Below are 281,674 nucleotides of genomic sequence, written 5' to 3' on the forward strand. Positions count from 1 at the left end.
CTCTTTACCGCCTTTATTTATTAACTATCCTCCTACCAACTGCTCCCCATGGACCCTTTGCTGTTACCACCTCACCCTTGACACTGAGCTTCCTACATGGCCTCACTAGAAGTAGTACTTTTGAATGTGTAATGCTACAACGCAAACAAATACAACACAGGATTTTACCACGCATGTTTTACAACGCGAGTACCAGTACATCACAAGTTTTTACAACGAATACCATTACAACGCAAATGTAGTATACTTAATTGAAAGATCCATAACAATGCAGACTGCAATAACGCAGACATTTACAACACAATATATATATTTTTTGTATAATAAACTCCTGCAGCGGGATGCCGGGAAAACAGGGGCTTTGGGTGGGGAAGTGTATTAAAATTTAAAAATTAAGAATTACTACACATTATAGTAAATGAATACGCAAGCATTAAAATTAATACTCAGGTATTACAATTAATACTCGCTTATTAAAATTAATACTGGCACGAATATTAATTATTTCATTAATTTAACTTTTATCAATTTATCAAAATAAATAATGAAACAAATAAAAATTTATCATACAATATACACTAAAATTACACTAAATCCCCCCAAAAATACCTGGACAACAAAATTAATACTCGAGTACTTTTCCATACTTTTTTTATAATTATAAAAAAACATTTAAAAAAATGCATAATACAAAATAAATTAAACATAAAACTAAAATTAATATAAACTATTTTATTTACGACTATTTAACATAACATGCATTTCACTAACAATTTTAAATGAAATTATTATTTTAACAAAAAAAAGCACAAACATGAAAAATATATTTAATAATATAAATAAAACGAGTAAAAATAAATTGTAAATTTTCACATAACAAATGCAATATAATGCACAACTCATGCCAACAACACCGAAAAAAGTGCTGTTATGAAAATAGGAAAAAAAAGTCCTACAACTCTTTCAATGAAATTACTTTGACCCGGAAATAGCCAAAACGGATGTTAAAACAAACTAAAAAAAAAAGTTACGAAAAGTAACAAAACAATATAATTTTTATAATGTCACACACCACTAAAAACACACACAAATATTAAACACAAAACATATTTTACTTACAAAAAATGTTCCAGACCACAAAACATTTAAAAGGTGCCATCCACCATTTTAAAAATTGTAATTAACTGATTACCAGAGACTGAAAGCGAGCCTACACTTTCCAAAAGCTACTTGTTGAAATGAGTCAACTTAAACTTGAAGTAAGTACAAACTATAGAAATATATAGCTAGTTATCAGTTTTTCGAACCACAAATAATCTAAGGTCAAACATATTATTTCTTTTTCAGCTTGTTTCAAAACTTCACAACTTCCAAACAACTTTACAGAATAGACATTTTTTGAAAATATATAACAAAAGTAAGTCACCACATTTTTATTCTTCCATTTAAAAAAAAGATGTAAAATACTTACTTTTAAATAAATAATGCTAAAAATAATGACACTCCAAATAAAAATCATGATAATACTTCACTTTACAAAAAATATTCTAAGTTTAACTAATATTGCCCTTTAAACAATTTTTACACTTGATTTAAAAAAAAGTGCAGGTAAAAATATATTAAAATTACTAGTCTTACTCCAAAGGGTTTTTGCCTCACATAAAATACTGTATAGTGTTTAATTTAAAATAAATATTCCTACTCCAAAATATGCTTGCCTATAACAAAATGCTAGAAAGTGTTTAAGCTAAAATAACTATTCAAACTCCAAAAGATGCTTGCCTAATAGAAAGTGCCGGATAGTGCATAAGTTAAAATAACTATTCCAACTCCAAAAGGTACTTTATTCGAAAAATATGCAACATTGTAGTATATTAAACTTACTATTCCTACTCCAAAGTGTGTTTTCCTCAGAGAAAATGCTCGATACTGTTGACATTAAAATAACTAATCCTACTCCAAAAGAGACTTGCTTAAGAGAAAATACTGGATAGTGTTTAGGTTAAAATAACTATTCCAACTGCAAAAGATGCTTGCCTAATAGAAATTGATGGATAGTGCTTAGGTTAAAATGACTATTTCAACTCCAAGAGGTACTTAATTCTCAAAATATGCATAATAATAATAATATGTTAAAATTATTATTCCCACTCCAAAGGGTGTTTGCCTTAAATAAAATGCTGGATAGTGTGTAGGTTAAAATAACTATTACAACTCCAAAAGACACTTGCCTAAGAGAAAGTGCTGGATAGTGTGTAGGTTAAAATAACTATTCCAACTCCTAAAGATGCTTGCCTAATAGAAAGTGCTGGATAGTGCTTGGGTTAAAATGACTATTCCAACTCCAAGAGGTGCTTGATTGTAAAAATATGCAGGATAGTAGTATGTTAAAATTACTATTCCTACTCCAAAGGGTGTTTGCCTCAGAGAAAATGCCAGATAGTTTTTACGTTAAAATAACTATTCCAACCCCAAAAGACACTTGCCCAAGAGAAAGTAGTGACTAGTGTTTAAGTTAAAATAACTATTCAAACTCCAAAAGAAGCTTGCCTAATAAAAAGGGCTGAATAGTGCTTAGTTAAAATGAATATTCCAAATCCAAGCGGTGCTTGATTGTAAAAATAAGCAGCATAGTAGTATGTTAAAATTGATATTCCAACTCCAAAGGGTGTTTGTCTCACAGAAAATGCTGGATAGTGATAACATTTAAACAAATATCCTTACTCCAAAAGCTGCTTATATCAAAACATGCATGATATTAAAATGTTTAAACAGCTATTCATACTCTAATTTTATTTTTATATCAACAGATTACTATAATACAACATCAAAGGAAAACAACACCTCAACAAAGAAATCTCAATTACAACAAAATCCTATTCCAAAAATAAATGATGATAATATTACTCCAAGAGCTGCTTTTTTCTAAAAACATAAGAAATATTAAAAAGTTAAAACTACAATACTTACTCTAATTTTCTTTATATATCAACACATAACGTCAAAAAAACATCAAAAGTCAAGAACATCTCAACAAAGAAAGAACAAAATACATTGGACAACGGCAAAACAATATACCAAGGTAATTGTTTCAAATAGAATAAATTTAAAAAAATTACTAACACAAAACACAATATAAATTTAAAATAGTTACAATGTTCACATTTTTTTCTCCAGCTACCAAAAGTTAAAACAATACGAAAAAACAAAAAAAAACAAGGTAATTTACACATCAATAATTATTAACATTTTAAAACTGTACAGAATTGTTTACCGACAATAATATGTTCTATCCGAAAAAATATTTACAACTGATAAATAAATGTATTATACTTTATTATAAAATATTGACAGAGAAACACAAATGTAAGTATTATCATAAAAAAGTTATTTTTATATAATAATACAAAATGATTGTACTGCTCCTTAACCAAACTAATGCTATTATATTTAGGAGAACTGATGTAAAAAAATATTAAAACACCGTGGTTCGTGACGGAGTGGTTTCCTCACTAGAATGGAAGAAGTTAAAGGACTAAACAACAAAAACTATTTTCGAAAGGTAAGGTTACAAAAACACAAACAAACTAATCTAAATAACTATGTTATTCTCACGAGGAAACTTCAATAAAATACAGATACCTAATAAAACTCCTTAATTATTTTTTTTCCAGAAACACAGACAACAACAACTAATTTACCAACAACAAAGAACATCACAACATCTAATTAAAAGGTAAGAAAAAATAATGTATTTTCCTATACAATTAACTGTTTTTTCTACAACCCAATGAAGCAGGACTGTTTATTTTCGGATACAACAAAAATCCATCAAAACCCCAAATCATGTAGACATTTAGGAGCCTATTAGGATCTCAAGAGGATCGCCACGCCAGCATGGCGGTGGCGATCCGCCCAAAATCTGTCCCGGCCCGCCACCCGTTTCGTCCCCGCCATATTACTATGGTGGGGGGACCGCGGCGTATTGAAAGACCGTCCCCCGCTTTTCCGCCCGGTCAACAAGTCGACCGGGCGGAAAAGACTTTAATATGGTGGCGATGTCTGTAAGACACCGCCAGCCATATTACTATGGGGCGGAAACATGCCTTTCCGTGGTGGTAGAAAGGTATGCGGGAATTGCTTGTGGGGGCCCGTTGCACGCCCCCAGGGACTCTGGGGGGTGGGGAGTGCACATGAGGGTTTCCTATGGTACCCCCTGCAGTTCCATGCACAACATGGCAGGCACCACGCGGTGCTTGCAATGTTGTGCATGGAAGTGCATAACATGACTTCCTGGCATTGTGGCGGGTGGTGCACTCGGTGCACCGCCCCTCATAATGTCAGGAATGCAGGATGCGCGCACGACTGTGGCGGGCGCATCCTAATGGCGCCCACGGGACCCCCACCCTTATGGCGGGCAGTCCCATTTCACGATAGGATGGCGGGCGGACCCCCTAAGTTATTAGCCATCCAAAAGATATTACATTTTAAACAATGTATAAATACATCTAACTGTGAATATAATAAAAATTTGTTACTTATTAACCCCTTCCACGCAGGGCTAATTCCCCCACAGGGCGGGGGGGCCATGGCGCCACAGTGCTCGTGACAAGCCCAGCTCATCATGCTGCACAGTGGAGCTGTGCTCATGATGAGCTGGGCTCGTCATGACTCCGCCCACTGCAATAGAACCCCTGCACAGGCGGGGAATTAGCCGCGCGTGGGTGTGCTGCGGCTGTTATGACGAGCTCAGATGGTCATGAGCACAGCTCTACTGAGCTCGCCATAAGCATAGAAGGGGTTAAACAACGTGCCGCTAAACAAATAAAGTACATATTTACAAACACTTTTGTTAAATTAAGTACTTAATATACATTCCATCAAGTACTTAACTAACAAAAACTATTCTCGAGAAAAACAAGACCCGACTTGGGCCTACTACTGCAACATGTAATAGCGGAAATCAATTTGTGAAAACACAACAAACCTACGTAAAAAACATTTGCTCCCTCCTCTCTCCTTACAATAAACAATACCACTACACTATGGGGCCATTAGTATGTCGGGTGGATCGCCACCGTCCGCATGGCGATGGCGATCTGCCTGACATTTCCTCCCACCCGCATGCAAATTCCCCTGCCATATTACTATGGTGGGGGGACTCGGGCAGACGGAAAGACCGTCCGCCGATTTGCCGCCCGTTCGATGAGTCGACCTGGCGGAAAAGCTGTTAACATGGTGGCGGTGTCTGGTAGACACCGCCATCCATATTAAGATACATTCGGGCCTTTGCCTTTCCCCCCTGCATTTCAATGTTCAACGTGGCAAGCACCACGCGGTGTCTGTCACATTGTGCAATGAAATGCACAACTTGCATTTTTGACTTTGTGGCGGGGGTGCTTTCAGCACTGCCTGCCGCAATGCCAAAAATGCAGGATGCGCCCGCCAGTGTGGCGGGCACAATCTAATTGTAGTTGCAGGACTGCCGCATGCATTGCCGACGGTCCCATTACCCGGGGATATGGCGGGCGGACTTCACTAAGGAGCCCCTTGGTATTTTATTAACGTAAATTTATCTTACCTTAAAGCAGCTCTCCCTTGCTTCTTTTCTCTCCAGCGACACTCTCCATAATGATGAAACTTGCGTCTACACGTCAGCGTCACATATTTCTGTAAAAATGAAAAAAGGACAATTTCTCTCATTGAAACCAATGGAAAAGTGTGAGAAACTTATTAAAAAGTATATTATAAAATGTTACAATACTGACTAAAAAGTGAAAATATTTTAGTAAGATCTTATTTAATATAATTGATTTATTTATATTTTTTTCAGAATTTATTAAATATTCCCAAAAATGTAAATAATCAATAACAAATGTGAATAAAAAGTTAACTGTATTCTATTCCTTTATAAATATTTATAAATGTTTATTGTAATTTAATTTTGAAAATATATTTTGTGTTATTTAATTTTTTTGATATATATATATATATATATATATCTATATATATATATATATATAGATATATATATATATATATACATAATAATGTTTTTTTAAATTAATTATTTACATATGCCTTACATTGTTAGATAGATGGTATAATTCAAATTTACTTTTAACAATAACAACTTTTTACCTTACAAATAAATACTGAGTAAAATTAATAAAAAAGCTAAATATATATAATTTTTTTTAAAAAATAAACTGTATATCAAAATAATTCATTTTTAACCAGAAAATTTAGGGCCCCATTAGGATGACGGTCAAAGTCCGCGTGCCATCGTGTCGTGAAAAAGGACCGCCCGCCATAAGGGCGGGGGTCCCGTGGGTGCTATCTGTGGAGAAGTGTGGCTCACCGGTTAGAGGCGGCAGACTCAGAAGCAGAGGTCGGCCCGGGACCAGGGTTCAATTCCCGACGTGGCAAGGTACGGAACCAATGTCAGCGGGCTCGATAAATCTCGCCTCGGTGCCTCTCTAATCATGGGTCCCATACTGCAACTCTGGGCAATAGCTTGCTTAATCTCCACAACGGCACCCTCACTGCCGGGGATGCCTGGCTTCACCTTGGGGATGCCCAATAGGTTCAGAGGAAGGCGGCGAAGTACCGACGGATAGAGCGGTGCTTCCCTCGTATCCTGAGCCGTTGCCAGGCGAGGTGCAGCCTTCTACTTTGATCATAATGTGACATACAACGACTGCGACATCAGACGAAACCTAGGGATGCAGGTGATCTTTATTCATGTCGCAGATTGATAATTGTAGTCACTTTTTCTTTATCTCACTTATCACATAATAATTTTGCAGTAGCTTTTAATAAGGTCCTGATGAATGCAACTGACTCTGTAGTCCCCATATTTGCAGAAACATGTTGACCATTACATCTGGGTAAATATTTGTTTAATTTACCTTCACTGCTTTTTAACATTGGAGGAGCGAGCAAAACATAGAATAAAGGTATTTTCTGCTCCCTCACCCAATTTTAGTTTCACTTAGCACTTTCTTCACATGCACTGCACACCAGTCACCCTCTTTTTTTAGTCCAGCTAACGTATAGCCTGTGAGACTCTCACCATATAGGACAGCATTAGGTTTATCAGAGGTGTACACATCTTACCTCCATTGTGAAACCCTTGCTGTTCCTAACATATGGCAATACAGGAATCCCAAATGATGAAGGGCGGTTCCGAGTGGTGACTGATGGGTACCCTGTTAGGGATCACAAGGTGCCCACCTAATCTTACAACTTATTTAGATGTAAGTTCACTCACATATTTTTAGAAGTACCACACTTTTTTGTTGTTTAGACCCAGTGACATTGATTGTGTTTTTCGATGCCCAATAGGGACCATCTCACAGGGAAAGCCAGGACGGGTTCCCCAGCAGTACACAGCGCCAAGAAACCCCAGGGTGAACGTGCGCTCTACAAAATCATACTAACATTAGGATGCGCCCACCACAGTGGCGGGCGCATTCTGCATCCCTAACATTGTGGCAAATATGCGAAACACCAATGCCAAAAAAGCAACAGTGATGCCAAGCGCGATACAAAAATCAGCGAAGACCAGCCACAGTCCTGCAATCTCCATGCGTCATGTGGGAAAATGCACTATAAAAGTTGGAAAAAATACATACATAAGCCAAACAACAGCGAAGCACAATGGAGTCAGCCGGAGCAAGTGCAGAGGACAACCAGAACCCCACATGCCCCCCCGGATGTCCAACCTGGGATCTTGAGGTCAGGGAAGGGCAAGGACCAGAAGAGAAGGAAGAAAAGGTGCAGTCCAGAGGAAAACAGGATCCTGATAACATCGGTGATAGAACACCATCAACTACTGTTTGTCACCTCCACTGTGTCACTGGCAACTACAAATGGAATATGGCAGACCATCGTGGACAAGGTGAATGTAGTCGGGAGTGCTGAAGAGGACAATGGAAGAGGTTAAGAGGCGCTGGAATGATGTCAAGCGCAAAACCAAGCAGAAACTTGCAAACAACCGGAAGGTAGCAATGCAGACTGGAGGTGGGAGCCCAGTGCCAGATGAGGAGCTGGACGAGATGGAGGAAATGGTGTCCACAGTCATCAGTGGGGAGACTGTGGCAGGAGTTGGGGGACTGGAAACTGATCAACATGACCGGACACCAGTGGCATAACAAAAGTTGAGGGGGCCCCCCTGCAAGGTACATGAAGGGGGCCCCGCTCCAGATTTAATCCGGGATTCTCAGGCCAGAGTACTGTGCTGAGGGGGTCCTCTGCTGCTCAGGTGCCGCCCGCACCACAAGGGCTGCGGGGGCCTGTGTTACACCACTGCAATGGTGTAGTTTGTAGAGCAGTGGTGACAGTATAGCATGGTTATTGGTTTGATAGTTAAATATGTGACCAGCCCTTTTTATCTGAGTCACTGAGTGGAGGCCTTCTCATCTACGTGTGTAAAGCTCTGCTTTTTTGCACCCAATCCTTTGCGCTAATATCCTGCATGGTGTGTCAGTGAGCCAGAGTAATGAAGGCCAGTTTGATCCGTTTTGGGTCTCCTTGGCCAGGCTCTTCACAAAATGAAAGAGAGGACTCTGTTCCTAGACAATGAATGTGTATTGCTCACCATCCTGTAGGTGGAGAGTGGAGCCCTAGATATTGAAGGTCGCGGGGCGAAGATAGGGATCCTTTTGGTGTTCTATTATGCCTTTTGGTTAGCAAGGAGCTGCAAGAAGTAGTCTTTCTGAATACTTCGATTTGGTGAATGGTAGCGGAGAGGCGTCCAACTGCAGACTCTATTGTGAAGGAGAGAAACCTTTAAGTAAGGCCTGTCCATTAGTCTTTCCCTGATTTCTCCTTGATTTGGACTGATGATGAAAGCTACGTGCAGAATCCGCACACCTCTTTGTGCGTCGATTGTTGGTGATCCACGTTGGAGATAACCCTGCTGTAAGAGGCCTCACTCTACACAAAGGCTGCATATGGAGAACAGCCTAGAAAGGACAATTGAAAGTAAAGCCATCCTAACTGCTTCTAGTGTCAGCAGTAGATTTACGATCCATGACTGCTAGTTGTTTATAAAAAAAATGTGGGGCCTCACTTGTTCCAATTCAAAGTTCTCTATGGCCAAGTAAGGGCATGATTTTCAGAGTATGCAGACAGGTGCTGTGCAACTAGTGCTGGTGTTTGCCTGACAGCTACTCTCCAGAGATGAGAGGATATCATCTCTTCAGGATCTCTTGCTGGAGAAGCTGTGCACTCGTCCTGAAATACCTGTAAGCCTGCCTGCCAGCTGAGAGAGGAACGGAGCCTGCTTACCTTGCAGGAGGGGAGACTGTCTAAAAAGGAGGAGGTGCAGTGCATCTCCCAATAGCTATGGCCATCCAGAAAAACATAAATTCAACAAAAGGAGGGAGGGAGAGGAAGAAGTGGATTCAATCTCCCCTAACAATTCGTTTAAACAAAATAGAATCCACTGCACGACCTAGTAGGCTGCCATCCCCTCAACGCGGCTCCGACGATCGGGCCCAATTGGGCGCAACAGAGCTTGTCCATACTATAACACCTATAGGTACATTTCACCTAGTGTTTTTTGTAGAATACACTTTGACATTCAAATCCCATGTGAGTAAGGTGAGGATAGTCGTGCATATCCTCGTCCTGAAGAAGGAGTCGCTGTACTCCGAAACATGTTGACGCACTTTTTGAGGTTGATATACCCTAATACCAGCGACGGCTCGTGGAGGGAGTTACGGTGGGGCAGGAGGGTGGGGAGGGGGAGGGGCAGGGTGGAGGTTGCTAAAAACCGGCATATGGATAATTGCAGGTAAGTAAACAATTTAATTAATAAAACGAATTTCGTAGTGCGCCTTGCATCGCAAAATGCAATGCAGTGCGAGCTACGAAATTCGTTTTATTAATTAAATTGTTTACTTACCTGCAATTATCCATATGCCGGTTTTTAGCAACCTCCACCCTGCCCCTCCCCCTCCCCACCCTCCTGCCCCACCGTAACTCCCTCCACGAGCCGTCGCTGCCTAATACGTATAACTGACAACCTCGTCTTGCACCCCTTTTAACAATACCAGCCGAGGACATAACAAATATTTTTTCCTACGAGCCGGGTATTTTTTAACCTTCACTTTTCTCACCCCACCACTCACTCTCCCTCTCACACACAAAAACACATAGTTCACTATCAGTGCTCCTACGTATCCGTGAGTCGAAGCACGCCGCATCCCGTAGAGGGATGGGAAGGCCCTGATGAAGAAGCATGAGACCAAGGGGCCTGTTGGTGTGTGAGGGGTATTCAAACAACACTGTGTGCTCCCCATCACTTTAGGGATCACTACCACATCCAGAAAAACAGCCTGCTGGAGAGTGCTCCGGGAGGAACCAGGCATCCAAGAGCCTCAAAGACTCTCCCGACAGATTCAAGCATGAACCACAACTCTGAGACAACACAACCTGCCAAGTTATTTGCCACGTGGATTTGAAACTGCAGAAGTTGTGTACTGCCAAATTTCAGAACAGCCCATGTGACGGCTGTAACCCCTGAGTGTCATAAGGCCCTATTGCGATGTACGTTCAAGGTCACCCGTTAGTGATGTGGGCCAATCGGCAATACCCAAGGCTCCAGATGCTTGCCATCACTCTAGTTGGGACCAAGCTAAAATAGGACTGCTCCCTCTCTGAACATGGCCCAGGGCTCTAGGCAGATGAGGCCTGAGTATTGCCTCTCAGTGTGCTGCCCCTCTTTGGAGCTCGCAGACCTGCCCGAGGTGCTGGGATGGTCCAGCAAGCCCTGAACACAACAAACTGAGAAACTCCAGTGAGCCGGTAAGACCTGAAAGACTTATCACACATACGTTTGGGATTTGTAATCTGCACCTGTGCCTGATTCACACCTCTCCTGTTTTTTCACTTAGAACTAGAGGGGAGAACCTTGCAGAATGTAATAAACAGATAGCGCTGGTGAAAGAGGACATGCAGGTTATTCCCTCCTCATGGAAAATTTACAATTAAAAAATAACTTTTAAAAAGTTAAATTATGAAATCAGTTTTAGTTATAAAATCCGGTGATATTGACTGGTGCTTATTTAAACATTTTCTCGATTTGTTCGAGCTGAGTTAAAGATGCTTTAAATTATTTTAATGTAGCGTTTGCCACAAAAACAGTTCTAATGAGATTCATTGATGTAAAAAAACACATAGATTCACGATTCACGCATAGGAAGCATTCAGAGCAGAAGGCATAGATTCCGTTACTGCCTTCATTCCATATGTATCAATCAGCTCGAGAAAAGATCATCAACATGCAACTACAGTTGAAGGCAATATTGAAGAGATCTGTTCCCTAAAGTGAACTGCAGTAAACATTACATTGAGATTGAAATGGAGCGTTTTAAGCAGAATAGGACAGGCATATTCCAGCACGGAGGAGGTCTGGTAGTAAGTACATTCTTTCACCGCACTTATGTGTCATTTCTTGTGCCATTCCAAAAGTGATGGGTTGTGAAAGGAATCAGCTTTCAGATGTGCTGCTCGCCTGCACTTTTTGTTTTCCAGAGTGGAACGGGTGCTGCTGAAGAGTGAGACCAACACAACAATATGTGGACCCGCAGATCCAACTTCATTTTTGATTGTGTGTGTAAACTCGAAGTGTGGCTTATCTTGTTTTGTAGATTGCAGTAGTCCATTTTTTATCTGTTTGCACTTTAGTGATATTCCTTTTCACAATCATTTTATTGCACGAAGCATGACTTTTTTTACGTGCTCAACTGTGCTCAAATTGCTAATGTTTCATGATTGCATTTGATGCTTGACCCAGGGTCACCAAGTGCTAAGAGACGAGACAGAGGGAGCTGGAGACACGTGGGAAGATAATGGGGGAATTTAATTCAATTCTGGGACACACACACCCTGCATTTTACTCAGTGCCCTATTAACATATTGTTGACCTCTGCTTCTCAGTTTCATTTGGATCCTGGTACGAGCACGTGAAGGCTCTCCGGATTAAACCCGGAGCTCTCAGGCGTCAGTACTGTGCTGAGGGGGCTCCCTTTAACTCCGGGGCCCCCCACACCACTGTGGCTGCGGGGGCCTGTGTTACGCCCCTGCCGGACACAACAGCAACATGGTGAGTAACGACCAGGGACTGGGGGAATCGGAGGAGATGGGCACAATGGCACACATGCACAATTAAGCATAGCACAGCTGCGGAGAAACCATGTCTCAGAGTCCCAACTCCCACCAAGAGCCCAATGTACCCAAATACGCAACATACCAGCACTGTTTAAGCACAGAAGTCACAGCACACCGCATGAATGGGATAAGGGTGATCAAAATCAGAGCTGCTGGGGCGACTCTCACAAAATGCAGCACACACACATAACATGCAGAGCACAGCAACATTGACAATAATGTGGTACAAACCACAACACATCCACAACAGAACAGAGGACACAACTGGTGCTGCTTGTGTGCGGAAACTGGCAAATCATATTTGGCATACCAAGGAAATGTGAGATGAAGATGTACAAGTACAAACACACATCCATGATGTTGTCGAACTGTCCATTGTCCCGCATCAAATAGGCAGCTCCCCCCAAATACTCAGAATGTACGCTGTCAGTCATGCAGTCTGAATGTAAACATGTACAATGCGTCAACACACATGTCAACACAATGTCAAACTGCATCTCCCCTTCACATTGCAGGGGTAAATAGAACACCTCCTGTAGAGCAGGCTGAACCTCTCTTCTCCGATGACGAAGAGGACCACCACACATTCGATTCTGACGCCCGCCAACAGCTCGTGGAGAGCCTCCGCACCCCACCTCCAGGAGGAGGGCAGCCCGGGTGCTGCGAGCAGAACCCACCCCCTGCACAGAACACACAGCAGGCAGCACCCACCACAGCAGCTGCCTCCCAGGACCCCAATGACGAACATATGACCTTCCAACGTTGTGTGTTGGGGTGCCAGGAGCAGCTGGCTTAACAGGTGCAGGTGGGGTTCGATCGCATGGCAGACAAACTAGACACCATACGTGGGTGTCTAAGTCCCATTAGGGACCACTCACAGTCCCTAACAGACACCCACAGTCCGCTCCATGCTCACCAAGGAACCATGGCTGACATCACCAGAGTCGTGACTCTGAGACAAGAACGACTGTCCAGTCAAAGTGGCTCCAGCGAGCTCGCCTAGGAGTTGGGACTCATGTGGAGGCTGATGGAGAACATGGAGCGGACGAGGGCGGAAAGAGCGGCTGCCACGGCTGCACACCAGCGAGAGGTAGCTGGGTCCCTCAATGCCCTTAAGACCATCCTCATGGCATTGCTGCCACAAGGCCTGGCGCTCCATTCACATCTCCGGCCCCTGAAGTTTCAGTGCCACACAGTGCGGCTGACGGATCACTGACATAATATTGAATACAAAAATATAGAATTACCAAAATATCGATGACAAAATATAGAATGCAAAAATATCGAAGTCCTATCTACAAAGGTAAGTACAAAAATATCGAACCAAAAATATCATTAAAAAAAATTTAGTTAGTCAGAATATTGAATTTTTTTAAATGTCTTAAAAGTAATTTAAAATTAGTGAAATAATAAATATAATTAATTAAAACATACTTAAAATACTTAAATAACCTTAAAATGAGTAAATAATTAATTTAAGAAAAAATAAAATAAACATACAATTCTTTTTTAATACATATATATATTAATGTAATATTAATAAACAATATACAATATTTTTACTGTAGGATAGTGGGAGGGTATAATTTACTATTCTCACTCCGGAGAGTGCAACAGTAGGGAAAGCATTGGATAGTGTAGGGGTAAAAATTACTATTCCCACTCCAGAGAGTGCTACAGTAGGGAAAGCGTTGGATAGCGTAGGGTTAAAAATTACTATTCCCACTCCAGAGAGTGCATCACTATGGAAAGCGTTGTATAGCATAGGGGTAAACATTACTATTCCAACTCCAGTGAGTACAACAGTAGGGAAAGCGTTGGATAGGGGGAGGGTAAAAATTACTATTCCCACACCAGAGAGTGCAAAAGTAGGGAAAGCGTTGGATAGCCTAGGGGTAAAAATTACTATTCCCATTCCAGAGAGTGCAACAGTATGGAAAGTAATATTTTAATACATTATTAAAAATAAATTAAATATCAATATCAGTAAAACATTAATTAAAATAATTACCAATTTAATATTCTGTAATAATTAATTAATTAGACATACAAATAAATATTAGTTATTAAAAATGAATTACCTCTTCATAATTAATTAACAACCAATTAATTTTCAATAACAAAAACTAATTACTAAAAAAATTAATACCAATTAATAATTAATTAACAGTAAATTAATTATCAATACACAATAAGTATTTTTAATATGTAATTAATTACAATTAAATTACTTCTCACCCTATTCCCCTATAAACCCAAATTCTGCTACAGAAAATAAATTAATACAATTATCGTAGATATCAATTAATCAATTAATACAAATTAAATACCAATGAATAAAAATGAATTACCAAATACAAATTAATAAACAATACATTAAAAATCGATAGATAAATAAAAATGATTTACTTAATTACCATTAAATTACTTCCCACCCTATTCCCCTATAAACCCACAACCCGCTACAGAAAATAAATTAACAAAATTAACATCATTATCAATTAATCAATTATTAAAAATGAATTACCAATTAAAAATTGATTAACAATAAATTTAAACTGAATACCAATAAATAAATAAAGATATTTAATTAATTACAATTAAATTACTTCCCACCCTATTCCCCTATAAACACACAACCCGCTACAGAACTACAACACAAGATTAAATAAAAAATAATTAGTAATTTCTAAAAGCAATTATTTAATTTAATATAATTAAATTACTTCCCACCCTATTCCCCTATACACCCACAAGCCGCTACAGAATTAAATTACACAAAAAATTAAATAACATAAAATTCATTACCTAAAATAAATTACAAAAATAATATACACTTTTCACACATATACTAACATACGAAACACTTAAAAAAAATGATATTATTAAAAATTCGATATATTTAAGTACCTATATTATATACTTCGATATTTTCACTTTCTATATTTAAAATATCCATATTATATTTCTTACCTTCAATTCGATATTTTTCACCACTATATTGTGTCCATTCGATATTTTGGCCATTCTATATTTTTACTTCAATATTATGGCTATTCTATATTTTGAATTCGATATTATGTCTAGTTACCGCGGCTGACATTGCACCTCCGGCCCCTGAGGTGTCACTGCCACACAGTGCTGGAGACAGAACACCACCACCCACATGTGAGGCACATGCAACAGCAGAGGACGAAGATGCAGATGAATCTGCCTCTGTGGTCAGAAGAATGCAGTAGCATCCTTGTCAGCCATATGGCCTGTTTCTGCTTGGTTCTGCCTTCTGCATCATCACCTTCCACTGACCCCTATGCACTCTGCGACACTCACCGTGGACCTTGATATGGACTGCCATATTCTGTTTGGTCGCCAATGGCACAGCTATCGGACTGTGGAGTGGACTCCTCCTCTTCTGATGTACTTGTCATTCCCTGAAGGACTCTGGCAGGCCCTCCACGAGCCAACAATGCAAGGTGGCATTTGCATGGCCCTGTGCAGCTCCAGCTACAACACTTCACTGAATGTGCATTAAACATTCATTCTCACACTGATGTGTCATGTCTATGATCTTGCCAGTGTGGAGGTGTAGATGAATGTAGGGTCAATGATTCCCTATTATGTCCATTTTACTCAAGCTGTGGGACTTGAATCACATTGCCGATTGCGGTCCGTGTGGTAACGACACTAGATCGGAGACACATGCATTAGTTACTTCCTTGTACAGCCCAGAACGGAACAACGCCTAGAGCGCCGGGGGTCATTGTTCACACCCTTATGCTGGACTGGCATACGCCAGGCCAGCCCACTCCATTTACACTCACAGGGGGGTACGACAACGCTACATGTCCAGACCTACCCAGGTCTTCCCTGTAGGGATCTGCTGCTCACAGGTCTAGTTGTCAGCATGCCACAGCCACTCCCTCATGTCTGGTTAACACCCACACAACACCCATCCTGCACAGCTGTCACAGGACATGTAACCCTGCCAATAAAAAGGGCCATTTCACTCTGTAACTGGGTGTCTCTGTGTGGTTATCCTTTATGCCTGAGGCCCTAGGGCCCGGGCACAGCACATTTCCCAGTGCAGAGGGTGACATGATGGCATCTGCACCAAGAGACTCAATCATAAAGGGTCCATGGCTTGCGATGCACAGACTTGGTGGCACCGGATACACTGCGGCAGGCACAGGCAAACCACCACGGGGCGGTGTCTTTCGGTGCACTGAGGTAGGGGTCCCTTAATTCCTGAGCGGGTGTGCAGCCTGCGATGATGAGCCGTCCTGGCGGTCCGGACTGGTAGGATTAGTGTGAGCCCTGCTGGACCGCAGTGTAGGCCTGAGCCAGCGGACAGTGTAGGCCTACCGCCATGTGGTGTCACCTCGTGGTTCACAGAGTTAGTGGCACCTCAAGTGCTGAGCCGGTGTGCATCCTGCGATGATGCCGTGTGCACTGGTATGTCCTCTGCCATAGCCAAATCAAGACCCAGAATCAAATGTGAGACCTGGTGGCCCGCTGAACGGGGCTGCATGATATGGAGGGTGCCATGTTCGCGGGCTCCAGGCTTAGGGCTTGCATTGGCACGTGGTGGGGCCTGCGGGCCTAGGGGCGGGCATGTACCGCTGGGCGGCAGGAGGGGCTGGGGTGCAGCTGCCTGGGTGCTCAGGAGCGGACAGGTGATGATGGCGTGTCCACTTGTATGTACTTTGCCATTCATGTATCTGGACCCTGTTTCGGATAAGGGATCTGTTTCACATGTGGGACCTGGTAGACTGCACTACATACCGGCAAGTGGCTCGAGACACACCGGTGGCAGCAGGTGAGCAGTGAGGCCTGGGTGAGCAGTGTTGGCACCCTCTCTCCATGTCCCTCTCTTCTTAGGTGAAGGGAAGGAAGGGACCTGACCAGTGAATCAGGGCCGGCCTTAGGCATGTGCAAGCTATGCACCTGCACAGGGCCACCAACCCCCAGGGGCAACCTCTGAGGATGGATACATATTTGTGTGGCGGCCCCTGGCAGGGATTTGGCGGCCTCAGGCTCAGTTCCACTTCTAAACACCCTGACCCCCCCTCTTTATTAGCCTCCGCGCTCTGCCCCACCCGGACCCCTTCTTCCGGGACCCCCTACCTACGCTCCCTGCCCAGGGCCACCATGACCCTAGAGCCGGCCCTGAGTGAATACAAATGCCCCCTCCCCACAATCCCACTAACATCACCAGTAGCAGCAAGAAGGAGGTGGAGGCGGTAGATAAGCTCAGTGGCAGACCGCCAACCATTGAGAGTCACCATTCACCAGTCCATTGCAAACCAGGAGCTGTTCGAGAAAATATGATGTTACACCACTAACAAACACTCCGCATACCATTACCAAAAATTTTTGACAACGCAAATTTAATGACTCTGCAAGTTTTGACAAAGCAAACTTTTACAACGACTATGCCTTTACCACACATGCCATTACAACGCAAAGGCATGCGTGGTAAAGGTATACTCATGGTAAAAGTTTGAAAGGTAAGTGAGAGCACCCTGTCCTACCCTACACCCTAATGTAGTACCCCTGCACGACCCTCCGCGACACCCAGTCCTCTCCCTACATTTACAGTACCCAGCACAACCCCCCGACGCTACTCTAAACCACTACTCTGCACTACACACACACACCACAACACTGCCCTAAACCCTAAAGTACTACCCCCAGCACGACCCTCCCCCGACCCTCAGTCTGGTCCCTACACTGAAACACTACCCTGTACGACCCCCAACACTACTCTAAACCCTAAATCACTACCCTACACTAAACAAACACCATAACACTACCCTAAACCCTAAAACACTACCTCAGCATGACCCCCCGACCCCCAGTCTAGTCCCTACACTCAAACACTATCCTGCATGACCCCCCCACAATACCCTTAGTCCTTAAACACTACCCAACACTACAAAAACACCACAACACTACCCTAAACCACTTCCCCCAGCACGACCCCCCCAACCCCCAGTCCGGTCCCTACACTCAAACACTACCATGTACAATCCACCGACACTACCCTAAACCCTAAAACACTACCCTATTCTACACAAACACCACAACACTACCCTAAACCCTAAAACACTATCCTCAGCCCGACCCCCCGACCCCAAGTCTGGTCCCTACACTCAAACACTCCCCTGCACAACCCCGCAACACTACACTAAACCCTAAAACATTTTCCTACACTACACAAAAACACCACAACACTACCCTAAACCCTAAAGCACTACCCCCAGCATGACCTCCCCCAACCCCCAGTCCGGTCCCTACACTCAGACACTACCCTGCACAACCCTAAACCCTAAAACACTACGCTACACTACACAAACACTACACAAATACAACCCTAAAACACTACCCCCAGCATGACCCCCCCGACCCCCAGTAGGACCACTACACTGTAACACTACCCCACATGACCCCCAGAGACTACCCTAAAAACTGAACCCCACCCCAGGCCCAATCCCACTTACCTCTCTCTCCTCGTGGTTCCTCTCTCCTCCTGGTTCCTGCTTCACGTCGGTCTCTGAGGGGTGGTGCACGTCGTTGTGAGGAACGGAAGAGCCTCTGTTTCCTGGCAATGACGTGGATCGCCTATATTTTTTTACAAGGCATGTACATTTACCATACACACCTTTGCAACAAAATTCATTGTAAAGGCATGCATTGTAAATGCACACACGTTGTAAAAAAATGCGGAGTAATGGTATGCAGGGAGGTGCACCAAGCGTAGTACTTGAATGAGGAGTAATGGTATGCTGGGTAAAAAAGGTGTTGTGAAGGAGATTTAAAGCTGGGCACTGTTGACCAGCAGTGGATCAGTGTCATAATGTAAAATGATGGGGCCCTCCTGCAGAATATGAGGAGAGGCCCCTCTGTCTCACATACATCACAGATATTCATTGACCGTGGGACACAATGTTGCATTTCGGGTCACCAGAAGGTCCCCCCCCCCCACTGCACCAGCGGGGCTTCAGGGGTGTAACTCAGCGGGAGATGCCCTACATGCCCAGCACTGAACAAAACAATGCAAATAAATAGTGACCCACATGCTGCCTCACACTACCTGTCGCTAGTTCTAGTTTCATGTATGCCTTTGAAAGCAAATGTGCACTGTGTACAGGGTCCAGTGAACATCATGATTCATGTGCAAAATGTTACACTTCTGAGCTAGTATCATCACCTACTGTTGGGAAACAGTCATTACAACGCGGCTGTTTCCACGTATGCCATTACAATGCAAGTGTTACAGTGCATGCATCATTACAAAGTGTAGACTTTACTATGCATTTTATTACTAGCATATGCTTTTACCACATGTGCCTTTTCAACAAATTTCGTTGTTAAGGTATATATGGTAAAGGCATATGTGTAGTAAAAAAATATATGCATGGAAACAGCTGTGTTGGCAATCCATATCATTAGAGGAAACGGAGAGACTCTTCCGCTTCCTCACAACAATGCGCACTGCCCCCACCTCAGACGCGCTGTCTGCACGAACCACGAAGAGAGAGGTAAGGGGGATTGGGCCTGTGGCAGGGGGCTACTATTTTGGGGGCTGGGACCAGGAGGGGTCAAGCAGGAGTAGTGTTTTAGGGTTTTGGGTAGGGAAAGGGCTGGGGGCCATGGGGGGTGCGCAGGGGTAGTGTTTTAGGGTATAGGGTAGGAAAAGGGCTAGGGGCTGGGGAGGTCACACAGGGGCAGTGTTTTAGGGTTTAGAGTAGAGAAAGGGCTGGGGGCCGGAGAAGTCACACAAGGGTAGAGTTTTAGGGTTTAGGGCAGGGGAAAGGCTGGGGGCCAGGAGCAGTAGCGTTGGGGTAGTGTTTTAGGCTTTAGGGCAGGGGTAGGGTACTTTTTTTTAGAAGAGTTGGGGGCCGGGTGGGATGCACCAGGGACTAGGGATTAGGGCTTAAGGTAGGGGTCAGGTAAACCTTTACCACGCATACGCTTTCAGCATACATGCTTTAACAACAAATTTTGTTGTAAAGGCAAGCGTGGTATAGGGATATTTGTTGAAAAAATATGCATGCTAAAATCCTTTGGGGATGTATGAGTTACAAAACAAAGGGCTCAATATCTTTTGCCACAATTTCCTTGGGGAGTTGGGGTTTTCATGTTCTGGGGCTGCACATACCACCTGTTACCTTGCTGGATTAGGGGTACAGATGATGCACTGTGAGTTAGCCTGGACTAAGGCCAACATATCCTGATGGTGTGTGTGGATCAGTCTCGTCCAGGCAGTTGTGTGACGTTTATGATGTTCAACAAAGGCAACGTTGTTTTGAGAAAGTACAAACCATATGACACTACCCCACCCCTTTTTTATTTCTTCCACATCACACGATTTGGAACCCCTTGGAGCAGCAGCCACTTGACAAAGATGCTTAAATGTTCAGGCTTGTTGTTCTCTATGTCCATAAAATAAGCAAATTGCATTAAGATGTCTGGGTCTTAAATGACAAAGGAGAGAGAAGCGAGAGGAGGGTGAGATCCCCAAATATTTGATATGGATGTTATCACCCTCAGAAAGATGAATGGATGAGATGGCCATACTGCTGTTTCAAGCTGTGGTGCTCAACCCAGTGAACTATATTGCATTCTATAATAAAGATCTAACATCTCATATATATAAAAACTAAAGTATGTCTGTTTATCCTTTAGGCATTACTACACCATTCATCCGATCGGCATGAAACCTTTGGAAGTTGTTGAGTACACTCCCGTGAAGGTTTCTGGCAAAAAATAAAAAAATAAAAAAATTTACAATGTGTTAAAACTTGTTGAGTACACTCCCGCGAAGGTTTCTGGCAAAAAAAAAAGATATATATACATTATACAATAGAAGGGGGTTCCCCAAGGCAATACAGGATATAGGCAGGAAGGTGGGGGATCAAAGCAAAAATAGAAAAGAACACCCTGCCAGAATACGTATCAAATGGTCCTCTAAGGGATCCAGTTCTGTTCGAAATGGAGCAATATTACCAAGTATCAGAGCCAAAAATTCAGGTCATCCTTTTTATGAAAAATATATATTTTTATTGATTTTCAAGCACATATTTATAAAAGAATATTCAGGGATTATATGTTCAGTATTCTATAAAAAACAATCAATGTGGTATTTCATGTCAGGTAGGAAAGAAAACATCCTCATACAGTTCAGTGTTCCATACACTCCGGGGCAGTAAAAGGGGGCTCAACAGACACTCACACCTTTAAGGGTTCATTCAAACTCATACACATTCAAATCTTTCAAACAAATAAATTTCACAAGGTCTGCAACAACATAGATGGACTCATAGTTGCATGGACAGGGGTGTAACAATAAGAAGGCAAGTGAGATGGTATATTGTTGCCGTTCTGGGTGGTAGCGCCGACGCGCGTTTCGGTGTATGGCACCTTCGTCAGGGCTCACAGATGTAGCCAGGGAGGGGAACACACAAGCTGAAATTTAAACATACTATCTTGTATTAGATGGTTCAACGCATTTTTCATACATTTTTATCCATATGTTAATCTACATGATAGTTCTATATACACATTGCTGATTTTGATAATACATTTTTTTAAAATAATGTTTTAGAAGTAATGGCTCTAATACTAGTAATAGCTCCTAAGATAAAGCCCCCCAGGATCGGGGACTGAAGGCCACAAAGGGTAAGGGCCTAGGTGAAGACACAAAATATATAACTATCCAGGGTCACTCAGCCATTCATTCTAAACATCCATTTATACATTTATTACAGTTCTTAAAGATTGCATCTCTGGTATTTTCTCCAGTTACATTGGTCTTGGGGGTGGTGGCATCGGGGGTGCTTAAGCCCCCAGGACCAAGTTACAGGGGTTTCAGGTGGTTTGGGGTAGTCACATTTGTAAAGATGTCAATGAAGGATTTCAGAATTTGTTTTCCTTAATCTTTGGTTTATGATTTTCTGGGTCCCACAGGTCTATCTATCATGGGTGGATGGGGGCCTCTATAAGGTAAATAAGGTATTACCTGTAATGTACAGAGCTTCAAAAACTAGTCAGGTTTGGCAGAGTCCAATCTTTCCACATTGAATACATAAGAGGGGTCAGTAATGAAGGAAGTTCTATTTTTCTTTCCTGTTGGGGTCCAAAAGGAGGAAGGTGTTTTAGAAGCTAAGTCTATATGTAATAGTTATTACGAAATGGCAGGGCTTCCTGTTAGGTATATCTATATGATAAATGGGTGGTATATTTGGCAGTATATGAGATGTATACAGCTTCCTACCTTCCAATCACAGTGGAAAAGACATAAAGGGGTGTAATTCCTTCTTCGAGGGTTCTGATTTGATGTAACAACGAATCGGGCATTCCAATCAGGAACTGCAAGATAAGACAGAGCAACGCTCAAATTTTATCTTATCAATCAACTATCTCTGCAGGATTATCAGGGTTGCTGGATCTTATTTATTGGGTGAATATCCGGTCGTATGGGACAATTTATAATTCTGGGCTAAAGGTCCCGTGACAAAAACAATAAAGTTCACAGTACAGTCTCAGGAGCAGGATATGGCTAAGTCTAAGGCCTGGGTTAGAGGCTTTGGAGTGCATAGAGATACATAGATACGCTCACCTGGTGGTAGTCGGAGAATGCGGTCCACGTCTAATCATCAAGCGGAGGCCGGGAAAAGAGGTTCGCGACTCTTGCTTCCTTTCAGAAAATGCCAAAGAGACAAATCCCTGCATAGGGGGGTTAAATACATTAGTCTGAGGGCTAGTCTAGGTTCTTTAGAATACATAAAAGTATGTAGGTATGTTCACCTTATGTCCCTCAGAAAAATGCGGGTCACGTCTAGTCAACAAGGTGAGGCCGGGGACAAAGGTTCGCGGCTCTCTCGTCCTTTTGGGGAATGCCAAAAATACAGGTCCCTGCATGAAATGATCAGATACATTAGGGATCTGGGGCGCTGTGTTCCAAGTTATAAATTCAAACACGCAAGAGAGTCGGGTAGATATACATAACTCTGCTACGATTGGTGTTGGACAAATTCACTATCCAGGTAGAAGCATTGCAATTTGGCAAGGTTTTAGAGTACTAACCTGGTGGGAGCGGGGGTAGGATTGCCGCGTCTGGGTTTCAGCCGGTAGCTGGGAGGGGGGCTTGAATTGATGTCCCTTTTCCCTCAAAAGGCCGGTTCGGGTGAGAGATGAATCCTTATGAGGGAGGAGCGAGATCAGTAAATGGGTCAGGGTAACGCTCGGAAATCAAGGGAGAGCAGGGGAAGCAAGTCGGAGCGTGGCTTACCTGGATAGAGTAGAAATTAGAGCGCTTCCAGACCGCGGGTGCTTGGGTCCATTTCCTTCCCGTCCCGTGGCGACGAGGAACCGGGGGCGGATGTGGATATCGCTAATAGACACGATTTTATACCTATCACGATGGAAACTACTGCAGCTGTGCTTAGAGATTATCATAAGGGAGAACGGACTAACGATTTCAATGGGTGCCGCCATCTTGGAATGGTGACTCTCAGGATGCATACAGCTCGTTCGACCTCAAGGGAATATTGCGCCTTCTTAGAATGGGATTGCATAGTGCGAAGAAGACAATTTTTCAATCTTAGGCGAGCAGGGATCTTCGTAAAAGAATGTCTTATTGGAAAAACTATCTGATTAAGTCAAATTTCCCAGGGCGAATTAGCCCTATCATGAAGGGACCTATTACCGCTGTGCCTCGAGGGCATGATAACAAAGAAAGGGCTACCGCTTTCGGTAGGGGTCCCCATTTTGGGATGGATACCATCAAAGTGCAAGTAGCTCATCAATATTGGTGGGGTGGAGCGCCATCTTAGAGTGGAGACATGCTAATCATCGAAGGCATGGTTTAACCATGTAGGGCGAGAGAAACTTGTGTCAAAACGTTTTTTTTTTGGTTTTTTTGGGGGGGGTCACATGAGTTTACAAAGGTGGATTTAGCAAGATGAGACTCTCTGACTTAGTGGGTATGGGTCTTCAGAGGCTCTCTATGGGTTGGTAATATCAAATCGGTATGTAATATATGTTCCCCAGCTTGGGTCTATAAAGTTCCAAATCTAAGGATCACTGCAGGGAAACGATCACATAAAGGGACCAATATGAGAATATAGGTTCAGCTTGTATTCCGAGGGGGATAGGACACTGTTTCTAGGCGCAACTGTTATCGGGTCAAGATAGCAAAGAAGAGTGATTCTCAGTAGATGGATAATGGGTGGTACAACAGTTATAAAAAGGTGTTGTGCCATGGGCAATCTTCATTAAGGCCCTTTGCCACGGAATTCATAAGGAAAATCCAAAAAACCTCTCTTTTTTTGCGGAGATTGATGGGGTCTGTTCCAGGTTTAGCCTTTATCTTTTCTAATATGAACCAGCGGAGATCTTGTTCAGAGTGCGCTCTCTCAATCCAATGGGACACTATGGGTGCTGAGGTCTTAGAGTTCCTAATGTTGGATTTGTGTTCTCCTATTCTTATGCGGCATTTGCGTCTGGTTTCCCCTATATAGGGGAGATTGCAGGGACACATTACTGCGTAAATTACATTGCTGGTTCGGCAGTTGGTCATAGTTTCGTTGCGGGCAACTGAGATGGTGCGTTCGGCGGTAGTAAGGGTGTCACCAATGATGGCATGGGGACCCGCCTGACAGGTACCGCACATTTGTTAAATATCGCCCCCCCCCCCCGGCCCCCCAGGGCCCTCATAATCTTTCCAATACTGAACGTTTACAGTTTCCGGTGCAACTCGCTTTTGCAATGACCATCAACAAAGCCAAGGACAATCGCGGCAAGTGTGTGGACTAGATTTGGAGAATCCGTGCTTCTCACATTGACAACTGTATGTGGCCAGCTCACGCGTCGGAAAACCTTCTGATTTATTTGTGTATGCACCAGACAGAAAAACAAAAAATACCGTGTATCCACAAGCACGCAAATAAATAAACAGAATTAAAACAACACTTTAAAATGTTTTCCATATTAAAATGAATAAGTTTCAATAAAAATGACACAATGTAAATTAAATGTTATCATAACAAGTTTCCTTAAATTTCCTTTCTTCTGAGAATGCAGCAATGGGCGACGGGTAAGCTAGTGGGCTTATAAAAGTAGATTGACCCCAAAGAATCAATCAATCAATCAATCAGAGCATTTATAAAGCGTGCTACTCACCCGTGAGGGTCTCAAGGCGCTGAAAAAAAAGGGGGACTGCTACTGTTCGGGAGCCAGGACTTGCTGCTGCTACTGCTCGAAGAGCCATGTCTTGAGGTGTTTCCTGAAGGTGAGATGGTCCTGGGCCGTTTGTAGGTGTGTGGGGAGGGAGTTCCATGTTTTGGCTGCTAGGTAGGAGAATGATCTTCCTCCGGTGGTGGTTCTGCGAATCCGTGGGATGGTGGCGAGTGTGAGGCTGGAGGAGCGGAGTTGGCGTGTGGGAGTGTAGAACGAGAGGCGATTGTTGAGGTATTCGGGTCCTATGTCGTGGAGTGCTTTGTGTGCGTGGGTGAGGAACCTGAATGTGATCCTCTTGTTGACGGGGAGCCAGTGCAGGTTTCTCAGGTGGGCGGATATGTGGCAGTGGCGGGGGATATCGAGGATGAGTCGTGCGGAGGCGTTTGTATGAGTTGTAGTCGGTTCTGAAGTTCGGCGGTGGTTCCTGCGTATAGGGCGTTTCCGTAGTCCAGTCGGCTGATGATGAGGGCCTGGGTGACGGTCTTTCTGGTTTCGGTGGGGATCCATCTGAAGATTTTTTGGAGCATGCGCAGGGTGTTGAAGCAGGAGGACGAGACGGAGTTGACTTGCTAGGTCATCGTGAGGGATGTGTCCAGGATGAATCCCAGGTTGCGTGCCTGGTCCGCTGGTGCTGGGGCTGAGCCCAGTGCTGTGGGCCACCAGGAGTCGTCCCAGGCAGAGGGGGATTGTCCGAGGATGAGGGCCTCTGTTTTGTCTGAGTTCAGCTTCAGGCGGCTGAGTCTCATCCATTCTGCAACGTCTTTCATTCCTTCCTGGAGGTTGGATTTGGCGGCCATTGGGTCTATGGTGAGGGAGAGTATCAGCTGGATGTTGTCGGCGTAGGAGATGATGTTGATGTTGTGTTTGCGTGTGATGGCGGCGAGGGGGCTCATGTAGATGTTGAAGAGGGTTGGGCTGAGCGAGGAGCCCTTGGGTATGCCGCAGATGATCCTGGTGGCCTCTGATCGTAAGGGCGGGAGGCGAACTCTCTGGGTTTTGTTGGAGAGTAACGAGGTGATCCAGTCCAGGGCCATTCCTTGGATCCCGGTGTTGGAGAGGCGGGTTATTAGGGTGTGGTGGCAGACGGTATTGAAGGCTGCCGAGAGGTCCAGGAGGATGAGGGTGGTTGTTTCTCCGTTGTCCATCATGGTCCTAATGTCATCGGTGGCTGCGATGAGGGCAGTCTCGGTGCGGTGGTTGGCTCGAAATCCGGACTGGGACGGGTCGAGCAGGTTGTTAGCCTCGAGGAAAGCAGTCAGCTGTTTGTTTACGGTTTTCTCAATAACTTTGGCTGGGAAGAGTAGTAGAGAGATAGGGCAGAAGTTAATGAGGTCTTTGGGGTCCGCAGTGGGTTTCTTCAGAAGGGCGTTGATTTCTGCGTGTTTCCAGCTCTCGGGGAAGGCAGCTGACGTGAACGAGCTGTTTATGATGTTCCGGAGATGGGGTGCGATGATGGTGTCGGCTTTGTTGAAGATATGATGGGGGCAAGGGTCGGAGGGGGAGCCGGAGTGGATGGAGTTCCTGACGCTGGTGGTGTCTTCAGTGCTGGTAGGGGTCCAGTCGCTGAGGGTGGAGATGGGGGTCGCTGGTTTGGTGGCTGCAGGCGGAGTCTCTGGTCCAAAGCTGTCATGTATATCTGCGATCTTGCGGTGGAAGAACGTGGCGAGGGAGTTGCAGAGTTCTTGTGATGGTGTGACATCTTTGTTGCTGGGGTTGGAGAGCTCTTTGACGATGCTGAAGAGCTCCTTGCTGTTGCGGGTGTTGTTGTCTAGTCACTCTTTGAATGATGACCTTTTGGTGGTTCAGATAAGCTGGTGGTGCTCGCGGGTGGCGTTCTTGAGGTCTGTCATGTTCTCTGTAGTTCGTTCGTGGTGCCAGGTTTTTTCAAGGGTTTGACAGGATTTCTTGGATTCTTTAAGTGCGTGTGCGTCTGTGAACCATGGGGTTTTCCTGTTGCCGGTCAGGCCTGCGGGGTTCTTCAGTAGTGCGAGGTCGTCGGCGCAGTTGGGGATCCACTGTGCGAGGTTGCGGGCTCCGTCGGTGGTGTTGGCTGGCGGGTTCTGGCTTAGTGATGAGAGCAGTTGGTCTGTGGTGATTTTGCTCCAGCATCTGCGGGGGATGTGTTGTGTGCGGTGGTGGGATGTGTTCATTTTGAAGGTGAAGTGGATATATCTGTGGTCGGTCCAGTGTAGTTCTGTGGAGTGGCTGAAGGAGACGTGGTTGCTGGCGGAGAAGATGGGGTCGAGCGTGTGGCCGGCAAGGTGGGTGGGTGTGTCAACCAGTTGTTTGAGTCCGAGGTTGGCCAGGTTGTCGAGCAGGGTGGTGGTGTTGTTGTCGCTGTTTTTCGCCAGGTGGAAGTTCAGGTCCCCTAGGAGAATGTATTCTGGTGAGGCTAGGGCGTGCGGGCTGATGAAGTCGGCGATGGTTTCGCTGAATTGTGTGCGTGGTCCCGGGGTCTGTAGATTAGCGTTCCTCTGAGGGTGGTCTTGGGGTCGGTGTGAATCTGGAAGTGTAGGTGTTCGGCGGCGAGGAGCGTGTCTTCGGTGGCGGTTGTGATGTCGATGGTGTTCTTGTGGACGATGGCGATTCCTCCTCCTGTTTGGTTGACACGGTCCTTCCGGGTGATCTTGTAGCCGTCCGGGATGGCTGTGGCGATGTCGGGGCCGAGGAGGCGTTCATCCAGGTTTCCGTGAGGAAGGCGACGTCTGGTGCTGTTGTGTCGAGGAGGTCCCACAGTTCGATGGCGTGCTTGTGGACGGAGCGGGTGTTGAGGAGGATGCACTTGAGGTGGTTGTTGTTGTTGTAGCGGGCTTTGAAGGGTGTTGGGCTGGTTCGGAGGCAGGTGAATTTGCAGGCTTGACAGGTGAAGGGTCCGTGGGTGCATCTCGGGGTGGCTCGGTAGCAGGCGTGTGGTCGTTCGGTGTTGAGTGCGTGGAGGGCCGCGGAGTCGTATCTCAGTCGCGTCCTCTGGATCTGGTGTGGGCCAGGGTTTCTGGCACTGGGCGCGGTCCAGGCGTGACTGCGCAGACGGGCTTGCCTTAGGCGCGCCTTTGGCACGCCCGCTGAGCGGCCGTGCAGCTGCCGCCATTAAGTGGGAGGGGGGAGGAGGGTTCAGCTGGGAGGCGGGAGGGCTGGACAGCCAATGGACACGGGGGGCGGGCCGCACAGGAGTCAGCGGCGGTAAAAGGGGGAGTAGGGGAGCGAGAGGAAAAGAGTAAAGGGAAACAGGGACGACAGGCACACGGGGTACAGAAATGAAAAAGGGCAGCAGGCACTGGCACACGGGGGTACAAAAATTAAGAGGGGCACCAGACACACAGGGAGGGTCTCCCAGGAGGTGACCCGGAGCGGAGCAAGGCGGGAAGTCGGCGCAGGTCAGCCGAGGAGCGAGGCAGCAGAACAGGCGGCTGGCAGGAGGAGGTCACAGGCACAGGTGGCGCTGCAGCAGTGGGGAAGCGACCTACCCGTAGGGTCAAGGGTTGCTTCCCCACCCCCTTCACATGGGCCAAAGACAGAAGCTTCTGTTTTTAAATCAAAGTTTGGAGGATGTCAACAATCTGTGAAACGTGCAGGACTCATTGGGTGACAGGCTACTAGAAAATTATCTAATTTAATAAACACAAATGTAGATTAGGGAAAGCTTTGGCTTTGAGTTTAACTGGTGAATGCTCCTGTCTACAGCAAGATATTGTGAAATGTCCAACCTCTCCCTTTAAAATACATTCTGAGAAACTACTCAAAGGAGCAGGTTGAAAAAAAAGAAATGAAGAAAGATGCTCTATACATTTTGATATGAGATAGGCCAGGTAAAATTGTGAGGATAAATCCCAATAACCCTGGGGGGGGGGGGGGGGGGGGGTTCATTTTTATTTTATATAGAACACACTTGACCGAAGGGTAGTAGAGCACTATGAATGAGCATCAAAGTACACTCAGAAGGTCAGATTCATTTTATTTTTTTAAGGGATTGGGGAGATTAAGTAATTTGTCTAGAATCACAGGATGTTGAGCTGACCCCAGGGTAGAATCACAGAATGTTGAGCTGACCCCAGAATAGAATTACAGAATGCTGAGCAGATGCTGGGATTTGAATATGGTTCCCCGGTTTCAAAGTCGGCAGCTCTGTCCATTAGGCTACATCGCCTAAACTCTTCCATAAAAAAACAAAAAAGTATTGGAATATTTCTTCAGTGCCCCCTCAGAACATCTGGATTTTTTGTTAATATTTATGTGACTAGTGTGCTGTAAAACTCATACTTTAATGTTTTTTTTTTTAGAGTCTACCTTACTCCCCGCTAACTTAGGTTCTCTAGCGAATATTACTTCCGAGCTGACCAGTTGCTAGCACTGAAGGCAGTGAGCAGTGTGATTGTGGCCCAGTGGTGGAAGTTGGCTCCATCAGTTGCGAAAGTGGGAGGCAATCTCATAAGAAAACCTTTAGGCAACTGCATCTATTTGTTTTACAGATTAAGCACTGATTACAATAGTAAATTCTGTTCCATATAGCAGCTGGAAACGGTTACAGTGAAAACCTTGAGGAGAGCAGAGGGGAGGGCGGGCTGGAAGGGGCCAGGTTTGATTTCGCCTGGGGCGCTATCTTAGCAAAGGCTAGCCCTGAGTGCAAGTGTTTGTTGGGCTGCCCATTTGCCTGCAGCCCCTGCCGGAATTATCTGATGGTTTCACCCAGGGGCGGCTCCCCCATTAGGGCGGAAGAGCGTCGCCCGACTGCTTTCTCGCAGTGCGAGAAGCAGAAACATAAAATGGTAACATAAATACCATTTTATGTTTCTGCTTCTCGCACTGTGAGAAAGCAGAAGGGTTTGCCTGGTTGGGGAGGGTTGGTGGGCGGGTCGGGGAGAAGAAGCTTGCCCAATGCTGTGGGCCCTGACTATTTGGTCGGCCTTCTGGGGCCGACCAAACCAGTCATGCACACTCTCCCTTTTATCTATGTAGGCTGCCTACATAGAGAACATGGCCTCCACATAGGCGCCCGGGTGGGCGATGTCTCCACCAATCACAATGCTGCCATTGCATAGTTGTGATTGGCTTAAGGGAGGGGAGGGAGGCTGCCTGTGGCTGCTTCCTGTTCAGGAGAGCAGCAGGAAAATGCTGGACCCGGCCAGGAGCTGAGACGCTGCACCGTGCTTTGCGGGACTGGTTAAGGTAAGTTAAAAAAAATATACATTAAACCTGTGCTGCCCCCACGCCCCGCGAACCCGCGTGACCCCCCACCCCAACAGTCGTGCCGGCAGCGACTGGTTTCACCAGCTGCGGATTTGAACCCGGTAACAACATCAACTGCTTTGGATCTTGTACAATGAAGGTGTATTCACAAAGCACCACTAAAGTACAAGCACGGTTTGGGCATGGGTGGCATCAGTGTAACCCTCAATATAGGTGGCAAACAGGCTACCCACGTTACCTCTTCTGTGTTCCACTCCACCCTGAAACCTCATTTTCAATTACAAAAAGCCAAAATGATTGGCAACCAAATGCTTTTTGCAGTTAGATGTGAAGTATTGCATTAGCCAAAATGGTAATACAGCATCACACATTGGTTTTAATTACAAGGACTAGAGCGCCCTCGTGTGGCTTTCCTGAATTAAAAGGAGAATTTCTATCTATAAAACAATACAACTGAGACGTAAAATATGTATTCATTACTTCTGCCATGTAAAGTTAGTGTAAATAAAAGATGTCACTTATGTTCAATTTAGTGTCTTTCAAATTACTGAAGGCAGAAAGATAGAAGTCTGAGATGATCTTGTCGAGATTCAAACTTATGACTTGTAGTTCACCGCAGATGCTTGTGGTAAATGTTTGTTTACATAAGGAAGAACAAACTACTGTAGCATCCACCCCAGCTCTGGAGCAGGCAAATGACTACATCACACACGGAGCTCTGCAATACACATTTTTATTCTTCTGCATGTAACTGTTAACTTATACGTACTGCGTCATAGACTTTATTAGCCGCACCAAGACACACCCAAATATCTCCCAACTCTTTACTTAACTTTATAAGGAGTCCGCATAGGAACACAAGGCTCCTACTGCACATGATCACATGACACGACATCTCTCCCTTTGTTAAATAAAAAATATGTGCAACATATATACATTGAAATTCCTTAACGAGTCATCGAGGTGCTCGCACCAATCCTCCAGAACGAGTCATACGAAGTGAAGGAGTGGCACTGTCATCTGGAATCGTATAAGTAGAATCAGATGCTTGACTTGGGCACTCAGGTGGACTTGTTTCACTCCTGAGTCTGGAGCCGATGAACATTGAGGCATATATTTGAAATGGGATGAGTCTCTCGTAATAGACTTTTGGGACGTGGAGCGGTCACCACATGTCCTTTAGTTGTCATGACTCTCAATTGATCAGCATCAAATGGAGTGTCAGTCTTGCCGTTTTTGTTTTTGCTTGACTAGGACTCAGTCTACTTTTTCAAAAACCATATCTCAAGCTTATCTGCACTTATCTGCGCTTATCTGCATAGGGCTTCATCTTTCTTTTGAGAGAAGCTTCCATGACACAAATCTCACAAGTTTCTAGTACTCGGTTCGTGGTTCATTGTGGTAACTTTGTCCTAATGGCACTCCCAAACCGCAAGATGGCAGGGCTTTTATCTGTTGTGGAATGGGGAGTTGACCATTGGGCACAAAGGGCAGAACACAAACCTGACTTGAGCTAAAAAAAAAATCAAGTAAGCACTTTTTTCAAGTTTCCCATAAATCATTCAAGAAGGACAATTGCCTGTGGCCAGAGGGGCATACTTTTCTGATGTTCGACGTTCAAATGACTAAGAAAGTCCTTAATCTCTCTGCTGTTGAAGGGCTGACCATTGTCAGATTTGAGGATGGCGAGAAAACCCCACACTGCAAAAATATTATCCAGCCTCTTGATGAATAGTCATATGTGGTTGACGATAAATCTTCCACTAAGGGAAAACGCGAGTACTCATCAATAACTACCATAAGATGATAGCCATTGTTTAACAGTCTAAAGAAATTAACTTAAATGTTCTCCCTCGCTTGTTTAGGAAGGTCAGACATATTTAGCGGATACTGTGTTGTCTTGTGAGACAAACAATATCACAGGTGACATGCTTTCAGTTCCTTCTTGAATCGTTTGTCAAGTCCAGGGAACCACATTCGGTCTTTGAGGGCTCTCTCGGTGACTATAATACCATTTGTCCTCCGTGTGCCAGTTCAATAACCTGTTGTCTCAAGCTCTCAGGTATGACATTTCTTGAACCTCTTAGTAAGATACCTACTTGAGTGACAAAAAGTTCTTACTGCACATTGGTGAACTTTTGATATTCAATGTCATCTGTGAGAGGTCGAGTATGTTTTCTACGTGATTGCTTCGCAATTTTATCCTTGAGTGTGAGCATGTCCCTGTCTGTATTGGTAGCAGCAAGGATCTACTCAATGAATAGAGCAGCAGGGGTGCTGGACTTTACTATGAAATTAATGTATGCTTCAGTAACTTAAGGCGATGCACTGTGATGCTATACCAGCACTTATGAGAAGTAATCTGCAGGGTTTTGATCCTTCCTTGGCTTATACACAATAGTGTAATCATACTCTTGCAATCTCAACCCCCACCTCTCAATGCGAGGGGGTATCTTGGCTTTTGGATTTCCAAAAATGGTGAGCAACACTTGATGGTCAAGAACGAAATGCTTCGCGTACAGACACACATGAAAATGTTCACAAGCCCACACTAAAGCCAGGATCTTGGCTGGCATAGGCCACAATGTGTCTCTGAGCATTTGAATGTCTATTATGCTGAGCAAGGATCACGCCCAACCCCACTGGTCAACCATCTACAACAATCATAGTATGTAACTTTGGATCAGAGTAGGCCATTTCAGTTGCATTTTCAATTGCATGTTTGATTTTTTTCTTGAAACTTCAATCACATTAAGAGGACCATTGGAAGGGAAAATTCTTCTTTGTCAACTCTTGTAATGGCGCACTCACAGTGGCAAAGTCAGGAATATATCTGGAGCAAAGCTAGCCATGCATAAGAAGGATCAAAGCATTGATACATCTTGCAGGGGACAGGTGGATGACAATGCTTGTACTTTTTTATATGGACTGGAGTCATTACCCTTTCAGAAAAAAAATGCCCAAAGATTTAGAATTTTTTTTGTCAAACTTACATTTTTCAGCATTTAATGGGAGACCTGCATCGGTGAACAAACAGCACACTTGCGTAAGAGCTTTGTCAGGTTCCTTTGGTGTGGCCCCAAACACTGATATGTTATCATTGTAGTTTAAAGCTTGTGTGGCAGGTTGAATTATCGATTGAATTACATCAGAAAAAATTCTGCAGCCAGCGACACACCAAAACTGAGTCTCTTGTATCTGAAAAAAACAATATTAGTTGAAAAATTAGTAATGCCCCTAGAGTTCTCTTCCAGTGGGAGTTGATGGTATCCTTTGTTCAAATCAAGATGGAAGAATACTTTGGCGCCATGTAATTATGTCCGCTATGGGTGGACTAGATGTCTTTCTCTCTCGATTGCTTTGTTGGGGCTTAGCGCATATCAACACAAATGCGCACTGCTCCCCACTGTCCTTTTTTGGCCCTACCCCCATGAGTAAAACCCATGGCGTTGGACCAGTAGAGCACTCAATGATGTTATGCTTCAATAATATTTCAAGTACTTTCTTAACGGCCTTCTGTAGATGAAAAGCAATCCAATAGTGTCGCTGAGCAACAGGATGAATGTCCTCATTAATGTGAAGTTGCACTTTCCTTGTCTTTCCCTAGTCCATAAAGCAACAATGGGAACTGACTTCCTACTACAGAATGTGCATTGAGATTGTAGTTAATGGATATCAGTCCCATGTCAGCAGCAGTGCTGAAACTGAGTAAACATGTACTCAACAAAGTACTTGAGAGAACATGAACTGGTACTTGTACTAACATTTTATTATGCCTCATGGTCGCTACAAATGACTCTTAACTTTGTATTGGTGTAGAAGCAGTCTACATGTACACCTTTGTTTTCTATGGGAAGAGACGTGGTACTGAAGACAGTTTGTTGTATTCTTCTGCCAGCATGATGTTGATCGATGCACCACTGTCTATAAGGAAAGTTGTAGGGCAGCCATTCACTTTTATCGTGATTTTGGGGCTTCGGCTAAATGAGTTACGTCATTTCATGTGGTGATCTCTTTTCGATTAGTGTTCTTCTTTGCAAGCAGCCAATTCTACATGTGCATGTTTTTCTGCGGTTTGCATCACCATTGCACACCCGTCTTCTTCACTGTCAGTCGATGATGATGCTGAAGAGCCTTTGGAAGATGACTTTGATGATGATCGACTTTATTTAGTCTCTGCTTGCCTCAATTGATGTTACCGTTTGGCCTTGGAGCGTGTCTAGAAGTAGGCACAAGAGATTGCACAACCCATAGGCAGGCATTTGTCAAAGTAGTAGGCCCCTTCCAGCTGGAAGCCTAGGAGGTGCCAAGAGGCGGAAAGCCGCTTCTATGTCTCTCTTTGATAGCAGTGCTCCTTTTCCCTACTGCTTCGCCCAGCAAGGCTTAGGACACTGAGCAACATTTTAGTTCTAGGCCATAATTTACTGATTCCCGTTCTGGTTAGTATACACTGTGTATGAGTTGATATTTTCCCTCTTCCTCTATTGGCACCACCCCTAGTGGGGATACCATCCAGTCCTCCAATGGAGGTTCATTGAAAGGTCCTGCTGCTACTCTCCTCAGCTGGACCTCCTGCTGCACTTTCTGTCTAAATAAACAAAAGAAGAGTGTCCGTCTGCGTGGCGTTAAAGAGGTGAGTATAGCACGTGAAGTATGAGGCCAGATGTACTTGGTCAAAGGACTGGACCAACTTTCAAGAAAAAAATACTAGATTTTTTTCAGGAAACCCTCACTCACCCTAGTGGTGACATGCTTCATCATCGGGTCCACTAGGGAGATCGAGTACCTCCCCAGTGTGCTGCGACGCCAGGAGACTGCGGAGCAGGTTTTGTGAGAGTGAAGGGTGAAAAAAGTGTGATTAAAAATGTCTAAGGTTGTACCCAAAAATCTTTTTTTACCTGGTCAACCCGACATATTAAAATTGAATTAACTATGTGCAAGGAAACTAACCAAAAGAAATACAGGTGTTTCCCTGTTAGGGGAAGGTCAACATGTTTCTGTCCTTTAAGTGTATGAATTTACAGGGCTTTCATCAGGACCAGTATGCGAGTGTCGCCTCAACAGGTGTGGGCGCGCTAAGGCCCACCCTGCCAAAGGCTGTGAAAGTTAAAAATAGCACTATGTGTAAAATGGTGCGTTAAAAGTACAAACCAAAAGGCTAGGGGATTTACCTCTGTTGCGAGGAGCCCAGAAGTTTGTACTTAGAGTGAGCCACGCCCCATAGATTCAGGGGGGGTTAGAGCGACAATGGCACACCGCCCGCAACGCTCAGCACCCACTCGGCACCTAGCTGTCCCCCTGTCTAGCCACTTCGGAGTTGTCCCTCACAGATTTCAAATTCTGGCTAAGTCGTGGGTGCCCTTGTATGGTCTGATGAAACCCTCTGTGAAACGCTAAGCCAGCAGTTATCTCTCACTCAGTTTTGGGTATTCGTTCAGTAATTGCACCACTTTTCTAATTCTGATAGGGGAGGGTAATGTTCTCACCGGTGCCTGCTCGCCCTGCTCCCCCCCAATCTGGGCCCCTTCTCTTGACCTTCTCTATATCTGGTTTTCTTTATCTCTTCTTTCCCCCGCCCCTTTGGCCTGTTTCCAGCGGATGACCTGGTGGGTGCCGCCGCATGTACCACAACAGTGCTGGAGCCTGCAGGACTGCCCCCATTTGCACTCGTCCTTGTCAAACTTCCAGAATGCGGTGGTGCCTCCCTTCCCAGTTTTACCCCCATGTGTACCCTTCTACCTTGTGCCCTGTGTGTCTCTCTAGAATTTACTTCTGTACCCTGAGGGACAAAAATTGTTTTCACATGCTCAAACCCCTTCCCTGTTGGCCACCATGTGACTCGTGAAGCCTTCTACGCCTTGGTGGTCCCAATCAAAGACTGTAATGGAAGAAAAACCCCTAGGCAACAATGGGTCTTAACAATATGTAAGATCTAGTCAGACACATACATGATATTAGAGACTCAGTGTACACTTGAATTCATAAAAACTTCATTTTATTAATACAGATTCTGTCACAAGTATTATAGTGGTTATTTAAATAATTCCATACAAATAAAAGTGCTAGACAATGACATTATAATGTAACTGACAAGGTGAACGAAGAAGAGGAATACAATCAACAGACGTGCATTTGGACTGAACACAAAAATAAAAATATTAATTTGCTCAGAACTTAATCAAAAATTAGCAAAAATTAGCATTGATTTAATCAAGCCGCTGGTCGATGAATCTTCTTAATATAAGTAGCAGGGGGTCCTTGTTTTTTGACCCAATTCTCTGACTGGCCATGTTTGCATTTTTTTCCGAAATCGCTTGTCCCAATGAAGCCATGCCTCCCCTTTGTACTTTTGTTGCGCCTCATGCACCTTCTGTTCAACTTAAAACGTGCCACAGGGCGTGTTTACACACTTTTCATATCAGGCCACTCCCCCCTCCCTGCACCACTGTTCAAACGCACACCCTAGTGTGTTGTAAATTGGGGGATTAAGTCCCCATGAGTCCTGAGGGTCCCTGGGGGCCAACTAACCCACCAGGTACCTCCAGTAAGCGCCAAAGAGCTGTGTTGCAGAGAGGTGTAAAAAAGGGGCATGGCATTTAAACACCTCTCTGCAACGCACCTCCCTAGCGCATACTGGAGGTACCTGGTGGGCTAGTTGGCCCCAGGGACGCTCAGTATTCATACCACATTAGGAACATTATTCACGTGACAATTTAGATAAGGCCGTGGATCGGATCGGCGGTTGCTAATTGCCGATCCAAGGGCTTATCTAAATTGTTAGGCTAATGCCAACAATATCACGTGAATAATGTTCCGAATGTGATAAATTGCAAGAAAAGGCTTAACTGACAGTGTATATACGATGAAATAGTGTTTACATACAGTAGGAAACACTTTCAAGATGGCACACATTAAGGCTTTAGCGGCAAGTCCCCTCTCTGTTTCCATAGAATGTATAATGATTGGTTTAAATGGCGCCGCGTATGTTCAACGCATCGACACTGATGAAGGAGTATTCTCCGAAACGCGTTTGTCAACACTGTTAATTAAAAAACGGTTTTGAATCACCCCGCGAGTCCTGGATTACTTCCTTTTGAATTTGGAGGCTTTTTGGAGGTGGAATACATATATATATATATATATATATATATATATATATATATATATATATATATATATATATATATATACACACACACACATACATATATATATATATATATATATATATATATATACACATGTATATATACACACATACATACATATATACATACATATATGTATATATATATATACACACACACATATATATATATATATATATATATATATATATATATATATATATATATATATATATATATATATATATATATATAAAACAGATCTTCAGAATAGGGATTCTTATTGTATATTTTGAGTCAGTCCTCTAATTGTGCATCCAAAATACAGGACGTAGGCACTCGCTCACATATTTATTTATTTAAATGTATTTTGAAGGTCTTATAGAGCGCAAACACGATCCTTGCGGATATCAGAGCGCTTTCCATTAAGTCAGGCTGAATATACAAACGAATAAATGCAGGTACGTCAAATATACATAACAAATAGTGTAAAGGGGAGCAGTAGGGTACAAGAACAAAACATATCCGTTGAGTTATAGTAGCGTGTTTTATCATTGGGCTATTCATGTAGCACTGTGTAACATTCTGTTAATGGTCTCTTGCTATCTTATACAATCCTAGTACTCTCACAGTTCGGATAGTAAGGTTGAAATGTAAATAAAAAATGTGTCATGGAAGACTAAACAAACCTTAATATTTCCCCCTAACTATGCGAATAAAACCTGACAAGGAGCCTCATTTTAAACCATCGATTTGCAAGGTTTTCAACCTGTTTCTGCGCTTTTTGCTTGCTATACATAGCCACCACTCACACTCATCCGGACATGGGCCCATATGATCCTGTCAATTCTTTCTACAAATAAAGGGCTGATTGGACAGATCGGGCTGTGTGAGTCCCAAAGAATGAGGGTTCTTGACAAATAAAGGAAAATCCAAACAGGAAAACCCACTCAGGACATGATTCAAAGTCCAAAGCATGACGTTTTATTAGAATTTAAGAATCATTACAGAAGGCAAAAGGGCAAATTGTGAGTCAATTCAAATCATCATAAATATCAAAAATCAAGAGAAAAGTCTAAGTATGGAATCAATAAGCGGTCTGATATGAAGCCTGCTTCTGAAGAGAGTAAGGAAAGTCTTGCAAATATTCTAAATACAAAGTCAATGAGCTTAGGTCATAAGGACATGCTCGACAGAAGCCTCACAAAAGTCTGGCATACATCCCAAAAACAGCACATTTTATGAATTCACAGGAGTACAGAATCATGCCCTTTGCATTGTATGAAGTGGCACCATCACCTGTGCTAATAAAAACACATTGACAGAAAACAATCAACATTTCAGAAATTATATTACCTAAAACAGGCTTACTCTAGAAACCCTTCCAGTGTTAATAGTCATGTGAACCTCTAACCTACATACAAGGGGAAATTACGTTTCTTTATTAAACAAATAAGTACTGAAAACACATTAATGGAACTTATTTTGATCAGCAAGCAGCACCCGTCTTGAACACTGAAACATTACATGTAGGCAACTTTTTATTTTCTCATCATTCAAGGCCACACCAATAGGGGAATCAACACACCAAATATATCCATCAACACTTGACCTTGACCTAGCCAGGTTTCACTGTTTCACTCTCTTAAGACTCATTTCATTCACTTCTTTCATAACACTCATGGGACGTACCCTCATAAAGACTAATACCAGATAGCAGGAGACACGCTAATTACTCAGATTGCTAAAATAAGCTGTTTTACCTCAAACTTGACAAACACCAGTCAGTCATCCTCGTCCTGCTTGATCTGTCCGCCGCCTTCAACACCATCTTCCCACAGCATTTTAAAACAGCGGCTTTGGAAGATAGGTGTCAGAGGAAATTCCCTGAAATGGTTTCAGAGCTACTTGTCGGATCGTGTAACTAACAGTGCAGACCGGAAACTGCAGTGCTCATTAAAGACCGGTCGAGAGGGGAGTACGGCAGGGCTCTATTCTGAGCCCAACGCTGGTTAATTTGTAAGTGACTCCGTTGGCTAAGGTGATCAGATTCTACGGTTTTGGAGTCACTTCTTACACTGATGACACCCAGATTCTGATCACCCTGGACCCGGACCCGGATGAAACCAAGCAGCGTTTTAAACATTGTATAACACATGTTGATAAGTGGATGAGGGCAAACCATCTTCAATTGAATGGTAGCAAATCGGAGATCATGGTCTTTGGCAAGGCCACTGAGCATTGGACTCATGACTGGTGGCCATCCAATCTTGGCCCTTGTCCGACACACGAGGAAACGGTCCGTAATCTCAGAGTATACATGGATAACCAATTGTCCATGAAGAACCAAATAAATCATGTAACCAGCACCTGCTTTGGCATAATGCGCAGTCTGCTGAAGGTTTTTAAATGGATCCCTACTGAAGCCCGAAAACCATTAATTCAGAGACTTGTTATAAACAGAATGAATTGTGGTACTGCCCTACTGCTCTCAATCAATGAAAGTTTTCTGAATAGGCTTCAGGTCCTGCAGAATACCGCAGCCCGGCTGGTCCTTGACCTTCCACAAAGATCTTCCTCTGCTCCCAGTCTAAAAGCTCTTCACTGGCTTCCAGTGATTAAACAAATTCTTTAAAAATTCTGTGCCTAACCCATAAGCAAATGTATGGTAATGCTCCTAAATACTGGTCGCAGAAGCTATGCTGGAATCAGCCAGGCAGACCGTTCAGATCCAGCAATGAAGCACTGCTCAACCAATTCATACCGCCAGGGAAGGGGGTCGCTCTTTCTCTTTTCTTGCTCTGGCATCTTGGAATAAAATGCCTTTACACCTGCGCATTACCCCCGAACACAGCTGCTTCCGTAAAAAGCTGAAGACATGGCTTTTTGAAAACTAAGTCATTAATTTATCATCTCTTTGTCAGAGCCTTCTGCAAGCGCCATGAGACTCTTGGGAGTGATGTGTGCGTGATACAAATATTCCTGACTTAACTAAATATGGGATCAGTATCAAACATAATTACCTTGTTAACCAATTAACTATAGCTACACGCACTCATTCCAATATTTTCTGTAGCTTCCCAATCATCATGTTGATCATGTAAATCACTCTTTTAGTCTCTTGAATAATTTTAAGTCTAGGATGCATTTTCATATTTCTAAATATCTCCTCAGTTTCTTCTTTCAGTAGAATATCTCAAACATCTGCAGCATTTCTACTCATTTTCGCTGTCCTTTCTACAAATTCTCGAGTACGATTACGTTCCATATCATTTAACTTACATACACTCTTTTATAGTTGTATTAATTATTTTATATAGCATAATGGTCCTATTTTTGTTATTGTTATTTATGACCGGATTTTTAACTTCAAACGGTAAGTCGAAAACCATCTCAAACTCCACCAAAAGATCCTAATCTGCTCACATTGAGAAATAAATTCTGCAAGATAATGCGTGCAATAATATAAGTTGATGGTATGTTATTCCTTCTGTAGGCAGATATGTACAGACATAACAGTCACCAACATTCATCACCTCTCTTGTAGCATTGCTATGATATGCTATGATATGAGTCATTATTTTCAGAAGCATACCCATAAACTCACAAAAATGCCAATTAGAAATAAAAATATGAAAATCCTAAGAATTATTTTTGGACCCTAGCACAATTTGTTACAAGTAACCACCTTCTAAAAAAACCTCTCAAAAAGAAAAATGTAATCTCTGACACGGTACACAATTTAAAATAAGTTCTCCAAAAATGTATCTACAGTTATTTAAATGGATTATTAGCAGATACAGGCAAATACTTCAGGAGTTTGGTTACTAAAGTTGAATGCAGGCATATGCAATATCTTCAGCAGGGCATATAAAGACAAAATTATTCTTCAAGCAGATATGAACAATCAAAAATCTCTAACTTGGTATCTAATCTAAAGTACTTTAGAGGTGCACTTTGAAAAATCCTAAAGCAAAAATCTTCTTGTGTTCCAAAATTCAGTTTCATTACTCCGTTCAGAAATTATACAATGTAGATCATCAGTATTCTCAACTCACAAATATTCATGGAGGCTCTTCCACTAGAATAGTCTCTCACATCAATGTCTCTTTCTTCTGCTTCAATTTTTGTCAGATATCCCCATTCAGGAACAGCATACTTCTTGTTTGGTATTCCTACTCTAGTTGATCTTTTGAACAAAGACTTTTTAGAATTTTCATCAGTCAGTTCTGTTACTGTTTGCATTGCTCTTCTTCCTTCTCCCTCACCTTCAGACCAATCAGCTCGATTCGAGTTTTCATCATCAGACAGATTTTTCTCGTTTTTATCTCCACCATTCCCATGAATTATAGCACTTGAAATTGAACTACCTTATATTGCTTTTGGAGGTTTCATAGATCACATATTTAAGTTTGATTTTCTTGCTCTTCTTTTTGTTGAGTTTGAGCTTGTAGCTCTTGAGCTCTTTGTACTCTTTGAGTTCTCTGTTCTCCTCCCCCGATCCCCGTATCGAATTTCAGCTTGACTCTGTAATTCACCACTGAATTGTATCACCACTGCAGTCTTTACACTCTTCGTGTGAGATGTGCTGATCGTCAATTGCAAAACACTATACTTTATAGCAGTATTCATCTTTAATGCAAACAAAGAAAATGTGATATATTAGGATGAATGAGCTGCCCCAAGGCTGCTGCAAGCTCACGCTGCCCTCAGGGCATTCTTGTGAAAAACAGAGCAGCTGCTTTGAAGACGCTCTGTGTTTCATAGTGCAGGTGGCAACTTGCCTGCACTTTTTACGGAGGATTAGCGATCCCCTTGCAGGCGGGTGCAGTGAGTGGCTGCACTTGCCTGCAAAGGGATATCTGGGGGGTCCATGGGACCCCTTTCTCCCTTTAAGAGGGCTGCCTTCAGGGGGTGCACTGACAGTATACAACATTTTAGGTGGCTCACTGTCAGTGCGCCTCCTGACAGCGTCTTTGCCTCTGCACCTTCGTCTTTAATACTGCATGGGCGCAGAGGCAAGGGGATTCCCTTGTTTGCATGGGGCCATGCAAATAAGGGGAAGCACTCTGATGACAGCGCTTTATGTGCACCAGCACTATCGATATTACACAACGGTATGCACAAGCATCTGCGTCCCCTTCTGTAATACCAAAGTGGCCCGGGGCGTACAAAGTGGGCACAAACGCCCTTTGCGCCCCCAAGGCACTTCTGCAATACAGCCCCTGAGGTCCTCAAATTGTAGGTTCCAACCTACTGGTGCGTCACAAGCAGGTTTTTGTTGGGTAGCAAAATTCATGGTCAATATGTATGTAAGATTTAAAAATGTGCCCTGTTGAGGACTTTTTTTTTTGAGCCAGTGTTTGCAGGTGGGACTCACCCGCATTCATTTTAGGGGACCAGTACTGATTTTATTTCATCAGAATTTGACCCAGAGCAAGAGAGAGAAAAACACAGAAGGAGCAAAGAAAGAGGAAGGAAATAAAAACATCTAAAAGGGAGGAAGTAGGAACCTGCAAGAGTGAGATAAGAAACAGTCAGTGTGTGGTTTAGATTAAAGAGGCAAGAGGTGGCATCAAGACTGCAAATCATTGGTATTCAGCACCCCAACCTTCGATAGCACCAGGCACAGGCTTCTGGGCCACAGCACTTATTGTTGTTAGAAACTTAAGCACTGGCCCTCTTTGTGCACCAGTACAAATCCATTCCTCATTTGTACCTAGTTGGCCTTCAAATTAGGTATGTTTTCCACAAAGACTCTGCCACGATCATTATTACCACCATGCATGAATTGTGCACTCTTGTTTTGTACTACACCTTGCATGCCAACACCATCACCAGGACCAAAATCAGTTTCTAAGTCAGGGCCAGACACCTGAAAACAACCTCAGCAATGAGAAGCCTTCTGGAAAAGCTTTGTTTGAGCCATCATTTTTTTTCCTGCTGTTTTGTTTTTGGCAGCGCAACAATTACTACTCTACTTTTCATAGGCCAAACTCTCATCCAAAGATTTGGCCTGCCAACACATTACATTTAGCTGAATATGCAAACTAATTTCCGGATGCAATTATAACAACAACAAAAACGTGTCCATAAAGGCCCTGTTTTGTAGGGTCTTCTAGAATACTTTACTCTGTAAATTTGTATTAACTTCTCCTAATATGAATGCACTGATTCATTTGGATATTGCTTAGCTCTCTTGATCATTTGACCACTAAGCTTGCTTCTGGGGGACCTTTGTCTTTCAATGATCAATCACCTCTTTATACTTCTCCTTGACAATTGGAGACAGCTTGTTTTGAACCTCTTCTCTCTGGGGCTTCTTAGTGAGCCAATTCACAACTGACTTGAACTTTTTCTGCCAATCTTTGGGAACAATTATTTCAAATAACCTATTTAAATCTGTCCAAAGAACTTTTGAAATAATGAATGTTAGGCTGCGCCCTCTGTGCAGTGTCACTCCAGATTTTAGCCTTCCTTTGCTGAGCTTGTTTTTGTTGGCTTTTAGGACTGTGCACGTTACTCTTGTTAATCAATGGTAAAGTGCTTTTGCTCTCTTTTGAACACATCGTAAAGTTGGCCTACCCCTGATTGGTACATTTAATTTATTAACTTATACGTCCCTAATAAATGATACTACATGTACCCAAAGCCTGCAAATTAAATGATATTAGTGGACTGCAGCACTCTTAGTGCCCCCCACAATTGTAGCTCAGTAAAACATATCACAACCCTGCCACTGTAGCCTGTAGTGCACTTTAGGTGTCAACTGCCATGTCAAGCTGACAAAATAAACCTTTTGCTAGGCCTGAACCTTCCTTTTTTTAGGTCTCGCCTGTCGATGCGCATGCGCATCGAGCAAGGCGAGAGTATTGGGACTTATCTACTCTTTATCCACACTGCAAGGAATCGTGGCGATTCCTTGCAGTGCCCGTGACTTTTAAGCTCAATGCGCATGCGCATTGAGCTTAAAAGCGCGTGCACGTCCGTCTTTGTTTACCCGCTCCGCCCCCTCCCCTTCCCGCTGTGTCGCATTTCTCCTCCCCTCTCCCCTCTCTTCCCTCCGTCTTGTTTATTTTACCCGCTCCGCCCCCTCCCCTTCCCGCCGTGTCGCATTTCTCCTCCCCCCTCCCCTCTCTTCCCTCCGTCTTGTATGCCACTCGCAACGCTCCCTGTTGCTGTCTCACACAGGTATGCGTCTCTCTCTCTCTCTCTCTCATGTCCTTCTCCCCCGCCCCTCTGCGCTGCTCTCTCCCCCTTGTGCTTCTCCCCCGCCCCTCTGCGCTGCTCTCTCCCTTGTGCTTCTCCCCCGCTCCTCTGCGCTGTTCTCTCCCCCTTGTGCTTCTCCCCCTACCCGTGTTGCTCTTACTCGCTTTTCTTGTGCATCTCCACAGCCTATGGGTGAACAAACCTACCCGTGCAGCCCGCCGGACGAAAAAATGATTTACTGTTCCATGTTGCCTGAGCTCTCATCAAAAAAAAAAAGTCTGCATTTTCCTGTAATCTCCCTCTGGGAAACGGTGCAAGGCCTTTAGTTGCGCACAACGGAACCGCTTTTGGAGGAAAGAATGCGTTATTAAAAAAAAAAACTCTGAACTTTGCAGCTACAACTTAGTGTAATACTTTGTTTTTTTCCTTTCATTCTGGCAGGCCCGCCCCTTCCGCTGGGTCTGTCCCCACGCGCTGGCTCCTTCCTCGAGTGTCCTCACCATATCTTCACGTCTTCCGCCCTTGACTTGTCCCACTTGTCCCTGAGCACGAGGCTTTTCCTTTCACAGGAAGTTGCACATTGTCCCTTCCCACGTCACGCCAGGAGAATGGCGCTTATTTTTAGCCGTGTTTGGGTTCCTCTCTGCATTGGCATTGTTTTTTTATTTATTTTTTCTCCCCAAACATGCATGTCGGCCTCCAGGGTGTCCTCGGACCAGTGATCCCCTCCAGCTCGCCTGCGGTGGCCAGGTTTCGTCGAACCGGATCACAATCCTGTTGGCAAGCAGTCCACTCCGAGTCCAGCAGGGATAGCGTTACTGGGGCCAAGAAATGGCGGGAAGGAGGCGGGACTGCACCCACCGGGTCCTAGTGCCCCATTGTAACCAAGAGTTGGCATCACATGTTGGTGCCGTCAACAGATGCCCTTGCTTACTTCTGGGGTACCAAGTGCACCTGCAGCTGATCCTCTTTCCTTCATGACAGTTGTGTGATCTTGGGCAATTCCAGCTCCTCTACCTGCGCCTGGGACATGGCCCATCTTTAGTGCCCTTGCTTACTTCTGGGGTACCAAGTGCACCTGCAGCTGATCCTCTTTCCTTCATGACAGTTGTGTGATCTTGGGCAATTCCAGCTCCTCTACCTGCGCCTGGGACATGGCCCATCTTTAGTACTCCTCGTCCTTCCAGCGCCTTGTGATGGGTACCGTGGCCACTTGGTGGTGGTGTCTTTCTGACAGTCTCGCTGCAGTGGTACCTCTCGCCAAAGGAACCCATTTTTGGGTTTAGGGCTTTTTTCTCCAGTGTTTCTCCAGAGCCTCTAATATCTGCTTTAGTTATATTTTAGCTTTATATTTTACTCTGAGTGATAGAAGGGGCTCTGTTAGTAAAAAGCTGTTACGTACTTTAGGATGCAATTTAATCACTTGTTGAGTAACATTTTAAACCCCTCACCCTCACTCACCCTCACCCACACTCACCCTCACTCACCCTCAACGCCTCACCCTCACTCACCCTCAACACCTCACACTCACTCACCCTCACCCTCTCTCACCCTCTACCCTCACTCACCCTCAATACCTCACCCTCACTCACCCTCACTCTCACTCACCCTCACCCTCACTCACCCTCACTCACCCTCACTCACCCTCACTCACCCTCACTCACCCTCACTCTCACTCACCCTCAACCCCTCACCCTCACTCACCCTCAACCCCTCACTCACCCTCACCCACCCTCACCCTCACTCACCCTCACTCACCCTCAACCCCTCACCCTCACACAGTGCAATAGGTCTCGGAGAATTTGAGTTAGAGCTTTTAGAAATGTTTATGGCTTTTTTTTTTTAATTCTTTAGCATTGGCTACAGGAAACAAAAATGCTAAAGATTTACAAAAAAAACCATAAACAATTCTAAAAGCACTAACTCTAATGCTGCGAGACCTATTGCATTCCAATGCTTGTTAATACTTATAAGTATAATGGTACAATCAGATTTTAAGATTCTATTCTGAAAATACCACTATTAGAATGTTGTAATTTTTCTGCTTAAACCAAATGTGCCTTTCTGCCATTTTCCAGGGTCACATGATGGTGAATGAATCTCCTGGGGTGTTTTGTGTATTCCTTCGAGACATGCTAACAAACAGGCCTCGGGTGCAGAGTGTTCCTCTCCTGAGCAGGACGTTCTGGGGGGTTGTACACAACCTTACTGAGCTTCATTGTGTTGCCTCAGGGCAATGTCCACTCCCTTTTTGACTTCTTAAGGCTGCCTGCCACTGACAAATCCACCTCACACCTAAGCCTGCCTGTCCTTTGTTACCCTACACAGTCTAGATCCAAACTCAAGAAAGGGGGACAGCTACAAAATGGGGCATTTCTCACACTAAGGATAACAGGGGCACCTTCAGAACCTCTCGTCAAAACACTCTTGGACCTGTGGAAGATCCAGAAGAAGGACTGCCCTGCTGTCTGAAGAAGGAAGACTAGACCTACTTGCCTTGATCCCAGGCTCCCCAGAATTGACTCCAAGGGGTCAATTAGCTTAACCATTGAGCTACAGGAACACAACAAACTTCCAGAAGTCTTGCCTGCAACTGCCCAGCTAACCAAGACCAACTGGACCTGCCTCAACCCTGCTGCTGTCCTCTGCTGGTGTGAATCCTGATACCCAAGAGGTGTCTCTCCAGGGCCTGGACCCTTGGCTGGCATCAGAGGGTTCTCCTCCTGCCTCAAAATTACAATTCCTGAGCACAAGGTAAACATCCAGATGTTTTTCCGTTCTTCACATCTGCAAATGGACTACTTGCATCGCCTGATGACCATTTGCATTGCCCACTGACAAGAATCTCCAGTAACAACGTGTTCTTTGTGTCCACTCTGAGATCCAGCACCAAAAGTGACAGTCCACATTGACCCCTAATGAGAAGCTCCAGCGACGCCCATCTCTTCGCTTCAAACAGCAGCAATCTGCAACAACCAGCTTGCTCCTCAGGCCGACAACGGTTTCCTCGCATCGATCGACAACACAAAGCTCCACTGCAGCTCCCAACGCCGACTTGGAGAAAGTAAAATCATTAGCAGTACGAACCTCGTCCCTATATCTGACTGGTGCTCTATTGCAGTTGGCCTGAACTTGTGACTTTACCCCAGACTAGCGCAACCAGATAACCAAAAATTGTGCTTTCTACTTGTTGGCTCTATTTCTACATGAAACTTTAACAATTCACAACTTCGGTTCTACTATGGGGATATTTGCCAATTTTATGTAATTCTTTTATTATTTATTAACTCTATTGTTCTAAATTGGTATGGGATTTTCTTGTGTTGTGTTTATACTTTATTACCTGTTGAATGCTACATAAATACTTTCCACATTGCCTCTAAGTTAAACTTTACTGCTTCTGTGCCAAGGGACCAGAGGGTTAAGCATAAGTTTATTTTGTGACCTTTGTGACTCACCCTAACATGGATTGTGTTTCATAACTGAATGGTAAATAAAGAAAAGCGGTGAATCCTGTATTCCAATCAATCTAGGACATAAAAGCCATTTATACAACAGATGTTCCAAAGGCAATAATTTAAGAAAAAATAAATGAATGGGCAGGGAAACAAAATACAATAAATCCTGAGTTTACAATGAAAACTTAATCAGTTTTAATGATTAGATTAATTGCATTCATCGGATGACAATTACAAACAATGATGAGGTGCCAAATGTGACGGCACAGTACAAGTGAAGGTAAGTGACAAAATAGTGCAAACATATATACGGTGTTGGACCCGGCCCTTTTGGCAGGTTCACCCCGAAACTTTTTGCTTTTGCCTAGCCTGTTTCTCTAACCTGGTGTTGGTGATTTTAGGTCTCTGCGCACTTTTTCACTGTGGTCCAGTGTAAAGTGCGTGCGCTCTCTGTGTGTGTGGTGAGAGTGACCTGCCCTCCCATAGGAATGCATGGGGAATATGTGTGACCATGGTAGTTCCTGATGTGTGGAGAGTGCAGGGTCGAGTTTGGTATGTGCGAACTCGTGAGATTGAATGCTGCGCAATGATGTATGCGGCATCGATGTGTCAAGTATGGAAGTGCCACTTCTAGACATGGGTGTGCGTGTGTAGTTAGTGTGCTGGCACGTAATTGGCTGGAGCTGGCTGGTGAGCCTGGCTCGAGGAGTCTGGATGGATCTGCCCCACTGGTGCATGGAGAGATTATCATGCTGATGTGAGGGAGGGGTACACCTGGGACCTGAATAGAGCTGGGTTTTCCATCCACAATGCTGGCTCCACTTCTGTGGTGCGTCTGATGTCCCTAGCCTGGCCAGTGAAAGGAGTTCCCCATAACCAGTTGTAGTTGGTTCTCACATTGCCTGCACCCTGCTAGACAAAGGATTTTGGGTATAAAAAGGGTGCTGTGACACTCTGAAAATGTTCTTGTTCCCAACTCGAATCTACCAGGGCCATGCTGCTGCTTGGGCCCAGGGGAAGGCTTGCCTCCCTGGGCCCTGCCCAGCCCCTGGATATCCTGGATGCCTGGAAAGCTCTCACCCTGTGGGGCCCTTCTGCCTTGCCTGGGGGGAACTGGAGGACTTCTTCTTTACTGGGAGCTGCCTGCTCAATTTCTCTGCCCCAGGACTCCTTGGACTCCCCAGCGCATTGAGAGCACTTTATTTGAATTTTGCAGCATGGAGCTGCTCTCTGATCTGCTCGTGATCTGAGATTCGCAGGAGCCTTCCCTGCATTGTGCCCGATCCTCGTTGTATTTTTATTTACGGGTGCCACCCCGTTTATCTGCCCCTTTGCGAGTGCCCACCTTGCTTCTACGTTTTTTTTATCAACCGAGGGTGCCGACCCCTCATTTGGCCCCCGTGAAATCACCGCCGCGGCCCTCGTGCCGCAAAAAGGAAGTCAGGCACTGGCGTGCCTGACATTGGGCGGGACTTCCTGTTTGCGGGGGAAGTCCCGCCCGCTGCTGTGGTGGGATTGGCTGCCCGCCTGGCTGGAAAGACGAAGCAGAGTCCTCCCGCGGCCCGGGGCTCCCGTGAGCTGGGGAGAGCCCCGGTGCCGCCTCACCCTGAGTCCCGGTCCCAAGATGGGGGACCGGGTGAACAGAGGCGCTGTCGGGCGGGGCTCCCAGGGATCGGGAGAGCCCCGCTACCGTCGCCCAAAGGAGAGGAATCCTTCATAGCCGGTGAGGGGGGTCCAGTGCTGTATAGAGGAGAGGGGGGGCGTCTGGGCACATTTCCGGTGCCTGCCCCACCCTCCAGTGGTGCAGAGTTCTTGCAGGGCGCCGAGAGGCCCCAGCAAGGCCCCATTGCTCCTCGAGCCTACGAGTGGCTCAGGGTGCATTTGTAGTTGGAGCGGCAGAGGCTCAAGGCGGCATTCCTTTGAGTCGAGTCCCCCGAGGAGGGACTCCAACGATACCGGGGCATATTTGTGTATTTAAAGCCTGAGAGGCTCAGACCGGCCATATTTGTTTTACGAGCCCCGTGAGGCTCAGGGGGCAATCATTGATCTCGAGTCCCCAGAAGGGGGACTCCAAAGAAAGGGGCCCATTGTCATTTAGAGCCCACGAGGCTCAGGGGGCATTTTTGCATTTTGAGTCCCCTGAGGGGGGACTCCAACGCTCCTGAGGACACAGTTGGTTGTTTTAGATCCTGCAAGGCTCCAGCGTGTTGGCCCCATCAGTTCTTCAGCTGCCCAGCACTTAGTGGGCAGCTGCTATGTTTAGGTCCCCCCTGACATTGCGACACAGGGCGTCCTAGCCCCAGAGAGGCCAGTTGGCCTGGGTATAGTTATGAGTTCATGCTAATGTGATTTCTGCGAATTATTCTGTGCTGCACCTCTGAATGTGTTTTAATGCGTCATGTGCCTTCTTCCTCACACCTATGAATGTTTTAGGCATCATGTGTTTCTCCTGCACCTCTGAATGTGTTTTAATGCGCCATGTGCCTTGTTCTTACACCTCTGAATGTGTTGGTTATGCATCATGTGTTTTCCTTCCCTACACCTCTGAATGTTGTGATGCATCATGTGTAATGTGTTCTTGCCTACGCCCCTAAATGTGATTTATTCTTAGGAGGCAGAGTCTAATGTGTTTAGACTAGTGAGAGATTGCCTACTGTAGTTTTACTGGTTAGGCCTAAATGTGATTATGCGTAATGTGCTTTGCCTTTATGCTTGCGTTATACTTCTAAAGGTGCTCATGCTTAGAAGTTTGCTTTGCCTAGTATGTTATACTAGAGAGGTTATGTGTCCATGCCTGATCTAGGCCTATGGTTATTACTATTGCGTAGTGTGTACCTACCTGTTACCAGTGGTTACTGGTTGTGGTCTATAATTGTTATTTTGTGTTACACTTATTCTATGTTCTAGAAGTGCTATTTCTGCTAAGTGCTGATTCTGACAGTGGCCCACTTGGCCTGTCCTGGTGTAAATAATCACTTGTGAATATTGCCTGTGCCAGTTGGCACAATGTATATTGTGTGATACTATCTGATGTGTTTTGACAATACAAAAGTTATTTTTATATAACCTTGTGTGGAGTTCCTTTTGTGGTGTGCCTAGGATGTTGTTGTTGTTGTGTGCGTGCGCAAATACTTTACACATTGCCTCCGGGATAAGCCTGTCTGCTCGTGCCAAGCTACCAAGGGGGTGAGCAGGGGTTATCTTGGCGTGTGACTCCCTTGCCCTGACTAGAATTGTGGTTTCTGCCTGGCTTTGGCGTAAGCCTTAGCCAACCAAAAATAGCCAGTTCTAACATACAGATACTCATAACACAAACTAGTCTCAACCCACAGGACACTACTTTGAAATGGAGGAACTGTTAAATGAATCAAATCAAGGTGTATTCCTCAAAAATTCTCTTCATTAATGAATAAATAGTAAAACATATCAATATTTCATATTTTTCATTGTGAACACAGGATATATTTTATTTTGTTTTCCTGCCCATTCATTTAGTTTTTCTTAATAGATTGACTTTGGAAGGAACATCTGTTGTATTGATGTCTAATATTTGAATGAGGCTATCATCCCTCTCAACTAATAACTCAATTTCTTGAAGTTACAATCCTCTCCACCTCTATGTACCACTTCATTGTTTTTTTTCTAAACTTGGAAACATTTATCGTAAATGTGTGAAGATCACTTCTGGTCCATGGCACATGCACGTATGCTTCTCCAAGCACTTATCTCAATGGAAACTCTTTTTTGACAGTCATTGCATTCAGATTCAGAATCATCAAATTACTTACTTGTTTTTCTCATTACTCTTTTTTAATACCTCAGACTTATCAGATGGCTCTGATATTGGCCATATTTCTCATACCGGGCTAAGTCTTCCCATTTGTTAACGGCCTCTATTAATTCTATGAGAGTACTCTGTAATGTTCTGGGATTCAAAAGTAATAATTCATTATTATGTGATTCTTCAATTCTCGTTTGTGTCAAATTTACGTTTCGTTTTCTATCTAACTTTTGAATTTTCTCATACGCTTGATGAGCATCCTTTACTGCCTCTGGACCCAAGAATGCCAATTCATTTTTAATACATTTTGCAGTTTTGTCTTTATCAACTCCTGTTTCTGCCATTAATACCAAATCTCCCTGGCGATTAAAAGTATTGATCTATACCACTCTTGGTCCACCAGGTGAAGAGGAACTCGGCATGGTCTCATCTCTCCTGACGCTCAGCTCTCCTGCTCCTACTTCCTGCAGCGATGTTTGCACATGACCATCACTGTCTCTTTCTTGTTTAGGTCTTGCCTGAGCCAGCACGCATGCACTGCTCTGCAAGGCTTACAGTAAGGGCTTTAAACTCGGAGCACAAGGTCATGCGTATGCTTTTTTTTTTGCTTTCTCGCTATAGGCCATTTGCGTGCGTCTTTCTCAGAAAGACAGCACGCAATTAGCCAAAAGCGGGTGCATGTCCTGCCTTCTCTCTCCCCTGGCCTAGGGAGCTCGGGAGCGAGCAGTAGCGCGGCCGAGTGCCAGCTGCATATTCCTATTGCGGCTGCTTGGCCGCGCTTGCCTCTCCCTGAGCAGAAAGTGTCTTATTTTTAGTGTCATCGTGACAGACAGGTGTAAAATTGTGATACATGCCAGACAGCCGGGTAAACAGCAGGAAAGGTTAATTGACCATTGTGTGTATAGTTGCAAACTGTGTAATAGGTAGCCGGCCACCTATCAGAAAGTGTTATATTTACCACACTGCCATATCAAATAGCACTCCCTCCATTTCCATTCAATTTTCCGATTTTGATTAGCTTATTTTTCAGTGGTGCTTGAATCAATGTGCTTGCGGTTCAGAATGTGTTCTTCCCCTACCCGTCCATATTTGCACTTAGTCGTTTTCAAGTGAAATCTCTCAACAGAACCCTGACAGACACCTGCCCTGACAATGCACCGGAGAGTGACAGCTTCTCCTGCCCCAGGGCCCCCCACCCGGCTGGAAACTATCTAGCATTACACAGTGCCTTGCGAACTGGAGCATGGGGTGCGTTTTCATACCAGACAATGGGGTGCGTTTTCATACCAGACACTGCACATGGAGCTGTTCTTCCCTGCTTCACCGTACCCTCTGGCCGCCCTTCGCTCCGTGCCCATCACTGCAGACTAACCACCAGAATAATGCGGCCAGTGCAGTGGGCCCACAAGCAGCCTGCCCTCAGGCACTACCGTGCCCACAGTTGTTTACCGTGTCACTGAAAGGGGTCTAGTTAAGTTCGCAATAAAGGGGCCACAGAAGAAAGACTTCTTGCAGCTATCTCTCTTACCCAGAACATCAACACGGACGGGAGACTCTCGACGAACCCTTGTTATGATGTCTCCTTAGTTATTGAGACATCACACACTTGCTGGCTGGCCTCTTTCAGGAAGTTTTTCGGTCTGGCTTTTAAAAACACTGCACAGACAACCATTGACTCTTCCCAGAGGGCCAGGTCTCACGTGGGTCAATTGGCTTTATTGGTGTATCATGCCGCCTCTTAAGTTTTGCATGAGGGTCTATTTTGCGCCCCCAAGGTAAATGTAATCATCACACAAATTCCTTGAGTCAAGGATGTAATAAAAACCAAAAACGTAATTACTTAATTACTAATACTTCTTGTGGTTTTTTTTTCATTGCCCAAGGTTCTTAATTTACAATCCAAGCTAGACCTGTTGGATTTTCCGGTGCTTATTTATGCAGTTTGGTCGTTTATACAGCTCTTAATCTTAGGGGTCAAGGATTCTGGTTGTTTCCCAAGAACTCACAGTTTAGGCAGATTAAGGGAGCAATAAATCCTTTTTATTGTCGGTCTCCTTTCCGTTCGATGCTTCAGTCCTGCAATCACTCGGGTGATCTGATGTTGTCACACTGAAAAGCGATTTTAGATCTTTGGGCAATTTGAGCAAGCAAAAGATGGCATCCCCCCCTCTAACCCCACCTCCAGCTCACCTCACTCACTTGAGTAACAGTGACGTGGCGTGCAAATCACTGTAACCAGCAATAGTAATACACACACCCTGCTGACCCTGCTGAAATACAGCGACATACAACAAACCTAACAAACCCTGCTATTCCAGAGGTGCTCAATAGATGAAGGTCGCATCTATCAGCGCAGCGGTGCAGCAGGCGTGGTCGCACCGGTACACTGAGACTCAAGGAGCCCTCTGCACCCAATTTTGGTTCTGTTTTGCTACCTAAGTGCTTCAAAGAAAGGGTATTCCCTTGCTTGAAAATGACCTGCTGCACCGTTGCTTCGCGACTGTATTCGGCCCGCTCTTTCAACCTCTCTCAAAATCTGGGGCGTATAGCAGGCCCCCCAAACCAAGTCAATGAATATCTGTGAGATATGGATGGGTCTTCACATTTTGCAGGGTGTTGGGGGCATACTTTTGCGTTAAGCCCGCCGCCAGTCTTCCTCCTCTTCCTCACTTCCTGGCTTCTCTCCCTCATACCGACCCTCCTCTTCTCTTCATCACTCAATGGCCTCTCTCCCTCACAACCTGAACCTCCTCATTCTCTTCATCACTCCCTGGCTTCCACTCCCTCATACCGACCCTCCTCAACCTTTTCACCACTATCTGGACTCTCTCTTTCACACCGGCCCTCCTCATTCTCTTCATCACTCCCTGGCTTCTCTCCCTCACACCGGCCCTCCTCATTCGTTTCAACACTCCATGGCCTGTCTCCCTCACACCGGCCCTCTTCATTCTTCTCATCACTTGCTGGCCTCTCTCCCTCTCACTGGCTGGCCTCATTCTCTTCATCACTTCCTGGCTTCTTTCCCTCACACCGGCCCTCCTCATTCCTTTCAACACTCCTTGGCCTCTCTCCCTCACACCGGCCCTCCTCATTCTTTTCAACACTCCTTGGCCTCTCTCCCTCACACCAGCCCTCTTCATTCTTCTCATCACTTGCTGGCCTCTCTCCCTCTCACTGGCTGGCCTCATTCTCTTCATCACTTCCTGGCTTCTTTCCCTCACACCGGCCCTCCTCATTCCTTTCAACACTCCTTGGCCTGTCTTCCTCACACTGGCCCTCCTCATTCTTTTCAACACTCCTTGGCCTCTCTCCTTCACACCAGCCCTCCTCAATCTCTTCATCCCCCCCTGGCTTCTCTCCCTCACAACGGCCCTCCTCATTCTTTTCAACACTCCATGGTCTCTCTCCCTCACACCGGCCCTCCTAATTCTTTTTAACACTCCTTGGCCTCTCTCCCTCACACTGGCTGGCCTCATTCTTTTCAACACTCCTTGGCCTCTTTCCCTCACACCGGCCCTCTTCATTCTTCTCATCACTTCCTGGCTTCTTTCCCACACACCGGCCCTCCTCATTCTTTTCAACACTCCATGGCCTCTCTCCCTCACACACTCCTCATTCTCTTCATCACTCCCTGGCTTCCACTCCCTCATACTGACCCTCCTCATCCTTTTCACCACTCTCTGGACTCTGTCTTTCACACCGGCCCTCCTCATTCTCTTCATTACTCCCTGGCTTCTTTCCCTCACACCGGCCCTCCTCATTCTTTTCAACACTCCTTGGCCTGTATCCCTCACACCGGCCCTCTTCATTCTTTTCAACACTCCTTGGCCTCTCTACCTCACACCGGCCCTCTTCATTCTTCTCATCACTTGCTGGCCTCTCTCCCTCACACCGGCACTCCTCATTCTTTTCAACACGGCTTGGACTCTCTCCCTCACACCAGCCCTCCTCATTCTTTTCACCACTCTCTGGACTCTCTCACTCACACCGGCCCTCCTCATTCTCTTCATCCCCCCCCTGGCTTCTCTCCCTCACACCGGTCCTCCTCATTCTTTTCAACACTCCTTGGCCTCTCTCTCTCACACCGACCCTCCTCTTCTCTTCATCACTCAATAGACTCTCTCCCTCACACACTCCTCATTCTCTTCATCACTACCTGGCTTCCACTCCCTCATACTGACCCTCCTCATCCTTTTCACCACTCTCTGGACTATCTCTTTCACACCTGCCCTCCTCATTCTCTTCATCACTCCCTGGCTTCTCTCCCTCACACCGGCCCTCCTCATTCTTTTCAACACTCCTTGGCCTGTCTTCCTCACACCTGCCCTCCTCATTCTTTTAAACACTCCTTGGCCTCTCTCCCTCACACCGACCCTCCTCTTCTCTTCATTACTCCATGGCCTCTCTCCCTCACACACTCCTCATTCTCTTCATCACTCCCTGGCTTCCATTCCCTCATACTGACCCTCCTCATCCTTTTCACCACTCTCTGGACTCTCTCTTTCACACTGGCCCTCCTCATTCTCTTCATCCCCTCCTGGCTTCTCTCCCTCACAACGGCCCTCCTCATTCTTTTCAACACTCCTTGGCCTCTCTCCCTCACACTTGCCCTCTTCATTCTTCTCATCACTTGCTGGCTTCTCTCCCTCACAGCGGCCCTCCTCATTCTTTTCAACACTCCTTGGCCTCTCTCCCTAACACCAGCCCTCTTCATTCTTTTCAACACTCCCTGGCTTCCACTCTCTCATACTGACCCTCCTCATCCTTTTCACCACTCTCTGGACTCTCTCTTTCACACTGGCCCTCCTCATTCTCTTCATCACTCCCTGGCTTCTCTCCCTCACACCGGCCCTCCTCATTCTTTTCAACACTCCTTGGCCTGTCTCCCTCATACCGGCCCTCTTCCTTCTTTTCAACACTCCTTGGCCTCTCTCCCTCAAACTGGCCCTCTTCATTCTTCTCATCACTTGCTGGCCTCTCTCCCTCACACCGGCACTCCTCATTCTTTTCACCACTCTCTGGACTCTCTCCCTCACACCGGCCCTCCTCATTCTCTTCATCCCCCCCTGGCTTCTCTCCCTCACACCGGCCCTCCTCATTCTTTTCAACACTCCTTGGCCTTTCTCCCTCACACCGACCCTCCTCTTCTCTTAATCACTCAATAGACTCTCTCCCTCACACACTCCTCATTCTCTTCATCACTACCTGGCTTCCACTCCCTCATACTGACCCTCTTCCTCCTTTTCACCACTCTCTGGACTCTCTCTTTCACACCGGCCCTCCTCATTCTCTTCATCACTCCCTGGCTTCTCTCCCTCACACCGGCCCTCCTCATTATTTTCAACACTCCTTGGCCTGTCTTCCACACACCGGCCCTCTTCATTCTTTTCAATACTCCTTGGCCTCTCTCCCTCACTGCGGCCCTCCTCATTCTCTTCATCCCCCCCTGGCTTCTCTCCCTCACAGCGGCCCTCCTCATTCTTTTCAACACTCCTTGGCCTCTCTCCCTCACACCAGCCCCCTTCATTCTTCTCATCACTTCCTGGCTTCTTTCCCTCACACAGGCCCTCCTCATTCTTTTAAAAACTCCTTGGCCTCTCTCCCTCACACCGACCGTCCTCTTCTCTTCATTACTCCATGGCCTCTCTCCCTCACACACTCCTCATTCTCTTCATCACTCCCTGGCTTCCATTCCCTCATACTGACCCTCCTCATCCTTTTTAACCACTCTCTGGACTCTCTCTTTCACACCGGCCCTCCTCATTCTCTTCATCCCCCCCTGGCTTCTCTCCCTCACAACGGCCCTCCTCATTCTTTTCAACACTCCTTGGCCTCTCTCCCTCACACTGGCCCTCTTCATTCTTCTCATCACTTGCTGGCTTCTCTCCCTCACTGCGGCCCTCCTCATTCTTTTCAACACTCCTTGGCCTCTCTCCCTAACACCAGCCCTCTTCATTCTTTTCAACACTCCCTGGCTTCCACTCTCTCATACTGACCCTCCTCATCCTTTTCACCACTCTCTGGACTCTCTCTTTCACACCGGCCCTCCTCATTCTCTTCATCACTCCCTGGCTTCTCTCCCTCACACCGGCCCTCCTCATTCTTTTCAACACTCCTTGACCTCTCTCCCTCACACTGGCTGGCCTCATTCTTTTCAACACTCCTTGGTCTCTCTCCCTCACACCAGGCCTCTTCATTCTTCTCATCACTTCCTGGCTTCTTTCCCTCACACCGGCCCTCCTCATTCTTTTCAACACTCCTTGGCCTCTCTCCCTCACACCGGCCCTCTTCATTCTTCTCATCACTTGCTGGCTTCTCTCCCTCACACCGGCCCTCCTCATTCTTTTCATCCCCCCCCTGGCTTCTCTCCCTCACACCGGCCCTCCTCATTCTTTTCAACACTGCTTGGCCTCTCTCCCTCACACTGGCCCTCCTCAATCTTCTCATCACTTGCTGGCTTCTCTAATTCACACCGGCCCTCCTCATTCTCTTCATCCCCCCCCCGGCTTCTCTCCCTCACACCGGCCCTCCTCATTCTTTTCAACACTCCTTGGCCTCTCTCCCTCACACCGGCCCTCTTCATTCTTCTCATCACTTGCTGGCCTCTCTCCCTCTCACTGGCTGGCCTCATTCTCTTCATCACTTCCTGGCTTCTTTCCCTCACACCGGCCCTCCTCATTCCTTTCAACACTCCTTGGCCTGTCTTCCTCACACTGGCCCTCCTCATTCTTTTCAACACTCCTTGGCCTCTCTCCCTCACACCGGCCCTCCTCAATCTCTTCATCCCCCCCTGGCTTCTCTCCCTCACACCGGCCCTCCTCATTCTTTTCAACACTCCTTGGTCTCTCTCCCTCACACCGGCCCTCCTAATTCTTTTTAACACTCCTTGGCCTCTCTCCCTCACACTGGCTGGCCTCATTCTTTTCAACACTCCTTGGCCTCTCTCCCTCACACCGGCCCTCTTCATTCTTCTCATCACTTCCTGGCTTCTTTCCCACACACCGGCCCTCCTCATTCTTTTCAACACTCCATGGCCTCTCTCCCTCATACACTCCTCATTCTCTTCATCACTCCCTGGCTTTCACTCCCTCATACTGACCCTCCTCATCCTTTTCACCACTCTCTGGACTCTCTCTTTCACACCGGCCCTCCTCATTCTCTTCATCACTCCCTGGCTTCTCTCCCTCACACCGGCCCTCCTCATTCTTTTCAACACTCCTTGGCCTGTCTCCCTCACACCGGCCCTCTTCATTCTTCTCATCACTTGCTGGCCTCTCTCCCTCACACCGGCACTCCTCATTCTTTTCAACACAGCTTTGCCTCTCTCCCTCACACCGGCCCTCCTCATTCTTCTCATCACTTGCTGGCCTCTTTCCCTCACACCGGCACTCCTCATTCTTTTCAACACGGCTTGGCCTCTCTCCCTCATACCGGCCCTCCTCTTCACTTCATCACTCAATAGACTCTCTCCCTCACACACTCCTCATTCTCTTCATCCCCCCCTGGCTTCTCTCCCTCACACCGGCCCTCCTCAGTCTTTTCAACACTCCTTGGCCTCTCTCCCTCACACCGACCCTCCTCTTCACTTCATCACTCAATAGACTCTCTCCCTCACACACTCCTCATTCTCTTCATCACTACCTGGCTTCCACTCCCTCATACTGACCCTCCTCATCCTTTTCACCACTCTCTGGACTCTCTCTTTCACACCGGCCCTCCTCATTCTCTTCATCACTCCCTGGCTTCTCTCCCTCACACCGGCCCTCCTCATTCTTTTCAACACTCCTTGGCCTGTCTTCCTCACACCGGCCCTCTTCATTCTTTTCAATACTCCTTGGCCTCTCTCCCTCACACCGGCCCTCTTCATTCTTCTCATCACTTGCTGGCTTCTCTCCCTCACACCGGCCCTCCTCATTCTTTTCATCCCCCCCCTGGCTTCTCTCCCTCACACCGGCCCTCCTCATTCTTTTCAACACTGCTTGGCCTCTCTCCCTCACACTGGCCCTCCTCAATCTTCACATCATTTGCTGGCTTCTCTCCCTCACACCGGCTCTCCTCATTCTTTTCATCCCCCCCTGGCTTCTCTCCCTCACACCGGCCCTCCTCATTCTTTTCAACACTCCTTGGCCTCTCTCCCTCACAGCGGCCCTCCTCATTCTCTTCATCCCCCCTGGCTTCTCTCCCTCACAGCGGCCCTCCTCATTCTTTTCAACACTCCTTGGCCTCTCTCCCTCACACCAGCCCTCTTCATTCTTCTCATCACTTCCTGGCTTCTTTCCCTCACACAGGCCCTCCTCATTCTTTTAAACAGTCCTTGGCCTCTCTCCCTCACACCGACCCTTCTCTTCTCTTCATTACTCCATGGCCTCTCTCCCTCACACACTCCTCATTCTCTTCATCACTCCCTGGCTTCCATTCCCTCATACTGACCCTCCTCATCCTTTTCACCACTCTCTGGACTCTCTCTTTCACACCGGCCCTCCTCATTCTCTTCATCACTCCCTGGCTTCTCTCCCTCACACCGGCCCTCCTCATTCTCTTCATCCCCCCCTGGCTTCTCTCCCTCACAACGGCCCTCCTCATTCTTTTCAACACTCCTTGCCCTCTCTCCCTCACACTGGCCCTCTTCATTCTTCTCATCACTTGCTGGCTTCTCTCCCTCACAGCGGCCCTCCTCATTCTTTTCAACACTCCTTGGCCTCTCTCCCTCACACTGGCCCTCTTCATTCTTCTCATCACAAGCTGGCTTCTCTCCCTCACAGCGGCCCTCCTCATTCTTTTCAACACTCCTTGGCCTCTCTCCCTCACACTGGCCCTCTTCATTCTTCTCATCACTTGCTGGCTTCTCTCCCTCACAGCGGCCCTCTTCATTCTTTTCAACACTCCCTGGCTTCCACTCTCTCATACTGACCCTCCTCATCCTTTTCACTACTCTCTGGACTCTCTCTTTCACACCGGCCCTCCTCATTCTCTTCATCACTCCCTGGCTTCTCTCCCTCACACCGGCCCTCCTCATTCTTTTCATCACTCCCTGGCTTCCGCTCCCTCATACCGACCCTCCTCATTCTTTTCAACACTCCTTGGCCTCTCTCCCTCACACTGGCCCTCTTCATTCTTCTCATTACTTGGTGGCTTCTCTCCCTCACACCGGCCCTCCTCATTCTTTTCAACACTCCTTGGCCTCTCTCCCTCACACTGGCTGGCCTCATTCTTTTCAACACTCATTGGTCTCTCTCCCTAACACCAGGCCTCTTCATTCTTCTCATCACTTGCTGGCCTCTCTCCCTCTCACTGGCTGGCCTCATTCTCTTCATCACTTCCTGGCTTCTTTCCCTCACACCGGCCCTCCTCATTCTTTTCAACACTCCATGGCCTCTCTCCCTCACACACTCCTCATTCTCTTCATCACTCCCTGGCTTCCACTCCCTCATACTGACCCTCCTCATCCTTTTCACCACTCTCTGGACTCTCTCTTTCACACCGGCCCTCCTCATTCTCTTCATCACTCCCTGGCTTCTCTCCCTCACACTGGCCCTCCTCATTCTTTTCAACACTCCTTGGCCTGTCTCCCTCACACCGGCCCTCTTCATTCTTTTCAACACTCCTTGGCCTCTCTTCCTCACACCGGCCCTCTTCATTCTTCTCATCACTTGCTGGCCTCTCCCCCTCACACCGGCACTCCTCATTCTTTTCAACACGGCTTGGCCTCTCTCCCTCACACCGGCCCTCCTCATTCTTTTCACCACTCTCTGGACTCTCTCCCTCACATCGGCCCTCCTCATTCTCTTCATCCCCCCCTGGCTTCTCTCCCTCACACCGGCCCTCCTCATTCTTTTCAACACTCCTTGGCCTCTCTCCCTCACACCGACCCTCCTCTTCTCTTCATCACTCAATAGACTCTCTCCATCACACACTCCTCATTCTCTTCATCACTACCTGGCTTCCACTCCCTCATACCGACCCTCCTCATCCTTTTCACCACTCTCTGGACTCTCTCTTTCACACCGGCCCTCCTCATTCTCTTCATCACTCCCTGGCTTCTCTCCCTCACACCGGCCCTCCTCATTCTTTTCAACACTCCTTGGCCTGTCTTCCTCACACCGGCCCTCTTCATTCTTTTCAATACTCCTTGGCCTCTCTCCCTCACAGCGGCCCTCCTCATTCTCTTCATCCCCCCTGGCTTCTCTCCCTCACAGCGGCCCTCCTCATTCTTTTCAACACTCCTTGGCCTCTCTCCCTCACACTGGCCCTCTTCATTCTTCTCATCACTCCCTGGCTTCTCTCCCTCAAACCGGCCCTCTTCATTCTTTTCAACACTCCTTTTTCTCTCTCCCTCACACTGGCCCTCTTCATTCTTCTCATCACTTGCTGGCTTCTCTCCCTCACACCGGCCCTCCTCATTCTTTTCAACACTCCTTGGCCTCTCTTCCTCACACTGGCTGGCCTCATTCTTTTCAACACTCCTTGGTCTCTCCCCCTCACACCAGGCCTCTTCATTCTTCTCATCACTTGCTGTCCTCTCTCCCTCTCACCGGCTGGCCTCATTCTCTTCATCACTTCCTGGCTTCTTTCCCTCACACCGGCCCTCCTCATTCTTTTCAACACTCCTTGGCCTCTCTCCCTCACACCGGCCCTCTTCATTCTTCTCATCACTTGCTGGCTTCTCTCCCTCACACCGCCCCTCCTCATTCTTTTCATCCCCCCCCTGGCTTCTCTCCCTCACACCGGCCCTCCTCATTCTTTTCAACACTGCTTGGCCTCTCTCCCTCACACTGGCCCTCCTCAATCTTCACATCACTTGCTGGCTTCTCTCCCTCACACCGGCTCTCCTCATTCTTTTCATCCCCCCCCTGGCTTCGGCTTCTCTCCCTCACACCGGCCCTCCTCATTCTTTTCAACACTCCTTGGCCTCTCTCCCTCACACCGGCCCTCTTCATTCTTCTCATCACTTGCTGGCTTCTCTCCCTCACACTGGCCCTCTTCATTCTTCTTATCACTTGCTGGCTTCTCTACCTCACACCGGCCCTCCTCATTCTCTTCATCACTCCCTGGCTTGTCTCCCTCACACCGGCCCTCCTCATTCTTTTCAACACTCCTTGGCCTCTCTCCCTCACACCGACCCTCCTCTTCTCTTCATTTCTCCATGGCCTCTCTCCCTCACACACTCCTCATTCTCTTCATCACTCCCTGGCTTCCATTCCCTCATACTGACCCTCCTCATCCTTTTCACCACTCTCTGGACTCTCTCTTTCACACCGGCCCTCCTCATTCTCTTCATCCCCCCCCTGGCTTCTCTCCCTCACAACGGCCCTCCTCATTCTTTTCAACACTCCTTGGCCTCTCTTCCTCACACTGGCCCTCTTCATTCTTCTCATTACTTGCTGGCTTCTCTCCCTCACAGCGGCCCTCTTCATTCTTTTCAACACTCCTTGGCCTCTCTCCCTCACACTGGCCCTCTTCATTCTTCTCATCACTTGCTGGCTTCTCTCCCTCACTGTGAACCAAGAGAGGTTTTGGATCCTACATCTACCCAGCCCGGATCTCAACTACAGGGTAAACAGAACAAAGTGGCTGGATAGGAAAATCTTTTACACAAATGAAGGTCACGCAGTCAATTTGTACTACGTAGCCACGGTCATCTGTACCAAAACAAATTTATTTCATCATTTTTTGTGGTTTCTCAATTTTTTCAAAACTGCATGGGCAAACCAAACAACTGTCACGACAGTGAATACATGGATACAATATTTACATATATACACATATACCAATATACATTATTTACAAAGTGAAGAAAACACAATTATTTGAGATAATTTTTTGAGGACACACCAAAAAGAACAAATAACGTGATTCAATATTGAGACATGAATAACATTTATATGCAATTGGAAAATTCATACATAACAAAGAAAGTACAACCAGTCCGTGGGGTTGTAAAACCAAAGGACAGGCGGGGACAGATGGATTTTGTACGCCTGCCTGCCTAACACCACTGCGGTATATTGTTTATACTGGGTTGCACCATAAGGGTCCCAGATGGAGTATTATTTCCTTTCCTAGGTGCACCCTTTTAAATAACCACAGGGTGGAGGTGTCGACGCGTTTCGAACCGGATAGATGACGGTTCTCTTCAGGACAGGGACTGGGTTCAGTGTCTGCACATGGCCATGAGTGTGCCGTGATGTCGGTAAAAACGCCAGGGAAGTTGAGATTTCTGTGGTTTGCCTGTGAGTGAATTAGATAAATTCCTGACCGCCACGCGGAACTAACACGAAGGAGCAGAGCTGCTTACATGTTGCTTATTTTCTCAGTCAAGCTGACTTGTTAGCCCGTGATACGTGTGGCGTCAGATTTCAAAGAATCAGTTAGGCACTCGCTCACAATTGATTATTTTTCGATGGGGTTCAGTCACTCTGAAACTCCTGGCACACTGTCTGTCAAACAGTGTGCCAGGAGTTTCAGAGTGACTGAACCCCATCGAAAAATAATCAATTGTGAGCGAGTGCCTAACTGATTCTTTGAAATCTGACGCCACACGTATCACGGGCTAACAAGTCAGCTTGACTGAGAAAATAAGCAACATGTAAGCAGCTCTGCTCCTTCGTGTTAGTTCCGCGTGGCGGTCAGGAATTTATCTAATTCACTCACAGGCAAACCACAGAAATCTCAACTTCCCTGGCGTTTTTACCGACATCACGGCACACTCATGGCCATGTGCAGACACTGAACCCAGTCCCTGTCCTGAAGAGAACCGTCATCTATCCGGTTCGAAACGCGTCGACACCTCCACCCTGTGGTTATTTAAAAGGGTGCACCTAGGAAAGGAAATAATACTCCATCTGGGACCCTTATGGTGCAACCCAGTATAAACAATATACCGCAGTGGTGTTAGGCAGGCAGGCGTACAAAATCCATCTGTCCCCGCCTGTCCTTTGGTTTTACAACCCCACGGACTGGTTGTACTTTCTTTGTTATGTATGAATTTTCCAATTGCATATAAATGTTATTCATGTCTCAATATTGAATCACGTTATTTGTTCTTTTTGGTGTGTCCTCAAAAAATTATCTCAAATAATTGTGTTTTCTTCACTTTGTAAATAATGTATATTGGTATATGTGTATATATGTAAATATTGTATCCATGTATTCACTGTCGTGACAGTTGTTTGGTTTGCCCATGTAGTTTTGAAAAAATTGAGAAACCACAAAAAATGATGAAATAAATTTGTTTTGGTACAGATGACCGTGGCTACGTAGTACAAATTGACTGCGTGACCTTCATTTGTGTAAAAGATTTTCCTATCCAGCCACTTTGTTCTGTTTCTCTCCCTCACAGCGGCCCTCCTCATTCTTTTCAACACTCCTTGGCCTCTCTCCCTCACACTGGCCCTCTTCATTCTTCTCATCACTTGCTGGCTTCTCTCCCTCACAGCGGCCCTCCTCATTCTTTTCAACACTCCTTGGCCTCTCTCCCTCACACTGGCCCTCTTCATTCTTCTCATTACTTGCTGGCTTCTCTCTTTCACACCGGCCCTCCTCATTCTCTTCATCACTCCCTGGCTTCCGCTCCCTCATACCGATCCTCCTCATTATTTTCAACACTCCTTGGCCTCTCTCCCTCACACCGGCACTCCTCATTCTTTTCAACACGGCTTGGCCTCTCTCCCTCACACCGGCCCTCTTCATTCTTTTTACCACTCTCTGGACTCTCTCCCTCACACCGGCCCTCCTCATTCTCTTCATCCCCCCCTGGCTTCTCTCCCTCACACCGGCCCTCCTCATTCTTTTCAACACTCCTTGGCCTCTCTCCCTCACACCGACCCTCCTCTTCTCTTCATCACTCAATAGACTCTCTCCCTCACACACTCCTCATTCTCTTCATCACTACCTGGCTTCCATTCCCTCATACTGACCCTCCTCATCCTTTTCACCACTCTCTGGACTCTCTCTTTCACACCGGCCCTCCTCATTCTCTTCATCACTCCCTGGCTTCTCTCCCTCACACCGGCCCTCCTCATTCTTTTCAACACTCCTTGGCCTGTCTTCCTCACACCGGCCCTCTTCATTCTTTTCAATACTCCTTGGCCTCTCTCCCTCACAGCGGCCCTCCTCATTCTCTTCATCCCCCCCTGGCTTCTCTCCCTCACAGCGGCCCTCCTCATTCTTTTCAACACTCCTTGGCCTCTCTCCCTCACACCAGCCCTCTTCATTCTTCTCATCACTTCCTGGCTTCTTTCCCTCACACAGGCCCTCCTCATTCTTTTAAACAGTCCTTGGCCTCTCTCCCTCACACCGACCCTCCTCTTCTCTTCATTACTCCATGGCCTCTCTCCCTCACACACTCCTCATTCTCTTCATCACTCCCTGGTTTCCATTCCCTCATACTGACCCTCCTCATCCTTTTCACCACTCTCTGGACTCTCTCTTTCACACCAGCCCTCCTCATTCTCTTCATCACTCCCTGGCTTCCGCTCCCTCATACCGATCCTCCTCATTCTTTTCAACACTCCTTGGCCTCTCTCCCTCACACTGGCTGGCCTCATTCTTTTCAACACTCCTTGGTCTCTCTCCCTCACACCAGGCCTCTTCATTCTTCTCATCACTTGCTGGCCTCTCTCCCTCTCACTGGCTGGCCTCATTCTCTTCATCACTTCCTGGCTTCTTTCCCTCACACCGGCCCTCCTCATTCTTTTCAACACTCCTTGGCCTCTCTCCCTCACACCGGCCCTCTTCATTCTTCTCATCACTTGCTGGCTTCTCTCCCTCACACCGGCCCTCTTCATTCTTCTTATCACTTGCTGGCTTCTCTACCTCACACCGGCCCTCCTCATTCTTTTCAACACTCCTTGGCCCCTCTCCCTCACACCGGCCCTCTTCATTCTTCTAATCACTTGCTGGCTTCTCTCCCTCACACCGGCCCTCCTCATTTTCTTCATCCCCCCCGGCTTCTCTCCCTCACAGCGGCCCTCCTCATTATTTTCAACACTCCTTGGCCTCTCTCCCTCACACCAGCCCTCTTCATTCTTCTCATCACTTCCTGGCTTCTTTCCCTCACACAGGCCCTCCTCATTCTTTTAAACACTCCTTGGCCTCTCTCCCTCACACCGACCCTCCTCTTCTCTTCATTACTCCATGGCCTCTCTCCCTCACACACTCCTCATTCTCTTCATCACTCCCTGGCTTCCATTCCCTCATACTGACCCTCCTCATCCTTTTCACCACTCTCTGGACTCTCTCTTTCACACCGGCCCTCCTCATTCTCTTCATCCCCCCCTGGCTTCTCTCCCTCACAACGACCCTCCTCATTCTTTTCAACACTCCTTGGCCTCTCTCCCTCTCACTGGCTGGCCTCATTCTCTTCATCACTTCCTGGCTTCTCTCCCTCACAACGGCCCTCCTCATTCTTTTCAACACTCCTTGGCCTCTCTCCCTCACACTGGCCCTCTTCATTCTTCTCATCACTTGCTGGCTTCTCTCCCTCACAGCGGCCCTCCTCATTCTTTTCAACACTCCTTGGCCTCTCTCCCTCACACTGGCCCTCTTCATTCTTCTCATTACTTGCTGGCTTCTCTCCCTCACAGAGGCCCTCTTCATTCTTTTCAACACTCCATGGCTTCCACTCTCTCATACTGACCCTCCTCATCCTTTTCACCACTCTCTGGACTTTCTCTTTCACACCGGCCCTCCTCATTCTCTTCATCACTCCCTGGCAACCGCTCCCTCATACCGACCCTCCTCATTCTTTTCAACACTCCTTTGTCTCTCTCCCTCACACTGGCCCTCTTCATTCTTCTTATCACTTGCTGGCTTCTCTCCCTCACACCGGCCCTCCTCATTCTTTTCAACACTCCTTGGCCTCTCTCCCTCACACTGGCTGGCCTCATTCTTTTCAACACTCAGTGGTCTCTCTCCCTCACACCAGGCCTCTTCATTCTTCTCATCACTTGCTGGCCTCTCTCCCTCTCACTGGCTGGCCTCATTCTCTTCATCACTTCCTGGCTTCTTTCCCTCACACCGGCCCTCCTCATTCTTTTCAACACTCCATGGCCTCTCTCCCTCACACACTCCTCATTCTCTTCATCACTCCCTGGCTTCCACTCCCTCATACTGACCCTCCTCATCCTTTTCACCACTCTCTGGACTCTCTCTTTCACACCAGCCCTCCTCATTCTCTTCATTACTCCCTGGCTTCTCTCCCTCACACGGGCCCTCCTCATTCTTTTCAACACTCCTTGGCCTGTCTCCCTCACACCGGCCCTCTTCATTCTTTTCAACACTCCTTGGCCTCTCTCCCTCACACCGGCCCTCTTCATTCTTCTCATCACTTGCTGGCCTCTCTCCCTCACACCGGCACTCCTCATTCTTTTCAACACAGCTTTGCCTCTCTCCCTCACACCGGCCCTCCTCATTCTTCTCATCACTTGCTGGCCTCTTTCCCTCACACCGGCACTCCTCATTCTTTTCAATACGGCTTGGCCTCTCTCCCTCACACCGGCCCTCCTCATTCTTTTCACCACTCTCTGGACTCTCTCCCTCACACCGGCCCTCCTCATTCTCTTCATCCCCCCCTGGCTTCTCTCCCTCACACCGGCCCTCCTCATTCTTTTCAACACTCCTTGGCCTCTCTCCCTCACACCGACCCTCCTCTTCTCTTCATCACCCCCTGGCTTCTCTCCCTCACAGCGGCCCTCCTCATTCTTTTCAACACTCCTTGGCCTCTCTCCCTCACACCAGCCCTCTTCATTCTTCTCATCACTTCCTGGCTTCTTTCCCTCACACAGGCCCTCCTCATTCTTTTAAACAGTCCTTGGCCTCTCTCCCTCACACCGACCCTCCTCTTCTCTTCATTACTCCATGGCCTCTCTCCCTCACACACTCCTCATTCTCTTCATCACTCCCTGGTTTCCATTCCCTCATACTGACCCTCCTCATCCTTTTCACCACTCTCTGGACTCTCTCTTTCACACCGGCCCTCCTCATTCTCTTCATCACTCCCTGGCTTCTGCTCCCTCATACCGACCCTCCTCATTCTTTTCAACACTCCTTTGTCTCTCTCCCTCACACTGGCCCTCTTCATTCTTCTCATCACTTGCTGGCTTCTCTCCCTCACACCGGCCCTCCTCATTCTTTTCAACACTCCTTGGCCTCTCTCCCTCACACTGGCTGGCCTCATTCTTTTCAACACTCCTTGGTCTCTCTCCCTCACACCAGGCCTCTTCATTCTTCTCATCACTTGCTGGCCTCTCTCCCTCTCACTGGCTGGCCTCATTCTCTTCATCACTTCCTGGCTTCTTTCCCTCACACCGGCCCTCCTCATTCTTTTCAACACTCCTTGGCCTCTCTCCCTCACACCGGCCCTCTTCATTCTTCTCATCACTTGCTGGCTTCTCTCCCTCACACCGGCCCTCCTCATTCTTTTCATCCCCCCCCTGACTTCTCTCCCTCACACCGGCCCTCCTCATTCTTTTCAACACTGCTTGGCCTCTCTCCCTCACACTGGCCCTCCTCAATCTTCACATCACTTGCTGGCTTCTCTCCCTCACACCGGCCCTCTTCATTCTTTTCATCCCCCACCCCTGGCTTCTCTCCCTCACACCGGCCCTCCTCCTTCTTTTCAACACTCCTTGGCCTCTCTCCCTCACACCGGCCCTCTTCATTCTTCTCATCACTTGCTGGCTTCTCTCCCTCACACCGGCCCTCTTCATTTTTTTCATCCCCCCCTGGCTTCTCTCCCTCACACCGGCCCTCCTCATTCTTTTCAACACTCCTTGGCCTCTCTCCCTCACACCGGCCCTCTTCATTCTTCTTATCACTTGCTGGCTTCTCTACCTCACACCGGCCCTCCTCATTCTCTTCATCACTCCCTGGCTTCTCTCCCTCACACCGGCCCTCCTCATTCTTTTCAACACTCCTTGGCCTGTCTTCCTCACACCGGCCCTCTTCATTCTTTTCAATACTCCTTGGCCTCTCTCCCTCACTGCGGCCCTCCTCATTCTCTTCATCCCCCCCTGGCTTCTCTCCCTCACAGCGGCCCTCCTCATTCTTTTCAACACTCCTTGGCCTCTCTCCCTCACACCAGCCCTCTTCATTCTTCTCATCACTTCCTGGCTTCTTTCCCTCACACAGGCCCTCCTCATTCTTTTAAACACTCCTTGGCCTCTCTCCCTCACACCGACCCTCCTCTTCTCTTCATTACTCCATGGCCTCTCTCCCTCACACACTCCTCATTCTCTTCATCACTCCCTGGCTTCCATTCCCTCATACTGACCCTCCTCATCCTTTTCACCACTCTCTGGACTCTCTCTTTCACACTGGCCCTCCTCATTCTCTTCATCCCCCCCTGGCTTCTCTCCTTCACAACGACCCTCCTCATTCTTTTCAACACTCCTTGGCCTCTCTCCCTCTCACTGGCTGGCCTCATTCTCTTCATCACTTCCTGGCTTCTCTCCCTCACAACGGCCCTCCTCATTCTTTTCAACACTCCTTGGCCTCTCTCCCTCACACTGGCCCTCTTCATTCTTCTCATCACTTGCTGGCTTCTCTCCCTCACAGCGGCCCTCCTCATTCTTTTCAACACTCCTTGGCCTCTCTCCCTCACACAGGCCCTCTTCATTCTTCTCATTACTTGCTGGCTTCTCTCCCTCACAGAGGCCCTCTTCATTCTTTTCAACACTCCATGGCTTCCACTCTCTCATACTGACCCTCCTCATCCTTTTCACCACTCTCTGGACTCTCTCTTTCACACCGGCCCTCCTCATTCTCTTCATCACTCCCTGGCAACCGCTCCCTCATACCGGCCCTCCTCATTCTTTTCAACACTCCTTGGCCTCTCTCCCTCACACTGGCTGGCCTCATTCTTTTCAACACTCATTGGTCTCTCTCCCTCACACCAGGCCTCTTCATTCTTCTCATCACTTGCTGGCCTCTCTCCCTCTCACTGGCTGGCCTCATTCTCTTCATCACTTCCTGGCTTCTTTCCCTCACACCGGCCCTCCTCATTCTTTTCAACACTCCATGGCCTCTCTCCCTCACACACTCCTCATTCTCTTCATCACTCCCTGGCTTCCACTCCCTCATACTGACCCTCCTCATCCTTTTCACCACTCTCTGGACTCTCTCTTTCACACCAGCCCTCCTCATTCTCTTCATTACTCCCTGGCTTCTCTCCCTCACACGGGCCCTCCTCATTCTTTTCAACACTCCTTGGCCTGTCTCCCTCACACCGGCCCTCTTCATTCTTTTCAACACTCCTTGGCCTCTCTCCCTCACACCGGCCCTCTTCATTCTTCTCATCACTTGCTGGCCTCTCTCCCTCACACCGGCACTCCTCATTCTTTTCAACACAGCTTTGCCTCTCTCCCTCACACCGGCCCTCCTCATTCTTCTCATCACTTGCTGGCCTCTTTCCCTCACACCGGCACTCCTCATTCTTTTCAATACGGCTTGGCCTCTCTCCCTCACACCGGCCCTCCTCATTCTTTTCACCACTCTCTGGACTATCTCCCTCACACCGGCCCTCCTCATTCTCTTCATCCCCCCCTGGCTTCTCTCCCTCACACCGGCCCTCCTCATTCTTTTCAACACTCCTTGGCCTCTCTCCCTCACACCGACCCTCCTCTTCTCTTCATCACTCAATAGACTCTCTCCCTCACACACTCCTAATTCTCTTCATCACTACCTGGCTTCCACTCCCTCATACTGACCCTCCTCATCCTTTTCACCACTCTCTGGACTCTCTCTTTCACACCAGCCCTCCTCATTCTCTTCATCACTCCCTGGCTTCTCTCCCTCACACTGGCCCTCCTCATTCTTTTCAACACTCCTTGGCCTGTCTTCCTCACACCGGCCCTCTTCATTCTTTTCAATACTCCTTGGCCTCTCTCCCTCACAGCGGCCCTCCTCATTCTCTTCATCCCCCCCTGGCTTCTCTCCCTCACAGCGGCCCTCCTCATTCTTTTCAACACTCCTTGGCCTCTCTCCCTCACACCAGCCCTCTTCATTCTTCTCATCACTTCCTGGCTTCTTTCCCTCACACAGGCCCTCCTCATTCTTTTAAACAGTCCTTGGCCTCTCTCCCTCACACCGACCCTCCTCATTCTCTTCATCACTCCCTGGTTTCCATTCCCTCATACTGACCCTCCTCATCCTTTTCACCACTCTCTGGACTCTCTCTTTCACACCGGCCCTCCTCATTCTCTTCATCACTCCCTGGCTTCCGCTCCCTCATACCGATCCTCCTCATTCTTTTCAACACTCCTTTGTCTCTCTCCCTCACACTGGCCCTCTTCATTCTTCTCATCACTTGCTGGCTTCTCTCCCTCACACCGGCACTCCTCATTCTTTTTAACACGGCTTGGCCTCTCTCCCTCACACCGGCCCTCCTCATTCTTTTCACCACTCTCTGGACTCTCTCCCTCACATCGGCCCTCCTCATTCTTTTCAACACTCCTTGGCCTCTCTCCCTCTCACTGGCTGGCCTCATTCTCTTCATCACTTCCTGGCTTCTTTCCCTCACACCGGCCCTCCTCATTCTTTTCAACACTCCTTGGCCTCTCTCCCTCACACCGGCCCTCTTCATTCTTCTCATCACTTGCTGGCTTCTCTCCCTCTCACCGGCCCTCCTCTTTCTTTTCATCCCCCCCCTGGCTTCTCTCCCTCACACCGGCCCCCCTCATTCTTTTCAACACTGCTTGGCCTCTCTCCCTCACACTGGCCCTCCACCATCTTCACATCACTTGCTGGCTTCTCTCCCTCACACCGGCCCTCCTCATTCTTTTCAACACTCCTTGGCCTCTCTTCCTCACACCGGCCCTCTTCATTCTTCTTATCACTTGCTGGCTTCTCTACCTCACACCGGCCCTCCTCATTCTCTTCATCCCCCCCTGGCTTCTCTCCCTCACACCGGCCCTCCTCATTCTTTTCAACACTGCTTGGCCTCTCTCCCTCTCACTGGCTGGCCTCATTCTCTTCATCACTTCCTGGCTTCTTTCCCTCACACCGGCCCTCCTCATTCTTTTCAACACTCCTTGGCCTCTTTCCCTCACACTGGCCCTCTTCATTCTTCTCATCACTTGCTGGCTTCTCTCCCTCACACCGGCCCTCCTCATTCTCTTCATCCCCCCCCTGGCTTCTCTCCCTCACACCGGCCCTCCTCATTCTTTTCAACACTGCTTGGACTCTCTCCCTCACACTAGCCCTCCTCAATCTTCACATCACTTGCTGGCTTCTCTTCCTCACACCGGCCCTCTTCATTCTTTTCATCCCCCACCCCTGGCTTCTCTCCCTCACACCGGCCCTTCTCATTCTTTTCAACACTCCTTGGCCTCTCTCCCTCACACCGGCCCTCCTCATTCTTTTCAACACTCCTTGGCCTCTTTCCCTCACACCGGCCCTCTTCATTCTTCTCATCACTTGCTGGCTTCTCTCCCTTTAACCGGCCCTCCTCATTCTCTTCATCCCCCCCTGGCTTCTCTCCCTCTCACTGACTGGCCTCATTCTTTTCAACACTCCTTGGCCTCTCTCCCTCACACCGGCCCTCCTCATTCTCTTCACCACTGCTTGGCCTCTCTCCCTCACACTGGCTGGCCTCATTTTTTCAACACTCCTTTGTCTCTCTCCCTCACACCGACCCTCCTCATTCTCTTCTCCCCCCCTGGCTTCTCTCCCTCACACCGGCCCTCCTCATTCTTTTCAACACTCCTTGGTCTCTCTCCCTCACACCGGCCCTCTTCATTCTTTTCAACACTCCTTGGCCTCTCTCCCTCACGCCGGCCCTCCTCAATCTCTTCATCCCTCCCTGGCTTCTCTCCCTCACACCGGCCCTCCTCATTCTTTTCAACACTCCTTGGTCTCTCTCCCTCACACCGGCCCTCTTCATTCTTTTCAACACTCCTTGGCCTCTCTCCCTCACGCCGGCCCTCCTCAATCTCTTCATCCCTCCCTGGCTTCTCTCCCTCACACCGGCCCTCCTCATTCTTTTCATCACTTCCTGGCCTCTCTCCCTCACACCGGTCCTCCTCATTCTCTTCATCTCTCGCCTGTTGGTCGCGCCCGTAAGTACGTGCATCCACGGTCCCTCTGCTAATGTGCCTGTCTCGACTCCTTCAATACCTCTCGCTGCCCTCTAACCCAAGCCTGTCCATGCTGTTGCACATTCTCTCCTGTTCCTGCATCGCGTCCTCTTCCATGAGCTCCTCTCCCCGTCACACTGATTTACGCAAAGAACATTTGTATAAACATTGGCGCCGTGCACTATCAATAGAAAGGTAAGGACTTCACGCGCAGCCGAGCAGTGAGATGTGCTGCGCAGTCTCCATCTCGTGCGTCTCTCACTGACCTTTGCCCCAAAATGTCTTTTAATTCACCCTTCATTGCCCACCTCTGGTTCCTTCCTGGCCCCACCTCCTGAGTCCTATCTTCCTCAACCCGACTGTTCCTTCCCCAGCCCCATATATTTCCTCTCTCTCCCCATGCTCTCCTGCTCTATATTAATTCCCTTCCCACCAGTGGCGGTCTCACCCTTACTCACAACATCTCTCCCTCTTCAGCCTGCCCTACTTCCCGTCAGTGGCATCCTGTCCCCTACTTACCACATATCCGTCCCTTCACCTCTCTTTCACCTTAGCCTGCTCCCTGCCCTCAGTAGAATCCTTTCTTCCTCCTCATGACAACTTCTTCCCTCCTACTCTTCGTCTCTCTCCCTCGTCATCCCGCCCCTTCCCTCCAGTTACTCCTCTCTCCCTCTCTGCCACATCTTCCCTCCCAGACCTGTCTGCCTCTCTCCCTCCTGATCTCACGCCCCTTCACTCCCTGTCTCAGTGCACTACGATAAAAAACAAGCATTGGCATAGCCAATAGGTCTCGCTTTTGGAACCTTATAAGTATTTAGTTATGCAGCACAATATTAACTGTTGCATGGCTAAACACTTATAAGGTCCCAAAGGCGAGACCTATTGGCTATGCCAATGCTTGTTCTATTTTTGTCATCTTTGTTCGTTGATTTTGTCTGTTTCATCAGTAGTCGCTGGAAAATCACATCAGTCTCTATCACTCCCTGTCTCTATGCTTTCTTATGTAAACGCAATAGTACATACCTACAAAGATTGACAGCCTTATCAATTTGACCGTTTAGCATTTTTTATGTGCTCTGTCATTCGCCACAGAAGCCCACTCATTTAGGGCATCAAACCACTCAGGTCTAGGCTACAGTTGTATTTCAGAGATGGCACACCTCAAATACTCAATCTTTTTCACTTCAAATGAACCGCATATACTAAACTGTAAAATCCATCAGCATGTTGTGTGCCGGGGTACAAACTGGGGGTGGAGCATCTTCTCCATTAGCGGAAGTCAATGGCTTGTTCAAATATAAATCTGTGGTCAGGGCCGGCCCTAGGCATCTGCAAAGTGTGCACCTGCACAGGGCCGCCAAACCCCAGGGGCCGCCACAACGAGGATCGGATCGGAAGGATCAATGATACATTGTGGCACTGGCGGCCCCCTGGCAGGATTTGGCGGCCTCCGGCTCCGACCCCGGCTTCCAAAACTAAGTTCCGAGTCTGACAGTCACAGTTGCAAGCCCTGACATAGTGAGTCACCCCCCCCCCCCCCCCTCCTCCCTTTAACTTCCCTAGTCTCTGGCTCCGAGTCCGCACCGACCTCGTTCTGGATTGGGCAGCAGGGGCGCCGGTGTGTTTCAAATCATCATGACTGTCACCCGGCTGGCTGGCACAGACGCCGGAAGCCAGGATAGAGAGATCTGCGGCAGCGCGCAGACTCAACCTAACCAGCTGCTTGACTTCCCCGGGTGCGTAACTAACTTGTGGGACTGGTGGCGTATGACTCTCTCTGCACAGCCCAGCCATTTGGTGGTCGTCGACGTCGGAGTCGGACAAAAGCTGAGCGGCCCCTGAGCTCAGACTGAGAATAAAGTGAAGAAGTGGGAAAGCACCTGCCGGGTAAGGGCAGAATAGATCCATTCTCTCAGATGATTGATAATGATATTTCTGCACACTGTTTGTGGCACTGACTGACTATCGCGACGCGTCATGGCAAGCAAGCGAGTCATATGAAGATAGGTAGCCGGGCGTGAGTGTAGCTGTTAATGCTTGAGGTCGGAGGGATGAATTTACTGCACTGCAGCCAGGAGTTTTGCCGCATCGAGGTAGGCCGCCCGCTGTCTGTCTTACAGTGGCAGCGCTGATTTCCTTTAGCCCCCTCTCCGCCTGTGTGCCTGCAGGGCCTATAATAAAGGTGGAGTTGGGGTACTATTTTGCATAAAATTAAGCGGCAGTATATGGCTCGAGTCCCAGCCGGCAGAAGGCCTAATCATTGCTGAGTATTACATTTCGGAATCACTGACACTTTCTCCGAGGGGCAGGGGGCCCGCCGCATTCAATTTGCCGGTGCCGCATCCATCGACTCGTAGGCTGCTGTCTGTCTTCCAGTCAGTGGCACTGGCAGCGGGCGCAGCCTCCCATGTAAACTGGTGGTGATTGATTTCTTTAGGCCCCCTGCTCCGCCTGTGCCAATAAAGGTGGAGAGAAAGGGTATTTCTGCACTATTAAGCGGCAGACAGTTGATTTATGGCTCCAAGTTCCAGCGACTCCTGGGGCCCCTAGAGCTCGGAAGACACCATATTCGATATGGCATCGATATTACTGTTTCCGGGCAAAGAGCCATCAATTATTTCTCTGTGGGGGGTTGTGGGGGTCCGGTGCCCCTGTCATGGCCCTGGCACTGCAGCTGTCTGTGCGCCCAGTCCCTCATGTCGTGTGTCACAATGCCCTCCTCCTCCTAAATTGTATCGTTCTGAGACGAATTCCGAAGGGTAGGAGCAGCCGCAGGTACTGGTCATCTAACGACTTTTCTGGACGTATTATTAAAACACCTTCCTGAGCTCCGCCCCGTCCGGACCCCCTCTTCCGGGGCCCCCACCTACGCTCCCTGCACAGGGCCACCATGAGCCTAGAGCCGGCCCTGCTGTGGTGCTCTGCTGCTGAGGATGAAGAAAAAACATATGAGTCGAAAAGTACGAAGATGCATAGTTGCAGCAAAAACATATGTGTCAAAATGTTTGAAGCTGCATTGGAATTGGAATTGGAAGGCTCTTATATAGCGCATGGCTACTCGGAAGCATCCCAGCGCTTGAAGATAGATAGAAGGTGATGCAGAGATTAGAAGATGGGGAAGACTGGTTTATGGCCTAGGAAACAATGCTGTTTTTAGTTGTTTTCGGAACACCAGCAAGCTGGGTTCTAAACGAAGTGATAGTGGTAGGGCGTTCCACAGTTTTGCTGCATTTCGGGAGAAGAGGCGGTCCCCAGACCGGGCTTTGTTGGTCCTGGGCGTTATAAGGAGGTTTTGATGGTTAGAGCGAAGGTTCCTAGATGGAATGTATGGTCTGATCATATCCTTTAGAATGGGGGGGCCGTTCCCATAGAGAGTTTTATGGACCAGACAAAGAGTCTTAAAATGGATTCGCTCCTTTATTGGGAGCCAGTGTAAGGCCCTTAATGCAGGGGCTGCGGTGGTGCGACGGCTGGTTCCGGTGAGTAGCCTTGCTGTGGAGTTTTGGGCTATCTGCAGTTGACGGATGACTGAGGTGGGGGCTCCTAAGTAGAGAGCATTCCCATAGTCCAGCCTGGATAGAATGAGGGACTGGACTATGGTTTTCTTCGCAGTTTCCGGCAGCTGGGGAAGAATTTTCCGGATAGTTTTTATTAGACCGAAGCACGTAGCCACTGTCTTTTTTGCCTGAGTTTTGAAAGAGAGCTCCGTGTCGAGCCAAAACCCTAGGCTTTTTATCTCCGTTTTGGGGGTGGGCCCGGGTCCCATGCAGGAAGGCCACATAGAGGGGGTGTTAAAGGAGGCCTTTCTTCCGAGCAACATTAGCTCGGTTTTTCCTCCATTCAGTTTTAGATGGGAGGCATCCATCCATCCTGCGACTTCACCCAGGCAGCTACAGAGATTGTTCTGAGGGGAGTCTGTCTGGGTGAGGGAGACTACTAGCTGGGTGTCATCAGCGTAGCTCACCAATTGGATTCCGAAGGGGGCTACTACCTCTGCCAAGGGGGCCATATACACATTAAACAGCATAGTTGCAGCAAAAACATTGCCAGTAATTGAGACTCACAAAAAGAAATTAGCAAACTTGTATATAAGTAAGCAGATATTGGCAGACTGTCCAACCAAAAAATGGCCACTCTTAAGTAGTAAGTTGTGTTTGGTGAATTGCAAATAGTCACACGCAGCAAACTGATGCAATGACAAAGGCTCACTTGTATAACCAGTTGCATTTGTAGCAGTTAAGAGAAACAGACATGCACGGAATGTAGGCTGAGAATTCACATTTGTAAACCAGGATAATTCTGCTGAAGCAGAGAGCCTGAGAAAGAGCAGGCATTCTCTGAGGAGCTCGTCATCCTGAATATCATGACTACCCAGATGCCATGCAGAGGCAAAGTAATCAGACCTCTAAATCATTGGAGTGAAGCAAACACACTGTGGTTCTCAATATGAGTGGTGGAACTTAACACAGAGCGATAACTCTGGGGGATATTCTACCACCTGCAATTCCAAGCATCTGTGGGCCCGGGATTATCAGGTCTGCAAACTCCAGTCTAACCTGATAGTTCGGGCCCGGAGACACTGTCCCTATCGTTAATGTAGCATGGGCTTTGGTTAGTATCACAGCTTTGTTCCCGCCCTACTCCTGCAGCAGTACAAGGGGAGTGGAGTGCACAGTTCTCATCCCCCAGACAGAAACAGGCCTGTCTAGGTGCCAGAAACCCAACCCTACCAATGAGCCCTACCTCTAACACCTACCCAAACCCTTCAGAACAGGTAAAAAATGCCTGTTGTTTTCTAGCTGAAATTGGTAAAAAACATATGGATGAGGATCCGTTACCTTCCTTTTGAGTGTTTCGAAATGTTAGCATGTGTGGTCATAGATGCCAGACAACACACTTTGCTTCTCAATTTTGAATGGTGTATTCTAAGTATGCATTGACAAAAAACTACAGGATTAAAGCACAGCTGCTGGGCAGTTACTGCCGCCTGTAATTGTGCCACTTGGCCGGTATTTTACTGGCCCCATCGGTAATTAAACCTTTAAGACAGGTGTTGGTAATTACGCTATTCGTGGGGGGCATTGGGAGATTTAAAGCAAGGAGTCAATATATGTGAATCAATCAATCAGGGTTGGTAAAGCACAGTTACTCACCCGCGAGGGTCTCAAGGCGCTAGGGCGGAATGTGGGGGGGGGGGCTGAGTGGAGTGCTGGGGGCATCTGAAGAGCCAGGCCTTGAGGTCATTCCTGAACTGGGGCAGTGTAGGCACTTGCCGGAGGTGGAGGGGGAGGTTGTTCCAGGCCTTGGCTGCGAGGTAAACAAAGGACTTTCCTCCCTTTCTGTTCTTGTAGATTTGTGGGATGGTGGCTAGAGAGGTCAGCTGATCGGACGTGCCTCATGAGTGCCTGGAAGGAGAGGCGATTGTTTAGGTCTGCTCTAACAGGAGATCTTCAGGGTTGCCAGAATTTTATGTGACAAGGTGGAATTTGAACTCATAACCAGAGATTTAAAGTCCACAGCTTTTCCCCTAGATCACATCCCTAGGAAAGGAGAGCCACCTACGCTTTTACATAAGGAGCAACACCAGCACCAATTTTGAAAGAATTGTGCTGGCCTAGTTTAACAGTATTCTCTTTGCTAAGCTACGCAGTAGCTTTAAAACATAAATACCAGAAGATTGACTCGTTTCAGAGTCACCAACTGTGATTAGAAGTGAAAGGTACAATCCTCAAAGAATGAGAAAGAAAGAGCTGGTTTTACTATGAAAGTTAAGTCAGAGTAGGTAAGTGTTTCTTGGTGTAAAGACTGGCTGCGCATGGGCTGCCGTAGGTGTATGTTCTTCTGTGCTTGTTCACTGTGTTGACTTCTACACGCATATATGTCAACATTTCAAAACAGGAAAGGAAATAGTGAGAAAAATGGGAGTATTTATTTCCCCATGATACCCCATAGAAATGGGGTAGCATGGTGCAGAGCGGGCAGGCCAAACTCCTGAGGACATGTGTGAAACATCCATGCAGTACACACAGACGACACCCAAGGCACACAACAAAAAGAGACCACACCAGATTAGGTGAAAAAGAATACGTTTTGTATTGGTCAGATATGCAATAGTAAACACAGTAGTCACAATTCTGGGCCAAATGGCGCCAGGGTATATTCAAGGGGATTATTTACAGGGTAAATGGGGAAAAAAAGAAAGGTAAGTCCATCAGTGTCACTGTTGCAATTAAAAAGTAAGCATTAACATTTGGCATAGCCATGCAGCGGACACAAATCATGAGGCCTTAGACATAGATGATATTGATGCCCAGGAGCACTAGGCCTAACCTAAAACCACCTAATATTCTTCGCTCTAGCAGGAGCCACATTAACAGTGGGCATCACCCTTAGGGGAAAACATCAGGCAAAATAGTGTAGGCAGGGCACAGGGCCTAAAAACCTTCCCTGGCACGAACACCTACAACATGGGGGCATATACCGTAAGCAGGACATTAGTAATCAGCATCCCCATAGGCACAACCGATCATAAGCATGGGGCGCATTCACATGAGCATGGGAGGCAGTAACATAAGCACCCAGGCATGAACATAGTAGGTGCTCTCCGTGGGTCTAGTCATGTGCACGTGGCATCATTAACATTTCCTACACCAGGATACTGGAATAGCAGGCACAACAACAGTCAGTAATTCATGCTATCGCCCAGTTCAAGGGGCCTTAGTTCCTTTTCCCCAGGCCCTTGCAGTACTAATTAGGCCCACCACGGGGTTGATCCGGGCCAACAGGGGAGAGGCAGACACAGGGCTGCCTCGCTAATTTCACAGGCTTCTCCGCAGCCCCGCCGCCTCAACAGTCTCTCGCCCTCCTCCCCCTGGGGGTGTTACCTCTATTTTTTGGTCTCGGAGTTAATGCGGGAGCCCGGGCCCGCGCTGGCTAAGCAGGCTCTCTGCAGCTCCTCAAGAGTTTCCGTGAGCTCCTGACAGGCCTGGGCCGATTGGGGGCTCCACCTCTCCTGGAGCCCCCCTCGCCGGTGTTCCGGGCGGTCCCGGGCCTTCTGGCTCTTCCTCAGGCCCGGGGACCAAGAGGGATGTGGCCTAGGGCGACCTATGACCCTGCTCGCAGGCAGGTCGCTCCCCACGTTGCTGCAGGGCTCTGCCTGCATTGTTTTTGCCTAATCTTGTATTTTTCCCCTGTGCCTAACTTGCTTTCTTGCCCAGACTTGTTTTTATTCCCCTGTGCCTCTACTTGCTTTCTTGCCCAGACTTGCTTTTATTCCCCTTTGCCTAACTTGCTCTCTTGCCCAGACTTGTTTTTATTCCTCTCTGCCTGTACTTGTTTTCTTGCCTAAACTTGTTTTTACTTCCTGTGCCTAGTTCTCCCGCGGCCCCCGCCCGTTTTTCCCTCCGCTGCGTCCCTGCGGCGCCGCCCACCTGCAATCCCATTCGCCGCCCCGCTCCAGCCTCCCAGCTGCTCCTACCTCCCACATCCCCTCATATGGAAGACGCTCAGCGGGGGCACCGCTGGCGCGCCGCTGGTGCACCCAAGGCAAGCCCGTCTGCGCCTGGACCGTGCCCAACGCCAGAACCCCTGGCCCCCGCACCCCCACCACACCCGACCGAGACTCAGCTATGACGCCGACTCCCTCCACGCTCTCAACACTGGCCGAGACCAACGCTGCAGCCAGGCCGCCCCGAAACACACCCACGGACCCTTCTCCTGCCGCAGCTGCAGATTCACCTGCGACAGAACCATCAAACCACCAAGAACCAGACCCAACCACCTCCGCTGCATACTCCTCAACACCCGCTCCGCATGCAAACACGCCATTGAGCTCTGGGACCTGCTCGACACCACAAGCCTGGACGTAGCCTTCCTGACGGAGACGTGGTGGAACGACTCCTCTGCACCAGACATCGCCGTAGCCATCCCAGACGGATACAAGATCACCCGCAGGGACCTCGCCAAAGGCATCGGAGGAGGAATTGCCATCGTCCACAAGTCCACCCTCAAGGTCAGCACCCACGCAGATGACTCCCTCAACACCGCCGAACACCTGTACTTCCGGATCCACACTGACCCCAACACCACCCTCAGAGGAACTCTCATCTAGAGATCCCCCGGGCCCGGGCCCGCTTCAGCGTCTCCATCGCCGACCTCGCCAGCACCCACGCACTCGCCTTCACGGACTACATCCTCCTCTGGGACCTGAACTTCCACCTCGAGAACAACAACGACCCCAACTCCTCCACGCTGATCGACAACCTCGGCCTCAGACAACTCGTCACCGCGCCCACCCACACCGTCGGCCACACGCTGGACGCCATCATCTCCACAAGCACCCACGTCACCTTCGACCACTCAACCGAAACCCACTGGACCGGCCACCGCTGCATTCACTTCACCCTCAAAAAACCAACCACGCACCATCGCACCCAACAGCTGTCTCGCCGCTGCTGGAGCAAAGTCACCGAAGATCAGCTGATCACCACCCTCTCCAAGAACCCACCCACCGACCCCACCAACCCAGACGCCGCAGCCCGCAACCTCAGACAGTGGATCAACGACTGTGCCAACACCCTCACCTCACTGAAGAAACCCTCCAACAACCACGCCAGCAAGAGAGCCACCTGGTTCACCGACGAGCTCCTGGCCTCCAAGCGTGCACGCCAGAAACTGGAGAAGAAATGGCTCCACAAACGCACACCGGACAACCACGCAGCCCTCAAGGACGCCACCCGCAGACACCACCACCTCATCAGATCAGCCAAGAGATCCTCCTTCAAAGACCGCCTGGATAACAACGCACACGACAGCAAAGAGCTCTTCCGCATTGTAAAAGAACTCTCCAACCCCAGCGCCAACACCAACGACATCCCGCCCTCACAGGAACTGTGCAACTCACTGGCCATCTTCTTCCACCGCAAGATCGCCGACATCCCTGAAAGTTTCAACACCACGACCGACCCGACCAGGCCAGACTCCACCCCTCTCCCGAACACCAACAGCACCAACCGCCTGACCTCCTGGTCCAACGTCAGCGACGTCGAGACACGCAAGGTCATGAACTCCATCCACTCAGGATCACCGACAGACCCGTGCCCACACCACATACTCAGACTCAGCCATCGCACCCCAACTATGGAAGATCATCAACATCTCCTTCGAAACAGCGACATTCCCCGAAAGCTGTAAGCACGCTGAAATCAACGCCCTTCTCAAAAAGCCGAAGGCGGACACCAAGGACCTCAAGAACTTCCGGCCCATCTCCCTGCTCCCGTTCCCGGCGAAGGTCATCGAGAAAATCGTCAATATGCAACTGACCCGCCACCTCGAAGACAACAACATCCTTGACCCGTCCCAATCCGGTTTCAGACGAAACCCTCACACAAGTGGCCAACCACCACAACCTCAACATCATCTCCTACGCTGATGACACTCAGCTCATCCTCTCCCTCACCAAGGACCCACGCACCCCAAAACCAACATCGACAACGGAATGAAGGCCATCGCCGACTGGATGCGGAGCTGCCGTCTGAAACTGAACTCGGACAAGACTGAGGTCCTCATCCTCGGACCCAACCCCTCAGCCTGGGACGATTCCTGCTGGCCAACCACTCTGGGGACAGCACCGACACCCACCAACCACGCACGCAATCTTGGATTCATCCTCGACTCCTCCCTCTCCATGTCCAAACAGGTCAACGCCATCTCCTCCTCCTGCTACAACACCCTCTGCATGCTCCGCAGGATCTACAAGTGGATCCCGACCAAAACAAGAAGAACGGTGACACAGGCTCCCGTCAGCAGCAGGCTGGACTATGGCAACGCACTCTATGCCGGAATCCCAGCCAAACACCTATGACGACTACAGCGCATCCAAAATGCCTCCGCCCGACTGATCATCAACGTCCCCCGCCGCAGCCACATCACCCCCCACCTGAGAAACCTACACTGGCTCCCCGTCGACAAGAGGATCACCTTCAAACTCCTCACCCACGCACACAAAGCACTCCACAACGCCGGACCAGCCTACCTGAACAGCAGACTCAGCTTCCACACCCCTCGCCGCCAGCTCTGCTCCGCCAGCCTTGCCCTCGCCGCCGTCCCCCGCATCCAACAAACAGCCTCAGGCAGCAGATCCTTCTCCTACCTCGCCGCCAAGGCCTGGAACACCCTTCCTACCCACCTACGGCAGACCGAAGACCTATTCGCCTTCAGAAGACTCCTCAAGACCTGGCTCTTCGAACAGTAGCGAAGCTTCCACCCCCCTCCCCCCCTCAGCGCCTTGAGACCCTCACGGGTAAATAGCGCGCTCTACAAATAGATAGATTGATTGATTGATTGAGGGAGGCGAGGCAGCCCCAGCCAATGGCTGCGCAGCTCCCGAGGGCCGGGCACCAGAGCCAATCAGAGGGCGGCTCTGGGTAGGCGCGCCCCGAGGAACGAATGGGGCCGTGCCTGCCTCCTTGCACAGCCGATGACATCGGCTTAGGAGAACGCTCTGGGGCCTGGTGCGGCCTTTCTTCAATACCGCGGCGGCCCTCCCCAGCCTTCAAGATGGGGATTGACAGATCCTGGAGAGCTTGCCAGGACAAGCTTCTGGACTTGGTGGGACCCTTACCAAAGATTATAGAGATTGCATAATGGGCAAAGCAGTCAGGGCACCCTATACCCACGGACTATGTAGCAGGGTGGGCGGAGAGGGCAATCTGCCTCCTCGTCAATGCCAACTGTGCCCTCTCAAAGGAACGTTGTAGTTTCCTCTTATTGAAGACAGACCCTAAATTGGGGGAACTTTCGTCCTCGGAGGCAGGTCCGTAGCCCAGGGCACTCTCTTCTGAGACATCATTGTCAAGGAGTTAGGGAAGTTTGTGGCAATGTTCTCAGCACTTGACAAAGCCCAGGTTTTGATGAAGAAGGTCTTCCCTTGGAAGGTTTTTGGAGGGGCCGGAAGAGGCAGGGGTCGCTCTTCTGGCCCCCAATTCTATCAAGGCCCTAACAGACCCCAGGCAAGAAGGAACAATGGCTGGCGGGATGGCCGGCAAAGAACCTTCTACCCCTCCCGCAGCAGAAAAGAAAGAAACAACGGTACTTGCATAGGTGCCCACAACAACAACAACCGATACAATAATAAGCACCAGTCTGTTATCTCCTCTTCATTTGGGAGGGAGACTGAAAATGTTATCTCACAAATTGGTAGAGATCACGACAGATCCTTGGGTTCTGGAGACTGTACAAGGGTACCACATAGAGTTCTATGGAACCCCAGTCCAAGCTGTAAAACGTCATCCCCTGTTTTTTGCCATGCAGGACGAGACCCTTATCGTGCTGGAGGTTCAGGACCTTCTGGTCAAAGGGTCAATATGTCATTCAGAGCTACACCTCAGAGGTTTCCTTAGCAACCTGTTTCTAGTAGAAGAGAAGGAAAAGGGCTTCCGCCTCGCCATCAACCTCAGATCCTTCAACGAGTGGCTGATCTATTCTACTACTACTTCAAGATGGAGGGGATTCATCTCCTTAGAGATCTACTGCTCCAGGGTGACTGGTTAGAGCGTCTCGACCTCAAAGATGCTTACCTGTCAGTCCCCATCTATCCCCCCCTGCAGGTTTCTCCAATTCAAGTGGAGGGGGCAGGTCTTTGAATTCCAGACTCTTCTGTGCAGCCTCTCATCAGCACCCTGGTGCTTTACAAAACTCCTCAAACCAGTTGTGGACCACCTCCGCACACTGGGCAGCAGGTTGATCATTTACTTGGATGGCATCTTCCTGATGGATCAGTCCCGAGACTGATTGATAACTCATCTGACCACCACCATATCTCTTCTCTATAGTTTAGGGTTCATTATCAACCAACAGAAGTCATACCTGGTTCTGCAACAGAGCATGATATTCTTGGGTTTCCCATATAGATTCCAAGGCAGCTACCCTGAATCTACTGGAGCAGAAGATTTTCAAGAAAAAGAAGGAACTGAGGAAGGTTCTCAGATGGGACAGAATCTCTTCATGGGAGCTGGCCAGGATTGTTGGTTTGTTATCATATCCAATACAGGCCATCTTCCTGGGGCCGCTACACTACAGAGCCCTGCAAAGGCTGAAAGCATCCCACCTCCTGAGTGGGCTCACGTACTCCAAGCTAGTGACTCTGACACAGGAAGTCAGAACGGAACTCCGATGGTGGATCGACCATATGGAGGCATGGAATGGTTAGGCAATATTCAGCTCACGACCGGATCTGGTGATAGAATCGGGCGCCAGTCGCTTGGGATGGGGCGCCAGATGCGGATTGACCTCCATTGGAGAAAGATGGATGGTAGAGGAACTAGCTCTCCACATCAACTGTCTAAAGCTCCTTGCGGGCTCGTTTCCTATTCGATCCCTTACGAGGGATAGAGTATCATGTTGTGTGCTTCTGCGGATGGACAACACAACAGCGGTGCACTATATCAACCGACAGGGTGGCACCCGATGCCGAGCCCTTGCAGAACTTGCCAATGACTTCTAGCATTACTGCCTCCAATGTCAGATTTTGGTGACAGCGGAATATCTTCCGGGGGTGCAGAACACCATAGCGGACTGGAACTCGAGACACTTGAGATGCCAGCGACTGGAGACTCGACCCAAAGGTATTCCAGGCACTGATGGCACTTTGGGGACTGTGCCAAGTGGATTTGTTTGCCTCCAGATTTAATGCTCAACTGTCCCGATACTTCAGATGGGGACCAGACCCGGGGACAGAGGCAGTAGATGCCTTCCTTCAGGATTGGTCTATGGAACAGGCCTAGACTTTACCTCCCTTTCTCTTCATCCAGAGGGCAGCAGCGCAAGTCAGGCACCAGACAGCCTTGCTAATCCTGGTCACCCCAATCTGGCAATCTCAAGCATGGTTCCCCTCTCAGTTGGAGCTGGCGTGGGCCACCCCAATATGACTTCCATTATTCAGAGAGATGCTGTTGGACCCTCTGGGCCAGACACACCCTCTGGTTCTCCAGGGCCGTCTTTATCTTATGGCATGGAGGATTTTCGGTGGCGCTGGCTAGACATCAGACTTTTGCATGGGGCTGAATTCTTTATCCAGCAGACATGGGCCCTAGGGACCACCAAGAGGTTTAGATCGGTTTGGAGGAGATGGGTATGTTGGTGTGCAGTGAGACACTTGGATCCTGTGAGCACCAGTGTTACAGACATAGTGAAGTTCTTGGCTGAACTTTTTCAGGAAGGATTGGCTTATTGTACCATCAACTCCTTCAGATCCGCTATTTCAGCGGACTACACACCGGTGAATAATGTTACGGTGGGAGAGCATTGAAAGTTGAGACATGATTGGATGACCCATTCTGAAGCAACTAACTCTCCTTGATTGGAGAGATTGGGGGTTAAGTTTGAATGTACTCTTGTTCTTTTTGTTTTCTAAAGTAGTAGTTGGCTTGTTAATGACTGCACCTAAAATGGATTCTTCCAAAAATGTCACATCTTCACAGGAACCCTCCATACTTTTAGCTATGCAACATGGCTGTTCAGAGCTTTGGCTCCGTAGAAGCCCCAAGCTCGACAACCTAGCGCGGTGCTTAAACACCACCAACCCAGCTGATGGAACCATCCCCTGTCATTAGAAGTTGGGGAGCATCTATCGTTGTGACCGCCGTCCCATCTAGTCCCTGCATTGCCAGAATTTTGTCTAAAGTCTTGCTGTATGATCTCGCCTGAAGATGGCGCCTGGGATAGGACAAACTGGCGTTTTCATGTTTTTGAGCTGGGGCTGCGACATCAGTGAGCTGAATCCTGGGATCCTGCCTACCTGCTTCTCTGATGGGCACCAGCAACGGAATTTGTTCTACTGCACCGTAGGCGCAGTCCTGTAGATCGGACCTGCACCCAGTTCGATCGTAGCATGTTGTGAGCCTCCTTCCGCTTGTGTGGTCCAATAGCTGCGTGCGGAAGGCATGCGGCGGCCGCAGCGGACATGCTTGAGAGTTTTCCTGGACCCTGGAGACACTTGTTGGCTAGAATTGAGGTTAGCGGTCCCCACCCACTTCCCCAGCGCGAAGCTATATGGCGGCTCCTACTGCGCTGTTTTTCCGTTTTGGAGATGCGTCCCAGTGCGCTTACAGGGACGGTGCTACTCCTGAGCACCTGGGAAGTCTTGTATCTTTTTTAATATCTACGAGAGACTGGCACTTCCTTCCCTGCAAAATTCTATCTCACTCTCATGGTTTGAAATAGGGTCCCAGGATGCCTGACCCAAACATGGCGGCCAGTGGTGACTTTCTTTTTTCCCCATCCTGATCTTCTTCCTTGCAAAACCCCTTCCAGGACTATGCCTGACCTAATGACAATGTCTGTAATTCTCTAGGACCATGGCTCTCCCCCCCATGCACTAAGCTGACTATCCCTGAGCCCCTGAGTGCACATTAGCTCTATCTCGACTACGCAGTCCGAGCACCATGTCCGACACCTGGTGGAGCTGCTCTGTTCAGCTAAAGAGAAGATTAGACTTGGTACATCCCCAGCCGTCACCTATCCAGCCTTACTTTGGGCACAGTTTCTCTCTGTCTCCCTGTCTCACATTCACCCCCTCCTCTTCGTATTTCTGCAATTTTGCTTTCTCCTTATATACTCTCAGTCTATCCCTCTGCCCGATGATCATTGGAGCTACTTTGCAAGCTATATGGGAGACTGGCTGTCGATTACCTCCTCGTGCCATCACCTACCCACTCGGTTTCTGGGCTGACTTACCCCTATGACTCTCATTCCTTCTCCTCCCCGTCCTGTTCCCTTTCACTCCCTCTCACCCCCTTTCTCCCCCTTGTCTCTCCTTTTCTCCCTTTCTGGTGTCACATACATTTGATGTATTGTGCAATTGTTTTCTGTGCTGTAAAATTGTTGACCTTATGTAAAGCGCTCTGATACCTTTGGGTCTAGTCAGTGCTATATAAAACTGTTTAAATAAATAATTTTATGTAGATAGCTTTGTGTAAAGACGGATTTTTGCAAGTAAGTAGATGTTCTTGGATTTTCTTGGAGCTGCATCTCAACACCAGCTGATCTCTGATTAATTGTGACGTGAAATCTTTTCACAAGTTGCAGCCAACACCTTCAGGGGTAAACATTGTTTACAACAATGTTTTTACAACGCGGTACCTTTACCACGCGGCCGATACAACGCAAGTCGTTACCACGACATGCTCTGGAGGGCGCTAAAGTATTAAAAATAGTTAATTTACAATCCCAACACCTTCCCTAGGGTCCACAGGGACTGGTGTTAGAATAGTAAATTATACTATTCGAAATCCGGGCCCCCAACACAAGTCGTGGTAACGACTTGCGTTGTCACGGCCGCGTGGTAAAGGTATGCGTTGTGACGGTACGCGTTGTACCGTCATACATCCCCTTCAGGACAGTGACATATGTGTCAAAACATTCTGAAGGTTTTTGTACCCTAGTAAAAAACTTAAATCCATGAACTACTAGAACTTTTGTCTTTGAAAAGTATTTTTCAAGTTGAGCAATGGCAGTGTCAAATTAATCGAGTACTGTCTCATCTAGGTCTTCATATTCTGGTAAAAGGTAAAATATATTTTGACCTTCAACTCCTAAATGATAATGCGTTAAACCATTATTCCTTTCTGGTTTGAATTTTGTTGCATCAATAGGTACTAAATTCACTTTAAAAGAACAAATCCATAGTTTCCATTCTAGAGGTGGTTCACCAGGTTCTTGCAGGGATGGTGTAGGTGGTGAAATACTTTGTATAGTTTCTTATTAGTTGAGAAATAGTAAGAAAACAAAAAAGAAAAAAAAATAGTAAAACTCTAAAGCGTACAAATTACAATAGAATGCAAAAGCTGCCATTATTCATGAGCACCGTAAAGGCCTTTTGATTAAATTGGATCCCAATTTGGCCAATTTGGCTCCTCAAGATCCTGGTAGTAAGGCCAATGGTCTTCTCTTCGGCAACTCCTTGGTCAGGGATCTTAGTAGATTTGTGTCCACTTTCGCGTCTTTAGATAAGGCGCAATTCTCCATTAAGAAAGTGTTCTCTCCACTGGTTTTGGGACGGGCCGGCAGAGGCAGGAGTCGCACTTCCGGTCGTTCCTACAACAATCAAGGCTCCAGAGGATCCTCCAACAATTCTTCTCAAGACTACAAACCCCAATTCTACCCTCAGCGGGGTAGAGGTTTCTGAGGACGCGGACAGAAGAACTACTGCAATGCCCACAGCAACCAACAAGGTATGTCTTTCTCCTCTTCTCCCTGTGGGAGGACGACTAAAACTGTTTCTTTCAAAGTGGCAAACCATCAGCACAGATCCATGGATTCTGAATACTGTTCAAGACTATCTTATAGAGCTCTATTCGCCGCCTTCTCAAACCGTCTTTTCCCCTCCTTCAGTTTTTTTCAAAGAACATGGCACTTCTGATTTCCTCAGAAATTCAAACCCTTCTTCGGAAACAGGCCATTCAGGTCACTCCTTTCGACCCGTCGGGTTTCCTAAGCTCTATCTTTCTGGTCCAGAAAAAGAACAAGAAACTGCGACCAGTGATCAATCGGAAATGGTTCAATCAATTTGTGGTGTACGAAAGTCCAATTGGTCGCACACTGCTTGTCCTACAAGCGTATTACCCCAAAGCATTGTGGTCCATGAAGTAAGCTTCAGCGAGTACGCCTCTGCCAGAGTCTTGAGCAAAAATCACTGTCGTGTTGGCCATCCCTGGACACGTGTTTCGAGGTTGTTACCTCTCGTCAGCAGGGAATAGGCATATATGTAGGGTCGCTGCGTAGGCTGCCGAAAAATATTCTCAGGTCCGGTACCGCTCGTGGCACGCAGGTGCGTAACCATGGGCTCGTCAGCCCCACCGGCTCAAGGGAGCCTGAATATAAACGAAAGTCCAATTGGTCGCACACTGTTATGTTATGTTATGTTACAGGAGTTTGTAGAGTGCCTGGTTACACTGACCTAGTGTGTCCCCACGCTAGGTATCAGAGCAGAAAAAAACTAAATCCACGGACAGTACAACACAGATTATGTCTTTGGGAATAGGTGAGTCTTCAGACCCTTCCGGAAGAGAGTTTCGGATTCCTCCAAGCGGAGGCTTTGAGGGAGGGTGTTCCATATTTTAGCCGCCGTGTGGCGGAAAGAGCGGCCACCCATCCTGGACCTCTTGATCCTAGGGACACATACGAACCCATTTCCACTGGATCTTAGCTTCCTGATTGGGTCATATATGCATAGTAGATCATGCAAATAAGCAGGACACTGCTTGTCCCACCAGCGTGTTACCCCAAAGCATTGTGGTCCATGAAGTAAGCTTCAGCGAGTACGCCTCTGCCAGAGTCTTGAGCAAAAATCACTGTCGCGTTGGCCATCCCTGGACACATGTTTTGAGGTTGTCACCTCTCGTCAGCAGGGAATAGGCACGTATGTAGGGTCGCTGCGTAGGCTGCCGAAAAATATTCTCAGGTCCGGTACCGCTTGTGGCACGCAGATGCGTAACCATGGGCTCGTCAGCCCCACTGGCTCAAGGGAGCCTGAATAGAAACGAAAGTCCAATTGGTCGCACACCGCTTGTCCTACCAGCGTGTTACCCCAAAGCATTGTGGTCCATGAAGTAAGCTTCAGCTAGTACGCCTCTGCCAGAGTCTTGAGCAAAAATCACTGTCGCGTTGGCCATCCCTGGACACGTGTTTTGAGGTGGTTACCTCTCGTCAGCAGGGAATAGGCATGTATGTAGGGTCACTGCGTAGGCTGCCCAAAAATATTCTCAGGTCCGGTACCGCTCGTGGCACGCAGGTGCGTAACCATGGGCTCGTCTGCCCCACCGGCTCAAGGGAGCCTGAATATAAACGAAAGTCCAATTGGTCGCACACTGCTTGTCCTACCAGCGTGTTACCCCAAAGCATTGTGGTCCATGAAGTAAGCTTCAGCGAGTACGCCTCTGCCAGAGTCTTGAGCAAAAATCACTGTTGCGTTGGCCATCCCTGTACACGTGTTTCGAGGTTGTTACCTCTCATCAGCAGGGAATAGGCATGTATGCAGGGTCGCTGCGTAGGCTGCCGAAAAATATTCTCAGGTCCGGTACCGCTCATGGCACGCAGGTGTGTAACCATGGGCTCGTCAGCCCCACCGGCTCTGGCAAGCCTGAATATAAACGAAAGTCCAATTGGTCGCACACTGCTTGTCCTACCAGCGTGTTACCCCAAAGCATTGTGGTCAATGAAGTAAGCTTCAGCGAGTACGCCTCTGCCAGAGTCTTGAGCAAAAATCACTGTCGCGTTGGCCATCCCTGGGCACGTGTTTCGAGGTTGTTACCTCTCGTCAGAAGGGAATAGGCATGTATGTAGGGTCGCTGTGTAGGCTTACGAAAAATATTCTCAGGTCCAGTACCGCTCGTGGCACGCAGGTGCGTAACCATGGGCTCGTCAACCCCACCGGCTCAAGGGAGCCTGAATATAAACTAAAGTCCAATTGGTCGCACACTGCTTGTCCTACCAGCGTGTTACCCCAAAGCATTGTGGTCCATGAAGTAAGCTTCAGCGAGTACGCCTCTGCCAGAGTCTTGAGCAAAAATCACTGCCGCGTTGGCCATCCCTGGACACGTGTTTCGGGGTTGTTACCTCTCGTCAGCAGGGAATAGGCATGTATGTAGGGTCGCTGCGTAGGCTGCCGAAATGTATTGGGTCTAGAGATTATCCGTTCAACAAGTAGCTACTTGCACCCACTAGGGTGAACCACTCAAGAACTCCATGTACCAGAGTCGGTATGCGACGTTTACAACCCAAGTGTTACAACGCCGTACCATTACCACGCAGTCATAACAACGAAAGTTGTTACAACGAATTGCGCTGGGTGGCGCTCGAGGATAATAAATCATTTAATTTACTATCCCAACACCTTCCCTACTATCCACGGGGACTGGTGTTGGAATAGTAAATTATATTTTTTTAATTTGCGCCCCCCCTACGCAAGTCGTTGTAACGACTTGCGTTGTTACAACCGCGTTGTAATGGAACGCGTTGTAAAAGTGTGCGTGGTAATGACGTACATCCACCAGAGTCCCTAGGGGCGATCCGGAGAAGGGGCTAGCGGTGTGCGGTCCATTGTGATTGTGTCTACAAATTGGCTCCCTTGAGCTTTGAACCGACGGGCTCCTGGACGACGCACCTGCGTGCCGGTTCGTGCATCGAGGCCTTTGACGGTTGCTTGGCGGCCTTCTCTTCCACCCCTAACAATTTTTTCTACTGATGAGGGAAGTTATCCCGCAACCCGAGCCATGTCTCGGGCGATACCCAAAAACCCGGGACATGTATCGGGTCTAGAGATCATCAGTTCAACAAGTACCTACTTGCACCCACTGGGGTGAACCACTCAAGAACTCCATGTACCAGAGTCCCTAGGGGCGATCCGGAGGAGGGGCTAGCGGTGTGCGGTCCATTGCGATTGTGTCTACAAATTGGCTCCCTTGAGCTTTGAGCCAACGGGCTCCTGGGCGACGCACCTGCGTGCCGGTTCGGGCATCGAGGCCTTTGACGGTTGCTTGGCGGCCTTTTCTTCCACCCCAAACTATTTTCTCTACTGATGAGGGAAGTTATCCCGAAACCCGAGCCATGTCTCGGGCGATATCCAAAAACCCGGGACATGTATCGGGTCTAGAGATCATCAGTTCAACAAGTACCTACTTGCTCCCACTGGGGTGAACGACTCAAGAACTCCATTTACCAGAGTCCCTAGGGGCGATCCGGAGGAGGGGCTAGCGGTGTGCGGTCCATTGCGATTGTGTCTACAAATTGGCTCCCTTGAGCTTTGAGCTGAGAGGCTCATGGACGACGCACCTGGGTGCCGGTTCGGGCATCGAGGCCTTTGACGGTTGCTTGGCGGCCTTCTCTTCCACCCCTAACTATTTTCTCTACTAATGAGGGAAGTTATCCCGAAACCCGAGCCATGTCTCGGGCGATATCCAAAAACCCGGGACATGTATCGGGTCTAGAGATCATTAGTTCAACAAGTCCCTACTTGCACCCACTGGGGTGAACCACTCAAGAACTCCATGTACCAGAGTCCCTAGGGGCGATCCGGAGGAGGGGCTAGCGGTGTGCGATCCATTGCGATTGTGTCTACAAATTGGCTCCCTTGAGCTTTGAGCCGACGGGCTTCTGGACGACGCACCTGCGTGCCGGTTCGGGCATCGAGGCCTTTGACGGTTGCTTGGCGGCCTTCTCTTCCACCCCTAACTATTTTCTCTACTGATGAGGGAAGTTATCCCGAATCCCGAGCCATGTCTCGGCGATATCCAAAAACCCGGGACATGTATCGGGTCTAGAGATCATCAGTTCAACAAGTACCTTCTTGCACCCACTGGGGTGAACGACTCAAGAACTCCATGTACCAGAGTCCCTAGGGGCGATCCGGAGGAGGGGCTAGCGGTGTGCGGTCCATTGCGATTTAGTCTACAAATTGGCTTGCTTGAGCTTTGAGCCGACGGGCTTGTGGACGACGCACCTGCGTGCCGGTTTGGGCATTGAGGCCTTTGACGGTTGCTTGGCGGCCTTCTCTTCCACCCCTAACTATTTTCTCTACTGATGAGGGAAGTTATCCCGAAACCCGAGCCATGTCTCGGGCGATATCCAAAAACCCGGGACATGTATCGGGTCTAGAGATCATCAGTTCAACAAGTACCTACTTGCACCCACTGGGATGAACCACTCAAGAACTCCATGTACCAGAGTCCCTAGGGGTGATCCAGAGGAGGGGCTAGCGGTGTGCGGTCCATTGCGATTGTGCCTACAATTTGTGGTGTACCGCCACTTCAAGATGAAAACCATTCTTCACTTACGCGTTACCCTGCGACCATCGGACTTGATGGTTCACCTGGACTTACAGGGTGCTTACCTCACGGTTCCCATCCATCCATCCCACTCCAATTTTCTCCAGTTCCAGTGGTCAGGCCTCACTTACCGCTTCACCTCCCTTCCCTTCGGTCTTTCTTCGGCACCCTGGTGCTTTACAAAACTTTTAAGACCAGTGGTGGCCTTTCTGAGATCCCTTGGGATCAGACTTATTATTTACTTAGACGATATCTTGATCATGAATTTGGACAAACAGCTTCTACTGTCGGATCTTCATACTACACAATCCCTCCTCCTAGACTTGGGATTCCTGCTCAATGCCGAAAAGTCGATGCTCATCTCTTCTCAGACCATTGAGTTTCTGGGTTTCTTGATAGATTCCGTCGCAGCTTATCTTCTTCTTCCCCATTCCAAAGTTTCTACGATCAAGGCGGAAATCGCCCATGTCCTACGGACTTCTCTCATTTCTCTGAGATCGCTGGCAAGAATAGTCGGTCTTCTCTCTGCTTCAATCCAAGCCATCTTTCCCGGACCCCTTCATTATCGGGCTCTTCAACGCCTAAAAATAAGACACCTCCGCCAACGACTGGCCTCTAACGACCATATCTAATTGGATCAGGAATCACGTTTAGAGCTCCAATGGTGGATCGACCATTTAGATGGGTGGAATGGTAGAACTACTTAGACGTACCCTATGCACACACCTTAATATTTTAGTACACGTAGGTGGTAGTACATAAAATTCATAGCAATGCAAACATGCAGAGAAACAGTTAATATTGGCAAAAAAGTGGAAAAGAAAAGTGTGACAAGGGATGATCCTTTGGTCCTTATTTAATTTTCAAGGCTTAACAACAGCCACCCGACACGTGTTTCATCGCATCACGCGAATCTTCAGGGCTCTAGGTAGCTGTGTTTGAGCCAAAAGTCGCTCTGCTGGTGATACTTCCGACCCAGTGGGGCCCAAGACCGTCTTAAAATTCCAATGTAGATGAGAGGACGTGGACTTGAAGCGAAGTGCGCTTCTTGCTTATACCCGAGAACTGTAGTTCATATCTATAGGGAGCCAGTCGCTCCGAGATTTTAGGGACTACCAGGAACACGGCGACCCGGGAACAGCTGCTCTGAATTCTAGATGAAAATAACATATGCTTACTATGAAGGTACAGAGCTACCTCTGTTCCTCCAACGTTACTCAACGCTTCATTGGACCCTAAGATCTCGGAGCGATTGGCTCCCTATAGATATGAACTACAGTTCCCGGGTATAAGCAAGAAGCGCACTTCGCTTCAAGTCCACGTCCTCTCATCTACATTGGAATTTTAAGACGGTCTTGGGCCCCACCGGGTCGGAAGTATCACCGGCAGAGCGACTTTTGGCTCAAACACAGCTACCTAGAGCCCTGAAGATTTGCGTGATGCGATGAAACACGTGTCGGCTGGCTGTTGTTAAGCCTTGAAAATTAAATAAGGACCAAAGGATCATCGCTTGTCACACTTTTCTTTTCCACTTTTTTGTCAATATTAACTATTTCTCTGCATGTTTGCATTATTATGAATTTTATGTACTACCACCTACGTGTACAAAAATATTAAGGTGTGTGCATAGGGTACGTCTATGTAGTTATTGTGAGGTTTTGCCAGCTTGCTGACATTACCATTGAGTGGTTACATGGTTTTCCGTTCACCCAGTTGAACCACAAACCACTGTTCATTAGTGCTTCCATACAGGCAGTGCGCCCATTGCTAGATTGACCTCTAAAAACCATTCTCTCCTTCTCTTCGGAATGGTCGAACTATTTTCGCCTCGGCCCCAGATCTTGTATTAGAATCAGACGCCAGCCTGGCGGGTTGGGACGCCCGTTGTGGTCTAATATCGACTGGCGGTACATGGTCAAGCGAGGAGTCGAGATTGCACATCAATTGTTTAGAGATGCTTGCAGGGTCCTTTGCAATCCAAAGCCTTTCAAAAAACGGAGTCCGCATGGAGAATGTTTCTGTGGTCCGTTACATCAATCATCTCGGCAGGACCAAGTCCAAACCTCTTGCAGAGTTGGCGAAGAGCCTTTGGGAGTACTGTCTGTCCAATCAACTGTCCTTAACAGCGGAATATCTTCCAGGAGATCTCAATTCAGTGGCAGACTGGCACTCTTGTTACCTTAAAGATGCAGCGACTGGAAGCTGCTTCCATCCGTCTTTCTATCCCTGTCTCGAAAATGGGGCCCTTTCTTCATAGATCTCTTTGCTTCCCGCCTCAACACTCAGTTGCCCCGGTTCTTCAGTTGGCGTCTGGATCCATCAGCTCTTGCTGATTGGTCTCTCCACCTCAACTATGCTTTCCCTCCCTTCATTATGATCAGCAGGGCTCTTTCCCAGGTTCGTCGCCAGTCGACCTCCCTGGTCCTTGTGGCCCCCTTTTGGCAATCTCAGATTTGGTTTCCGTCTCTTCTGGAAATGGCAATAGACTTTACGGTGCTCTTCCCTGTTCGCGAGGACTTGCTTCTGAGCCCATTGGGACTACAACACATTCTCATTCTGGACAATTCCCTCGTTCTTTCAGCCTGGAAAGTTTCCGGTCTGTACCTTCTGACATCCTCATTTCACAAGAGGCTTCTCTCTTTATCAGCAATGCCTGGGACACAAAGCTTACAGATCCGCCTGGTCTCTTTGGGCTAGCTGGTGTCTGGAAAGGCATATCGATCCCCTTTCAGCCCTTTCAAATTTTGTGGTCAATTTCCTAGCGTCTGAAACTAGTGCAGGTAAGTCCTACAGAACGGTAAATTTGTACAGATCTGCTATTTCCCTTAATCATTCCCCCATCTAAGGCAAACCTGTAGGTGCCCATCCTTTAATCTGTTGTCTGCTGAAAGGAGTTCGTTTTTCCAAACCTCCGTTGGCTAAGTATTCTAATTTATGGGATGTTTCTGTTGTTCTCAAACTGTTTATTGATTGGCCAGATAATTCTGTTCTTTCTTTAAAAATGTTGTCAGCCAAGCTTACCATGCTTTTATGTTTAGTTTCCATTAAACGTGTTTCGGATGTTAAAGCCTTAAATATTTCTTCACGTCAATTCTCTCCTACAGGTGTGGTGTTCCAGGTTCACATTAGAACTAAGACTAATCTAAATACTGTGTTTTATCCCTATTTTCCCTCTCATCCCAAGTTATGTATAGGTCAATGTCTAAAAGTTAATGAACCCTTCTGATCTCAGATCGCCCTCACATTCCCAACTGCTAATTTCTTTCCGTAAACCTCATCTTCCTGTCTCTTCTTCTACTCTGGCCCGGTGGGTGCATTGCACTATGTCCCTTGCGGGCATCCATGTCACCATTTTTGGAGCTCACTCCACTAGGGAAGCCATGGCTTCTAAAGCCTTTTGGACTGGCTCCCGTCTGGAAGACATTCTGAGATCAGCAGACTATCTCTCCTTACGGAACAAAATGAATGTGGTCTGGATTGCAACTGGTGCTCAAGTAAAATGCTCTCATACAGTGGCACAGCAGGGGGGCGGTCTGCCCCAGGGGGCAAGAGTTTTGGGGCCAGTTTTGGGGGTGGTGGCAGCCCCCCCCCCCGCTCTTATCTTCAGTCATCGCAGGAATCGCCAGCAAACCCCCCCCCCCCCCCCGCAACGCTCTTACATGCGGGAGGCACAGGCCGCAAACACTGGGACTGCCCCAGGCGGCTAAAGGCCTGGCTACACCACTGCTCTGACACCTTCAGGTACAGTTCACGCTATTTAATACAAAAAAAACAAAAAATGACGAGATCTATTGCCTTCCCTCTACTCTCTCCCCTTCTCTCAGCAGAGTCATCTATCCTTCCCATAAATGATCCTCTCATCCCTAAACCCCACCTCGCTATTAACATTTACTGTATAAATAACATCTACATTACTTGTACTCGTTAGGTTGCAGTAATGGGTAATCTGACCGCGTGACGTCACATCTGTTTACATCCACAGCCGCACGCCTCTTCCCTGCAGCGATGGTGGGAGATTGGATGGGGCATGTGTTCCGTATTTGATGCTTGCGTTTCTTTCTCACAATTGCCTTTCAGCTTTTGCTTTGCATGTTCAGTTTAAAATAAATCATTTATTGTGCATTCCCAACATCAATTTTTGTTTTGTATGTTAATCAGCTCTAGTAATGCATGTTATTGCAGAGGTGAAAGAGGTCGAAGATGTTCTTCTTCTTTTCAACTTGTAATTGTATTATTATTCCTGCCAAATGCTCTTCTTACTTTTCTGGATAATTCTAGTGTATTTATTGTTGGCGTGTGTGTAATACACGTCTCTCCTTTCTACGGTCTTTTTCTCATGGCAGTATCTGTAGAAACTGTTTTAGCATCAGTGTGCTGGGCGGGCATTAAATATATGGTTGCAGCTGCTATTTTGCTCCCATGGTATTTGTATTACAGAGAAGGCCACACACCTTTGTATGGCCCTCGTCTGTAATCTCCATTGTGCTAGAGCAAAGATCAGTGCAGTCGGTCTTGTCCAGGGCTTTAAGTAGGGTGACAAGACTGGGGGGTCTCTCAAAGGGGCATGACCGATATAATTAAGGGTGTGGCTTAAAACATATATGCTAAAAACCTGTGCTGCTTCTTTTATTGCCTCCACATATATAAAATAACAAGTAATATTACACCTACAACAAGCGAGGACTTTTGGCTTTATCAAAGGTGTTTGTAACATAAATATACTACATGCATACATAAAACTATGGCTTTGTTGTATGTAATATTGAAAATACTTTAGTTCTTGCACAAGAGGTTTTGGCGCAATGGCAAGAGCTGCCAACTTTGGTGTTGAAGAAGCAGGTTAGAGTTTCACTCTTCTGTGTTTCTGGGCAAATCACTTAATCACCTGTGCCTACCAAAACAAGCATTTGCAATACAATAGGTCTCGCATTGTTAAAGTTTAATCTATTGGTGTTGCATTATTTAGCAATGCCAATAGCTCAAACTTTAATAATGCAAGACCTATTGCATTGCAAATGCTTGTTTACGCTTATCTTAGCTGCTATGATAATAAATGCAAGATAAGAAGGCATAATACTCGCCTCTGTGTCTTTAATAAAATTAAGACTTTCCGTCATAATAACTAGGTAAATCTATATTACCAAGATGTATATTAGGAGTAAGCGTGCAAATCGCTGACACACTTATGCAAAGTGTGCATGTTGCTGATGAACGAACTTGTGTTGAGTGTGCAGAACGGTAAAATATAGACCTGCACCAAGCTTGCAAATCACTTATAAGTGAACTTAAATAGTTAAAGTTCAGGGCTGGCATAGAAACAGAGACTGCTGTGCTTCAAAAAACCGCTGGAGGCAGTGTTGCTGTCAAGCGCTCTATCGTCTTTCGTCTAAAGAGCGGAGCGATGTTGTATATAACAAGAAGAGGAATCAAATGTAAGTGGTGGCTTGGAGTTCGGAGGATCACGTGACAGGCTTATCTGTATAATAACGGATAAGCGTTGGAAATATGTGTTGAAAAATGTAATGTTTAAAGCGCTCAAAGATGAATACTCTGTTTGTGCCGAGATGAAATGTGCTGCACACAACACGACTTGGCTTGAACTTACATATGCTCACAGCTCTTTAGATGCGCAGAGAGGCCTGAGCTTGTAAAACGGCCGTACATAGAATTTTATCTTTAGAAAATGACGCCAGCCAGGAAATGTGAAGGTTTGGTTGGTTGTTAGGCAACCAGTGCGATCGACCGTACCAATAGACTTTTCCGTTTTCTTCAGGAAATTTTCGAATGATAATAACAAGAGATAAAGATCTCACCTTGTAGACTCACTTACGAATGAATTAAAATGTCAGTAGGCACTTCTAAAAAGTTCTGCGTTTGTGAAGACAACGGATTGTTCCCTGGCCACTTCTTTGAGTACTTAACAGCGTGAAGGGAGGATGATGATCTGGGAGTCCGATCAAATCTCAAATTGTCGCCTGCTTTGTAGTGAAGACAAGAAGCAGGTTGATATGAAGGGAGTGGAGGTTTATTCGATAGGTTCACATCTATCCATGAAGGAGCACTCCAGCAACTGACAGCAGATGGAATGCAGAGCTCCAGACACCTCATAACATTCCAAGCTTCTAACTTGCACAATACCACACACCCATGGGAAAGTAAACTCCTCAAGGGCATCAGGATTTATCGTCCCCCCGAACCTCGCTACGGGGTCTGTGGGACATCAACTTGATCCTTTGATTTACAAAGCTATGCTCTCGCAACTACAGGTATGGTAACAAAACAACAATTGGAGATATCAATGTTCTCTCGTGTCCGTACACGAGAGACGACCGCCGGGAAACACAAGAGGAGGGATTGCCTACCACGGTTACCGCCGAAGAGGAGACGTACCCGTTTCCTTTCGGGAAGCACTTGCGAAGAATCCCCTCCCGGCTTCCGCATGAGAGGAATACACACTCAGAGTTTCTACACTTGGGACTCTTCACCGACCAGTGAGGCGGGATTATAATCAATAGAATAACTCTTACCACATGGCTGACCTCACTGTCTAAACGCTCAAAGAACATCGACATCTCCAATTCTAACCTACAATAAATCGAATACAAACGACGAGGTCCAGACTCACTTCAAACCATACCTTGGTATTGAAGACCAAGCCCTGAAGAGTCGTGTTGACTCAACCGCACACGACGAAACACGTGTCGGCGAATGTAACATTTCTCAAAAGTCTGGAGAAAATAAACCTACAACTTGCTGTGACAAGGAAAAATACACACCAAAGATTCTGCTTCTGTGCTTCAATTCCTTTTTGGTCATTGTACCCTGTTTTGTTACCATACCTGTAGTTGCGAGAGCATAGCTTTGTATGTTTGTTATGTCTTTTGACTTATTGGACGGTTAAGGGTGTTCGCCGTCTGCTCTTCACGCACTACACAGCAACGAATATTTATCTGTACACATTGTAACGTATTAACCTAGGCAGTGCGCCCTTGGATTCCGAATCCCAAAAAACCCCTTTTCAGTTTTGATCCTTTGATTGTTGTCATCTTGGAAAGATAATCAATATCTGTCCAGAAAGGAAATATCAGCAAAGTTGGCAATGTTGCTCTGCCTCATTTTGTGCAAGAGATCTTCGGATGGGAGAGCATTAGATCTATCTCCTAGAATCTTTACCTCGGAGGGGGTTACATTCAACATCTCAAGGAGTACAAAGACGAGTTCCAGGTCGGTATCCTATCCAGCTTTTCCTGATACTTCTAAGTTGTGTGTGGTCAGATGCCTGAAGGCCTACGAAGCGGTACAAAAAGGCCTACGAAGACATGACATTGGAGGTTCGGCCTCCAGGGGAACTGCAACTGCTGATTGCCATTAAAAAACCCTTCAAGGCTGTGTCATACCCAACTATTGCCAGGTGGGTGAGATGGGTCATGTCAGAGGCCGGCATCGATATCTGTGAGTTCAGAGCTCACTCCGCAAGAGGTGTCATGGCTTCCAAGGCTATCCAACTAGGGGGCAGATTGGAAGATATCATGAACACGGAAGATTGGTCCTCTGATTCCACTTTCATAAAGTATTACTTTAAACCAATCCCTGAAGCAGCCACACCGGAGGTAAGTAAGCTTTAAAAGCGCATAACCCTCGCTCCCGTTCCTGAAACAGAATGAAAAATGTCCTAGTTAACATGAAGGAAAGTTTCAATTCTATTAAGGACGCGAGGTGAAGATTATCCCCCCTGGCATGCTATCTCTATGCCACCCTCCCTGGAGGGACTTACGCAATGACCCACATGGACCCTACAAATCAAACCGCAGGATACTGAGATTATCAGGGAAGTACTGAAATGTTACAATTAAGCTTGTGGCTTGATATGAAATCTGTTTTACTCCCGACAACCAGGCTTATAATGTACTTCAGTGTCTAACTTGATGACAGTATGATAATGTTTGTCATGTTCTATGATACACTCATGGTTTCCCGGCGGTCGTCTCTCGTGTACGGACACGAGAGAACTCATGGTGTTCGATTAATTTTTTCTGAATGTTGGCTGCAATGGTAAGAAGTCAATTACGTGAGAGATTTCTAACCTTCGATCCATATCTTCTTAGGTTCGGATTTTATAACGAAATAAGGTCCTGAGGGCTTAACTTCCTCCAGCGAAGAAGACGAAGGACTACGACATCACCAGTATTATATGGACATTCGGACTGTTATATGATTGGACTATTGGCATAGCTGCCAAGGTTTCAGATTGCTATGTCTGACATTATTATAATTTCAGTATAATTATTTGTGACATTTTAACCACTATGAGTGATACTTGCTAACGAGCAAAAGCAGGCAGTAAAGATGAGGGAAACATGTACATTTCAGAAATGACACTCATTTGAGAAAGAAGAAACTAAGAAAATCTTAAAACTGCTACAAATCACAGAAATTGAAGGGCACTAGTGCCCTTGTAAACTGATCGTAATTTGGGAAATATGCAATGTATCATTGCTACATTCAAGTGCTCTCAACAGGGTTATAGGACATCTCTGCTGTTCAAAATCCCTGTGGTAGCATTCATTTAATAACAACTTACATGTTCTCTAGTAAAGTCATAACACTACACTGCACAACCTAGGTAAGGAAAAAATGTTTAGCTGTTGCTGTCCTTGAGAAGTTTGTCTCTATGTGTGTTACACTCATTGGCTCAGCCTGCAGCATGCACTCTCAGCTGCTGTACAGTATAAAAGTCAGTCACTCCCTAGTCGTAACGCTGGTGAAGACCTCTAAATGCAAAACTGGTCAGTGGCATGCATATTTGTATTTTGTGTAATAATGATAACCTTTTTGTGAATTAGCGAACTTCAAACCTGTATGGGTTGTGTTAAAAATTGCCAGATTCGCAGTCCCTTCTTAGCCGTGTTTGTGAGAGGCAGGCCTGACCTAAACATCACCTGCTCAGCATCTCCCAGACATGGAGGACGTGTTGAAGGAGAGTTTTAGTATTGCCAGGCGACTGCAACAATTATTGGGGGCCTGGGCTGGGGCACAGGCTGAGGGAGGAAACAAACATCGCAAAGCACCAGAAATAAAAGTGCACATAGCTCAGGACTGGAACAGCAACTTATATGTAATTGATGATTTTTAGTTAATACTTTACCTGCTTTTCTCATCATGTTACTGGGCAGCTGATCCCGGCTGGTGGCGCCGCGGATGAGTGGGCTGTGTCCCGGTCGCGTGACGACTGATGCACCATCTGTATGCCAGTGCCCGTCCCTCAATATGCATACAGTGGACGTCAAGTGCCCCTCCCTCTCTGCGATCCCTGCTCCTTGGCGTCCATCTGAAGGCCGCCCTTCCCCTCAATTTATCACATTGCACTCTATCCAAGGATTAAGCAAACTGACTCACTTACATATTTTGTGAGGAGCAGCAATTCGATTTCGGCCGCATCGTGGCCGCAACGACTCCCGCATCAAAAGCCAGCCGCCCGGGCATGATTTAGACAGACTCTCAGTCTGAGCAGTAGATGAGGGTTCCAGGCAGCGGCCACTGCAGTCTGTGGGGTTCTGTCGGTCGCGGCGGCGGGGATCTGCCTTTTTATTTTAATTAAATGATTGACCTCTGAGATGTGCACTGCCATTACCAGTGCTGTGCAGCCTTCCCCCCACAACCACTCGCACGGGAGAGACACCGATCTCACCAACGTCATCTATCAGGAATCCCGCGCTGAGCCGGTAATATTCCATTGTACGGCAGCACGCACGCACGTGCGTCCTATAAGGACCAATTAGTGCCGGGGGAAGTTGTCAGGTCAGCCTACCTACTAGGTAATACATGCAAAACACCGTCCAATCAGGATGAACCATCAAAACATAGCAGAATCAAAAATTAGCTAGCATTCGCGCCAAGAATTTTCAATTCTATTAAGGACACGGAGGCGAGGATTATGCTTCTCTTTCATTTACTGTAAAACTCACAGCAGCCAATAAACATACAGTTTATCAAAGTTAAACTACATTAACCATCATGCTTGGCCCAAGCCACGCCTCCTTAGCCCTACAAGAGCCCTGGTAACAGTCCCAGCTTCCTCTTTCTTTGCACGAACATGCAACATAAGTTCAATATAAAAGTCTTATCAAAACTCCAACGTGGAATAACTCGGAATCACTTCCAACTTCAGAAAGTCTCCAACTGGAGGTATTAGAGAACGGCGTTCCATCTGCAATCTTCAACAGAAGAGGTATCACTCCTTTTTCTTGTCAGAACCTAGAACAAAGATAAAGAACCCGTAATGTCTGTATAAACAGGATCAATCATAACAACGGGTGGGTAAGCATGATCATAACATGACATAGCCGGGTGGGATAATCCTCGCCTCCGTGTCCTTAATAGAATTGAAAATTCTTGGCGCGAATGCTAGCTAATTTTTGATTCTATTACAGGACCGGAGGCTTCAGATTATGCTAGTTTAACGCTGAATCAAATACAACAGAAGAAATATCTCCCACCGGCTTATAGTAAAAATGTTTAAATGTCGACTCAGACGACCAATCAGCACAATGCATAATGTCCTGAATATTCGCTCCCAACAAATATGACTTCGAGCCATAGCACCCCTCACAGAGTGCGCCCCAAACAGTTGAACATCAACACCCGACTCTTTCATGATAAACTTAAGCCATCTGGCAATAGTGGCAGAGGACACAGGCTTAAATGGTTTCTGTACTGCAATCAAAAGTTGCGTAACCCCAGTCGGTCTCAAGGAACGAGTACACTCCTAGTATGCTTTCAAGCATTGGACAACACAGAGTTTAGCATTACTATGAAAGGCATTATATTCAATCATCTAGACATAGTTTTTGTGCGGCCTGTAATAGTAAAGGAAACTCCCTCCGGAGTAAATACTCTACCTGCAAGGTCCAGTGCCCGCACGTCCGAAGATCTCCGGCATGATGATAAACATAAAAGCATAGCGAGTTTGGCTGATAACTGTTTCCTAGAAAGCGAGTCGTTAGAGGGCCAGCTATCAAACAGCTTGATGACCAAAGAAACATCCCAAAGCCCCGAATATTTGGGCTTGGGAGGATTCGCAGCCCGAATCCCTTTGAGGAGTCTGCACACATAAGGGTGAACTCCCACCGGTTTCCCGTCAATGTGGGAATGACCCGCAGAAATAGCAGATCGGAAATTGTTCACTGATCTATATGCTAAACCGCCCGTCGCCTTTTCAGTCAGAAAATTCACGATGTGTGAAAGGCCTGCCCCCACGGGATCCAAGTCCCGTTCCACGCACCAACGTAACCATCCCTTCCAGGCCGAAGAGTATCGCTTTCGCGTGGAAGGGGCCCAAGCCTGCTTGATGAATTCATTAGCCGCTCCCGAAACTCCAGGCAAACTCCACTGTTGCCTGAAAGCCTCCATGCCATCAGCATTAGACGCTGAGACAAGATCAACGGATGTTGTTCCTACAGAGGGCCCAGGAGCAGGGACTCCGACCAGGGCAACATCTGTGGAAGGTCGCAGCACATCCCCAACAAGGTCGGGAACCACGGTTGCGACTTCCATAGGGGTGTCACTAAGATCACCTCCGCCTTCTGCTTGAGAATGTATGACGCTACTCGTGGAATGAGTAGAAAGGGGGGGAAACGCATAGTTCACTGCCCCCGTCCAGTCTTGTAGAAATGCATCCGTTGCTGCCGCTGCTGGGTCCGGTCTCCAGCTGAAGAACTTGGGCAGTTGGCTATTGAGCCTGGATGCAAACAGGTCGATCTGGCAAGGACCCCAAAGGTCCTGTAGCCAGTGAAACATCCGGGGAAGCAGCCTCCAATCGCTGTAATCCCTCAGATGTCTTGAATTCCAGTCCGCCACTACATTGGACTGTCCCGGTATGTATTCTGCAATAACCGTGATCTGACGGCTGAGGCAGTATCGCCAAAATTCCTTGGCTATCTGTACTAGCATGGACGATCTCCTCCCTCCTAACTTGTTTATATAGCGAACCGCTGAGACGTTGTCCATTCTGAGGAGAATGCAACAAGACGTCTGATGCGGCGAGAGAGTTCTGATAGCGAAGGATCCTGCTAGAAGTTCTAAGCAGTTTATGTGTAAATCTAGCTCTTGAGAGGACCAACGTCCTCCTGTTGAAACTGCGCCACAGCGCGCTCCCCAGCCCCAACGGCTGGCATCGGATTCTATGACGACCTCGGGAAGAGAACCAAAAATGGCTCTGCCGTTCCAAGCCTCTACTTGGTGCAACCACCACTGCATTTCGTCCCTGACCTCCTGTGACAATGGCACTAAGTCCGAGTATGCTAGCCCCCTCTGGGGGTGCTGTATCTTCAGTCTCTGCAGGGCCCTGTAGTGAAGCGCCCCCGGAAATATTGCCTGTACTGATGACGCCAATAGACCTACTATCCTGGCGACCGTCCTGAGAGATACCATCTGACTGTTGAGAAGGGAACTGATCTCTTTCTTGATATCCTTCAGTTTCGATTTCGGACGGCTTAACTGAGCAGTCTGTGAGCTGATCACAAATCCTAGAAAGTCCGTCGTTTGTGACGGAATCAGAGCGGATTTCGTCTGATTTATAACAAATCCCAGATTCTGGAGCAACGAAATCGTTGTCTGCAGATGTTGCGACACCAGATCCGTGCTCTGAGCCATGATCAGGATGTCGTCCAGGTAGATTATCAACCGTATACCCTGTTCCCGAAGATGGGAGACAACCGGCTTCATCACCTTGGTGAAACATCAAGGAGCCGAGGAAAGCCCGAAAGGAAGGGCCGAGTATTCGAACCATCGTCCGTTCCACTGAAACTGCAGGAATCGGCGATGGGGAGGATAAATGGGAATAGAGAGGTAGGCGTCTTTGAGATCCAAACGGACCAACCAGTCGCCCTGCCGGAGCAGATCTGCCAACAGATGGATGCCCTCCATCTTGAAGTGATTGTATACTAGGAAGTAGTTGAATTCCCGTAAATTCAGCACAAGTCTGTGACCTCCTCCCTTCTTTTGGACTAGGAAGATATTGCTGCAAAACCCTTGCGGGTTGTGTCTGCACACCGCAATAGCCTGTTTCTGAAGCAATTCTTCTACTTCGTTGTCTATAAAGGTCTTCTCTTGTTGGAAAAAAAGGAGAGTTCTCGGGGCTGACCTCTGTGTAGGAGTCTGGAAGAATTCTAGCTGAAAACCCTGTACAGTTTGCAGGACCCACGCATCTTGGGTCAGAAGCGCCCAGTTGTGAAAGAAATGCTTTGTCCGACCCCCCAGTGGAAAGGGAAAACAATCGAGTGTGCTCACCTGAAGAGTTCTGGTTGTGGAAGCCCGCTCTGTTGCCGCCTCCTTAGTATCTGCCTCTGTGAAATCTGCCTCTGGTGGGGTAGAAAGTCCCACCTCTGGTAGAGTTCCAGTCTCCTCGACCTCTACCAAAGTCGCCTCTGGGGGGACCCTGGTTGGCGAAGCGGCCTGGCGAGCGTCCCCGACCTCGCCCGGCCCTGTTGAAAACCTGTTGGTGGAACACTTGCTTGATTCCAGACTGAGCCTTGTCTAGCGATGTGAAGGTGCCCACATATTTGGAGACGTCCTTCACAAAGCGGTCTCCAAACAAGTTACCCTCGGCTAAAGGACCTGGTTCCGCCGATGCCAGTTCAGTGAGGTTTGAGTCCATGCGCATAAGCAGCGATTTGCGCCGTTCTGTGGATAGCGCGCAATTAGCGTTTCCTAATAAGCAGATGGCCCGCTGAGTCCATCCGGCCAGGATATCCGGATCCACGGGAACGTTGGTTTCCTTGGCCTGAAGGGCCATTTCAAGTATCTTAGCCAAAGGGCCTACCACGTCCAACATTTTATCCTGGCAGCCGCGCCAGGCGCGGTCGATACCTTTCTTTGGGTCCTTGGCGAACTTTTTCAAAAAGGTCAAAAGACTAACGTCTATCTCCGGGGTTTCCGCCACCTTGTGGGCAAGGTCAGATCGAGGACACTCAGAGCGTAGACGATTACGCACCTCCTTGTCAAAACCTTTTCTGAGGTTCTCCTGCAGGTAATCTGCCACGGCAGTGGCCGGGACCCAGTCAGACGATCTGGGATGGACTATTTCCGTAGGATTGAAAGTGAATGGGGTATTAACCACCGGGGCGGAAGCCGAAGGAGTGGCTTTCTTTGCCTTCTTCTTGGGTGGAGCCTCTTCGTCCGTATCAGTGGTGTCTGTACCAGTGGTGGTGGTAGTGTCAGTGTCAACATAATTTTGTTTGCACTTGGCCTTGGCACCTGTAGAGTAGCCATGCTCTGGCCCCGAAGTCGGTAGAGATTGTAGAACCTGTTTCTGCCCTGATGGTGGTAGGGATTGTAGAGCACTTGAATGTGGCCATGAATCACTGCTGCCTGCCTGTGTAGCTGGTGGAGCTTTCTTAGTGGACTTGTCTTTAGTGAAGCCATGCCTCTTCGCAAAGTTTTCTAACTGTTTTGTGATAGGCTTAAGAGCATTGGCCAATGCTTGATGCACAGTAGAAGGCACCATGCTCTCGACAGCCTTGTTAACTGAGGCCTGCACCGAAGCGTCCAGGGCCTCCACAATTTTATCTTCAACTGCAGCAGCCGGCTGCTCTTCATAAATTTCTTCCCCTGCCTCCTCATCAAAATACACCCATTCCTCCATCTTATTACACAGTGGGTAAAAGCACCACGAAAGCGAGGTAGACACAAGGGGAGTAAGAGGGGGGGGTCAGCCCCACTGCACACTAAATACACACAAATGTCCTGTACCAGACCCCCTCAGCAAAGCTGTATAGGTATTATTGCAGCCCAGTGGGCGTCAGAGCCGAGTAAATTCAATATATAGAGCGTGTGCACACTCTTAGGAAGGCAAACTGTTAATTGCAGCCAGTTAGGCGTCTCCTCCACCAGCTCTAATCGAAAACGGTAAAACTGTGGAAAACGAGCATCAGAGCGTGTGCAGCCCAACCGAGTCCAAATCCTACTAGGCGTAGCCCAATGGACGTGGTTTGGGCTGCACGCGCCTGCCGTGTAGTTCGCGGCTCTGTTTAGCGCCTCAGGCGATTAGGGAGAGCCTTGCGCCTTCCCTCAGGCCTCTGAAGAGTCCGGCCGGGGAAATGAGACACCCGCAGGGCGGGCCGGTACAGGCGCGCGAAGCGCGTGAAGAAAGGAGCGAGGCTCCAACACGAGCGCAGCAGCGCCACCAACGCGGCTGTCACCGCCGACCCAGGAGCGGGTCCTCAAAGCGCGAAGCGCGCGCAGCCCTGAGCAAAGCAATCTAGAAATCGATAAATCGGCAAATAAATGGCAGCGCCGTATACAAAACACCAATGAGGTAAATACAGCAATCTTTACAGATATACACGAATAACACTCGTTATATAAATAAATAAACTCTTATTCAAATAACAAAGGCAATGTCAGAATAATGGGAGCAGAGCACTTATCTTTTGCTGTGAGCAGCAAAGAAAGAGGAAGCTGGGACTGTTACCAGGGCTCTTGTAGGGCTAAGGAGGCGTGGCTTGGGCCAAGCATGATGGTTAATGTAGTTTAACTTTGATAAACTGTATGTTTATTGGCTGCTGTGAGTTTTACAGTAAATGAAAGAGAAGCATAATCTGAAGCCTCCGGTCCTGTAATAGAATTCGCATAGGCTGCTGTGCCCCGTCTGCTTTGTGTTTCTGTAACCTAACAAATATCAGACTCTACAAATCACAAATACCGGTAATACGCTCAGCTTTCAAGTACGCTGATATGCGTGAAAATCATTTCACATGCGGTAATGCGGTAATGAAACTTAAAATGCGTTTGTAGAAGACTAGAAGTCTTAATAAGATCCCAGAGAAGGATTAAATTCCAAAAGAGGTTTATTAGTAGGTTTCCAATCACAGGAGGAGCGCCTCATCAGCCAGGAGTCCAAGCAGCAACTGAACATACACAACGGACGCCTGGCTTCTGAAGGCGCCCTTACATTCAAAAGAATACATGTGTACAGTCTGTGCATGCGCTCATACATGCGCTCACGAGATAAGAACAATAAGCATGAGAAAGGAACAACATAAGAATAACATTACACTACATCACCTTCCCCCTTATGCAAAAATACCGAAAAAAAATAATAATAAAATAATCTAAAAGGAAATAAATTCGTTATATCTTGCAGGAGGTTTTCTGATATGACCACTGCGACTACAAGATGGAATTGCAGGGGAAACTACAGAACCTTGCGTAGGAGAGGAATCTTTAGAGGAAGAAAGTGAAGTAGAATCTAACCCAACATTTAATTGAACCACATTTGGTTGTAACCAATGCGACCAATCACATCCCTCCTGAGTAGATAAATTTTTCCTCCTAGAAATAAGGGCTGCTTGGTCTGCAGTCAACTTTGCCAATTGTCTCACGTTCCACCAGCCTTTGTCCCCCAGAAAAACAGCATTCTTGCCGACTTTAAGAATTTGGACAGGACTTGAAAACATAGACAAACCTTTCGCAACTTTATAGGGTTTTTTGATCATAACCCAATCCCCCACAAACATTTGAACGTCCTTCACGTTTTTTGCCCTGTCAAAATTCTCTTTCATTACTGCCTGCTTCTGTTTAACCGAAAAGTCAACGTTATCCCTAATTGAAGAAAATTGGTTGCCCTCCACCTTCCTTAACCAAGCAGGAAACAAGGGAGAATGTAATTCCCTACCCCGCAACAATTGAAAAGGGGACACTTGAGTCGTACAATGAGGAGAGACATTATAATTCCAAACTTTCTTTTCCAAAAATTTAAAAACATCCACACCAGAGGCTAGGGCCGTTTGAATTCCTTCTTTCAAAACCTTATTACCACGCTCTACCAGTCCATTGGAAGAGGGCGAATAAAGCGCCACCTTTAGCTGCTTTACGTCGTGGATTTTCAAAAATGTACACATTTTGTCCGAGACAAAGTGGGTTCCATTGGCAGTCACTAAGACTCGAGGGGCTCCTTCCAATAGAAACAATCTTTCCAGAAAAGATATAGTATTATCTGAATCCGGAGCCTCTACAAACCTATAATACATCCACTTCGAGAAATAATCAATTGCTAAAATAAGGTACCTCTTTCCTTCAGGAAGTACTTTATATGGACCGGAGAAATCTAAAGCAACCTTCTCCCAAGCCATCCCCGGAAATTGAGAAGGTTGTAATGGGGCCTGATGAGTCTTCCAATGTTTATCAGACAACAAACATTCCTCACAATTGCCCACGGTAGCTCTTACCTGGGAATCGATACCCGGCCACCAATAATGAGCTTTGATTCTCATACAAGTCTTGGTCACACCAAGGTGACCCTCATGGGCTAACTTGACAATAGTGTTTCTTAATCCACTGGGAGGAACAAATTTATCGCCTCTCAACAAAACTCCATCCTTGACTGAAAGTTCCTCTGCCACCTGAGCAAAATTCCTTAGATCCCCAGATAGATTTCTAACCTCTGACCAAACATTAGCAGAAAACTTCAAAGCTTGGGACAAAATACCATCCTTTTCACTAGCCTCTTTCCAATCTTTTTCAGACACAACCGAATTCCATTCCTCAACAGCGTGCACCACTGACACACATTCCACGTCTTCCTCCACCATGTCATCCTCATCATCTTTGTCCATCAACATCCTGGACAAGCAATCCGCTCTGAAGTTTTTCCCCCCAGCAATGTGTCTTAACTCAAAGTTGAATTCCTGAAGTTTAGAGACCAGCCTAGTCAGCCTAGGAGAAAGACTATTAGTACCGGAAACTTTGCTAAAAATAAATGAAAGGGGTTTATGATCAGACAGAATCACAAACTTGCGGCCCCAGATGTACATCTTAAACTTTTGAGCCGCCCACACACAGGCCAACGCCTCCCTCTCAATTGTGCTGTAGTGCTTTTCAAAATCTTTCAAAGATCTAGAGGCAAAGGCTACCGTGTGTTCTTTACCCTCTACCTGTTGACATAACACGGCTCAAAGACCTTTCATACTTGCATCTACCGCAATAATGCACATGGAATCATCCCTAAATGCCTGAAGGGAACGTGCCGAAACAATCAAATCCTTGACTCTAGCAAAAGTCTCATCTAAATATTTGGTCCAAACAAACTTTTGGCCTTTTTTAAGGAGTAACCGCAGAGGTTCCACCACCTGAGCATAACCTTCCACGAACCTGGCATAATACTCTGCCAGTCCCAGGAATGAACGCAGAGCATCTTTATCACTTGGAGGTTTAGCTTCCATCAGAGCCCTAACCACAGAAAATTTAGGTCTAATGCCCGATTCCGAAATTGAATGACCCAAGTACTCCAATTCGGACACTCCAAACTTGCATTTGTCCTCTCTGACGGTCATACCTTTACTTCCCAGAATGGACAACACTTTTTTCAATAGGATATTATGTTCATCAATCGTCTTTGCAAAAATCAAAATGTCATCCAAATATGCTTGTACCCCCACCAGATCCCCAAACAAAGAGTCCATTAACCTTTGAAAAACGCTAGCCGCTGAAGCTAGCCCAAATGGAAGCCTCAGAAACTTAAAAGCTCCGAATGGCGTAACAAAGGTTGTTAACTCCTGAGAATCTTTAGACAAGGGAATCTGATGGTAAGCGGACTTTAAGTCCAACAATGAAAACCATCTAGCTCCACCTAGATTTGCCAACAGCTCTTGAATTTTAGGGAGGGGATGACAGTCAATTTTAATGTTTTTATTGAGACCCCTGAGATCCGCACATAGCCTGATCTCATTATTTTTCTTGCGTGCTACGACGATGGGCGCAACCCATTGGGAAGATTCTGAAGGTTCTATAATTTTGTCTTTAACCAAATCCTCAAGCATCTTTTTAGGTTCAGCCCTGACGCTAAGAGGAACAGGGCGAACTTTATGGAAAACAGGAGATGCTCCCGGAATAAGTCTAATCTTGTGCTCCGCCCCTTTCACCAGGCCAATTTTGTTGCTAAACACATTTTTAAACTCATTTAAAAGATCAGCTCTATCAATTTTTGCATCCTCTACAAAACAGATAGGGAACTCTCGTACCTTAATTGGATTCTCATCACCCGGGACAAGATATAAGCCCATCTTAGCAAGGTCCTTCCAACCCACAATATCTTTCCCTTTAATTGCCACATAGACCTTTGTAACAATGGATCTACCTGAGACTTGAACGTTTGCTAAGAAAAAGCCTAACATGTCGATATCTTTCTCCCCGAAAGCTTTCGAGTTAACATCTGATTGATTCAATTTCATATCATTTCCCCATTTATCAAAAAATGTAGAGTCCCTGAGGATAGTAATGGGAGCCCCAGAGTCGGCCATTACTTGTAACTTGATATCGTCAATCATGGCTTCACATAAAGGCCCCTTAATAGGTTCGGAATCCTCACACTCCACCATCAACATCAGATTATCAAAGTTGTCACAACATTCATCCATGTCCACATAGTTGACCTTAACAGATTTCTTTTGGAACCTGCAAACCTTTTGAAAATGCCCCACTTTTTTGCACAAAACACAGCGTTTGTTCATGGCAGGACACCCTTTAAAATTCCCAATGTGAAATTTGGATCCACATCTAAAACAAAAATTTTGTTTATTCAGGTTACCATTAGTTTTACTTTGCCATTTCTCCTTATTTTCCTTACTAGAAATAGCATATAGACCTTCCTCAGACGTTTCATCCGAAATAAAATTAATTTTAGTGGAAGTATCTACTGACATGGCTTTGGTAGAAGTTATTGATCTTTCAATACTAAGGCTAAGGTCAATAACTTCAGATAAGGATGGATTCTTACAACTGAGGATTCTTTCTTTAACCTTGGTAGAGGAACAATTGAACACGAATTGGTCCCGAATATAATTATCTAGCAAAGGGCCAAAATCACAAGTAATCGCTAATACCCTTAATGCAGAAATATATTCATCAATTTTTTCATCCTCCTTTTGCTTTCTTTTATAGAAATTGTGTCTCTCCAGCATGATATTAGGAGACTCCTCAAATTGCTTTTTTAATCTGGCAATAGCTTCTATATAAACATTCCACTCACTATCTCCAGAATCAGCGGCTGGAGGTGGAATGGGTACCAGACTCTTAAAAATGCGTTGCGCAGCTAACCCAAGACTGCCAAAGAGAAGAGCAAACTTCCTAGGAGGAGAATAGTCAGAAGCGTCAATTGCCAAAATGTGATTTTCAAATAATCCAAACCACTCAGACCATAACAAAGTAGGCTTCCCCGGTTTTTCCAGGAAAGGAGGAGGTTGGGTGACTTCCCTAACTGAAGACATGTTATAAATATTAAACAGTAAATGCTTAGAAAATAAAATACAGGTTGTGCAATATTAGCATAAGCAAATAAACGAAAATGCAAGACTTATTACACAAAAGTAAAACGTAAAACCTGCATTATGACACGTTTTGCTGAAAAGAAAAAGGCTTCGTTAATAGCTCCAAATACAGCTTCCAGAAACAGCTGTTAATACTTGTCTGAGAGGCGTGTGAATCGCCGAAGAAGTCACACGCAGTTAGTAAAGAAAGACGTGTGAGTCATCGGTAAAGCGCCAATGGTTGAAGCTTCAGACTTCAGTAAAATGGCCGCCGTACGTAGTGCGTAGCGTCGTGAGCAATCCCAGAAGCGTGACGCGTCGTGCGTATCCCAGAGTTCCAAGCGAAGTCCAGATTCGAGTTCCGCCTTCGCGCGAAGGAGATGCGATGCCAGTGTTCTGCAGATGCGATGTCGGTGTTCCAAGAAGACCGGTAAGCGCGCAATTTAAAATGCGGGCATAGTCGGACTTTCTTTCTCAGCTTTCAAATGATGAAATTGACAATCCAAACTCAGTCTTTAGATTCGACAAAAATCATCGGCACAAGGTCGGTCGAATAAGTAACAGTTTCTCCGTAATGGAAGTGTCGAGAAACAAAATTCAAATCCGCTCCTCCAAAGTATAAGTCTCGACAAAACAATCCACTTTAAGACTGAAATGAGCATAAAAGAATCGCTCATGCAAATCCAAATTTGACGGAAAGATTTTTTTTTAAGAGATCCAAAAATGTAAAATCTGTCAAAAAGCAAAAAGAAGTAAATCCTTTGCGTGGGTCGGTGATGGAAACAATCCCGATCGTCGCCAATATGTAGAAGACTAGGGGCCAGATGTAGGTAAATGAGATTTACCGATTTTTAATTACCGAATTTTACCGATTCGGTAATTAAAAATCGGTAAATCTGAGGGGTGGATGTGTAGGAACATCCAGATGTTCCTTTTACCGAATCGGTAAATATCTGTATTTACCGATTCGGTAAATACCGACCGGTAATGCCCCATTCATTCCTATGGGCTTTGAAGCCCATAGGAATGAATGGGGCATTACCGGTCGGTATTTACCGAATCAGTAAATACCGATTCTGACAAGAGTGTAGGGGGTGTCACTTTGACACCCTCTAGCACCCCCAAAAAAGGTTCGGGGGCCATGTGGCAGGCATACCTGCCCTAAGGGCAGGTCTGCCTGTCATATGGCACAGGTGTGCATGCATACATGTGCATGCACACCAGAATCGGTATTTTACCATCAAATAGTATTTGATGGTAAAATACCGATTCTGTAATGCTTGTGGGACTCAGAAGAGTCCCACCTACATATCAATTTTACCGAATCGGAAAAAATACCGATTCAGTATTTTACAGAATCGGTAAATTTACCGATCGGTAAATTTACCGATTCTGTAAAATACAGAGCCCTACATCTCAAATTGCATTTACTGGTCGGTAACGGCCGAATTCGGCCGTTACCGACCGGTAAATGCCTATCTACATCTGGCCCTAGAAGTCTTAATAAGATCCCAGAGAAGGATTAAATTCCAAAAGAGGTTTATTAGTAGGTTTCCAATCACAGGAGGAGCGCCTCATCAGCCAGGAGTCCAAGCAGCAACTGAACATACACAACGGACGGCTGGCTTCTGAAGGCGCCCTTACATTCAAAAGAATACATGTGTACATTCTGTGCATGCGCTCATACATGCGCTCACGAGATAAGAACAATAAGCATGAGAATGGAACAACATAAGAATAACATTACACTACAGCGTTAGTGTCACATAGGATGTGTGACACTTGGCAGGGCTGTATTGGTGGCCATTACTCCTAGTGTTCATGGGAGTTGTTCTGTGATGTGGTTTTTTACTTCATCTTTAAAGGTGCTGTTAATAAACAGGGAAGAAAGTTATGCATAATCCATCGCGAAGTTCGCGTCCTTAATAGAATTGAAACTTTCCTTAATTTTAACTAGGACACTTTTCAGTCTCTCTCTTTCTGCTTTCCCAACGTTGGCATGTGTGAGCCGGTATGTTTCTTCAAACAATGGTGGCAACTAAGCTTTCTGTACCAAAGGAAATATTGTGATTTTCACATCTATTCAAGCAGCTTCCAATCTGTGACAGTCTCACTTGAGTTCTTCTTTCGAAAGTTAGCACTCTAGTAGTTTACGATCTCGGTAATAAAGTAGGCGAAAAAGGCGTCTGTTTATGCAAATAAAAGATGGACAATTTCTGCAAGTTTCCATTACTGGTTTTAAAACAAAGACGAAAAGTAATAGAGCGTTGTGCGAAATCCTATCAACTGAAATCTTACTCAACGTGTTATTACACAAAAACGTACTTGTATGTAAAATTTAAATATATTAACCTGTTTAAGCAAACTTAAGAACGTATTTGAAAATAAATACATAATCAAAGTAATATATCAGTAAATCATCACCATAATAAAAAGCTTCATTTCAAAGTGACTGCACTTTATTATGTGACATTCATAATAAATATGTACGGATGAAATAATACACTAGTCTATTCAAAGATGGCCGCTACATTACATTATCTCCCTCAGTTTAATGGACCCTCCCCCTCTCCCCTCCTTCATGTCAGTGCTGCGCATGGCCATTGAGCCAACAACGCTTTGCTTCCGGAGTGAGCTGTCAACACAACCTGGTCCTTAGGTCGCTTCTTCTTGTTATTCTGTGGACCCAGGAGCAGGAGCCGTCCCTTGGCCTTACTGTCTTCAGCAGTCACTAGCCAGGAGAGAGCGGGAGCGGAGGCGCCATGTCGAGACAGGCGAACCGCGGCACGGAGAGCAAAAAAATGGTAATTCTATAGGGTGGAAGGGAGAGAAAATTCCAGTGTTTTATGAAAACCAAAGTATGCGAAAGCACCACCCTCGGGGGTAATGCGCATGGGGGAATGCAACAATGAAATACATATAATGTCTTATTAATAGAGAGAGAGTGTGTCCGCGGATGTCGGTAAGGAAGGGGTGATTGCAAAGTAACGGGAAAGCAGAGATACTAACAAGCGTGAAAGGGCTGTACCGGAGTAAAGATGTAAGGGAGGCTTAATGCCTGTGCACGAAAGGTAATGTAACACTGAGTATGAGGTAATTAGTAACGTGAGAGCAGGAATAGCGTTAATGAAAAAGTGGAGGAATGGATTAAAGCTAAGTAGATAAGAAGACCGAGTAGTGCTCGAATAGGAGAGCAGCACTGCTTTAAGTGGTTCTGGTCCTGTCGGATCTCAGACCCGATATTAAATCACAACCGACTCGAAAATGGGTCGCTATTCGGCTCATTACTTCTCACCAATGTCTGTAAAAACCCTTAAGGTAATACGTGTAATTTATGCAGTCCCTGTTTACATTTCGCGTTTTACCTGATCTTGTTTTCCCTAAGAGTATTTGGTTTTTCCAGACGTTGTGTTGCTCTAGTTTTGTTCATGCAACAGTTGCCTTTTGAATTGTGCATACAGTGATCGGAGTCCCAGAGGGTGAGTTCATGACAGGCACGAATGAGAGCTCAGGAGCTGATGCTGAAGGCAATGCGAGTTTCTCTCAGAACCTGTCAGTGAGTGATACAAGTACTTAGAAAACATGTACATCCAGTCCTTGGTCTCGCTAACGAGCGCAAAGACGAATGGTCAAGTATGTGCCATTTAATTGCGTTCATACGGGCAAGTGTGATAAAGAAGTATATGATTGTTTAAATATTGACACCGCCAAAGGAGAGAAAATGCAATCCTTAGAGAGAAGTAGGTGTAATTTCTATACATTGATTTGGTGCTCTATTTTTCTTTTTTCTATTGACTTCTCACAAGCCTGTAGTTCTCTTTTAACTGGCTTCATTATCACTTCAGCTATTAAAAGATCGTAATAATGATAGTGTATACTTCTTCCCTGTCTCGCTATGTAGTTTTTTCGTCATCGATTTTCACGTTTCGTGGGGACTTGACTTATGAGACCATTTTTCTCATCCTGATCTTCATGTGTGTCATATTTACACAGCTCTCTGTAAATTTAGAAGTGTTCTATTATGTCTGCATGTAGTGCTTTAAATGGACAAAAATAAGTGCAGGCACTTATCAAAAGGAGGGATAGGCTGGGGGTGGACCTTGGGGCGGGCAGAAGGGTGGTGCTAAAGGTGAAACAAGGGGCGGGGCTACATTTTTTTTTACCTTTCTAAGGTTTTTATGCAATAAATGCATTGTTAGAATATCAGATGTATCTGTCCATTAGCTTTTTCCATTTATACAGCACTTACTTAGTGTTTATTACTACCCAAAGTAACCCCTTTTTAGCAACCTTAAAATATGAAAAGATTGAGAAAAAAACAGCAAGGATAGATATATATATATATATATATATATATATATATATATATATATATATATATATATTCTTGTTTTTGCATGCAGGTCCTTGCTGCAAGGACATAGTTCACTAAGATATATGCCAAGGATGTTAACTTGTGACCTACAGGGAAGGCAAGGATCTATGCAACAAAAACAGTAACCTACTGAGCTATCTACATAAAAAAATCTCTGAACTACATGTTGCATGCTATGCTTTCCAGCAGGCACAATGACCCTCAATGCAATTTAATTGTGAGTTGAACCTTAGATTAGAATGCACACAGATCTTTCTAGCAAGTGCATTAACCACCAGAGTTATCCACTTTCTTGCTTCTTATGGTGCCCCAATCTTACTTAAGAGAAAGGCACTGGCTTCCTGTGTCATACGATTAGCAAATGCTTATCTGCAAAAAAAGATAGCAATTGATCAGACACTCTTTTCATTCTCGGCCATCCACAGGCATCAGTAACTGTAAAAAATGCTTGTATGTGTTTTGAAGATGCACAATATCAAGCCTTTGACTTTTACATAGTGCTCAACATCTTGTCTTGTGATAGATGTACTGGCACATTTGTGTTAAAAAGTCTGGTAGCGGTTTACAAATAGCGCTTTCTGCTGCAGAAGCATCATTGTAGCACCGTGTTAAACTGAAAAAATGCTTCTCACACCCTTGTTCATTAGATTTAATAGCCACCTCTCTGCCCTGCTATGTGAAAACAAAGGCTAATCGAACCTCCCTGCAGCCACACCTCTGCTCTGATGGCTTCCAGAGCAACATATGCAGATCACTCTTGTACGAGCCTGGTCCAGGCATCCACTGTGATTAAGAGTGGAAGGGGCTGCCGATGTACGAGATGATTGATGAGAGGAGCACTACCTGTATCAAAACCAGGCCCTCATGAGTACCGGTACTCTCCTTATTCAAGGAAAAGTGCTGGTACTCGATGCGAGAAAATGAACAAGTGCCGGTACTCAGTACCGCTAAGTACCGGCCTATTAAAAGCACTGTCTGCATGGTAAAGGCCTTTTAAATTCACTATCTCCGCAGATTGAATGAATGCGGGATTGCTCTGTGTTGCACATAACTTAAGTAGGCAGCAGGACACGTCTTCTAGTAGTTAGGTTGGATTTATTAAGTTACAAAGAATAAGTTAAGACAGCAGAGCACAAAGCCTCACAGCTGACCAGACCAACTGCAAGGGCTAGAATCCCAACACACCAGATAGAACACAGCTAGGTAAGAAGATAGAAACACAGAAAAAGGACTAAAGAAACCAAGAAGCCATATAAAGCTAAGTATGAATTTACAACACTCTGGCACTTGACAAATCTGAGACCTTGACATCAGAACAAACCCACAGCTGTGGATATTCAACTGTTATAGCATCACAGACCGAAACAAAAAGTGCCCTGGAGTCATGTGCGCTATCTTCTTTGTCTACCCAGTTTGTGCTAACAGTACATAATATGTAGGCCGGGTGACGTTAGTCATAAGTGGTCTGAATTTACTATAATACACCTAGTCGTACCGTACAGTGTACATAAATGTAGTGAGAAGTCAAACCCATTGAAAACATAAGGAACATAGCATGTCAAAAAAGAAGAGGCAACTTTTTAAAAGTTCTACCATAAGCAAAGAACATTTTAAATTAAACACATAAATCCATTTCCATCTCTCGTTTATAATCCACTTAAAGTCCTGTATTTTGACTGCGTTTTTAGTGTTGTATTAGTAAAATATCGTAAAAATAAAACATCACATTTACCATTCTAAGGCGACTTTTTACAGCTTTTGGATTTTGGAACCAAGTTCATCTCGAATAAATTCAAAGTAATTCCTGTCAATCATTTCATTCTCATTAAAGCTGAGCAGAGTATTATAACCTAGTCCAGTCATAAGCAGGCCTACTATTATCAGTGAAACTGAGCTACTTGAAAGCTTAGAGTGATACATAAATTATGCAAAGGAGAAAAAAGAGCTCTGTGTGCACTCCCGTTTTGGTCGGAGTGTATTTCAGGTGAAGTTCCTCAATATGCCAGTGGCAGTCGATTGTACTCCACTTATATTTCTATACTCTTGCAAACCCTTTAAGCATTGACGTGCTCTTTACCAAAAGTGGACACTCTTCTGTTTTAAATAATTTTTGTGTGTCAGGCTATTTATCTCACCAACTAATAAGAGTTTCTGTGGTCTGACTTGAAAGGAGAGCCTTTCGTTATATTCCCCACATACAGCAAACAATCTGACTCGCAAAGTTGTCAGTGAATGGTCTTCCCAATATTCTTTCCTTGTATTGATTACTGGAAGCGTGTTCCATTGTTTGTTGGGGCTACTATCTAAGGTGTGCTCCTGAGCATCCGTTTTCAACCCTCTGAAATCTGTTGCTGCAGACTTTGTAGTTGTCATCTGCAAGGAGTAGGATATTGGACAGACCCTTGTCAGGGAGTAAGAAGACCAACAGGGGCGACTGGGCCTCAACCATAGTTGTTAATGTTATTTGCCTTTGACCTGAAGCCTGTTCTGCTTGGCTCTTCAAACTGGGTTCTGGACAACGCCTTCAGCACTTCTCTGGCAGTGGAAGGTTTGGGGAACAGTTGCTTCTCAGGGTGGTAGTGTGAGGATCCTCGAGCTTAGCACTCAACAAGAACACCTTAGTGTACTAAAAGATTATCCACCACAGTGCTTTACTTTCAAGAAGAAAAGTATTTTAAGGAACACTAGAACTACATATTACTCATACGACACAAGCAAAATGCAACTGTCCCCCTTTATAGTATAGGCAGTTCCCTTCCATGTCCAGTGCCAGGCTCAGATCTATTTACCCCATAGCCTCTCAATGCATGCAGTCTCTCTGACTATATTTTATCTCACCAAATAAGGTTTCTTAGTCAGTGTTCGGGTCGGTAAATTCTGGTGCCCACCGACTTCTCCAGTTGCTTGCTCTTACTTCTGCATGAGGGCAAGCTATCAGTTCTTGTCAGAGTCTCTCCTGGCAGTCGCGTCTCCTGTGAAGTATCTGCTCCATGTTCTCCGGTGACAGGGGTGTCTCCTCATAGCTTTTCCGGGAGACTCTGGCTTGCTAAGTATGTGCTCGAACATCAGTGGTGCCCCGCCAGGGCAATCAAGTCCAGGATAGTGGCGCTACACGCAGGCCAGCCTCAGGATGGTATGGCTACGTGCAGGTCTGTCACAAAATGGTGCAGCTCTGTCATATGGCAAGGCCGAGCACAAGTCCCACACTCTGTGAATGTAGAGCAGGTTTTGCTGTGTTTTTCTTTTTTACTTTCAGCGGCTCAAGTGACACTGCAGTTTTGTCTTTGGGAACTATGGCTCAGATCATGCCCAGACTTCTTTTTTAGCCTCACGGCTCAGGACACGCAGCTACTTCTCTTCTAGCATGACTGCTTGGTCATGTTTTAGAGCATCACCATTGGCTCCAGCAGTCTTTGGTCATGCTACAAGTTACCACCAGGAAATGCAGGGGCTTTGACTGCAGGGGCTTTGACTGCAGCACTTTGACACTGTGGAATGCAAATCACTGTCAACAGTAGTTTTTTCTTCTTGTAAATCTCACCACGCTGGGGTCACACATCACCTTGCTCCTCTTGGACCATCACTTCCCCAGCAGGGTTAGAAGACTCCTTCCATTTCAGGCAGGCTGGCTTTTTGATACTTTAGGACAGGTCAACAACTCTTACAGTAAAGGGTAGATTTGAGTGATAGCCCTTCCCCCGCTGTGAATCTGGGCACCAGACAGACACCAGCTTTGGTAGCACAGCAGTCCTCTGAATACTGTGTAGAGCACCTCTTTCCTTGCTCATAGTGAACTTTGTACTGGAGCAACAAGTTTACACAGAACAAGCAGTTAGGAGATGTAGATCTATTGACTGCTCTTTCAGAACCGGTTTGAGGTGGTCCTCCTTCCAAGTGTCTATTGAAGGCTGCTTTCTAGACAAATACTTTTTGTAGAGTGATGTTTTGCATAGCAAGGTGTCTCCAGCCAGTAGCACCCACAACAGGGACACAAAAAGTTGTGAGGTTTCCACACCTGGTTATCATTAGCCAGACTGAAGCATGTAATCTCAAAATAACAAAATGCGGGCCTCCCCTAAGGAGTCCTCTTAACCTTGCACAACAGAGTCTGCAGTCCTACCTCCCCCTCTTGCCCCAACACCTACCAAATGTCAGTCTTTTAGGAATACTAATCAGCAGCTCCTTACTTGGCAAAAGGCCTCATTAAATTTCTAAAGGAGCCTTGACTCATTTGCTCTCTCTTCATTGTCTAGGTTTTTCCCCTTACAGCATTAGCATGGCAGCATCACTCTTTCACTGACTGGAAGAACAACCCTGCCTTCATCTCATGCAGCAATTCGGGCTTGGGGCATTCACCTCTATTACTCTGGCTTCCTTAGACACACCAGGAATGTACAATGCAGGCCACATGCACAAAACATGCATGCATAATCCTTGAATGTTAGCACTAGGACCTGGATAATCAGATATAATCAGAACTTTAAATGAGTGGGCCTCCATTTGAGTGACACAGATAAAAAGGTCTGGCCACAACTGTGGATTAACAAAGTGCGCTACACTGCCACCACTACTGTATGTGCTGAATCTATGATAGGGACAGTAATTCACTTCCTGTACATTGAGGAGAGGTGCTCCTCTCCCCTCCTGGTGACAGGTTCAGGACCTCACTTAACATCAAGGGACAGACCTGGATCTCTGTGCGCAAACTAGATTAATGTGCGGCTAGGCTAAAATGAAAAAAAAACAGGATCCTAGGTACACATATTTGGGCACTCGAGGCAAGGAAACATAACTGTGTATCAGGTAGGAAACACTCCCATCCCAACAGATACTTTCAGAGTTCTATTATTCATGCCTATATAAATATCGCTTCAATCTCTCCGAGTAGCTACCTTACTCAGTGCTCATTAACCTCTGAGAATTGTTAGGATCCCCAATTTCACCATGGGACATCCTGACTGCTGACATATGCCTCAATTGTTTCAGTTTGACATGCTTGGTGCAATGCACTGACGACTGCCCAATGGATTTTCACTTTGTCCATCTTGTATCTTATGGAAGTCCACAGAGACATTCCAGTTTTTTTATGCCTTCTTTAATACATTTTATAAACTCAATACAGTCTCAGATAGTTTACGGCAATAACTAATATTAATGGTTGCGTATATAGTGTTCCGCGCAAACAAGACGGAGGCTTCTCCCTGGCTCTGTTGTAAAGTGCGTGGGCCAGAGTTGTCTTTCAAGTTTCTGTGGAGCTCACAATTGGGGAGTGAATTGCAGCACACTTCTAATTATTAACTGAGCTTGCCCCGAGAATTCCACTACATGCAAAAAGAAGGGAAATTGTGTTATTAACTTTTTTTTACTTTTCTGTAAACAAAACGGTGACTATGAAAAAATGCTGTTTGAATGTACTGGGACCTTTGCATTAAACTCTTTCTTTGAACTTCAGAACCCATATGGTAAGGTAATCGATATAAGACAGCATACTAACAGATTTGTTTTTTTCAAGACAATTGAAAGAGATGTTTTATTCAGATATATCCGCAGCTTTATTGGGCTTAAGTGCCTTTGGGGAATTAAAAACAGATGAGATGTTAAGAGGATGACTTTACTGTCCCATCATTTGCCAATTTAATAAGTGGATTGGCCTCATCTATATTTATATAAGATACCAACTCAAATAAAGTATTCCATAACTTAAGGACGCAGGAGTATCAAAACCCCTTTTTATATTTGTGGAAAGAAAATTCTTGTTAGGATGGTACCTTTTTCTATTGTTCAGTGCTTTTAGTCTGGTGCATGAAATGTATAGAGCAGTAACAATGAAGGATACTGTACGTTTTTTTGGGGAGAAATATAGTGCGATAATTAGTTTTGTATGTAATGCTGAAGAGCTGTGTCTTCTAAAACAGCAATTTTTTTAGGAAACTGCACAATTATTGAAATAGAGTGTAGTCATTGGAGAGCAGGTGTTATTATCCAAACCAGTGGTACTTAATGGCCCACCCTCTGATGAGAGTCTGAGTTAGCCTTTGCAGGTCTCTATGCAGGTACTCAGCTCACTGAACTATCTTATTAGAATCCGCTAGCTTGCCCAGACCGAAATAGGGAGACTCATGTAGTTATCTCAATGAAATGTGAGTGACATCAGGCTTCGAATAACTCATGTGGCCAAGCAGTCACTGCTAACCATAGTGTGCATCAAGTAATTGTTGCTTCAATCTCCATGGTTCAATGTGGCCTTCCATCCATCTGAGATGAGGGAAAACAATGCCACTGATGTGGGTCCTTGTAACACTTATCCATTTCTATAGCGCTGTGTAGCCTCTTCTGTGCGATAGAAAAGCTTCAATTCACAGAGCAGTTACCTGCAAGACATTTGGTTGACCTCTCTTTACAATGTGCATAGAGTGGGCTTTGGCTCCAACCAGAGGAGTTTTACTTTTTCTCTTGGTTATTTGGTGTATCATTGTACCTTCCACATCGTGCTTACATTTGAATGCACGAGGGACTAATTTAAATGTCATAGGCATACTACTTATCATCACAGTTTGTCCATTCCATTCTCCATCTTCTACATGCATTCTAAAGAGCAAACATTGTTTTTTGCTACTTATTTCCCAGCACTGTAAATTCAACTGGCAGACTTTAATGTGGTAAACACAATTTGTGCTTGAAATCAGCATTCATGAATGTCTGCATTTACAGGGGTTTGCTCATTAAAACTAATATTGGCTTTGCCAGTGCTTATTTATTTCAGTATTTTGCATCTTGCCAAAATGTCGCCAGAAGTCGCACCCAGTCGGTGAACTCAGACCCAAACCCTAACTTGTGGAGTACGGAAAACAAATATGGCCATTTGTGGTGTCAAAAGCTGGGGCGCGTCTAAGGACACCACGAGGATTTGGAGGGCAGTTCTCGATAAAATAATGTTAGGATACTGGATGTTTCAGAGTCCGCCTCCAACTCTTAACTATGAGGGATTTGTTCAAAATGTTGTTGATGCTCTATTAGGCTGCGCAAATTTTCCAATGTTTTTATTGTAGAACGGGCTCACTTCACTCTTGCACCCAGTCCCAAACCAGGCCAAGCTCTTCACCCAATCATAGCTTGAATATTAAACTATTGGGACATAGAAATGATCTTACGGCTGAGCCAAGACATCCCGGATCTTCAATACAAGGCTGCTAAGATCTCATTTTACCCTAACTTTGTCCCTGCAGTGCATCAAGCATGCCATTCTTTTCTAGAGGTAAAATCGATCCTTCAATCACAGGCTCTGAAATAATCAATGCTCTTTCCTGTTAAATTATGACTGGAACACTAGGGTAAGGCTCATTTCTTTTTGCAACCCGCTGATGGTTCAGGACTTCATTGAACATCACAGCCCCCCGCCTGGGCTTGATTCTCCACTTCATCCAGCCTTGCTCCCTCCCGGGGTGATGGTTGGCGAGGTAGCTCCACCCTCCATGACTATGATTAACTACATGTTGCATGAACTACCCATTGTATGACTTTTCTGATGTCACGACGACGTGTTCCTGCGGCCCGACACCAGCCCCTCCTCATCGGGGGGCCTGTCTCATTTGAGCAGTTTCAGTTGTTCACCTGCCTTTGCTGCTGATTTGTGTGTTGAACCTCGCCTTGGCACTACTCTCATATTATAGCATTTGACTGGATCATCCTTTCTCTTGCAATCTAATTGGTGAGGGGTGTAACTGAGACTGTGACAATGGCTATCCTGTTTGTTCTGGGCATTGCTGCGCTCTCTGGACTCCCTCCCCCCCCCCCCATGACTTGCATGTATTGCCCTTTGGTTTTCTGTTAGCGCTATCAATGATTCTTCTCCAAGCTTGTCTATTTTCTTTCCCTTTGTTTTGGGGGTTCTCTGGGTATTTTGAGCTCAGGTACTGACGTTTGGGGTCAACAGGGACGTTTCGGGGATTGCTGTGGTTTGTTTTTAATAATTCTCTTAAATGCTCCTGCAGTCGCATTCAGACACATACATTTTCACTTGCTGCGTAGGTGCCCTGGCACAGCCCAGCCCTCTCCCACAGATACCCAGGCCCATGGTGTCCAGTCTCCCAGTGGTCATTTTTTTGTGTTTTGTACATGCCCGGGCTGCATTACCTCCATAATGCCAGGGAGGTGTTGACCTATCTCGATCATCATAAAATTGACATAGCAATGTTACAGGAGATACATAGCTCCCACCTGGTTACTTATGTTTGTTATATCCTGGGGCTCACTACGCTACTTTTCTTCTTATTTGACTTACTCCAGAGGGTTGGTCTCTCTGGTACGGAAATCTGTCAAATTTTTTCCTCGTAGAACGTATTGCAGATACTGGCAGCAGACTTGTTCTGCTGGCTGGCATTCTCGGCGGGGATCCCTTCCTCTTGATAAATATACACAGCCCAAACATCGAAGACCTCTCTTTCTTTGACTATATAGCACAGTCCTGCTCCAAATATCACAACTGGCTCATTATTGGGGGGGAGGAGGGAGACTTCAACATTTCTCTTTCCAAGGTCCTCTGATTCCCCCCACGTCCGACACCGCGTGCCAACTTGACCCTAACTCATATTATGTAACTCTTTGATCTGGTAGATGATTGGCAAGCGCTCCACCCCAACCACATGGAACACACATTCTACTCCTAAGTGCATAACATTTCAGTCCCTCTCTGACATCCCAGATACACAACTTCCTCCCTCCTCACGTTGCTCTGTTGGGCGACACTTCAGCGTTCCCACCCTCATGCTGACGTCTCGCCTCTTTGCATTTAGTGCTTGCCAAACAATGTATCGCTATAGTTTGGTTGTAAAACAGAACCCCATCGCTTCGCCCTGGCTCCAAGACGCCTTCTGCCAGGCCACGATTGAGCAATATTCTGAATTAGCCCCCATCTTCCTCCTGCCCTTGTGGTATCTAGCCATCATTCCAATCCTATCTATGGCATACCTTGGGCTCCCTCCCCCACGTTTGCCCTCTTGGGGCATTTCTCCCCCACCATTATGGCACTAAGCACAGTTGCTCACCACATTCTTCTACCACCTTCTCTTATGCTGCCACAGTTAAATGGGTTTGGCCCTGCTTTGACTGTTTTTAGGTCTCGACTAGGCACCACTTGTGCTGTCTCTTCGAGACATGCTGTATTTAGGTATGGACTTCAAGCTCCGCTAATTCTCCTCCCATATTTTTCATTGGGTTGTGTCCTTGTCCTTTGCAAATGTTGACTTCTGAATCATCCCTCCTTAGTACCGCCTTTTCTACATTTGTAACCTCCCATGAGGGCTGGTCCTTTTACTTATGTAGTTACACGTATGTTTTATTTACAGTCTGTAAGCTCTATTTTCTTTAACCCCTTCGCTGCGGGGGGTAATTCCCCCGCTGTGCTGGGGGGCGGGTACGCGCACAGCGCCCCCATGCTCATGACGAGCTGAGCTCGTCATGAGGCACGGCGCTCCGGTGCTCATGACGAGCTGAGCTCGTCACAGCTGCACCCGTTCCCGTGGTACGCTCAGCACAGCAGGGGAATTATCCCCGCGTGTGAGCTTGCCACGGCTCATGACGAGCTGAGCTCTTCATGAGCACCGGAGCACCGTGCCTCATGATGAGCTCAGCTCGTCATGAGCATGGAACGTGTTAAGGATTTTCTCCTACTGCAGGCTCAACATGCTTTCCTGCAGCAGCGCCCGCTTTAATTACCACAGGTGGCTTGCTGTGCTGCTGTCCAGAATCTTACAATATTGGAAAAAAATAGACTTTGGCAAGCCGTGACGAAGAAAAGAAAGACATGGCTCGCCAAAGTCTATTTTTTTAATACTGCAAGCTTTTAGTAAGCAGCACGCCACAATTGGCGTGCTGCGCAGCTTACCAAAAGCTTTCAATATTGAAAAAAATAGACTTAATTGAGATGCGTCTTTCTTTTCATCAGCGGGGCTCAATACAGCGGACTCCTTCTCCTCTCCGTTTGCTCATTCTCTTTGGCTGCAGCTGCCTCTTCCCTCCGCTTCAATCATGGCTGCCTCTGCTCTCCATCTGGAGACCAGCAGCCCGAACAGAAACAGGAAGCAATGCAATAGGTCTCGCATTTGCGAGAGTTTAAGCTATTGGCATTGTAATTGGCAATGCTTTTTATTTATCTGTTTTGAAAACCAACATATATATAAAATCAATTGTCATTTACAATGCCAATAGCTTATGCTCTTGCAAATGCAAATCTATTGCATTGCAAATGCTTGTTTAATATTCAGAGTGTCTGTATTCCTTTTCCTGCATTGGCTGCAATGTTTCTGGTTGTGTTATAATTAATATATATATATATATATATATATATATATATATATATATATATATTTTTAAACAAAAAAAAACTTCAAGACCATCCACACAACTGCCACTTTGTATTTATTTACTTACATATTGTTATGAAGCGCACTCGCCGACGGTATTATAGCACTGGACATAAAACATTGAAATTTTGAGCTTTCATTTTAGAGAACATCGTGAAAGAAATAAAAACAAGGGAATCACGAACACACAATTTCAAAGTAATTTAGATGTTTAGGTTGTTCATATGAATACGTCTGGTCTGTGTGCAGAAATATATGCTGACCTGGAGTCTTTAAATCAGGAATTTCAGGAACTTGGACTTTGGCTACTGTTCACTTTTTAAAACAAGAACTCAGACCTTCTGCCTGCTGTTCACTTTTTAAAGCAAGAACTCAGACTTTCTGCCTACTGTGCACTTTAGCGAGTGCACAAAGGTTGTGAACCGGGCTATAGTAGCGATTGATAAGAGTTTGAGCCTGAATTGTTCACAGTGGAGAAAGCTTCTTGCTCGGTCCACCAGAATGTGTGCAAAGGTATTCAAACTCCCTGCTTACTCAGTCCTTTCTGTGCTTGGACTCCCATAGGCCTGCCAATCACGACACGTGTGATTTCTAACAGAAGGAGGCTCTTTCTGTCAAAAATCTTGTCACGAAATGTGGACTGTTTAGACCTTCCTTACCCTGCTATATGAGAACCCAAAGGTAGGCCTAAAAACCCTAGTCCAATCGCCGGTCCTCTCCAGATTGGACTACTGCAATTCTCTTCTTCCTCAAATCCCACCTGCCCCCCCCCCCCTTAAATAGGTTATCCATTCAGCAGCTCGTTTCATATATGGGGCCAAAAGAAGCGACCACATTACACCCATTTTATCTTCCTTGCGTTGTCATCCCATTGTGGCAAGATCTATCTACAAGACTGCCTGTATCACCCACAAATCCTTGCACTCCTCCTCTCCTCGCTACTTGGCAAATAAACTGAAACTCTGTGGAGGCTCTAGACCCTCACGCAATGCTGAAAAGTAATTGCTTGAGCCTCCCACTTTTAAAAAGGAAAGCTCGATGGGCCAATCCTTTTCAGGAAACTCGGTGATAATCTGGAACTCACTTCCGCCTTCGCTCCGGACCACCACCTCTTCCCAGTCCTTCAAAACTGACCTCAAATTTCTCCTCCTTCAAAGACTCCTCCAAATCTAATTCACACCCTCTCTATTCCCTCAAGGAAGTTCTTTCACTATAGGAAATGCTGTACTCCATGCCTAGAGAAGTGCCTTCCTAGTGTGTTCTTGTGTTTTGAGTGACTGCCACTTATTGCAGTATTATACCTCTACTCGTATCTTGTATGCTTATGTAAATTGCACACTTGTCAATTTTTCCTCTTGTAAGGTATCCTTTCCTACTTCTACTTGTATCTTGTTTGCTTTTGTTACATGCACAATTGTCACTTTTTCCTCGTGTAACGTAACGTTTGCTTTTGTAACATGCCTACTTGTAATTTTCTCCTCATGTAACATTACTGTTCCTATTGTGAAGCGCTTCGGGCAAAGTCCGCGCTATATAAAAACGCATAAAATAAATTAAAAAAAAACTCACTGAGAAAGTTATTGACGGGTGGGGGTCGCAGTGAATGAACCTTATCACCTGTGTCATTTCAAGGCCAGGAGTGATTGTGAAGGCCACGGCGTAACTCTCCAAGGGAACGGGTGTACTGTTTTCACTTGCCGTTCTCCAAATATTAACGAGAGATACAATGTCAAACGCCCGCGTTTCTGCTTACAGACCTAAAGTGCCAATAGCTGTCCCTAACTTCTCAAGCTCGTTTTATTTCAAAGGCTGTTGTAAGGTTAGGCAGCATTAGAGCGCCACCAAGTGGATCAGCACGGCAAGTGTTGGTCTGAAAGGCCCCCAGAGCTGAGCCGTCATTCTTAGACTTTGTTATAGTCGGTGTTCGTGACACCTTATTTTTCACTATTTTCTTTATGTATTGTTCTCTATAGCACGGACCCCACTCGTCACGGTTTCGAAGCGCCTTGCAAGGCGTCTGCATTAACAGTAATAGAAGGAGGCATCCAGTAAAATAATTCCATACCACTGTACAGAACGTTTACAATTGCAGGAATAGCCTAAGCATAGAACAGTAAACAATTTGGAGAATACTATTAACATAAGCGGAGTAGCAATAAGTTAAAGAAAATGGCACCACATGCTTTTTGCAATAACAAGAGTAGAATTAAAAAAGACTTTTAGAGCAATCGCCAGTTTCTTATTGATGCCTAAGTACACTGTATGAGACACCCTCGTGGATTAAAGAATTCGTTAAATGCCCATGAGGTGAAGCCTAGATCTTACACAAGGGCACTAGGTCTGCATGCCAGCCGCCTAAGTGTGCCCCTTGCCAGGGCTGGGTGTGTCCCCCTGGCAGTAGCCAGCAGACTCCTAGTATTACACCTCCAAGTGGGCGATTGCAAGGCTAGCAGCGCTTGGCTAATAGCCAAGGATTGCTAAACTTGTAACTTGTCCTTCAGTTTCATCTTTGTTTCTAAGCCGAGAGTGTTGCCATAACTTAGCAGGTTAATATGTCAGTCTGTTGAATTGCTTTTTTAAAGGTCTCTATATCATAAATCTCTTAACTTCGTTGACATGACATGATCAGTGAGTAGTTCAAATCCTTCATAGGTCAACTCGTCCTTCCATCTTCTCAAAGTGGCAAGACATTTGTGGATGGATTTGTAGTTTATACCACGGTAAAAGATCCATTCTGCAAGTGTGCAGCACTTAGTAACTAGGGAATATCAATGCATATAACATCATTTTAGGTCCATGACTGTTGTCCTGTCTGTGATTTGGTAGACTAGACCCTGTTATACTCCTTTGCAGACAACGGCCAGATTGATGTTTTACCTCCTATTTAGACCGGACTCTGAGCTACCCTAGGCGTATGAGTTTTACCTCTCGTCACTCATTGCCCAACCCTGGCTAACAACCCTTGACCACACCTGACCACTGGACCCACACCAATACAACGGTAACAAGGCAGGGCTCTTACAACTGCTTAACATCCAAGGATTTTGAAATGACAAGCGGATTATCAGCACTCCTCCAACACAGTTGATAAATATATCAACAATAATAATAATAAGGGGATGTTTCGAAAGCATGTAAAACAACAGTACTAAAGTTATGTTAATTGATAGCACAATAAATATATAGTTGAAATGTCTTGATTATCGAACTTTAACTCATTTCTCCAGTCGAAACATCTGCTTTTCGATCACTGAATTACATTAGCCTTTACCCTATAGAGACATTTGTGGCATTTTATGATTAAGAAGGCACACTGTAGTTTTTTATATTCAGTGTTACAGATATACTGCAAACTGTGTTTGTTCTTACCATTCACTTCACCTGCCAGCTAGTGATATTGGCAAATTATTTTTCCAAGTGTTATGAAATGGACAAGAAGTACATTGCTTAGATAGAACATGCTGTAGCTTCTGACAATATGTAGTCAGATGAAGACTGTTCTTTGGATCTATCTATTGTTCCTTTATGTCTGTAACCATCAGTATATCCTCGTTCGTTTTCAAGAAACCCATTAAATTATAAGGTTTTCAAATGAAAAGCCTCTAGCTATTTGGTTAGATTTATTTTGTTTGCTAGTAGTCAAGACATTAAGTTGCTCTTTAGGTATTGTGTCAATAGCTTTGTAGAGTTTGCATTTCTGTTTGCTCCTTATTACAATAGATTTTAGGGCCTATTCACAAACTGCATTTTGTAGTACATTTAGTAGTGCTACAATAGTACTACTCACTTGCTACAAAATGCCATTCACTAACCTACGTGCGGTGGTTTCCCCTTCCCCTTCTCCTATCTTTTCTGCACAGAGGTCTCCACCTTGACAGTGGAGGTCTCCACACCAGTATGAATACGTTTTAATAGTTCAAGTTCAAATAACTTTATTCGATTGTAAACATTACAATCATAAAAGTACATATCATCAACAAACAATTAAAAATAGTCCGGATAATTCATTTGACAAGTAAGGGATCCAATACACAGTATAAGGTAAAAAAGAGAAAGCAGCGGGCAACATGAGCATGAGCGTTATTAAAAGTACATTAAAAACATAAATAATGTCATTATAAAAATTAAAAGTGCCTAAGGCATTAGCAGCATAATTATCCATCCATACTTTTCCTGAAGGTGATGGCTGATTTTAAAAAGTTACAGACAAATAAAGTGCAATCACAATTCAGCAATTGGAGATAGTAAAGTGCAGGTTTGATTTGTGCGAAGTTCAGTTTTTTGAGGCACGGTTTAAGATATAGTTTCCGTGGTAAAGTGTAATAAGGGCAAATGAATCAAAAGTGTGCCAGATCTTGCGGAGACTTCCCGTCGCAGCCGCAAGCTGGCAACACCTCACCCCGATGAGCCCCACTTGGGACCGCCAGTAAGAGATGGAATAGGTCAAAGCGGAACCTTGTTAACAAAAAACGTTCATAGCCAGTCATGTGCCATGACAAATAAGGTTCCATTTGTGGACAGGTTTTGAGAAGTAGGTGTTTCCTAACACTGTCCTTCTGTAGCTCAACCTCTTCTCTGTCTGAGCATCTTAGTATTAACATAGCATTTTTAACAAAGATAACATCGGGTTTCGTGATCAAGTTGGGAGCAAAAAACAAATCAGACCGGCCAATTGCAGTCAGACAGTCCTTTATATACTTCAACCACGGAACTTTAAACCTCCCATCAAGTGTTAGGGCTTCTTTTATTAAAGCTTGGGTGAGAGGTATATCTTTGTTAAGCCAACAATTCAACCAGCACAGTACCGGGTTCACTGCTATTCTGTCACTTAAATAGGGGACACCCAACTCCTCATGAACCGAAAAATTCCCAGTGCCCCTTGGTAGCCTCAGTATCTTTTTCAGAACATTATTTTCTGTGACCTCTAGGTCCTTTATCTTACAGTAGCCCCAAAGCTTGCTTCCATAGCAGGCGACAGCAACACTTTTTGCCTGGTATAGTTTGAGCAGGGCGGCCGTTGGGCAATTTCCAATTTTTTTCGCAAAGCCAAGAATGGCCGCATTAACACGTGTTGCCTCACCCTTCTTTTTGGTGACTGCGGGACCCCAGGATAATTTGTGATCTAAGAGGACTCCAAGGTATGAAAAGGTATTGGTGGTAGGGATTTTCTCCCCATTTATTCAGAAAGAGTTAGTTTTCCGTGTACCCTGTCCTGTTTTCATAACGTAGGACTTAGAATTGTTAATACTTAGGCCACGGGACTCCATGAACTTGAAGAAGGAATTTAGTAGTTTCTGAAGGCCATTTGCTGTTCTAGAAATGAGTACAGCATCATCTGCATAAAGCAGCACAGGAACCCCTTTGCGCTCTACAAAGGGGTAGTCTGCTTCAGTCTTTAGGAGAAATTCCTCCAATTCGTTGATATACAAATTGAAGAGGAATGGAGCCAGGATGCACCCCTGTCGTACACCCCGATTTATTCTAAATTCACCCGTTACTTTTAGTTCTTGGGTGTAACGAACGTTGGCTCTTGTATCCGAGTGCAGATCGGCCAAAAAGTTGACAAGGTTCCTCTCTACGCCCATTTTTATCAGAGTAGCCCATAGTATGCCTCTGTCCACGCAGTCAAAAGCGGACGATAAGTCCATAAATGCCATATAGACAGTTCCTTGTTTGGCCAGGGTATATTTACTTAAAATCAAATACAGGTTCAGACACTGTGTAATTGTCGAATGACCGGGTCTGAATCCGTATTGTATAGGTGATAAAATATTGTTTTCTTTAGCCCATGTAGATAGCCTGTTTAGAATTATTCCACCTACCACTTTAGCTACTGAATTTATTAAAGATGTCGGCCTGTAACATAATGGGCTACTACGGTCGCCCTTTTTAAAAACAGGGACTGTGGTCGATAACCCCCACGCATTTGGGCACCCCGAAATCACTGCTGCGTTCACTACCGCAGTGAGGACGGGAGCCCAGAAGGAAGTACTGGACTTAAAAAGGTCCGGTGGTAAACCATCCGGGCCAGGGGCCTTATTACTAGTTTGTCCCTGGATACCCCTTTCAACCTCATTAAATGAAAAGCACAAAAAATTTACGGATGGAGTTAAAAAGACATTTTCTGCCCGTTGCTCATTACTCTTAAAAATTAAACTAAAGTGGGTCACCCACTCCTCCTCTGAGATGTTAGTACCAAGGGCTGTATCATTAGGATTATCAAACAAAGGTTTGTTGATAATTTGCCAAAACTTACTACTGTTCCCCAGCACTGAAGAGTCAAGGAGGGACTCTATGGTGTTGGCCTTGATTTCTTTTTTCCTAACGGCTAATGCCTTCTTATAGATCGAACGAAGATTTCTTATTTGATCATAATCTCTAGGTTTGATTTTTAAAGCATTCTTCAAATCTCTACTTGCCTTTGAGCAGTTATGGTCAAACCATTTAGAGTTATTTTCGCTTTGTCCTTTGTTTGTTGCCGTTAGCATAGGACCTATTGTTGAAACTATCGCCTCAAACCCAGACAAGATGTTCTCAGGGGGTGAGTAGGAAGATGTACAAATTAACAATTCCTCCTCACATGCCTTATTTATTTTAGTGTATAAAATATCTTGGTTTATCATTGTCCATTTTATGCGGCGTCTGCCATTTATACAGCTCATCGTTCCCCGATCATTGCGGGGCATTCGTTGTTTAAATAAAGTCCCACCCAGTTTGATAGTTAGGGGATTATGATCACTGTGAACACTCAAAAGAATGGTGAAATTCGAGACCCAAATTGCAAGATCTGTGGAAACTAATATATAGTCTATAAAGGATCCCTGACCAGGTCCTTTAAAGGTTGAAACATCATAGACCTTTGTTTCAGGAACCATGGACATGGCTACAATTAAATTGTTTTCATTCACTAGATCGTTTAAGTTCTTACCTCCCCTAGTATGGGCAAAATGGAAACCTTCTACATTATTACATCCCAAAGAACCCATTGGGGTGGAGCCTGGATTGCCACATGGGTGTACATTAAAATCACCTACAATCAACAACTTCCGTGACACGATGCATACAGTTTTTCTCAACATCTCTGTTAAGGACACAATATTACAATCACCATTACCATTATTAGCATTGTAAAAATTAATCAGGGTCAAAACACTTTTGCCACTCTTTAGTTCAAGCATCTGAATGTTCCGATTGGCATTATAACAGTTGCTTATTTTACAACACAGACCTAAGTTAATGAAGTTGGCCAAGCCCCCCTTTGCTCTGCCCCTGGTTGATGCAGCTGCTGGTATGACAAAGCTTTGAAAACCCTCAATATGGACATTTGTATCCTCCATCCATGTCTCTTGAAGGCATATAATTGTGTATTTTTTGATAGGTATTAACCAGGCGGGATCACATAATTTATCGGCCAAGCCGGCTATGTTCCAAGAGACTAAGCTCATACTACAATCACCAGGTACTGTTTCTATGACAGTTTCTCTGATAATTGGAGCTATCATTGGGTTGGTTATATCTGTGTGTATAGCCCCCAAGTTCACAGTGCTGGCCAGGTCTGGTTCTAAGTTGGCCAAGGGGGGGTTATGGGCCTCAGGCAAGACAGGAGATTTGTTGTTATTGGATGGAAGGTCCATGATTGGCAATGGCTTACTGGGATTGTCTAGCTTTGTCATCAGAGGGGGGGCTACTATGGCTTGGTTGTATGTCTCTCCTTGTACGTGATTAGGTTCTGTGAAATCGTCTGGCATTAATGTAGATGGGCCAGCCTGTAGTCAGTCAACCCCCTCCAGGTCACTCTGGTTATAAAAGGCGTCAAACCTATTAGTGATAGGTACATTATAGTAGGTCTTTGGATCTATAAATTGGAGGTGTTCTTGATGATAATACGTCCCCTGAGCAACCTCCCAATTCTCTGGATAGGTACCTTCATATCTAACCTCTCTGGGTTCCCAGGATGTGTTCCTTCTTTGCTGACGCTGTTCCCCTGCAATATAGTGGCCTTGGTTTCTAGATGTTTTCCCACTGTAATATTGATTAAAGTTATCTGGGGCTCTCACATGCTCAGCGGTGGAAAAAGAATGCATTGATGTTAGAGGATGGTTATTCGGGGGGTAAAATAACTCAGATCCATAGTGCGGATCAGGCTGCTAATAGAGCTGCTAATTATAAACTTTGCTGTGCGGCCATCCTTGAAGTTAACTACAACACAATCGCCCTCGGTGGACTTAAATCTATTTCCCACCCAATCCACTCTTCTAACATTTGTTATTTTACCGCTGATGTATGGGGGAATCGGTCTGTGAACAGTTAGCCAATGGCTTACTTTGTTTTTCAGTTCTCCATAGCTTTCTGTTTTACCTGTCTCAAGTTGTGGTACCCCAATCATTACTATGGTGTGCCGATGAGAGTCAGGTGGGAGGTGAATGTGGGTGGCTTTTTTTGGTTTTATTGTTGTGGGTATTTGATTAGGGCGTGTATCAGGAGCAGCGTTTTGTGTAGTTGTTGGCCTTTGTGGCTCAGTTTGACCACCGCAAGGCTCAGGGGATGTACCTTCCGCGGCCCATTCACTCTCATCAGTGTCAGGAATATGGCTCTCGGGTGAGGAAACCAGGGATTGTGCTGTATCTGTGTTGTTATTGGCTTGTGTCAGTGGTGTTAAAGTGTTTTGCACTGTTGTGTTTACAGGTAGAGAAGGTGTCAAAACAGAACTGCTACTTGAGGCAATGGTATTGGTTTGTGTCTTCAGAATCTTTGTTTGTTTAAGATTACTTTTAAGTGGTATGGAGCTTTCCTTTGGTTTTGGCACGGAAAGGACCTTTAGAATACTTGAGGTGTCCTTTCTTTGTTGTTTTTCAAATTTCGCAAAGGTTTGCTCTATGCAGGTGATTTTATCACACAAAGGTTGCAATAAGGATTTAATCAATTCTTCCAGGTCAGTTGATGTTATGTTATCCACTGCACTGACTTTTTCAGTCTGGCACATTTGCACTGAATAAGACTTAGTATGGTCTGCCTGTATATCATTTAGTGTACTAGTATTCTTAGTGGCAAGTTTAGAGGTAGGGTTTTGTGTGGCATTAGATGCTTTAGCCAACCTAAAGTTTAACCAAACATCCTTAGCCGATGGCTTATGAAGACCTAATGGTCTATAAATTTTCCTTACTATTGATTTGGTTTTTGGATGTTTCTTTTGTTGGCGCTTTCTCTTGTTGGGGGATAGTGTTTTGTCAACAGTTATTACATTTACATTTGGTGAGCTTTCAACACAAGTACCCCCTTGCGAGTTTGGAGTAGATATTCCGGGTTGAGGAGAACAAACAATGCCCCCCAAGTTGGAAACAAGCAAAGGGCTTTGTTCTAAACTATTTACAATTATAGGAGATGACAGTAGAACGGTTTTCTTGCTGCTTTTTTGACCACTTGGCAACCCTGTAAAAGACTGCAGTAGGAGAGATTCTTCCTGATTGAATGAGGAGTCCATGGTGTTATTGATTGCGGTAGTATTTGCAGTAGTGTGCTGTGATAAGTTGGGAAAACACAAGTCCGGGGTTAATGAAAGACGCCTCTCCGTATTTTGGATTGCATCTGCATCTACACCTATAGTTTTTTGTAACATTAGGTCAATAGCAGTTAGTGTCGGCAAAGGTGTGGATGGTAAGTTCTTGTTTCTAGTGGATGATCTTGTGGCCACAGGAGTCTTTCTTACTTTAGTCATTTTGACAGAATAATCCGTTTTTAGTACAATATAAATATTGGCTACTTAAACAGTTATTAAAGCGGAAAAAGAAGGAAATCACAGTCACCTTGCTCCTGGGGGTAGTGCGCCGTTAGGGGGGTGGCCCGTCCCGTCTCCTTTGGTCCCCTGAGGGCCACAGAGGGCCTGCCCTTTGCCCGGGCTTAGCCCCGGGCGCTCCCGCGACGCGGGGGTGACGCTACCTTTATGCACCGCCTGGTGCGATGGGAGGGCGTCTGGCGCCGCAAGGCCTGCTGGGGGATGTAGTTTTGGTGTCCCCCTCCGCTCGGCGGCCGCGACTCTTGCTCAGTTGCGGCGGCGGGAGGGGGACGCTGCAGGCAGCAGGAAGGCTTTAATGGGTCAGCACTCCTTCCTTTGTTGAATTCCTTTAGGCGCTCGGGCTCTGGAGCTACAGCAAACAATTTTCCGCGTCACCCGCTCTGCCGGGGTGACGCTACCTTTATGCGCCGCCTGGCGCGATGGGAGGGCGTCTGGCGCCGCAAGGCCTGCTGGGGGATGTAGTTTTGGTGTCCCCCTCCGCTCGGCGGCCGCGACTCTTGCTCAGTTGCGGCGGCGGGAGGGGGACGCTGCAGGCAGCAGGCAGGCTTTAATCGGTCAGCACTCCTTCCTTTGTTGAATTCCTTTAGGCGCTCGGGCTCTGGAGCTACAGCAAACAATTTTCCGCGTCATTCAACATTTGCCAGGGAACCAGCGACAAGCATTTCTGAAGGAACTCCGGGACCGGACTAGCACACTCCTCCACCTTGACAGTGGAGGTCTCCACGCCAGTATGAATACGTTTTAATAGTAAATGTGGGAGGTTGGGGAGTCGTTGGAAAATGGAGAATACTTACTACTAAATGGCAGGGGTTTTGGGAGCATTAGGGAGGGGTTTAGAGAGGAACATGCACCCACTCAAAAAAAATAAACCCATTCCTATTCACAAACTGCACTTCTAAAGCTACTGCAGCCACAAAGAACCCAAAAGAGTATTAAATGTACTCCAGCTCAGACCTGGCTTAAGTCCAGCAACACACAAGGCCAACCAGTGGCACTGGAACACCCACCCAAAGAAAACAAACGAGGCATCCCATGGTAAATAATTTTAAACTAATTTATTTTGATTTCTTAGAAATGTATATGAATGTAATTAAATGTTAACATTAAAATAAAATAACTATTTTGTATTTATTATTAACTATTTTATTTACCTTTTTTAATTTAAAAATTAAAGTGCAGTACTTTTCCAAATAAATTAATTTAAATGAATTCTATACTTACCTTTTAATAATCTTTATTACATGATGAATAATTATAAACATTGTGCTCTAGGTTTTAAAAAAAACTTTAACAATTTTAATTTCATATATCTAAATACATTAAAATTGTAATTCAAAATTAACAGTGCTGTATCATTGTTCTACATTTAGAATTAATATAATTTAACATACATATTTATTATAAAAATATGTTAACTATTTATTTATAAAGTTTAGTACACTTTTCTACTTTTCCTTATACTTTATCATAGCGAGATCTCTACTTTCATGTGAAAAGTGGTTAGTGTAAGTAATTTAAGCCCCCATCAATTCAGAGGTGGTGACATGTAAGTCTACATTGTATAGTACACTTTTACTTCTAAATGTACTACAACGTGCAGGAGTAACTTTACATGTGTAGATTTACTCCCATATAAGTTTACCTTTGGGAATAGTCCCCATAATGTTTCTGAGTGATATCTACTGCTTCTTTGCCACATCACCCTATTTCCTCTTATCCTGGCTCACTGTTTGAATTATGTAAGCGACTTTAAGTTTGCAGTTTTCAAAAGATCACCGAGTTGTTTCTGGACTACCTCTCCTTATGAATATTGGTGTCATGGGACAGGCTGATGCTTCTAGGCTTTGCTGTATTAATGCTTTTGGGGCTTATTTTGTGGATGAATGTGTTTCTAGACCTTTGTAATGCCAAGTGCCTATTCTTATTCTGCCAAGCTTTAGTTGATATTTGAATTGCCCAACAAGATGTTTCCTTTGTACGCAGTTGTGAAAATTGATGAAGCTTGGACCTGAACTAAAAATTGTCTTAAGAGGGAGCCATGAAGAGGAGAAGCCTTGTTCTGAGAAATATCTTTCATTTGGAATGGGTTATTTCAGTGCGCTAAATTGTCATGCTTAGCTTTTTAAAAATACTTCGTATTGCTGACTTTTTGCAGCCTCTCTTCAGACAGCTCCAGTTGCCTATTAAGAAACAGCATTGTATAAAGCAGTCCCCAAAGCCAGTCCTGGCTCAAGATTATAGCACTTTCACGTCCGTCTCAAGTTGCCTTGCACCTAGGGTGACCAGACGTCCCGGTTTTCCCCGGACGGTCCCGGGTTTCAGAGCAGTGTCCCAACACTTTGCTCCAAATTACAGAAATGTCCCGGTTTTTGTGCAGCGCCCGGGTTAAACAGAGTAGTATCCATGTTTTCAAATAGTGTCTTGCACGCACCGAGACAATATTTAAAAACCGGTACATTTCTCTGCTTACTTCGCAGAGGTGCTGAGAAGAGTCTCTATTTTGCTCTCAGGATGAAAAAAAAATCTTACCGCTGCAGCAATGCCACCCTTCACTGCCTTCAAAAAGACCCGTTCTGGTTCTTTCACAGTCTCGCCATTCCAGAAATTAAGTATTTCCAATGTTATGTACAACGAAGCCAAAGTTGTTGCTTATTTATCTTATGCAGCTAACAACAACTGACAAAGTTAATAGTCCTGGCTTGTTGTACGTATAATGTTACATCGTCTATTATTTATCTGAATACAAGGACAGAAGCAGCAAATTTTTCAGGCGGGACACTATGGTAAAGATTTTGTAGCTTATGTGTTATAAGCCACGTCCTAATTACATTGTCCACGTGCCTTTGAGAGACCCCCCCCAGTTTTTTCATCCCACTGTTAAAGATTAGACTGCAAACGTCAACATTATCGGCGCCATCTTGCCCCTTTCCGAGCCCATTTGTGCGCGTAAGCGACAGCCATTTTGAGCACCATGGCCTCCCTGCCCCTCGCTGATAGCCAGCGCGTCTCTCTCTCTCTCTCTTAACCTTGCAAGCACCTCCCGCGCACTGACAACCCCCGCTCTCTCATGCCTTGGGTCATAAACCCCTCTTCAGCGCAGCTCCGCCACAGAACCCCATCCTGTTCCCAGCGCGACACCTCCCTTCATTCCTTTCATGGCCTCAGATCCTTTTGATACAAACCCCCTTTTCCTGTATCCCCGTTTGTCTTCCTTGTTCCCAGGCCGCCACCTGGCCTTGCGGATACTGTTTATTACCCCGTACAGTAGGAAGCTTCCCCTCCCCATCAAAGGACCCACGAACCGATCAAAGCCCCCACCCTATGAGATCCGATCAACTCCACGCATTCCGTGAATCGGCGGAATGCCCTGCTGCGCGACAACCACCACCTGTTGTGACCGGGGTGGGGAATCCAACTGTAAATGTATGTGGGAACGGGCCTGATGGGGAGATTCCGAGGATGTTCTTTCAAGTGTCATAGTATTGCGAGAATGTGTTATGTGCAATAAAGGTCATAAACTCTAGTATAAGAGGCCAGGCCTCAGAGATGTGGTTAGAGCACCTCGTGACGATACTTGCTGTCTGAATTGATGTGTTCTCCTCCGGAGAGAATAAAATCCTCGTTTCCTGCCTTCCAGTCTCCAGCGCCCGCTTCTTCATTGATTAACATTGGTGGGTCATAGAGGCGATACCGCCGGGCAACATAAAAAGGGTCTTTGGTTACTGGTTGTCTTTGGAACCCTTTTTTACACCACTTATAGCCTGGGTACTTCTGTCATGTCACCTGGTCTTTGTAGAGCGCTGTTTGGGACTTCAGTGTGCTGCCCTGTTTGGGAGCGCTGACAGGGCACAGGGTGCATGAGTGGTTGAAGGGAGTCTAGGGGGGAATCGTCGGGTGTTGTGTGCAAGTGGTGATGTGGTCAAGTTACTGCAGCCTCCAACTATTTCTACTACATCTGAAGGTCCTCCGTGACGATGTCTGCGGGTGCAGTTGTCTCATGTGACTTGGTTGAGTGAGATACACAGGGTCCGAGGCAAGCTCAACTTGCTGTGACCTACAAAACGTCAGTGCTGTAGTACCCTTCTCTGCACTACTAAGACCACCTACCTAAGAGGAAGCTGGGCGCTGGACGGTTCTACCAGATGACCAGAAATGCGGGATTGTAATTGGACAGTAACTGCCCCCTAAAAAAAGGCACTCCCAAAAATGCACTTGGTGAAATGTTTTGAGCACAATGATGTCATGGGTTTTATCACAGCAAAGAATGGATGCATACACAATGCCTAGAGGTATTTTTAAAGCTGCTCAACAGGAGACACTTATGTTTGACAGCAGCGTGCACAGAGCAGACATCACCAGTAACATGCTACATCTATTTTAGAGTTAGCCCTGTACCTGAGAAATGCCACAGTCCCGTCCCTCTGCCCTCATCTCCGAGACAGAGACAGGCCTATAGTCACAGCCTATCCCACACCTCAGAGGCACAGACAGGCCTTCTCTCATCCCTCCTTTCTTCTCAGAGACACACAGGCCTACCTCCTCAGGCCTTCCCGCATCACAGTGCGTTTTGTCTCCCTTTCTCTTCCTTCTTCCCATTTTCAACTTCTGCCATGGGCCAAACTTTTTAGCCATTTTTGCAAGTTACTTGTTTGGAGGCCGTTCTTGGCATTGTTAAAGCAAAAACCCAACATCCTATAATGCACATGCTGCTAGCTTAAAAATCCATTGTATTGCTGTATGTGTCACACATCTGATTTGTCGTCTATATTTCTTCATCTGTGTCTGTGGAGGCAGCTTTCATTGTAGTCCATTTTCTATGTCTATGACAGCTGTCAAATAGTCCTACTTTTATGTTGACTGTTACTGCAAAATGTAGTCCTACTTCTATAAAAACCCGCTGCATGAGTATGGAGAGAAAAAGAGAGAGTTGACATTGCCATGATTGTTAACCTGTTTTTAAAGTATTGCCATTTTTTAGTTGTTTATATATTCATGTATGAATAGACAGAAGCAGCAACGTTCTGCTTGGTATGTATGTCCCCCCTTCCCCCAAACCCTGTATGTATGCCGAAACCATGTGCTTACTCTTTACAGGTACCGTAAGACCTCCAGTCCGAAGAAACAGGTTAATACCTTTTTCGTTCACGTTTGAGCACATATTTTTTTGTTAAACCTCACGTTTCCCAACCACTGGTCCTGATGAATGCCCGTAAGCCCTATACCAAGGCAGACTAAGGCAGAAACATGTCGACCTTTTTTTAGATACCTTCACAATCTTTCCCCCCCCTTCTAATTTTTAACTACTCTGAGTGCATCCAGTACCCGTAACTCAGTCCAAGTTGAAGCACTCCTATAGAGTTTACTAGACCTACAACCAAGTCAGAATAAAGTAGCAGAACTTAGGTTGAGGTCTTTTTAACATAACTTTTTTATCACCGGCTCACTACTGTGTCAACCATGGGTAAAAACCTCCTGGTGGAGGCTGCATAAACGAAATCAGACCCAATGGTTATGCACTGACGTGATCTTAAAGCGGAGAACCAACATATACCGCTTCAGATACCACCATACCCATCACGTGCATGAGGGCCTTTTTTCATCTGGGACATCCTCATTTCCTGTATACCCAATGGTTGAGCAGGACAAGTGATCCATTCCCCTTTGATGAATTCATGCTATTTTGGAAAGTGAATGGATCCAGAATCCGCCTCCCTCACCCTTGATTAGAAGAGTCCTACTTCTTGTCCATGAACTGTCCCTGTTTTTTTTGTTTTGATGATCTGGTCACCCTACGTGCAGCTTTTTTGTTGCTTTCTTCCCTTTCTGTGTTTGACCTCCCCACAGGAGCCTTTTGGTTTCATCTTATGGAGATTCATCATATATCGTGCTCCGAACACAGCACTGTAAACAGAGGCACATTTAACCCGTTAACCGCCGCCGTTATTTTGGCGCAGTGCAGCCATTTTATCCCACCCCCCTCCCCACCCAAATTTAAAAAAACGTATCCAAGTGGGTGTGGGCGAAAGTTCTGCGAATGTTTATAATGTTCCTCAGGGGATAAAAACCCTTGGTGCATTATGATTTTATTTAGACCTTTTTATTGAAGGATTTTATTTAATTATGTTAAAAAAAATAAACCACTCAAATGCTGAATTAACCAGACGAGTGCTCAAAATGTATAGGACATTAACGACGTGGGTATCGAGCGGAGCGCATTGGTGTTCGTATGGACTGTGGCCAGAACATGAGCTGCTGCTGCCACCTAGAGGCGAATGATTGTAAAAGCACTTAAAACGCTTTTCTCTTTCAAAGACAGTTGAAGTTCTCCATACAAATTGTTACAATACACTGAAAGGACATTCAAGATGGAACCAGGCTAGACATCCTTCCAGTTCTCTTTCTGAGGTCGTTAATATTCTTCCAGGACTGCACTGCAGTGTAAGCCTTTGTCTAGTAGTATGCATGTAAGGGAATCCTAACCAAATGTAACGAGTATGTTGTAAGCCCTCAAGGATTTTTGTTACCATAATACTGCCTCTTTCTGTACTGATTGAACTTGATAGTATCCTGCCATTGCATCAGTGCCCATTTTGGATGTTCTTTGTACATGTATAATACATGGTTCCCTGCCAGTAATCACAACAAACACACCGTTTTTGTGTCAAACCACAGTGACCTTTGAACTGTAGCTGAATATTTGTATCCAGACCTTCTTTATAGTAAGATTATAATTTACAAGTGCATATATAGACATTGTGGTCTTTGTATGTTGTGTGGTCTCTGTAATTACTACAGTGTTGTGTATGTTTCCATCTCTGTTTGTGTTTTCAGTGCTGATGTTTATTTACATGCGCCTACGCCCTGTGCTGTGTTCCGTCCAGTGTCTCACTTAACTCTCGTGTTGTCTCTTTCCCTTCTGCCTGCCTGCCGCGTCCATTGTCTAGTACTGGTACATGCCATTCATTTCACCTTCTGCATCTGTGCATCTCATGGTAGGTGAGAGGTTTCCTTCTCTGATCCTTTCAACTGCCCACCGTTCTGTCTCTGCAAATGTCGTCTGCATTTTCCTACTGTTTTCTGTCTTTATGTGTGGTTTCCCTTCTTTTGGGCCCTACAGGAGACGCACTTCAGATGTAGGTATTTTGTGGCACATGAACGAGAAAACTTGCAGAAACCTATCCATTGTAAATTGGCCAATGTTCTCAGGGCACTCATTTTAGGCGCTTTATCAGAGCAAAACTGCCTGGGGTTATGGGTGTGTTACAAACAATCACTATAAAAGAAGTTTATTGGAAATTTAGTTAATACAAATAAGCACATCTACAATAAAAATCCAATTTACAACACTCAACTTACAGATAATTCAAATAATATATACTTCTTACAAAAAATATTTGGCAGCCACTATAGCTGAAGGATGATTCTCAAAACAATACATATTCAAACGGCTTCTGCAGTGCGAATGCCTGAAAATATTACTTTTTGCAACAAAAATAATTTGTTAGGCTCGGTCAGCAGAGGATGTATCATAAACATGTGCTTCAGTATGGCCTTTCTAAACATGCTACCTCTAGAAAGACTTCCATTTACTGAATTATCTCCATTTTTCATGATTCTTTCTGCGTGGCAAAACAAAGCACATCTTCAGGTAAGTCTTCCATGCCACAGAAATGCCGTAGTGAGCTTTGGCTCCTCCACTGAACCCTCCAAGCAATTTAGTGCTCTGGCCTCTCCCATCCCTCCCCAACATGGCCGACCTCCTGCACCCCTGACCTACTTTAAGAGGATGCACGACCCACCCCACTTCCTATTTGTTTGCTTCTATTTTGAAGACTCTTCAAGCAAGTCACAGGTAAGTGGTCAAGGCCGTCCTGTAGCAGACACAGGGGCCTGGTAAGATGTCCTGCTGTGTGGGCTCTTTGTGAGATCTTGGTATGATATGTAGTTTATTTGTTTTTCTCAGCATATCGAGAGGCTCTTACCGTGTGTTCGAAACCCTGCTTCAGTGGGCTCATGTATTCCGACAAGTCCTTTTGGCAGGATAGGGTTGCTCCAACTTTCAGGGTATCGTCCGCTCTGCCGGGGTCCAACGCGCTGCTTTCTATATCAGCGTGTACAGTCCGCAGGGAGGGCGCTGTTGGTGCTGGTGTACTGATCAGTCTTTTGATGATGTTTTAGGCTGCGGTAGGGCAACCGGCTGTTTTACGACTCTGGCATAATGTTTTTCGCATTCCTGTGCTCATTAGCATGCACGCTGCTAGAGTGTTTTAGTTGCTTAGCAACTGGCCTGGCCGTCACTGTTTTTTACGACATTTATTTAATTGATCAACCTATATAATACTGGCTCACTTTGGGTGGTTTTATGTGCTTTTTAGGGTGTGTTTTAGGATGGAGAATGCGGATGAGCCTCCAGTTCGGGCTGGCCCTTGTGTGCAGGCTCAGGCGGAGGCCCCTTCATTGCAAGCCATTCAGCAAATATTACAGGCTGCAGTGGCTGCTGCATTAACGTTTGGAGCCTTTCACTAGTGCTGAGGCTGGAGGAGAGGAGGTTGGTCGCTGGGGCCTTTGTGTGCAGGGGCAGAAACAAGGAGGTTCTGCAGCATATCAAAGATAATCTATCTTTCTATGTGCCCTAGGTGCAGGAAGAATCTGAAGATATCTTCATGCAGTATACTAAATGTGGGAGCCTGAGTCCCTCCCTCTGCATCCTTCGATCAAACAGGTGATGAATAATAAATAACAAGAGATAGACAAGCCTTCTTTTCCACTGTACATGTCTAAGCGGTATGCCATTCAGAACTTTTTGAAGGATTTTCCAGTTACAGTGAAGGTAGAGTCCTCCTTATTGGCTGGGTTGTCTTCGCAGGGGTCTATCATTTCAGAGGATGCCTCACTTGCGGACCCGGTTGACAAAAGAGTCAACCCACGCACACAAAGCCCTACACAACCAAGGCCCAGGATATCTCAACGGCCGCCTCAACTTCTACGCTCCCAAACGCCAGCTTCGATCGACCGGCTACGCCCTCGCCGCCGTCCCCCGCATCCGAAGAGCCACCACAGGGGGACGGTCCTTCTCCTACCTCGCCGCCAAAACATGGAACTCCCTCCCGACCCACCTCCGCCTGACCCAGGACCACCTCGCCTTCAGGAAGCAACTCAAGACCTGGCTGTTCGAGCAGTAGCGGACCCCCCTCCCCTAGCGCCTTGAGACCCTCTGGGTGAGTAGTGCGCTATATAAATGCATTGATTGATTGATTGATTGAGTCGGCAGTCAAAAGATCTTATGCTGCGGCCAACTTCTCAGTTAGGACCTCGGCCTATCTCTCCAACACTATCCAGTCTCTCTTGAAGGACTGTCAGTCTCTAGCTGAACTTATGGAGTAAGGTTGGTTACCATGCATTCCAGCAAGCTGGGCAAGGAGGCTACTTGGATTCCTGGTCTGTTCAGGGGAAATGGGAGCGGGCAGTACCCTGAAGGCCGGCGCTACCATGTCCTGGCACGGGGACCTGCTGGAATACACAAGACATCTGAAGGAGGGATTCGAACACACGGTAAAAGCCCGCTATGGCTGGGCCTCTTAATATGCTGCGAAAAGACAAATAAAGGACATATCATACCAAGATCCCACAAAGAGCCAGCATGGCAGGACTTCTCACTGTGCCCCTGGGTCTGCTATCGATCAATCAAGAGTATTTGTACAGCGCGCTACTCACCCGCTAGGGTCTCAAGGCGCTGGGGGGGGGGGGGGGGGGAGGAGAGGGGTGGGGGGGGCTGCTACTGCTCGAAAAGCCAGGTCTTGAGTTGCTTCCTGAAGGAGAGATGGTCCTGGGTGAGTGGTAGGGGGGGGGGGGGGGGGAGGGTGTTCCAGGTCTTGGCCGCCAGGTAGGTGATGCATCTTCCTCCGCTGGTGGTTCTGCGGATCCGTGGGACGGTGGCGAGGGCGAGGCTGGCGGAGTGGAGCTGGTGGGTTGGCGTGTAGAACGTGAGGCGGTTGTTGAGGTATTCGGGGCCCAAGTCGTAGAGAGCCTTGTGTGCGTGGATGAGGAATCTGAACGTGATCCTTTTGCTGACGGGGAGCCAGTGCAGGTCCCTCAGGTGGGCGGAGATGTGGCTGTGTCGGGGGATGTCCAAGATGAGTCGTGCTGAGGCGTTATGGATGCACTGGAGTCTTTTCTGTAGTTTGGCGGTGGTCCCAGCGTAGAGGGCGTTCCCGTAGTCCAGACGGCATGTGATGAGGGCCTGGGTAACCGGTTTCCTGGTTCCAGTGGGGATCCAGCGGAAGATCTTGCGTAGCATACCAAGAGTGTTGAAGCAGGAGGAGGTAACTGCGTTAACTTGCTTGGCCATCGTGAGGGAGGAGTCAAGGATGAAGCCCAGGTTGCGTGCGTGGTCCGTGGGCTTGGGTGGGGGGCCCAGAGCAGCGGGCTACCAGGAGTCGTCCCAGGCGGAGATGGATGGGCCGAGGATGAGGACTTCCGTCTTGTCGGAGTTCAGTTTCAGGCGGCTGAGCTTCATCCAGTCTGCGATGTCTTTCATTCAGTCCTGGAAGCTGGCTCTGGCGGAGGTGGGGTCGTTGGTGAGGGAGAGGATCAGTTGGGTATCGTTGGCGTAGAGATGATATTGAGGTTGTGCTTGCGTGCGATGGCTGCGAGGGGGCTCATGTAGACGTTGAAGAGGGTGGGGCTGAGCGAGGAGCTACAGCGCAACCTCGCCCCATTTACCTGTGACTTGCATGAAGAGTGCAAAGCAGAACCAAAAAAAACAGGAATTGGGGTGGGTCGTGCCTCCTTTTATGGTCGGTCAGGGATGAAGGTCGGCCCTGTTGGGGAGGGATGGGGGAGGCTAGAGCACTAAATTGCTTCCAAGCTTCTGTGGGGGAGCAGACCCACACTACGCCATTTCAGTGGCGACAAAAACTACACTCGGAGTAATGAAGATCAGCAGTAAGTAACCAGGGCAATATCAATCTTCTGTATTCAAAACCATGGCTTGGATGAACAAATTTACTTTGTCTCTGCCAACGGACCGTTACCGCCAATCTGTTTGTGCTCATTGTGATGCTTATGGTTTCCATTGACATGGGACGAAAGAGTCCCATCATGCACAACTGAGTTTGAGAACCTCATGTAGATTTCCATTTCAAATCCAACACGCAGTAACCATAAGTCATTTCTCACTGCTGCGAGCCTGCACTGTGATCTGGTTCCAGAACTCAAGATCAACATTTAACAAACCGTTAGTTTGCATCAGCTTTTGGCATTATTTGAATAGCCACTTTGGCTCACTCTGAATGGATTTGGCACACTCTACTAGATACAATTGAATAGAAACAACATTAGAATGTTTTGCACCATTTAGGTGGGGGAAAGCAGCATGTAACTTTTTGCATCCACCCAACAACCCCAAATATTGAAAACATCTGAAAATATGTTCCTTGTAGGAACATTGGTTGTGTTCCCACATAAAGACCCCCGAGCCATTTAATCCTTCCAGGTTTGAGGGCGAAGAATGCCCTGTAGAAGATCTTTAATGCCGGAGTTCAGACGTGCTGCATGTGCAGTTCACTGTAGATTTTCACATGTCGTCTAATTTAGTAATGTTAAACATTTAGATTGGGGGGTCACAAATTTGCTAGGATCCTTCCCAAAACTCACACTTTCCTGTCATCAGGACAGTATCACAGTTTAAATCATATTTACCATGACATCCTGACAATCTCATTTTTATTCCTCCAACATTCTGTGGTTGTGTTGGGAAGATGTGTTTCTCAGTCGCCTGCTTCTGATTATACACTGTGCAAGCTGCGAAAACCATTGGTGTTCTATATGGCGAGTAGGCTTACTCCTAAGAAATGCCCTCCTAGTGACTCCTACTGCTACTATGGAGTGCAATTCCTCTATGTGGAAGCCTTGCCTCCTTATACAATGTCTTATAACGACATTGCTGCTTGGGAAGCGGGAATTTAAAATTCTCCACTTACGTAAAATGAGCCATTTAAAATTCTTTAAATTGCTCTGTTTAGATTCGGTCGTAAAGCACTTCCTACGTTTTATTCTGACTTATGCATCTGGTCCCATGATTGGCCGTAGCATTACAGAATATTCCACCACTGAAGAACACGTCCACTGAAGTTTGTCTCTTAGGTGGGTGTTCCTTCTTAACCTTACTGTAAGGTTTTTTTCTTAGGGTCCCTAGAAGTGATATCATCAGAAAAGGTGCTAAATTCAGATCTGGAGGCCTCTTTTTTTGCCTAGTAGAGTGGATGTGTGTTGTTTTTTCATGGGATGTTTCTTCTTATACTTCTTGTCGGGGTGTTTTTTTTTGTGTTTTTTTTTTTAGTGATCTTAGAAGAGATATCATCACAAAAGGTGCTAAATGCAGATCTGGAGGCCTCTTTTTTACCTAGTAGAGTGGTTTGGTGTTGTTTTTTCATGTACTTATTAGCTGTAGTCTGCCAAGACCAACTCTCGGACATATGTATGAATAAGAACCTACAGATAAAAACTGATCATGACTCATTGAAAGCTATAAGAGAACACTCAGAGGAAGGGTCTGGTATTTGAGCTCCTTCGAAATGCCGTTGGTTGGTTTAAACACGTTGGCAGCAGTTTGCTCCATAAGAAAGTGCCCTTGAGGAAGTCAGTCACCCATCTTGCTTTCTAAGTTTGCCAGTGTGTGTATTCAAACGCTAGTGTTGGCCAACACCTGTGTGTTAGATCTGCAAGATGGCCTCATGCTTGATTGACTAAAGCAAAGGTTCATAACATCTACTTGATTATAAACTCGTAGTCAAAAAAAGGTCTAAAGAGCAAAAAAGTTAAAATCAGGACTGCTTGTTTGCTTGTTTTCTGTTAAGGACATGTGATAGGAAGAGTGGCTGTTTTTTAAGTCTAATTGTGATATGACAAAGTGAACATTTAGAACATCTGAGGAGGATAATGAGGAGTAGGAACATTTTCTAACTGTTGCAGATGTTGGTCGGAATGGTTTTTAGGCCATTTTTTAGATGTTTTAGGAATAAACTAATTAAGTAAGACAAAGTCTACAGGTACAATGTATGTTATTAATGTTCTGTGTCTCTGCTTCATATTCTGCACTTTTGTTTTGCATGTATCCATGCTCTGCCCTTAGGCTAAAACAGTTTTTTGCACATAGTGTATATTGCCCTACCTATCTTCTCAGAGCACGTAGGTGACACTTTGCGTTGTTCTCATCTGGAGAAGTATCTTTCTGTGGGCTAAACAATATATGTGTGGGCTGTTAAAGAACTGATATGCCGCCATCAAAAAGGCCAAAATTTGGGAAGGACTGAGCAAAATTAAATTTTCGTCACGATTTCACATTTCACATCCAGAAAGCGGTCTTGTGGCCTGAGCGAGAATTCTTAACAACTGTTTATCTGAAATTGAAAGTGCCATTTTGGGGTTGCAGATGAAACTATATTTTTTCGGTTTAATTTTGGTTGCTAGACACAAAAATTACTAGATCGGTTGAGGCTGCGGAACTTGTCAGCAATATCCTTCAGGTTTTCGTTCAGATGCAGCATTTCTTCACCCCTCCATACATTTTCTCATCCAAGGAGTGAGGACAATCAGTTTGTCATCTTACTTAATGTGTGCATTGACTCCTATTAATTGCAAGTTTCAGAAAATGAATGCAGGATGGAAAAGGAAACTGTTATGAAAGTACTAGATTTGTTTTTATAAAGTTTCATGGGATTGTTGCAGAGGCCTTGAAAGGAAACTGGAGCATTCTTCGTGAGAGCTCAGACCCTTGAATTATTTGTAATCCATAAAAATCTCTTGCTGGCTTTAACAACTTTGGAAATGCAGGGATTTATAAGCAGAATTTTGGCTCTAAAAATCCCCTTTCCATACTTCGAATGCGAATGAGGCGTTAAGTCCTGTTTTATAAGACTTCAAAATAATGTTTCTTTCACTGTGGTTCCTGGACTTTGCCCTCTCTTTCTAAGGCATAGAGATCTTTGGAGAACAACATTTTTGAAAGAAGGATTTGTGTTTGGGCTTGCCTATTTAGCTCAATGAAGAGGTGTTCATTGTGGGGATAGTATCCAGAAAAAAGGTGTCTATAATATTACTGGAAATGTACGCGAATGGACCAAGGATGGCTGCAAAACAAAGTCATAGGTCGATAGAGATTTATTTCAGTTAATGGCGTACTCTTGGGAACGTGTCTGATCAGATGTGACTGGTGATGTATTTTGTGACCTGTTGTAAGGCATCATGGGTGCGACTCACAAATCCTTTGCATCTCAGAGACCCCCTGCAATATTCCCCTCTTACCTTTTGTATAGCACTTCTGTTTCATCATAGGGTGCTATAAATTATTTTTTGGGCGAGGGGGTGATTCTGAACGAAAGGGTCATTATGATGTCCTTAGTGAACCAGGTTACTCTTCAGTGTTAATGTAAAATAGTAGAGTCTACATATGATCTGGTAATTGGTAGACTCCTGCCTTATCACTGACCTGATCTTGAGAAGGGCCCTCTTAAAGGCAATGAACATTGGACCCTTGTCCATATGTTGATTAGCAATATGAAGGGGAAAAGTCTGCTTGATTATACAACATTATTGGGATTGTGATACTGAAGGACTTATGGCAGGTATGTGTACAGGAGACAACTGCTGTTGAATGCCTTCTAATAGCATGTGTGGCAAGATTGCAGAATACTTGCTCGGACTGGTCCAGATGTTTCACAGTGGACTCACACAGATGTGGAATTGCTTCTCACTTTCCATTCCGGTCATTATCTTTTTTACCCGTCCAGCACTAATGCGATGCTGCTGTTCACAGACCCTTGGTGCCCCAGTTCTATTTCAGTTCCAGGTCTGAACTGGCACAACAAGACCATGAACGGAAGAGATGGATGGCGCCTGAAGGCAAAGGCACTCTTCAGTCCTAGAACGAAAGGCCTATGGAGGGAATTTAAATATTTTTTTTTATGGGGCCCATTCGCAGGCTGCAGAAGTATTGTATGCACTTCTGGAATTATTGTGTTTTGTGATGACAGGAGACATTATAGTTGAATTTAGTCCTTTTTATTAGCAATGTACAACAGCCCCTGGAAGCTCCGTTGAGTTCATTGGCAACTGATCGACTCCTCTGACCATTCTAGATTACAGAGGCATCACAACCCGGTAACAGTTTCCAGGAACACACACAGTGATTGCACACTAGAATACACAAACTGGTTATTACAATCTATAATGTAACAGATCTCCAACGCTTTAACAAAGAAAATATAACCAACATAGAAACTAAAACTTCCCAACTGTATAACATAATATTTGTGCATACCTATAGGACTAAATAATGTTATGTACAGGGATATTCAGATGTAATCCTTATGCCACTCAGGTTTTCGCCTTATTCTCTCACTTACTCTAATGTCGCTTCCACCTTGGTTATCGAGGTTCACCCTCCTTCTCAGCCATTTGCACTCCTCCATCTTAGAGCACTTCACCACTCTCCTAGCATTCCACCACTTACCATTCAACAACAACAACGAATTCCCTCGTGCTTCCATTACTCTCTTGGGTTCAGAGAATTTGGAAAACCCTTTCTTAACCGCCTTGCCTGCCGTCACTTTCACCAGCATGCCTTCAGAAAATGTCCTTTCCACCTTGATTATTTTATCATTATTTCTTTGTTTGTACTGTGACTGATAACATTCCACCTTTCCTCATTACAATCTAGAATATAACATTGTGTTTATTGTGTGACAGTACTACCTTGGCCGCATCTAAAGCCGTTTGCCTCTCTTGCTGTATCACAGCATGATAGAGGTTCGGTGTTGGGCAAATGTGAAACGCAGGGCCAAAATGATTCTTGGATGGCTTGATGGACTTTTTACTTGGCAGTACGAATTCCCAGAACGTAACAGTAATGTTACATGTAATGTGGTGGATTGACTGATTTGTGCCAATGTGGTGCCATGTTACACATTCTCCAAACTGGTAGTGCTGCTTCGTTATACAAAAAAAGTAAAAGCAGAAAAACCAGGTAACAGGCCTCGCTTAGGATGTAGGACAGCATCCCTATATCAGCCAGGAGCACCCCAAATCCTGCTACAATTTAAGAAACCTCTGCAAAAAACACCTCTTTAAAGAACACTATATTTATGATGAAGTAACATTCCCTTCTTTAAAACCGCTACCTCTCAAATCAACCTTGATTGTACCTTTGTTTAGGACCATGAACAGCACTCTGATACCTTTTTGCTAGGTTTATCTATACAAATGGCAAGTGCCCTGCGTACATGCATATAGGAAGTGATGCCTTATATTGGGTCATCGATTTAAAGATATTTTATTGGGTATGATCTACTCCTCAAGCCCCTTAAAATATCTTCGGGACTTTGCATCGAAAAATTACACTCTAATCCGATTTTAACACTGTAAATGCTTCTCTTGTGCAACATATATGCAAAAATCGCTTTCAAAAACTCGAAAGGTTACTGCCAACTCTGGAACCAGCTCTATATATTTCCCAGTAGATTTCTTAGGCAAGGGAGATGCTAAGGTCCTCCACAGTTCTCCAAGTCTACCTCACTTGCCCATCACAATGCTGGCCTGGTCTTTCATGGCCATGGACATAATGCTTCCACGACTGGCTCTGCATGAGCGCTCATTCCTGGTTGACTGATAGTGCTCTAGATCCATGACAGTCCATTTTCAGCATGAGGCCAGTTACTGCAGCCTTAGAAATACAGAATGCTAGGTTGTGCCTCTAACATTTTAGTCTTTGCAGCTGTATGTGAAACAGGCACACACACGCACACAACAATGTTAGTTTGGATACAAGCGGCGTTTTCTTTGCTTCAGAACTGTTTAGGCCTTGATTTGTTGGTAAAGAATATTTTCTGCATAACAAACACAAATGGGCAATTAATGTAGAGCCTGTAAAATTGTGACTAAAAACTCTTCATTCACTAATCCACATGTTCAAGAACATTCCTATTTTACATGCTTATGTGTTTGCAGGATCCCAGGTAAATGAACTTGAAAGGCTTTCCCTTCTAAAAGTATTTTATGGTGCCAATTTCCAACAGTACACCCCAATAACTTTAAGGCTTCTCAATGTGAATATGGCATAGAAGCGGATTGGTGTGGACTGTGTAGATTTTAGTGAGAGCTTGGTACAAGCCATGCTATACCGTAAAGGACTCTGGCTTCTGGATGCAGGCTTCCTTTACTCTTTTAGAAAGATCAACAATTCACGTCTTTGGTACCTTGAAAGTTGTTGAAAGCATATTGCCTCTGGACAACACACTCTTGAAAGGTGTGGCTGGTACATTACACAGTAAAGTAGAGGAACCATGACTATAGGATCACGTGTTGCAGGATATTTTCACACAGTCTGCCTTACTCAACATTTGTCCCTATGAAGTCCACAGCCTAACTCAAATAGAATGTAGTCCAACAAAGCGAATGGTTAAAGGTGGGGGTTTATTGGAGTTGTACCTAATACATGTATGCTTTGCAGCACATTGTGCTTGAAGAGGGTACTCTTGGTCTGTGATCAAAATATACCCTGGGCATATCAATCTTAAGACTGGTTCAGTAAGTGCGGTGAGTCGCAGTGCTGTAACCAAGCTTAATCTAAATATTATTCTTTGTTCTTTTTCTCTCTATATTGTGAAGTTTGATGTGTGGTGGTTGTCCTTGACCTAATTGAAGTTTGGAAATCTTTCTAAAGCATTGTTTTCATGTGTTTGCTGATCGTGTTTCCCCATTTCTTCCCAGAATTCAGAGCTCTTCACGTTGACGTATGGAGCACTGGTCACCCAACTCTGTAAAGATTATGAAAACGATGAAGACGTCAACAAGCAGCTGGACAAAATGCAAGTTTGTTTTACTTTCATCTGCAGTTTGTAGGTCATATCTTTGGTATGATATCCCAGTTCAAGCGAGTTTCCCAAAAATGAGGAGTAGTTGCCATCCGGCCAAATGTTGTTTGCTGTTGTAGACCAGTTCGGGAAAAAACAGCCAACAGCTGTCTGGGAAATCCCTGTGGATGGTTGGTAGATGGTCATAGTGAGTTTCTTGCTTTGAGCATATCCCATCATCCACAGTTTTCTACATTACTTTCCTGTGGCTGTTTGGTGGGCATCCTGTCCTAGGCCTATTTATTTTTATTTATATTATTTTGAGAAGTTTTATATAGGGTATCAGAGCGCTACACATAGCATAGATATTAAGCAGGTACAAAAGAGAATGATGTAACAAATAAGAGGTTACAAATGCACAAAATGCTTAGTAGTGCGGTAGGCCAGAGTTATATTTGCAGATCTGACTTCCATGCCGAACCTTGAAGTATTTGTTTCATTCTAAGACTCTCAAGGTGACTTGCCCAAAAATGTATCCAATAGAAATGGGAGTGAATGTTCCCCTTTCTGTTAAAATTATGTGATAGTACAGATACCACTGGTAAGTGTATTCATGGCTTGTGGCGAAACCCCCCTATTTTTGTTTGACTATGTTGTGGATGTTTTTCTTCTAAGTGTCCATCCTCTATTTCTTATTTTTGTAATTTGTATAGTGTTAATTAACTCATAAGCATGGATTGAACTGAAAGACAATATAGTTAGTTTATGAATAATATGATGTGCTCCTTCAAGTACTATGGCTCGTCAGACCTGTTATTTCTATATGCCATCTATGTACTAGTTGAGGTGGCATTACCGGGACTCGTTTTAGAGGGATGTTATGTCACAGTTTACAATTTATACTACAATAAGTACTGGCATATGCTTTCATTCACTTAGAAAGCAAAATACACTCAAATGATAGACGGAATGCGGAACAAATCAAACATTCACACAAAGTCATCACTATTTTGCTCACCAGGTCACCCCAGTTTAGACCCAGCCATATGCAAATCAGTCTTGACCCTGCTCCTCATGGGAACATTCCAGCCCGAACTGTACCAGAAACAAACTACTTGGACCATTTTCGAAGTACCACCCTCATCAGCCAGGCTAGCTTGAATCCAGTGGCACAGTGTGTCTGGTACCCATGTCTGGGCATACCCAGCGCACTTAGGGAAAAAGAACAAAATACACAAATGTATGACGTAATGCAGAACAAATCAAACTTTCACACCCAGTGAAGAGATCTGGGTTAAATTCATTGCTCTTTTGCTCACCATGCAGACAGAGTTTAGATTCCGCCATATGCAAATCAGTCTTGACCCTACTCCTCATGTGAGTAGACCAACCCGAACTGGCAAGCCAGGACTTCCCTGGACCAGATACAAGCATCCTGGGACCAGTTTTGGAGTATCACCCCTCATCAGCCAGGCTAGCTTAAATCCAGTGGCACAGTCAGTCCGGGACCCACGTCTGGGTATGCCCCGAGCACTTAAGGTGGGAAGGGAAAATACACACAAATGATAGCCGGAATGCAAACAATTCAAATGTTCAGCCCAGTCATGATATCTGGGTTCCTCTGCCTCTCAGCACAAGTAGCAACCAAAGCGGAGGATGAAAGGTGTAAGCTTGGGCACCGAGGAAGAAGACTCAGTAAACCCCAGAATTGGTTGGTAGATAAATGGCAGTCCCAAAAAAAAAATATGAGATTGAGACTCCCAAAGGGAACCATTGGGGTAAAAACAGGATGATCACAGCGATCCAGAATTAAAACCGTCTTCAATCATTTTGTGCAAGTCATTTGCTAGGGTGCATTCATCAGCCAGGAGAATGCCATTAATTTTAAAATTAGGTAGACCAGAAGTTTTCGTCATGTTCAGTTATGTATTTGCATACATTCTGCTACTAGTATGGCTGTGCAGCATCATTCGGTTCCTTTCTACCTACATTTTGAGAACTGCTAACCCTGGAGCCAGTGAGTTGTAGAAGGTAATTGTCCTGTGATGTTTCAAACATTGAAATGTGTGACAAATGTTCACCAAAGTTCACAGGTGCAAGCCTATTCGCCTTTCAGAGTTTAAAGGTACAGGGGCTTCAATTTAAAAGAAAAAGTATCATTAAGCAAAGAGCCTTAGGAGGGACCATTTAGCAGTTCTCTTGGCTGGTGGAGGCTTACTCCTGTGGCTGACTCTACATTCACGAAGTTGAAGCTGTCCTTCAGGGCTTGCTTACTCTTTTCAAATGGGAAACATCTACCTTTGGTGAGTCGAAAGGCCATTAATGGTGATTTGCCACTGCAGCGGCGATTGCAGATCATTGGCAAATTTAATTAGTCATTTTCCCACTAATCTCTATATTTGAAGTTGTATAAAGAATATCCCAATCTCCTAAACTGATCATGTGAGCCTTCGTGTTATTTGACCCTTTTAATTAGAGGGACTACCTTCAGCACGATTTAATGTCTGGGTAACATGTGCATCACTCATCCATGGTTTCTCCTCATAACAGGGGCTACAACATAGGTGTGCGGTTAATAGAAGATTTCCTGGCTCGGTCCAGCGTCGGTCGATGTCATGATTTCCGGGAAACTGCTGATGTCATAGCCAAGGTAATAATGGGACATTCACCTGAAGTGATGTTCAATGCTTTGAAAGGTTTTTAAAAATGTGAATTTGTTTTTTTTTCTAGACCGGTCTTATACCTACATCTATTTTCTACAGTCATGGGATAGCCACCTTTGTTGTCCAATACCGATAGCTAAATTATGAATGCAACTTATTTTACCAAAAGGCCAGTCTGGCAGATGATTGACCCTGAGATGCTCCAGTTATCTCAAGTGGGCAAGGATTGTTTGTGATCTCCAAAGAGATAACAAAAAATATGTGCTTTCATCGGAACTGGATGGATGAATACAATAAGCTTTGTTTACAGAAATATTTTCCACCACAGTCCCTTTTATGGCTATATATATATTATTCTGTAGCACATTTTTTCACTGAAAAAACAAAGGTTGAATTGATTTTATAGTAAAGTTTTGTATTAAGATTTAACATTTAAAAAAAAAACATTTTTTCTAAAAACTCATACATATACAGAAAACCCCCAAAGGTGACGTTCTAGGTGAGTGCTGAAATGAGATTAGAATTTACAATGAAAAAACGAAAAACTAGTTATAGTTTAGTAAACTAACTATAACTTGAGTCCCACCATGCACTACTTATAACCTAATACATTATATCAGTTATGACTTGTTAGTAGACTTGGGGTCAGGGTGTGCTCACCCTGCCCCCTCATTGATCCTTTTGAAAGTTTTTTTCAGAACTCAAGTCGACTGCATCCAAAACATATTCTCCAGTGTTGCGTACAGCCGAACACATCGATTTGTTACCTGTACTGAAATGACCGACTGGCGTAAAAGCACCCGCTTTTTAAAATTTGTTTGTGGCACAAGTATTGGGGTACCCAACGGATCGGGTATCTCGTAACTTTTTCTGAGATTTAACCCCTTCATCCCTCACCTTGGCCCCTCTTTAAACTCTAATTTCTCGAAAATGGCTGAATGGATTAACACTAACTCACAAAAAACACCCTGAGTAAAGTTCTAACTTTATGCAAGTTTGGTGTAATTCTGCGCCTCTATTTTTTTCGTATCAGATAATAAGCTTTCCATTGGGAATAAACATGGGACATCACACTTTTGTGAATCCCCCCTCGCCCTTTTTGTCTTGGCCCCTGCTTGAGGGATCAGCTCAAAACGTTCCATGAAGAAGCCAAAGTGGATGAACTTTTTTTTTTTAATAGTATATCATGCAGATTTGTCAATTGGTGCAAAGGTTAAGAAAAAAAAAATCTTTCCTATGGGAAGTCTGGCCTAACTATAACTATAACTACACATTAGGATTGTGTTCCCATAGAAAAAACATGTTTTGGTTTCCTTATAGTAATAGATATACTGTATTTCGGCCTTAAGCCACACTCTGAGTCATGCACCCATTCACAGACCTACTCAAGACAGCTCGTACACCCCAGAGCTCAAAACTGCGAAGGGCAACTGCTACCCTCTCACAAAGTGATGGCGAGCTTTTAAGGACCCCTCTGACATAGCTGCCCACAAAGCAGCCCTTAGCATGTACCCACCTGCTCACCAAGGGAGGGAAGAAATCAGCCATCGCCGACAACATCGATACCGTAGCCAACAACGGTAAGGAACAAGATCGTCAAGGAATTTGCCAACCCTCCAGCCACAGAGAACACCATTCACCCCTCCCAAGAACTCTGCAACTCCCTATTGAACTACTCCCACAGCAAGATAGCCACTATCTACAACAACTTCACCCCCAACCCACCACCCTCAATCTCGACAACCACAAGCTACCAGCAATCACCAGCCGAGCGCGAACCACTTGGCCTCCACTCACTGTGCAGACTACCTCTGCCATCATGTCGTCTATCCACTCCACAGCACTCTCTTACCCCTACCCCCACCAATCCTTCAACCTTGGAACCAACCCCATCAGCACGGAGCTCACCAGCATCCTCAATACCTCCATCTCCACAGCAACATTTCCGGATGGATGAAATGTGCAGAGATCAGACCCCTCCTGAAAAAGCCCTCTGCCGACTACAGTGACCTCAAAAAGTACCAACCCATCTCCATGCTCCCCTTTCTGGCTAAAGTACTTGAGAAAGCCAGCATCCAACAGTTCGACGGACTTCTGGAAGTCAACCAACTACTCAATGCCTCATAATCTGGATTTTGTGCCAACTACAGCACTTAGACCACGCTGTTCGCTGCCACAGATGACATCAGATCTTTCCGGAACTGCAGAGAAACTGGGGCCCTGATCCTCCTCGATCTCTCTACTATGTTTGACACGGTCTCCCACCACACCTTCATTGACAGACTCCACACTGCCAGAATACAGAAAAACGCCCTCAAATGCAGTTCCTCTTTACTCTCAGATGCACATGGTGCATCCGTTTGTCACGCTACTCCTTCGCACCCAAGGCCATCACCTGTGGCGTACCCCAAGGATCATCCCTCAGCACCACCCTAGTCAAAATTTACATGACCCTCCCCCTCGCGGACGTCATCCTATCCCACGGCCTCAACATAATCTTCTTTGCCAACGACACTCAACTCATCCTCTAAGTCACTGAGGACCCCACTAATGCCAAAACCAACTTCCGCAGCGCCATGACAGATGTTATCAAATGGATGAGAGACAGCTGCCTCAAGCTCAACTCTGGTAAAACAGAAGTACTGATCTTCGGGAAGAACACCCTGCATGGGACCACAGCTGGTGCAGAAGTCGGACCAACGTCCACACCGACAGACCACGCATGCAACTTTGGCATCATCCTTGACAGATAACTGATAATGAAATGAAAAGTCAACGCAGTCGCCTCCTCTTGCTTCCACGCCCTCCGCATGCTTCACAGAATCTTTAGATCGATCTCTATCAGCACCAGCAAGATCGTCACGCAGGCCCTCGTCACCACCCATCTGGACTATGGCAACACTCTATATGTTGGTTCATACAGCCCCTCACAGACCCATACAGCCCCTCCCAGACCCATACAGCCCCTCCCAGACCCATACCGCCCCTCCCAGACCCATACCGCCCCTCCCAGACCCATACCGCCCCTCCCAGACCCATACCGCCCCTCCCAGACCCATACAGCCCCTCCCAGACCCATACAGCCCCTCCCAGACCCATACAGCCCCTCCCATCCCCATTCACACTCCCACAACCACTCACTCACTCATACAGCTACTCAAACAGAACTACTCACTCATCCATACAACCACTCACACATTCATTCACTCATTCACAAAGCCACTTAAATACCCATTCACACATCAGTCCAATCACTCACACGTCCACTCACTCGTCTATACAGCCACTCACAAATGCATATTGTGCAACAGCCACTCACACACCAACTCACTTACCTATCTACACAGTCAAACAGCCACTCACCCATACATCCACTCACTCATACATCCACTCACTCACACACACACACACACACACACACACACACACACACACACACACACACACACACACAAACGCACACTAACCCACCCATACAGCCACTCGCACAGGACTGCATTATCTGCGGGCCTAATTGAGCCTGTCTAGGTTAGACTTTACCAACAACCTGTGACGAAATCAAACATTCTGTCTCTTACGCTACATTGCATGCTTCCCAGCACCGTGATGTCGTTCGGCATGAATACTGCGCTTTACAAATACAAAAATACAATACAATACAAATACACTCACTCACCTATACAGCTACTCACACACCCAAGCATTCAACCATTCAGCCACTCAGCCACTCAGACACCCACTCCCACACTGATACAGTCACAGTGCCACTCAATTGATATATATTAGAAACCGTATTGCTCATTAGTAGTACAAAAAGAATATTAATCATTTATGCTGTGGCTTAGTATACATCTTTATCTCTCAGAAGCGTTTACGAAACACTTGCATTTAATGGATGATGTAATTTGTGATATCGATAAGTTCTCTGGCCATGTCATGAGTGATGTAATATGTGAGGTCATAAGCAGTGCACTGCGGGGGTGTAGGTTATAGTTAGCTCAGGTAACTATCCCATAGATTCATCAAGCATCCATTTTGCGATTCCTTATTAACGAAAAATAAGGATTCGCTAATAATGAATAGCAAAATGCTAATCATGAAGAACTCGCTTAAAAAAAATAGCGATTTCTTAAAATTCCTTAATTGCGACTTGAAGATATAGCTCTAGCGTGACTTTAAGACGCACAGCGCAAGTTCTTGGCACATGACTCGGAAGTGGATGAGATTACGGAAGCCATTATGACCATGTCGTCCGGTAAAGCACCGGGATCCGATGGCCTTCCTGTGGATTTTTACAAGGTGTTTGCGCCTACCCTTTCACCTATACTTAAAGCTGTGTTCTATGAGGCTCTGGAAGAGGGCTGTCTACCGGCCACCATGAGGAAGACACAGATAATGTCGCTATTAAAGCCTGGCAAGACACAGCTCATGTGTGATTCGTATAGGCCTCTATCACTCCTCAATAGCGACACAAAAATACTGGCCAAAGTATTGGCAACGAGACTTAATTTACTTTTAGAAAAGCTAGTATTACCAGACCAGGCGGGCTTTGTGCCCCATCGGGCTACAGCTCACAATTTGCGCACTCTTCTCAGTCCTGCAGAATATTGATCTCAAGAGCGCAGCAGTGGCGGTCTTTTCTGACGCTACCAAAGCGTTCGACTCTGTAGAATGGGACTACCTGCTGGGGGTATTACTCCATATGAGTATGCCCTTCTCCTTTGTCAACTGGATTCAGCTACTATACACTCAGCCATGTGCCAGAGTCCTCCTTAACGGCTCTAGGTCTGTGAGCTTTTCAGTGGCCAGGGGCACGAGTCAAGGGTGTCCACTCTCCCCAGTCTTGTTTGTCTTAGCGATAAAGCCCCTTGCTGCGAAGCTCCGGCAGCATCATAACCACAGAAGCCTCATATACCCGACCAGACAGCTACTAGTCTCGCTCTATGCCAACGATATCACGTTGTATGTCCATAAACCACAAGATAATCTCAACCCGATACTGCGGGAAATTACTAAGTTTGGGGCAGTGGCTGGAGTGCAAATAAACTGGAGTAAGTCGGCGATATTTCCTTTGACTAACCACACCCGACCTCACCAGCTGGATTACCCCCTGACGTGGGAATCAGATGATTTTAAGTACCTGAGCATTCAGGTCACCAGGGAAAGAGACGCCTTAATGAGACTTAATTACGGACAGGCCATGGATAAGGTGACAGATAACCTCTCCAAATGGATCAGACTGCCCCTCTCTATGGCAGGGAGAATATCGCTGATTAAAATGAACATACTTCCGAAGTTCTTATATTTATTTATAAACATCCCATACCATACTTTCAGTCACTCCATTCACAGTTGGTACGCCTTATATGGGGGGCAAGCAAGCACGGCTGAAGTTGACTACGCTCATGCTCCCGTACCGACTGGGAGGGTTTGATGTCCCTAACTTTGAGCAGTATTATTACAGTGCACAGGCGCACTTCGTGGTGTACTGGTTTCACCCGCCCTGGTATATGCAACACCTTGCTGTTTAGGACGGATACATGGCCCCTGTCCCGATGGCTAAGATGCGGAATGTAGACCCCTCCACGGAGACGTGCACAGTCAGAGTATGGAATTGGTTAGCCAAAACGGAGGGTGTACACTGATGTACTCCCCTAGCGTGCCACTGCGTCATTGTCCATTGGTGCCAGTCACGGGTGAAAAAATCTGCCAACGTATGCTTGACAGGCTGAAGCCAGGGACATGGGGAGATCTATACCTGGGGGGGAAATTCCGCACGAAAGAGCAGTTTTTGGGTGATCAGGCATACTCTTTTATGGATCTGTTCCTGTACACGTGCATTAGGCAAAGTGTCAGAGCCCTAACTCTGGAGTTTCCGCAGGAACCGGAGACATTTACGTCCCTACATTTAATGTTGCAGCCCGAGGCCCCAGCACATGTTGTTTCCCTGCTATACAAGCGGGCACGTTGCGCCCCTCTTGCTCATAATGTTCGAGCTCGCTGCGAATGGGATGCGGACCTGGACAGCCCCCTGACGAATGAGCAGAGGGAAGCGGCTTGTCTCCAAACGGAGGCTATATCTAGTAACTGTAGGCTTAGGTTGGTACACTATAAGTTCCTTCACCGACTATACTGTACCCCAACGAGACTGCATAGGATACACCTTAGAAACGACGATAGATGTCTGAGATGTGGTCAGGAAGGTGCAGACTTTATGCATTTGGCCTGGAGATGCCTGCGAGTAGCTATATTCTGGGAGGAAGTATTTGCAGGGATAACTAATATGATTAGCATAACGCTGACTCCGACTCCCTGCAGAGCTCTGCTGGGATTGGTGGGAGACGTAAAAACGCCACACAAACAATTCCTGGCGCTAAGTGTCCTGCTAGCGAGGCGACAGATAGCTTGCAGATGGGGTAAGGGCAGAGCTCCCAAGTTTAAGGACTCGCTTCAGGACATGTCCGTCTGGCAAGAATACCTACAGGCATATGCAGAACTACCACCACTGAAATCGCGGCCTCGTGACATATGGGGGCCCTTAATTAACTATCTACTGCAGCACGGCAGTTATGAGGAGGAACCTGATGGCAGCACGCAGGAGGAATGAATGGTGGTAGCCTTGTGACTGGTATACGGATATCTGAGTGAAGGGAGGTGGGAGGGCGATGGGAGAGGATGGAGCGGAAGGAGCGGAAGGAGGAGGGGAGGCCCAATGAGGGGCAAATGGTAGAACACCCGAGACATTATCTCGGATTGCGAGTGGACTCCTGAACATTGGCTGAAGGACACATCTGACTTGTCGAACTTTGCTATCCCAAGTGTGCGGGTAGGGAGGAGGGGGAGTTGCAGTTGGGAGGGAGGGGGGGGGGGTTAAGATACGGAATGTAAAGTTGTAAGAGTAGTATTACAGAACAAGCTGTTTTATGCGCAAGTGTATGTAATTTCAATATATGCAATAAAGGTTTTTGAAACTTTAAAAAAAAACCTTGCAGTAACGACACCGCCATCTGCAGGTGAGCTTGCAACTGAACGGGACACTGGGCTAGGATGAGAATATCGTCCAAGTAGACGATCAAGCGGACTCCGTGCGCTCTCAGGTATTCCATGCTTCAGGGACCATCACAAAAGGAAACTTAGTCTCTTAAGGCTGGGCTGCTTCTCTTCCAAAGAGCTTACTCCTAAATGGCTACGGTCGTGGGCAACTCCCGAGTGCCGTCTCTGTGGCAACGGTGCGGAATCTTTGCTGCACCTTATATGCATATGCCCGGCACTTCAGAATCTTAGAAAAATGCTTCTTCGACCACTTCTAAGAGAAGCTCAGGTGAGAACTTGCAGAGCGGCGGTGATAAGTTGCCTAAGTGGATCTTGGATAGAACTTTCATGCAAAACCATAACATTTTTGAACTTCGCCGCCATAGAGCTGGAAAACAGGACGGCAACCAAAGAGGTCTCTGGACAATAGGCCAGGCCTCGGCCGGCTACGGACTATTCTCTCCCTTTTCCTCCTTTCCAAACAGATGTCTTTTTGCACTATGAGTTAAAAATAACGTGCTCCCCATTTGAACTACTGATATTTTACCACACCTTTACTTCTCTCCTTTTATCATGAGTTAAAAACATTGTGTTCCCCGATAAATTTGCATATTTTATGGTACCAGTTTTTAACAACATTTAAAGCTGAATTTGTGTGTGTTTTTTTACGATGTATACGCTGTTTGCATGGTGGTAAGCCCACCCTTTTATTATCATTCAGGTATTCCACCTCCAGCTTGAGGACCTTGGTGAAACACCACGGGGCTGAAGAAAGCCTGAACGGAAGGCACTGGAATTCGTAAGCCTGTCCTCGCCAAAGAAACTGAAGGAACCGCCTGTGCGGAGGGAAGATTGGAACCCCCAGGTACACGTCCTTCAAGTCCAACCTTTCCATCCAATCGAGTGTCAGGAGGACGTCCCGAAGCAGATGGATGCCTTCCATCTTGAAGTGCCTGTACAACAGCCACTCGTTGAATTCTCGAAGGTTGATGACAGGTCTCCGGCCCCCGTCGGCCTTGTCCACCAAAAAAATGTTGCTGAGGAAACCTGTGGAGTGAACCACCGTGCCACACACTGCCCCTTTACGGAGCAGCTCCTTCACCTCCTCGTCCACTATGGACGCATCTGCCACAGAGAAAACTATTGGACGGGGACGAACGTCGTGACGGGGACAACCGTAGAATTCTATCTGGAATCCTTTCACAGTTTAAAGTACCCAGGCAATCCCTGTCAGAGCTTTCCAAGCAGGGAAAAACTGTGCCAGTCGACCCCTTACTTGCAAGTGCGCTGTGCACACAACACTTGGCGTTGCTGTAATCGCCTCTGTAGCCTCCCGGGCCGCGGAAGCGCTGCCCTCTGGTCGGGTAGAAGTTGGTGAATCTCTGGTCATTCTGATACTGTCCGCCTCCGGATCCTTGTCCCCTGCCCTGGGGATTTGGGTCTGAGCACGGCCGGGTGGGTGGCTCCTGCCCCGACCCCCCCCCCCCGCGGAAAACGCAAGGGGTGAAGACTCTCTTGATGTTCGCCTGCGCCTTATCCAAGGGCGTGAACGTGGCAACCAATTTGCCTAATTCTTTAATAAAAGGTTCGCCAAACAAACCCCCTTGAGCCGATGCCCCCGACACTGAGCATGCCAGATCACCTAACTTGGGGTCTACTTTTATCAGGAGTGATCTGCGCCTCTCTGTAGAGAGAGCGCAGTTTGCATTGCCCATAAAACAAATAGCGTGCTGCGCCTAAGCTTATAAAACCTCCGGATCAATTGGGGAACCCGAGCCACGGGCCTCCTCAGCCATGTCCAATATTTTCGTCATTGGACCGATGGCATCCAACAATTTATCTTGGCATGCGCGCCACAAACGATCTATCCCTTTCTTGGAATCCTTTATGAACTTTGCCAAAAAGGTAGCCATCTTCCCTTCAATCTCGGGCGTGACTGACACGGTACCATCTAATGTCGATCGGGGACACTCCGCTCTCAACCTACTCCTAGCCTAATTTTCCAAGGGCTTCCTAAGGCGGGACGCCACATACAAAGCCGTCTTCTCTGCGGGCACCCATTCCGCTGACCTGGGGTGCACAATGTCATCTGGGTCTAACATATCCGATTTCCCCGCCTTCGGAGGGTCAGTAGACCCCGAAGGCCGTCAAGACCTTGAGGAGCCCGCCTCATCGCCTGAACTATCCGGGGTGTCCCCTTGCTGTGTTTGGGGCGATACTGGCTGGGGTTCATCACCCTGGGCGGGGGAATCCTGGCAAAGAACAATAGGAGCTGTAGGCTCTAGGAAGGCTTGCTTTAACCGCTCGAACGCATCAGTATCCACCCCCCCATCACACTTCTTCTTAGGGGGAGGGGGTCCCACACCATTCACTGGGGCCGACCCGGACGCTCCTGCGGGAATCTGGTCCACCGGGGGAGAAGGGGTCACTTTAGCGCACAGCTGCTCAATTTTGTCAGCCAGTCGCTGCTCCATCTGGGTCAAGAGCTCCGTGACTGCCCTGTAAATTGAGATATCTACCTTGTTGTAGAACTCATCATCCCATTGCAGGTATGCGAGGGAGGCTTCTTCCTCGTAATATTCCTGTTCCATAATGGTAGCTCACCAACCCACAAGCCTTCAATACCAACCAGTACCACACTGGGCAACTCCAAGGAGCACCCTCACGCGTAGCGCGAGGCAATATTGGCTGAGGATCTCTCAGGAAACTTTTAAGGGCCAAAGGCATCACTTTCAGCAGGCAGCCAACCCATAGGACACATATGCTCCCACTAATCGAAAGGGATCTCCCTGACTGCAACCGGTGTCCTCGTGAGGAAAAACGGCCTGAGGTCCCCCACTGCACAATACCTACCCGAGTCAACCGGGCGTAAGGAGTTGGCTCCCAAAAGGTGCACTGCACCACTACCGACCCGCGATGCGGGCGTTTGACAAGTGTGTTTGAAAAAATACAGACCCAGATACCTGGGCGATTATGCAGGCAGAAACGGCGCGGACAGTATGTTAGGACCGGTGCGCGCTGACAATGAATTGTGACCGCATCGTGCTCCGGGCTCACAGTCGCGTCGCCCAGACAGCGCCCTCTGGCGCGCAGAGGACCGCACCGCGGTCATGACAGGGGGAAACCACCGCGTAAGGAGCGCATCAGCGTTCCTGCGGTGAAACCGGGGATCTGTAAAAGAAAAGGACGTTTCCGCCCCACAACTCCCGTCACAGCACACATTTACATCATTAGACCACCAAATAAGGGGAACAAGAAAAAGCACTTAACTCTAGCTGCTGAGCAGCGAAGCAAGAGGAAGTGCAGGAAGTGGATATGGATTTATGGGCTGAGAGTCATGGAAGTAGTGAATGGACTATTCAAAGACTGTTTTTTCTTTTCTCTGGTTTTATGGGAAATGTAGTTTGTTTAATAATGATGAGCTGCTGGTGGAAAATTGTTAATAAATGTGAAGAAAGGCGGAGCATAATCCTCGCCTCCGATCCTGACATAGAATTAAGTGTAATATCAATCACAGCAGAAGACCAGCATCTACCAAGTAATACCAGCTGAGCGCAGGTACTTGTGCAAGACTGCCCAATCCACAGCATGTTGTGTTTCTGTCTTTGCTTCTTGCAGGGCCATCTGACGTGCAGGCTCTTGAAGCTTTGCTGAGTTTCTTGTCTGTGTTTTTGTGTCTTCTGAATTTAATTTAAAAGCTGGAGTAAATTTATAGCCAGCTGGTACACTCAGTCTTTCGCCACATGGTTTTACAATCTGTCTCTAACCTTGTGTTCCTGCTAGCCTCTTAGATTTAAAAACTAGTTTGGATTACTCAAGAAATATTATGTTATTCAAATAATTGTTGCACTGTCTAATCGACAATGATAAAATACCCTCTGCCATGCTGATGAATTTAGCGGAAGCCAGAGATAAATGGACATTGTGGGTTTTTGTCATCACAAGCTTTTCTTTATATAATTAGTCCAGGCCAAAGTTACAGCAAGTAACCGTTATCAGAATAAATAAAACTCTTATCTGCACTTTCAAATAATTCCATTGGATCTATACAACACACAACCTGCAAAGCGTTATTCCATTTTGTTCAACAAAGTCTTGTTTAGAATTTAGCAACACAAATATCTTGATTTGGGTATTTCACTGAATTACTCATACCTTGAACTTCAAGGAATTCAATAAAAACCTGTGACTAACAAAAAGGAAGGATTCCTATTGGCAACATAAATACACCAGGCATACATACAAATGTGTGTTTGACAATTGGATACAGACCTCTTGGAAAATATTCTGTGATTTAAAATATCTGTACGTTAAAGTTGCTACACGATGGCATGGGGATCCAGGACTCACCGTAATAAATACCTATATTCACAGTGATGGAGGAAGACCGTTCTAGAGAACAGACACTATAGCCCATTGGAAGGGTTTAACTCCCTGATACTAGAAGGTATAAATGTGTGTAACCAGAAAGCATGTTCTGTAGATGTTGCAAAGTCTTTCAGTGCCCTGGGCACCCCCAACCTTTTGCTGTCTGGTGCTGGAGGTAACTGACTGTGACTGACCCTGGACTCTGCCTAACTAGGTCCACGACCAGTGTTATGCTAAAAGAGACACTAAGAATACAGTAAAAACACAGACATATACTAGGGTGCACTATGGGTTAGGGTATCCCTGGGATTGACATGACCTACCCTATAAGGCTCTAGTACATAATAGGACAGGGGCACTGCAGCTACCTCTGAAGTCCCTATTATATAATAGGGCATGGCAGTTTAGAGGCCTGCAGCCCTTTCTGCACTTGCATGTGTGCACTGCTGAAGCCTGAGGTCAGTTTAAGAGTAGCCTTGTGTTGCAGGACTACTTTTAAAAAGTAAAATGTGCCCAAACTCGATTTTGGTGTTTTGAGCACTTAACAATGGATAACCTACAATGTTTGGACCTATTAGATCTTCCCAGGGTGGGGGGGGAGGGACAGGAACTTATAAGGAGGACCTTTATGAAATCATTTTATGTGCCCTGGGTTAAGAGAACTTGCACATTTCACTCCCCACATTGTGATAAAGTGCTGCACAAAATTGACTTTGGTGCAAGGGGGATTTGCAATATTTTTACATATTCAGAAACCCCAAAGTCTATCTTAGGTGTTCCAGGGGTGGGGTACTGTAGATCTAGGCAGAGTACTTATGCAATATGTTTTTATAAGCACCGGTGCAGGAAAAATGGCCCAAGTCATTTTTCCCCATTGCAAATCCCCTTCTACGTAGGTTAACTTGGCAAGAAGTTATTATCTAGTAAATACTGCTAGTAAAATTATACACATAGCATTCAAAGACTTCCCAGAATAGTATTGATCAATCCAACCATGATATTGTTGAATTTCTCCTAAAATGTACAGACAAGTAGTTATAAGTCTTCCTTGTCTGTAAGTCCAGCCTTCCAGTGGTTTGTCCTGATGTGTCAGAGTTAAGTTGATTAGCCAGGCTCCTTTGAAGAGGTGATAAGGAGCCCCTCTGGTTAACCAGCTCTGCTGGGAGGACAGTGTTCTGTTACACAGGAATTCCAGAGTAGGGGTGGAGTCGTAAACATTGGACTTCAATGGAAGGGGAAGACACCAGTGTCATTTACAACTCGCCTCTTTTGAACACAGCCAGTTGCTAGGCTTAAGGAAGGAATGAGCAGATGCAAGGGGGAGAGACTATGGAGATTAGCCATCCTACAGGGTTGTTTAGCCAGCTCTTCTCTCCCTGCTGGAAAATCAGCCATGATAAATTTGGAAGAATTGGTGCACTCTGGTACAAAATAATGCCAAACTCCGTTCAGAGTTTGGTACTATTTTATCCCAGAGTGGTCATACCTTGGGGCGTTACCCTCCTCCCCATTGGACAGGAGTGTCCTCCTGCTTGACCCAGAAAACTTGGAATAAGTATATTAGAAGGGCAGAGCCTCTCAGATCTGTTGCTTGAAACCTAACAGAGCAAGAAGGGCCATGCTGAGGAGTTTGATGTGCAGTCACTAAGGCCTGCATTCTGAAGATTGCGCCTTTTGCACCATCTGGAACTACTGCCCTGTGGACTACTTTGCTGTAAAAGGACTAAAGAGAGGACTCCCTGCAAGCTACAGGTTAACATCACCACCAAGAATCCTCAACCTGGAGCACTATCAGTGGACTTGTAAAAATGTTGTTCAAGTGGATTGGGTGAACTGAAGTCCTCAACTTTCAAGGACCGTCTTGGAGCTTCCAGATCCTTGGAGTAAGTTTGAGCCACTTAGGAGAACTTCAAGAAGAAGTTCCAGAAGTTTGGAGCAACTTTGGGCAAAAGCTCTATAAGTGAACCGGCTCAACCTGGGCAGCCTAGCCGCCTGCCTTCAACCGCGAGCCAGCCTGCCGTCCAGGTTCATCCCACTGAAAAGCTCAGTTGGCCTGACTTCCAGAGTTTGACTGGGAGTAGGCGAAATCTTAGGCTGGTGAATCCTCACTGAATCCGGCCTGGCGACGAGCATCGAGGGACCCTGCAAGAAAAAGCTCTGTAAAACTTTCTAAGTCCGAACAAAGAAAAGGTGACCGGGAGCAACCGCTAGAGTCAAGCCGCCTGCCTTCAACCGCCAGCCGGCCTGGATCCTTGGTTCGTCCCGATGAAACGCTCCAGAGGTTCGACATCCATAAGTTTGACCGGGAGCTCGTCGTAATGCAATCCGGCGAACCCTCACCGAATCTAAACTAGCTGAGAGCTTCGAGAGACCCCGGGAAGAAAAGCTCCAGAAAAGTTTCGAAGTCAGAAGTTAAAAACTTTGACCGAGACCTACCGCGAGGTGTAGCCGCATAGTGCTCGATCTCGGTTGGCCTCAAACTTTGACCCAGTCTATCACGACCAGATGTCCCAAATAGGCGATATAGGTTTCTATGTGCTACATAGTGCTAAATCTTTAAAAATTCATACCTCCGATACCCTACATTGGATTTTTGTCGTTGTGGTGTAATTTTAAAGATACAAATATTTCCTATTTTTATAAATTGGGGTTGGATTTTTACAGTACATTGTGTCTTAACCCTTTCAGTGCTTATGACGAGCTCAGCTCGTCATGAGGCACAGTGCTCGTGTGCTCATGACGAGCTGAGCTCGTTATGACCACACCCATTTCCATTATGGTACAGCACAGCAGGGGAATAAGCCAAGCAGCCAAGGTGTTAATTATTTACCAAATTGGTGTTTTTAAATGCTTTACATACCTGTCTTTGAAGGCAAGCCTGCCTGCTCGCAGCCAAGCTACCAAGGGCTGAGCATGGGAATCATTTTCTAAGACCTATTCTGAGCCCTATACTGTTTTGGCGGCCTTTTTGTCACCGGCAGATATACATTTGTCCCTACTAATAATACACTTTCCAACAATAGAGCACTGATTTACTGCACTAGACATCCATATATGATGCCCAGTCATTTAGATATGGAGGCTTTGTAGAATCTGCATGCTTGCACCATTCAGCTGGAAGGGACAAAAGTCTGATTACACCTTTCTGAAGAATATTGTTTTGAAAAGACTAGTTGAGGCTGGGGAAAACAATTATTTTGACTGACTGCTGGCAGAGAGAAGCCTTTGGGATAACTTTATCAGAATAAGTTCAGGATAACCGTGAGAATAGAGTTGCTGAAGGTTGCATAGGACTGTTTATGATTTTCCTTGAAGCCTTCATAGCTGTAGATTCGAAATCCCTCATTCTTAGCTAAAGAGCTTTGCTTACAAACTGCATCAAGCCTGTCCACTCACACTAGGTGTAGCAGGTGAGAATCTGATGATTAAGCATGCCACAGGTGATACCTGTGGGTGAGGATCCTATGAAAAAATCAAGAGATGCCAAGATCGCACTAATTTACCTGGTTGCGGATCCTTCACTATCTTGAGATATGCTAAGACCCCACAGCTGAGCTCTTAGATAGAAGAGATCACAATAGAAAGGGTTAACCCTCCTTTGTGTAGTTACTTGTTGTAATCTGAGAGGCGGTGGGTTGCCCTTACATAGCTTCTCACTCCTCTTTTTTATCATTTATGTTGCTTATTACTCTCAACTTTAATCTCTGCCTACAAACCAGCGAAAAAGTTAATTCTTTAACTTTTTAAAAATATTTATCAGACATCATATTCATTTATGAAGTCAGATTTGTACTGAATATGTTACAAAATGTGCTTTAAAAAAGTCACACATGAGCTTCCAACTGTCGCCCAGGAGGAAGCGTGGCCACGGAGGCAACCGAGATGGCTGCCTCTGTTTGAAGCTCCGCCGGTCGGGCTTCCAATTATCCATCCTGCCATGATCTAAATCACTTTTGAGCCCAGTGGACTTACCCCTTCCGTTTGCAGTCCCCTCCGGCAGCCCCCCGGCGACCGTTTGGAGTTTTAAGAGGGTGGGAGGTGTGATTACGGCGGAGGGGAGCAAGGGCCTTGCTACCTGCTCCCTTGGTAACTCCTTCTGCTCCCGGCTTGGAGGTGAGTGCCGCGCCTGCGGGGTCCGTGTTTCCTGCTGCGCTCTGTCGTGGGGCTCGGCCCACCCCCCTCACGCCCGTCCTCCCGGGGCCTGGCCGGCCTGGATCCCGACTCCCGGGGCGCGCTCCCGGCTCTCGGGCCTGCTGCGCTGTCCCGAACCGGGTCCTAGAGTAGCGGTCCTCTCCGGTGGGCGGGGCGACTTGGAGCGGGTGCACCGTGTGCTGTGGGGTGGGGCGCGGGGTCGGCGGCGGGGCCGCCAGTGATTTAATGCCTCCACCTTGGCCGCAACACTGCCGCATACTCATACCATGGGACACGCGCTATGGCTGCCGGTACCCTGCCATATTGCGACCTTGACTGCAGGGCCCTACTTCCCGGCCCCCTAGAGGCCTCAATCTCGGCCCTCTGATGATTGGGGCTGTTGTCTGCCACACGCTGGAGGGGGCTTTGATGATGCCATGTTGCCTGGCCTGGAGAGAGCTCCTACCCTCTTCCGTGAAGCCATTTTGAGACACATGGCGGTCGCCGTGTAGGAGGACTCGACCATCCCTTCTCTCCTGGGCTCACCACGCCATAGCCTGGCGCTATCACCATCACGTGTCCAGTCTTGGTATACTTCTCGTGCCTTGCCGTGGGCCCCACATGCTTCGCCCTGGGCGCTCCTAGCGATTGCCACGCGCTGGGGGAGACTACAGCATCTGTCCGATTGCTGCCCTGGGGAGATCTATTGCCTATTGCCGCAACGCCATTTTGGGTCCTGAATCACTCGCCCTGAAGGCGTTCACTGCCTCTTGCTTTCGCTCCTTGGCTCTAGGCGCTGTGACTTTGCGCCCTCTACCTCGGATTTGAGACTCATACCGCGCCTTGACGCTCTCACTGCCTGCTTTATCGCGAGCTCTCCTGCTGTACCAACTGAACTTACTGTGCTGATCTCGCTCACCCTGCCTGCTGGTTGACTGTGGCCTGGCTTGCTCCTGTGCAGAGCATAGCTACCAACCCTTAGATTAGGTTTGCTTATCACTGCCATTCTTCCTCTCTGTCGCCGACCGCCACCTCTCGCTTTTCACCATGGGCAAGAGAGATCCTAACCAACGTAAACTCAGCTTTGTCAAAGGTTCCCTTCTCTCCACTGATGCCCCCTCCGGCTCCTCCACGGGCACTGTGACACTGCTGACTGAGACGACACAGCTTCTTTGGTCACAGCCATGATGAATGAGTTGAGAGCCTGTTTCAAGTCGCTCGACAGTCGCTTTGACTGTCTTGAACAGAAACTGGCTGACATGGGCTCTAAAGTGCAGACCCACGACCGACGTCTAGATGTGGTGGAGTCCAGGGTATCGGATGTGGAGGACGGTGCCGCCAAATCATTGAAACAGCTAGAGCGAGTTGAGAAGATCCTCAAAGAGGTGGCCATCAAAAATGAGGATCATAAAGCACGTAGCCGACGCAACAACATTCATATCCTTGGCATGGCAGAGACGACCGCAGCTGGACGCATGGATACCTTCGTGGAAAAACTACTCATTGAGTTATTTGGCAGAGAAGTGTCACGCAGGGGTTTGTGGTGGAGCGGGCCCACAGGTCGCTGGGTCCCCATCCTCGCCAACCTCCACGTCCCATCATTGCAAGACTAATGGACTTTCGCGATGCTGCTTTGCGTGTAGCGCGCGACATGCGTGAGGTCAAGTGGCAGGGCAGTATTTTGTCTCTCTTCCCGGATTTCACCCTTTTGGTACAGGAGGCTCGTCGTAAATACAATGGCGTCAAGGCCACCTTGAAAAACCTGGGCCTCAAATACGGAATGCTTTATCCAGCGCGCTTAAAGGTGGACGTCGCCGGCAGGTTCTGCATTTTCGACACTCCCACGGAGGCTCAGGAGTGCTGCCAGACCTATCGGAAAAACGGTTTGGGCGCTGCGGTCACTCCTGGTTCACTCTCTCCTGTACAAGGCGACTCCCAGGGCAGCGTTGAACTCTTCACAGATCCAGGGACTGGTTGCTGAATCACGTTTTCATATCCTTTTCATTTTGCTGGGTTCCATGATATTGTACATTTCAGGGCTTTTGCAATCGTGCTTGCATATTGGGATACTGAGTCTGGAAAGGCGCTCTCCGGACTCCTTTCTGTACATTCGCTCTAAATGTGACGAAGCACGATTGCAAAAGCCCTGAAGAAGTCCCAGCTTGGGACGAAACGCGTCGGCTGTACGTTGTACTGAAAATTGAAAATAAAGATTACAAGAAGATTACCAACATCTTTTTGAAAAAATTCTTTCTTGTGCTAATATCATTTGCACTTATTTCTTGTTTCTTGTGGTGCACCTTTGCGGTTGTTTCATTTTTTCTAATTATAGTAGATATTCCAGAGGAGTCGCCATACTTGTACGCAAGCGAGTACCGTTTGCTCTTTCCAACACTGTCACTGACGATGAAGGCCATTATTTGATTGTCACTGGTACTCTCATGGGACATAAACTCACATTGGTCGGGATCTATGGCCCCAACATCGACTCCCTTTCTTTTTTGCAGGACTTACAGGTGCAGCTTTTCACGCTCGAGCCCGGACTGTTAATTGTAGGGGGTGACTTTAATTTATTGATAAATCCCTCTAGAGACAGCACCTCCTCTTCCCCCGATTCTAAGACTAGATCACGCCCAGTTCTCCTTGATATATGCGCACACGTCTTCTTAATTGATATTGAGGAGAGGCTACATCCGCACCTTCCTGATTTTACACACCACTCAGGGTTCCATAATACCTGGAGCAGAATAGACTATTGGCTCCTCTCTCCTGGGGTGGCCGGTTGGGTGGATAATCTCATCACACTTCCTCGCACACTCTCGGACCATTCGCCAATAGTTCTTAAACTAAAGATCCCCAAGTTGGGGGGATATGAAAGCCAATGGCGATTTCCCGGGAGGGCTCTTTCCGACCCAGTCTTTACCGAGGACGTCCGGCAGGCAATTGAAGAATACTTTGACCTCAACACTGGGTCGGTGGATTACTGGGCAACTCTATGGGAGGGGTTCAAGGCATACATATGCGGAGTTTGCATTGCTAAACATATTGGGGTATTGAGGGACATCCGCTCCACACTCTCTCGTGTTGAGAAAGACATCGCTGCTTTAGATGAAGAATTGCTATCATCCCCCTCCAGGGAGAAGGAAGCCAAACGCCTGTCCTTAATGGTGGAATTCAGGGAGGAGGCTGACAGGGAATTGAAATTCCTAACTAAGCAACACACAGCACGTCAATATGGTGAAGGCGATGGACCCGGCAGGTTACTGGCTTAGCTTCTCCGTCCCCCGCACAACTCAGCCTACATCACAGAAATTGAGGGACCCCAGGGCTCAGCCTACATCACAGAAATTGAGGGACTCCAGGCTCTTTATTTCATTCCACGCCAGACATTTGTAACACCTTTCTGTCTTATTACAAAACGTTATACACGTCCACACTGACGGGCGACTTGAGAGAGCAGGGTGAATACCTCACCGAGATCACCATGGTCTATCTGGAAAAACACGTGCAAGAATTTCTAGCTGTGCCCATCACTCAGGATAGCATAATCGAAGCCATTGATGCGTTAAGAGGCTCTTCGGTGCCCGGACTAGACGGCTTCTCTGCCGAGTTTTACAAGGCCTACAAAGCGGCCTTAGTCCCGCGTTTAGTTTAAGTATATGTCGAGGCATTTGAGACGGGCCATTTGCCCCCCACGTTTAGAGAGGCGGTCATAATTCTCCTCCCCAAGCCGGGCATAGACTCCAAATCATGCAGCTGTATACGCCTCTTTCTTTATTAAATCTAGACTATAAGATTCTGGCTAAAGTTATAGCTATTCGGCTATCATTGTTGATGAAGTCTATTATTTCTCCGGCACAGTCTGGTTTTGTTCCGCACCGCTCGATTTCGTTGAACTTGCGGACCCTATTTGCGGATTTACACCGCATAGATCCTTCCACGCAGGCTGCCGCGATCCTACTCGACGCTGAGAAAGCCTTCGACTCCCTGGAGTGGCCCTTTTTCCTGTCCATCATGACACGCATGGGCATGCCAGAGTGCTTCGTCTCCACGGCAGCGCTATTATATACTGAGCCTACGGCCAGGATACGCCTTAATGGTACTATACTATTGTATGCGGATGATACGATTTTGTACGTCAGGATGCCCCACATTAATCTTGAACCTCTTATTTTGGAAATAACCCACTTTGGTACATTTTCCGGCCTTCAAATCAACTGGCACACATCGGTGATCTTCCCGCTCACCCCCTGCACTGCTGTCTGGAATTGTTCCTTCCCTCTTGAGTGGAGTAACGATTCTGTCAAATATTTGGGTGTTCATATTCATCTGGAAACCGCAGCCATGATTAGACTAAATTACGGGGGTGCGGTTAGTTTGTTGGAGAGTCAGAACGAGAGATGGATTCACCTCCCCTTATCCATGGCAGGACGTATCGCCATAATTGAAATGATTGTCCTCCCTCGGTTTTTATTTATATCTTTTCAGTAATCTTCGGATACCTCTCACCAAAGTCTTCTTTTCCCAATTGCGCTCTTTGTTGTTGCGCTTGGTTTGGGGAGACAAAAGTCCAGGTGTCTCCTGGCGGGTTATGAGTCTTCCATATGAAAGAGGTGGATTTGGCGTTCCCGATTTTTACCTGTATTATTTAATTGCTCAATGCTCCTACGCATATCCTTGGTTCCACCCAGAGGCTCGCATTCTGTACTTGAAACCTGAAGTGGATTTGGTCGTTCGTGGCCTCCTCTCTACTGTGCCTCCCAGGGGCTTCCCTCGTGACCCGCGGGACATACAGACTGTCTCGTCTACTTGCTGGGCCTGGGACAGATTGCGCAGACTTCTTGGTCTTGAACAGTTGTATTCACCTACCCTTCCCTTGCCCAACTCCTCTTGGTTCCCGATCACTGGGGAATTGGTTGTCAAAAACACATTGCTTAGAATCCACATTCACCCTATTGGGGACCTCTTTCCTGAGGGTCACGCTTTTTCCATATCGGAGGTCCCCCGCTTCTCTGAACGCTCGTTTATGGATTCCTTTGTTTTGACTAGGGTACAATCCATGCTACGAGCATCGTTCCCTACATTTCCATTGGCCCCGGACCTGGCTACCCCACTTACGCTTCTCATTCAACACCCATCAGGGGCATACTTGATTTCTAAATTAAACAAACTATGCAGTCTCCCAATTCCCGTTTCGGACATTAAAGTCCGTGCCGCATGGAGGAGGATCTGGGGAAACCCATTTCAGACATACAAGGGGAACAGTGCTGTAAAGCCCCTAAGGAAATCTCTCTGAATAGCAAGCATAAACTCATCCATTTCAAATTTCTCCGTAGGCTGTATCATACTCCAACGCGCTCACACCGAATAGACCCTAGTCGCCCACACCACTGCCCCAAGTGCAAAGCCCCCTTCACTGATTTTGCCCACCTTTCATGGATATGTCCCATTCTTTTGGACTATAGGTCCCAGGTACACCGCATGCTCAGCAACATTCTAGGCATGCCCCTGGTCCCCACTACAGAAACTGCGTTATTGGGCTATGTTTCCAACTTCCCACGCGCTATTAGAAAGCTTGCTGCACTGGGGTTCTTGCTGGCGAAGAGAGAAGTCGCATTACTATGGTGTGATAGACGACCTCCGAGAGTGACATCATGGCTCAGGAGCATGGTCTTTTGCAATACTAACTGTGTGAAGTACTCTACACTAGTTCCCAGTGCGTCCCGACCTGTTGATATATGGGGGCCGTACCGGTCATATATTGCCAAGATTACTGCTGACCGTCAGTTCCAACCAGACAATTATATAGTTCCTGAGGGGATTGGTTGATGTGCACTGCAATTTGCAAATGATTTGTATTAGATCTTTGCTCGATTGATTTCCTGATCATTGTTGATTCTTTTTTTGTGGAATTGAATGTCCGGTTATTACGTAAATGACATGTTATTATCAATGGTTTTGTACGCATTTCTATTTTGCCTTCTTATTGTCATTTTTTTGGGCATTGTAATTCACATATTTCACCGTCTGTATAACACATTGTTTTATAACAACCCGAATAATGTTTCCTCCTTCATTCTGTGACTTGTGTGCGCTTTGCATTCTTCCGCTGTTTATCTGATTTCATATATACCATGAGATGCAACATTGGTTTCTTTTTTTCCTTTTATTATTTCGAAAATGACAAATAAAGTTAAAAAAAAAAACTGTCACCAGTAGGTGAATAGCTTCTTGATCAGATGTGAACGTTGTTCGAGCTGAGACAAAGGCCTTAGGTTTTCTGAGGTTTTCTGCTCATGTGGCAGGATGACCACCTGGGCAGCACCCAGGAACCAAATTATCTTTAAAAAGGCCAGATAGATGTAGCAAACATTTGGGCCTGCCCCCTTACTTTGTCCCCCTCCCTAGCTTGCCAGACACCAAGTCCAATGGGCGAGGAGCTGCCCCCAGAATCTGTTTTGAATGACATCAGGGTAAGAGTAGTTAATTTCCCTGGCCCCAGCTCTATAATGGGCACAGAAGCTCTGCACAAAGGGAAGATAGGCTCTGCATTCTTGAAATTAGGTAGAAAGGGGCACTGTGGGATTGTTTGCTGTATGGCCATGTGGACTGATGCAAACGTGGGTAGGGAACCTTTTTACAATTGGTTAGGGAGGGGCCAGGTGTCACCCACAGGTTAGTTTCAATGTGGCCCCCCTAGGCACCCTCTTCTAAACACTACTAGATTTGTGGAAGACAGAAGAAGGACTGCACCTGCTGCTTAGATTTATGGGGAGAAACCTAAGGGCTGGACCTGTTCCCACTTGTACCCAGGGCAATGAAGAGAGCTCGAAGGGTCAATTGGCTGACCTCCTGTTAAGGTACAGGGACACAAAGGCTGCAAGAAGCCCACCTTCATTGAAGAGCTCAGCTGACCAATTTCAGCTGGAACTGCCCTGGACCCTTATGGTGGCTACTGTTGGAGTGAGTTCTGCCCCACACATGCTATATGGTGGCCTTAGATGAAGGGATTGCTCGCCACACTATCTAGTGGTGGGACCCCTTTAAGTGAGATGGGAGCCGCGCAAATACCGTTACCTTGGATATTCGTTTTTACCACAATGCTCGGGGCTTGATAGACGGTAATCTCACTAGTGCTTTTGCATTCCTGAGACCGCCATTGCATTCTGGAGCACACTCCCACTTATAATGCAGGGTCGTCTCTTATTATCCTGCTTGGTGATCCTTCCCTGACTCCTCTATTATTTTCATAACCTACCGGTCCACATACAGACTTTCACCTTCCACACTTTGCAAGGTATGCTAGGAACCTGGAACTAAGGGAATTGACACGTTGCCCTGCCAAAGCTCCAGCGAACGGTTGACAAAGTGGGTCTACGAGCTCTTAACTTCGAGCATTATTTTTTGGCAGCACAACTGCAATGGCTATCCCAGTGGTATTTGGTAAAGCTGGGTCTCACTCCACTGGATCGTGTCGACTGAGTGATCCACGAGTTGTTACTACCAATGGGTAAAATCCTCCCACAATCCAATAACTTTCTGACCATGGCGTATACCAGCTATACTAGAAGCCTCTGACTATCCCCGACCCTGATGCAGTAGCACGTGCATGCCAGAGATCCGTATTAGCTCCTTGCTCCCTTTGAGGGAGCTCCTTGAGAGTGAGGGAATAGAGATCTGGGAGTCAGAGGGGGTAGGTACCCTGGGCGCCCTGTTCCAAAATGCTGCCCAAGTGCCATTCGAGCAGCTCTGCGTGGATCAGGACCTACCCTTGGGCCATTTCATAGTAGCTCATCTAGCTCTGCTCGCTAAGCTGCAGCAGAATTGGCATTCAGCCCTTGTACGTGCGATTCACATGATTGGCAGCGCCTCATCAAGTGGTTCATGCGCGTGCAATGGCTTCTACACCACAAGACCTGTTGCATTCCACCAGGCAACACTGGGAGCAGGACACTGGTCATGCTGTGACACAGAAAGAGTAGGGCAGGGCCCTTGAATATCCGCATAAAGTTTCTCGCAATTCGAAATTCCAGTAAATTTCGCACAACATCTTACATGTAGTGTATCACACACCTGTGAGCTTGCATACAATATATAGCAGTGTATCAACGTCCCCTAGATGCGGCTCCCAAGTTGCGGACATGGCGCTCATGTCTGGACTATTGTAATGCACTTTGTCAACTTGCAGCAGAAACTTCTAAGTAGGACGCAAGTCTTGTAAAATCTCTTTGTATCGCCTTTAATGCTCTTAATGGCATTGGCACTGACTACCTGCAACATCCTTCCAGAACCCTGCGTTTCTCATCAGCATGCAATGTCATGGTCCCCAAAATCAAAAAAGTTAATTTGGGTGGCAGAAGTTTTATCTACTGATGAGCAAAATGATGGAACTCCATGGCTTTCTCTCTTTGGGCCTGTACAAGCCTTCATGCTTTCAGAAAAGATCTGAAAACCGATTTTTTTAATAAGTGATCTCTTTATGGGACTGGTTTCTCTGCTTGGCACTGTCTTTTTTTAATTTTTCTCCTCTACAGCAGGCAGCGCTTAGACGCTCTCTGGCAGTAGTTGCACTTTATAAATAATTATTTCATTTAATTTCATAAGCGCAATTGCTTTGAAAGGTGGTCACGGATGCCCTGACAACCGTCACGGGGAGGGAGGAATGTTTGTTGATTATGTAAAGCTAAACCAATGTCTCCTGTCGTAACAAATTCCATAGTATATCGACCTGCTGGGAACATGTACGCTGCTGTCGATTCCATTCTCATACTGTAACGGTTGCAATACCGACTATGCTACCTTAAAAATCAATAAAAATTGGTGGAAAAAAAGTTCTGCCACACTCGTGCGGTTTCTGAGGACCTGGCACCTGATTGCTGGTGTGAAGGCGTACTCCTCCTCCTTAACCCTAAAACTTGGGACTTTCTACAAGCTTTTTGCCTAGAGAAGCAATGTGGGGCCGGGGCCAACCTTGCAGCTGATCTGCTGAGTGTGCATTGCTAGTGGCCCTGACTTTGGTGTTGCTTCTGCTACCTTCTCTATTTGACAACAGAATCCATCAGTGCCAAGACCGCTTCAGGTGCATCCCACAGGCAACCTCGGCGCAGCCGTCGAGGACCCAATCGACACCGAAGATCTTAGAGGGAGAAAAATGTAACTTTTCCTGTCTGAACTTTCCCTGCCGAAATCAACAGGTTTGTCTCTGATCTATCTAAAGACCGGATTCCGTCAATGCCAAAGCCCCTTCTCTCAGCACCACCCATTGTCTGCTTTCTCCACCAGTACGAACCTTGTCCTTGTGTCCGATCTAGGCTCTATCACAGTCGACCTGAAAGCTTACCATTGTGCTCAGCCTTGTGCAAGCAGTTGCCTACACTTGGGGCTTTGTGCATTCCGGCAATACTTTTATTTAAACGTTTAAAAATTCAAATTGATTTTTTATTATTTTGGTGTCATTTTGTTTACTAAAAAATCATTTTTATAAATTGGTGTGGGAGTTTTATTGTGTTGTGTTTTTGACTTTTTTACTGTTTTGGTACTTCTAAGTGCTTTTTTTTTTTAAACCTGCCTGCTCTGTTCCAAAGCTACCAGGTGTTGAGATTGAATTTAAATTACCCAGGCCTTTATTGGACCTAACAGGAATAGTGACTCTATTACATGTGGTAGACTACTATTGACCCCAACTAACAATTCACTTTCTCACACCAAACAAGCAAATTTAGAAATTATGATTGGTTGCTCATAGCTTACAGTCCTCGCAGAAAAGGACAAATTCTTTCGAAATAGAGTGTAGCTCACTGGGTTCATGCTGCCATTGTATACTGTCATAATACAGCTGACTATCCTTTGCGAGGAAGGGTTGCAAAACATTTGACAAGAAGTGTGTATTCATCAATGACTTTGTTAACTGGGGAATCGAAAGCGGACATCTGCCAGGCAGTAACCTGGAAGACCGGGCACACATTTAGTCAGCACTACTGCTTGGATTCCACAATGCAGAGGGATGCTGAAGTTGGTCAAGCGGTGCTACATCTTATTTTTCTGTAAAGGTGAGCCTTACCCACCATCCGCAAATATTAGACTGTTTGTTATTTTGATTCAAGCATGTGAATCTATGAAAGATCCAATTCTGGAAAAAGTTACCTGCAACTGTTGTTCTTTTATGGATACACATGCGACCCCCTACTCCCAGATAGAGGCTCACCTACTTGTATGAGTCCTTCAGACGAGTGCTAAATGAAATCTGAAGAATGGTGGCCTCTTAGGGTGTGGTCTTCTGCCTGATTGTCTCTGATTGGTTAAAGTTTAATTTTATATTAAGTGATGGGAGTAGGCTACTAACCATCATATTACAGCGTAAAGGCTATGTTTTGTGTAGAAATTCTGTTCTGCGGTTACCGTGGAACACCCAGCACGACCACAGCGATGGTTCAAGCATGTGAATGTATAAAAGATACAAATTCTGGAGAACAACCATTAAAAGTAAGTCTCATTATTCTTCCTAACCTTGCTAGACAACAGTGCAGCCTGTGTAAAAGTTGTAAATCGGTGGAACTGGAAAAAAAGCAAAGGATATTTGAATCTGAACAAATGTTGTAGCTGTTGCTGATCATGGTTGTCACAGTCCTCTTTTTGATGTGAGTTACACCACGATTTAAACACTCTTTTTGACATTTTGGCACTCATAAGTATAACCTAGTAAGATTATGATGATTTATTGTTTCTCTGTTTTGCTGTGTGAGGTTTCCTACCTGAAACCAAGATTAACTAGTCACTGGCATAGTCCAGCCCTTTGCTTTTCCTAAGGCTGTTAATGCAAAACTTGGGTCTCCTTCACATGTTGGTAACTACATCGTTATCTTTTCCTTGAATCTATAGGTAGCCTTCAAAATGTACTTAGGAGTTACTCCCACCATCACAAACTGGAGCCCAGCAGGGGATGAATTCTCCATGATCCTAGAAAATAATCCCCTTGTAGACTTTGTGGAGCTACCAGATAACCATTCGGCACTTATTTACTCCAACCTTCTTTGTGGGGTGCTTCGGGGAGCATTGGAAATGGTGAGTTTGAAGATGTCTTTGCAAAATAGTGCTCTTTATAATTCTTTCTTTTTTGCATTTTTTTTGCATTTTTCAGATGAGGGATTTCATTCAATTAAATAAAAATTATAATATCTTAGTACATAAACTCTCTTACTCTCCCTTCCCTGTGTGTGTGTATATATATATATATATAATGATGATAAAATAACCTTGTCATACATTATATAGGACCTTCATCCTCATTCTTTTCAAGGTCACTGAACTCCCCAGCGACGAGCAAATTCCTTATAATGAATGACAAGGGTAAGTTTTCATTATATAGATATACAATGATAAATTACCCTCCTCGTACATTGTAAGGATATTGCTCGACATTAAGGAGTTCCGTGACCTTGGAAATGAAGGAGTCTGATGGTAGAGTTCCCTATAATACATAATCACACCATCACCACACACTACTTAAATACTTGGTGTTTTGCTATTTCATGTGAAAGCAATAGTGTGGATGCAGACATAAAGAGTAAAAGCAGCATCTACAGCATGAAGCTAAACACACGAAAAAGCACTTAGTAATTTGTTGCAAAAAGATATTAGAATTTGTTTAATGTAAGTCAGTTTGAAAAATTTTCTAGCTCCGAATGTGTATAAACATTCAGAAAGTCTATCCTTCCTGTAATGACCTTTAGCATGCAAAACATAAACATATTTGCATAAATGTTTCCTTTTTGCTGATCAGTCGTCATTCTAGAAAAATTGATTCATTATTTTCATTAATTAAACCCTTGCTACAACTGTGAAAACGTATTACGGCTAAGCAGCTTTGTCATTTTGTTATTACTGGTGAATAGAGACCTCAACTCAACTGTAATAAAGGAATAGGAGGCAGGCTTTTATGAGGGATTGCAGTCTCCTACGTATTAAAGTCAGTTAACTTTTAACACTTCCACATATTTGCTCTTCCATATATATTGTAATTGCATTTATATAGCGCTTACTACCCTTGACGAGGCGTTGAAGCGCTTTTTTATCACCCATCGAGGATTTGTGTAGAATTAGTATAGTGAAACATGCAAGTACATTTTAAGTGGTGGATAGGTTAGTCGGTTAATTGGATTTGGAATGATAGCAGAAGGATAGAGGAGGACAAAGGTTTGTATTTATATAGCGCTTGTTGACGCTTGCTATTCAGGAAGCCTACAAAGGATTATAGATGTGTAATCCATTCCTTTGGCAAATATCCAAAAGTCATTCAAGGACTAGCTCTATCATAATGATGTACATTTTTGTTTTGCATGATATCATTAAAGAAATTCAACCTATCCCCAAGCTACATATGTTACCCCCTCCAAATTGGCCTTTTCAGAGAGCACCTTGTCCAATTATCTACACATGCATAGCGGCTGTCTTTTCACATTCACAAAATGTTGTGTAAAGACTGCTTTTTTGCACCCATTACCTTCTAACAGGATTTTGTTTATTAATGCTGGATACTGCATTAAATAAAGTGAATGTTTCAGACGTACAGATATTGTCACCCAATATGAGTTTAATTTGTTCCATCACAAATTTCCAAAAATGCTATTATTCTAGGAAAAGTCAGATTACACATGTTTATATTTCCTTTCACTATGTTTGCACATTCAGTTGACATCAGACTTTATTTTTTTAAGATTTTTATCTTTGTTGTTATCCAATGCAACCTGAAACAAGGTTCTGCTCTTTTGCAATCGAACTTGCATATCTTTCTCGGTCCTGTTTCTAAATATACTACTAACTCTGCAAAGCAATCTGCCTGACACATTTTAAGCAGGTGCAAAAGGGTTTCGCCTTAGTCCTGAATATAAGAATTAGATTGAACTCCACTTTGTCATCTGAAATATTCTACTTGAAAGTACCCATGCTTTGCTATCTCATACATTTTCCCAACACAGTATCAAAACGTCTTATAACCTTGTTAGTTGTCTGTGGTTTGTCCTCTTATAGTCCAATCCCTGTTAACACCCGGCTTGCTCTGTGACTCCATCTGGCCTGTTATGATTTCTGGATTTGGTCCGAATAGGAGACGGATGCCTTTTCCTCAGAATGCGAGCACTCTGGGGATTCAGGTGAAAGAATTCTTTTTAGTTAACATAAGACTCGGAATCTCCATATTCAATGTTCCTAGCCAGTTGCCCTTTATTACATCTGAAGACAGCAAAAATTATCTTTAAAATGTGTTGTCGAAATGGTAGAGAAATCTTTTACTGTCAAGTGACATGTAATCCATTTCGTGTGAAAGACTGCATTCAGATCCTTCCAGCATTACGTGAAAATCTTGAATCCATAATCAAGAAATCCATTATTATGAAGAAATTCCCCTCCCTCCCCCCAAAAAAACCAACCACAATATGGGAGGGAGTGCATGGAATGTGACCACAGGAGTGTAGGGTTGAAGATGACAGAAGAGTTTGGGGGATCCTTCCCAACCTCCAAATATGAGGAGTAGTGGTGATTAAACATAATAAAAATAATGTTGTTAATGTTTAATCTGATGTTCCTTTTCCATCTTGGGGTGAAATGCTACTTTGAATCAAAATATGTGTGGTTTAATTTACTCAGTGGTTCAACTGGGACAGGCCTCGAGTACGATTGTGTCCCCTGGTAGAGAATGTCATCCGATCACTACTATTAATGTTCAGTCAACTGCCTGGAATCAGACGACTGCCTAAGACAATCTAGTCCTGACTTGTGAACTAATCATATATAGAACCAAATGGATGTGACCATTTTATACTTCATCTCAAATTCTTAGCTTCCATTTCCAGCCCCCTGGGCCACTCCTTGAAGCTTAACCTTTTTGGTGTTTGTGCATATTTGCTCTCAACATGTCCTGCAAAAATGTAGCAAAGTCATAGAAATTTGGACAGTGTTTCACTCCACTCCAAATAAAGTGTTAACCCATAATTGCCCTTTATTACATCTGAAGACAGCAAAAATTATCTTTAAAATGTGTTGTCGAAATGGTAGAGAAATCTTTTACTGTCCGCGGGCGTGTACCAGCGCTGCCGGTGACTCTATTTTAATTAGCATTCCAGCTGACTACGAGCTGGCTGTCTATTTTAAACGCGCACTTTGTTTTCTTGCTGCATTGCGCCCGCATCTAACCTGCACAATTCGACCAGCTGCTTACCTCGCTTCACTGCTCTTGACCCCGGTCCGCCCCGGCAGAGTGCCGTTTGCGCGGAGGGTCCCTGCACGAGCGTCACTTCCGCCTTTGCACCACTTCCGCCCTGCCTCTCCACCGTGCAGGTGAGCGGTCTAGTGGTTGCTGAGGTTATCCCTATATCTGGCTCAGCTTCAGGCCTCGCAGGTTGACAATCGTGGCTACTGGCCGCGGGCGTGTACCAGCGCTGCCGGTGACTCTATTTTAATTAGCATTCCAGCTGACTACGAGCTGGCTGTCTATTTTAAACGCGCACTTTGTTTTCTTGCTGCATTGCGCCCGCATCTAACCTGCACAATTCGACCAGCTGCTTACCTCGCTTCACTGCTCTTGACCCCGGTCCGCCCCGGCAGAGTGCCGTTTGCGCGGAGGGTCCCTGCACGAGCGTCACTTCCGCCTTTGCACCACTTCCGCCCTGCCTCTCCACCGTGCAGGTGAGCGGTCTAGTGGTTGCTGAGGTTATCCCTATATCTGGCTCAGCTTCAGGCCTCGCAGGTTGACAATCGTGGCTACTGGCCGCGGGCGTGTACCAGCGCTGCCGGTGACTCTATTTTAATTAGCATTCCAGCTGACTACGAGCTGGCTGTCTATTTTAAACGCGCACTTTGTTTTCTTGCTGCATTGCGCCCGCATCTAACCTGCACAATTCGACCAGCTGCTTACCTCGCTTCACTGCTCTTGACCCCGGTCCGCCCCGGCAGAGTGCCGTTTGCGCGGAGGGTCCCTGCACGAGCGTCACTTCCGCCTTTGCACCACTTCCGCCCTGCCTCTCCACCGTGCAGGTGAGCGGTCTAGTGGTTGCTGAGGTTATCCCTATATCTGGCTCAGCTTCAGGCCTCGCAGGTTGACAATCGTGGCTACTGGCCGCGGGCGTGTACCAGCGCTGCCGGTGACTCTATTTTAATTAGCATTCCAGCTGACTACGAGCTGGCTGTCTATTTTAAACGCGCACTTTGTTTTCTTGCTGCATTGCGCCCGCATCTAACCTGCACAATTCGACCAGCTGCTTACCTCGCTTCACTGCTCTTGACCCCGGTCCGCCCCGGCAGAGTGCCGTTTGCGCGGAGGGTCCCTGCACGAGCGTCACTTCCGCCTTTGCACCACTTCCGCCCTGCCTCTCCACCGTGCAGGTGAGCGGTCTAGTGGTTGCTGAGGTTATCCCTATATCTGGCTCAGCTTCAGGCCTCGCAGGTTGACAATCGTGGCTACTGGCCGCGGGCGTGTACCAGCGCTGCCGGTGACTCTATTTTAATTAGCATTCCAGCTGACTACGAGCTGGCTGTCTATTTTAAACGCGCACTTTGTTTTCTTGCTGCATTGCGCCCGCATCTAACCTGCACAATTCGACCAGCTGCTTACCTCGCTTCACTGCTCTTGACCCCGGTCCGCCCCGGCAGAGTGCCGTTTGCGCGGAGGGTCCCTGCACGAGCGTCACTTCCGCCTTTGCACCACTTCCGCCCTGCCTCTCCACCGTGCAGGTGAGCGGTCTAGTGGTTAACGTCGACCAGTATAAATGGCAACCTGGAGGAAGCGCAGCGGACGAGCGCAGCGGGAGCGCCGACTTCGCGCCGAAGTCGCGCATAAGTCAAGCCCGTCTGCGCCCGTCCGCGGCCGACCGGGGCTAGGGGCCATGCATGCTGCTCAACGTATCACTTATACTTCATCTGCTCTCCGCTCCTGTTATACTCGTGCTCTTCCATCCCCTCACACGATTGCCATCGCTCAGACATATGGTATTTTCTCTCCGCTCCCTCCTAGCACCCCTCCGGCTGTTCCCTCCACTACTTTTCCTCCCAACTCTATCTCTACCACACTTCCCAAGCCTAGCTTTTCCGGTACGCGCTTTATCTCTGTCGTGTACCTGAACACCCGCTCTCTCCCCAAACATCAGCTTGAGGTCTTTCAACTTCTTGAGACGGGCAACATTGACATCTTGCTCCTCGCTGAAACCTGGCTACATGCGGACTCTTACCCTGACATTTTGGCCGCAATACCCCCGGGCTACTATGTCCTCCATTCCAACAGGACCTCTGGCAGACCGGGTGGGGGAGTTGCTGCCATTATTCGTTCCAATTTGCAATTCACTTCCTCTATAATCACTCCTATATTGAACTCCGACATTCTTATGTTGAAGTTTTCTTCTCCCAAACACTCCTTTATTTGTGTCTTAGTGTATCGCCCGCCTGTCAACATGCCTTCTTTCCCATCCCTGTTCAGTGATCTCATCTCGCAACTTACCATTAACTCTTCTAGGATCCTGATTATTGGTGACTTTAATTACTGGCCATCCGACCCTTCTGAATCCTCTGTGTCACTTGACTTCTCTGGCTTTCTATCCGGCCTTAATCTTTCCCAACATATTTCTGTTCCGACTCACAACAAGGGCCACACCCTGGATCAGGTGTGGACCACCAACTTGGATATTTCTTCTCCCATGGTATACCCCTGTACCTGGTCCGATCACTTTTTTATTTCCTTTACCCTACAAATCATTGCACCCACCCGCCCCCCTCCATCTCTTAATTTTTCCGCCCGTAATTGGAAGCACGCCGATATCCCTCTGTTCCATTCGACCCTTGCTTCCACTCTGCCCCCTAGTCACTATGATCTGAACTCCCAAGCTGCCGCAATGGACCAATGGTTGTCTCATGCCAGTGACGCAGTCGCTCCTGTTAAATCCATCAAATCGAAGCGACCCCACGACGCTCAGCGCTGGTTCACTGATTCACTCAAGGCCAGCAAACTCCTTCTTCGCCAGGCTGAGCGCCGCTGGAGGCGTAATTACGATCCTTCACTCAAGTCTGTCTATACGGACTTACTTAAATCTTACAAAACATCTATTATCCTGGCTAAATCTGCTTATTTTTCTCAAAAAGTAATGAACTCTGCTTCCAAAACCAAAGAAATTTTCTCAATTGTCGCTGAACTTTCCCTACCTGACCGCGTCACACCCCAGCCCCAGCCATCACAAGCTTTGTGCGACTCCCTCAACTCTTTTTTTATTGATAAAATTATTACAATTAAAAACAATATTCCCCCTACCACAATGTCTCACACCAGTGCCCTTCCTCCTTCGAATCCTCACTCCCTGAATGTTTTTCCCCCGATTTCTTTAGACACCTTCCGCTCTCTTCTCTCGGCTGTGGGCTCAGGCTCTCCCAAGGATTGCTGTCCCCCCCACTTCCTCAGAGATGCCTTTATGGCATGCCCTGACCCCCCTTTGGACCTCCTTAACCGCTCTCTTTCCATAGGCTCTGTCCCTAATGCTTTCAAAAGCGCTGTGGTGGTACCTATCTTAAAGAAACCCGGTTCCGATCCCACGGTACTGGGCAATTACCGACCTATTTCCCTTCTCCCATATCTCGGGAAGGTCTTGGAAACCTATGTCACCCGCTGCCTCAGCTCTTTCATCGAGGAGACTCATTTCCTCGATGACCAGCAGGCAGGCTTCAGACCTTCCCACTCTACGGAGGCAGTGGTGACAGCGGTCATGGACACGCTGAGACAGGGGGCGGATAAGAACTTGGCCCAGGCCCTGGTACTACTTGATCTCTCGGCCGCTTTCGACACGGTCGACCATGACATTTTGGTCGACCGTGTCAGAAATGCTGGGATCTCGGGCCTGGCCCTGTCTTGGATTGTGTCCTTTCTCCAACTCCGGTCTCAATCTGTTCACCTATCCTCCTTTTCTGCTCCTTCCACTTCACTTTCCTGTGGTGTTCCCCAGGGTTCTGCATTATCCCCCCTTCTCTTCAATCTTTACATGCAGCCTCTTTTGGTCTCCCTCCGTCACTCTTCTGTTACCACTTTTAATTATGCAGATGATCTGCAACTTATCTTTCCTATTGATTCTTCTCCTCTCTCCCGCTCTAATTTCCAATCCACCATGCTTTCCATCTACGAATGGATGAACTTCAGTCAGCTGAAGCTCAATCCTAGTAAGACAGAGCTGGTCCTGATCGGTGGGCCCCCTCATCCTTGGACTCCCAACTTTTGGCCTCCTGCCCTCGGCCCTCCCCCTTGCCCAGTTGACTCCGTGAAGAGTTTAGGTGTGGTCATCTCCAGTGATCTCTCGATGCGACCGCACATTAATGCTGTCACCTCGGCCTGCTTCTTTCATCTCCGCAGGATCGGGAAGATCCGAAGGTACCTGTCTCCAGAGGCCCTTATACTTGTCATCTTGGCCCTGGTTACCTCACGTCTAGACTACGCCAACTGTCTATACGTGGGGATTCCAGCTTACCACCTTCAACGCCTTCAACTGGTGCAAAATCAGGCTGCTAGATTAATCTTCCAGCAACCAAAACATCAACCTGTCACTCCACTGTTAAAAACCTTGCACTGGCTTCCGGTTGCGCAACGATGCATCTTCAAGCTTGGTTGCACCGTCTTCAAATCTCTTTTCTTTTCTGCTCCTGCTTTTATTTCTTCCTGCCTCCATTCTTACACTCCTTCCCGACACCTCAGATCCTCTGCCCACAATCTGCTGGTTATTCCAAGGTTTCGTCGCAAGAAGCACGGTGGTGCTCGTTTCTCCTTCCTTGCCCCTTTCACTTGGAATTCCCTCCCTCTCCCTATCCGGCTCACTCCTGACTACCCCACTTTTCGCAAATCTTTAAAAACTTATCTGTTTCGCCTTGCCCACGGTTAGCTGTTCACACCCCCCGTGCTACACCCCTGTTGTCTTTGAGCGCCAAGAAACCAATTGGTGTATGAGCGCGGTATTAAAATTTTTGTAACATAACATAACATAACATAATAAAAATAATATTCAAGAACGGCCACAATACTAAGTTTTTTTTTAAGGTAGGTGGGGAGGTATTTCTTTATTGGCATTACTTTTCAAAATTGATACAATATCGCCCAAAACAGTGATACATAAATGTGATCGTGGCAACACAAGAAGAAGGTATCAAAACAGAAAATAGTGAAATAAAAAGGGAAAACAAAGTGAAAAAGAAAATGCATGCTCAAAACCAAACCACAGGATCTTGCAAGGATGTAGCCCACATGTAGGGGAGGTGGGTCACTGTGATACAAACTCGAGGATAATGGCATCATCAAATACCCATATTATAACAGTGAGTGTCTGTGAGAAGTTGGCCTGATATGTAGTGTTTCCAATTCTGGAACCACTGGGTATCAGTCCAAACAAACCCCAAAGATGTCAGGTTGTAAGTCAACCTTGTAGACAAGCTATCCTAGTGGTAGCATGGACTAAGCAGCCTTAAAGGCTTAACTTAAGAGGTCGTGTTAAGCGAGCTGTTTTACCACATACAATCCTGTAATCAAATGAAAGGACACCACACAAGTATATATTGTAAAAATATATGTATTTATTTCTAAATTACTCCCCAGTACTCTTTATGAGGAAAGGGGCACAAGCGTTAAATCAAAAGCACAGTAAAACATATAAAGTTGCACAATTATGGATGAGGGCGGGTGGCCACTCAGACCATATATTAAAAAAGTGGTATAAGGAACACTTATCGAACAATGGTTAGGCCTAGGGCCTAGAGATTCGCTGGGAGCAGTCAGGACTAGCAATGATGAAGTCGGGAGTAGCCCACAGGAGACGGGTGCAGCACGGAAAGTGCGGCGCGCACCAATGCAAAGTCAATGGTGCGTAAAAGTTGGATAAAGTGAATTAAATGATACTTCCGCTGAACCTAGAGGAACAAAACTTTAGACACAGACACTAGAGGTGTGTACCAGTGTAAGAACACCGGCGTTGCAAAGTTACCTCACCCACAGGCCGTGGGTGCACAGGGTCGAAGTGGCGTCGGGTTCTGTCACGCAGGTTCTTGGTGCTTGAAGCTGTTGCAGCTGCAGGCGCTGTGAAGCAGAAGTGTCCGGTGGATCCAAGGGTGGATCTGAAGTGGTGAAGACCTGAAAGCAGAGGGGACAATGTTCAAAGTCACTGACCAGTGACCACCGTGGAACCAGATTGGAACCAGGCAAAGTCGGGTGCAAACAGGTGATCAGGGGTTGCTTCTCTCTGCAGCTGCGTGGACACGAAGAGGTCAAAGACGTCCAGGAGTCGATCACAAGCTGTCCCTCGAAGGCTCTAGCTGATGGCGGTGTCGGCAACTCGATTGAAGCAAACAAGCCTTGGCTAATGCAAGCCACGGGGAAAGTGAAAAAGGCTTATTACTCGGACCAGCAAGGTCAGAGCGGGTACTCCTTTCTACAGGAGCGAGGGCAGGTCTGGAGCAACCAGACCCACAGTGTAAATCGTAGGATTCGTCGCCAAGATGGCCGCTGACCACGTGACAAGCGGCCGGGATGGCGAGTCGAGTGGCAAAAAGCAAAAGGGCCCCACGCAGATCGTGGAGATGCTGGAGGGCTGGTCTTTGGTGCAAATGCTGCTCGGTTGTGGGGCTTCTCAAACCCCAAAGCACAGAGTCGAGGGTGCCTCGGGTGCTGCGCAGTCAGCGTCTCGGGGGTCTTTCAAGATGGCCGCTCCCACGTCTCTCGGTGCCTCCACGGGTCCCTTCTTTGCAGGGACTGTGGATCGGGCTGGGAGAAGTCTGGGAAGCTGGGTCTTGTCAGGCTCTGCACTCGGACTCCGGCGGGAGGCGGCGGCAAAGCAGACGTCGAGGTGCTGGGTGATGCCTGTGTTCACAGGGTGGCCCCTCCTAGGCCACAAGGGAGATGCTCTTCAGTCTTCTGTCATCAGAATGTCGAAGTCCAGTCGTCTTCTTAGTTTAAAGTTGATTTCAGGATGATCCGAGTTGCATTGGCACTGCTCCCCCTCTTATTCCAATCTGAGGGGTGGATCTCCTGCTAGGTCCCTCCCCTATGGGTGGGACCAGGAAGGGGGGTGGTTACACCCCCTTTCCTTTGTCCAGGTCTCACTGGAGCTGGGGCTGGGCTGCCCCAGAACCGGTTTGACCGGATTATGCAAGGGGAAGCCTTGTGCTCCCCAGGCACTGTCTGGTTTCATTCAAACCTCCCTGCTACAATCCACTATCTCCTGTCTGGGGTGGTGTCACACCTCCCTGTGACAGGAAATCCTTTGTCCAGGCCTCCTCTGCTGAGTTTCGGTCAGCAGCAGGAGGTCAGACATGTGTCTGTGGCAGAAGCATCCATTTTGTGGATCTGAGGCTCTTTTTAAATCAACCGCGTTTCAGCAAAGTAACATGTCTTCTCCCTCTAGAAGGGTGGAATGCTACCCCCGTCGCCAGAACTGGCGAGGGGGTAGTATTCCAATTCGTATGACACCTTACACGACATGTTTTGATAAAGCCAAACCAAAGTTGACATATAACCGCGAGGATTATAATGCACTTAATAGTATATGGTTTGGCATTATCCCGGAACAGCTAAGGGAATTGGTCCCGACAGCTGCAGACAGGCTCAGCTCATGCTAGAGCACCATCTCACATTAAACCACGCACTCTGCCTTCAGGATTGTTAAGGCCTGCCATAGGAGTGGCTCACAGGTTTATATGTGTCCAGATAGGTTTAGATATAGGCATACTATATCTAAGCAAGGGGTGATTACACCACCTTGCCCCAGCTGAGTGATCAGCCAGTTGTGTCAATTTTAGATAGCCAGCCAGGGGTGGCAAAAGATATGCTGCAGCCCCTGGTAGGCCTTGGATGCACCTATGCCCTGGGCACCTATAGTGCTCTGTACAGGGGCTGATAAGGTGACCCAAGCCAATCTAGTTATGCACCTAGGGTACATGGAATCCATTTTACAGAGAGAGCAGATAGCCTGGGGCCCTGATTAGCAGGGAACCAGGCCAACTAAGTCGAAAACCAGCTAAACACAAGGCAAAAAATCTGGGGTAACCATAGTCAGGTAGCCACCTTCCTACAGTGTCAAATAAGCATTCAAGAGACATAAAAACAATCCAGGTAGTGGGGGTGGCTCTTGGGTCCCAAAAGTATCAGTTGCAATAGAACAAACAGGGATAAGCAAAGGAAAAGAAACCCATTTGGTGGTAGGGGGGGTGTGGGGGTAGCAATAAAGGACATATGTACGTGGCCACATATGGGCTAATGTTCAACAATACTGCTATCCTTGCTACAAAGTGGGAATCGGTCACAATCCAGCGCTTTACAAAACAAATAAAGCTGAGGATACAACAGGCACATTTCGTATCCTGTTTTTTCTTTCGTGCAAAATAGGCATCAGGCTAATACCGGGTTTTATGTTTGCTTACTGGTGTCCAAAAATTGCAGCAATATTTTAAGTTAGTGATGGAGCTGGCTGCCAGTCATTGTGGGAGGGGGGGGGGCAGAAGGGGGGGTTTCTTTTGTACTGGTTATCCATAAATACGTGTAAGTTACAGAGAGACCCTTCTGACCAAAGGGATGGGGTACTCTTCACAATTTTACAAACAAATTCCATTTGGAATGAACTAAAGGAACACATACAATGTATCTGTTACCTGAAGAAATAACACAAAAATAAAACTAAAAGATTCAATATGATTACACATCTACCACATCAAATCAAATTGTACAAAATATTTCTTTAAATAAAATCACAAAAAATTCCCTGAAGTAATTCAAAATGTACATTAACGCATTGCATCTTGCTCATAAAATCACTTCCCCAAATATTGCACCATTGCAAAAAACATAAAAATACAAACACATAAATACGAAAAAACTAAATTTCAGACTCCAACGTTAGTAATTGACAAGGACATATCATCTGAATCAGTGAAGAGATGGCATGGTTGAACTTTTATTTTTACAATACTGAGGCCATATACCCTTAGAGATTTTGTCATCTGAGTGGCGTCGATGCTTTTCAATGGATTTAATCAAAATACTCCAATCTTTATCAAGACAAACATATAAAGGGTTTTCTCTGTTTCTTATTTCCTCAATGTGATTATCCTTCTTTCGCTATGGATTTTAAATCCCCTATACTTCGTAGTTCTTAGCCTTGTCCAATAAATGGGAACATCTACTCCTTCCACGTGTTGCTCCTCGGTATGCAGCCTTCGTTCTGCTCAAAAAACCACTGTCGGGAGATTCCCATTGACCCCTGATAATCTTAGCTTTTTTCAAACCGTGAGGTTCTCTCATTTTAAAAACAAGTAGAACTACTGTTCTCCATCATCTGCATTGTCAATGCTGAAAAACCTACACTCCTGAAAATAAATAGACTGTTTCATGAAAGTACACCAGATTGTACTTTTTTGCTTAAAGGAACGTGAACAATGCATTCCATATCTGATAGAGACATCTAGTCTCAGATTCCTTATCTTAGAATCCTCCCCAGGTGCCAAACTGGATCCGGATATTGTCCCAGCAGTACCTCTGTGCGTCAGTAGAGGGCATTGAGCGACTCTGTAACGTTGTCGTCTCCCGAATGTGACATCAACGGGGTCCATATAAGCCCTTCCCCATAACACGCTGACGTCCGTTCCTTCTTCTCAACGCTACGAACACTGATCTGCACTGTAGTTCTTCTGACCATTTTCCAGCCTATTCAACTTTTTTTGTCGACTGAGCAGTGTACCTTTTTTTTACCCTTCTTCAATGTCCTCAGGGTTTATGCCTTGTGAGTCTTGTGGACGACAAATGTTCGCCACAGACCCTAACTCTGTTTGCATGTGGTGCCTGAGTGAGCAACATGACTCCAAAGAGTGCGACTCCTGTCGTCCGCTCCGACTGAAAGCACTTTGGTAACGTCACATGAAGCTCCTTGCGGCACTAATATCACAGGCATCAAAGTCTTATCGTCCTCTGTCCCCTATGCGGTCCATAGACCGACCGTGCAATATTTCTAGGAGCTGATCCAGCTGTGTCATTTTCTCTTGACGTCCCTAGGTAATTCTCAGTGGTTAAAATCACGGCACTGGCCCCCTTCGTCACCTACCTCTGGTCCTGCTCTTCTGTTGATTTGTTGGGCGTGAGTCTGCCCGTGTCTCCCAACCTGTCCTGGGGCTGGGTCACTCTTGGGCCCCACAGAGGGGCTTGAGGTCATGCCTTGACCCTGCTGGCAGGTTCTCGCCTGGCTTAAGGATAGCCTCTCGTGACTGACGCCTTAGCGATGCCGGTTCACGGCTCCCACCTTTTGGCTTCTGGTTTGCCGACTCCAATGTCAGGGAGTCACTTTCTTGGCTTTGACCAGCTTTGGTCATGACGTCGGATGTGGTGTCGATGGAGCTGAATGTGCCAGACTCCTTTTCTGTTTTTTCCTTCTGAGGACCATTGTTGTGGAAGTACTACAGACGGTATGTGTCGTCCCCCTCCCATTTCGAACATGATCCCACCCCCAATGCATTCTAGCTGGTTGCTTGTCTTGGATGACACTTGTGGTTTAGAACCATCCCCAGCTCTGTCTCCCCCTGGTTTGGCTATGGAGGCGAGTTCCGCTCTGGTGGACATGCTTAATCGAGCTTTGATCATCCTGAATTTCCAACTTCCTTCTGTGGAATTGTCAACAGACCCTTTAATTAGCATTCTACGTCCTGTCCAGTCTAAAGGTGAGCCTGTACTTCCCAATAGTGACTGTTTTTTCAATATCCTGTTGGGTGCTTCGACTAAACCATGATCAAGGCTCCCTGTGGATCATTCTGTTTCTCACAGCCATCGCCCATCCCCAGGGATTAATTTTTGTCTCCTTTAACATCCCTCTACTAGGGGCTTTGTGGCTCAGGTTGCTTTAGTCACCCAAAATATCGATTTTCACCCTCCTGTCCCTCCAGGACGAGAGGCCAGTAAATTTGACGCTTGTGGTAGACATGTTTTCTCTTCTTCTAGCTCTGCCCTGTGATCTCTGAACGCTTTTTGTGTCCTCGCCTGCATCTCCCATGCCTTGTGGGACTCGGTGGGACGCCTCTTGCCCTCCCTTCTGGAGGAAGCCTGGAATGCTCTAGATCCATTGGTTCAAGATGGGCAACAAGCTGCCATACTTAGTATCTGCTGTGGTATGTATACCATTGATTCTGTTTGCCGAGCTATGGCTTCTTTCATAGTTCTGTCAGCGTGCATGGTTGCGTACTTCTAGGTTTTCAGAGGCTGGGCAAACTACTTTGATTAAAAGGCCTTTTGATGGCACCTAACTTTTTGGTGTGCATGCCTGCTTAGCTTTACGCCAGGTCAAAGATAGTCATGGTGGTGCGGAATCTTAATTCTGTTGTACTGGGATTGTCGGGACAAATTATTTCCCCTTGTTTCAGCTCCTATCAGCCTTCATAGGGTGAAGTACTACTCTCCCTTCTAGTATTACACCTGGTGTGGTGTTCCTGCATGCTGCAAGTGCTTTTCTTCTAATATTCTGTCAGTGACTGTCCAGGGAAGACCTGATTTGTTTGCTTTGTTCACTCTAAGTTGGCAGGGTTTGCCCAGACGTGAGTCCCTTGCTCACTTTGCCACTGGATTCAAGCTAGTCTGGTTTATGAGGGGTGTTACCCCAAACACGGTCCCATGATTCTTGTTTCTGGTCCAGGGAAGACTTGGCTTTGCAGTTCGGTCTGAACTGTTCTCTTGAGTGACCGGGTCAAGACTTATTTGCATACGGCTGGGTCTGAACTGGGGTGGCGAAGTGAGCTAAAGAACGATGATGGATTCAACCCAGATCTGTGACTGGGGTGAATGTGTGAAAAGTTTCGGCATGCCGTCCATCATCTCTGTGTTAGACTTCGTTTCGAGCCCTCTGGAACATATCTTACTTTGCGGTCTCGTTGGGGCCTGTTCTTGCAGCTTCCTTTTGCCACTTAATTCTTTTGTACCATAGTACTTACTCTGGCGGGTATTCTGTCACTTTGTGCGGATGCACTATACCCTTGTTCCCTGCTTTTCGGGGAACTTATTTTGTATGTCGTAGGGGCATCATGTGAGGTATCTGTACACTTTGTATCCATTATAAGGATGTCAACTTCATTTTTTAGGTCTCGCCTGTCGATGCGCATGCGCATCGAGCTTGCGAGACTATGGGGGCTTATCCACTCTTTATCCAACTTCCAAGGAATCGTGGCGATTCCTTGCAGTGCACGTGAAATTTAAGCTCAATGCGCATGCGTAATGAGCTTCAAAGCGCGTGCACATGCCCCCAGCCGCCTGCTTTGCCTGCTCTCTCTGTCACAGCCTCCCCCAGCTCCGCCCCCTCACTTCTTGATAGCACGGCCGCTAGGCCGTGCCTCCCTTACTCTCCTCCCCCCTCCTCCTCCTACTCTCCTCTCCCCTCCTCCTCCTACTCTCCTCCCCTGCCTGCCGTGTCGCACCTCTCCCCGCTGCTAACAAAGACACATACCATTCACGAAAAATTGTATCCCGAAATCAAATTTCGAAAGTTTTTTTTTTATATAGTAACAGTATAAGAGTAATATTATGTATTTAGTGTTTAAAGGCAAAGTTATGTTGCATAAAAAACGTTTTGGAAATAAATGCCTGCCTGCAGCCGCCTGCCTTGCATGTTTTTCACCTCATGCGCATCCCTCCCACACCCCCGCTCCGCCCCCTCCCCTGCTTGCCGTGTCGCATTTCTTCTACAGCCTTCGACATCTGTTCCACAACCCACAAACGCCAGCACCTCCCCTCTCTCTTCCCGGACACAGCCAGGCTCGCAATTCCACTCCCCCTCACGACGCACCTCCGGATCCGCCCCCTCCCCACTCTCTCTACCACCACTTTAGCACTGTTTGTCTTCCGCGAAACTGTCTGCCACACGAAAGTCTTACCATTAACAAGACCTATTGGCCAGCAAAAATTATTTTCGTCTTGGACTCTAACTTGCACAAATCTCTTTTTTTGGGACAATGAAACATACTTATTTGTTAACAAACTTTTCTACAGCCTTCGACATCTCTTCCCCAACTCACAAACGCCAGCACCTCCCCCCTCTGTTCTCGGACACAGCCAGGCTCGCAATTCAACTCCCCCTCCCCAGACGCCAGCACCTCCCCTCTCTGTCCCTGCACACAGCCAGGCTCTCACCACACCAAAAAAAGACTTGAAACTGAAATCGTCGACAAAAAAATAAATCACAGACGCATTACAAGCTACATCGCCGTGTACATTTCCCAATCAGCAGGCCTACTATTCCCCCCCTCCCTCTACAGCGTGCTACGCAAAAAATAGCGATTGTATTTATAGCATTGCACCTAAAAAACATTTAATATTTTGACATTATAAACGAAAAAAAGACACAGACTCACTCCCATTCAGCGGGCTTACTATTTCCTCCCCTCCCTCTACAGCGTGCTATGCAAAAAATAGCGATGGTATCTATAGCATTGCACCTCAAAAAAAAAAATATTTTGACATGATTATAAACGAAATAAAAGACACAGACTCAGTCCCATTCAGCGGGCCTACTATTTCCCTCCACCGACACAGCGTGACATCACAGAGCCTCTAGCACACCCACGTGACTAAACAGTCCTCGCAACCTGCCCTAACCCCCAACAATACGTCGGACCTGCTCGGACCACTCTTCAATTCCATTTACATAAACACACAGGCACGCCACAGACTCCAAGGCTTTCGTCAACAAAACTACAGGATGCTAGAGTACTTTAAGTGCCGTCGTCAAGTTTGTAATCACTTGTGAAGTTCCTTTGGGGATGTGCTAATTTAGAACAGCAGGATGCGAGCCGGGTGTTAGCCCGAGAACAACAACAAACCCAAAAAAACAAAAATCCCACTCAAAGAAAATACAAACACTAGAAACGTGATTTTTTTTAACAAAACTCCTTTACTTTACATACCATGCCTACTATTTCACAGCCTCCCTCTACAGCGTGGTATGTAAAATTGGGGGATTGTACGTCGATGCTTGCACAAACTAAAGATTTCCTATGTTGCCTTCAGTGAAAGATTTCCGATGTTGCCTTTATTGGGATAACCACCATCTTTCTCATTGTACAACACGTACACACACACAAAGAACAACAATTACAGGATTTAAAAGTAGCCACACACACATTAAGGGACGCATCCGCAGCAAAGTTCTGTATTTACAACACGTACACACACAGCAACAACATTTCCTGCATTTAAAACTACCCACAGACCCATTCAAGGGCCGCATCCTCAGCAATGCTCACGATTTTCCTAATAAAAATAACGACACCACTTTAAGGGTGTCGTTATTTTAGCACCCTCACCCTCACTCACGCTCAACCCCTCACCCTCACTCACCCTCAACACCTCACCCACCCTCAGCCCCTCACCCTCAACACCTCACCCTCACTCACCCTCACCCTCACTCACCCTCAACACCTCACCCTCAATCACCCTCCCTCACTCACCCTCACCATCACTCACCCTCACTCACCCTCAACACCTCACCCTCACTCACCCTCAACACCTCAACCTCACTCACCCTCAACACCTCACCCTCACCTTGACTCAACCTCACCCACCCTCACTCACCCACCCTCACCCACCCTCACGCACCCTCACTCACCCTCAACCCCTCACCCTCACTCACCCTCACCCTCACTCACCCACAATCACCCACACTCACCCTCAAACACTCACCCTCACTCACCCTCACTCACCCTCAACACCTCACCCTCACTCACCCTCACTCACTCACAACACCTTACCCTCACTCACCCACGACACCTTACCCTCACCCTCACTCACCCTCACTCACTCACAACACCTTACCCTCACTCACCCACGACACCTTACCCTCACCTTCACTCACCCTCACCCTCACTCCCCCTCAAGACCTCACCCTCAACCCCTCACTCACACTCACTCTCACTCATCCTCACTCACCATCAACACCTCACCCTCACTCACCCTCAACACCTCACCCTCACTCACCCTCAACACCTCACCCTCATTCACCCTCAGCCCCTCACCCTCAACACCTCACCCTCACTCACCCTCCCTCACTCACCCTCACTCACCCTCCCTCACTCACCCTCACTCACCCTCAACACCTCACCCTCACTCACCCTCAACACCTCACCCTCACTCACCCTCACTCACCCTCAACACCTCACCCTCCCTAACCCTCACTCACCCTCACTCACCCTCAACCCCTCACCCTCAGTCACCCACACTCACCCTCACCCGCACTCACCCTCACCCTCACTCACCCTCACCCTCACTCACCCTCAACACCTCACCCTCACTCACTCTCAACCCCTCACCCTCACTCACCCACAACACCTTACCCTCACCCTCACTCACCCTCACTCACCCTCAACACCTCACCCTCACCTTCACTCACCCTCACCCTCACTCACCCTCACTCACCCTCAACCCCTCATCCTCATTCACCCTCACCCTCACTCACCCACACTCACCCTCATGACCTCAACCACACACCCTCACATGCCCCCACCCTCACACACCCCCACCCTCACGCACACCCGCCCTCACAAACTCTCACACATCCTCACACACCCACACACATTCTCAATAAGCCTCACACCCTCGCCCACCCTCACTCACCCTCACCCCGTCACCCTCACACCATCATCCCCTCACCCTCACTCACCCTCAACCTCACTCACCCTCAACACCTCACCCTCAACAACTCACTCACCCTCACTCACTAACGCTCACCCACCCTCACCCTCACTCACCCTCAACACCTCACCCTCATTCACCCTCAACCCTTCACCCTCACTCACCCTCAACACCTCACCCTCAACCCCTCACTCACCCTCACTCTCACTCATCCTCACTCACCCTCAACACCTCACCCTCACTCACCCTCAACACCGCACCCTCACTCACCCTCAGCCACTCACCCTCAACACCTCACCCACACTCACCCTCACCCTCACTCACCCTCAACACCTCACCCTCAATCACCCTCCCTCACTCACCCTCACCATCACTCACCCTCAACACCTCACCCTCAACACCTCACCCTCAACACCTCACCCTCACCCTCAACACCTCACCCTCACCTTCACTCAACCTCACCCTCACTCACCCTCACTCACCCTCAACCCCTCACCCTCACCCTCACTCACCCTCACCCTCACTCACCCACACTCACCCTCACTCACCCTCACTCACCCTCACTCACCCTCACTCACCCTCACTCACCCTCAACCCCTCACCCTCACCCTCACTCACCCACAATCACCCACACTCACCCTCAAACACTCACCCTCACCCTCACTCACCCTCACCCTCACTCACCCTCAACACCTCAACCTCACTCACCCTCACTCACCCTCAACACCTTACCCTCACTCACAACACCTTACCCTCACCCTCACTCACCCTCAACACCTCATCCTCAACCCCTCACTCACCCTCACTCACCCTCACTCTCACTCATCCTCACTCACCCTCAACACCTCACCCTCACTCAGCCTCAACACCTCACCCTCACTCACCCTCAACACCTCACCCTCACTCACCCTCAGCCCCTCACCCTCAACACCTCACCCTCACTCACCCTCAACACCTCACCCTCAATCACCCTCCCTCACTCACCCTCACCATCACTCACCCTCACTCACCCTCAACACCTCACCCTCACTCACCCTCAACACCTCACCCTCACCTTCACTCAACCTCACCCTCACTCACCCTCACTCACCCTCAACCCCTCACCCTCAGTCACCCACACTCACCCTCAAAACATCACCCGCAATCACCCTCACCCTCACTCTCACTCATCCTCACTCACCCTCAACACCTCACCCTCACTCAGCCTCAACACCTCACCCTCACTCACCCTCAGCCCCTCACCCTCAACACCTCACCCTCACTCACCCTCAGCCCCTCACCCTCAACACCTCACCCTCACTCACCCTCAACACCTCACCCTCAATCACCCTCCCTCACTCACCCTCACCATCACTCACCCTCACTCACCCTCAACACCTCACCCTCACTCAGCCTCAACACCTCACCCTCACTCACCCTCAACACCTCACCCTCACTCACCCTCAGCCCCTCACCCTCAACACCTCACCCTCACTCACCCTCAACACCTCACCCTCAATCACCCTCCCTCACTCACCCTCACCATCACTCACCCACACTCACCCTCACTCACCCTCACTCACCCTCACTCACCCTCAACCCCTCACCCTCCCTCACCCTCACCCTCACTCACCCACAATCACCCACACTCACCCTCAAACACTCACCCTCACCCTCACTCACCCTCACTCACCCTCACCCTCACTCACCCTCAACACCTCAACCTCACTCACCCTCACTCACCCTCAACACCTTACCCTCACTCACAACACCTTACCCTCACCCTCACTCACCCTCAACACCTCATCCTCAACCCCTCACTCACCCTCACTCACCCTCAACACCTCACCCTCACTCAGCCTCAACACCTCACCCTCACTCACCCTCAACACCTCACCCTCACTCACCCTCAGCCCCTCACCCTCAACACCTCACCCTCACTCACCCTCAACACCTCACCCTCAATCACCCTCCCTCACTCACCCTCACCATCACTCACCCTCACTCACCCTCAACACCTCACCCTCACTCACCCTCAACACCTCACCCTCACCTTCACTCAACCTCACCCTCACTCACCCTCACTCACCCTCAACCCCTCACCCTCAGTCACCCACACTCACCCTCAAAACATCACCCGCAATCACCCTCACCCTCACTCACCCTCACCCTCAGTCACACTCAACACCTCACCCTCACTCACCCTCAACACCTCACCCTCACTCACCCTCAACACCTCCCCCTCCACCCCTCCCCCTCAACGCCTCACCCTCACTCAGCCTCACTCCTACTCACTCACCCTCAACACCTCACCCTCACTCACCCTCAACCCATCACCCTCACTCACCCTCAACAACTCACCCTCAACCCCTCACCCTCACCCTCACTCACCCTCACAACACATATTATGTTACAATTGGTGTCACATTGGCAAAAGATAAAACTATTGGCATTGTAAATAACAAACATATTAATTCGCTATTTTCAAAACAAGCACATAAATAAAAAAGCTGTCCTTTACAATACCAATAGCTCAAACTTTCCTAATGCAAAACATATTGCAACACACATCCACAAGCGGCAGTCACCCACTCTGCTTCAGTCACCCACTCTGCTTCAGTCACCCACTCTGCTTCAGTCACCCACTCTGCTTCAGTCACCCACTCTGCTTCAGTCACCCACTCTGCATCATTCACCCACTCTGCATCATTCACCCACTCTGCATCATTCACCCACTCTGCAAATTGATGAATGTTATGCCATTTTCATAGACATAAGCTACTTTTAGGACAGAAAAAAAAGAGGGTCTACGGAGTAGTGCATCAGATACGTTACACACAAAATATACTTCCCAAAAGTGAGCTACAGCATGCAAGGATGTTGATCAGGCTTCGGGCCAAAAAGCAAAAAACATTCGTACAATATTACACCAATATTACACCAACAAAACAAATAGAAATATGTGGCAGGAAGCGAGGACGAGGATGTACAAAGACAAAAGTGAAACAGCCAAGTTTTGATTGGGGCAATAAACAAGCACTATTCATCCGGAGAATAGGACGGATTAAAGACAATGGTCAAGAGTTACACAAAAAGCCGTACGCATAGAACAATAGCAGTTATTCACACGGAATTACATCTAAAACATATTACGAAAATAAAACTATTCTTTCACAAAACGCCAAAAAAAAAAACATTACATCACTGTACATCCTCTTAATACATTGCTAGGGATAATAAAGTCAGCAAATACACAAAGTTTCCTTTCATACATCAAGTACGTCAATAACATATAATCCGACTACTTCAGCATCACAAGAAAAAAAAATGCAAACACAACTTACATAAATATATTAAAAAATAAATAGCACTTCAAAGTTCTAATAACAGCTCTTGTACGTCAAATAACAAAAAATAGCAAAAAATACATTACATTACAGTTTAAGAAAACATATGCATTACATATCAACAATTAAAAACAAAACTTTAATTTACATTACATTACAAACATTTACAAATATTACGATCGAAAAAAATACATTTCTCAAGTTATAAAAACACCCTCCTATTCAGTCTTTAACTTAAACATAGTATATATACTACATTACATTACATAAAAAACAAATTTGGAATACATTCTTACCTGTCAAACGACGCAGCAACAGCACAGGAACAAGAACACGCCTTCCGCGCACCAACATTCTCGATCTCTGGGGAATTCCACCGTTGACGTAAGCAAATCGGAACGCAACGTCAAAAACGTCGCGCTCCGATTGGCTAGAAATAAACGTCAAAAAACGTAAACACTCACAACACAAAAAAAACTAGACCGCTAACGTAGCCAACGTCAAGGTGACGCATTGCGTCGGCCATTTTTAAAAAATAAAAAATAATACGGGACTCCACAAACACGTTAAACACACATAACACCACACAGTTAGTACAAAACATACACAGTTACATTACATACAAATATACACATAAGACAGGAGAAATACAAAGGGAACATCTATCACATTTTTTAAACACAACACATATTACATAATTAATATTAACATACACACACTCATAACATCACCCTCACACACCAAAACTATCACACTCCTTCACACACCCTCAATAACCCTAACACAACATCTCCCTCATACACCATCACACACCTTCAGCCTCACACCCACTTACTCACACTCACACTCACACACACTCACACCCCCTCACACTCACACACACTCACACACCCTCACTCCCCTCAAAAAATAACACCCCTCACAACAAGCTCACACTCACTACACCGGACAGCTGCACCCACTCACACCCCTCACACTCTATCACCATCAACACCCCTCAGCATCCCACAGCCTTAGCCTCATCCCCTCACCCTCACACACGCACAATAACCCTCACACCATCACCCTCACACACGCTAACTCTCAGCCGCAACAACTCACTCACACTCACACTCCCTCGCTCACCCTCACACTCACACACACACACACACACCCCCTCACCCTCACACCCCATCACCCTCACACCCCCTCACTCACACTCACTCACAATAACTCACACTCAGCCTCACAGACCCTCACGCTCACACACCGTCACACACCCTCTGCCTAACAACACCTCTCTCACCCTCAATCAACATCACACACACTCACACACCCGAAACGTCACACCCCCTCACTCACCTTCACACACACACCCCCTCAACCTCAAACACCTTACCCTCACACACACACGCTCCCCTAAAACTCATCACAACACTCTCAAACTCACTACACCTCACACTCTCAGACGCAAACAACATCACTCATCCTCATCCTCACACACACTCACACCCCCTCACCCTCACACCCCATCACACTCACACACGCTCACTCCCCTCACACTCACAACAACACCCTCACACCCCCTCACTCAGTCACTCACACTCCCAATGACTCACACTCACCCTCACACACCCTCACACACCGTCACACACCATCTGCTTAACAACACCTCGCACACCCTCACTCACCCTCACACACACACCACCTCATCCTCAAACACCTTACCCTCACACACACACTCTCCCCTAAAACTCATCACAACACTCTCACACTCACTACACCTCACACACTCTCAGACGCAAACAACATCACTCATCCTCACACTCACACACTCACACCCCCTCACCCTCACACCCCATCACACTCACACACGCTCACTCACCTCACACTCACAACAACACCCTCACACCCCCTCACTCACACTCACTCCCAATGACTCACACTCACCCTCACACACCCTCACCCTCACACACCGTCACACACCCTCTGTGTAACAACACCTCGCACACCCTCACTCACCCTCACACACACTCACACACCGTCACACACCCGAAAACTCACACCCCCTCAATCACCCTCACGCACCCTAACACTCACACCCCCTAACGCTCACACCCCCTAACGCTCAGACCCCCTAACACTCACACCCCCTAACAGTCACCCCCTAACACTCACCCCCTCACCCCACTCACCCTCACCCTCACCCCCCTCACCCTCACCCTCACCCCCCTCACCCGCACCCCCCTCACCCGCACCCCCCTCACCCTCACACCCCTCACCCTCACCCTCACCCTCACACCCCTCACACCCCTCACCCCCCTCACCCCCATCACCCTCACCCTCACACCCCTCACCCTCACACCCCTCACCCTCACACCCTTCACCCTCACACCACTCGCCCTCACACCACTCAGTGCTACAACACATATTGTGTTACAATAGGTGTCACATTTGCGAAACATAAAACTATTGGCATTGTAAATAACAAAGCAATTATTTTCGCTATTTTAAAAACAAGCACATAAATAAAAAAGTGCCCTTTACAATACCAATAGCTCAAACTTTCCTAATGCAACACCTATTGCAGTGCTATGCTTGTCTCCCCTGCTGCACTCTCCTGCTCTCTAAAGATGTGGCCTAACGACAAGAGCTGCCATCTAAGTCACGTAAATACAAAACATGTTGCATTCCAAATGCTATAGGTGTCCCATTCGCAAAAGTTATAACTATTGGCATTGTAAATGACAAAGCAATCAATTTAGCTACTTTAAAAAGCAACAAATACATAAAACATTTGTCATTTACATGACCAATAGCTCCAACTTTTCTAATGCGAGACCTATTGCATTTCCAATGCTTGTTTCTCTTCTCCTTATGTCCATATGGGCAATAGCTGTACCATAGGCAGGCAGACTCTTGGTCTGGGTACCTTTTTTCTTGTGCAAGCCCTTTTTCTACTTTATTGTGCCCCTGCTGCTGTTAATCTTCAGCGGTTTGGTATTCTTTGTATCTGTTTCTACCTTGTTGGTGGTCTTACCTATCTAATTAGGTCACAGCCACTACTGTTGCATCCTGCTGGGGTGTTTTATACATCTCAGCCATCGCACCCCTTGGGTAGCTGTTGCCTCTCCTGTTCTTTTCAGTTCTGTTCCCCTGGACCGAGTCCCTTTGGTTGTTGTATCCATGTCTTGGTATCCTGCTTTCACAGGAGGCTGGGTTCCCCTTTCTTCCCAGTGTCTTCTTTCCTCCTCATAGGTGGAGATAGTCTTCTCTTCCTCACAGTTCTGTATGCCATTCCCGCCTTTCGTGGCGTTGTTTTTCTATGTGGCGTACTGCTCTCCCTCCGTTCTCCCTTGTGAGAGATATTGTTACCCACCTACTTTTTTTAGTTGGGGTATTTCATTACTTTTTCCTGGGCACAGCCTGTCTTCTATCCAGCTACATTATTTCTGCTGCTTATGCACTCTCCTCCGATGTTGGGGGCTTTCCCCCCTCCTGGGGTTTATTCCCCTTATACTCTGTGTTGGACCCGGCCCTTTAGGCAGTTTCACCCCGAGACTTTTTGCTTTTTCCTAGCCTGTTTCTGTGACCTGGTGTTGGTGATTTTAGGCCTCTGCGCACTTTTTCACTGTGGTACAGTGTAAAGTGCTTGAGCTCTCTGTGTATGTGTGGTGAGTGACCTGCCCTCCCATAGGAATGAATGGGGAATATGTATGCCCATGGTAGTTCCTGATGTGTGGGGAGTGCAGGGGCGAGTTTGGTATGAGAGAACTCGTGAGACTGAATGCTGTGAAATGGTATATGCGGCATGAGTGTGTCTAGTCTAGAATTGCCACTTTTAGAAGTTGGCATATTTGTGTAATTTGTGTCTGGCGTGTGATTGGCTGGTGAGCCTGGGTCAGGAGTGCCTGGGCCTGCTTGTGGATTGACTGTCTGGTTTGAGGGTGACAGGGGCTGGAGAGCCCAGGAGGTTGTCTGAGTCAGCCCATGGACCAAAGGCAGCATCTGCTGCCAGGGAAGTGGGAGGAGATGGCACCTGATAGTGAAGGGCTGTGCCTGCCTGACTACAAAGGTGGCTCCACCTCCTGCTGGGCGACTGTCACCTCTGTCCCTGATACTGACAGGACTTCCCTATAACCAGTTCTAGCTGGTTCCCACACTGCCTACACAAAGACTTCAAAGACTTTTCTGTGTATAAGAAGGGGCTGTGTCCCCTTCCAAAATGTTCTTGTTTCTAACTTGAATCTGCCAGGGGCATGCTGCTGCTGGGGCTCAGGGAAATCCCTGGGCCCTGCCCAGCCTCTGGACCTCTGATGGACTTTCCTGGACTCCTGGGGGACCCCTCTGCCTTGCTGGGCTGATGGGGGGGGACTTGGCTTTGCCCCCTGGGAATCTCTGGGACCTTTTGCAGCCTGGAGAAGCTGCATTTTCCTTGCTGGGGCTATGCTGCTCCCTCTTTGCGATTTCAGGACTGCCTGGAAGGTTCTCGTTGCTGGACTGTGTGTCCTAATTTGCTGGGGACCTTTTTGGAGCTGTTTCCCCCCCCTGAAGCTGCTGTGTGGCGAAGAGATCGTGAAACCCTGTAGTTTGACTGCTTATCCCAAAAACCTCCAGTGTATCCAGCCACATAAAAGACCTACATTGGCTCAGGGTGGAAAGCCGTATTAGGTTCAAAGCCCTGAGCTATATGTTTAGGATCAAATCTGGTACCGCCCCTAAATATCTCCAAACCCTCGCCACTCCCTACACTCCGGCGAGAGCACTACGCTCGCAAAATGCTGCAAACTTTTCCATCCCAAAGTTCAAATTTGCAAGAATGGGAGGTAGATCCTTCGCTGTCATAGGGCCCACACTTTGGAACAAACTCCCCCCCCATATCCGGAAAGAAGACAGGTATAACATCTTCAGAAAACAGCTAAAGACCTGGCTCTTCCAGAAATAATCCACCATCACTTACCTTCCTTCATAAACTTGCTTAATTTCTGTCATCGGCGCCGGGAAACCCTTGTTGGGTAGCTGCGCGCCATACAAATGCAAAAAATAAATAAATAATAAATAAATTAGCGCACTGGCTGCTCTCTAATTTGAGTGAGGGCACCGCACTGACCAAGCCTGCTGTGTGGCCGAGATCGACGTGTTCATCGACACGTGTGGGGTGCAGATCGGAGACTTGTGGGCCTCTCCAGCGCAAGGAGCGCTGAAAAACAATTGTGTTTCAAAAGACAGTGGTCCCTAGCAGTTGAGGGATTTTAGCAAAGTAATAGACATACGCTAAATAGTGAGTATGACCTTTGTTCAGCCGGACAGGTTTTTAATTGAAGAGATTTGATAACATAAAAGGAATTTTTACAAAGTGGGTACATCCAGTAACCCACAGGGGACAAGACAAAACAGGGGGGTAAACTTAACGCAAACAAGGGCCGTCTGTACTAGTAGTTCAGTGGACAGACAAGAATACATTTCAAAGCATCATTGTATACAATTTCTCATTTACAAGATACATATGACGCTGTTATGTCGACGACGTTTCGATGCCTATACAGAGATAAATGGCATCATCTTCAGGACAGAGAGTTAATGTGCTTGTCTTGAAAATGTATAAACAGTTTGTGTGGCCAATGTTATGGTCCAGACAATTGTCTGTTTACTGGGGCCGTTGCTTTATAATCAAACCAAACGGGGCAAGTTGATGAGTTTTCCGAGCATATTACTCGATTAATGTCCAAACCAGGGCAAGGAAGCCTCTTCATAGGAGACCGGACCGGACGTGTCTCATTCCTGGTTTGGCTGCTCGATGGCAATGCAGCATAACACTGGCCACACAAACTGTTTATAAATTTTCAAGACAAGCACATTAACTCTCTGTCCTGAAGATGATGCCATTTATCTCTGTATAGGCATCGAAACATCGTCGACATAACAGCGTCATATGTATCTTGTAAATGAGAAATTGTATACAATGATGCTTTGAAATGTATTCTTGTCTGTCCACTGAACTACTAGTACAGACGGCCCTTGTTTGCGTTAAGTTTACCCCCCTGTTTTGTCTTGTCCCCTGTGGGTTACTGGATGTACCCACTTTGTAAAAAAATTCCTTTTATGTTATCAAATCTCTTCAATTAAAAACCTGTTCGGCTGGACAAAGGTCATACTCACTATTTAGCGTATGTCTATTACTTTGCTAAAATCCCTGAACTGCTAGGGACCACTGTCTTTTGAAATACGTTACTGCCCAAGGTCCCTAGTGATATACCTTTGGGTTCCCTTGTTCTTTGCGAAAAACAATTGTGGGCCGTGTCACCGTAGCAGCCCGGGGTCAGTAACCCCCGTGGAAGTGCCCTGTATCTTGCCGGTGTTTACGCTTCGAAGATCGAGCCGCTGCGCTCTGATTGGGTGAGAGAGCCGAGCCCCCTCACCAGAGCCGCGACGGGATTGGCTGGTGGAGCGTAGCGTCATCGGCGAGGCCGCGCTGTCATTGGTCGGCGGCCTCGCGTTCAGAGGAGCTCGTCACAGGAGCCGCGACGGGATTGGCTCCCTTGACTGAAGCTGCTGGAAGAGCCGAGGAAGGCTCCCGTGAGGAGGAGGGAGCCCCGGGAAGAGGAGAAGACGCGTGGCCTGCTGCTGGGGCACCAGTGTGCTGAGGGAGCCCCGGCGAGAGAGAGAGAAGGCCGGCGCGAGGCTCCCCGAATGGAGGGAGAGCCTCGAGTGAGGAGAGCCCCCGCTCGCCAGCAACCGGTGAGTGGGGCAGAAGAGAGGGAGGGGCGCCGGGACACATTGTCGGTGTCCGCCCCCCCCCAGAAGCGCGAGTTCGCGCTCCTTGTTCGTGTGAAGCCACGAGGGCTTCAAGGGCGGCCCCAGTTGGCAGTGGGTCGCCCCAACGTGTGTGAGCCCAGAGAGGCTCTAGGGGGCCATTTTCGATTTACGAGCCCAGCGAGGCTCGAGGGCCATTTCGTTTTGAAAGGCACAGAGTCAGGGCGGCCCCGATTGGCAGCGGGTCGCCCCAACATTGTAGAGCCTTGAGAAGGTTCTGAGGGGCCATTTCTTTGTGTAGAGCCCCGAGGCTAAAGGGGGCACAGTTGTCTCCAGAGCCTGTGTGGCTCCAGCGTGGCGCAGTTTGCGCCTAAGGGTCAGTGAGGACCCTGTTGCAGTTTGGACTCTCAGCTGCCCGGCAATTAGTGGGCAGCTGCACCGTTTAGGTTTTGTGATTGTCCTCAGGTGCCCAGCAAGTAGTGGGCACCTGCAACGTTTAGGTTTTGCGCCAGTGGCGCACCCCTGGACTGGCGCTGCATGGCAGCGCGCCCTGACATTGGACACAGGGCGTCTGAGCCCCAACAAGGCCAGTTGGCCTAGGGACTGCCACAGGTGGTGGCTTATGTGAGTTTTTGCGCAATTGTATGGTTATTGCACCTCTGAATGTGATTTCTTGCATCATGTGTTATTCCTGCACCTCTGAATGTTTTTAGACCTCATGTGATTTTTGCGCTATTGTGTTGCTCTGGCACCGCTGAATGTTTTATGCATCATGTGTCTTCCTTTTCCATGCACTGCACCTCTGAATGTTTTAGGCATCATGTGTCTTCTTGCGCTGCACCCCTGAATGTATTTTATTGCATCATGTGCTTTATTCTTAACACCTCTGAATGTTTTAGGCATCATGTGTTTCTCTTTATTACTCCCCTGAATGTGTTTCATGCATCATGGGTAATGTGTTCTTGTGTATACCCCTAAATGAATTTTATTCTTAGGTGGTTGTTCTTTTTAGTACAGGTGGTCCTAGTAAGGTCCTGGTTCCTGTTACCAGTGGATACTGGTTGTGATCTTTTTGATTTCCATTTTATGTTTATTATTCCTTATTCTAAAAGTGCTATATCTGATTCTGACAGTGGCCCATGTGGCCCTGTCTTGTAAATAATCCCTTATGAATGTTGCCTGTGCCAGTTGGCACAATACATGTGTGATTTTTATCTGATATGTGTTTTGACAATACAAAAGTTATTTTATAATAACCTTGTGTGGAGTTCCTTTTGTGGTGTGCCTAGTATGTTGTTGCTGTTGTGTGCTGGCGCAAATGCTTTACACATTGCCTCCGAGTTTAGCCTTACTGCTCGTGCCAAGCTACCAAGGGGGTGAGCAGGGGTTATCTTGGCGTGGGACTTCCTTGCCCTGACTAGAATGGTGGTTTCTGCCTGGCTTTGGCGTCAGCCTTAGCCTACCAGAAATAGCCAGTTCTAACACTCTGTAATGTCTGTTTTCATACAGAGATTTGGTTTAGTTTATTATCTATTTTTCAAGTTTCCATGGAACGTTGGTCAGGTTTCTCACCTTTTTCCTCAAGCCTCCGTGGATTGGACAATGCGTGATTGTCTTCATGAACTATGTGTAGCACTTAGTCTCCGCCAGCAGTTTTGTTTCACCTTGCCTATTTGTTTCCCTCGCCCTCTTCCTTCTCCTTTTTCTCCTCTTTCTTCTTCTCCATCTTCTCCTACTTTTCTCCCACCACCACCTGCTATTAATTCTTTTTTCACCCGTTACCACCTGCTTGCACGGTTCCTCTGTCGGTGTGAGTAGTTCTTGGATAGTTGCCCTTGTTTTTCTGTAGTGGGCAATGCCCTCCACTTCCTACTCTTAAGTGGCATTGTGTTGCTGTTTTCCAGCTTTGTCTTTCTGTCTCCACCTCAGTTACTGTTGTAACTTCTTTACGACAGTAGGACGTATTATCTCGGTCTGCCCTTGATTACCTCTGTTCTTGGAGTACCCTTCATTCCTCCTTTTCTCGTCCTCCAGCTCACTGGTGGAGGCCGCGGCTTACTTTCGATGGAGTGGATATTCTTTCACTTACACTAAGGGTGGGCGTAAAATCCGTTTCGCGGGCGAATTTGCGGATTTTCTGCGATTTCGCGATCCGCGAATCTCGCGAAATCGCGGTAAAATCCGCGAATCAGCTGGGACGAATTTTCAGCCAAGCAAGGGTTACAGCAGCAGGTGCAAAAGTTGAACCTAATTTCTTTTTAACCTTTTACAAAAGGGTTACAAACAAATTAACTTCAACTTGGACACCTGCTGCTAATTGCTTCCTGGTGCCTCGTTGCCTACTTGCAACTATTCTCTGACCCTGCTCTGACCCTTGAAGCAGGGTCAGAGAATAGTTACAAGTAGGCAACGAGGCACCTGCCAAGGAATTAAACCTCATCAGGAAGCACTTACAGATCTAAAAAACAGGAAGAAGGGAGAGGATGGCAAATGCACCCATTTTGAGTTGTCAGGAGGGGTTAAACTAAAAGAGACCTTTACAGCACAATTTTCATATGCATTTTGCTAAAAATAAAAAGCTGTATGTTCTGTAGGGGCAACTCAGGAATCTGGCCCTTCAGAGATCCGGCCTCTTTCTTTCTCTTGTTCTCTCTCTCCCTCTCTCTTTCCCTCTCTCTCTTTCTATCTATCTCTCTCTCCCTCTCCCATAAACGACTGCATGGGTAACTTCGCTATGCAAGCGGCTCGCGAAGACGCAAAAAGCCCCGCGAACACGCAAAAACCCCGCGAACACGCAAAAAACCCCGCGAACACGCAAAAAAACAAAAATTCGCGAATTTTGCGGATCGCAAATTCGCAGATCGCGTATTCACAAAAGTCGCCCATGCTTAACTTACACTGTATGACGTGTGTCTATGAAAATTTGTTTTTTCTACGCACATTTAGCCTTGTATACATTAATCTTTGGCTGTATATGTCTCTGCATGTATATACATAACTCTTGAATGGATCTCTTGTAGATCTTTTACTTTTGGTACGTATATGTGTGTGCTGTGCACACAAAAGTCGGCTGGCTTTTTATACGTTGGGCGTTGCTGCATTTTACCTACACCCTTGGTGACCTGGTTCAGCTTTCTTGGTTGTGCTCATCTGTTTCCTTTCTTCTCTTCAGTGAGCATTACCGTTACATTAATCCGAAGGATGCCTTCTGTTCCTTCAAGGTTCTCAATGTTAGACCGGTTTCTTTACCATTCTTGTTTCCTAGCCATGCTTTTCAGCATTCATTGTTCTCTCTCTTTTCCCCATCATTCTATCATTGGAGATTTAATTTTTCCAAATCCGTTTCTCAGGATAGATTCCTCGAGGATCGGTGGGTACTTTTTAGGTCTTGCGTAGCACTTCAGCGCAACGCGCTACTTCGCTTTGCGAAGCATGCTGTATTAGAGTATTTTTTAGAACTGGGGTGGAAGCCCCGCCCCTATTTTTCATTGGCTGGTGTCATAATCCATGGTAAACGCTGCCTTCCGATGGAGAATAAGGCTTCTTAGTCCCTCCTTGTTACCGCCCTGTCTCCTTTTGGGACCGCCCATCAGGACTGGATCTTTTACTTGCAGCGTTATACTGTCTCCTTCAATTAGTCTGTAAGCACTTTTTTTTTTCATTCGGCTAGCTACGTGATGCAGTGCAATTGTCAATAGGTTCCTTAGATGCTTGAATGAAACATTTGCATGCAGTGTTAATGTGCTCTTTGTGACCCCCCCTTGGTTATTTGTCTCTCCCCACTCCCTTCTGAGATCTCTGTTTATTTATATGGCTCGAACCCTGTTCTCCAGCTCCAAAGTCGGCAGCGTTATATGTTGAGCCACCTCCTCGCTTCGATTCTCTGTGCCGTTTGTTTCAGGTGCTACATGTGCCGTGTTTATTTTAAATTATATATGATGTACAACTTTCAAAAGGCGAAGGACTAGGCAAAACCCATCATAACTGCAGTTTTTCGGGAGCAGTAGACGTTTGCATTGCACATTTTTTTAAGCCGGATAGAAAATGCTGCGTCACATGTTCCGTATTATCATGTTTGCTGCGAGCCGGTTACCATCGCCCATAAATATCATGCTGCTTTAACTAGTTTACAATGCCAGAGGTCACCCTCATGTTTGACACGTGATGCTGTGTCTGGGTTTGGAATGGGGGCGGTGAGATGCTAGTAAAACCTGGCCACGCCTATAAACACATAGAACATGGCAGCTTCTCTGAGCGGAATGTTTACAGCTCAGGGTACCGGTGTACCACCGTGAGGTCTGCCTCCAGCTAAGCTATTGTCTACACCGCCCGGCTCCATAAGTGCAGGAAATACCATAGGAGACGAACTGGAAGCGTCTTTTGAGGTCACACGTTTTTTAGGTCTCGCAGAGTCCGCGCATGCGCTGCTCTGTGAGACATTTAGTCAGTGGCTTTTGGTAATGCTTCCAAAGGCTGTTGCTGGCCATCAGCTTTCGGTTAAGTGCACAAGCGCGTGATGACTTTCGTTTTCATCGTTACATTGCTTGTTTATTTTTAAACTTTCAGCGCGAGACTCACTTGTACCTAAATGCAGTGTTTCATTGGCAATGGAGGAGCCAGTTGTAGTTTCTGTATTAATCTGCATACACCTTCTGCCCCCCCAATCGCGATTGCGATGACTTTCGCTTTCACAATTACTTTGCTTGTTTATTTTTAAACTTTGAGTGCGAGGCTCACTTTTGCCGACGCCGCGCGCATGCTTTTTTGACTTTCGCTTTCACCGTTACTTTGCTTCTTTTTTTGAAACTTTGTGCGCAAGGCTCACTTTTTTTAGCGTGTGTGCACGCACACATCTTGAGGCTTGTCAATCTGGATGCTACTTCGGGCCCGTATTCTTTGCCGTGTTGGTGGGCCTCCAGGGTTTCCTCACCCTTCCCGCACCGTCTACTTCACCGCTCTATCTTGTCAGCACACTCACACTCCGTTGCCTCTCTGATGCACAGTCAGACACTTTACATGCACACCACCACCGCCAGACTAGGAGAGCTAGAGCGGAGGGGGAGAGGCACGTTCAGGCGTTACTCACAGTTCCCTGCCGGTTGCTCTCAACACCCTCTCGCCCGTTCCGGAATGCTGATCTCACGGTGTGCAGGTTCCTCAATGCCGGTCGCTACCGGTTCTCTGCTGCTGCTCGCCAGACGCTTCAGCTGAGCTCCGGCTTCTCCTTTTGCTTTCAAGACGCGATGCACGCAGTGGCAGCTGGTAACATTTCAAAGTGGAGGGGCGTAAAAGTTGGGGATGAATGCCATGTTGCAATAAAAGCTAGTGAGACGGTTGTCATAAGGGGAGGTTCAGTGGAGAGGGAGGACTCTCCAGAAATTTTGAAAAAAAGAGTAGGCAAATGTTGCATTTTAAAGCACATTTAAGCAAGCATGAAGGTTTATAAAACAATTGTGAATGCATATCCTTGAAATATTTAAACACTAGAAACCTGCCCCATATATTACTGCATTACTGCACCATGTCATAGGTAAACTAGTTATAGAAGTGAGGTGATGTGTCAAGTTAAATTTCACAAAAAGGATATCCTGTTTTAACTAAATCAGTATCTCCCACTTGCAGCTCTATCCACGCTCAAACTAGACACAGTATTCATGGTCTCTCAGATTCTCAGCAACTCAATACTAAAAACAAAACTCTGGCTTTCTGGATATTGCTGTAACCTATACATATAATGCAATCATTGTCCTTTTCTGTGCAACTACAATAGTTAACGTTCTATTTTTACTAGGCACTCTATAGTCGAGTTGAAAAAAATAAAAATAAAACATTTCCTGTCATAGTTTGTTGCCTGCCCAAGCCCATAGATCACGATTACCACCACTTTCATCCCCATCAAATACAGATAGCCATCCATCACCAGTCCTGTGTTTATTTTATGCCAAATCCTTTGCATTTATTGCTCGCATTTTAAAGGAGTTTGAGAAGGAAAACCTCTGCTACTCTACACAATATTGCTGCGTGGTGACAAAGTCCTACTCTCATTCACGCTCCAGTCGGCGCATGTATTTAAAACAAAGAAATACATAATTCAGAAAGTAAAACGTTACTTTTTCACAGCAAAAACACTCCATGACTGCCACAATGCCATGCCAGGATAAATATAGGCAGGCAGGGCTCTTCAAACTCTGGGCAGCAGGGCCCAGATAAGGCGCGCGTGCCCCCTTCTCCCATGCTGCGCATCAACAATTAACCAGGCCTGTCCATTATTACCTTACTCTGCTGACTCATTCAAAGCCATTTACGACGCCCACGAGTTAGTCACCACACGGACCTCCTGCAGTGCTGTGTACAAGGACACCGCCAGCACTGAGACCATTTAAAAAGATGCTTTCAGCTAAAACCCTCTCTTAGCCATGATGCAACAATATTAAGCATTCGGCAGCAGGGCCAGTCGGGCAACATAAGTGTACAAGCCTGCTCTCTTGGCCGGAAAGCTCTTGCTCAAATGTGCTGACAGACTGTTACCCTGAGAAATGGCAGGCGGCAGGCAGACAGTTCCCTCTGGAGAGACGGTGCTCACATTAGATTCATTCTTGTCAGAAGCAGACTGCCGTCGGTGACTCTGGCTACCTAAGGGGGTACGGGGTGGGTAGGGTAGGGTTTCGCTGAGGTCGCGGGGAGTCGGGTGGGGGCCGAGAGGAGTTTAAAAATAAATAAAAAACTTACTGGGTCCGCGCTGCCTCTGACTGCTCCGGGGTCCGGACTCCCGTTGGCGCCTACAGGAACAGCTGTGTCTCCGTCACTGCTGGCAACTCCTCAGACTTAGCCAATCCGATTGACTTAGGGCAGTGTTACGCTCTGCCCATTAGGAGACCGAGGTTTGAGCCTTGGCTCAACCCTCGCTCTCCTAATGGGCAAGCGCCAGCAGAACAGACAATAGGGCTCATGCGTGGGCACGGAGAAAAATGCGGCCTCTGTCCCCACTCATGCGCACTTGTGCTCAGTGACGTTGTGCTCCTTCCTGCTGCCCCTGGTGACAATCATGTCATTCAACATGATGTCGGACCGCCCACCCCTTCAGACTCTAAAGGGGTGGGCAGTCCGGCGTCATGTTGACTGACATGATTGTCAGTTCAACCTCGGCGTCTTTGAACTTGAGTAACCTGAGAGAGTTACTTAAGTTCAAAGACGCCGAGGGAGCTGCATGTGCAGGCGGCTTGTGGGGCAACACCCCAGCGCCCTTAATTGACGTACCGCCACTGGATGCACGCAGCATGTACGCCTCTTACAGCCTTGCCATTCTTACTTTCCCAGTACCTCATGTCCATTTGCTCCTCCAATTCGGCCAACTGCCATCCATTGTTCGTATGATTCCCCAGCACCTCCCACCCACCCTCCATTGGCCATGTGTCTCTCCGCGTGTTTCTGTACAGAATGGCTAAAACTCCTTACCAAATGGCTCTCACAGGAAAGGTTATTTGGCGTTGCCAATGCTTGTTCCGCCGGTGAGTTCTCCTAGTAGCAATAGTTAGCCTCAAAACGATTGTGACTCCTGAATATTCATGAATTTGTTCCAAGTGTGGGAGTGAACCCAATGAACACATTGCTTTCTTTCTTTCTTTTTGTTGTTTTTATGCGCAAACCTTTTGTAAATGAAAACCAGGTTTTCTTTTACGTCTTCACAAGAACAAGAATGTTTTTTTTTTTCTCACTAGGGATGAGATTGCTCTTGTTTGCTGTTTCTGGAAACTTTCGCGAATGCTAGATTTGTGACTTGCGATGCACTGCCCATGCCCCTTGAAAATACAAAGTTGCACTGCATTGTTTTGTTTTTTGGCCATGTTCAAAATATAACTGCAATTCTGTTTATCATATTTGCTGACACACTTATTGATAATGGGAGCTGTTTGTGTCCTTAACAAGTGGGGATGAAAAGCGTGCCCTCGCTGCACGTGTTTACTTTTCTTTGTTTTCATTTGAAGCAGAGACCGAGTGTGGCACGTTCCTGAGCACTGCTCAAACATGTTATCTCGGAGTTGTGACCTGACCAATGAACTCACAGATACCTTGGGATCCTACCCAGTGCAAGTGCAGTGTCTGCACCGATGGGAAATGATTCTCATGAGGCAATAAAGTTTAGATGTGATGGGATTTAGCATTTTTCTAGTGCTTCGTGGGACCTGCTGTGATGAGCTGCTGGAATGATAGCCATAGTCGGGTGAATTGTGCAGTACCATCACCCAGTGCCTGCTGACTTCATTTGCTTTGTATAACCCATAGTTCACAGTTTATCGTTTTCATTTGCAAAGAAGAAACAATGTCTGAACAATTAATAATGTGTCTGGCCTGTACGGAGGAAACTCATCTCGCGCACAATTAGTTCCTATTGTTTTATACTGTATCCAATATAATCAGTTACGCATGTCAGTAGTTACCTCATATGAAATCTGCTTGAAAGGAAGGTGATGCCGCCACCGATAATGCACGCAAGGGCAGTAATTGGTCTGAAGGATAGTCATGCCTATGTAAGAAAATGTCCCATATGAAACCTCTGGTTTTGCCTTTTTGGATTTCTCGGTTGGTGGAGAGTACCTCTTTCTTTCATTCACTTTGTGTATAGCGCTTCTCGTTTTTGGAATCCCCTGCCTCCTCATTTTACACATATAAACAATCTCTTGACTTTCAGGAAAGCCTTACAAACCTGGTAATTTAACTCTGTTTGACTTGCATCTTATACCGTAGCAACTTTATTCTTGAGCCTAGATGAGGCTGCCTTTCCAGCTAGCACCAAGACACCTCCGGGTACACGAGCGCTTTATAAGTTTATTTAACATACCATAATTTGCCATATTCTTCAGAGCTGCAATATCCTTGGGCCCCTTTTGGATTTCCACTGTGTAACTAAACATCATTCAGTTAAAACATTTTCTTAAGTTAAAAAATTGAGATGACATTTGCTATTTATGTTTTTAGGTCTCGCACCTGCCGATTACCAGCACAAAAGCACTGTCTCGCTGCGAGACCTATAGTCTGCTTCCCAGGAGATGGGAACACGCAGCATGCCGGAATCTGATCGGATCAGGTCGCGCGCGCGAACGCGCGCTCCGATTCCGGCATGCTGTTCACACTCACAATGGATCAGGACGCGCGCACGCACACAAACACAGACCCACGCGTGCACACACACACACACACGCACGCACACACACACACACACGCACGCACACACGCACACACACACACACACGCACACACGCACACACACACACAGACACATGTGTGCACACACAGACACATGTGCGCGCACACCGACACATGTGCACGCACACCGACACATGTGCGCGCACACCGACACATGTGCGCGCACACCGACACATGTGCGCGCACACCGACACATGTGCGCGCACACCGACACATGTGCGCGCACACCGACACATGTGCGCGCACACCGACACATGTGCGCGCACACCGACACATGTGCGCGCACACCGACACATGTGCGCGCACACCGACACATGTGCGCGCACACCGACACATGTGCGTGCACACAGACACATGTGTGTGCACACAGACACACACGCACACAGACACACGCACACACACACAGACACACGCACACACACACGCACACAGACACACAAGCGTGCGCACACACACACAGACAGACACGCGCACACAGACGCACACACACACACGTGCACACACAGACACACACAGACACACACAGACACACACAGACACACGCACACACAGACACACGCACACACAGACACACGCACACACAGACACACGCACACACAGACACACGCACACACAGACACACGCACACACAGACACACACACACAGACACACGCACACACAGACACATGTGCACACACACACGCACACACATCCCCTCCCCCCCACCACTCACCTGGCTCTTTCCGAGTGTCCCTCTCTCCCTCAGCAGCCAGCGGGTCAGTCTCGGCAACAGGCGGGGATCTCCACGAGCACGTGAGCCCCGCTAGCTCACACACTCACTTCCGGCTGGCTTCACGGGCACAGGAGCGCGGGGTAGGCTTCCTGTATTTTTGCGGCCCCGCCCCGTCCCAACACAGGTTGCCTGGCTTCCTGTCCAAGCCGGGCTGCGGTGGTGAGTTTGTCAATTAATGTGGACACCCATGCTTGCTAATAATGATTTTGGCCTTGCTATAACCATTATCCTATTATGACACTGTTGTCTACTGAATACTGAGCGTGCCCTCTGTGGAATGTAATCTCTGAGTTGACTTTTGACGCTTGTCATTGGGGAGGCGGGAGGGTGGTTTCCAGTTAATTCCTTAATGGGCCTCGTTCTTCATTAAAAGCCGGGACGCGTGCATGTTACCCGATGTGTGAGCCTGGTTGGCAGAGGAAAGAAATGCCACATGAGGATGCAGTGGGTGCACGGCAGAGATGTGGGACAAAAGAATTCGAGAGAAAGTGAGCTCTTTGCATGTTTTGTGTGACATTGTATCATGAGCTAAGGAAAGCAATTATATCGGTTCCATTGTTACTTACAAAAATAACCAATGTTTTCCAATGCTAATATTTAAGTTCAAATACAATTCTACTGATGTCAGGAGTAGTAGTATGTAGTCTTTCTTCCCTAACATTTAAATGAGCTCGCACCTCTGTCCTCTCCATCCCACAAGGCTACTTTCTCTAATTCTCTCTAGCCCTCGTGCTCTTTTCGAGTACCTGCTATTGCTGTTCACCCCTCCATACCATGTATTTACAATTTCCTAGTAACAACAGATGACTTTGACTGTCTCCACCACCCGTAGATCATCTCCCGGGTTATCGAAATGGCAGCGACAGGTGTTGTAGCTCTTAGTGTTTATAGCTCAGTTCATATATAACTCTCTCTTCACACTTTGTGTCTGTGTAATATACAACACTTACACATCTTCTTCACTGCACTATTTATCTCTACTTTGAAGACGTTACAGGGCGGTCTCTTGCTCTGATATTTACAATCTAACAAGCAGTTGAAAAGGCCATTTATTGTATTGCAATAGTCTTGCATTTGCAAGAGTTTAAGCTATTAGTATTGTAAATGACAATGCCTTTTATTTATGTTTTAAAACCCAAAACATAAATAAAAGGCATTGTCGTTTACAATGGGAATAGCTCAAACTTGCTCGAATGCGAGACCTATTGCATTGCAAATGCTTGTTATTAATTGTATGTGTTGCTGAGGCTGAGCACGCTGTGTATGCTCTTTCCATTAGAGTTTGAGGGTGGACTCTATGGTCTATTGTCATTGATCGCCTTGCAATCCCGATCTTAGGTTGCATTCCCGTTGGAGCTGCTTCTTAACTGGTTCTATACCATGGTCGCATAGCTTTCTACTTCCAATCGACTTCCCGTGGTCCTGCTTGGAGATCAGTCTGTGAGCATCTTGTTTCATCTATCATTTTCAGATAGTCTGGTCCCTTTCAGTTTTTTTGGACCGGCTTCTCCTCTTTGGGGATCTATAGTGAGGTCAGTTCGCAGTCCTCCTCCAAGGATGGTATTGGTCCGGTTTCTGAATCTAAGATAAGGAATCTGTGGCTAGATGTCTCCATCAAATGGACAAGTCACTTCCCTTTGGTTAAGCCTTACTTGGTAGAGACAGAAATGTAGCAGCAGATTCATATTGACCCACCCATCCTCCCTGAACTGTGAACTGAGGGCCTGTTGTCTCCTACTTTCCCTTTTTGCACACTGCTGCTGTTCGTTTATTCGGTACTTATTGATACAAGATTCTTTCCTTTTTTGCAATACTGTTTCCAAGATTGTTTCTCTAAGTGGCTCCGCTTAGTTGACATGAAAATAGTCACAAAAGAAACTGATGTCAGCGTGTTGGGGGAGGTTTTATATGGACTCCATCAATGTCACATTTGGGAGGCTGCATCTTTATGGAGTCGCTCAACACACTATTCCAGTGCGAAGAGGTACTGCTGAGACCATTTCCAGACCAAGTCTGGCATCTAGGAAGGATTCTAAGATAAGGAATCTGTGTCTGGATCTTGTCTCTGTGTACCACAATGTAGCCGCACCCTGTGTAGTGTCACTAGTGCTAGTGCAGTTTGTTTTGTTAGTGCAGGCATCTCACAAAAAGTGAAGAACTGGTCTCACACACCACCTGGTGTCATGCTTCATCATAAACCAGTCCACGCCCTCTAAAAACTTGGTCTGATAGAGGGCGGGCATACACCTGATGACAGGGATGCACTTCTAAACTGAGTGGGGGCCCGTGAGAAAAATAGTGAGTTAAAAGGCCATTAGAGGTGTTGGCTTAAATTTAATAGAGCTGGCATCCTTATGGTGATTTAAAATCAGGTGATCGGTGTGATGAGGATATTATTGTCCCCCCACCACTGTAAATGAGGTCAACGTGTTTCTGCCTATAGGCTCAGTTGGGTCCGCGGCATTCATAAGGACCGTGATAGCAAATAAAGAAAGGGCTCCTCTCTTACCACACTATGATGAGAGGATTCCACTCAGTGTGGTGATGACGATCACACTCTGAGATGGCTACATTTTTAAAAGCCCTAAGATGAACTCAAAATGGCCCCATAGGAGAGAAAGCGCAGGAGACCCTTTAGGTCCAATGTGTCATACGACGTGGTCTCCGCCTCTGTGCCTAGGTCTTCACCCCTCCACTCCTCGCCGGATCTTGTCTCTATCAGATAAGGCGTTACTGAATTTAGGAAGTTGCACTTTTAGTGCAGTTTAGTAGGAAAATATATACATTTTCCTAAGCCTCCAGCACTTTTAAACTCCTATAGTTTCCACTCTACATTACATTACCACACATTCATCTGTGTAAATATTTTCCAGAGACGTTCAAGCCTTGCATCAGAGTGCCAGAATTACACTTCTTTGAGCAGACATTTTTATTCAGAATCCGCAAATGACCGGTTGCTGTTGGTAGCTAGGGAAACCCCAGTGTCATAGCAATGGTGCCAAGGACCCAAGTGTAAGCCTGCACTTACTGTTGAGTAGCAGAAGAAAGACATAGTTATGGCACAGCAGAATCTCACTGAGCAACCTGCCACCATAAGAGCTACACTAATGTTGATGATGTACCCAGGGAGGCTAGTGCCGCACATTTCTTGAAAGTAGAGAGGTTCAGTTAAAATTGTGCACATTTTTTCCAGTCCATCATACCCTGGAAGCAGAGTTGCACTGAATGAAAACATGCTTTCCTTTTCGCAGTCCTACTTAAAGTTCATAGACCATCACTACTAGCAGGAATGGCCAATCTCAGCGCTTGTAAGGTAAATAAGTTTCGCATCTGTCACATCCATATACTGCGTATATTAGTGGCAAAGTTTTATATAGGTAGCTTTTACATATAATTTTCAATTTTTTATGTTGGAATTTCAACTGTTTCTATGGGTTCACAACTTTGACAGATGAAAATACTGAAACAAAGAGAGCTAGTTGTTTATGTGTGTTCACAGTACATGGAGGGGAATGAAGACAGGGTTTGAAACCAGGTCTTATGGGTCCACAGTTTCCAACTACAACTAGGCGCATTTTCCTGTATTGTGTGTATTAATAACTACTTTTAATCCAGCCTTTTTCATCAGATGTGATTTGCAAAAGTTGATGTAAATTCATGAAAGGTGACTATAGATAGCCAGAGAAGTGGAAGAGCGGGAGAAATGCAAACAAAATATTCCAGCCTGTAACAAAAACTTAACGTTTGGAGAGTAGGACAGAATGGATAGAAATAGATTGTGTGATGTTCTGGAATTGGACTCGCTTGAGAGCACTGCAGTTGACAGAGGGCCTTCTATAACCAGGAGAGCAGAGTAGGCTCTTTGTGCCTTTTCGGAGGGTTGTGGGAGTGCTCCTGAGGATTCAGACAGATTCCCAGTGGAGTGTGCTATGAACTAAGCTTCTCTTGTCTCTCACCTCTGTGGTAGGTTCAGATGGCCATTGACGTGAAGTTTGTCCAAGATACCCTCAAAGGTGATGGCGTCACAGAAATCCGCATGAAATTCATCCGGCGGATCGAAGACAATCTTCCAGCTGGTGAAGAATGACCACTCCAAATCCAGAACAAGAGTTGCGAATGCAAATTGCCTCAGAAACTGGAATTAGCCATGCCAAGCGATTCCCACAGATTCAGGGCACCCTCCACCCCCTTCCAGTTTGCAGTTTTTAGAACACGGAAGCCCTTTATTTATGATGTTTATATTCTTTCCACATTTTTTTTGTTCTGCAACACAATAAAAATTTGAATTTGTATGGGAATTGAATGTGTTGAGGGAATGCCTGGGCACCTGGAAGTCCAATTTTCATTGATACATGATGTCTATATATTTTTTTGTGATCCATGGCCGTTTGGACTACTCGTAATCAGCCCTTACCTATAGATTCAAATATGTAGGCTGGAATCCCTTTCTAAACACTCACCTGTAGGGCACCTGGTTATGAGTAAGACATTTTTTTCTCTCCATTTTCTTAAATCGTCCTGACTACCCAGGATCTAAAACAAAAAAAAAAAAGCTCTAGCACCTTTTAATTCCGATGTACTCTCAGAATACGCTGTCATTCTGCCGCATGGTAAAGTATTGTTTTCATGTTTTGTGCTTTTTTTAAAAAACAATTCTTGCTTATAAGTTTAGTTTAGATAACACAGTAACAGCCTTTTACAAAAGTGTGGGTATCATTGACCGTTTTACTAGTGTATTCGTAAGTGGTGCGTAAACAAATAAATTCAACAGCTCATTTCAAATGTTCCCTTATCTAGATGGGGTTCACAGTGACCAATAACCATACCAGTGCAAACAATATTAAAATGTAGTTGTTTGAATTCAGCTAAGGAGACCGCATGAGCACAAAACTTGCTTACCAAACGTTTAGTGGCTCCCACCCTCGCCCATCTCTTGCTATGCCGGGTACTACATTCTTAATCTGGTTCGACGGACTCTGTGTGACCTCTTGGATGAAGAATACTTCTAGTAGTAATATTTGTCCCCCTTAGTAGATAGTTCAGGCCCGATAAGGATGACGATCAGTAAGTCACCATAATATATATCTCTCGTAGAAAAAATTGGTATTTAGGCTGCTAGCCTTGCAACTCCATCCCCCAACTGTAGGTAGCCACTGTGGGTGCTATGTATGGTGTGGAAGACTAAATTAGATGGAGGGCATAGGTGAGCTTGCCCATACTAATCACGAAATGTATATAGGTCCCTCCTCCCTCATCGCCCAGCTGGGGCAGTGTTACAAGTTCATATAGTGCACATCAGGCGTACATCGCCCATAGTGCTCAAAGGGCTTTTTCTGATGAACACGTTTTTGCACTAAGATCACACCTTTTTGTTTATTGATTTTATGGCTGGCTGTTATTCATCTGCTGATTTTATCTATCATGTTGCTGATTTCCTATGGAGGTCAAGTTTATCAATTTGTTAATCCTCTCTGTTTGTACCACGTTCGTATATGTGACCGGTTCTTTTGTCTCACACTTATCTCTTACCTCTCCCTCCTATAAAGCGCTCAGCTACCATCTCGGGTCATGTTCGCACTATATAACACTTTAGAAATAAGTAAATAATTAAATTAGGATTTAAGAGGAGGGCTGAGAAATTCCAAGTTCCGATCTAACCCCTGACATGGGTTTTTGAAACTCATCTGGTTCTGTCCCAATTCTAGAATTACTTTTTCTGTTTTAGAGTCCTGTTTAAGGTTACACTGTATTTGGGTTATTACATTATTTAGAGTTCTTGCTAGGAATGGCAGAAAATAATGAGTGTGTATTGCCCAATTAAAAATTGGTCGAACCTCCACCTTTTTCTTTGTCTTGGTTTTGCTTTTCTAAACTCAAAGGGATGGAGGTATTTATTCAGATAATCCCGCTAAAGGATTATTTTGAACTATATATTTAATAAAGGGAAATGCACATGCTGAGTTCCTGAAATTTTCCTGTCTTATCCATCTCCATCAGTGCCTCTTGAAGTGCAGTTTGAGCATGGCTAATTAGAACCTTACACTGTGTTGAGAGGGCAGCACAGGGAAACATTTCCCCCTTGGCCTGGATGGAAAGACTTATTGTAATCCCCTGGGCCACTGATTTCTCTTGCCCAGTATGTTTCCCGGGAGTAAAAGACGTGTACAGCTTTACTTTCCAGCAATTTGTATTAAACAAATTGTTGAAAAATGAAAAATTGTTGCAATACTGGTTTCAAACAGAATCAGATCTTTTATTTTCTAAAAAAAAATAAAAAAATTGGGGGGAATTTTCTATCCTTTTGTTTGCAGATGTTTTTTCTTTGAACCTCACAGCATCTGGGGTACAGACTTGTTTTACGTCGTACTCTCTCGGCTGTCCGCAGTGCAACAAAAATTACAGTTGGTGTGTCAGTAGAACAAATTTAATTAAACACTATACATTTCAAGTTCCGCTCTCTTTGCCGTAATTCAGGATAACGTCATAGATTACTTTGCCTTGAACAGCACTTCTCTCCTTGTTGGAGCCTCAAACTTTTTGTGGCTCAGTCCTCCAGGGGTCTGGACAGGAGCAGTGTAGTGTACTGGACAGCAGACGATGAATGTGAGGAAAAGGGGCAGTTTAGCAGGACAGATGTGAAGACGTCAGGTTGCATGAATGGAGTGCCCAGCAGAGATGGGTGCCTAGTGAAGGGAGCGGTCAGCAGATTGGGATCTCGAAGGAGATAGCTAAGAGATGCAGCATCCTGTTGAAGACCACAATATCAAACCTATCGAGAGCACCTTTAATGAAGTGGAATTGTAAATGCCCAGAGCCTACCAAAGGATCAAACCATTCTGAAATTAATCCCTCCTGCCACATAATGAATGGTAAATAGATTTTCCAAGATTTTCTCCTAATAGTTTAAGAAATCCAATGTTTAGCGAAGGCTGGTTCTGCTCCTTTTTCCATAGTTTATAAGCCCAGGAAGATTTCATTGAGCTACTGTGCGGTGTAGAATGGGTCTTTTCCTAGTTTGAAAGTGGGAAGGACGAGGCTGCTTTGCAGACTGCAATGGCTATTTGTTTTGACCTTTGTGACTTCTGAGCCTCTATGCCTATAATCCGTGGACTTATGTAATTCAAGAGAGTTGATGCCGTTCAAAATATGTTTTAGTCCAAAATAAAAGAATCTGTGTAAGATGTTAGTTAGAATGAGGGTGGGATAGAGGGGAGAGAGCAGATTTGAAAGCCGGACATAAGCAATAAACCTTTTTAGGTCGAAGCCTGTCTGGTTTGCTAAGGACATCTTGGGGTCATTCGGAAAGCTCCCCTAAATATGCATTCTTACCATTGGCTTTGTAACACACATTTGCTTGCTTTCCATTTGCTGGCTCTATTTATTTTAGGCTGTCCAGCTTGAGTTAATCCCTTCCTTGCCCAAGTCCTATTTGCTGTATTCACCAGTAGTGGATTTCTGTACACAGTCCTTAAAGCATGTTCTTATCTTGTCACATTTGCTGTGCATTCAAAGACAGAGATCGTGTCAGACTCTGTCTTCCAGGGAGCTTGGTGTGTACTGTTCTTTATGTGACTTCAAAGTAAGAGGATATATGTATCAGTCAAGCAAGCTGGGCGGGGGAGAGGGGTGCTTGAGAAAGGCTGTACGATGCTAAAAACAACTGTAGCACACAGCAAAATTTAAATGTCTGCAAATGAACTAAAGATACTTTAAAATATATCAGAATTATGAAAACGCAAATGAAGCACATTTTTTGGTAATTCTGAAGTGTGGTCAAAACAAATATTTTAATACAATTAAACAAACCAATACACTAGGTGATGACATTTCCACACATTGTCTGCTGTATATTTTAATCAGTCAAACTGTATGTCTGTGCAAATGTAATTGTCATTTCAATTGAAGATGTGTTGTCTGTAATGGTAGTGTGCTACCATACCATGCATATTCCACTCGATGCCACTCGACATTACACTGCACCACTCCACACTATGCCACTCCACATTACATCACTGCACTCTACTCTGCACCATTCCACTCTACGCCATTTCACTCTATCCCACACTACTCTACTATGCACCACTGCACTCTTTACCACTGAACACTACACTAGTCCACCCTGCGCCACTCTACTCCATGCCACTCTACTCCATGCCACTCTACTCCATGCCACTTTACTCCTTGCCACTGCACTCTATGCCAATGCACTCTACTCTGTACCACTCCAGTTTGTAAGTGTACTCAGCCAATCAACTCTACACCACTCTAATCTATTCTGCACTCAACATCACTCTACGCCACTGTACTCTACTATGCACCACTCCACTTAACTCAGAAACAATCTACTCCATGCCACTGCACTTCAGTGTCCCTGCACTCTGCACTATTGCACTCCACTCTGCACCACTCTACATTAATGCCCTTTAGACCACTTTACTTTAAACTACTGCACTCTTCATCAATGCAGTCTATGCCAACTACTCTACACCACTGCACTCTATGCCGCTCTACTCCACAACACTCTCCGCCTCTGCACGCTAAGCCACTCTATTCAACTCTGTGCCACTACCATCCATGCCACTCTACTCTGTGCCACTCTGACTCCCTACTCTTCAAGACTGTACTCTCTGCCACTAAACTCGGTGCCACTCTACACCGCACCACTGCTCTCTAAGACATATATCAGTATGTTTTCTTATACAGAATGCCCTACGTACATGAAAGTATAGATCAAAAAAGGCGGTTTCCCCCAAAGTTGTGACAGACAATTTGGGCACTTCCATCTAATGGCCAAAGTCTTGGTACCTCTCTATCCACACTTTTCCCAAGCTCATGTGTCGGTGTACGTAATCAGTGTCACTATAGCTCTAACCATCTGAGGCCTCATTTACTTCACATTGACCTTACACTGACTTCACATGGTTTTGATTGGCTTCCTTTCACATGCGTTAGGCACAGCCACACAAATGTGATAATGTTTTTTATCAAGAGAAAAATTATTTGCCCAGTGTGTGGAGTCTGAACTCTCCTAGGTGTTTAGTTTTCAGAATTATCTCGATTTGGTAGGTTGTTCTGTGTGGTGAGTGGACCCAAATAACACAGTTAACCACATTGCCACAGTGGGGCAGTTTGCACAGTGACATCTTGATGTCTCTGCATTGTTTTTTTTTAAATCTTTACTATTGCAGTTGATTGTCTCAGCCACGGGAGTGGGCTACATTTGTATGTGGAAAAGAGTGGGAAAAATGGGTGGTTTTTTTGTAAATCCTGCAGATTCTGTAACTTTTCCCCACAGAAACATTAGGAAAATACACAATTTAACTAAAGTTAGATATTTGCAGGGCATTCTGTGGGAGAAAATGTAGTGGGATCCATGCCCATCACACCACCCCGGAGTCCCCTGGGTGTCTCATTTGTTTTAGTAATGTCTGGGTTTCATAGGTTTCCATGGGTTGCGACCAAGCCTATGTCCAAATTCTAAAGCTATCTACAGATCCAGAATGAGTCCGTATGCACAGCGAAACCGTTATGTCTCCACATTGTGTTTGTGACTTTTCTTCTTGCAGAGGGAGCATGAGGGGGTACCACTTTTTATTGGGACAAATGTGGGTACATTTGCTATTATTCGTTCTTCCTCGTGGAATTTGACTCAATTTTTGCCTTCCAAGTGTAAGCCAATTTGCAAAGCTCCTGTGAACTGCAATATTGTGGGCACCCCTAATTCAGAGCTATACAAATACCCACTATTACCAAACTCTGTGTTTAGTGCACATTTGAAAAATACAAAGGTTTCCTTGATAGCCTTTTTTTTTTTACTTTATTAGCTTTTACCATATGAATTGATACATAGTCTGTAAAATAGAAAAAATCATTATTAGCTTCTGCACAGTTGTTGTATCTGGGTATCACATGTTTTTGGACAATCATCAAGCACTAAATATCTGCCACTAGTCGCGTCTGATTGATTAACAGTACATATTACTTTTGTAAATCAGCGCTCAGACAAACAATTACAGATGAAGCTATTTTCACCTACTTCTTTTTTTTTCTGGTATATTTTCATTACTTTTTAATTTCATCAAATAGGCTATTTGGGGAAACCATGAGCAGCACACAAATTACCCCTTGCTAAATTCCGAATTTTCTCTACTTTTCAGAAATATATAGCTTTCAGGGTTTACACACTAGTTTCACACCTGATTCCACAACTAACGCCCAGTAGGTAGGAGCCACAAAACTACCACAAGTACAACAACTGACGTTAAAATTTGTTTTTTTTTCACAACTGTGCATGTATCTGGAAGCTCTGAAGACTGTAATCTCAGCACAGTGCCCTTTTGTTGATGCCATTGCTAAAAAAAAAAAGGCTTTTCTGTACAGCAGTTTTTTTCTTCAGAAAATAAACTTTTTGCTATATTTTGGCTATTTTCTTGGTTCTGTCCTGGGGATTAGACAAACCTGGGGTGCCTTTAAAGTCCCGCTATGAGGGAAGAAAGGATGCAAATTTGGCCTAGGTATATTTTCCTGGGGTAAAACGTTATGGGTGCTAAAGCACAAACTTCCCCAAACATCAAATAAAGGCTCAGCACTTTGGGTTGGGAAGCTTCAGCAGTTAAAAGATTAAGTCCTAACTTCTACAATCATTAGTTTTCTCAGCATTCCTAAATCATTTTATTACATGAAAAGCTTTAGTGAGTTGGGACCAGTCTGATTTACCCTCTGAAGCTCAGATCTTGACCTGATTCACAAACTTCACAATCACTTCTGCGGTTGTTTACTTTTCATCATAGTATCTTCTTCCTATTGTCTTGTAGTTTGTTCTCTTCTAAGCTAATCATCCTCAACAGACACTTCTAGTTGGGCTGTAAACCATTTTGGTCATGTTGGTGCTAGTTTATTTTCTGACTTTCAGCCCCTAAACAACTTGAAAGAAGGTTTCCCTATAGTTGGAATTATATTCTATATGCAACTAACTTTATTTTCTACAACTCATTCCTGCTTTTCATGCTGTTTGCCTCAATTAACAGATAACTTTGATGGTTTTATTTAATCGTTCAACAACCCCATTGGTTTCTGGATGGTTCAGCTCTCATTTCACGTAGCAAATGCCACACTTCCAAACATTTTTCTTTTTCTTTCTAGCAGAATTGTACACCATTGTCAGCAAATGCCAACCATAAAAAACATCTGTCTGAGCAATTCTCTACAGAAACCTACCACTACCTCTAGAACAAATATTGCTAACACATCATCTCAAGTCATCTTAGGAGTAAGTCAGCCAACCCCCAAAATGGGTCATAACTTGCTCTCCCCTTTAGGATTCCACTGTATCGAGAGCAATCTCCACCCAAGGTCAACTCAACAATGATTGACACAGCATAAGAGGTTTTTGTGTCTTAATTATCTTATCACTATAATCCCACTCTTCACAATTTCTATTTAATCTCTTTAGTTCCAAATAAAACTGTAGCTATAGGAGGCTGGCTCTTTATATAGTGTACTGAAATGAAGTACACTGCGCAGAGTCCAGTGGGTCCCCAATTGGTTTACAGAGGCAAAAGTAGATACTATCGCTCTCTTTGTGGTAGTGTGGGGAAGCAGTTTCGCTTATCTGAGGATTTGTTGTACTCAGAGGCAATAAATGGGACAAACACTCCAAGAATAAATTGAAGACTAAACGAGAAAAATAACACTTCTTTTCATATATGTTTTGAAACCAAGAACTTTGTTCAAAGGTAAGTACTATTTTCAATATCAACAATCACAGGTAAGTAAAATGTTCAAACCTGTGCGCTTTTATGCACAATGCAGTCCTACGGGAGAAAAAGTAAAAGATGCATAAAAGTAGGTACAGTTGGTTTCAGGGGTTCACCTTCTGAGTTCAAAGTTGTAGTGGGCCATGGACCAAAGTACCACCCGCAGTTCTTTGGTAACCTTCCGGGTTCCATCAGGAGCAGGGTGCTGATGAGGCTGGTAGCTTTCATGCTGAGGGGAAGGGGGGTGGGGCACACAAAAACAGGTTCCATAGGGAAACTTACGGTTAAGTCCAAGAGCTCACAAATAGGGGCTTAGGTCGCAAGGGGGCACAGCCGGTTCTTAGGGATCTGGGCTGGGCGACTCGGGTGCAGAGTGGTTTGGTTTGCTTGGCTGGTGTGCAAAGATGCACCACATGATCAAAGGTGAAATCAAGGCAGCTGGGCCGCTCACGAAGTGAGCCTCAGTGATGCTGACATCTCTCGATGGCTGCTTGGTCCTGGTGTAGTGAGAATCCAGACTGGACTCTTACTGTTGGTGTTTGGTGCTGGGCATCTGGTACCACGGGGTTGGTGTTGCATGGCTCTGGTTGGTCCTGGTGTCTTCACACTCGGTGGGGAGACAGATCTGACCTCGGGCTGGGGAGCTGCAAGGCGGTGGACCGAACTCTGCTTGTCAGTGTCTCCAGAATGCAGTGGAGTAGCTCCTCTACTCCAAGAGAGACTGTCGATTGTTTTTGAAGGCTGGCAAGCTACCCAAGGCTTTGGTAGTTCTCCAGCTCGCAGGACGAATCACTCTGTTGCAAATTGTCAAGAGAGGGCTGTGGATAGCAGGGTTTCACGTCAAAGTTCTTCTGCAGTTCTCCCCAGGCAGTGACTAATCATCATCCTTCTTCTGTCGATCCGTCAAATCTGAATTTTTAGGTTCAGGGGTGCCACCTAGATACTCGATTTAGGGGCATTTATGGGGAGTGACCACTAGTAGCCAATAGGCTATCTATCTTAAGGGTGTCTATACCCTCTATATGACCACTTCCTGTAGGTAGTGGGCATAACCCTGACCCTGGAATACTAATGACATCCAAAGATAATTGATGAATCCGAAAATTGGGGTCCACATCACCTGGGCCACCCTAGAGCTGGAGCAGGCTGAATGTGGGCACACCTCCTAATCTCCTGGGACCAGGACAGGGGGTGGGCCTCTCCACAATCTGGAGATGCCCAGAGTTGCATATCAAAGGCCACAGGGCGTTTGAAGCTTCCCGCACAAGAATGCCCATCCTCCTTGGAGGATGTGTGAAGACCTCTTCCCAGAGCGGGCTTTGTTCCTGGCCTCCGAGAGCGAAGGCTCTCACCTCAGGATGTCAGAAACCTGTCTATGATGGCTGGCTGGATAAGACCGGTCAGTCAACACACTATTAGTCGGTAGGTTTTCAGGGGGCACATCTAAGGTTCTCTCTGGATGGATCTAATAACACATCCAGCACTGGCATCCGTGTGGGATTATTAAGAGGAGGTGTCTGATACCAAATACCTTGGGGTACAGTGATGCCATCACGTAGCTGGGGAACTTGTAATCAGAAATGTGAAGCCCATGGACTTGTCATGGTTTCACTGTGCATTCGTAATATCTAAGGAGGAACTTGGATATCAGGGGGATACATCCACTCAGCCAGATATGTCCACACATGGGTATAATGCACCCTGCCTTCGGCCTGTAAGGCCTGCCAGAGGGGTGACTTACCAATACCACATGCATTGTTTTGCTGGCATGGCACACAGGTATGTGTATGCCATGTAGACTCTCAGGTTTTCTCTGTACCAAGACACGCTGGCTGCAATGGCAGTTGGCATGCGCTTGGTGATGGGTCCCTTAGGGTGGCACAGTTTGTGCTTCAGCCCTTGGGGACCCCTCTATAGTTCCAAAGCCCTAGATACTTGCAAGGATTCTTAAGGGGTGCCAATTGTGGAACAATTGTACAGTTTATGGAAAGAACACTGCTTAGCAGGAACCCAGCACATTTTTTGGTCAACGTTGCATGAGATATCTGAAAGAGACACGTTAGTGATAGATTCCTTACCTTAGAATATCCCCAGGCGTCAGACTGGATCCGGAAAGTTTTGCGTAGCAGTACCCTTGTGCGTCGGTAGGCGTCGTCTGCGGCTCCGCGTCCGTCGTCGGCGTCGTGGACGCCGTGATGATGTCGTCGGAGTACTTAGACGCCGCCTCCGCGTGCTGACGTCAGTTCTTCTTTTTTCCGCGCCAGCCAGCGCAGATCTGGAAAGAGCAGTTCCCTAGTCACTTTTTGACTAAACTTTTTTGTGATCTTTTGATCCATTTCGAAGTCTGTACGACTCCGACGGTGCCGTTAGGGATGCCCGTACCATGTCGGTCACGGATCCCCACCGCCTGTGCCTGATGTGTTTGGGCGTCGACCATGACGACGAGGCCTGCTCCGACTGTCAGGCCCTTTCGAGGAAGGCCAGGTGGAAGCGGTCCCGCAGGCGACTCGAAATCCGCCAGTCGGACCCGTGCCGTGTGAGGTACCGGTCCCGGTCCCACGGGAGGTCGCGGGGACGGAGCCGTCACAGCTCCGGGAGTCGGCGCCACTCCTCCGGGTCCAAGTCGTCAGGTAAGAAGCATAAGAAGTCGAAGAGACATCATCGCTCTTCTGACTCCCCCGACGCTCGCACAATGCGGCCGGGGGTTCGGGTGATAACGCCCACGCGGCTCCTCGGGAGTCGCGGGCGCCGCGTTCGGCCCCATACCCCCCTGTCCCTGGGCTGAACGCGACGCTGGAGGAGATCGAGCGTTTCCTCATGGCCATGAGGTCCCTTTCTCCTCCGACTGGTTCCGCGGCGCCTTCGGGCCCAGCGAACCCGTCTGGGGGCCCTAGTGGGTCGGGGGCTACGACCCCGATGCCGTCGGGTGCTTCGGCCTCGACGCCGCCGGCGCCTTCGGGCCCGGCGCCGCAGGGCCCCACGATCCCGACACCGCCGGTGCCCTCGGGCCCGGCGCCGCAGGGTACAGCGGCCCCGGCGTCATCGGCGCCTTCGGGCCCGGCGCCGCTGGACCCTCCTCGGGCGATGGATCGTCACCGGTGGACCTTACGACCCCCCCCCCCCCCCCCCCCCCCCCGGCATCGGTCCGTGTGGTTTCCCCTCCGGCGTCGTCCTCGGGCGGCGCCGTCCCCGATGCCTCCTTTCAATCGGTTCCGACGTCGGGGCGACGCCTATCGGCGCCGATCTCTACGCCGTTTGGAGATTTTAGTTTCTATGAACCGACCTCATTCAATTACGACCCTGAATCTCAGGAGATGAGGGATGAGGAGGATTGGGAGGGGTCTGAGGACCCTCTGGCCAGAGAGTGCCAGTCTAACATGGACTGGACAGGAGACCTTGGGGAGGCCAGCGGCCTGGACACCTCTCCAGACACTGGATTTGTCTCTCCTCCTACCGTGGCTTCAGAGGAGGGTGCTACTTATGGTGTGGTGTTGATGAGGGCTGCCAAGGCCTTGGGCCTTGAGCTCCCCGTCGCGGCCGTGAGGACTAACCTCCTCACTGAGGTCCTTAAGCCGAAGTCATGCTCCATGGAGCCTCTGCTGCCTTTTAATGAGGCCTTGACGGACGTTCTTTTGGGCACTTGGTCCAGGCCCGCTACAGGTTCGCCTGTAGATAGGAACGTGGCCAGACGCCACCGCCCGGCCCTGGGCGACCCATGTTTCCTGTCCACCCACCCCACCCCGAAAGTCTGGTTATCCAGGCCTCTAACTCCCAGACCGCCTTCCTGACGGCCCCGCCGGACAGGGAGTCCAAGAGGTACGAGAACTATGGTAAGAAGATCTTCTCGTCCCTTAGCTTGGGACTGCGGTCTTCCAACACCGCATGCCTCTTGGGCCGTTGCACCCACTCTCTGTAGGAAACGGTGGCGGAAGTGCTGCCAGAGTGTCTGTTGGAGGTACGGGCCAAACTCGGCCAAGCCCTGGTGGAGGGCCGGGACGCAGCCAAGTATTCAATCAGGTGCGGACTGGATACTACTGACTCGCTGGGCAGAGCGATGGCTACGACGGTGGCGGTACGACGCCACGCCTGGCTGAGATCCGCCAATTTCTCGGCAGACGTCCAAAATACACTCATGGACATGCCGTTCGATGGCCGTCGCCTCTTTGGCGACAAGGCAGACCACGTGCTTGAGCGCTTTAAGGACTCCAGGGCTACGGCCAAGTCCTTGGGCCTCTCGGCCCCGCGCCAGCAAATGGGTGCCTTTCGCTCCTTTCGTGGCCAAGGAAGGGGCGTCCCCACACGTGCCGCCAGCCACTCGCCGCAAACTGTCGTCCAGCGCGGCGGCGGCCGTGGAAACGGCCGTGGAGGCGCTCGGGGAGACAAGCGGAGTCAGTCCACACCTGCCCCCGCAGCATCCGCCTCTAAACCCTCCTAGTCCGTGCTTTTCGGCCCATGTGACGCCAGTGGGAGGCAGGGTTCACCATCACCACTCTCACTGGCGCACAGTCACTTCGGACAGGTGGGTGCTGCAGATCTTCCGAAGGGGCTACTCCCTCCCCTTCGAGACGACCCCTCAAGCCATGCCACCGCAACACCACCGCGTATCGGGGGATCATTTGCGGCTCCTGCAGGAGGAAGTTTCGGCCCTCTTGGCCAAGGGGGCCATCGAGCGCGTTCCTGGGCCTGAAGTAGGACATGGTTGCTACTACCACTACTTCCTGGTACCCAAGAATGGCAAAGGGAGCCTACGCCCTATCTTGGATCTGAGGAACGTCAACGGCTTCCTCCAGAAGGAGAAGTTCAAAATGCTGACACTGGCTCAGGTCTTAACTGCCCTAGACCCAGGAGACTGGATGGTAGCGTTGGACTTGAAGGACGCATATTTCCACATCCCCGTCCTGCCGGCCCACCGGCGTTACCTGCAGTTCACGGTAGACTTAGAGCACTTTCAGTTTACGGTGCTGCCCTTCGGCCTTACCAGCGCCCCACGGGTGTTCACGAAAGTGATGGCGGTGGTCGCAGCTCATCTGGGGGTCTCAGTCTTCCCCTACCTAGACGACTGGTTGTTGAAGGCGGGCTCACCCCAGGCAGTCATTAGCCACCTCCAGACTACGGCAGATCTCCTGCACCAGCTGGGATTTTCCATCAATGTGCCGAAGTCCCACCTATGCCCCTCTCAGAAGCTCCTTTTCATCGGAGCGGTTCTCGACTCGGCGCAGTTTCGGGTTTACCCGCCCGAACAGCGGGTTCGGGATATACAGGCTCTGATTCCGATCTTCGGGCCGTTATCCCGAGTTTCGGTAAGGTTGACGCTGCGGCTTCTGGGGCTGATGGCCTCCTGCATCCTTCTGGTGCATCACGCACTGTGGCGGATGCGGGCTCTGCAGTGGGACCTGAAGTTTCAGTGGGCCCAGCACCGGGGCAACCTGTCCGACCATATCCTGATCTCGGAGGGCACTGCGAGACAGCTGCTGTGGTGGCTCACGGACCGCAATTGGGTCAACGGCAGATCCCTCTCCTTTCCCCAACCGGAGCACGTAGTTATGACGGACGCGTCCCTCCAGGGCTGGGGAGGCCACTTGGGAGAGGCGGAGATCAGAGGACTCTGGTCTCCGGCGGAGTCCCGGCTCCATATCAATCTGTTGGAGCTGCGGGCGATTCGTCTGGCACTGAAGGCATTCCTCCTGTCTGTCCGAGGGAGTGCAGTGCAAGTGTTCACGGACAACACCACCGCCATTTGGTACTGCAACAAACAGGGCGGAGGGGGGTCGTGGACCCTTTGCCAGGAGGCTCTGCATCTCTGGCAATGGCTGGAACATCAGGGCGTGACTCTGGTGGTTCAACACCTGGCAGGTTCTCTGAACGCCAGGGCGGACAAACTCAGCCGTCGGTGCTCGATGGATCACGAATGGCGTCTGCACTCGGACGTGGCGCAAGGCCTCTTTCTGCGATGGGGAGAGCCTTGGTTAGATCTATTCTCCACCGAAGAGAACGCGCAATGTCATCAGTTCTGCGCGTTGGAATTTCCAAGGCGGCACTCGCTCGGAGGCGCTTTTTGTCGCGAGTGGAGCTGCGGTCTGTTGTACGCCTTTCCGCCTATACCACTTCTGCCCAGAGTGCTGAAGAAGATCAAGCGCGACCGAGCACAAGTCATCCTTGTGGCTCCGGACTGGGCACGAAGGTACTGGTATCCCGAGCTACTCAGTATGTCAGTCGATCCCCCGGTTCGTCTGCCTCTTCAGGAGGACCTTCTGTCGCAGCAGCAGGGGACGGTCCTCCACCCGAACCTGTCCAGTCTCCACCTCCATGCTTGGAGATTGAGCGGCGACAGTTGAGGCCATTTGACTTGCCTCCTGAAGTTTGCAACATCATTCTGGCAGCCAGGCGTCCCTCCACAAAGACGGTATACGCCTGCAGGTGGAACAGATTTGTGGCATGGTGCACAGCAAAGGCTGTGGATCCCCTCAATGCCCCTCTTTCTGAAGTTCTCCTCTTCCTTCTTTCTCTTGCCCAGCAGGGCACTGCTCTGGGCACTGTCAAGGGCTATCTTTCGGCTCTTTCAGCCTTTCTGAGGCTGCCTGACCAACCTTCTTTGTTCAAGTCCCCTATCGTAAATCGATTTCTGAAGGGCATCACTCATATCTTTCCTCCTGTTCCCTTCGTGATGCCTCAGTGGGACTTGAACCTGGTTCTAACGTTTCTGATGTGCGCTTTCTTTGAGCCACTTCACAACTGTCCTCTTCGCCTTCTTTCTTTGAAGACTGCCTTCCTGGTAGCCATCACCTCTGCCAGGAGAGTGAGTGAGCTCCAGGCTCTATCTTGTAAGCCTCCTTTCCTTTCAGTCCAGCCGGACAAGGTTGTATTGCGGACAAGGCCCTCCTTCCTTCCTTCCCAAGGTAGTCACAACCTTCCACATTGGGCAATCCATCACGTTGCCCACCTTCTTTCCGCCACCGCACCCCTCGAGAGAGGAGGAGAGGCTCCACCGTCTGGACCCAAAACGTGCGCTCTCATTTTATCTGAACCGCACACAACAGTTCCGGGTGGATGATCAACTCTTTGTTGGGTACGCGGGCGCTAAGAAAGGGAAAGAGGTGCACAAGCGGACCATCTCCCGGTGGATTACCTTGTGCATCCAGGCGTGTTACTCCTTGGCTGAGAAGGAACCCCCTGTTGGGCTGAGGGCTCATTCCACTCAAGCCACGGCCACTACTACTGCCTTGGGCCGGGGTGTGCCCTTGCAGGACATTTGCCAGGCAGCTACGTGGGCCTCGCTGCACACGTTTGCAAGGCACTACTGCCTGGACAGTCAAGTACGTAGGGACGGCTACTTCGGCCGTTCCGTCCTACAGGACTTTCTGGTGTGATTATTGGTTTGCAGACCCACCACCACGGGGATGGTATTGCTGGGGTATCTATTCTAAGGTAAGCAATCTATCACTAACGTGTCTCTTTCAGATGCACAAGTTACTACTTGTGTAACGATATATCTGTAAGAGACATTAGTTAGTGATAGATTCCTTACCGACCCACCCATCCTCCCCATTCTGCGAACCGATATCTAGGGTTAAGGTCATCCCCTTTCAGGGCCCTAGTTTCTTGGCACCAGTGTCGGTTTTTGTCATGGCTCTGCGCTTCTGGCGCGGAAAAGCTGTGGCTAAGAACTGACGTCAGCACGCGGAGGCGGCGTCTAAGTACTGCGACGACATCATCACGGCGTCCACGACGCCGACGACGGACGCGGAGCCGCAGACGACACCTACCGACGCGCAAGGGTACTGCTACGCAAAACTTTCCGGATCCAGTCTGACGCCTGGGGATATTCTAAGGTAAGGAATCTATCACTAACTAGTGTCTCTTACAGATATATCGTTACACAAGTAGTAACTTGTGCACCAGGCAAAAAGTGGGACCTAACCATGTCAAAAGAGGCACTGGCCATCTGAAATTCAGCTAAATATTCTCTCACATTTTCTTAACCCCCAAAAGCCCTTCCTGAGTAAATTCGATTATTTTGCTATGCATTGGCATAGGAGAAACCAACGTTGTGCCACTAAAAAGCAAACAATCCTTTTCAGCAAGGTACTCCCTGGTAATTGAGTAAAGCCTGTGGTCGACCTCAACATTTTTTCCTCTCTATCCAGCCCTTATCCTCCTCAACACTTCCATCAGAACGGTATATTTGCTTAATTCTTCCTTTCAATCTTTCTGGAGCAACAACATTTTTGATCACACATACATTTTCCAGTTCCCAGTCCTCCCCTTCCTTAATGTCCATATTATTACTTTTCTCAATAACTGATCTAGACAAACTTTCTCAGCTCTGCTGTATGCTCCACAAATATATTCTATTTTAAAGGTTCATTCTGGTAAATATATCACCCACGTCCTAATTCACTCACTACCCTATTCTCGCTGACACATCATCCAATCCTTTGCATATGAAAATCCCTCACAAGGGTTTGCAGTCTGATCTGACAGTAAATCCTTCTACCCACAGAAAATGATTAAACTTTTTGATATTCCAATTTCCTGTCGAAGCTTCTTTTGCAATCACTGAATAGTTCACTTCCAAATCTGTTGGTGATCTAGATGCAAACGATATATGTGTTCCTTCATTTATATTTTGCAACAAAACTGTTCTCAATCCCTTCCAATTTGTGTCAGAACCAACGCTTTTTCCCTGGTTCATATGCTTACAAATTCAATACCTCTCTCTCTTGACCTGATCAGATTGCTAACCACATTTGGTTCATCATAGGAACGTAATGATATTTTCTCCCTTGAAGGGTAACATAGACATTACCCATTAAACTCCTACCCTGATCTTCCTGGTGGTCTCAAAATAACCCTCCTTTTGATAGATTGATCTCCACAACCTCAGGCCTAGTGTCAATGTTGTCAACTCAATCTTTTCTTCATGTTGTTTATTCATCGAAGATCCTCTCTGAAATTATGGTGACACAAAAGTCTTAGTCTAACATTATTTAAATATTTCTACTGCCCCTTACCATTCGGTCTGAGGGATTACCACTGTCCTTGCTAATCAATCGTATTACAGTTTCATCTCATTCCTTTCACCTCCATCTCGCCTTGTGTAGAACATCTACAATATTTTATATTGTGCCTTTCCTTTCTAATCCACTTTTAGTCGTGCAAAGGTTTTGCTTCTAGTGTTGTTCAGTTCATGATGAAGTTGCAGCTTGTGCAATCACCAGTCATAATGTCTTTCTAGACATGTTTCGGTTCCCCCTGTCACCAGAGTAAAGATCCCATTTTCACCACACAAATCAGGTCTTCAGGTAAGCTTTATTTATGAGCACTGCAGTTACACCTCCTGGAACTACAACTTTTAGAATTTGTTTCACCGGGAGGACTGTCACAAGGCACAAGGCGTAAATACATTTTTCCTGATATTTATGAAAGGAATGTCCAGAGATTATGTGCACAGTTGCTTAAATATGGACTCTGTACATGTTGGTGTGGTGTAAGTCATGAGGCATATAGGATTTTTGACCCCTCCTTTACTTCGTGTGTTTCATACAATCCCGTTTTGTGATATTATATACAAATTCCCACGAGGAATGTTAGTTTGTAGAACAGAACAACACTGAAGATCTCCAGGCCTATAGAGGAGAAAATGGAACAAATATCCAACCATTTGTGGTCAACCATAAGTAACCTAAATGTAAGATCAAGGAATAATCTTGACACTTCAGAACCATCTAAAAGGTGGACACAACCCCAAACAAAATACTGCCCCTCTGGGGAAGTTTTGGCAGAATCAAAGAGGTCATGCGTTTGTGTGTGAGCATGCTTCCTGGAAAAATTGCCCAATATCGGAAATCTTTACGGAGCTCATTTGTAGGAATTTGAAAAAGGAGTGTATTTTTAATTACAAGATACCTTAAATGTGTTTGGATGAATTACATTTAAAAAAAAAACCTGCATGAATGAAATAAAACTTGTACAGCATGCAGCCACCATAGGGCATCCCGGCGAATTGTTATTGAATCATCACATAGTAGTCTGTTTATCCATTGTGCAGTGCTAAACCTGAGGTCAGCTAAATCACATACTTTGATATGACGGTAGATAATAAACCCAGCAGGAAGTAAACTACAAGTGCCTAATTCCTACAATTGTTGGAAAGACCTCAGTTTTCGTAGAATTTAATAGCTATTCTCTTTAGTTGTTAGTAGAGGAAAGATATTTATAAAGAGAATGAACAATTTGCCATGATGCAGTTGTAAAATCGACTGTTCCTTTCCCAAAATGAAGATATGACTATGTGTACATATTACCTGGTAAATACAGTTTTTAGTGGGTAGATTCCACCTCCAATATGTGTTTTGGCTGTGGCAGCCATATCCAGGTATAATGAAAGATGGAACATCAGCTGAAGCTTTCTGGGAAGGCAGATAATTGTTTCCTTCCAACCATAAAAACACAGACTAATGTCTGATTTAGAAAAACTTTTTATGGATTGGGTTACTTCACTGGTCATGCAGTGCAAGGATTCCTTCCAGCCAAATGGGTTCTGAAGGCATACATTAGCCTAGCCCTTCCAGAACTGTCTTCATGCCGGAGATCTTTCTTCGTACACAGATGGAGATCTTGGAGGCCCAGACAGTTTGCCTTGTTTGGTATGCAGAATTATAAGGCCAATAGAGGGGTTGGCAAATTAACATCACAAAATATTTTAAAAGGACATTAAATGATAACATCTGCCGTCTTTCTGGAAAGCATGGAGATGTATAGTGAAGCGAGGAGACCTCACAGCCTTTGTCTACTTATTGTAATCTATTACAACACTTCCTGCATCATCCGTAGGCCTTCCACCTCTGCTTAAGGGTAGAATCGTTTTTTAGAGGGAGACGCTTACTATCCTGCTCACGGACTCCCTTAAATAAGGCAATGCACTGGGGAGAAGGATGATCCAAAGTGGCTTGTATACTTCGTACATAATTACAGGATGACCAGGCTGGAAACCATCTGCACAGGACCGTGTGGAAGTGGCACAGTACCTTGTTTTCTAGGAAAAGTTGATGCCCATGTAGACATGTCTTTAAAATGGTACCAATAGGTTCTACACGTGCAAACCAGATATACAAGCTCCGCTGATCTTAGCATAACTGAGAGTGTGAAGAGAGAGGAACTCCGATTCTGCATGGCTGCTGGGTTTCCTTCTCTGCTTTGTCTCTCAAAACACACTCAGAAAAGAAAGTTAAACACTAGAAAATTGTGGGCTACTATCATACATCCAGAAAGACCATGCTACTCTGGTAACTTGTTCATGTTCCTTAATAGTTCATGTTCTGGCCACATCTAACTACATCTGAGATAAGCCCCTTGCCTGTAGGGCTTTTTTCAATTTTTGTGGTGTGGGGTTCTTGCGCTACTAGAATGGATGCATCCTTTCACAGTGATCACTAATTGTTTACAGTCAAGAGGACATTTTTTAAAAATCAGGCGCAGAACAGACCCCTGATGGATTTTTTTGCCAAGCCGCGCCAACTGTTGATCTTAGTTTGGGATTAGTTTGTCTCTCGACCTCCAACATTGAGACTTGAAGACCCCCACGTTAGAGCTTTGTCTGCGAGGAGCATGGTTTTGAGAGCAAGTAGTAGATTCGAGGAAGTTGGATCAGCTGAGTGGGCCAGGTGTCTTCCCTAAGCACCCTTTGGTACGGTTCACTTCCACATGCCATATTGCCTGTGGTTGTGATAAATCTGTAAATGTGCTCCCCACCAGTTGCAAACCAAAGTTATGCTTTTATTAAAGATACAAAGCTGAATGGTCTCCATCTTTATTTGTTCTCAGGTAGTGATCTTTGTTTTTGGCGCTGAAATGGAGGATAAAGTCTATTTTAAAGGATTGAGGAACCCAGACAGCAGCTTCTTCTTAAGTAGGTTGCCCAAAAGAGATCTAGGTATCTGGATTAAGTAAGGATTGGGAAATCTCTTGCATTAAATAGACGGTTCCTTCACTCTAAATACGAGTGTATTATGAATAATAGTTATTGTAATGGAGTGATGAACTTGCTAGATTTTCATGTTTTCATTCAAGTGAAGGCTTTGACTGACAGCAATTCTTCAAATAATGCAGAATGTTGTGGACTATATACAAGATGTGTGGCTTCCATAGGGTGCATTAATAACAGAAAATTTTTCACGTCCACTTTTGTTATGGAAGCTAAGTCATTCTGTGATTCTTGTTTTTTTATGTGAAGTAAAGTTAAGAACGTATGCAGCTTGTTCTCCATCTTTAATACTTGTTTGTTGCAACAAATAGGAACTTCTGGAGATGTTATGATTCGCCTTATTTAGTGTCCTTGTGGTAGTTGCCAAAATATAGGCTGGTTTTGCTTCTATCAGCCATTCGATGACATGGACGTGCCTGCCCCGGGTACAGTTTACACGCCTCACCATCCGAGTCCCTACGTTTAGCCATCACTTTTAAAGGGTATGTGTTGAATTAATTAAAAATTCCAAACTAAAACTCATAGAGATGGGAAAGGCTGGCTGAGTCCCGCTGGGCAGCATATTCGATCTGTGTACCCATGTCTTGTTAATATGAACAATTATAAACTGTCCTTTGACGATAGTGCAGTAGTAAAGCAGTGTCCCAGAGGGCACATTCACGGCAGATATTTGGAATAACCACTTTGTATTTAGAATAATTGGACCTTCGTTGGAGTCTTATGCAGTATGTTGTTATTGACTACATGTACGTCCATCCACTGACCGGTTAGCTCGTTAATGTATTAGGATGTCATCTCTGGGTTCCCTTTAATCCCACCGGAAATCTGATATGCAATAGATGGTAATCTTGACAGAATAAGGAGTTGCGTGAAAAAAATGGCAGATTATGTTTTATTCTTCAAATGTAGACCCAATGTTACCTGGCTTCATGTTCTCTACACTTGATGGCTTCTGGTGTCTTCAAGAAGAGGGACACTCACTCACTCACTCACTCACTCACTCTCTCACTCTCTCACTCACTCACTCTCTCACTCTCTCTCACACTCTCTCTCTCACTCTCACACTCTTTCTCTCACTCTCACACTCTTTCTCTCACTCGCTTATTTTACTTGTATGTTTCCATATTTATTTTAGGTTTTGTGAAAAAATTAAGCTGAAATGTGCATATTTCTGCATCTATTTAACCGGTTAATGTACACTCGTGCCTGAACGCCTGACAGGTTTCAATCATATATATGCACACTCAGATGATAAAATATGCACTTATAAGAAAACATGCACACTTTAGTATCATGGTTGTGCAAATCTCCTGCTGTTTAAAGCTATTTACTAAAATTCCTTTATTTTTGTAATACCCTTGCCTGGTAATCCACACAGCTTTTGGCCTGGCAGTCATGATTGACCGCTTTTAGAAACACTCAATTTCCATTTTTATCCACATTTAAAAATAAATACAGACAGGAAAATTAAAGGGTTTCTGTCTGTATTTATCTGTAAAAATCAGTAAAAACGGAAAACAGGGAGCCTTAATTATAATGCCCATCCATGTACGTGTCTCCACCCCCTTCAATCGCAGTACTGGGGTTGGAAGCTCCGATCTATCTGCCTTTGTGTAATTCTCCTTGTCAGTCTGACTCTGTATAGTAGTGCTCCCTTAGCCCAAACAGCATTCTCATGTGCTGCTAGTGGTATTTCTGAATACCTTGAACACCGCCCCATCCCCTTTTTTCAGCCACATTCACTAACCCTTTTTTGTGGTGTTGTTGCATAAACTATGACTTTGGCATAGTTCTACAAGGTTTGCCTCCTCACTCACAGGTGGCCGTAGTGAACTCCGTTCAGTGCACCAGAGCTGAATGTGAACAGTTATTGTGGCCCTGCACAACCCTATCCAATACTTTGTTGAAATAGTCATTGCTTTTGGGTTGCTGACAATCCCTATAAAGGGATCAGAGTAACTGTGGTAACAGAAACAAACCTATTAATCATTCACAATGTCACACACACACTGCACTAAGATAAATAGACTCTTTAAATAAAAGCATTTATTATGACAGGCCTAACCTGTTTCTTGGTCCATCTATAATAACTGCAAAGGATATCATATCAGCAAGAAGGCACGTTCTGAGCAATGAAAATAAAATAAATATTTCTAACATGATTAAATTGTCGTTTCAAACCTAACATCCGAAAACCTACTTCTATGTGCAACACTGAGAGAAAGCAGAGCAGCTTTTGGTCTAGAGTTTCTTAGGGAGAAGCGATGCACTGCATACCTTGTTGGCAGCAAAGCTGTTGTTTTCAGCAGAGTCATGAAAGCAGTGTCCCCACGAAGGGCACAAATGTGCTGTGGTAGCAGTCTTCCTCCCGGACATGGCTTTATCAACACTGAGCGACATGTTGCATCTTCGAAGTGCCCCGGCAGTAGGTGAGACTGTTTTGTGGCAGAATCTCGGGTGATAATTTGGGTGAAGGACCCCTCTATTGAAAGGTCAAATGGCAGTCTTTATTTACTGGATCTTATCAGAGATTAGAATTTCTGACAAAAGAGGACATCAATTTAGACTACATTATTTTTACTATATGTATGGAGTTTATTCGTATTTGGCCTAGACATGGTGATAAGTAGATACTTGACCCAGACTTCTGTTGCATCAGGTGTTATATCTGTCATCAGTGAGATGACCCGACACTTTCACAGTTCTTAGAATGATTAGGTCTGAAGACATCTACGTCAAATAGCAGACATGACAAAGAGTCTGCATAAATGGAGAAAGATGGCAACCTCCATGATCTAAAATGACAGCCTCCATGATCTAAAATTACGACCTCCATGATCTCAAATAAAGTCAGATGAGTCAGACCTTAGGAACGTTAAGCCAGTGTGAGTGGTGAGTTGTAAATTAAGCATTAAATATGAGGACCCATCTTTCATCCTTATTTTTACTTAAGCTTATTTATACTGGATCATGGACATTGCCTCGTTAAGTAAGCTTGGGCTGTGCACTGATCTGGAAATTTGGATGCCATACTTCAGGTCCTTTCACTAAACAGGTAAGCCTCCTTACTTGGCACAATGTCCATTAATTACCCCCATCTCCTTTGTTCTGATCACTAGGACTCCCTTGTTGTATCCCTTTGAGCATCTGAGTGAGCATGTGCTTGATTCATAGTTGTGTATGCCGCTCCATGCATACCAAGGCATTTGTTGCTTTTATATTTGCCTTCATTGAGTGGATTCCATTATCTGCAGGATTGCTTTCCTTTGCACAAATGTTTTTTTCTTCTTCAGCTCCCTAAATCACTATTGTCTATGACTAGCCTCTCACTGTATCTTCTTCGTCTTGTTTGTTCTTCTTTTTTTGTTCACGCTTCTTGCTAGTGCTCTAAACTCTATTTTGTCCTGATGATGACCTCTATATTGCTGATGAGTTCGAAACTCTAGATACACATGCACACAAGCACATAAACACACACACACAGCTAGATTCCTAGATCATAATTTCTGGATATTACTACTGAGATCACAGTCAGCGGTTTTTATGTAGAATTATTGCTTTCCGAATGAGTTCGCATTAAATCACTCTCTTTATAATGTTAATTGACCTGTCCATTTTCTTCAGAAATATGGATAAACTGCATTTCACATATTTAAAATTAGGTAAGACTGCTAAGTGAGTTAATGAAACTGCTGCAGAGTTCAGTGTACAACCTTCAAGTCACAGATTTCATTGAGTCACTGTACCCTTGCTCAGTAGGTTAAACCTACAGTCTTGTTTTTCTTTTTTTGCTGTGGGCCAGAAGTTAAATTCCCACGGAGCACACTGAACCCGCAGAAATGTTTTTTGAGTACCCTGCTAGCTTTGGAAAAGTCGTCCTTCTTTTTTAAGTCTATTGAACCTCCACTATCATGTTATAGAATTATTAAGATGTATGATATTAAGATTTTATTACGCTTACCTAATGTGAAGATTACTATTTTTATTATATATTTAATACAATTGTACCACAGTAGAGCCGACTCATTCAAAGGTTTCAGGCAAAGGGGATTATGCAGAATAAAAACATCAGAGACAAGCCCTGTGACTTTAATAAAGGGCGTTTTGTAAATGTCCATAAGCACCTCATAAAGACTGCCTGCAAGCCGCCATATTCCTGTCCATAACTTGCCTCCACGCCCTTCTGTCCTCATCCCTATTGACTACCATTTCCACCCTTCTTTTTCCTCCTTTCCATTATGACATTTGTTTTTGCCACGTAATATTAGCAAAGCACAGAAGGCCGGATTTCCCAACAAGTTCAACCAATACAACTGTGTCCATTAGTCGCCTTGACTATTGCTTCCTTCATAAACCCTAAGTTTGCCCAAGTTTTAAATGAATCAAAAATAGATGGACTCACACTGTGTAAATGGCAACTAGGACATTCCATAACTCAAACATAACACGTATCTCCATAAGGCATAAACGCACTAACAGTCTGCCAACAGACAACTCCAAGTGAGACTTCATTCGTCAAATGCATTAGACCAATCACTAAACATGGCACTCTAGTCTGGAGAAAAGAAGGTGATGTCTCTGTGTGAGACCCACTTTTATTGTTTGACAAAAATGGCCAGCTCAAAATGTCATACTAATGCAACAAGTCAGGGAACAATTCACCCAGAAAAGGGGGAGAGGAGTTGGCCTAATGGCTAGGGTGATGGACCTCGAATCTGGGGAACTGGGGTCGAGTCTCTGCAATGATGCTGAACATCCTGCTATTCTGGGCAAATCACTTAATCTCCCCAGGCCTAACAAAAATGTATGTGTCCTGATGTAATGCAACTGGTGCTATGTAAAATGCTCTGATACCTTATTTGGGTTAAGTTCGCGCTATATAAAACGCTGTTAAAAAAAAAAAGCAGGATTGTCAAAGTCCTGCGAGGGCTCAGTGTCTGGAGCAGCACACAGGTGAGGAGAAAAACTGAATAGATCTAAGAATCCCATCCAGCATCATTGAGTTATCTGATTTACTGGAAACAGACCAGACACAACGTTCAAGTGTGGTGATGGTGGAGTGGGTGTGGAATTAAAAATACCGTGCTAGTGGGCCTCAACAATTTATTTTGCTCCTAGTGTGGTATAAAAGTTAAAAAGGGGTAACACTGTATTCTAACTTTTACTGAGCTAGATCAGTGTTATGGTCAACATGTTTCAAGCTCCCCCAAGCTTTTCTTCAGGACCATACAGGGTCCAGCCCTGTATTGCCACTCCTGTTTTTCAAATGAAAAAATGAAAGAAAGTGTTGCTAAAAACTACTTATCAATATTAACCGCTGTTGTTAATAAAACATGCGTGTTGCTGTACATACGTTTTGTATTCTACTTGGAATTATTAAAGAGTGTTAGATCACACCCCATGGTCTTAGGCAAGGGCAGGAACGCCTCGTGGAAACATTGTTCCTATCGGCAGACCCGCTCGGTACTACCTGATGCTTCCTCACCCGACCGCATACGACAGTCGGGTGAGTATGCGGTCGGGTGAGGAAGCATCAGGTAGTACCGAGCGGGTCTGCCGATAGGAACAATGTTTCCACGAGGCGTTCCTGCCCTTGCCTAAGACCATGGGGTGTGATCTAACACTCTTTAATAATTCCAAGTAGAATACAAAACGTATGTACAGCAACACGCATGTTTTATTAACAACAGCGGTTAATATTGATAAGTAGTTTTTAGCAACACTTTCTTTCATTTTTTCATTTGAAAAACAGGAGTGGCAATACAGGGCTGGACCCTGTATGGTCCTGAAGAAAAGCTTGGGGGAGCTTGAAACATGTTGACCATAACACTGATCTAGCTCAGTAAAAGTTAGAATACAGTGTTACCCCTTTTTAACTTTTATACCACACTAGGAGCAAAATAAATTGTTGAGGCCCACTAGCACGGTATTTTTAATTCCACACCCACTCCACCATCACCACACTTGCACCACACATAGTCATCTCACAAAACCAGTGCTCCAGCGTAGTCGCCTTGTCGCAGCACGCCCCTTTTCGTAGAGAACTGGGATGGCCCCAATGATGAAGCATGTCACCGTGGGGCAACCCCGGTGAGTGAGGGGACTCTAGAAATAAATATTTCTTTCTTATACATTTTTGGTACACACTGACTTAGTAAGCAGTAACCATACAACACCTACCAGGTCTCTGGACCCTTCACATAGGGTTCCTGTATTGCATATACTGATTGGAGGCCGACCTGGTCTGGTTTAACCTCCTTCTCCCCCCCTTTTTTGTTTATGCAGACACAACGTTCCACATTGGTCACCAAGATTACGTAAGTGATTAAGAGAAGCTAGAAAGGTTTTACTTCTATAGGGCAAGCATGGTTGTGTGTCCTCCTGACGAGGTTGATCATCAGATAGCAAGGATGAGGAAGAAGGGCACAGTGGTAAATACTAGATGGGGTGATTTTTGAAATGTCCACAAAGTCGGGCAAAGTCCAGAACCGTTAGCCTTTTTTGAAAGCAAGCAAGGATTGCTCATTTCACTCACCTTTGCAAGGGCGAAATGTATTCCAAGTGGTTCTACTGCAGGTGACTGTCTTGCTGAATGTTGTCACCTGGGCGTGAAATCTTGCCACAGGAAATTGTCTCCTTCCAGGAATGAGGTGCAGGTGGTGGTCAGCGTAAGGGTGCGCAGACAGTATGAGATGCGTGGGCAAGGTGACAGAGTTGAAATTGCTGGAGCAGCGGACAGGCAGTTGGCACTATGTGGGGTGCAGGATTTGGGACTTAGCCCTGTTTTGGGCGTCCTCCACTGAAGCATGAATCCATCCAACCATGGCCTTTTGCATCTCTTCCTTGCAGGACTAATGTGCTCCTGCTGCAGCAAGCTTCTACTAACAGCTACCCCACTGTCTTTTAAACTTCACAAACCACAAACTATGAGTTTAGAATAAGTTGTGAGTTAGGACTTTATGAAACTCTGCAAAATCGTAGTAATGACCTGAGTATTCCAGGGCTCAGCCAAAGTACCAAACTAAGGAGGTTTCTCGGCCCTTTCAGGCCCACTAGCTGTGTTACTGGCCACAAACAAAACCACTATCCCTTGTTTTATTTCCTAATGCCACGCTCTGAGTTAAGGATCTGCAGCGTCAGTGGCACCACAACAGAATGCGGGGGTCAACTACTCCACATATGAAAGAATGCGCCACAGAGTTCCTGGCGTGTGGATGAAACTTTAAATCTCCTTCTTGGCCAATCCATTTTTTCATTCACTTTGCTGATGGACAAACACAAAGAGGCAAGCGCTTGGCGCGATGGCGAAAAGCACCAGCAAAGCGTTGATGGATTGCGATCAAAGCTGCCACGTGAACAGGAAGCTACATTTAGTTCTTCTAAACTTGTTCCAAACCATGAGGTCTAAAATGGGATCAGAATTCAGGCGATGTGATGTGGGTTTGTATTTTATCAGATGGGAAAGGGGAGATGCCACATTCTACAGGGCGGTACCTGGTCTACATTATACACAGCGAGCCACCGCAGTTCCTTTTTAGTGGCGTCCAAAACTAGTGAGCACATTGGAACCATTCTCCAATGTATTTTGTGTTTCATCGTTTAGTAAGCGTGTTCCAGCGTCTACCGCCACTGAGCTGGTGCCAGTAAAAATACGACGAGCAGTTTGATGGAACTTGACAGAGAACAGGGATCTTTATAGCCAACTTTTCTGTTATAAAAGTTTGTTTTAAACTTCGTTGCTTTCTTTCTTTCAAAAACTTACATCTAGTTTTTTGTACCGTGACCCTACCAGATGTATTGTCCCATTCTGACCACCCAAACTATTTTACTTTGAAGGGGGTTGGTTGATTCAAAAATCTGCAGCATCCTTCAAGGTTTATGAATGCATTTTTTTCATCCAAGCCAGGCCAATGCAGCCTTGATGTGTCTAAGCTGTTTGAAAGCCAGTGGTGCTGAGGAAGGGATGGAAGTGGCACAAACGCCAGGGGTCATATTACACGTAGGACCCCAGGGGTCAGAGATGCCATATGCGCCCACATGGCACTATAATATTACAGACAGGACCGCAGATGCTTGCACAGCCCCTTCTGTAAGAGTGATAGCGCTAGTGCACATGCAGTGCCAGCACTCTCTTCAGAAAGCATTCCCTCATTTGCATGCAAATGACTGAATCAATTTGCCTCTGTGCCCACGACGTATTGTGTATGTGGGCACAGAGGGAAATAGGTCCTTAGGAATCGCACTGTTAGTGCACCTCCTTAAGGCAGACCTCTGAAGGGTAAAAGGGGTCCCATGGATCCACCAGATATCCTCCTACAGGCAGGTGCAGTCATCTCTCCTCTTTCAAGTGCAGGTGACATGCTGCTTGCACTGTGAAATAAGGTTTCACAACACCACTCCATATTTCACTGAATGCTCTGTTCGCAGCTGCCCAGCGGGCAATGCTTCTCTCGCAATAGTGCACATCTGTTTGCTCCCAGTGCACCTGTTTAAAGGTGCACTGTGGCACAAACAAGGACAGTACGGCCTATCTGTAATACGGGCCATGGATGGCATTTAGATGCTGACTTTGGGGCTTTGACACCTGGATCTTTGATTTGTCCACACATGGAGCACACAGGTGTGATGTTACCAGGGATATAGATAAAAACTATTGTGGGGTCGCTTGTGTGCCCGTTCAGAGGAAATGTGGCCTCGCAGTTCAGGCTGGATTGTTTCTATTGGAACAGGCCCAAGGCAGTTTTGCTTTTGGGTGGTCCCTGTCTATTGAGGCAAAATAAGTAAAGACAAATATCACGGTCTGTAAGAGGCTGGAGCGCATATGGAGAAGGGACTTCAATTCCGCTTCGAAGGATATATATCGGGTTGCGATCAAGAGGGACCACAAGGCCATTCAACTTGCACGAGCAGGATTCTATGCCAATTAAATCCGTGAGAGTAACAATCTGGCGAAGAGCGTATTCTCGATACTCTCTCGCATTAAATCTCAGCAGGCCCTACTATTAAGTCCAATGAGCAGTGTGAGGACCTTGCCACCTTCTTTGTTAGGAAGGTGGACAACATCTATAGGTCTTTTCCTACTGCACCTATCACTTTGTAGAAGGCACTGTGTTGTCAAAAGGCCAATACCTTAGATGCCTTCCAGCCGATCCTTGCAGACCAGCTGCAAGCATTGTGCAGTAAAATTAAGTCAGGATCCCCTGCAGACCCTCTCAAACCAGACCAATTTAGGAAAGTGCTCCCAGCGATCATATCTTCTATGGGTCAGGTGATCAATAGGTCCCTCGCCATGGCAACCATGGCCAGGGCATGGAAACAGGCCAAGGTGATACCCATGCTCAAAAAACCCTCTCTGGACCCGGCTAAATCGGAAAATTACCGCCCTATTTCCCTACTCCCTTGGGCAGCAAAGATCACAGAGGCATATTTTAACACCCTCCTGAACATCTCTGGTCAGCACTGGACGATGGGCTTACGTCGGCACTGATTTTATTGGATCTTAGTGCTGCGTTTGACACTGTGTCCCATGCCATTCTGCTGCGATGCCTGGGGGAGTCTGGAATTGTTGGTCCAGCCTTGGAGGGGCTTACCTCATTCCTTGGTGAGAGGTCATTTGTGGTAACAGTCCCCCTTATGCCTTGGGCAAACACCCCATCAAACAACGGGTGCTATAGGGTTCCTCCCTCAGCTCCCTGTTATTTAATCTTTACGTCCAACCCCTGGCTTCAGTAGCTAAGAGCACAGGACTGACCCTGGTCCTCTATGCCGACGATACACAGTTGGTGGTGGCACTCTCAAACAATGCCGAGTGGGACGCCCTTAAGTTCCAGGGCGATCTGGCGGCAGTCGCCGAGTGGTTGGCCACCACCAGTCTCCAGCTGAATGCCAGCAAGTCTGAGGTATTTCTGATGGGAAAGGACCATGGTCAGTTGAGTGAACTCTGGTGGCCTGCAAGCCTTGGTAGCGCCCCCCTCCTAAGCAGGTTGTGAATAATCTGGGGGTGTGGCTGGACTCATCCCTTAGCTTCCGAGTTCAAACTAAAAAGGTGGCCGGGACCTGCTTCGGGCTACTCGGGGGGCTTAGACCCCTATTGGGTTTCCTTGATGCACCCACACAAAACGTCATCATTCAGGCATCAATAATGTCAAGATTGAACTATGCCTGCTCTCTGTATCTGGGGTCCATTAAGGCTGAAATTCTGTGGCTACAAAGGGCACAGAACGTGGCGGCAAGAACCCTTCTCGGTTTGCGCAGGGCCTGCCCGGTGTCAGACGCCATTCGTTGACTTCACTGGTTGCTTGTGGCCAGGCAAATTGATTTCAAGGCTCTCTGCATCACTTTCAAGGCCCTGAAATTTACCACCCCTAGTATTTTGGCCAACCTGATTCTGCCATATGTTCCCTTATGACATCTCTGCTCCCTGGGGCAACACCTGGTGGTGGTTCCCCGGACATGGAGAGTCCGTGCTGGAGGCCACTCTTTTCCCAGTAGGGCGCCTCTCCTCTAGAACTCACTACATGCTCACATCCACAGCCTTAACAACTACCTGGAATTCAAGAAGGCCATTAAAACTCACTTTTTTCCTGCACTGTAGACCTACCTTCTGCTCCATCCGAACGTGTCAGTTGCTCTGCTGTCAGCGCCAGGACGCCCCTTTGCTGGGGCAGCTGTTGTGCTCTACAAGTTGTGGTAACATAACATAACATCTGTAAAAATCTCATTATCAAATGATTTATCTTTCCATCCAGGGGCAATATGAGGGGTTCCTCCTAGCAGTTCTTGGAAGGAGTGGGTAGCGGCAACAGAGCAGCTCTGGACCTTTATAAATCTGGAGGTAGATTAGGTTTGTAGAGCTGAGAAAGCCAATATTTTTGCAGGGATAGCTGAGCCAGAGCCGATCCAAGAGTCTGGTTTGGATCTTAAAGCCTGTGCATGAGCAAAGCCCTGAAAACGTTTTCTATGTAATCCAAGCAACAAACATCTCATAAAATATGAAGAAGTTGCTTCAGAATTAAAATGCGTATATTTCTATAACACCTGAACCTCTGACATTAATACATCACATTATAGCGCTGCACTGAGATGTACTTACTTAAAATAATAGTTTTTAAACATAAACGATTAGCGCACGAAGAGGGAAGACAGTTGTTATGTAAACCGTGTACATGGCCTAGATAATTTTGGAGCAATATTATAGTCTAATAAATTAAGCACAAACGGATTTTGTCAACTGGTATTCTGAACTCAAATATTTGAAAGAGCTTTTGTACACAATAATGAAGAAAAAAGAGTTTTGGTGAATTTAAATATTTGCCCAAGATCCCACAATCTAAGCGGTGAAGCTTCGATTTATCCAAGTTTTGTGGTTTCACTTCATACAAGGGAAAGACTGTTCTCCAGTATTAGGGGTGTCTTTCATAGATTCACATGCTTGAATATTCCCCGTCGTCGAAGTGGGAGTCCCACGGTACATAAATAGCAGTAATATATATGCATGTATACATGAGAAATATCATAAATAAAAAATACATACATATTATGTAATAGAAATGTAAACTTGAAAAAGTACCATAGAACAGAATAGGCCCATTGAAAAGCCCAAGGGAGAATTCACTTTAGTAACTTATAGGAGTCATTATGTATTGGTCCACATTCCAGCCAATCAGGCTGTAGCCTCCTCTAGAACCTTCTCCTCAGAAGCCCAAGTCCTCAGATTTTCTACCGCACGTCGTGTGAAGGGAGTCTCCCTGAGCTCTGCTCAGTTATTTCTAGTTTCTACCTATTTTCTTCAGAAATGTCTTCTTCAAAGAAAACTTTGTTCAAGGCTTGTCCATCCTGTGGAAAATTGCGCCTTTTTCATGAGGATCCACACAGTAAGTGTATTTACTGTCTTTATCCGGACCACGTTGCCTCTACCTGCAGGTTCTGTCGCAAATTTCCCCCAAAGACATTGAGGGACAGAGAGGCTCGTCTCCTTCTGTGGCTACAGAAGTTGAAAACATCTGAGAATGTGGTTTCCGATGCTGAGAGTATGTCATCTGGTTTTTCAAGATCCTCTCAGAAGCGTGGGTCTGAGACTGAAGTTCCCTCTCCTTTTCTTAAAAAGAGTAAAAAGTTGGGATCTTTCAAGGATGTCTCCTCACAAGACTTGCTTCAGGGCGCGCCTACGGGACCTGGCTCTCTGGCGTCTCGACCCAAGACTATGCCCTCCTCTTCAAAAACGGGCATTGGCTCGTCGACGGGCTCGTCGACGCGTCCGTCGACGTCTTCAGCGTCTACGAAGTCCGTTTTGGCAATTTCGACGTCGACGACTACTTCTTCCATGTCGACCAGCTCTGCAACGACGACGATCATCTCGTCGACGAGCAGCCAAGAGGTGAGACCCATCTCGTCCATTATTATGATCTCGTCGATCAAACCGTCGACGAAGAAATCATCGTCGACGCACCCACCGTCGACGGTTCCTCCGTCGACGAAGAGCAAGCCATCGTCGTCGACGCCTGTTCCGACGACCGGATCTTCCTCGTCGACGACTATTCCGTCGACGATTACATCTCCGTCGACAGTGAACCCCCCGTCGACGGCTGCTCCGCCGACGACCTCGTCGACGGCAAAGACTGCAACTTCGTCGACGACCAAAAAATCATCGTCGACCAAGGCTAAACTTCCTACGCCGGATTCTGCGGCGCCAACGAAAAAACAACCAGAGGCTGCTAAGGCTGTACAACTATCGTCGACGGGCTCGTTGACGACGCACCAACCCCTACAGAGTACTACCACCTTCAAAGTGGTTACTGCTTCGTCTCTCAAAACTGTACGAATTATACAGTTAAGTCCAATTAGGAGTGGATCTCAGCCTCCAGAAAAATTGTTTCAATCTGGAGAAGAGGAATCTGGAAATGATTCTGAAATGGATCAAATTTATCAACCAGCATCCAGTCCATCAGAGTTACACATAAAGTGTCAGGACTACAGTGACGAGGATGAGAATGCGGATAATACCGTCGAAGATGGGAATGTACTTTTTCCAATAGATAGATCAGAACAACCAACTTACGAACAGTTTACGCAAATTCCTCTGTCTATGGTGAAAAACCTGCAACATATGCTGGATGACTACAATCGTAGGTTTCCACCATCGTTGCCTCCTTCCCCAGCACCTCAAGTACAGCAATCTCAGCCTCCAGCTCCTCGCCCTCCGTCTCCACTGCCTCGACCACAGTCTCCAGCACCTAGGCTTCAAGCTCAGGCGACTGTTGCACCTACGTCTCCTTTGGGTGCTGCTCATGATACAGATAACGAGACTCAAACTCCTCATAACACTGGGGATAATGACACTGATGATGAAATGCAGGAATGGGACAATTATAGGGCACAGACACCCTCTACTCCACCAGCATCACCAAGAACTTCGCCACCAGTGGATATCGCGAGTTTCCATAACCTTATGGTTCGCGCAGCGAAGAGGTTCCACTTAACGTTGGAAGCACAACAAACGGAATGCTTTTTGTATGATTTTAAAGACTTACCGCAACGCCAAACTCATACCATCCCTATCATAGACCACATATGGGAACAGGGTCTAAAGTTAATGGAACGTCCTAATTCCATTCCGGCCGTCCTACCTAGATTGGACAAAAAATATAAAGCGCCGCCTACTTCTCCGGCCTGCTTAGTTTCACAACTTAAGGCAGATTCAGTTATCACTCAGGCGGCACAAAAAAGGTCTCGAAATCCAGCCATACCCCTGACATCCCCGCCTGATCTGGATGGCCGTAAATTGGACTCAATTGGAAAGAAATTTACCACAATGGCAGCGACAACGGTAAGAGCTTCCAACGCCTTAGCCATACTAGGTCGCTACGACCGTCAAATGTGGTCCGAGATCGCTGGTCTACTCCCTCAAATGCCCGACTCCATCCGGGATGAAGCGCAGGCCATCATTCTCGAGGGAGAAAAGATTTCAGCGGAAATAATAGACTGTGCCGTCGATATAGCCTCTACTGGTTTCCGACAACTGGCGGGTGCTGCAGTCTTGCGCCGTCAAGGCTGGCTGAAGTCAACAACCTTCCGTCCAGAAGTTCAATCCAGAGTGTTAGATTTACCCTACGATGGTGAGTCTCTGTTCGGTAAGCACGTTGATGATGCTTTGGAACTTATAAAAAAGGACACAGATACAGCAAAGTCCTTAACAACTCTTCAATATCGGAAAAGGCCATTTCGTGGGGCACGCGGTAGAGGAGGAGGAACCTCTACTTTTCGGGGCACAGGCCAATATCGAGGATACACTTACAACGACAACAGACAAAGAGGATCCTATCAGTCCCAAAATCGTTCATCCGCCTCCAGACCTTACCAACATAAGTCCAACTACAGAGGTGGTGCGAACACCAGCAAAAAACAGTGAGAGGACTGTGCATCTTGGAGGTCGAATCTCGAAATTCTTCTGCAATTGGTCGCACATTACCAACGACCAATGGGTCTTGGACGTTGTTTCAAAAGGACACACCCTGGAATTCACGAAATTTCCCCCCGCTCGCCCGCCTTCGGGCCCACCTTCTCCCCATTTCAAGGAACTGTTGGCCCAGGTGCAGCTTATGATCAGAAAAGGAGCCATAGAATTGGTACCGCAATGTCAATGCGGCAGGGGGTTTTACTCCCGTTTCTTTCTAGTGAAGAAAAAATCAGGGGAGTGGCGCCCCATCTTAGATTTGAGGGCTCTAAACAAGTTCATCGCATCAAAGACTTTTCAGATGCTTACCCTACTTCAAATCTTGAATTTCCTCATTCCAGGAGAGTACTTTTCAACAATAGACCTTCAAGATGCATATTTCCATGTGCCTATTCATCCCAGGCACAGGAAATACCTTCGTTTTACAGTCGGCCCATTTCATTATCAATTCAAGGTCCTACCATTCGGCCTTCGATCGGCACCGAGGGTATTTACCAAAATCCTAGCCCCGGTGGCCGCCTACCTGCGCTTACAGAGCATCCAGTTTTATCCGTATCTGGACGACTGCCTGATAAAGGCCAGGACTTTCCAACTAACGCAAGAGCACACACAAGTCTGCATATCCCTATTCGAAACGTTAGGCTTCTCCATTAATTGCCTAAAGTCACACTTTCACCCTTCTCAACAGCGAGATTTTCTAGGAGCCTCGCTCGATTCTCGGCTAGGGCAAGTGTTCGTTTCACAGGAACGTCAGAGCCGAATGTTACAGAAAGTTCAGTTCCTGCAGTCAAGGCAGTACGTTTCTGTCCGGATGTACAAATCATTCCTCGGCATGGCTTCCTCGTGCATTCAACTGATTCCCAACTGCAGACTACACATGAGAGTCCTTCAAGAAGAACTAGACAGCCAGTGGAAGCAGGTATCAGGGTCGTTCGAAGACAAAATCCATCTAACGCCCCGCATTCAAAGAGCTTTGGAGTGGTGGGCTCATCCTCCAAACATAGCAACAGGTCGCTCATTCAAGGACGAACCACCAACACTAACACTGACGACAGACGCCTCCCTGGAAGGTTGGGGGGCTCATCTCGACGGGATGTCCGTGAAAGGAAAGTGGACGGCGTCTCAGCGCACTTGGCACATAAATCGCTTAGAACTACTGGCGATTTTCTTGGCCTTGAAGTCCTTTCAGAGAGTAGTGCAGGGACAGGTATTGCTGGTGAGGACAGACAATACCACCAGCATGCACTACATCAACAAACAGGGCGGCACAAGGTCTGTCGTGCTATCACAACTGGCACAGGATATATGGGATTGGGCTCTCCAACATCAAATACATCTCCAAGCTGTCCATGTCCCAGGTGTGGCCAATGTGCTGGCGGACTCGCTCAGCAGAGCCCTCTCGGACAACCACGAATGGGAACTCAACCAACCAACGTTGGATTACATCTTCCGACAGTGGGGCCGACCACAGTTGGATCTCTTTGCAACTGTTCTCAACAGGAAGTGTCAAAGGTTTGCGAGCCGGCATCCACACAAGGAGTCGAGCGGGAATGCCTTTTCAATAGACTGGTCGAACGCCTTCAGCTATGGATTCCCTCCACTGCCGCTCATTCCTCGCCTGTTACACAGAATGAGATTCCAACCATGTCAGATAATCCTGATCGCACCCAAATGTCCGAGACGTCCTTGGTTCTCAGATCTTCTTCTGTTCTCTCTGACACACCCAATACAGTTGCATCCTCTGCCACATCTTCTCACAATGCAACAAGGTCAAATATGCCATCCGGATCCGGCATACCTCCAACTTCATGCCTGGAACCTGAGTACAATGAATTTGCACACATGAATATCGACAAAGATTGTAGGACAGTGCTAGCAAATGCTCGAGCACAATCTACTATCAAAACTTACCAGTTGAAGTGGAAGCGTTTCTGCGCTTGGTGCTCCACTAGATCACTAAATCCCATGTGTGCTCAGCCAGAACAAATCTTGCCATTCTTTTTGTCGCTAGCAAAATCAGGACTATCACACTCCACTCTTAAGGTTTTTCTAGCTGCTATCTCTCGTTTTCGCCATGATGGCGTAACATCTTTGTACTCCTCCAGGATAATAAGACAGTTCTTCAAGGGCCTTTTTCGGATGTTCCCACCAATCCGTCGGCCCCCACCTTCATGGCGACTCAACCTAGTTTTGTCTCAGCTGCTTTTGCCTCCATTCGAGCCCATCCATTCTTCCAATCTGAAATTCCTCACTTGGAAAGTGGCTCTGTTGCTTGCTCTGACCTCTTCCAGGCGCGTCAGCGACATTTAAGCCTTTACTATACAGCCACCGTTTCTACAATTCTCCAACAAGGCTGTTACCTTGAGAACAAATCCCAGTTTTATTCCTAAGGTTCCCAGTGACTTCCATCTCAATGAACCTATTGTCCTTAAGACTTTCTTCCCTGCACCTCAATCTGCAGCGGAGCGCTCTTTGCACACTCTGGATGTGAAACGCTGCCTTAAATTTTACATTCAACGCACAGCTACCTTTAGAAAGACTGATCAATTGTTTGTGGCATATGGCCCAGTGTGCAAAGGACAACCTGTAACTAAACAGACTATCACCAGATGGATATCGTCTGCCATATCCTACTGTCATCAACGGGCTGGCAAGCCCCTTCCTGCTCCGGCTCGAGCTCATTCCACGAGAGCTGTGTCGACTTCTACTGCCCTCTTCGATGGGGGTACCTCTGAGACACATCTGCAGAGCTGCTACTTGGTCTAGCAGCCATACTTTTACGAAGCACTACTGCCTGCAATCAACAGATGCCGCGGATGCGGCAGTAGGTCAAGCGGTGCTGCGGAATCTTTTCCGATAAAGGTGAGCCTCTGTTGCTACCCGCCTCCAGTCATAAAGGTATTGTCATGTTTTGGTTTTTTATTGCTTATTAAGTGATATGTTTTGCCTAGACTTAATTTGTATCTTCCTTTATGACTAATGTACGATTTACTGCTTTCTATTCTTATTCAAGCATGTGAATCTATGAAAGACACCCCTAATACTGGAGAAGAACAAAAGTTACTTACCTGTAAACTGTGGTTCTCCAGTATTGGTGTCTTTCATAGATTCACATGCGACCCTCCCATCCTCCCCTCAGAGGCTCTCTTCTCCTCAAGCATTTATACTTACTTGTGCTACTAAAATCTGAGGACTTGGGCTTCTGAGGAGAAGGTTCTAGAGGAGGCTACAGCCTGATTGGCTGGAATGTGGACCAACACATAATGACTCCTATAAGTTACTAAAGTGAATTATCCCTTGGGCTTTTCAATGGGCCTATTCTGTTCTATGGTACTTTTTCAAGTTTACATTTCTATTACATAATATGTATGTATTTTTTATTTATGATATTTCTCATGTATACATGCATATATATTACTGCTATTTATGTACCGTGGGACTCCCACTTCGACGACGGGGAATATTAAAGCATGTGAATCTATGAAAGACACCAATACTGGAGAACCACAGTTTACAGGTAAGTAACTTTTGTTCGTCTTGCTTCGTGATGCACTCTCACACCCCGAAGGATGTCATGCTTCAACATAGGGTGTTGCTCCTCGTCGGGCTGGTGCTGCAATGCCTGAGGGGCTCATCCCAAACGGGGCTCTTTGCCGGAGATCTTTTAGAAGAAGCTGTGGGGTGCGAGCATCCATAACTAATAGGTGATGTTGTCAGTGATGTAATCTGCAAAGTCACTTATGTTGTCAATAATACATTGTGAGGGGATCCTGGTCATGGTGCACAATATGCAGTACATTTCTGTGCTGCAGTGTTTTCCTACTCATTTTAATGCTTCTTTCCGGTTGTATGCCAGAATATCGGAGCCATAAAAATCGATCAACAAAAATATCAAATCAATAATATAGGCTCCCCCTATATCATGGTAAGTATGTATGGGTAGGTATTGATTTACTATTCTTAACTCTACATCTGTGTATGTTAAGGATATGTGTATCCTTACCTCAAACCAGTGTTCACAAATGTTGCTAGTTGAATTTTTCTTTGTAGAATAGTATTTGCAAATGCATTGTGACAAATTGTAAATTGTATCTGAGTTATAAGTCAAAAAAATGTATTTCCGATGGATGAGATATTTCAACTCCAACACTGCATTTGCTAGAAAATTAATTCGAGCATTATGTTGACATTTTGCTTATCAGTGACTTAATTAATGTGTTAATGCAGCCTTCTTGGACTCTGCAGTCGTGTAAGAAACAGTGCAGACGTTTAAAACAATAAAATTATAAATTTTATCTAAATTATTGGTTCACTTTGCTGGGGATTTTCTTACCGATCATAAGTCCATGGACCTCAATAATATCCTCGTGTAGGTATAATGGTCGGTCTTTCGAGAACTAGAATATGCAGGATTTTACATTACATCTTGCTATGTCTTTGCTAAAAGTTGATTTTGCATAATATCTCTCTTGAAATGGTCACATGATAAAAGTCGTGCACCTAGCCATTTTTACCTTCTCCATAATTACTAAGGTATTGATCAAGGAGCAAAATATTTGATTACTTTTGCTTCATTAGAGAAAAACGCCTGCTTTTTTCTATCTGGATGTTGTCAGGAACTAGTGAGGACTGTCTTGTTTGAGCTACAGGGTCAAATTCATAAGAGTGGAATTGACATATCACTTGAGGATACGTATTCTCCAGAGTTTGACGCAAAGGTCTGTTTCATGTTGGGGAAGTTGAAGCATAATATTTTTAATCCCACCTAGATCTATAAGGGTAAGTTCAGTCCTGGCCTACAAAGCAAAACATATTTGTAATTGTAATTGTCTGTGAAGGCACACTAACCCCAATAAGTAGTGTGCCTTATTTTTAAATATTATCACATTGCCATGTGGGCTTACGAGAGACACTTCAGGGCTGATTTAAGATTACATAAAAATAGGCTTTTTCTTATGGCAGGGGCATTTTTCACTGCCATGTGTCACTGCAGTTTAGCCAAAGCACAGTGGTCTTCTGGCTGAAATATATTTGTCTCATAACTCATATGTGGGTGGTGTAGATATTCACCACAACCCAATATTACATTTAACTTTCCATGCATAGGTGCACTTTAGGCATCATTTACAAATAAGTTAAATATGCAAAATAGGGAGTTACAATGTTTAAAACACCTGATTTAGGGTTTAGCAGTGATAAATTAAATAGAATACCAAAGCCTATTAAAATAGGGTACAGACAAAGAAATATCTCGGGTGACAATGTTGAAAAGGCAGATTTGTTTTATGCTCGACGGTGTCATTGTTAGGTACAGCAGAGGATTTTTAACCCTAAACCTGTGTACGGCTGTTCCATTTCTTCCTTCCCTGTGGGCGAGATATGTTCTGTTCTTAGTAGCAAATGCTGTTTTTCCTTATTAACCTCCGCCTTTTGTAGCAAAAGCTAGAAAGAAATATGTGAAGGTGGTGAATTTTAACAAGAGCTGGGCTATACCCAGTGCTTTAAATGGGAAAAAATAAGTGCAGGTACTCATTAACATGAGCTAGCGGTGTGGTAAGTGGGCGGGGCCAGGGGCGGGGCTAAGGGCAAGACATGATGATACTTAACGACTTCTATAACAGTTGCACCACACAACAAAACACATGATAAATGTGTGTATATAAACAAAGCAGGTTAATATTACACAAAATGAAAGAGAAATGCGATAATATGTTAACATTTCCTTTTTTTTGCAATAGTTACACCTTCTTAATGCCATACTGTTAAATGCTGTTGTTTGGCACAATACTATATATTTTTGAGCATGTGAGTAGGAAGAAACTGAAAATACCTCCACTACGAACCAAAGCTCTTATGGCACCAAGCAAATGAAGCAAATCATCATGACTCTCCCCAGAAGATATTTCTTGTCTCTTCCATCGATCTATCCATTCATCCTACCATTTACCTGCTGATGTCCACCATTTACCCTTTACATTCTGTCGTCTATTCAGTTTTTCATCCATCATTCAGTTTTTCACCATTCTGTCTGTCCACCCTTCATATCCAAACCTATCCATCCATCTTTAAACCTATCCATTCATCCTTTCACTTATCCATCTCTTTATCCACCCTTTCACTCATCCATCAATCCTTTCTCTCATCTATCCATCCACCCTTTCATTCCATCCACCCTTTCACTCAATCCCTCCTTTCATTCATCTATCATTCACCTTTTCATCCATCCCTCCTCACTTTCATTCACCCATCCAATTGTTGACTTATACACCTATATCCACCCTTTTATCCAATCATCCACCCTCTTTCACCCATCCATCCACTCATCCATCCATCCATTCCTACATCCACCCTTACTTACTCATCTATCCACTCACTCACTCACCCACCAACCCTCCCTACTACAATATTTATGAACCTTTGTCACCGAGCAGACATGTACACAGAAAGTGCCACCCATTTTTCTTACAAAAAACAAGCATACAAATGTAGGCAAATACACACAAAAAGCAGACACACTAAAGACTCCGGTATGTTAAAATCCATGTCATACTCTTCATCATGGCTTTTTTAATTGCCACTACCAGGGGACTGCCATGATTCCTATGTTTGTGCAAATGCAGAGGATAGTGTGAATGTGGTTGACAGCACAGGGCCTGAATGGACCCTGTAGCTGCCAAGGTTTCAGATTGCTATGTGTGACATTTTCATATTTTCATTGTAATTGTGAGTGCCATTTCAACAACTATGAGTGACACTTTCTTTCTCGCTAGCAAAATTAAGCAAGTAAGACGAGGGAATCATATAAATATCAGAAAAAACATCCATTTGAGTATAGCTGCTAACGTTTCAGATTGCTTTTGTGTGACATTTTCATAGATTCAGTGGATTTACGAGAGTCAGGTAACAACTAGATGTGCAACATTTAGAGTGGCACTTTCTTGCAAGCATAATCATGGTATGAAGTCAATAGAAATAGACAAATATCAGAAATCACACTCATTTAAGCAACAAGGAAGTCAATCTCTGCAGTGGGTGCTTTTGAAGCTATTCAAATTCTTAAAAAAATCAGCCCTTCCACCCCAACCTCAGCTTCAGGTGTGGCCAAACCACATGTAACAAGGGGATCTCTGTGACAAAAGCAGCAACCCACTGAGCTATCCACATACAATCAATCAAGTACAATACAATATGCTTTTTTTGAAGGAGGCATATTAACCCTCTACGCTACTTAATGGTCAGAGTAAAAAGTGCCAGTGGAGAAAACTCTGACCTCTCTCCAGCAGGAACAATAATCACCTGACTTAGCAAGTCTAACTATGCTGAGAAAATAAAGGGTGCTGCTTCGTAGTTTCACTGTCAAGCAGGGATGTTAAACGCTTGGCACTACTAATAAATCAGCAAAGCTGCTAGTTTAGAGAAAAGGTAGCACTGGGCTGGCGGTGAGTGTGGGGCAGAAGTTAGGCTCGGGGCTGGGCACAGCAATTGCCCATCATGTGGAGGGCAGGAGGAGGTGAGCAGGTGATCGACTCGAACACCGGCTCCCTCCTTCAAGTCCATGTAGCAGGAGAATTCCTGGGTGCTCTGGGGCCCGGCTGGCAGGCAGAAAATGAAACACCCTGCCACAGCATGGGCGGAGACCACAGTGTGACAGAGCAAGATGGGAGCCAGGCGCATCTAAAGGAGAGTGTTAGGAATGTGGGGAAACAATGGGCTGGCGGCGCTAGTTTTGAGCATATAAGAAAGCCTTCTATGCACAGACCGGGTAACTGAGGCATGTGGCGTTAGGAAGGTAGGTGCATCAGTGCAGAAAGCAGTTAAATTTGCGCTCCAGGGGCCACTTCGATTGCATCGTCTGGGCATTAACCCTCTGATCCAGAGACAGTACGGGAAGTGTGAGAATCCGCTCTTGATAATATGTCTATCTATGTATAAAGTGTTACCCTGCACGGAATTTTCCCTACCTGAAGTGCTGCGCTTTGAAAATCACAGCGCACACTGTAAAACGAATCTCGACCCTGCTCTGTCCAGCAAAGCGTGACGGCGAGCACTAGACATTATTCAGATGAGCCCTGCTGAATAGCTCAGCAGGGGCTCAGATCAGGAGACAGAAGCGGCGCCTTTGCTCCCAGAGACACGTCCCACTCGTGCTCGCCACTGCGCCGGCACTCACAGCCACTAAGCCTACCTTTTCATGAGTACCGGTACTCTCCTCGGGCAGTAGAGAAGTGCCGGTACTCAGAGCGATAAATTTAAGAAGTGCCGGTACTCAGTACCGGTGAGTACCGGCCCATTTAAAGCACTGGCTATACCATGAAAATTGAGAAATGTGTGAATATTATGTTTGCAATTATACTTTGTGTTGAGCTAAGCGAGCTTACACACACCATATCTCATCCCCCTCGCCCACCCATCCACCACCAACAGGAATCCCAACCCTCACCCCCTACCCTGCCCTCTAACCATCTCACCCCCCCCAGCCACAGCCACCGACCACCGCCTAGGACAATTCCCTTCCTGCCAACAGGCAGTCCCCAGCCAACGAGCCTCCCCCCTAGTCTCCCCCCTAGTCTCAAACCTCCCCTGTCCAATCCTCCTCCTGTCCCTCTCCCTATCTCTCCCAGGTCTAACCCCCCTAGCCCTCTCCCCAAACCTCCCCCTCCCACTATCCCGATCCCTATCTCTCAACCCACCCTCTCTAACTATAACACGCTCGGCCCCTCCATAGCTGCTCACAACCCCCCCATTGACTCCATAACAAAGCGGCTCACAGCTCTTGAAAACCAGGTCGACACTATCACCCAAGGCTTAATAGAAATCCTTCTTAACCTCGGTATAGCCTGCAAACCCCACAAACCCCCTCTCCGAACCCCCCTCCCCGCCAACGCCAACACCAACACCACCCAGGGGCCCACAGTAGCCCTCAATGCCCACCCGATCGATCCATATCCCAAGGACCCGGTTTCCAGTCCCAAAAAATTCGAACACTCCAGAGCCCCATGCACCAGGCCCCCGACCACTATCTCTTCTCACTCCCTAGCAGGCTCAAAACACCGGACCTCCAGACCGCGCAGATCAGAAGCTCCTATGTCAGACAGAGAAGCAGCCTTACTAGCCACTACCTACGACCCTACCATCTCAGTTTCACCTAAATCTAAAATCCAAGTAATCACGAGCTACCGGAAAGACCTACCCACCTTCAAACGACAGAGATTACCAGTCCTCACCGCTATACCTAGAGAGGCTAAAGACAAAACCACCAGCAATCAGGAGAAAATCACCAACTGCCTCCTAATCAACTGCAGATCGGCCTCACTACATGCAACGGACCTAGCCGAAGCTATCCTCACACATGACATTGACGTTGCGTTCCTCACGGAGACCTGGCTAAACAAGGCATCTCCTCCCTGCCTTGACATGCTGGTACCTCCTGGTTTCTCCCTCATCTCCAAAGACAGGATTGATCAACGAGGAGGTGGGGTTGCTATCATCCACAAGGACAGCTGGAGCATCACAGAAACCTCCTCCTTCGAGTACAACTCATTCGAATATCTATCCGCTGTCATCAAAACCAAAGACAACGACTCTCTACTGTGTCATCTACTCTATCACCCCCCGGGCAGAAACAACGAGTTTGGAGATCAACTATCCAACCTGATTGCACAAGTCGCCCTCGGTGATTCCAACAACATAATTCTTGGTGACCTGAATCTCCGATGGAACGAAATCCACAACCCTCTAATCAAATCGCTATCCAGCCTCCTCGCCGACAACAACCTCACTCAACATTGCACCGAGGAGACGCACTACAAAGGAGCCACACTGGACGCCATCATCGCACAAAAGAACTCAATCACGGTCAAATACATACTACCTGTTGACTGGTCAGATCATCATATGATCCTATTTCACATCAATCACCCCATCATCCCGCTCAAACCTCCCCAAGACCCCCCCAAATGGTCAAGAAACCTCTCCCAAGTACCCCAAGACATTCTAGAAGGCCAACTAAGTTCACTTCTTCCAGACAACTCTTTGCACCTCTCGACCAATGATCTCATCGACCACTACAACTCCGAGCTAGTCTCCATTCTCGATAACCTAGCTCCACTAAAGCTCAAAAGAAGCCGTGCCACCCCTTCTAGAACCTGGTTCAATGCGGACCTCAACGCAGAAAGAAGATCCTTGAGAGCCAAAGAAAGAAAGTGGAGAAACAACCCAACAGCCATCCTTCGCTTACAACTAAAAACAGCACGCAGGAAATACAACAACCACATCAAAAACAAGAAATCCAGCTTCTTCCGAGAGGCACTAGCCAATTCCAAAAACAGACCTAAGGAGCTCTACAACATTATCAGACGTCAAACATCCAAGCCTCTGCCCTCACCCCTGCAGGAGTCCAAAGAACTATGCGATAACTTCGCCACCTTCTTCAACGACAAAGTTCTAAAAATCGAATTATCTCTAGACATCAACAACTCACACCTCCCGAAGGACAACGCGGCCATCCCTCAGGCCCTACCTTCCGGCTCCTCCCCCCTCTGTTGGCTAAGCTTTCGCCACGTGCAGGAAACCGAGATAATCTCGCTGATCTCGACCTCCAAACCATCAGCTCACATCTCAGATCCCATTCCCCCCTCACTAATCAAAAAAATGAAGCTCACCTTAGCACCTATCTGGGGCAAAATCAGAAACAGCTCCCTACAAAGCGGAGTGGTCCCCGACTGTCTAAAAATGGGACAAGTCACTCCTTTGCTGAAAAAACCCGGTCTCGACTCTACTGACTTGAACAATTTCAGACCGATATCTAACCTCCCTCTACTTGCCAAAACACTGGAACGATGCGTTCTCCTGCAATTGACTCATCATCTGGATAACATCAATCTCCTAGACCCCCTCCAATCCGGCTTCAGACAAGGCCGCAGCACAGAAACCGCGATGCTGAACATCATAGACGATATTCACGGTTCCCTTGACGCTGACAAATGCTGCCTCCTCATACTCCTTGATTTATCCGCAGCTTTCGACACGGTGGACCATAGGCTCCTCATCAAGACTCTGCAAGTAAGAGCTGGCCTCGGCGAGGTAGTTCTCGATTGGTTTTCCTCCTTTCTACACAACCGCTCGCAAATAATAAAAATGAAGAACTTCACCTCCGAATCCCAGCAAGTCAACAGGGGTGTCCCCCAAGGATCAGTACTTTCTCCTCAGCTCTTCAACATCTATATGGAACCGCTCGCCAAACTACTCAGGAATGCCAATATCCACTTCCACCTCTACGCGGATGACACACAGATCTACCTGGAAACCTCTTCAATTAACGACATCCACCGAGTAAATGCCGTCTTAAATGATGTTCAAGATTGGCTGACAAAGAATCACCTGAAACTCAATCCCGACAAGACCGAAACTCTTCTCATCTCTAACAAAGAAGACAACCCTCAAATCATCGAGTGGCTGAAGTCGATCGATGCTCTTAAAGGTTCTCTCACGCTAGCTGATTCCGTAAAATCTCTGGGCTTCACCTTAGACCCCAAACTAACCTTGACAAACCACATTAAGAACTCGGCAAAAAGCGCATTCTTTAACCTCAGACTGCTGAACAAAATCAAACCTTTCATTCCCAACCAGGACCTCAAACTAGCCACGCAATCACTAGTTCTATCTAGACTGGACTATGGGAACTCAATCCTAACAGGCATCCCCAAATCACACCTGGCCCCATTAAAAACAACATTGCATGCGGCAGCAAGAATGATCACAGGATGCAAAAAATCCGACCACATCTCCCCTGCACTCAAAGAACTTGAATGGCTCCCGGTGGATATGCGTAGCACCTTCAGAACGGCCTGTCTAACCCACAAGGCCCTCCACACCGGAAAACCAGAATACCTGGCAAACAAACTCACAAAAGCTGGCCAAAGTAGAATCTTGAGAAGCTCTAACTCCCTGCTGCTCATCCTACCTAAAACCAGAAAGAAGAAAACTGCGGACTGCTCCTTCTCAGGAAATGCCCCCAAAATATGGAACTCTATCCCCCCGCATATCAGAACCATACCGTCCTATGCGGAATTCAAGAGCCAACTCAAATCCTTGTTCCTCATCCGTTCCCTAGGTCCTGGGTAACTAGGGTCAACATCCATCCCCAGAACTATGTGAGAACTCTGTATCCTATTGCCAAGAAGTCCTACTGTACGAACTGTCATTTGATGATCACCTTTATTTGTTACTTGTCTTTTTGTCCACCTTTTCATGCCTTTACTGTAAAGCGCTCTGCTACCTTCGGGTCTTGTTAGCGCTATAGAAAACTTCTAAATAAATAAATAATAAATACACATAATCCTTGATTGTTACTGGTACAACATCTTTTCATAGTACTCACAATAGATATCTAAGGAAGGTATGCACTTGCATACAAAACCTAAGTGCATATCCCTAGAAACAGCAGGAAATTCTGCAAATGATTGGCCCGTCAGTATTTTGAAACTCAACAAGACAACGGGTAGGGAATACAATCTTTACAAATCCTTCATGGTTAGTAGTGGTATTGTTACCATTTTTTTAATTGAGAAATATGTTTAGGAGGTTGAAGGGTTGTTCGTGTGCCTTGATAAGTGATAGTGGGAATATTTTAGCCAGTTTGCTCGGTTTTAGCAAGAGTACAGAAGTGCAACCATAGTGCTGTTTGGCATGCTGAACCTGGAGGTGCATGGTCAGTCATCCAAGCAGAACATCCAATTTATCTGTCCTTTTGCTAAAGTAACCGTACAAGAGGAACTCTTTGTCTAGGGAGGAAAGATATTGATGTTCCATTATAAATTCTGTAATATTTGAAGACCTAGTTTTAGATCCTATATTTGTGCATGTGATAAACACTGTTATTATACAAAATCCTGTGTCTAGCTGTATGTTTCTTTTAAAATGAAGATTCCAGGAGTCATTCATTTTTTATGAACCCATTTGTTGCCAGGAAATGTAATTTCATTACTATAAAATATATTTTGTGGAAGGTTGAAAGTTGTAAAAGCCTGCAAGAACCTGCTCTACTGTGTTCCTCGTGTCTATCTAGATAAAGAATATGCCATCTTGGCTTGTGATGCCGTTGGTTCAGCATCTCCTTTACCAGGGTACGCGTGAGAAGTGGTGCATATTGTGGAGTTATACTTGTTCACATTATTATTATTAGGAGAGCTTATAAAGCGCAACAGCCACCTATGGGATTTCCCGTCGCTTAGTGACTGATAGGGTAGAGTCAGCGCTCACTAATTCAGAACAACCAAGTCTTCAACAGTTTCCGAAAAGAAGACAGTGAGGTACAACATCTCACATGATAGTCATGACAAGTTGCTCCGATGATCTACAGAAAGTGTTAGTTTATGGAATAAAGGTTGTAGTATCTGAGGCTGAAGCTTTCTCTTCTGTGCCTGAGACACCTCACTACTGTATTTGACAAAACTCTTTTCTAAAACACTCAAAGAAGATTCAATGAGGTATTACATTACCAGAAATGACCGAGTACATGGAATAGTAGTCCTACTCAATCTTTAACCAACAAACCTACAGTCCCACTATGCTTTTTGGCTTTATATCAGACTATCAAGGACAAATATATAACAATGCTACAATATTGTTGCAAAAATATCGACAACTGAATGAGTACAGACCAACTATACTGAACTCCACATCTATGTACCTTGAAAATATATATTTGAACATTGTACACATATGTGGAGTGAAGTATTGAAAGCCTAAACTTAACTATATATAATTAACTTCATGATATTCTGTATCCATTATTTGTGCCACAAACTTTTGCCAGGTCAATATTAAAAGCAGTAAGTTGTAAACTGATTTTTTAAAAGTGAAATGAGAGAGAGTTTGGACTGGATGTTCATGATACCATGGACTGACCGGTCTTTAACCACTGTGTGTAGGTTGTTTTTTCGCATGTATTTGAAACAAGATGTTTATTGTTGATAGATAGTGGCTTTCCTTGAAAAATAAATGTTGCAGTGGCATTAGAATAAACTTTGTATGATTCTGCTTTATATCCCAGTTTGGCCACACTTCCATTTCTTCACAGATTCACTTCCTGGCCCTCCTTTAGTTCAATTACTATTCTCTCAATGCCTTATTTCTAGTGTCCATGAACGTATTTCCTTATCTTCTTGTGAACTCACTCCCAATGGACCTATAACCTCACCTCTTGTCCTTATATAACCTAATAACGTACTCACATAAAGTGACTTCCTGCCACATATCCTCACTTACCACTCCGACTTCCTCACGTCCATTCCTCCTCTCATTTCAATTTTGTCTGCTACTACCTCACTGCTTGACGCCCAATGATCTGACATGTATTTTTGACCGTCAACTTGATAGTAATGGAAGGCTGACACCCGCCATGTAACAACTCCACATTGATTATATTCCTCTGCTCAATGTTCCAGGACAAGTGGCCTATTTTTGTTGCGTTTTGGATGGTTTCCTTGAGGAGATATTTTGGGGGAAACATTTATGCAGGGATGAATGGAAGGTCACTGTTTATTGACGGCTTGTTGAGTAAGGGCAGAGTCCGAAATAAATATATATATATATATATATCAAGGTATTCCGCTTTTCTTGTGCAATCCTGCACGGGGAGACAAAGCGATTTGCCTGGAATCACAGGATGTTGAGCTGATGCTGAGATTCGAACGTAGCTCCCCAGCTCTAAAGTTCGCAATTCTAGAACTTGTGGCGGGAGGTGTGTCTAAAAGGGTATGTCGGTGCTGGCCATCAATGAGAGAGAGACCTGTGCATTTTTCAAATGGGTGGTGAAAAAATATGAGTATGTTTCTGGAGATTCTGGCCGCCCTGCCACCAATGTACTTAGCTGGGGAGGGTAAACACCCATTATTCCGCAACTTTCTTTCCGCATACCATCACTCCGCATACTTTCATTACGAAAGTACCATGATTCCGCAATGCCATTATAACGCATGCCATTACATTTTATATGCTTTTACCATGCATACATTTACAACGAAATTCGTTGTACATGCATGAATGGTAAAAGCATGTTTTTCTTTTTAATGTTTGGATAAGGTAAGTATGGGTATAGGGGTATATGTTTTGGGGTACTGAGGTATATGTTTTGGGGTGTTTGGGTATTTTAAGGGTTCAGATATAGTTTTGGGTTATGGGGTACAGGGGTAGTTTTAGGGTTTAGAGATCGGTATGGGTTTTGGGGTACAGGGGTGTTTTTAGGGTTCAGGGCTAGATTTGTGTTTTTGGGTATGGGGGTATTTTTAGGGTTTAGGGGTAGGTTTGTGTTTTGGGGTACAGGGGTATTTTAAGGGTTCAGGGCTAGGTTTGGATTTTGCATACAGGGGTATTTTTAGGGTTCAGGGCTAGGTTTGGGTTTTAGGGTACAGGGGTATTTTAGGGTACAGGGGTAGGTTTGGGTTTTGGGGTACAGGGTTATTTTTAGGGTTAAGGGCTAGGTTTGGGTTTTGGGGTACAGGGGTATTTTTAGGGTTCATGGGTAGGTTTGGGTTTTGGGGTACAGTGGTATTTTTAGGGTTTAGGGATAAGTTTGGGTTTTGGGGTGCAGGGTATATTTATAGGGTTAAGATGGGTTAGTGTTTAAGGGTGTTGGGGTATTTTAAGGAGTAAGAGTGGGTTATGATTATGGGGTGCAGGGGTATTTAAAGGGAGCAGGGTGGGATTAGCACACGATATGAGACATGGCATGAAGGGCAGAACGTACCACACGCCCCCAGCACACGCCCACAGCACAACGCAGACACGCCCATAAGGGACTACTTTGCTGGCACGGTTCTTTTACCTTTTAAATGTATATGGTGGGCGTCTGCATAGCCTATGTCCTTCTGCTGCAACTGCCTTTTCCAACACTGTATTGGGTGTTGTGATTGGTGCTGTGGTTCCTGAGATTGGTGCTGTGGTTCCTGAGATTACCCGCCTCGAAGGTTTGGGCTCTCTCTTTATTATATTAGTACTAGCAGCCCGCCCCAGCGTTGCCCGGGGCAGAAGGGGGCTGGGGGCAGCATTTCAGGCTTGCGTGCACCTTACCTCAGCGCTTGCTCCCAGTCGCACATCCCAGGCCCCCGCTCCAGTCCGCCTCACTTCACCGCCCCCCACTACTCTCACTTAAATGTCTGCACCAAATGTGAAAGCCTTTTTAAAACCTATCATTTATTTTGCTATCCCGCTCCAGTCCGCCTCACTTCACCGCCCCCCATTACACCAAGCCAGTCTACATGCCCCGCTGCAGTCCGCTATCCCGCTCCATTCCGCCTCACCTACCGCTCCTCCCCGCGTACTTCACCGCTCCTCCCCGCGTTTCACATACCTTATGGCGCTGCAGTCTTGCTACGTTCTCCGCTCCTCCATGCGCTGTTGTCGTCCATTCCGCTCCAGTCCGCCTTACTTCACCGCTATTCCCCGCGGTTCATGTACTTCATTCCCTCCAGTCTGGCTAAGTTTTCCGCTTCTCCCCGCGCTGTTGTCCACTCCTCCTCGAGTTCCTGTCCTCCGATGATGTCAGTACGCACGTTGTTAGCACACACGGCCGCGCTACTTCTTAGGGACTACTTCTTTTTATTGTTTATTTTTTAAATAACGTTTATTTTTATTTTTTTTATAGCCTATGTCCATCTACTGGACCCCCCCTTTCCAACGCTGTATTGGGTGTTGCGATTGGTGGTGGACTTTTCGAATTTAACTGGCTCAAAGGACACAGTTCTCTCTTTATAGTAGTAGTATAGATGGATATATATAAAACATATTTAAACTTTTGAGAAACACACAGTCACTGGATAATGTCATCAGTGATGTCATTTGAGACGTCATCAGGGATGTCACTGACCATGTCATCAGTGATGTAATATGTGACGTCATCAGCAGTGCATTGCAGGGGCGCTAGTTATAGTTACCTCAACTAAACATAACGGCCGAATTTCTCTGGTTTTGTATGAGTGAAATGTCCAACTAACTATAACGTCCCTGAAACCTGTGTTTTTTTCAGTGTATTTCTGAGGTTTTTAAATGCTAATTTCTAACTATAGCGTCCCTGAAGCCTACGTTTTTTTCAGTGAATTTCAAATGTTTTTTAAATGCTAATTACTAACTATAATGTCCCTGAAACCTATGGGTTTTTTCAGTCAATTTCTAAGTTCTTTTAAATGCTAAATACTAACTATAACATCCCTGAAACCTATGGGTTTTTTCTGTGAATTTCTAAGGTTTTTTAAATGCTAATTTAGAACTATAATGTAGTAGTTGCATTTGCAGAGTAGTGTAGATAGGGAGCTCGACCTCCTACTAGGAATCAGGAATTCCGCTGCGTAGGACTTTCAGGAGGTACTAGGAGGGCTTCTTGGCCCCCAAAGTCCCTCAAGAGTAAAGTTGACTTCATCCCCCAACCCACAGTGTGCCAGGAGGCGTGTTTGTAGAGTGGTGGAGAAAGGGGGTCATGGCCTCCAAAGACCTCTTAGCAATACCACTGTGTGGGATTTACTGGACGTAACAGGAGGGGTAGTTGGCCACCTATTACTCCCAGTAAGTCCCACACAGCAGCATTGCTAAGTTCTCATAGCAGGCCATGCCCCCTTTGTCCACCATTCTGCAAACGCACTCCCTGGCACTCTCTTGGATGAGGATTAAACTCCCCTTCAATATTGGGAGTCCTTAGGGGCCAACTAGCCTACCTGACACCTTCAGTAAGCCCCAGGTAGTGAGATTGCTGAGAGTTGCACACAGGCCATGCCCCCTTTCTGCACCATTCTGCAAACGCGCCCCTTGGCGCACTTTTGGTTGGGGGATGAAGTCCCCTTGCCTCCTGGGAGTACCTGG

The 281,674-nt window shown here is 46.3% G+C and overlaps 1 protein-coding gene across 2 annotated transcripts; it reads left to right on the forward strand.

Moving 5' to 3' along the window:
- Nucleotides 1-117,978: 117,978 nt before the first annotated feature.
- TRAPPC3 (trafficking protein particle complex subunit 3) lies at nt 117,979-232,075 on the forward strand. Of its 2 annotated transcripts, none has more exons than XM_086956492.1 (5): nt 117,979-118,177; nt 157,669-157,766; nt 160,302-160,401; nt 186,824-187,006; nt 229,598-232,075. In XM_086956492.1, exons 1-5 carry the CDS (start codon nt 118,136-118,138, stop codon nt 229,715-229,717), a joined length of 543 nt encoding a protein of 180 aa, XP_086812618.1. In that variant the 5' UTR covers nt 117,979-118,135; the 3' UTR covers nt 229,718-232,075. The 2 variants fall into 2 exon arrangements, with proteins under 2 accessions (XP_086812618.1, XP_086812619.1); XM_086956493.1 differs by lacking the exon at nt 117,979-118,177 and adding an exon at nt 146,852-146,894.
- Nucleotides 232,076-281,674: the final 49,599 nt, after the last annotated feature.

This window comes from Lissotriton vulgaris, chromosome 2_1 (assembly GCF_964263255.1).
Source record: "Lissotriton vulgaris chromosome 2_1, aLisVul1.2, whole genome shotgun sequence".
NCBI classification, from domain to species: Eukaryota; Metazoa; Chordata; class Amphibia; order Caudata; family Salamandridae; genus Lissotriton; species Lissotriton vulgaris.

What these genes read in the sequence shown, in the direction of transcription:
- TRAPPC3 (XM_086956492.1), top strand. Translation starts at nt 118,136, where the DNA reads ATGTCGAGACAGGCGAACCGCGGCACGGAGAGCAAAAAAATG. An exon ending in AACAAGCAGCTGGACAAAAT is followed by an intron (nt 157,767 to 160,301) that starts GCAAGTTTGTTT and finishes TCCTCATAACAG; the next exon opens with GGGCTACAACATAGGTGTGC. An exon ending in TTCGGGGAGCATTGGAAATG is followed by an intron (nt 187,007 to 229,597) that starts GTGAGTTTGAAG and finishes CCTCTGTGGTAG; the next exon opens with GTTCAGATGGCCATTGACGT.